At 38.3% G+C, this 288,358-nt stretch overlaps 10 protein-coding genes across 24 annotated transcripts; 5 read left to right on the top strand and 5 right to left on the bottom strand.

Annotated features, from left to right (window-relative positions):
- Window positions 1-2,761: 2,761 nt before the first annotated feature.
- slc6a1a (solute carrier family 6 member 1a) lies at window positions 2,762-14,270 on the top strand. 2 transcript variants are annotated; one of them, XM_044120270.1, is made up of 15 exons: window positions 2,762-3,138; window positions 3,983-4,443; window positions 4,813-4,944; window positions 5,026-5,126; window positions 5,231-5,340; window positions 5,464-5,596; window positions 6,200-6,334; window positions 6,433-6,536; window positions 7,142-7,266; window positions 7,398-7,510; window positions 9,195-9,326; window positions 9,417-9,519; window positions 9,749-9,849; window positions 10,014-10,181; window positions 11,933-14,270. In XM_044120270.1, the coding sequence occupies exons 2-15, from the start codon at window positions 4,212-4,214 to the stop codon at window positions 12,374-12,376; spliced, it is 2,133 nt and encodes a 710-aa protein (XP_043976205.1). In that variant the 5' UTR covers window positions 2,762-3,138; window positions 3,983-4,211; the 3' UTR covers window positions 12,377-14,270. The 2 variants fall into 2 exon arrangements, with proteins under 2 accessions (XP_043976205.1, XP_043976197.1); XM_044120262.1 differs by having other exon boundaries at window positions 2,777-3,138; window positions 4,037-4,443.
- Window positions 14,271-28,930: 14,660 nt separating this feature from the next.
- On the bottom strand, window positions 28,931-34,810 carry vgll4a (vestigial-like family member 4a). The gene is made up of 6 exons (XM_044120250.1): window positions 34,704-34,810; window positions 34,061-34,217; window positions 33,287-33,449; window positions 32,585-32,771; window positions 32,028-32,142; window positions 28,931-31,442 (listed from the first exon to the last, which is right to left on the bottom strand). Exons 2-6 carry the CDS (start codon window positions 34,140-34,142, stop codon window positions 31,243-31,245), a joined length of 747 nt encoding a protein of 248 aa, XP_043976185.1. The 5' UTR covers window positions 34,143-34,217; window positions 34,704-34,810; the 3' UTR covers window positions 28,931-31,242.
- Window positions 34,811-36,378: 1,568 nt separating this feature from the next.
- syn2a (synapsin IIa) lies at window positions 36,379-49,334 on the top strand. Its single transcript, XM_044120195.1, has 11 exons — window positions 36,379-36,987; window positions 43,708-43,765; window positions 43,870-43,961; window positions 44,112-44,268; window positions 44,410-44,499; window positions 44,602-44,664; window positions 45,429-45,571; window positions 45,656-45,730; window positions 45,912-46,014; window positions 46,418-46,564; window positions 46,709-49,334. Exons 1-11 carry the CDS (start codon window positions 36,647-36,649, stop codon window positions 46,841-46,843), a joined length of 1,404 nt encoding a protein of 467 aa, XP_043976130.1. The 5' UTR covers window positions 36,379-36,646; the 3' UTR covers window positions 46,844-49,334.
- A 4,206-nt stretch (window positions 49,335-53,540) lies between these two features.
- Window positions 53,541-67,337, bottom strand: raf1a (Raf-1 proto-oncogene, serine/threonine kinase a). Of its 2 annotated transcripts, XM_044120182.1 has the most exons (18): window positions 67,199-67,337; window positions 64,138-64,364; window positions 63,938-64,050; window positions 63,726-63,828; window positions 63,480-63,637; window positions 62,721-62,810; window positions 60,375-60,528; window positions 59,849-59,950; window positions 59,628-59,652; window positions 58,693-58,802; window positions 58,475-58,592; window positions 58,264-58,348; window positions 57,942-58,118; window positions 57,796-57,842; window positions 57,577-57,695; window positions 56,252-56,383; window positions 54,571-54,705; window positions 53,541-54,473 (listed from the first exon to the last, which is right to left on the bottom strand). In XM_044120182.1, the coding sequence occupies exons 2-18, from the start codon at window positions 64,336-64,338 to the stop codon at window positions 54,333-54,335; spliced, it is 2,010 nt and encodes a 669-aa protein (XP_043976117.1). In that variant the 5' UTR covers window positions 64,339-64,364; window positions 67,199-67,337; the 3' UTR covers window positions 53,541-54,332. The 2 variants fall into 2 exon arrangements, with proteins under 2 accessions (XP_043976117.1, XP_043976109.1); XM_044120174.1 differs by lacking the exon at window positions 59,849-59,950.
- cnbpa (CCHC-type zinc finger, nucleic acid binding protein a) lies at window positions 67,282-75,195 on the top strand. Of its 4 annotated transcripts, XM_044120219.1 has the most exons (6): window positions 72,243-72,323; window positions 72,748-72,802; window positions 73,285-73,405; window positions 73,715-73,780; window positions 73,875-74,073; window positions 74,167-75,195. In XM_044120219.1, the coding sequence occupies exons 3-6, from the start codon at window positions 73,288-73,290 to the stop codon at window positions 74,282-74,284; spliced, it is 501 nt and encodes a 166-aa protein (XP_043976154.1). In that variant the 5' UTR covers window positions 72,243-72,323; window positions 72,748-72,802; window positions 73,285-73,287; the 3' UTR covers window positions 74,285-75,195. The 4 variants fall into 4 exon arrangements, with proteins under 4 accessions (XP_043976163.1, XP_043976171.1, XP_043976145.1 ...); XM_044120228.1 differs by lacking the exons at window positions 72,243-72,323; window positions 72,748-72,802 and adding an exon at window positions 67,282-67,393; XM_044120236.1 differs by lacking the exons at window positions 72,243-72,323; window positions 72,748-72,802 and adding an exon at window positions 67,724-67,781.
- A 584-nt stretch (window positions 75,196-75,779) lies between these two features.
- Window positions 75,780-82,066, top strand: LOC122832919 (haloacid dehalogenase-like hydrolase domain-containing 5). The gene is made up of 8 exons (XM_044120154.1): window positions 75,780-76,110; window positions 77,637-77,840; window positions 77,924-78,036; window positions 78,137-78,230; window positions 78,357-78,390; window positions 78,467-78,641; window positions 78,758-78,946; window positions 80,908-82,066. The coding sequence occupies exons 1-8, from the start codon at window positions 75,991-75,993 to the stop codon at window positions 81,305-81,307; spliced, it is 1,329 nt and encodes a 442-aa protein (XP_043976089.1). The 5' UTR covers window positions 75,780-75,990; the 3' UTR covers window positions 81,308-82,066.
- Window positions 82,067-82,125: 59 nt separating this feature from the next.
- Window positions 82,126-87,582, bottom strand: gp9 (glycoprotein IX (platelet)). Its single transcript, XM_044120160.1, has 2 exons — window positions 87,477-87,582; window positions 82,126-84,960 (listed from the first exon to the last, which is right to left on the bottom strand). Exon 2 carries the CDS (start codon window positions 84,957-84,959, stop codon window positions 84,186-84,188), a length of 774 nt encoding a protein of 257 aa, XP_043976095.1. The 5' UTR covers window position 84,960; window positions 87,477-87,582; the 3' UTR covers window positions 82,126-84,185.
- Window positions 87,583-88,430: 848 nt separating this feature from the next.
- Window positions 88,431-205,326, bottom strand: LOC122832872 (IQ motif and SEC7 domain-containing protein 1-like). 10 transcript variants are annotated; one of them, XM_044120124.1, is made up of 17 exons: window positions 204,615-205,285; window positions 179,674-179,703; window positions 169,911-170,018; window positions 105,666-105,945; window positions 103,546-104,822; window positions 102,802-102,963; window positions 101,528-101,650; window positions 101,182-101,348; window positions 99,770-99,909; window positions 98,594-98,623; window positions 98,318-98,443; window positions 98,127-98,226; window positions 97,855-98,016; window positions 97,410-97,586; window positions 94,924-94,973; window positions 94,440-94,501; window positions 91,788-91,925 (listed from the first exon to the last, which is right to left on the bottom strand). In XM_044120124.1, exons 1-16 carry the CDS (start codon window positions 204,872-204,874, stop codon window positions 94,478-94,480), a joined length of 3,216 nt encoding a protein of 1,071 aa, XP_043976059.1. In that variant the 5' UTR covers window positions 204,875-205,285; the 3' UTR covers window positions 91,788-91,925; window positions 94,440-94,477. The 10 variants fall into 10 exon arrangements, with proteins under 10 accessions (XP_043976005.1, XP_043976067.1, XP_043976015.1 ...); XM_044120070.1 differs by lacking the exon at window positions 94,440-94,501 and having other exon boundaries at window positions 88,431-91,925; window positions 204,615-205,326; XM_044120132.1 differs by lacking the exons at window positions 94,440-94,501; window positions 94,924-94,973 and having other exon boundaries at window positions 88,431-91,925; window positions 204,615-205,284.
- Window positions 205,327-214,157: 8,831 nt separating this feature from the next.
- nup210 (nucleoporin 210) lies at window positions 214,158-246,453 on the bottom strand. Its single transcript, XM_044113599.1, is given in 40 exon segments — window positions 214,158-215,324; window positions 217,485-217,562; window positions 219,434-219,550; window positions 220,119-220,323; window positions 220,410-220,660; window positions 222,037-222,183; window positions 222,503-222,617; window positions 224,608-224,744; window positions 224,991-225,211; window positions 227,564-227,739; window positions 228,932-229,106; window positions 229,211-229,302; window positions 229,637-229,795; window positions 231,914-232,045; window positions 232,166-232,268; window positions 232,270-232,400; window positions 232,707-232,769; window positions 232,851-232,986; window positions 233,057-233,184; window positions 233,399-233,527; window positions 233,712-233,813; window positions 235,099-235,203; window positions 236,126-236,232; window positions 236,360-236,552; window positions 236,760-236,933; window positions 237,083-237,301; window positions 238,254-238,399; window positions 238,964-239,162; window positions 239,554-239,709; window positions 239,915-240,052; window positions 240,159-240,299; window positions 240,400-240,506; window positions 240,586-240,654; window positions 240,903-241,061; window positions 241,244-241,376; window positions 242,143-242,293; window positions 242,472-242,568; window positions 243,132-243,263; window positions 243,986-244,125; window positions 245,855-246,453. Coding segments are annotated over 40 exon segments (5,619 nt in total). The 5' UTR covers window positions 246,007-246,453; the 3' UTR covers window positions 214,158-215,220.
- A 6,990-nt stretch (window positions 246,454-253,443) lies between these two features.
- Window positions 253,444-282,448, top strand: LOC122829212 (fibulin-2-like). Its single transcript, XM_044113584.1, has 17 exons — window positions 253,444-253,516; window positions 256,039-257,362; window positions 264,452-264,566; window positions 264,840-264,969; window positions 268,769-268,949; window positions 270,736-270,948; window positions 271,659-271,769; window positions 272,990-273,091; window positions 274,437-274,568; window positions 276,885-277,022; window positions 277,764-277,904; window positions 278,166-278,294; window positions 279,032-279,157; window positions 279,467-279,583; window positions 279,665-279,793; window positions 280,157-280,280; window positions 281,260-282,448. Exons 2-17 carry the CDS (start codon window positions 256,126-256,128, stop codon window positions 281,615-281,617), a joined length of 3,483 nt encoding a protein of 1,160 aa, XP_043969519.1. The 5' UTR covers window positions 253,444-253,516; window positions 256,039-256,125; the 3' UTR covers window positions 281,618-282,448.
- Window positions 282,449-288,358: the final 5,910 nt, after the last annotated feature.

Genomic DNA, 288,358 nt, shown 5'->3' with positions numbered 1-288,358 from the left:
GTGATAGATTAACAAAGCGTAATACATAAGTGTGATGTGAAAAGTAAATCATCAAAGGGTTTTGGTGATTTTTTTTTTCCATAAATGAAAGCTGAGTGAGTTGCATTTGCATTCAGCCCCTTTCATCGATACTTTGTAGACGCTCCTTTTCAGCAACTACAGCTGCATGTCTCTTTGCATAACATCCAATCAAATTGGATAGATGGCATATGTTAACATCAATCTTCAGGGCTCACCACAGGTTCACAATTGCTTTTAGGCCTGAGCTTTAAGTGAGCCATTCTAAGACATAAACATGCTGCGATCCAAAGTCCTGAATTGCGGCTCTGGTTGTATGTTTTCGGTTGTTTTCCTGCTGGTAGATAAATTCCAGCCACAGCCGACAACAGGTTTTATTCCAGGATCGTCCATATTCATCTTTCCATCGGCTCTGACCACCTTCCCTGTCCCTGCTGACAAAATGTGTCCCCACATCATGCTGCTACCATCACCGTGTTCCACTATAGGGACGTTGTATTCAGGAGGTTTGTAGTGCTCGGAGCATTTTCTTCCACACATTAACTATTTTCTTTTTCCACAGTGGAACTTCTTGTGGTTTTCATTCAACAATATTTTCTTTCTTTCTTGATCACTTTTTGGTTACTCTTCCAAAAAGACCAAACTTGTGGAGTAATAGATTCTTCCACCTGGGTTGTAGATCTTTGATTCTCCCCCAGGGTTATCTTTGGCATCCTGGCTACTTCTTTGACTTATGCTCTTCTTGTTTGTCTTGGCAGCCATTGGCAGGTTTTCAACCTTTGTCATTCTCTTGTCCTCTTTGGATGATAGAAGGAGAAGTGCTTCATCAGATCATCTCCAAAGCTTGGAGAAATAATTCATAACTTAACCGTACTTTGAACTTGTTCACAACTTCAGTGAGGTACGTTTATTGGTCTTCATGACACTGTTAATGTTCTCCCACAAACTTCACAGGTTCCTACTACGAATTGGGTTTCATAGATTGTGTTTACCAATAAGGCAACTTCTCAAGGTAGTTTTTATTTACGGTGTCAAAATGGGAAGAATTTAATTGCATTTTTCTGAATTTATCTTCCAAAAGAAAAAAATCCAAAACCATGATTTATTGTACTTCCACTCTTGTAATTGAAATAAAATTACAAAAAAAAAAAAACATTCCTTTTTCAACAACTTTGGCTATTTTCTAAATATATATTTTTTACGATATGAGTTTATGTCTTGTACAAAAACATAAGAAAAATTGTTTCACCCTTTTACAAATCTCCCTCCTCCCCACTCCCGTCATCCTTACACGTCTTTTACAGCCACTGGGCCTGTAAAATGGGGAACCAGCGGTTCAATCTAAGCGGCACACTGAAAGCCATTAAAAACAGAGGACAAGTAATTCCAGCCTAATGGAGCACACACGGCAGTCACACGGAGCCACATGAAGGCTTCCTGCTGAAATGAAAAAGACTGAGGGGCCGCTGGTGGAAAAGTGCAGCGAGATAAATCAAAAAGCTCCGGGGTTCAGGGGTCAGCTGGCTGCGTGTGCATGTCACCAGCCCCATTGGACACGCCTGCGTGCTCCATCAGCAGGTGTATAAATATATGTCATGTTTCACACTTTCATGTCCGCAGGGACAACAAACCAGATGGGATTTTAAATGCTGCATTTCATGTGGCAACATTTAGTGGGTTAGTTCACCCCTCATTGGTTTACCATCTGGTGCCCTCTCAGCCCCACGATAGGAGAGGAGCGTTCACACCGCACTTGTAAACGCACCCGATGTCTCTCTGTGCCAGAGCGCATTTCCAGCAGTTTACATCACAGTGTGCGCCGCGCCGCCTCCTACACAACTCTTAAAAAGGTGTATTTCTGCGAGAACACGTGTTTCATGTGGGACACAAAGTAAGAGAGTGGAGGCAAATTGCAAAAGGTTCAAGTAAAAAAAAAAAAGAAAAGAAGAAAAAAGTTGCGTTAAATATTCAAGAAAATCAAACAAGTTGACTCGCTTATTAAGCAAATCACTTACCAGAGAGTTAGATCCTCTTGTTTTTTGTCTTGACTTCTTCTACTTTCCTTATTTTTTTTTACGACAACCAAAATTTAAAACGCAGAAAAAGGACAAAATTCGGCGCATTCCGCTCGGTGCTGTTTCCATCGTTTGCATTTTCTTTACTTTTTAAAAAATAATTGCCAGAGTTTATGTTCTTCCAGTTTATCCTACTCATATCATCCCAGCATTTGTGAAGGCGTCGGGCTTTACAGGCTGAGTTAGACAGCCAGTCACTGTTCCCTCCCTTTCTTTTATTGACGGGCTCCCTTTATCTCAATTTGCCAAGAATTGCCAGACAGCCGCTGACTGGCCTCAGCCTCCAAAATCGTCGTGTCCAAACTAGGCGTTTGGACACGACGGGGGCTGCGTTATATTTACCCCTCATATGTTTCCATTTTGCTCCTCGGCCATATTCTAATACTGGTGGGGAGCAGAGGAGGAGGGGAGGGTTTAGGAGGGGGTTCACATTTCGAAATGCTTGGTGTCAATACAAATAATAATTTTAAAAAAAGCAAATAAACAGAAAAATGTTTCATTTTAATATTTGGTAATAGTCTTAAAACTTCCCAGGGTTTTTGAAAAATGTACTTGCAAACAAATGAAAATAATCCAAACTTGAACGGAGTGAATGATCTCGGCTCAGCCTATAGATGAGAATGAGGATGAGGAGGTAAGGGGGGCGGAAGAGAGTTGGGGGGGGGGGGGGGCGACTTTGAGATGACATTGAGGCTGTGTAGATGGGAGTTGAGTCTCTGGTTGTTGATGTTAGACAGTCGCACAAGGCGAAGCGGCTGCTGCCCGTGTTAATTCAACCTCCTCCTCTCTCTTTCTGTCTTCTCCTCTTCCTCCTCCTTCTTCATCCTTCTGGTCTTCAGCACTGCTCCCCGCTGGACAGCTCCCGCTTGGACCCCACGAACGCCGCATGGTACCCTTTAATGTCTTTTAATGGAAGTAAAATCTATTTATGTTTCAAGACACACCGGGAGTTTACAACTTGACCCGCGGGAGGAATCTTCGGATCCCTCGTTTGGAGATTTGTGGCAGTCAGCGGAGGCTCGGCGGTGCGGATCCCAGATTCACTGTGAGTAAAAATGTGTTAAATATTTGCTGTCTATTTGTGGGAACCGGTTAATACGCGGCTCGGCTATTTGTCCCCTCCGACAGCAGTCGGATTGACTGGATTGTGAATGAGGCTGCTGCTCTGCTGCTGAAGGGGGGATCAAGTAAATATTTGCACACTTATCTCAAAAACAACAGTCGAACATGCGGAGCTGATTCCTGTCTGCTTGATGTTTGCAGATGCAAAGAGTCGCAATCTGGTGCGCAGAATTTCCAATTAACATGGCAGAATGTGTGCAGCCCGATGCGTAAAGCTTTTACGCATTTGGACATCCCTCTTTTTTTTTCCTATTTATTCTCCACAGTGCGTTTTGTTTTCCAGCGTGTTAGAGACGTCCTTCTGTCCACGCTTAGTTTCAGCTCTCCACACAAATAACTGACAGGACCTTCTGTAGGTGTTAATTGGTGGACCTCGTTGAGTTTAATTTTCATAGGCTGGACACTACATTGTTACGGTGCGTCCTGCGCTTAAACGTGCATGTTTTAGAACACTGTGCACTTCTTCTTAATTTGGCATATTTAAATTCAGAATTTGTTTAGACCACCACGTCTGTTGTTTTGTTTGTTTGGCTGCTAAATTCTGTGCAAGCTGATTTGTGTGGAGGGAAGACAGCATGCCTCTGCCATCAGTGATTTGACATGAATGGGGGGAAAAAATGTTCTGGTGCCAAAAGAAAAGAGAATGAATCAGTCTGCACTTTAAAATGCGTATTTGGAGTTGAAAAGTAAATGATTTGTTTAAACTGCTGCTGTTGATTTGGAGGAAATGAGTGTGGTACATTCTGTGTCCATCTTTGTTGAAACAGGTAAACATTTTTCCTGCGCCCTCAAACAACCAATCACTCTATCCACGATCTTAGGTTGACAACGACTGACCAGTCGTGTTCGCACAGGCTCCATCTCCAGACATTTGGTCCGAAGGTTTAGTTGTAGAAAAAAAGAGGGGGGAAAACAAAAACCGCGAAGCTGCTGTCTACGTGGACCGGTGCTGAAGCCTCCCGTCCGACTGCCAGGACCTTTGCCAAATCTAGAGACATGGCGACGAACGGCACCAAAGCGGATGGACAGGTCACGGAACTGAACGAGGTGGCCGCCAACAACGACAAGCCCAAGTCCCTGGACGTGAAGACCGAGAAGAAGCAGAAAGACCTCCCCGACAGAGAAACATGGGGAGGAAAATTTGATTTCCTCCTGTCTTGTGTGGGTTATGCAATTGGACTGGGGAACGTGTGGAGATTTCCCTATCTCTGCGGGAAAAACGGCGGAGGTAAATACTTCTTTCACTGTTCATGTATGCACACTGAGTGAGCCACACAGATCAACGATGCACATGATGGAGCTTATAATTTAGCGACTCCAGTACAGAAAAAAAAAGCCTTGTGTGTGTAACCCTGTGCTGACCAATAGAAACTGAATTTAGCTGCACTGAATTATAACTAGTATGCATCTGAATGTGTAAATCTGAGTCTCTCTACGTGATTGGGTAGATTTGATTAAATACTTCTGAATATAATGGCATTTGTCGCGAATTTGTGCTGCATAATTAAATTGAATTTAAGCTAATTCATGTATGCCAACTGATTTGTGTAGGTTTGCATTTTTAATTCCTTAACCTGATGCATTTCTGTCCATCCAGGAGCCTTCTTGATCCCATATTTTCTGACTCTCATATTTGCTGGGGTCCCTTTGTTCCTACTGGAATGCTCTCTTGGTCAGTACACCTCAATTGGAGGGCTTGGTGTGTGGAAACTGGCTCCTATGTTCAAAGGTACAATAAAAAAATAAATTCAAAATGCAAATGCAATCCTAATTATTTTAAAACGCATCTAAATCATTTTCTGAACGTCAGGTGTGGGCCTTGCTGCAGCTGTCCTCTCCTTCTGGCTTAACATCTACTACATTGTAATCATTGCTTGGGCCATTTACTACCTGTACAACTCATTTACCACTGTAAGTACTGTTTAGAAAAATAGTGTGTAGGAAAATCTCAAAACTGCTCAAAATGGGGAGCAAATTGTATTTGTTTTTTGGGGGGGTTTTTATGCATTTTCCAGGATCTTCCTTGGAGCTCATGTCACAATATATGGAACACAGAAAAGTGTTACACAAACTACTCCATTCCAGATACCACCAATCTCACCAGCGCTGTTGTTGAGTTTTGGGAGTAAGATATTGATTTTTTTTTTCTGCATGCCTCCCTGAGAGATATCAAAAGATGACCTCCTCTGCTGCTTCTTTGCTGCCCTATGTATATAATGGTATTATCACTGTTTGCCTCTATTTACAGGCGCAATGTGCATCAAATGACTGATGGCTTGGAAAAACCAGGCCAACTCCGAGTGCCATTGGCAGTAACACTGGCCATCGCCTGGGTCCTTGTGTACTTCTGTATTTGGAAAGGGGTTAGCTGGACAGGGAAGGTAAATGTTTTTTTTTTTTTTTTGGGGGGGGGGTGCTTTCCAATACCTATTTATGCTGGTTTCTAATAAGAACATGCAGCTTCCATGCAATATTAAAAAGTCTAATACCTGCTCATCAATCTTTCAGATTGCATTCTGCATGATCTGGAATTGATTTTTTAAATAAGAGACCTTAAAAATAAAACTCACACTCCCCTAATACCATTCTTCCGGCCTCTTGGTTGGCTCCTCTAATTCCAATTCTCCAGACATGTTTTCTGCTCCGAGTGTGGATTCCTGATAGGAGGAGCAACAATCAGCCATACCCCCTCGATCTGGATTTATCCCCCCTTCTCGCTCAAAGCCGTTTCTCCCCCATGTGACGCTACATTTTAAAAGTCAAGTTCATCACATGACCATGCCAAAGAAAATTTGTTTTGGTCACAGCCAGACCCTTTTCTCCCACCCCCCCAATCTAATAATTTGCTTTCTGAATATCTCAGAAAGATGGCTGAAGATTAACTATGATTTTGTTGTTGTTGCCTTTACAACCCTTATGAAAATATACGTTGCAGCTTGAACATTTTCATGGATTTCCACTGATCACCTCCTCACATCTTCCAGGTTGTTTACTTCTCGGCTACGTACCCCTACTTTATGCTGTTTATTCTCTTCATACGTGGGGTGACCCTACCTGGAGCCAGAGACGGAATCTTGTTCTATATCACTCCTGACTTTGAAAAGCTAAAGGAATCTGAGGTAACGACATGTTATGATGGGATTTGTTCCTACGTGCCGCATGCTCGAGTGAGCAGAGCCCGGCCTCACGCAGCTAAACTCTCCTGCTCCTCTGTCAGGTATGGCTGGATGCAGCTACGCAGATCTTTTTTTCCTATGGACTGGGGCTGGGGTCGCTTATAGCTCTGGGTAGCTACAACACGTTCAATAACAATGTTTACAGGTAAGTGCTGCCGATGATTCGTGAACTACATTTGATTTATAACATCACAAGGGAAAAAGCTGCTGATATGGAAAACAGATATTGCAGAAAGGTGTATAAAATTCACCCCCATTCAAGGAAGCTTAAAAAGACTTTAAAATAAAAGTCTAACTATTGTGGCTGTTTGGCATGAATAGAGAATCAGTCTGAGGTCAAGGCTCTTTCTTTCTGTTCTGTTCTGTTCTGTACAAACAAAAACTATTACTGTGATGCCTGAGTGTTTTCTCTAACAGCCCCTCATTCTGGGTCATATAATCAGTTATGTAAAATAGTTGCATTCAAATTAGCTTGTTTGTCGCTTTTATTCAATATAAGGTAATTTTCCATTTCATTCAAACTGAACATGTGTATTTCATCCACAAGGTTTGCACTTTCACGTTAAATCTTGCAGTGAAAGCACTCTCCCACGGCTTTTCTTTCTGGTTTACCTGCACTCCTTTTTTCTTTTTTTCTTTTTTTTTTTTTTAGAAAGGTCAGCATAGAATAGAGAGAAAAAGTCAATTTAAACCTTTCACAACATCCCCATTTTTAAATATATATATATATATATTATTTCCTCTCCCCAGAGACTCTATCATTGTGTGTTGCATCAACTCATGCACCAGCATGTTTGCTGGCTTCGTAATCTTTTCCATTGTTGGCTTCATGGCGCATGTGACTAAGAGAGACATTGCGGACGTAGCAGCCTCAGGTAACTGCACATGGCAGTGGCTTCAGTCACTGTTACTCTCTGCTATCCCCAATAATTGTAACATTAGCATGCTGTTTTGGCAGCTTCAAGAGTGATAAATTTTACAATAATGCTTCCTATTTACTATCCAGGTCCTGGCTTAGCTTTCCTTGCATATCCAGAGGCTGTAACCCAGTTGCCCGTATCACCTCTGTGGGCCATTTTGTTCTTCTCCATGCTGCTCATGCTGGGGATAGACAGTCAGGTAAGGGGCTTGGTGATGATCTGCTCATGGGCTGACCTAAATATTTAAAAGCAGTTACATATCATGCAGCTCACCTCTGCTCGCTGCATGATAAGCATGCAATTTGCTCCTCACAGATAGCTGTAGCTGAGCTTTGACATTAGTTGTCAAAAAAAAAAAAATTACTGCAACCTTATCACCTCCATTTGCATTGCAGGCTTCACTGTTTCTTTACTTTGTGTGTGAGAGATTTTAATATGGCCTCAAAGGGCCGTGACCAAACAGGCTTCAAAGTAAAACACAGAAATGACGTTTTTTTTTTTTTTTTTTACTAATAATTTGGTTCCGTCTTATTTGTGTAATCAGATGTTCTCATCAAAAACAAGCAGTAAAATAAATTAATAATATAGAAAAAGTTACCCTTTTTTAAATTTACAAATATTAAGTCGAAAATAATACTTGTGGCTTGATTAACTTCATGTTTTAGACAAAAACACCAGGAAGGATAAATGAAAAAATTATCTGTCCCCGTTTCCTTGACAAGAACCCGATTCTGCAAAGTCTGACTGCATTGTGTGCCGTTTCTTCTAATCTCCGCAGATTTCACCTCAAAACATAAAAGAACATAAAAAATAATTTCAATATCCTAAATATTAATGAGGCTGAATGAGGATAAAAATAATAATGATTGAAAGCATTTGTCATTTTGCTGTGTGCCTGATATCAGTGAAATATGGGCTGTGATGTGAAACTGGGGTGTGGACAGTGTCAAAATGTATAAAAAATAGAATTTTTTATACATTAATGGATTATTAATGTATAAAAATAGTTAATGGATTATTTGTATTCATGTCTATGTTAAATTCAGCAAAAGTAATGTCAAGGATACAAAGTCTGAAATAGTTTGGGCATGTAAAATATTTGACATGATAAAAAGAATGTGGAAAAACAAACAACAAATGGATTGTTAGGTTTTCATTTAAAAATACAAATTGTTCAAAATATTTTTTTAATGGTAATACTGTAATGGTTATGTTGAATTTTTTTTTTTTGATTAGGTTTGATTTAATGTTGTTTTTAATTTAGGAAAAATATGATACCAGGCAAAGAAAAAAAAAGATATTCTCCACACCTTTACTCCAGTCTTCATTAGCTACCCTGTGACATCATAGATTACATATTGTGTTTCTCGACGTGCAATAAAAATACAGCAGAAGTCTGTTTAAAATATGCAATAACTTTTAAAACTTTTTTCATTATTTTTCGTGCTCTTGTTCATCTGTATTTGTAAACATCTCTGAGGTGGACAGAAGTAATAGCGCCTCCTACAGTAAGAGACTAGGATAGTAGCAGAATTCTGCAACTGTCTAGTAATATAAAAAAAAAAATTTAAACTTTTTTCTTTTTGCCAGCGTTTTACAGTTTTTGTTTTCATTTGAAACATAAAATGAAATAATTAAAAACAAATCACCATTCTATACCAACTCATTGATCATACCAAAAATTTGAATCTGACATTCAGCATTTTTTCAGCTTACGTTTGTTTTCTACGACTGGCTTTTGATGAGAAGTGGTAATTACCAAAACATACACTGATCCAAAATATTTCCAAAACAACATAAAAAGAATCTCAAAGCATCCAGGTGTGAGCTGTACACGCATCCAGGCAGATGTTTCAAGCTGTTCCTGTGATTGTGTCCTTCAGTTCTGCACCGTCGAAGGCTTCATTACCGCCCTGGTGGACGAGTTTCCCAGAGCTCTTCGAGGCAGACGAGAGATCTTCATCGCCGTTGTCTGCCTCGTGTCCTATGTGATTGGACTTTCAAACATCACACAGGTACAGCAGGGCAGTTCTGAATCAATTAGCTTTTTTCTGTGTTTTGCCTTTTCTAATATTTCTTTTATTGTTGTTATTATTTGTAACCAGGGTGGAATCTATGTGTTCAAACTGTTCGACTACTACTCCGCCAGTGGGATGTGTCTGCTGTTCTTGGTCTTCTTTGAGTGCATCTCCATATCTTGGTGTTATGGTGTGTTTTATATTATCTTTCATTTCAATATAACCACAAAAATGACTTCAGAAAAATGAAATTTGGTCAAGTGCGAGTGTGTTGTCATGTTTTACCTGCTTCAAAGTCTGCTCAGCCGCAAGGTCGGGGGCACTCGTGTGTCATGCCTCATCATCATGCATGGCAGATCTCAGAAGATAGAAACCAATCAGATGTGACTATTTTGGTCATGCATTCATTTGTCCGGCAGGTGTGAACAAGTTTTACGACAACATCGAGGAGATGATTGGCTACAAACCCTGTATATGGTGGAAATTGTGCTGGGTCGTGTTCACCCCTCTTATTGTCGGTGTGAGTATTTTTGAGCTAATAGGATAGTACATCTAAAGTCACGACATGAAAGATGAAACAATAAATAACGTCAATATTACCTGCCTGCAGCCATACCAGGCTGAGGCAGTGCTGCCTGTAGTCAGAGGTGTCAGGATGCATAAAGCGTCTCTTGTCTCCCACAGGGAGTGTTCTTGTTCAGCGCCGTACAAATGGTTCCCCTCACGATGGGAGACTATGTGTTCCCAAGCTGGGGTCAGGGAGTGGGATGGCTCATGGCTCTGTCCTCCATGGTTCTCATACCAGGATACATGGTCTACATGTATCTCGGGCTCAAGGGCACTTACAAGGAGGTGAGATGAAAAGGTTCCTTTTCTTTCCCCACTTCATTCCCCACATCTACCAAAGTTGTTACCATTAGGGTTTGATATCTCAGTTTTGGTAGCTTGAAACACAAAAAACTGACCAATATATTAAACATGCGTGATAATTTTGTATTTAATCAAGATTTAACTTGTTGATTCAACTAAATGAGAGAATTAAAATTGAAATGATAAATTAGAATGATGCAGGGAAATAAATATTTGCAAATAAATTAAAATCAAGTGTTCTATTGTTTAAAGATAAAAATCTGTCTCATTAAAAAGCCTTGAAATGTAGAAACAGTACAGTGAGCCTCAGTGGAATATGAAAAATCTGTGTTGCAACAGATGTGCTTGTGAAGCATTCAGCGTAGAAGATAGCTGTATTTTTTTTAGATTGTGCACATTGAAAAGTACAGCTAATTTAACCTTCCATTGAGGGATTCTGAATATGGCTCTTCAGTAGAAAAGATCAATTTATGGCCATGTAGAGGATGAAGAAACTAATCTCACTGCTAATGTAGACATTATAACAGTAAAACTGACTGGTCTCTTTTTAAATATAATTAAAAAATAATCCAAAAATAATGGTAGAATTTCTTTTTTTATGCAAATATTGGACAAAAACTTTAAACTAGTTGGCACCATTTCTAACCAATGTGCCATACAAGTAGCAATAAATGGTTAACCATATGATCCATGTGAAATAAACTCTACTGGACTGATTAGGTCCCAAAATCATATTGAAAGTTTAATTCAGGATTCTTAGCATTATATCTCTGTTACTTTTTTCAAATAGAACATTACAAAGAACTTACCAGTTGCCACTGATTAAATATTTACGCTTTGATTGTTAGAATGGCAATGAAAGAACAGTCTTCCAGAGGTTTATTAAAAATATTTTACCTTCATCACAGCAGAATGGGTGCAAGCATATAAACACCTATGTATCTATATTTAATCTGTTTACTTCTTATAAGAGCTCATTTATGCTGCACATGTGCATCACTGATACAGAACCTATACAACTGCAATGATTTAATATTATGACTTTACCTATGCATACTATGCTGCTTGCATTGATAAAGTTTCACTCATCTCAGCATGCTGGCTGCTTGAAACTAAAGGAAAACGGGCAGCTTGAATAATTCAGACAATGACTATCTGACCATTTTGAGGCACTGATAGAATATTAATATGTCGTCATCAGAGGGTCAGTTGTTCATTATATATGAAAGAAGAATGAAACAGCATGATGAGATCATGAAAAAAGTAATGTAACCTGTTCTGCCACAACAGAACACTGTAACTTTAACAAATGTATTTTAAGAAAGGGAGCACATCAAATGGAACACACACTTAAAAACTGTGGCATGATTTGATGTTGACTGAAATACAGCACATTTTCTAACATTTAGATACATGTAATACAGATTTTTCAATTCAGCAGCATCCAAGGCGAGACAGGTGACAGTGTGGCAAGCAACAGCTTAACATCTATAGTTTATACAATAGATTAGGTTACTCTTATATCCAGGGATATTCGACTGAGCTAATTAAAGATGATTACATGAGTATAAAAGAATGTATTGAATGTACTATTTCTATCTCTTTAAAAGTTGTACAAAATGATCAAGGAATGCAAAGACCAACACCCAAAGAAAACCATCTGTACCTGAATTATTAGAACTAATTTTGTAAGCTAGCATAGCATTCTCATTCGCTCTGTTTTTCTCTCCTAGCGACTTCGAATAATGTTCCAGCCTCCCAAAGTTGTCAGGAAATGTCAGGAGAATGGACCTGAACAGCAAGTGGAAACCAACACTGCCAACCTCTCCAGCCCTGCCAATCCTACCAACCCTGCTAGCGCCACTAACCCAGCTCCCGTGAACCCAGCCAGCCCGACCAGCACGGCTCCTGTAAACTCAACCAGCCCTGTAACACCTGCCAACCCGGCTCCTCCGCCAGCAAACCCAGCCTCGGCTTCTAGCCCGGTAAATCCGACGACGAGTCCCGCTGCCACTATTACCACCACTGTCACTACAACCAGTCCGGTTAACCCGACTGTCAAAACTGTTAGCCCAACCAGCCCAGCTCCTAACCCAACTAGCCCAATAGAGCCTGTTAATCCCCCTAACCCAACAAGCCCGCCCTCTAACCTGACCAATGCTGAGGCCAATGTGTAGACAACAACAAAACCCTCATGGAGCATGTAGACAAAAGAGAACATTACAAAGGACTTCCAAGATTTTAATTGATTCACCTACCTCCAGGGGCAATTTGTGATCAAAACAGATTTTCCAACCAATGCTTAATTTTTCTGTATTTGTTCAATCAAGCCAATGATGTCTTATTGTTGGTTTGCGTTCTGAAAACAAAGTCAAAGACTGTTAGTGTTCACCGATACAACCGTAATTCCAAGAAAAAAAAATGTAAACATACTGTGTAATACTGTGAGAAGAGAAAAAAAAAACTATAGAGTTATAGATTAGAGATTTGTTGAATATCTTCATGAATCAAGTAAATACCGTGTGAATATAGTAGATTAAGTAGTTAAACAAACTTGACATCGCAGAAGAATGCAAGGGATGTCGTCAATTTCTTTGAGGATGTTTACCAAACCTCACACAGTTGTCTCTTTTTCCAAACATTGCTCTCTGTGAGGTAAAACTATGAGCCGCAAGGCGAACTGGGAGCTCAGAGTAAGCACAATGCCAATAAGATGTTCATGTTTAGGAGCAATCTGGAGAAGTCCAGAGTCTGTTGCAAAAGATTTTGTGTGTGAGAGAGACTGTTATTTTTTTCCTTATTTTTTCAGTGTAAAGAAAAAAAAGAAAGAGATAAAACTTTTATGTGATCAAAGCATTTTTAGAATTATTTTTAGGATGTTTTATACTATGTATGTTGAAGTGGAGGACCAAAATCAATAGGCAGACAAAAGCAAAAACTATGCCATTGAGTATTCGGTTGGCAAAGCACAGGGTACAAAAAAGTACAGTGAACAAAAAAAAAAAGAAGAAGAAGAAGCAGCACACAGTTAGAAAAGTGATTTGCAAACATTGACTATCCCTTAATGCTGACAGTCAACCCTGTTTACGTTTTGCATGCTTTCCTCAGGAACATCATTGAAAAGTTTCTCAAATGTCTCCTGAGAAAAAAAAAGAGCAGAGACGGCCTTAAGCCAACGCACCAATTTCAGCCAAGCTATAGTCTGTTTACATGACTGGGCAGGTCTACAAAATACTAACACTTTATATGCTAGCACAAAACAACCGGGACCAACTCTGTGTTTAAGTACAGTCATATTTTCTTTTTTTCTATGTGTCATGATCAATCATAGTCCGATCAATATGTATCCAGCAATACATATGTAGATGTTTTAGGTGCAGACCAGTCAGCAAAGTGGTCTGTTTCTCTTTTTGTTTACGTTGTCTTTGCTTTACTGGGGGAGAGAGAAAACATTTTTTAAAAATGAACAAAAAGCACAAAAGCTTTTTAGGTTTTCCCAGACTTTTGCCATGGCGTGTTAGGACAATGTGAGTTTGCTTCTATGGCAGCTACCTTGAAAGGCATGTGGTTGAACAGAACATGTTTACTTTGAAAAGCAAAACAACTGAGCGAAAATGTGAAATGGCTACAGTTCATGTCCTGTGAATTTTGTATAAAGTTACTCTACCACAGTTTTCTCTGGAAGTTTGTTGTAAAACTGTACCGTGTAAAACATGTAACTGTGAATGTCTGTACTACATTGGAAGTTATTGTCTAAATGTTGAAAAAAAAAACATGGAGTTGCTGTTTTCTGCAATAATATTTTGATCACAGAAGCTAAAGCACATGTCTGACAGAGATATAAGAAATGATTATGAAAAATGAAGATACTGATGATTATATTAAAAATAGAAATTATGTCTAGTAAAATAATATTGTTTTGTATATTTTTAACTGTCTCACTGCCTAATGTAAAACATAATATAAACATGATATGTATCTAACTGGTGTCAAATGATAAAGCACGATTGTTATGTTATACAAACAGAAAAAGACTGAAAAAATAAAGAGTTATAGATAAAATAAGCAGAACACATGGCTGGCATATGTCCCTAAAACAATGTGTCATTAATGTAGCAGTGTCTCTGGTAACAATGCTACCAGAAAATGAGGTCAACTATCTTATTAAAAGATGTACGCTGCTCTGAATCCTCCTGCAGTAATTGGCTGTTGTTTCCTCTCTTGTAAATAAGCCCTCTCCGTAGAGTATTTCCCGTCAATAGATGTAAAAACACTCTGAGACCTAATAAAACTTAAAAAGAGGGATTAAGTGAAAGAAAATGCAACGCTTGATTCATCACTTTCTTAGTTGTATCCAGGTGGGATGTGCAGAATTGAGAAATTAGTTTGGGTTTTAAGATGACATCCAGCTCAACTTTACCAGGAGGGGATAGAAGAAACTGATCATAACAGCAAAAGAGAAAGGAGTCTTGCTCCCAACTGTGTGTGTGTGCGTGTGTGTGTGTGTGCTCTTTTTTTTGGCTTTGTTTTTTCTTCTTTTTTTTTTTTTTTTTTTACTGTCATTAACACAAGCTGATAAAGAGAGGTATCAGCATCACCACAAATCAGCTCTCGCCTCGGGGGCCTGGCGTGCCCGCCCGCCCCGTCTCCTCTGCTTCTGATGGTTCTGAGCGTATTTGTGTTTCTGTTTGTGTGTGTTTTGCTTGCATCCCCACGCTCCCCGCCTCCCAACCACCTCCCCCAGTTGGTGCTTCCATTAGCTTCCAGTGTGATAAAAGAGACGGCACCAGCTGACACCGCCACAATGACTCGCCGTGGATGAAAGAATGAGACGTCCCCTCCGGTAGCTAGTGGCAAACTGGTGCGTTATTGGACGTGAGCTCGTTTCTGCGTGCGACGGAAGGAGAAATAGAGACAGGTCGGAGGGCTGCGTGTTTAAGTGGACCGGGATTTGAAAAATGCCCCCGATGGCAGCTCGTATAAATTACCCAATTGATGGATTACTTGGTGGCCTCCTTCATTCCTTGTTGTGTAATTTAGCATCATTACCTGTAAAAACAAGTCACCTGTTTGACAGCCCAGACTGAAGTCTTACATCCGCTGAAGGCATAGATCATCATTGACAGCCAGGGACGACAGGAGGCGGAAGATCTTCATTAGTTGGGAGCAATCTTGCAGAATTCAGATACTCCTGGGATGTGAGGCAGCAGCTTCGTTCAGCTCCACAGTGACACTGTGATTCACTTTATTTAACTATTATTTCATGTTTTCCCTTGTTTTTCCCTTGAAATGCCTAATTGCTTAGGCATTTCTAAGCAATTACAGGAGAAGTGTCAAGTTTTAGTGGATTTTAGCTATCAACCGGTGGCTGTGGTCACTAACGTTGTCAATACTAGGGTCCTTGAAAGGACAATGAAGTCAAATAGTAAAGTTGAACTTATAGCAAAAGTTAGCAATTCCTTCTTTTGTTTCCTTTTTTTCTTCTTCCTTCCTTGCCTCTCGCAAACAGTCCCACTTCAATCATTGCTCATCATCATCTTATTCTGTTCTCATAGAATAAGAACAGTTTGTATATCCTAAATTAATATTTAAGATATACTTATTTTATTTTAAGAAAGGATTATGTGAAAAGGAAGCACATATTTCTGAAATTTAAAATTCAAATACATTCCAATTAAACATTCTTTTGAACAAGAGACAAAGCAAAAATGTAAAACTACTATTGTAGAAAAAAATGTTTTAACTGAAGCTGTTTCACATTTCACAGCTCATCTGGGAGTCATGTTTTTGGACTGTGGACTGTTTAAAAACTCGATGCGGAATGACCCCAAGTTGGGATTCAAACCTAAGATCTTCTTGCAGCAAGGCAACAGTACTACCAAGAGCACCACTGCACCACAGTGCAGCTCTGTTTTAAAATTTTTCTCCAAAAAATTCTGAAGGATCAAAATGAAACGTTAACATTAAAAATACTTTGACACAATCAGGACACATAATAAATGTAGACATTTAAAACATTTTAAATATGTCACACTGAAATCATAAGGTTGTTTCAGCTTCTCTAAATGGTATGTCAAGGGATTTTATGGAGGCAATAAAATGTATGTTAATGGTCAGGTATGAAGTGTTTGTGTTCTCAATTGAATTAAAAAGTAACTTAGCAAAAAGATAGAGGGGAGAAAAAATAATATTTTAAAAATGTATACCAGATCTAAAGTATTTTAAAGCATGTTCTCCAAAATAATCCTACATTTTTAAAATGTATTAATTTGCTTTCTCCAAATTAGTCAAACATTCAATCAATGGCTCACTTTTGAACATTTTACAAATCTATCTGAGTCCATATCACATTTTTATATGTACCTATGAGGTGCAGCAGCAACTGTTCTGCACTGGTTTAAAACTTACTAAAGTTCGCCTGCCCAACCTGTCAATCCAGTCCTTAACGCGGTTCCCCCTGCATAACAATTAAACGGCTTCTGGTTCTTCAAAGGGCCGTCTTAAACGAGTGCAGGGAACTCCCTGGGAACCCGGAGGGATTCACTTCATTTCCTGTTTCATAACGCAGAAGATGTGACACCAATCGACTCTGTGACTAATTTGCTATATGAACAAACCTGAGCACAAACTGTCGCTGTACATTAGCTACACCCATCAGTGCTACCCAAGTTAATTGATACAGATGCCATAAATTAATGTGTTTCTATTTTTTGTCTTGTAAAGCACAGTGTCTCTGGGCGAGCCGGCTCCATTTTGTGGCCAGATCTGAGCGCTGGAACATTGTCTGGTGTTTAGCATTTCTTGGCACTCTTTGTCAAGAGACTATTTTTAAAGTTGAAAAGTGCTCACAGTGTGGCTGCAGGAAAGAGGGACACCGAGGTAGCAAAAACTGGTGATCCATGATGCTTTTATGAAAGGATGACAGAGCTCTGCGGCTTATAGACTCGCACACACACACACACACACACATGAAGCCATGATTTATCCTCATAGCCCATTTAGAGCAAGAGAAGCTAATTGTGCTGTGAAGATGAAAAGGCTGATAATTATTATTCTACTTTCTCTGTTTTAACCCTGATGCCCACAGAGTTTCTAAATCATAATGCCAAATCAGGATTTATGTTGTTCTGGGTCACTGAACCTTCATATTTCAGACATTTATTTTGAGTGATTATTTGCAAGATTTTTTTTTTTTTATGCTCAGATGCTTTTGGTTTGTCCCAGACTTTCTGTCTGAGGTACTCTCACCCGAGAATTCAGAGCAAATAAATTAATGAATAACTAATCTACGCAGATGCATGAATCTACATATCAATGTAATCAGAGGAAGTTGTATGCATGGCTATTTCCAGCACAGGGGCTGAGAGGATGTCAAGCATGCAAAGCCTCTCTGCATATATGCTAATCTGGCTCCCTTTTTGCACTCTGAATGTGAACCTTGCTGGAATAAACTTGTTTTCCAATTCACAAAGCGTCTTTTGGCAAATGCACAGTAGCTGCACTGCTGCTTGTATATTAAGCCCTGCATTTATGCTGTAAATGGAGACCCAAGATGAATGGGTACACACTGGGACCTATTGTGGATTCCCAAAGATTTTGCTGCTTCACATCGTGCTGTACTGACATGAGGATTTTTTTTTCATGACATAGTGATTTCAGTATGCATGCAAAAGAGAAGAGTCTGACAAATTATGTTTACAGTGTTCCTGCCTGAAGAACTAAATCTGCCTCTTTAACCAGCTCCACAGACCGAGAAAGAATTAATCCACATCTCATTTTCACAGCACATCAACCTGTAACAACATTGAGAAAAATAAAGTCCTCCTGATCTCAATTCCTATCCGACTCTGTCCTCGTCAAGAACTGAAAATCCAAACTGATGGCAGCATATCTTTTTTTTTCCCAGTTAATAAATATATGAAAATAACTGCAATCAAAATAAGTTTAGCTAATCAGGAACCTGTTCTCTGCTACCTTCAGTTGGCTCCAGCACTTCTTCTCTTTTGTCACAGCTTATAACATCTCCCCAATGTGCCAGCGGCTTATGGGGGAGTCACTGTAGATTACTGCCTGGGTCAGAAAAGGAATGCAAATCAGGCAGAGGAATAGGCAGAGTGAAACAGAGAAAAGATTTAGGCAGCAGAATATGTCTAAAGAGGAGGCAGCTTTTGTTCTAATATTCTCTAATATGTGTGTGTATTCTTGAATCTGTCTATCTTTCAATAGATAGATTAAACTATGATAGATTAAGCTATGGTGACATGCAAAGGTTTTCAAGTCTCTTACACTTTTCTCATTTTGTTACAATGCAACTGCAAATACTCATGTTACATATTGGGGTGATATCTGACATAACAGCATAGGCATGTGTACAAAGGGGAAATGAGAGGGAAAATAAAAGTCTGAAAAAATGCTGTGCGCATCTGTGTTTGGTGCCCTAACTCAAAACCTTGTCAAAGCACCTTCTGCAGCAAAAAGCTGCAAGTGTTTTAGGGCTTATGCAGCACCAACTTTTGCATAAGAATTTTTTTATTTTTCCACTAGTGCTTCTCTGTAAACTATCTTAGGCTGGAGGGAGAATGTCTGTGAATGTCAGACTGAGGTATCTCTTCAGATTCTCAGCTGGATTTCGGTCTGGACTTTGACTGGAACATTCTGACACATGAATATGCCATTATGTAAATCATTTTATGATGTCTCTGACTAAGGGGCATGGTCTTGCTTGGAGGTGAACCTCCACCCTGGTCTCAAGTGTTTTGCAGTTTCTAACAAGTTTCCTTCTAGGATTGTCCTGCATTTACTCAATTAAGATGGTGCAGTGTCCATTTCCTTGCAGAAGAAAGGCATCTCTGTCACCACAATGTTTCACCAAGGGAATGTTATGTTCAAGGTAATGTGCAGAATTAATTTTCCCCTAGACGTAGCATTTTGAATGTCAATATAATTCTTTTTTTTATTATTTATGCAATGCTACTTCAAAAATACTGTTTCAAAGCACTATACAAAAAATTTATTTTGGGAAAATATGTAACTGCGACATCAGTGATTATTTTTAAAAATGCATTGAACAATACTGATTACAAAAACCCTAATCTTCAGGATATTTTTCTTTATTCAGCATTACAAAATGTTTCCACCACTCCAAGAGCACTGGCATCTCAGTCACTAATAAATACACCTGGTGTGGGCAGTAATGGGAGTTATGACCCGGTATTTTATAGACATGCTGAGCTTGAATGCATGATACTTTGGATATAATTTCCTGCAAAGTATTGCACCCAAGTAGTCCTGTGTGGTCGCCATATTGATCACATCTGCAATTAAATCAGTTTCCGCTGTTCTAAAATGTTCTCCAACAAATCTCCGAGGCCTTTACAGAACAGTTATATTCACATTATTAGCTTACACCCCGCTGGACTTACTGGGTGACTTCAGAAGGACACTTATTGCACTGAACATTTTTGGGGTTATTAAAAAAGTAAATAGCTGTTAACACTCAGCTATTTACTTCCTTTTCAAATTTTCTTCCCAAAGTCTCCTTGCTCCCATTTATGCAATCAAACATAGAAAATAAATAATAAACTTCAGCAGTTTATCAGTTAAAAGGGATTAAAACAGAACAAAAACACATTACGTTTTGTTCTCAAATTCATTATTTTCATGCTAAACTACAGCAAGAACTAGATGCAAATTATTCTAATTGTGCATGTGCCGTGTAACCACTCAAGCTTGCATCCGTGTGAATGCGTGAACGTGTGCAGTTTGTCTTTATGTTAGTCTTTGTGCATGAAGTTACTGTATGTGGACGTGTACAAACACTCCTGTTAAGCGTGAAGACAGGACTAGGCAGCTGCTTCGGGCGCAGCTTTACTAAAGACCTGCATTCTAAATAAATTCTGTCAGATTACGCCAGCACACATTTAACATTTCACTCCTCGGGATGTTGCCTAAATCTGTTCAGTTCATGAGAATTCATGACTAAATGTGGAAGGTAATCAAATTTATGACACAAAACTGTTGTTTTTCTGAAAAATTTAATCCTGGCATTATTTGTATGAAATGGACAATTGCTTCTTGAATGCTTTGCACAAGAAATCTTTGTGTCTATGTTTGCATACTAATGCATGTTAATTTGATTATTTTTGGCACATTGTCATACCCCAACTTAAACAAGCGACCTCAGTGCGTGCCTTGAATTTATTCCCCATACTTTTGCCCTTGACTGCACATTGTAACTCTGCAGAATCCACACAGATATTAAGGCTGACCCACATGGATAAATGCTGCTTAAAAGAGGAAAAATAAAAGTGTGGCAAATGCATGAGATAGTTCTCATTGCTGTTCTCTGGGAGACACTCTGAAGGTCTGTGAGGATGTGCTTTACTCTTTCTGACACACAGAAAACACACAGGCAACTTTTATAGAAGCCCTGTCATACGCAAACAAGCTCATTCATTCCTCGTCTGTCTCGCTCTCTCCCGTAAACAACGTCCACACATGCATACGCGATGATTAAGAGATCTGGCGGCCTTCTGGGCATGCTTGGTCTGGAGGCAGTGGTGAATCACAGCTATGATGTGGTACGTGCTTTCTACTCCGATCTGTCAGAGGGGTTTGGGAACCGTGCTCAGTGATGGGTGAGTCGGCCCAGGCTGATCCACAGCAGCCCAGTCTGCCCACTCTGTCCTGCTTTCCTCAGGCATCTGGGTCCTGCAGCTGCTGCACCCTAAGCTGCACGGTGACAGGTAAGACATCCTCAGGAACACTTTGACCACCACAAGGCTGAGGCAAGCAAAAGGACCAGGGAAGCTGAAGGAAACACTAAACAGTGGAGCAAGCAGAAAGCAGCTTCCTAACTAAGGCACACAGGAACAGCAACTTCTATTTAGACTACAGAGACAGGTTAGTGTTGTGGACACTCATACTCAGAAGTAATATAATCATAGCGTATTTCTATGTTTCACATGTCCAGTGAGAGGGAAAAATGTTATAGCAATTTTGAAGTTTTACCATAATTATTTTATTCAAGGGATAACAAAGAAATTCAGGTAAAATTTTATTTTAAACAAAATATAAGATTTTTAAATACTTGCTAAAAGTGCCTCTATGCTGTGATAATGTAATTAGCAATATATATATGTATATAAACTTCTCCTTTTTCTTACTGTGGTCCTACTGCCATTTGCAGAAATACACTGCTCCTGCTCAGAAACAACTAATCAGAGCTGTCAATCACTCCCATATACACGCTACTCATACCCTTCCCTTTGCTCTCTGCTTTGCTACAGCTACTTTCCCATAGCAAGCCTGTCATGATTGCTCACGCCAGCTAGCACGGCCAGTGATAATGGTGGATAAACCATTTTCCTGCAATGGTTGCCGTTAGCACATAGAGCAGCGCATACACAGGCATGAATGACAGTGTATGCGCTGTGGTGGGACCCTCCTGTCTGTCTCGGACTGATTGTTTTTGACCAGGAGCAGAGTATTTTTGCAGCTGATGATGATAATTGGTTGTATCATCATTCCACCCAGAAAAATAACATTTCAAATAAGTAATTTTAAAGGTCCAAATCAATATGACATTTATGCCCATGTTGAATAGTTGTGAACATCTGATAAGTGACGTAGGCAACTGATATGACCAAGAGCAAAGAATAGTCACTCACCTCTAATACTGTTGGCAAAAATATACTTCTGATAGTAGAAACTACAGAGAAAAGATTAAATCTGATTAATATTTTTAAATATATTTAATTTAAAACTGAGCCATAAATCAAGCCAAAATTTTCAGAAGTCAATATAGTTATTGAGATTTAATACGCAGGCCTGGGTCTGGTTTTACGTCATGAGTGGGACCACAGCTCTGTGGTGGACCAAATTTTCTGTGGAATGTCAAACTCATCCTGTGGCCGACTCTAATGTAGCGTGTGACATGTCACACCCTATCACTCTGACCAACAGATGACCAGCTGCTTACGTATGCCGCGTGCACCACTGGATCCCGAACCAGACGCTGTCAGGTGCGATAACGGTTTGAGCACCAAACCGTTCCCCCCCCCCACAGTTCATCTAATGCTGCAGCGACACAGCTTATGGTCAGCCTTGCACTTCTACAAGCCCATGCTGTGTCCTAAAGATGCTTTTATTTCTGGTTTACCTGTTCATCCCCCCCCCCTGGCTGAGGGTCAAAGATAACTCTGCTCTGCTCCCTTCGACCAGCCAACCAGTCTCCAGCACCGGGGGCTTTAACAGAGATAAGGACTGCAGCTGTCTGAGGGGAATGAAAACCTCCTCACCATCAACTGGGGTTCATTTTGGAAATAGTTTGAGTCAGAGACAATAATATATGCATTTGTATTGTTGCAAATCTGAGTAAATAAGAAATGTGGCTTGTAAATGAGAAATTAACCATATATTTTGGTTTAATTTCACTCTGAAATCAAGAATTAGGCTAAAAGATCTCAAAGAGCAGCAGATTATGTCATGATTTATTAAAAAAATTCAGATTACAAACTGACTGTGTGATTGACACTGCAACTAACAGTAATCTTTGTACAGTTTCACTATCAACATTCAAGATTCATGTCAAAACACCTTTAGGTTTTGACATGAATCTATCCCACATATTCACTACATCCTCTTTACTTTCATCATGTTTTATGAGTATTGTTGTATTTAGTAGTTTAGGATATTTTTTTGTTTATTTTTTCAATGATCTCTCTTTTATGTACTGAGAGTCTTAAAATGTACTTATAAATAAAATGTTTATTATATGTGGTTGAGAAAGAGTTGAGAGAAAATCTCTGTGTGCTTAAATCTCTGGTCGGTGATCAATCTGTGATTTATTTACTATTCAATGCTCTGCCGACCCAAGACGACCCAATAAAATTGTCGAGCCATGTCAAATATTTTCTAGCAGAATTATATAGTGTCACTGCGTTAACCAACCTATGACTCTGTTTTGCTCAACCATGAGCACTTCAAATAGCACTTTTCTCCTCTTTCCTCTCTTGTATTTAGCATCAGTCTAATAATAAGTGTTTTACACCGATAACTTGCTGCCCATTTATTCATGGACAGGCATCCAAGAAGATCAGTCGATTTATCTTAAATAGGTCATTTTATGCATAGTACAAAACATGAAACAAAGGCTGCACTGTTTTACTGCTTCAGGACCTGAACAACTTGCCTTAATCAACGGAAGAATCCAATTAGCACTTTGTGACTTTAGGCTCAAGCACACTTGGATTATGCAGACATTTTATTTTCTAAAGCAAATCAGCCTATCTAGACCTGAATGAATAAACAGACAAATGAAGAAAATGAAGGTTTTGGAGTGGCATATTGAAAATCTGGGCTTGATTCTGATTAAGACGCAGTGAACAGTCTGTTTGCGCCAAAATCCCTGCACTGTGGCTGAATCCAAACAATTCTTCTCAGAACGAAAACCTGTCCACAGCAAAACCAATTGTGGCATAACCAGTTTTAGGATTGAGAGTAATTACTTTTTCAAACAAGGCCATGTTTGTCATGTTATATTGATCTGATATTCAAATTTGCCAAATCTCTCATTGGACAAAACCTTTTTTACAGAATGTAAATCTACCAGCATGTATTTAAAGCACATCATGTTTTTAGTTGCAGTTTAAGAGCTGCAGCCTCTGGTCTCACAAAGTGCTGTGTACAATTTGTTATGGAAGGTAAACGTTCCCTCAGCACAGCCTCGTTATCTCAATGCTCACAAGGATGTGGACAGGCCGAGCCTCGTTGACAGCATTTAATGCACTCTTGCTCTCTCTTCCTCTGCCTCTCTGTACCGCTTTTTCCTTCGCTTTATGAAAATCTTTGTTTCAGGATGAAAAAGAGCTTCTTTTCGTTGGCCTGTTCCCCTTTTTGTCTGCGTGTGATCACAGGTGGTTAAACGTTTCATAACAAGGAAAGAGACTTTGAGCGGAAATGCTTCTGGAGCGATGTTTTCAACAGAGTTGCATCAGGTTGAAGATGGAGGAAATGCAAAGTGGATTACATTTGAAAAGTTACACCAATTTCTTAAGGCAGTTTAAAAAAAATTAACAAATCTCTTTATGTTATGTTAATTCTGACAAAGTATTACATGTTCAGCCCAATCTGGAACTTTTTTTGCCTCCTTTCTTTTTCCTCCTTTCCTTGTCTCTGTTTGATTTTCCACAGGAATCCTGAAGCTGGTTATAATGCAGTGTACTGTACAGAAGTCTGAAAAAACAATGTAAGGGCTGAAGAGAGGAAAAATCAGCAAAGAGCAATTTCTCTGTGCTGGATTGTTCTCTTTGATCTGGAGTGCAGTGAAAGGAGGGCATTATGTAACGTCTTCAGCACACACATGGCCAACTGTGTGACTGCCAAACACACAACGGGGGGGAGAGGTAGTGGTGGTGGTTGCGGTGGGAGAGTTGAGGGGGGAAAGATGGCGCTGTGGCAGAAAAGGGGGAGGCAGACCGGCAAGAGAAAGCGATAGGGCCACGAATGGAGCAAATAGATGGCAGTCAGAGGTAAAATGCTGCCGCTCGTGTTGGTGTTGGGTCACTTTCCTTATTAAGGCTGCTCACTCAAGCAGCTGTAATATGGGCCTTAACAAGCCTCATAATGAGACATGAGAATGCCCCTTAGTAATGGTTCAAACATCCATCTGCTGTTCGCTGCCCAAAACACGCCGTCTCAACACACATCATCTTCGCCTGATGTTAAATGAGAAAATCTAAGTGATTACATGGAGTCTTGACCCTGTAGGGGGGAAAAAAAAGCAGCATTTGAGAATTTTTAGCTCGTCATTAGTACAGTGTCTCGAAAGGTATTCATATCCATTTAACTTTTTTCTGCATTTGACCAGTATTTAACTGAGCGCCAGCGGGTGCACCACATGGCTCAGAGGTAGAGCAGGCGCACCATAAACAGAGGGTACGGTCCTCAATGCAACTGTCCCCGATTCAATTCCCGGCCCCAGGCCATTTGCTGCACGTCTTCCTCTTTTCTTTTTGCCCCTTTTCCTGTCCATCTACAGTTCATTAAAGGCCCAATAGTGCCATGAAAACCTTTAAAAATATTTTTTGCTGGGATTTTATGTGATAGTTCTAATATTGAAGTGTACACAATGGAGCAGAAATAGAACGATGCATGTGCTGCATGTTTTTGTAGTTTGTATTTAGGTCCCCCTGAGTTAAAGGTTTGCGCAAGAAGCTTTTCCAGCAAATGGAGATCCAAATATTTTGGAGAATGTTTGTGAACATCCACTTTGAAGGGTTGCTAGAGATTCTCAACTTAATTTAAGTCTGGTTAAGTCTAGGTCTGGTTGTACATTTAATGTCCTGCTGGAAGGGGAACGTAAACCTACTGACAGTTGGGAGTTTTATTTTGACAAAGTTTGGGAAATCTTTACAAATGTTTGCTGCTTGTTTATTTATGCTTTTCTATGGACATTTTGTACTTCATTTGATTATTGATTTGTTCTCTTGCAGAAATTAGAAGCAGCATGCTTTTGCAGCAGATGGCTCTTTAAATCAATCATTACAAATCAATAATAGATAACACTGTACCGCCGATGCCAACCAAATCTCAGAAATCACTGGCTGTGTCAAGCACCATACGGTGATGCAGCAGGCCAAACGTTCCCAAGAAAGCGGGTCAAACATGGAGCTGAGGCAGCACATAGTGTACGAGAATGTAAAGTAGAAGGGTATTATTAGTATCCCCGGAAAATCAAGTGCAAGCCTTATAGGAGAAGGAGTCGTACCAACTGATAGGAGGGAGGACTAAGGAGAAGGCAAAGAGCGATTGGTAGGTTGTGTTCGCGGTTTTGTGCAGCCTAAAACTGATGCTGAGACGGCCTGACAGGGTCTGTTTTTGTTCATTGCGAGACTGTTATCCAGAGTGACCGTGTTGTCTTCCCTTCCCTCTGCAAAGGTTATGCCATTGCCAGCAGTCCACATGACACATTGAATGAGCCACTGCTCCGTGAGCCGGAGATGTTCATCAGGTCCGTCTTGAAGCACAGAGGGCCCTCCCTTTAGATCCTGACATCGCTAAGAAGTCCTTTATGAAGGGAAATCTGCGTGGCTTCTCAACATTTTCCTCTATTTATTTACGACATATAGTATGGCTACTGCTGCATTTTGCAAGTGACGTGATTGGTAATCGGGTGTGTTGGGCTGTCAGCTCAGGGTGCATGATCTTGCCAGCATGACTCAAGTCTGCCCGTGAGCTGCTTCCTGTGCCTGTGCATCTACTCCAGTTGCTCGTATGATCTATTTTAGATTCTTTTGCCCAAGGATGTGTGTGCATCCTCACAGCAGAGAGCCATGAAAAAAAAAGAGGAAAAAAAAGGAAGAGGAGGAGGAAGAGGGGGAGGTGGCGATGTTCACATAATCTACAGGCAATCATGCAAATTCCCCAGACATGGTGCACTCACAGATACTGTGGATAGGAGTGCAGCCCTGGACTCTGTTCAGGCACAACAAATTTGGAATTTTGCAAACGAATGAATGAGATCTCCATCAGGCGTTTTGTGCAGGACAGTATGTACAGAGGATGTGAGTCAACATGTGTGACACTGTAACAGACACTTTTGCTATTTAGCCTGCAGTGAAACCATGCATTTATCTAACTGGATTCATTTATACGTTATGCCGTGGCCAGAGTGCACCGTGTAAAGCTCCTCTCATTGGTTCAGTTCTTTTACAAAGGCGACAGAGCACACTATTTGACATATGTGTGTCCTGACTGTGTGTCTCAAAGCAGCAGAGTCTGTCCGGTTGGGGAAATAACACAAGGCAGCGGCCGAGAGACTGGGCCTCCATTTCAAGCACAGATGTCATGCTCCTTGTGGCCTTCACACATTGAAGAGGCCAAGCCGAATTTGGCATGACCCTGAAGTGTCATCTTGATTAAGACACTCGCCTCATGTCGGCTACCGATGTGGGCTGATATTTGCGTGCCTGCGTTGAGTGTGTCCATACAGGAATATGAAGGGGTTGTTTTATATTTTTGTTTTTACATCAACTAAAAAAAAAAAAATTTGGATTTCCTTTCCATAATCCCACAAGAACAGACATCCGTGAAAGGCAGCAACATTGCTGGTTATTGTATTTGCTGAATGGCGGCATCTAATCTTGTGGAGGCAGTGGACATTTTTAGGGGCTTTTCAGCAGATTTGAGAACAAGGGTCGAAAGCTAAAAAAAATAAATAAATAAAAAATCACTTTTAAATGCAAAGAATCTGCTGTTATTTGCTTGAAACATTTGTATTTCTTAATATTGCACAGATAATTAATATTTACAAAGCTATATTAAGCATGGTATAGTTCCCTAAATCTAAACATAATAATCTAAAATAGTGTTTTTAAAACACCATCACAGAATTATGCAAACTATCTTTACATTTTCTATGTTAAATTGATGTCACAATATCTTTTTTAACCTATTTGATATCTACTGTACGAGAAGGAAATATTTAGTACACAAAAAGACATATCAAAGATATGCAGCATTCATTCCAATTGTCTGGGGATGATGATCCTCTATGTTTGGTCTCTAGAGATTCAGGAGTTTTAAAGCGCTTCAAGAGAAGCATAATAGTGCCATCTGCTGGTCAGTGGAGAAAAAACCCCATAAATCCATAGTATCTCAATTATATACAGTTATAAAAAGGTGATATGTGGAAAAAAACGAAGAAAAAAAGCTGAATATTAATCACATTTTCATCATGTCACACGTGCAGATTTGTAACCGTCAGTTACCATGGCAACAAACAAACAGTCAGAGACTGCAGCTGACATCCAGGGGAAAATGGCAGCTGCTTGTCGAGAATAAGCCAGCCTGGCTGTAGAATGTATTGCACACACATGGTCATTAAGTAGAAAATAGAAAGACATTAAATAAACAGTTGTTACTAAGCCGACCTGTCAACAGGATTGTTAGGCTGTGGAAAAACACATCTATGAATTGCAGAAACTTTCAAATAACGGCCGTAGGGACATGAGTGCAGGGACAAGGTGAGAGCAGTTTGTGTTTGCCTTGCTCTTGAAACATCACTGCAAATGCTCCAAATCAACCATGCAACTTTTTTGTTTGAGTTTCAAGCCTTGCATCTGCTTGGCTTGAAACTCAACCAGCTGAGCAGAATCTAACAGATAAAATTTAGGCTCACCAGGCGGACAGCAAGGCATTTTTTGAAGCAACAAGATGTAAACCACTACAGCAAAGCTAATTTAAAAATGTCTCCTGAAATATTAGTGCATTGCTCCTTTCAGTTATTATACCCAAGATTTCTATGGAAGATGCTAAGGTTCAGACTTCCTTCTTACCCACAGTTGAGGATTCCTCCTGAGATTGGCATAAAAGCTTAGAAATAATAAAGCCCACTGTCAATTGTTAAAAATTTGTACCCACTTCTCTGAACCTCAAGAGTTCAGATACTCCTCAATGTTCCGCTCAAATCAGGGATATTTTACATAAACTGAGTGCATGTTATACGTAAAACTAGGTCCACTCAAGACCATCACTCTCTTTACACAAAATAAGTAGTTTGCTGCATTTTAAATCCAATGTGAAAAGAAGTATGCTTGGAAAGGACATTCAAATCACCATATCATGCAACTCCAGCCAAACGCTTTACTTAGTTCAACTGTATATACCACTAGGCACTGGTGTGACAGCTTTCTCTTAAATATATTGCAGGAAAAATATACAAAAATGTGCAAATGTAGCTGTTATAAGTTTATTTTGAAAATATTTAAGTACAAAAAGTGTTTTCTTCCAGAGAAATAAAGATGAAAAACCCTTTATATTTTTCTACCAGGATGACTCCTAAAACCAAAACTTTATACAGTCTTAAAGATGCAGGTACACAAAAAAAAAATTAAATATAGGCCTAAAACCGGCAAATACATTAGTGAAACTTTTACTTGTGTCAAACAAGCAGATCCCATAAATCACTCACTTCTACAAATACATGCAGAAAGCTTAAACTCCAACCTGTTACAGAAGTCTACACAAAGGAAGCCTCAATGTCAGAAAACTGTTTCTGCACTTATGAATGGAAAATTTAAGACAATCTGCATTGTGTCATTCTACACAGTAGAAGCGTCATCTACTTCAGCGTAAGTAGATGGCGCTGAAAGGAAACCAAACACTAATCATTCCGCACCGCGCAATGATGGTCCTGTATGTGTAAAATAAAGTAGAAAAGATTATATAGTTTTAAAAAAAAATATTAAAAAAATCAATATTAATAAAAACATGAGTATTAAACTGTTAATAATAGAAAAAAGAACCTTAAAATACCAAATAATGTTATCAAAAATGTCACATTATCACATGTGGTGTCATAAAAAAAAGTATCATAATCCCCCAAAATTTGTCACATTAGAACCACAAACATTGAAGTAATGGAAACATTTAGATCAAAGTACAATTGTTACAATGACCCAGTCCAGAACTTTTATAAAGTATCAGGAAGGCACAGGACATATTTGTAAAAATGTTGAACATTTTGCATCAGCTTTCCTCTACATCATAATTATGTGAAACATTGTGTTCACCTGTCATGTAAAATCCCATTTAAACATTTTTGTTTGTGGTTGTTCTTCAACACAACGTGAAAAGTTGAATTCCACTCCAAGACATCAAAATTTCTGATTTTAATAAAATCTTTATCGAAAATATGGCACTCCATTACGCCCTACTTCATGAAATAAGAAATTTGGCAACATTAGAACACTACTTAAATTTAGGGGAAAACCAAAAAAAACACAAACACACAATATTGTAACATTACCAGCTAAGCAACTGATGTGACTACTAAAGATCAGCAGCATTGGTGGAATGTTCAATGCAACTTAAAAACTAAGGCTACTTCTGTCTTGTATTAATAACAATCTGAAAATCAACTTATTTGTTAATGAAGTAGTTTAGGAATCCCCTCCAAAGCAAAAGTTTCACAACAAAAACCAACATGTGGAGAATAAATAAACTCACTGCTTATCAACTATAATACAGAGGAGGAGATTTCGCCGTATTCAGTCATGTGTTAAGCTACAACATCCAGCTCTGCAGAGTAACAATAATGCAGCTGGTAAAACTGCAGACAGCCTTGCCAGAGGCTGCGATTTGTTGATGGATGCCAAGCTTTGCACCTAAGTAGAGTCATGAAAACCAGATACAAAAAATATACAAAGAGTACAACTGTACCAGCAGTGACTATTTCTAAAATATCACAGATAAGAATAAAATCTGGCTAAATACATAGTATAAGGATAAAGTTTGTAATAGAAACCAGCTATTTGAATCATGCTTTCTAGTTAAAGCTCGACTATGATTGATGTTAGTGAAAATATGTAATCAGATTTAATGAATGCGTAAGCAAACTAAAGTTATTAAAACAGTGGATAAGTCCAGTTCACCATCATAAAAATGACAGTTTGATCTAGTGTTTTCCGAAAGCAATAAGGCCAAGGCAGCAATCTTCTCATTTAAATCTCAAAACGCATTGTTGCACATTACTTCCAACAGGTGACCTGTGTGACACCAGAGGTTAAGAACATAATAGTGCAAAAGAGACATAGTTGTCATGTTCAAGTAATATTGATTGAAAAGCAGTGTGATCTTAAGAGTGGTAATGAAAGAACAGATAATATGGCTTACAGGCTGGTGGAGAAAGGCTGGAAAGGTCTTTGGCTATCAAATCAGATGACTGGCAGGTGAGAATCCTGTTGTCATGCCGACAACTGACAACTTTGGGAATCTATATTCAGAAACTTACAGTGTGATTAATAATTTTCCCACAACTATCAAATGACTCAAAATTTAGTTCCTTCTTTGTGGGTGAAAATTACCAATTTTGAATGACAAAACTGAGCCGGGTGTTCTATGAGATTGACCTTGAGGTCCAAAGAGGAACCACCTATGTGAGCACCACACGTCTTACACTGTTCTTGGCTAAGAGAAGTTGATTCTTGGCAAGAAGTGAAAATAATAAAATGATCCCTTTCAATCCCTCCCCCCCACTGTCTTATGGGTCGTCCTCTGGAGTCTGGTGGCTGCTACCTCTGGCCTGTATCTGAAGCCAGGCGTCTCCCAGCGCCTTCGCAAAGTGATCATCAACAGAACCCGTGATAGAAACCGAATTGGACACAGCCTCAGCTTCTTTGTAGTTTTTCCCAAGACTGCGGCGGAAGTGTTCCTCAATGACAGGGTCGCATACGGTCTTAGCTAAAAATAATGTTTTGGAAAAAACAAGGACAAAGACAGAACGGGATTATTAACAAGAACTTCAATTAGAAAGTTTTTTAAAAAAAAAAGGTAATTGAGGAATTAGCCATTAGATGTAATTTTAAAATAGTTACTAGAAAATATTTTCAAGTCAACAAAAAAAGTAAACTTAATTAGTTGTAAATGTAAATTAATTTAAATAATGTGAAACAATATAATTTAAGTGGGAAACTAAACTTTGGCTAAGTTATAAAAGACCCTGTCATCATTTCTGCAAATTTTAAGAGATAATAAGAAGTTCCAGAGAAACATCAGTGGATTTACACAGCAAGTCTTCATGTTCACCCTATAACTAATTTCACATAAATATTCTACTGAAACTTGAAGGCAAAGCAGGATGAGGTTTTCTGCACTGAAAGATCTCAGAACTTTGCTGTCCAATGCCTATGAATTATTGTTTTTTACCACTTAAGGAGAAAAATGTGGACTTGCAACACTGGTGTCTCAAAAATAATGGTTTGCTTAAATGAGCCAATTTAATAAGATTATGAGAATAAAGTAAAAAAATTAAAAAAAAAACCTTACCATTGGTCTTTCTCTGATTGTCAGGCGGGGGAGGAGTGCAGCCATTCATGTGGCAGTGTGAGAGGTTACAATTCCGGTTACTTGCTGGAGCACACGTGATAACAGAGGGCCGATTCTGGGAAACAGGAAAATGAAAATATTCTGATAAGTTTCATACAACAAACGAAAGGAGACCTTGATGAGTATTAATATTTTTGAGCTACTGGGCCTAGTATCTATGATTGCTAAAAAACTTTGTCAATACTTTAAAAACCACCAAACTACTATACTCAAAAATTGAAGCTTCAAGTGTGAACATAAACATTTTGAATAAAGGTTCCAAACGTCTGTTATTTATATGAAGCGATAATTTTGCAGAAGAATGTCAATTTATTTTATGCAGAAGTTTTCTGCTCTGATCACCAAAAATGAACAATCTTTTAATGCCAGAATTTAATTCACAGCGTTGTTCCACAAACTGGTTAAAACTAAATTGAAATGTACTTTTCAATCAACAAGAGCACAACAGCAGTTCATACAATACCATTTACTGATCATTTCAGTCAATACGGACGCACCTGCTGCCGTTCTGCACTCCCACTCATGACAGGCCGTGACACTTCAGGGTCACTGTGGGCTTTGGTCAGAGCCAGCGGCTGGTCTATAGCGTAGGCAGAAATGGTTGCATACGGGTTAGGCCGCTCCACAGAACTGTGGCTCAGGCTCCAGTGCTCATTGCGGTTGTCTCCAGCAGACGGACGAGCGCTGAGAAAAACAAATGGAGATCAAAAAAATCAACCTCACTGATGCATATCTGCAGACACTTTACAGCTCACCAGTAAGCAGAGGTTACTCTTTAAAAAAAAAAAAAAAAAAAAAAAAAGTAGGCTTCCCCAACACTCATTTCAGAAGTTAATGTAACAAAAAGTACAGGTGTGAACTGAGTCAGCAACAAATATTTCTGAATCTCCTTGACAGTTATGAGCCAACATTAGAAGGTGTAATATGAGGATTAGAGAAGCAATGATATTACAAAGAGAAAAAGGGCCATATTGAAAGGTTTTTACCTCAATTTATTTCCACTTCCATTAACATAAATGTACGAATTTCAAACTAAGCTTCAAAACTGCTATGAGGTTTTGACATTTTAGAGGATGTGTTTATTGCATATTGTTTATGGTTCAATCTGATTTACAACTTCTATATGCAAATCAAAACACAGTAAGAAACTTCAGCAGACTTAATTTAATTATGTGACTTCTGCTCTTAAGTGCACTCACAGGTGAGTAGCAAACATTCTGCTCATTTTGGTCATGTGGTCGTCATCACAGTTGAGTCTGTTTTCCATTTGTTCGTCCCCATACTTCCGTTTGTTTGGGCAGTGTGGGGAAGGCCCAGTTATGGTTGGCACAGCAGTAGACAGGGAGGGGATCCTGGACTCATCTGTGGAAAAAAGTCAGCAGTTAATGAATTTAGCAGTTTAGAATATTTCATAGTTAAATTTGAATAACACGAATTTGGGCCATTTCATGCATTTACCAAAAGTGACCAACCAACTATGCAAGTGCTTTGTTTGTGATTCTTCATAAAAATCTGAAAAATTATGGATAGCCCTGACAACCCTCTTTATGAGACTGTCTTGGGAAAACAGAGAATTTTCAGTCAGAGGCTTCTTTAAATTCGCTGCAATACAGAACGCTACAAGATATTTTTTTCTGCCAACAGCCATCACTATCTACAATAACTCTGAAGAATTTGAAATAACGTGAGTTCCAACAACATTTAATTTCTCTTCGGGAACAATAAAATATTTTTTGATCTGAATCTAAATTCCATAATAACCATTCACGGCTATGAAACGTTTTACATTGCATTAAGGAACTTGGAACACCACCTGCAGCAATTAATTACCGCGCACCAATACGCGGTTGATTGTTAAATTAAAAGCAATTGATTGCTACTTGCCAATAGGGGAACGTAATAAGAGCAAAAGAGTCGGGTCACATAAACAGAAATAAGATGTCATATAAACAGAAATAAAAAGGCAACTTTACCGTCGTAGTGCAGTCTCCCAATGTTATTGTTCATCTTGTCCAGGAACTGAGAGTTCAACAGGTCCATTCTAGTACACAGCATTTACATGTACAGGCTAGTTGCTAACGTTGACATTAGCAGGCTATTCTATCCAAGGCAACAGCGCAATAGTATATCCTAAAAAGAAAAAGTTAAGAATGTTATAACACGCTTTAAATCAAAATACTTTAAATAAAAGACATTTCTTAAGAGTAATATTCATTGGCAAATTGTATGTCGTAATAGACTCAAACATCCACGACTAGCATGACAGCTAGCCAACCGCACACCACTAAGCTAGCAGCTAAAATGTTACTTAGCTCTAATTGGTTTATTTTGACACTTCATATCAATAGCTGTATCCCGAAACAAAGTCAAAATAATTGTTAAAGACAATGTCAGAAAACTACAAATGTTGTAAGCGTAATTACACGAGTCAACGAAGGAAATGGCTAACTTTAGCTCAAGTCACACACTAATGTTAGCACAGTCGCAAACTCAGTTGGCTCAAAAAGTTAACATTCAGCTAAAAACTATGAACGACGCGTTAGCGACAATCTACTTTGTTTAATTCAACAAACGTAATGTCAAAAAGAATAACGATAAGCTTCTAATGATACTCACTCAATCGATAATCTTGGTCTTACAACAACAAAACCATAGTTTGTACTGTGCTTCGCGTACTTTCCCATCACAGGAGGCGGAGCCCCAAAACAAAAGACCAGCCCAGGCGTAGAGACGAGACATGTTTATGAATTCACCTGAATCACAATCATGTGATTCGTCAAGCTAAAGTACATTTATAAGTTATGAAAAAAATTATTAGTGGAGAGCAAACAAAAAAAAGGTTGTTTATGACAGTAAATTCAACAAATAGGATAATAACTTAAACACTGTAGGCTAGGATTTTAAAACACAGAGGCTCAGTCACCACCTGAGCCTGCGTTGGATCACACTCTACTGTCCTATGGATATTTATGGAGTATAAACTAGATAATATTTCAATCTGACTTCAATTTGCACTACTGTAAAACAGCCAGTTGGTGTCCCTCTTACACACAGTAAACTCAAAGCAACACCTTTTGGTATTCCTGGGATCTACAGTACGGTACTTGCAAACTAAAGAGACCTTACTACTTATAATCAAACCCAAAATATCGCGGCATTTATATACATTTATATGTATTTATATACAAAAATATATACAAAAGTCTATATTTATACACTTTATATTCACAAAAGTGGTAGGAAAGGCTTAAATGGCAGAAGGAAATAGGAGTAGAGAAAGAAAATGCAAGTCAACAATTTAAAAATTTGCTTTTACACCCTCAGAAAGAGAAAAAAGAATAAAATCTTGAAACCACAGGAACTCACAGCATGTGTATGTAATAATAACAATTATAACATCACCGAAAAATACAAAGTACAAGTTAAAACAAGATGTATTCCAAGGCAACTGCAGCCCAAAGTAGAGTGTATCTAAAGAACACCTGAATATGAACATCTTTGTCTTTTGCATAATTAACATAAATAAAGGCTTTAAAATAAGAGTTTGTGTGTAATTCAAATATGTTGACAGAGTCTATGTGCCTTTTAAGACTGATGATCACTCTCTTAAAATGAAAAACACAATAAGAGGCAGGTGAAAATATTAATTTCAAACTATAAATATTTTACATTAATCTGGGTGACTAAAATGTAAGTAGTACGAAAAGAATAAACATATCTATTGCTTTTTACTGCTCTTGAGTGTCCTTGTCAGAGACTAACTGTGTTGGTCTTTGCTTATATTTGTTTTGATCTCTGGACACCACGAGCTATTGATTAAGTGAATTCCTTCCCAACCATTTTCCATACATTCATCTCTCTCATTATACTTCATTCTACATTTTTCTTGCGCATGCATTCCGGTTTTGTGAATACAAATATCTTTACAAAAACATAGTAGCTCTAGGGTTTGCTAAACCACACCAGAGATTGTTTACTGGATGCATTTGTGCCTCAAGGGGCTGCTGCTGACGTTTCCTCCCTTTCAGTGCTGCCCACAGGTCCAAACAGCCATTTTAGAATTTGTGGCTGACAGAAATGCTCTTCATAGACAGTGGGCAGAGAATCCTACCAAACATGGGTAGGAGGTGTAAAGCCATTGAGATGTATAACCCGGATACCCCCTTGCACCTCCACTGGAAACCCCTCAATTTTTCATGCTGTGGTTCAGAAAAAGATGATGTCTGTAAAGCAGAAAATGGGGGAGGGGTAGGAAAATCAGGCATGCCACTGAGAGAGAGAGAAACAGAGAGAGAGGAGAGAGGACGACAGGAGGAAGGCACAGTCGAGCATCATGTGCTATGCTCAAGGAAAGCACAGGGTGAGGGGATTGGCTGCTGGAAGCTGTAGCGTCACTGCCAGTGAGGGAGAGCTTGGAGGATGCTCTGCAAAGCTGGGAGGTACTACATTCGTTAGGAGTTTGTACGGAGACCCCAGCCTCCATCCGCTACACACTCACATCCAGGAGAACCCTGCAGGATAAATTTCCACACCCACCTCTTGTTTACTCCTCTCCAGCCATGAATTACCTGCGCCGGCGTCTCTCGGACAGCACCTTCATTTCCAACCTGCCCAACGGCTACATGACAGACCTTCAGAGGCCTGACCCTGCTCAACCTCCTCCACCTGCTTCCTCCACCCCTGCCAAGTCTCCAACAAGCGGGTCGACACCTCCAGCCGTTTCCCCTGCTCCTGAGAGGAAGCCTCAGACGTCTCAGTCGACCAGCTCTGGCTTCTTCAGCTCCATCACAAATGTTGTAAAGCAGACAGCTGCCTCAGCAGGGCTCGTGGAGCAGACCCAAGTCACGACACCCAAGAAGTTTAAGATTCTGCTTGTGATCGATGAACCCCAGCAGGAGTGGTAAGACAATTTGTTTCCATTTCTAAGTAGTTTATTGTGAGCTATTTTTGTGAGTTATTGTTGCTCCATCCTTAGTGTCAGTTTTCTTTTTTATCTCTCTCTTGGGTATCATGTAGTTTTGTAGAGATTAGAAACTACTATAACAGCATTTCTGTCAAATGCACAGTAAATATTGACGGTTATTGTCAACTGCTGGTGTTCAGTTACAGCCAATAATTATTGAGCCAGAATATTCTAGTTTTGAGGAATGGTCCTGTAATGACATAACACCAAGATGGAGGATTCCCGTTTTTCTCCTTCGTCTATTTGTTTTACTATTTTGTTGCATTTTTCTCTTCTCATACATCATTTTCTGGTGTTAAATGTGGCATTTTAATGATGTCATCACTTTGTAACATGGTATGCTACACATATGTTAAAGCTGCTGTGCCACAGGTTGTGCTGAACCTAAAATGAAGTACCATTTTTTTCCCCTCTTGTTCCCTTCAAAGCACTGCAGTGTTTTCCCTCAATCAGTGGGGTTTCCCCCCCCTGCTCAACAATTGCATGTCACAGGACATGCATTGCACATTTAAAGGAGAAGCTAAACGTAAGACATTGCAGCCCCTGATTGACAGCAGCAGTGTAAAATAGAATGAAGCAGAAAGAACGTTAGATGGTTGTTGTATCAGTTTCCTGTCCTGCTCCAAGAGCAGACCTTCATGCCATTAATATGAAGAAGCTGGGGGAACCTTAATTATTTCAGCCTAATGGTGTTCAGAGTCCAGGGGGATCTTGCTCAGAGATAGGATAAACAAACGTCATTGTCGGCTTGATGGACTCAAAATCGATAAAGTGAGTATATTTCTTCTAGTAGTATGTAGCAATATTACTATGCAATTTTAATACATGGTAATTGAATCCTAGGCACAGAGCAGATTTTTCTGCTCTTCAGTGTGTGCTGAAGTATTTGCCTCATTGCATGTAGTTTAATTTAGATTTTTAAAAAAACAGAAGACTTACTGAGACATAAAGTTTGACTCTAATCCTGAACCAATCACATTGCAGGAACTCAATGCATAAGATGTGGTGAAGATGATTTTGTAAAGTTAAAATGGATCATAAAAATGGGGAAAAAAGATTTAATGGACTTTGACCATTAAAAGATGCTTTCTGCAGAGGTTTTTGCATGCACCAATCCTCTACATTCACAATTATGGTCAGAAAAAGAGAAACTATATAGTGAGCAACAATTGAGTAGATGAATAATGTCTTCTGTCAGAGTTCAGATAAGAATGGGCAACATGATAGAAAGGCAACAGTAGCTGATTGAATGCCAAATTTTGATTCAAATTGACTGCAGCAGCTTGAAACCATACCGGGTGTAATTCACAAAGGCTTGCTGGAACAAGACCAGGACAGATTGGAAAAAAGTTTATTTGTTTCTACTAGTCTTGAATTCAGTCGCAACATTTAGATGTTAGTGCTGAGATTTGGCTTAAACAACATAAATAAATCCATCCTGCTCTATTTCCACAGTTTAAATCTGTGGTGGTGTAATTGTTTGGGATTATTTTCTTGGCATGCTTTGAGTCTCTTAGTCCCAAATTAGCATGTTTCAAATGCCGACACTGAGAATTGTTGTTCACCAGGTTCATGATCCCTTTGGACCACAGTGTACCCATTTTCTGATGACTTCTTCAGCAGGATATTGATATTCCTGCTGGTAGATGAGTACACTAGCAGTGAGGAAATTATGACATGAGGATGTAGGAACCATTCATCTGCAATGATTAGTTCAGACTCTTATCTGCAGGATGGATGCCAGCCATGTGTATTCACGTGTTCTTTATTGCTTTAAAAAAAAAAAAAAAGAAGTTACTTTCTGTGAAGAAGGAAGGCTCACATTGTGGTGTTCAAATGTACTCACATCAGTATGCAAACTGATGTAGATTATGTCAAGTGAGATTTCTGTGTGACCTCATTCTCACTGTTGGTTTTTATCCAGATCTGCTCTGGATCAGTTTCTGTGAGCAGTTTGTTGCTCTGACATTGTTTTTGTTCTTATTGTATCAGTCTCTGGTGCTCATAGCCTGTTATTTTCCTTAATGTGCATCAAATGCGCAGTCATGTAGAAGATGTGCTAAAATAATTAATTTACAGGGCTTCCTCTGTCTGAGAGATGCATCTATTTTTAATGACAGCTCAGTAGCACTACGCAGAGGTGTTTGACTTGGTTTGGCTTCTTTGGGTTGTTTTTTCAAGACCTTTCACCCAGTGGTTCTGATTCAACGTGGCAGAAAAAAATATGTTGTTCCTATCGTGTTTAGATAATGTAACAAAACAGTTTGAAATGGTATCCTTTGAGTACGGAAAGAAAACAACACCAAATACAGCTAAAAAGGATTAACGTTAGAAGATTACTGATGCTTAAAAAGATAACCAGTTTAGTATTTTAGTGCTCCTATTGGCAGGAGTGAAATTGTTCTAAAGTACTGAGCTGTTGGCAAGCCCAGGGAGGATGAAACAGCTCTTTATTTTCTTATGGTTTTGGCAGGAACTCATGTTCTCAGTGTTGTTGCACATCTTGAGTCTGAGATTTATGATCTTTAACTCACTATGCGACTAGCTGTACGTTAACATTTTTGTGCATCCTGCCAGAAATTAAATCAAAAAGGACCCTGCTTGCTTCCTATACTTTGAGAGAAAGGTATATTCAAGGTTCAGGAATTAAGGAAATTATAGTAAAGTACTGTAAGTTAATGGGAACTGTTGGTAAAATTTGGTCAAATTGACAGAAACAGTAAATTGTTCATAATGTAGTTGTAATAAATATTGAACACAGTGCTAATATTTGTTTAGGCAGGAGAATTTAAGAAAACATATGGAATTTCATTAAAGAAGTTACAGAGTTTGTATGGAAAAGGAAATAGGAACATTGAATAATGTACTAATGACGTAATAGTGTTTCTTGAATTTATTCCTTTTAGGATTTTTTTTCCCAATAAGGTATCTTGACTGGAATGTTTTCTTATGTTGTACTTTGCTGGTGAGACAACAACATGTGGTCTGTAGATGATAAATACAGCATTAATAAGTAGATCAAGAGAGCTAGATCAGTCCTTGGTTCATCCCCAGATATTTAGGGCCTCTATGAATAGGAAAAGGAGGTCAAAAGGGAAAACCACCCACCACTCAATGTTTTTAAAGAACTAAGAACTGAACATAAAAAATACATTTTCGACCACTGAATGTATATTATATATATACTTGTAGTAAGATGTGTCGTTTTTATCGACATCTTGTGTAATAATTTTGCAGCAAACACTGGGCAAATGATAAAAATGTAATGATTCAAAATAAATCAGAAAATAGAAACTACCTAAATAATCTTTAAGCTGTGAGTTTGTTATGCAATACGTTCGGTTTTACATAAGTAAGGTTCAGAAAAAAAAAAGATGAAATGGGTTTGCTGCCATGTAGAAGCATTCTGTCATACAGCCAATGTCTAATGCTTTAGATGAGGCTACCAGTCAGCCAGACAGGTTTAGCTAGTTCCAGGAATGCTGTGTTATAAATTACTCCTCTGACAAGAGCAGCAGATGAAACACTGTTACTTATGAGACTAATGGCCGTGAAGCCCTGTCTTGCTCACTGCAATTCAATATGTTGTCATTTAAAGTACAGATATTGACAGATTGTTGTGATTTATCAAATGTTCTGATCTATAAATTTCACCTTTCTAACTGAATAACAGCAGAAATGTGCCCTGTACTGGGAGCTTAATCTTATGCAAACATAAGGGGGAAACGAGAGTGGAACAGGCAAAATAATTAGACATTAAAATTCAGCAAGGTCTACTGCTTGCCTAGGTCTTGGGTGAAACATCTGAATGAAAGATTCTGCCACACTACCGTGTGAAATATTTAATCAAGAGAATTGTTTTTCCAGATTAATTTTGAGAAAAATTGAAGAAACTAATTTATTGATTGACTTTTTTATATCGTCTCATTTCTTAAGATAACCGAGCTTGCTAAATGTTTGAATATTCCATATAAAGCAGACACAAAACTGATTTTTCTCACTGTGTAGCATTAAGTTAGATTAGACTTTTTTAGTTGAATATGCAATAATGTATATATTGTATATCTGTTTTATGGCAAATCTCAAATTGAGAAGCTTGTGAAAAGATATCTAAAATGTTTGTTCCAGGCTGTCCTCTGTTTTAAGGTTATTCTGCCAAACACTAAATAAATGTATATAAACATCTGAATCTAAAAATTTAAAAATGCTCCAATTATTCTGGAATTAGAAAACAAATAAATTTGGTAAACCTAAGTAGCATAAAAAACAGGCTTATTCCAACTTAATGTCAGACAGGGAGAGAAAAAGGGCTATTTGTCTTTTTATACAGTCAGCGTTAATATTTAAATGCAACTGTGCATGAACATTTCAAATATGGAATAACATTAACAGCTTAAATCAAAGTCCTTCCAAAATCGGAGGACCTACCTCCTGTGGGGAACTGATAAACCTTTCTGCATATTAATCCATGCACTAAAGGATTGTTGAATGTGTTACCTTTGATTTGTATGCTATTAGTTGTCTTTTCCTCAGCGATACTGAAATGAAAAAAAAAAAAAATAATCACCATATGTTACACCATCTTACTCAGCCTCATGCTGGGAAAGATTACTATTTAGATAGCAGGGAGGAAATCATATGCTTGTTTTCTTTGTGCCCTTTTCTGGTTGCTGCTCATGGTTTTCTCACTGTATGTTGAATTGCAAGCGTTGATGCTTTTCAGCTTTTCATGTGCGGGAGTTGTAATTCATATTTTAATACCTATTTTCCTTCCCATGCTCTAAATGGGCTGTGACAGAATTATTCAGTTGTTTTTCCCTTGATAAACAAGCAGCAGCAACAGGAAATGTGACAGAAGAGCGACATAGACTAACGAGGAAAAGGATGGAAGCGATTTTAAAGTATATTAAAAAAAATTGTAAAGACTAAATTGCAAAATAATGTATGTTTATCAGATTTCTTCTGGGATGAGCTGTCACCACACACAGTACAAAATGTACCACTGCAGTGTATGCTGTTAGTTTAAGGGCTGAGCTGTAGAAAAGACATGCCAAAATAAAGGATTCTCCATGGCAACTCGAGAAAATTCATGGGAAAGACTGTTTTGTAGAAAACCCCTTATTTGGTTAATATTGGCCTTTACTTTTGTCAGAACGTATGTTGTTAGGTCTTCCCTCTGCATATTAATTTGTCACAACAGTTTGCTTGTAAATGAAATGCAGTGAAATTTATTGGAATTGAGATGCTTTCAAAGGTGACTTACATATGTTAAAATAAATCAAATTCTGTCATTACTGAACAGTCTCTTGTATTCACAAGCGCTGAATTATGAGTGAGGCAAAGTTCAATAATTTTCTGGCATCTTGAAATGTCACGTTTTTTTATTTGTATATACCTGATTTAACTTTTACATGTTTGGAATGTGAAAACCACAAACTTCAGTCTATTTTATTAGGATGTTATTTGACAGACTAGCACAAAGTGGCATGTGATTGTGAAGAGGTTTTCACATTTTTCACAAATGAAATCAGAAAATCGTAACATGAATTTACATAAAGCCCCTTTATACCTTGATTAAATCCAGTGCAGACAATTGCTTTGACAAGACACTTATTAAACTCAAAGAAGTAAGTGAGATCCAACTGAGGTTCAAGGAAACTCTGGAGGAAAAAAAGGAACCTCAAGGTTGGGAAGACGGATGGAGCTAAATACAGAGCAGTCCTGAAAGAACCATCTGTCATTGGCTGCAAAAGACTTGAGACTAGGATGGAGGACAACAACTGGAAACATACAACCTGAGTGACATGAGAATGAGATCGAAGGACATTCATAGGTCTGAATGGCACTGTAAAAGTCGAGACCAAAATCCAATTGAGAATCTGTGACAATGCTTGAAAAATAAATCAAAACAAATCTGGACCATGTTAAAGTGTTCTGTAGAGATGTATTCCAAAGGGGTTATAGCTGTATTTGCAGAGAAGGGTTGTTTTTGCATAGTGTTGCTTCTGGGAGGCTGCCGCAATATTCAGACTTTTTCATATTAAAATTTCTTAGAGCCATCAGTCATATTCTTTTCACAGTTATTCTCCCTTTTGTGTTGTTTTGTCACATAGGAGCTAAACTTCAGTGCCGGTGAGACATCACTTTTCTTAAATATACCTGAAAATATCATTTGGCTGTGAGCAAGGTTCTGTAGAACTTGACTGAATGGTGAGGACTCAGTTCAACAATTTGATTGATTCAAGAGTGTTGTAGATCTAAAAGTTGCAAGACACTGGTATTCAAGGACTGGAGTTTTAAAATAATGATAAATTATGTAGTTTATGAGCTGACACAATGTAAAAAAAAAAAGACTACGTATGAAAGTTCCTGTTTTCAAGTGCTTTTCAGTAAATTTGTGTTTATTGGTTGCCAGAATGAAGTGAGAAAGTGTGAGCTTTTCTGTGTTTCAGCAGTTTGAGAAAAGCACAGAAGGGGGCTTTTTTCTTCTTCTTTGGTTCACTCAGCAAATTGCCATTTATTCAGCAATGACTCACTTTTCTGCTTGTTGCAAAGTCAACATAATCGAGTGATATGTTCACACTGGATGTGGCATTTACTGGACACCTGTAGTTCTGTTGTTTAGTAAAAAAAAAAATGCTTTTTCCTCTCTACCAGGGCAAAATTATTGAAAGGAAAGAAGGTTCACGGGGATTATGATATCAAAGTGGAACAGGTATGTTTAATGAAGACACTTTGATCCATTTCATGTGCTTATGCACCAAAAAGAGGATTAAATTTATTCTCCCTGTGTTACGTTCTCCCCTTTTCTGCGTTTAGGCTGAATTCAGTGAGATGAACGTTGTTGCCCATGCCAGCGGTACCTGCAGCGTGAACATGCAAGTCCTCAGAAATGGCACCAAGGTTGTCAGGTCAGACAAATAAACTCCAAATGAATCTAGTGTGCAACTGAAACTCTTTGTTTTGACTGTTCTGTGTCCACCCACAGACTGACTCACCCACAATGCTATTATCCCTTGGCACAGCTTGGTTTACATTTCTATTGCTTTTCCATTCTCCAGGTCCTTCAAGCCAGACTTTGTTCTCATTCGCCAGCATGCCTTCAGTATGACCCAGAATGAAGATTTTCGCAATCTGATCATCGGTCTGCAGTATGGGGGTGTTCCAAGCATTAACTCCTTGGAATCCATCTATAACCTCTGCGACAAGCCGTGGGCAGTAAGTGCTGAAGCCACGTACTGGAGTTAAAAATCTATTCTGCATTCTGGTTTGCATGGTTGCATTTTTTTTTAATTTCAGATTTTATAAATTTCCTTTCCTAATTTTTTTCCCAAATTAATTACTTATGTGCACATCCAGTTTGCTCAGCTAATCAACACCTACAGGAAGTTGGGACCTGAGAAGTTCCCCCTCATTGAACAGACCTTTTATCCCAACTATAAAGAGATGGTGAGCATCCTATTAGATGCAAACTTGTTTTACTTGTGACAGTGATATAAAAATACAAAGCTTCAACAATTAATTAAACAAGTAAATGTCTTTCTTAATTAGGTGAGCATGCCCTCATTTCCTGTTGTTGTAAAGATTGGACACGCTCACTCTGGGATGGGAAAGGTATAGTGACATGTCACTTGTTTTTGCTTTAATTCTTGTACACATATGCTGCCTTGCAAAAGTATTCATAGCTGCTGAAGTTATTTGGAAAAGTCAATCCAACCACAATACTTATAATTGTAACAGTTGTGTTGACAAATGGATGCACTCAAAAGTTGCAGAATAGTAGCTCTAGAGGACTAGACTTGGATGATCTTGGATATAAAGGGCTCCTTTGCAGTTCTGTCAGTAAGTTTAGTCTCATCCTGCTGAAAGGTAAACTTCTACCCCAGTCTCAAGTCTTTTTTACATTCCCACAGGTTTTCATTTATGCTTCCCCCATCATTTAACTCCCTACATCTTGCACATATTAGTTTTTGACCAGCTTCCCCGACCCTGCAGATAACAGTATGATGCTACCACTAACATGTTTTGCATGTGGTGCTAAAGGTTCAGTTTTGATTTTATCTGTCCAGACTTGTCATGCTGTGCGCCCTACATGGCTTGACACAAACTACAAACTGGACTTCCAAAGACTTTCTATAAGAGCGGCTTTCTTCTGAGTTCATATTTGTTGAGTGACTAAGACCAGTCCAGTAAACAAGTTTTCCAAACAGAGCAGTGGATTTATGCAGATCAAGCCCGAGTATGACTACTTTTGCAAGGCACTGCACTTGCTTTTTTATTTAAGCGTTCGTTAATGTGAATAAAGGAAGATCATAGGACCACCTTATTGCATAAGACTATGAGAGACATCTTTTTTACTTGACATTTTGTGTGTACAGGTGAAAGTAGACAACCACAGTAAGTTCCAGGACATAGCCAGTGTCGTGGCTCTCACTCAGACCTACACCACCACAGAGCCTCTCATTGATTCCAAGTATGACATCAGAATCCAGAAGATTGGTGCTGACTACAAAGCTTACATGTAGGTATAACTAAGCTGTTGTTACTCCTCATCAAACCGAACAAAACTAATCTTTATTTTTTATTTGTGTTGTACATTCATCAGGAGAACGTCTATATCTGGAAACTGGAAGACAAACACAGGCTCTGCAATGCTTGAGCAGGTCGCCATGACTGACAGGTAATTCATTCCTATTAATGTATCAAATATTAAAGCTGAATTATGTCATAAAATGTGCTTAGTTTCTTAATTTAAAAAAACATATTATTTTGAATGTCTGACAATCTCTTCCGCTGATAATCGGAGCACATTGTGTAATTTTTCTCCCAGCGCTTCTGAATCATATTTTGATTATGTTTAGGTACAAGCTATGGGTGGACACCTGCTGCGAGATCTTTGGGGGTTTGGACATTTGTGCAGTTAAAGCTATCCATGGGAAAGATGGCAAAGATTATATCACAGAGGTAAAACTCTGAATATCAAATCGACACCTGAAACTTCCAAACGAATCATTCTTTCGGAAGATATTGAACTGTTTAGTAAAATAAATATAGTCCCATTAAAACCTGCAACTATTGTGTGCACAGATTTCAAAATTTATTTTAATTAAACTGGTTGATTTCATGACACAGACTCTTGGTTTTCAAATTTCCGGAAATGAATATACCTAATTGGTCCCTGTAAAAAAGGCTTTGTACCAATAATGAGCAACTCCTGAGCAGAACTACATGCAGCCCAGGATCTTCTTGCAAAAACATTTGAATAATAAATAAGTGCATTATTCAATTCTGCCATTTACTGCTTCAATAATTGTATCGCATTGTTCTGTGACATTCCTCTGCAATAACCATCTCCAATGTGGGGCAGGTGGTTGGTTCCTCCATGCCGCTGGTTGGAGAACACCAGGCTGAAGACCGGCAGCTCATTGCTGACTTGGTGCTGGCAAAAATGAACCAGTCAGCTGAGGGAGAAGCTAATGCTCCCCAGAGACCCACAACCATACAACCATCCCAGGTATGAAAATACACTGAACAGAGCATTTTTTGTTTGTTTTTTATTTCTGTTCTGTTCTTGAGCTAATCACATTTAAGTGATCTGTTGATACTAATGTATCTACTTCTTTTTTTTTTTTTTTTGCTTGTTTTAAACGTGATACAGGGAACTGGCCAGAAAGGAGAGATTACTGGCGAACTCACTAAGAACGGTGCTGGGCGTCCACCTCAAGGTTGCCTGCAGTACATTCTCGACTGTAATGGCGTTGCAGTGGGTCCAAAACCAGTCCAGGCCAACTGAGACCTGCAGAGGGAAATGTTCTCTCAGAGTCTGGATGGATGGCGATGTGCCCCCTAGCTGTGCAGACGTGTTGGTGAATGTTGGCAGCTAGAATCAGATCTGGTTGGTGTGAGCTCGCGGTACAACTGCAAACTGGCCTGGCCTGTGTTTTTTCTTAACTCTATGCAGTGTCAACATGTACTGTCAACCTGTCCACCTGTTGGTTTGTGTGCTTGTATAGGCCACTTGTGTTTCAGCAACCGTGTGTTTTCTTATTTTCTTTGAGCCTGTTGTTGATAATATAAAATGAAAATTGTGCCTACACTGAGTTCAGTGCTGCTCTGTGCTAACTTTCTAACCTGGCTATGAAGCTTTTATTTCCCCCTAACACTGTGTCTTCAGTTTATTTTACATAATTTGGTGTTTCCCTGTAGTTATTATTCAAACTGTGGGTAACCATGGAGTTTGAACTTGTATATCTTAATATGTATAAGATAAATGTGTGTGTATGGTTGTAGTAGTGAATATTTTTGTACTTATACTGATAGATATTTATTTTTATTTGTTTGCATGACTGACACAGACAGGTGCAAGTCTTAAACGTCTGATGATGTGGGATGTTTATCTAACATGGCTGTTAAATCGCTGTGTATAACTAAGCTGTGTTTTCTGTGATTCTACATTGTGAATGTGTATGTAACAACAGATGCATATTAAGAGATTCATGCAGTATTTTCATTTTATTCAAATCAATATTTCCTCATAGAGTGCTGTCCCTAGAAATGAGATTATTTAGCAGTAGAATATAAACTGAAGCCCATGTAATACAAACTAAAGATCTATTGAAGATTTTATAATGTAGAAGGATTCTAAACACAGAACTTCACTATAATTGTAGAATTTTGAACCAAAGAATATAGTATTTAGTGTTAGTCTTTGCTCTCCAGAAACTAACAGTGTAAATAAGAATAAGAGGACTGTTAATTCTGCTTGTGGGCGGTGCAGATTAATGCACTAACAGTGGTACAAGCTGATAGTTATCCTTTCTAAACCCCTTGTTTCAGATCTGATTAAGTATCAAAGCTCTGTTTCTGCTGTTTGGAGGCAAAAATTATTTCTGATAATCAAAATGTGTGTTATGTGTGAATATTCATCCGAAAAATGTTAATTATGAGGTCCCGCTTATACCATTTATAAACCACTTTATACCACTTTATAAAAGCTTTTGAGGAGGCCTTTTTATTGCAACAGTTATTGTTCTGAGGTCTAGTGTCGCCTTATCTGGCACTGCTGTGCTCAGATTACTGCCATTGCTGGGAGTTGATGGAAAGTGCAATATGAAATCTTATTTGTTTCGATTCAGTATGCTTACAGGTGCATCTCAGTATGTTAGAATATTATCAGAAATTGCATTTATTTTTTTTATTTGATTCAAAACATAAGCTCACATAGGCAATGCATACTCCATTCACTCAAATTTTCATGGCTTAAGATATTAAGGAATCTACTCCAAAAAATTGAATATAAGCTGATATGCTATGTTACTGCTATGTTACAGCCTACAGAATCATGGTAGAGAAGGCTGAATTGTCCAGTAAGCCACAAATGATCATTGCTAAATAAGCTGTCCAAAGACTGCTAAATATTGAAGGAAAGTTGAGTGGAAGGAAAACATTTGGTGCAAGCAACAGTGATAAATGGAGCCATAGAGTTTGTTGAGAAAGTCATTTAAGAGATTGGGGAAAACTCACAAGGTGAAGTCTGCAGCTGGAGTCAGTGAGTCAATCAAGAACAACCACCTATAAATAAATGAGAAGTAAAATTGTTCTGGGGATAAAAGGTATACAAAAATAATACTGCACTTTTGGAATGAATTACTGAATAAATCAGACTATTGATTATATTTAAATTTACTGAGACACAAATGTATACATGAAATCAGCTCTTCCATTTAAATATTTTTTCAAAAAGCGATAATCACCCACACCCTGAATAGTTCTTTTTACTGAGTGGCTTTTTGTTCTACTGTCTTTATGTGCTGTTGTCCAGTGGTTTACTTCAGAAGGCCATCTCATGTATCCAATATCCTAAATGGTGAAAAAAAACCAAACTGTAAAATAACAAGAATCTTTTCAGCAAGCTTTGCGTGCAGTTCTTTTTCTAAGCTGTGATAAGTGCCATTGTTTTATCTGTGAGTGTATCCCTGTAGAAAGCCATGCCTGAGGCTTTATGGACGTGTTGTTCCGTTTATTAGGAAATATGCCATGACATTGTCCAGCGGAGAGACACAAGTCGGTGATGGCTACGTTGTTCGGCCTCAGTTTGGAAACTAAATACGTCTGAGCTTTGTCATTTGGCCTTTGTGTTGAGGTGATACTTCTGGCTGCAGATTGAAACTGGAACTGAGGCAGCAACTTTGAGAAGCAGTGTTAAGCTGTAAAAACCCAGATCTGGAAAAAACAATAATGTGTGGACTCTTTATGTCACTGGCAATAAAACTTCCTTTGCAATAGCTGCTTTGTGTCTTGATGTGTGCTACCATTAATGTTTTTTGTAAAGGGAATATTTAGACCAACATATCTACTTTTGTTTGCACATTTAACCCTCCGTTTAGGAGAGCTAAAACAAACTCCCAGTCATCCTTGTGAAAAAAAATTTTCTTTTAATAATCCATCTCTTCTGCAAGGCCAGATTCTTCATTTTAACACTGTGCTCAGCAAAATTGAATCAAGGAAAAAAATGTCTAACATGAGAGAAAAATTAACTGGTTTCGAAACAAGTAGGACTTTAGGATCCTGGAATAACCTTCTCAAAGCCCCAACATTTAGTCCTGTGGAATCCTACTAATTAAAACAAAAACTATTCAAAATGATCAAATATACAACAAATGTTCAGCCAGAACTGAAAGCAGTATATATATATATAGTTATAGTTATTTACTAACTCCCTTTTATCCAAGTATTTGAGCCAGAAAGCATTATTTCAGTTGTCTTTTTTTCTCTTATGATACCTTGATTGTCTTTATGACTCAAGGCTAAATCTCTGCCTACTCTTACGAGACCTGTCCACAGAAGGTTGATGGCACTGCAGATGCCTGCCTGGGACAGCAGCGACATTAACACTGCAGACAATTCAATGGTACTACAGCTGCTCTCAAAAACCTGCCACGTTTATCTCATAAAAGGTCAGCAGTCTTTCAGCAAACATCAGCAAGCTACTCCCAACAGACACAATCTGTTCTGCAAGAGGCATTTGTCAAACATCCAGATGGTGCTGATGTTTTTCCCCCATCTTAACAAGCTGACTGACCCGGCCTATAAGAGGTGCAGAGCAGCTCTGAGCAAAGTCAGTGTTTTTGAAGTTCCAGCTGAAAGGCTTCCGTCTAGACTCCTCCCAGCTGTCTGCCAAGCTGCTGCTCTACATGAAACAAGTTGTGCCCTATGGGGGGGGAAAGGGACACAGTTCTGACCATCTGCTGAAGAGCACAGCACAAGACGAGCACTTGAATCCTTTATTGAAGTTAAGTAAAAAGAGTCTCTGATAAATATATTTACATATTATGGGAAGCCTTCAATCCTAGCAAAACTCGATCTGAGATTTTTCACGACACCTATTACCTACAGTTGTAACACACAGGTAAAATAACATTAACTGTAGCAGTGGAAAATTTTACAATTCAATTTAACAATTATCATTTGAGACTATTTTAGATCTGATTATTTATCTCTAATAAATGTGCAATCCAGTGCCACCTTCTGCATGAATAGTGTAGGTACAGCATGTTTGCAATTAATATCCAGGGATCTGAAACGATCAGAGATCCTGCACGGGAATAAAATGTTGTCCACCACAGATGAAACTTCAGGTAATAGACATAGATTCCCACAATTCACCATTAATTACATTCTTTTATTCTCTGATATTTCGGGCTGAAAATCCAAAGAAAAAATTCCTATATTTTCAGTTTAACATAGCATGTGTGATCATCTGATAGGTGCAACTCAACAAGTAAAAAGCTGAGAATTTAAGAAAAAACAACAAAACATAGGTATTAATCAATTTACTGAAAAGTTGACATGCATTAACACGACTTCTGCAGTGCCATGTCACTAGAGAACGAAACGGGGAAAAAAATCCAGGTGAATTTAGGAATTTTTGTTGCCATCTGGTGGAGTGGATTTACAAGTCAAGAGGTCTGCAGCATCTTGGTTACTATGGCAACTTTCTGAATCCCACCACAGATCAGCATCTCCTGAGCTCTCTGTAGAAATTATTCAACCTCTATTGTGGCAATCAACATTTTTTTTCATTTTGTACCGTACAGGTGTAGGTTTCTGATCCAGCGTCCTGGTCAGAGCTGAGTTCTTTTACTGCAGAATCATGACTAAATTATTTTACCATGAATATGACTGACAGCTTTAGTTATTAGCGACCAAATAAGAACTGGAGGACATTAGACATAAGTTATCATGGGATTCTGCACAGAGTTTGTCATGTCACATTTGTTTCAGGAGTCTTTTTCTTTCCCCCAGAGTCTGCTTTGCCCGAAGGGAACGCTGCTGTCCAGTCCGGTCCAGTGAGTCGTGTCCTTGCTGTCTAGACATGAAAACTCACTCACACACTCACCACAGTGAGAAGCAACATAATTAATGTTGATCATGTTTTAAAAAGAACATTTGCTCCAATATTGTTCTCAACCCAAAAATATGCCTTGAAAATATCTAATTGTGAAGTACGACATGTAATTAGAAAATGAGTAATTATCTCTTTTGAGTTTTAGTCCCTAAATAAAATCCAGAGTGACTCAGAAGTAATTTTCTTAGCAATTATCTTAGCAAAAAAAGAAAGCCTTTATTAATTAAAAGAAGGTTAAAATGTGTTCACATCAATTCACGCAATCCAACTATAGCAAAGAGTTTTTGGCAATATGTAAAAATCTACGATCACAGATTCTACATCTAATCTGGCTCAGCTTGAGGGGGAACAATTTGCCCCTGGATGTGCAAAGTTCATAAAAAAAACACTTCAAAGTATTTGCATATGTAGTGGGTGAAAGACTTCACTCTATCAACTTGGAGGCTTAATACAAATTCATGTCACATTTTCAGATTTTTTCTTTTGTATGAATAATTTTCCATCCACATCGCAATTAAGTAAAATTTTCTGTGCAAAATCTACAAACTCCTAAAAAAATTATTTCAAAGCTGGAGCTTATTTTATGAGATTTGTATTTTTACTTCAATAAAACAAAAATTATTTTAATACAAATTAAATGTTTCTGGACATCGTGATTGACTTCAAAAAGTGCAAAGCAAAACATATTTTAGTTGCTTTTATTTTATAGAAATTGAAAATGCCAATAAGTGCAGTATGTGTTTAAATAATTAGATCTTTCACATCTTTTTAGTGTTTTTTTTAGTATGGAATCATGGAGCAGCAATAACAATGGCAAAAATACTTTAAGGTTTTATAAACTTTTACCAGAGGTGACAGTAAATATATTGGCTACATGTAGATTCTTCAAAAATGGTGCCAGAACCAACACTAGATGGTGCCAATGCTTGACACAGAAGTAGGCCACTGAACTCAGCAGGATGCAGAAATAGGGCAGATAAATCCACATGATGCTGTCGTTAAGCCTTTATTTTGCTGAAACGCATCTTATTTGGACTTCTTCACCCGTGTGGTTGAAGGTTTTACACAAACAAGCCTCTGCAAAACGTGCTGCTTTTTAGAACCTGGCCTAAATTCAAAGGTTCATGAAACACAAAATAAAGCTACTCCCATAGTTAGCTCTTATGTTTACTGTAAACCTTAACGCTGAGTGGCAATAACTCACAGGAGCAGCCTGCTAAATGTTTACACTAAAGCAAAATACTAGTGTCCTGTCCCTTTCCATCCCTTGCCCCCTTGCCTGCTGGTTGATTGTTGTTGCAGCATGCGCACCAGTGACTGTGACATACACAGAGGCGTCAGCCAATGGCAGAATCCCCTGGTAGTGTATGTGGAGTGGGTCCCCAGTGAGGTTTCACCACGTTGCCACAGCGCTACAGCAAACATTACACCCTGCTGCAAAGTCTTGCACCTGTGTGGGACTTTAGTGTATCAGGAGGTCAAACAGGGTTACATAGGGTGACCATAATTTCATTTGGGAAATCCAGGACACCTTGGAGCGGGGGGGGAAGGGGGGTTCTGAAAGCGGGGAAACTCTTTTGTAAATCATCGGTAAACATACATTTGCACTTTGGCATGTTGTTGGCGTACTGACAGCCAACAACATGCTTGGCCGCACTGACGCGGCTCAGGGATTATGTCACACGCAGCGCCGTGCGCAATGCCCTAGTGCCTGTAAAGTTAATGGTCCAATGAAGGTAATTTAAAAAGCAGGACATTTCCTCACTTTCTAAAAAAAACCCGGGACGCCCGGGACAGGACGTGAAATACGGACATGTCCCGGGAAATACGGACGTTTGGTCACCCTAAGGTTACACCACCACTGCCTTCAAAAACTAAATAAAAAGGATCTCTGCTGCTGTTTTTTCTTGCAAATATATATATTAAACAGCCTTTCATTGCACAAATAAAAATCCTACTAAAAAACTAACTTTTTTTTTATTCTAACTTCCTGAGATGGACCTGTACAGGACATAAAGAGTAATAACAGATGCATTAAAAAAAAAAAAAATACAAACCAATAACTCAACATATTTCGGCAAAGGACTTTTTTAACTTAATTTTATTAAAATATTGAATAAACGACTTTCCCACCAAGTTTAAAATAAAACATTTAACCTCCTCAAGGTGACAGCAAAAATTAGTTCCAGAATCACTTTAAATATTTAAGACACATGCCGAATGTCCAGTTCATGATAACCAAACAATAGTGTAGAGTGTATATGCATCAACAGATTTGTTTAGTAAATGTGATAAAACCCCCCTTCTGCAGTGAGACATGACAACTTATCAAAAATAACCCAAAAATAAAGACTGATTTTTTAAGACAAAGCAGAATCAACTACTGTGCAACTAAATGAGCTGCTTCCAGTAGCTTTCTGATAAACAGAGGAGATAAAGTTCTTCAGAAACTTAGTCCAGAATTTGTTTCCTCATAAGGCAGCTAAGCTTAAATAGTCCTCTCTTCAGGCCGGATGAAAGCAGGACAGAAAACGGATCAGGAGACAAACGTTACCTAAGCTTCCTTCAGTGTCCATTCATTGTTGTCTCAGGTAGGCATGTGTGCTTCTGTATACAACTAAAATCAAATACGATATGAGCACGAAGCCTCAACATACTTCTTAACGCATGTGTGATGTACCTTGTGCAGATTTGATTGCAATCTTCCGTAGTTAATCTCAGATGCTCCTCCTCCTGCTATTCTCCTTTAATTACATAGTCATTGACTAACATTGGTTTATGTATGATTGCATGTGTAGAGATCTATACAAATGTCTTTAAGGAGGGAATTTGCGTTTACTGATGGAGCGGAATAATCTCGTTGCTAAGGAGGAGCCTATGTGTAAACAGGCAGCCTGGTGGTCAGCGTGCAGGCATTGATGTCCTCGGTCTGCGCAGCTCGGTGCAGGGACGGTTCTGAGGCACTGCGGTTTATCTTAGGGAGGGCATGCTGGAGGAGCTCAATGGAGGACAAGATCTGAGAACAAATTCAGATATAGGGAAGATGCAAAGAGATTAGTCTGAGGAATTTATGGCTCAACCCAACAGCTTCTAATAGCAAAAGAGCAGCTCACCTGTGGAAACAGCGGCCTTTCTTCCTTGGATTTCTTGATGCAGTCTGCCACAAGTCTCTTCATTGCTTTGGGGCAGTTCTTGTAGAGCTTACTGAGGTCTGGGCACAAGCGGCCTCTTCCCACCATGAATATAATCTAACGGGAAGAGAGTCAAAAAAAAAAAAAAAAAAGACTTGATGAAGTTGAGAGGAAAACTGATCACATTTGATTATTATAGATCCTTGGAAAGGTATTCATAGCCTGAAACTTTTTCAAATTGTGCCACTTTACATCCACAACACATTTTATGTAGCAGACCAACACAAAGTCATGGAGAAGTGTGAAGTGGGTGCAAATGATGCTTGCCTCTCAAAAAAAAAAAAAAATTTATTTAAAATACTGGAAACTCTGGTGTGCATTCATATTCAATCACTTGCACTCCACAGCACCTACATAAAGATTTGGCCATTTCTGAGTTAGATTTACAAAAAATATTTACTGTCACTAATTATTTCCTTCCGCTTCACAAACATGCAGCATTCAGTGTTGATGTATTACACAGAACTCCATTAAAGCATGATCAAATTTGAAAATGATAGGAACATTTTACAAATATTTTTAAATTAATGCTTTACTGACAGACATTTAACTTTGGTCCCAACATAAAAAAATTTTTTTTGTAACATTACAATGCCATCTTGATTTAGAAAAAAAAACCTAATAGTGGTACTTTGTAAATGCCATCTTAAACTTAAAACTCTTCATGTATTGAAAAAAAATGGAAGCAACATAAAAGGTTTTGCAAGGCTCTCTATTGAAGGCAAACAACTGTGAGAGAGGCCTACATTGAGCCTGAAGCAGCGGCCATTCTAACACATGCAATTTTTAAACATGGCAAGTTAGACTAAGGTCATAGACATCTAAAACACTAGAGCTATTGTAAAGGTATGAGGGCCTGATGGTGCAGAGATAAAAGATGACAGCAGCACTCAATGTGCCAGCCAGATCACCCAGTACAAAGTATTTTCACAGGATCAAGAAGAACAGGTTCCAGCAGTAGACTGTAGCACTACTTTAGGCACAATTTGAAAACAGTTTTAGTCTGATTTTATACAGATGCGGAATCAGATCTGATTTAGCCAACCCTTTGGCCCTAAAGAATAATAATAAAAAAAAAAGAAAAGAAAAAGAAAAACACAGGACTCGGTCTCTGAAATGCAAACCTGAGAACCCCTTTTCTCACACAGGGTTATGTTACGAGATCTAAAATTAGGCCAGTGGCTCCGTGTCGTCGGTCTGTCGGGCCATAGACCAGCTGCGCAACCCCCTTCCGACTGCAGCAGAGGGTTTTTATCATCAAGGACTTGTACCTTTGCAAATGTCTTATTGTGGAGTTAAAGGTCTGTCGTACAAAATACTAAAACTTCCAGCCTGAATGCTGGGTCAGGTAAAACATGGACCATCTGTTTGGCTAGCTGTGAGCCAACCATCTCTACGAGTTTTATCCCTCCCAACTTCCTGCAAAATCTCTGATATACACTTCACTCACTTGTCTGCTACAGGTAAGAGATCCATTGCTGATGACAACTTCAGAAAAACTTTAACAATTCAAACAGTCCTTTTAAATGTTTAGGACTGCTAAAAGTGGACCATATAAATACTAGCACCCAAAAGAGAGCCAGACAAATGTAAGCAACTTCACCTGATCTCGGTTTGCTATGTGGGAGTAGGGGAGCTCTCCGGTCATCAGCTCAAAGAGAACAATTCCATAGGAATAGACATCTGACTGGAAGCTGTACGGATTGTTATCCTCCATTCGGATCACCTCAGGAGCCTGCCAAGGACAGAAAGAAAATGTTTACAGAACATCAAAACAGCACTATCAAGATGTCCATCTTAAGAGCAGAGGCACTGTGACACTGTGTGATTTTGAAATCAGAAAACGGTCAGAGTTCTCAATGTACAATGTCTTTTAGAAATATTAGCATTTAGAACACTGGTGTCCAAGGTTCTTGCCACAAATTCAATTCAATTAAAATAAAAACTCCAAACTAATTTATTATGATTTTTCTTTTTCTGCTGAACAGTAAGCTAAATGAGGAACATTTTAAGGAAACATATTTTCTTTAAGTATCAATTCAAAACATCAAAAGGGTCTCAGAAATGTGCCTTATTAAAAGAAAGGCATACAATTTCCAAAGATTGTTTTCCAGTGGTCTTGAATTATTTTTAGACTATTCTTGGCAGCAAGAGGTGGTCATACATGAGTTTTTCCTCCCAAAATGCTTGCTGTATTTAGCCACAGTTAATGAGCAGATGTGCCAAGGTCTGCTGTTGAGTGAAAGTCTTACAAAAGACATATTTTGTTGTACTGAATATTTCCCTCTTAAGGAGATTCTAATTTGTCAGTGAAAATCTGTCCTCCTGCAACAAATATCTGTGCTGCCAGGTTAAATTTGTATGAAGTACTTGAATTTCAGTCAGGGGCTGCAGGCTGTCTTTCCACAGGCTGTGCTATGGGCTCAACCTGAATTAGCATGATTAGCATTAATAAGTGCAAATTTCAGTCTGTGTGTAGTCTCTTGTGGCTGCATTTTCTTTTCCTTACCTCTGATATTGAAAAGAAATCCCAATCCAGCATGCTTCATAGCAAACTGGAAGTTCAAAAAGATAAAAGCTGTACAACTTTCAGCCTTTCTGGTATCTACTTAAGTTGCCTCCAGGCCAATTGAACAAAACATCCCTGAGGAGGGTACAAATAGACGTTTTTGTGTTTGATGGCACTTTTTCCACACCCAGAAAGGTTTTCTTTTAATAGCTTCTTACATATTTTGAGCATCCTCCGACTTAATTCTTAATTATGTAATACTGAAAAAGCTAGTGACAAGACTTCAGTTCTTAGTAAATGCATCCACACCAAATCGCATGGTGTGTTGGAGAAGAGTTTGGGTTTTTTAGGTTCCAAACCAGACATTGAAATGTCAGTCTGGTTGGTTCTTCTGACCAAGAGCATCACAATGTACCAACCATCCAGAGAATGGATCCAGAGGGCTGCTCCACCTGTTGTGATCCGGTCCACCTGGACTTCACAGTCGCAAGACCAAAGTCCCCAATTTTTACTGTTAACCCTTCATGCAGGAAGATGTCTGCACAGATGTCAAAGATTTATAACTGAACATACTGAGAAAAACTGGTCTTTATGTTTTGCTCACTGTGATTCCACAACAAAGAAATAGAAAAGGATACTGTTGGACTTCATGTCACGATGAATTATGTTTTTTGCATGTAAATAGCTGAAAAAAGGAAAAAAAAAAAGAAAGGGAAAATAATTAATGCTACCTGAGAAATTTCACAATAGCATCGTCCACAAAGCTCCATTCTTCACAACTTACTCCATGCCCTGAGCGGTCTGCCTAGCGATATCTATAAGCTGGATCATGGTATAATTAGTCTCTAGGACATGAATGTGTTTGTACAGGCTGCTGCCCTCACACCACTGGGTCACGATGGCCAGGTTGTCCTTCGTCATGTAGCCCATAAACAAAAGGATGTTGACATGCCTCGTCTTCCTGCAGCCCAAGAAAAGGGGAAGAGGAAATCAAGATACCATCAGATAAAAGTTTGCAATGAAGATGGTTCACACAGTTTTAGCAGCTGTAAGAAAAAAAAAAAAGTCTTGTACAAGACAGAAAAGGTATTCTTGTGGGTTGTTACCTCAGGACGGCGACTTCATTTCTGAATGCCTGGAGCTGCTCCGGAGTTGGGTCAGTAACCTTTAAAATCTTCACCGCAACATCACCTACAAGAGAAATACTGTTAGATGAAAGAAAACATTCAACTTTTTTCTCAATTTGTGCGTCATTTACCTCATCTATAGTGAATGAGAATGTTATACCAGACTGTGCCCTGCATAACAGATACTTACCATGCCATTTTCCTTTGTATACTGTTCCAAAAGAGCCTGAACCAATGTGGGAATGTAGATAAACCTCGCTGGCCTCAATTTCCCAGTAATAACTCGAGTCTCGTTTATCCCGAGGCCTCTGGATGAACAGAAACCAAAGATGCAACTATTCAAACACAAGTTTGAATGGCGCATTATTAAAAAGAGCTGGTTAAACATAAACGCAACACAGAACGTACTATTTTATTTTTCTCCTGAGTGTTGAAGGTCGAGGCTCTCTCTCGCTGGGATGGTGCTGGAGCTTTGGACTGGGTCCAGCCTGTGGGGCTCTGACTGGGGGAACTTCCAGCTTTAGGGGGAAAAAAAACAAAACAATATTAAATGGTAGCACTCAACTTTCAGAGAAGCAACTTCTTTCATATATTTAAAGGTGTTCTGTACAAGTTCTAAACAAAAAATGTTTGGTGGTTTTTCCTCCCCAACAAGTTTTTTTTTACTGTCTTGATTCAATCACCGTTTAGCAGCCGTTATTCTCACACAGACATTAAATTATACACCTGGGCCCTAGTTATTAATGCAATGAGTTCTAATGCCAATCAATAGCACTAGATTTTATTAAGTGGTGTCAGAGTACTGGGGGCAAATGTATATATATTTTTTTTAAATGAAAACCCTGCATCACACATGTTCTACTTCACAAATATGCACTACTGTGCTCCAGTCTATCACATATAATTTGAAATATGTCATAATATGTGACAAATCGTGAACCAGTGCAAGGAATATAAATACCTTTGAAAATTACTTTACACTCATTGTTTTCAGAGGTCACTTAATATCTCAAAAAAGATGGATGGATGTAAATTCACTTCAGGTGATTTAATCTAACTTTTCCAACCAAAAATGTTCTAAACAGAAAAGCAACTATAAGTGAATGTTTTATTTGAGGAACCACAAATGAAAATACCCTTGAATTATAAATACCAAAACTAAGGGCAAAAGTGTCCTTTCTCAACCAGTTCCCTAAAATAGTATGCTTCTTTTTCCCTATATGATCAAACTAATTTATCATGTAAAATGATAAACATACGAGTCGACCATTTATGGGTAAAATGCAATTTTATAGGAAGCATATCATGCAAATATGCATATTGAAATCCTGAAAAGAACTCACCTGAGTCATGATCCCGCATCGCTTCCTAAAACACAGACACACACACATACAAACAAAAAAAATAAAATCACAGATTAGGTTTGATAAGCTTATTCAAACACTAAAATACATGCCATGCTGCCACTCATGGTTTGACAACTGCACTTCTGAGATGTAAGTGCAGATAATCCACTTGCAGAGCATGCAATTCAGGTTGCACACAAGCGACTCTGCTTTCTAACCTTTTCGGCACTCTCTGACTCGGAGAAGTGCACAATACCTACTTTCCTCTTCAGCCAGAATCTGCGGCACCAGGAACTGGGAGAGGTACTCAGACAGTCTAGCTACTCCAGAGTAGGCAACGCAACAGAGCAATGAAGGGACAGGAAGGAAAGGACAGAATTAAAGAAAAATGAGGATGAAATAGAGCTCAGGTTTTGAGCTTAAAACAAAGTGGCTAGAACAAATGTCAAACTCGCGAGCTGATTATGCAACAATGGTGGTGGTGATAAAGCAGAAACTGGAACTGAACATGGGGAAGTCAAAATGTGCAAGAGTATTAAAAAAAGCTGAAATAAGATGTCATCTGAGGCTGATAAATACACACAACCCTGTTCAGGTGGACAACTTAAAGCCACAGTAGGTAAGAGGTGAGACAAAGACAGATAGAATCCCCGAGGTGTAAACAGTTTGAGACCCGTGATGTTTTAGGTGTGGCACCCTCGCCCTGCGGGAGAACTCAGCAGGCCCCCATGGTGAGCAGTTTACCTCAAACATGCTGCTGTCTACAGGCAGGGTCGTGCTGACCATGTGGACGTTGGGCGTAGAAGTGGAGCGCTGCCTCTGGGAGAGGCCGCCGCCTGTGGGTGGGTACGACGTGGTGTAGTTGAAGGCATGAGGGGTGGAATTTCGGTGGGCCGAGCTGAAAAGAGGGGGCAAAAATGAAATTAAAACTATGCTGCAGAACCGCAGAGAAACAGCCTTTTAACCGTCAGTAAAATATCTATTTTGGCAACTTCTTTAAAAATTGGGCCAAAGTGGGTGTGGTGGCTGTGGGTGGTGCTGGTTTCATTTCTGTCATGTTTACACATTTTCTCCATTTGAGTATTTTGTCATTTTGCATTATTTGTTAGTTTTTTTGTGTTTTTTTTTAATTAGGCTGCAACTGCACTGTTAGAACACACACAGGAAAAATACCTAACTCAAAAGGTAAGCTTGCAAACAACAAGGTTAAGTAAAAGCTTTTTGGGGAAGTAACTTATTGGTTAATATTTATTACGGCCTTCCTCTTTAAGCCAGTGTTGGTTACTTCGAAGCTACACAGGCAATTTGCCAACATCGGCGCTGGTCAAGTTAAAGAGTACAAAGCCAGATATGTTAATGTTAAAATGACCTGAATGCTGCTCAGATCTGAAGTCTGGACGTACAGCCATCCACTTTCTAATTTTAGCAAGTTCAAATATTTGTAGGCATACAGTGGCTGCTGCAGTAGATCAAAGGTATAATTAGAGCAGAACAGCAGAAAGTAACCTGGCTGAAAGCTTTTAGTACACACTAACAAATGTGAACATATTATCTGAAGGCAAAATATTACACTGTGTGAGCTCAGAAGGCTTGTAAACCATTTTATCATTTATCAAAATAAAGTTCTCACTGCGTTTCATTAGGTCCTCCACAGATAAGCATCTCTAAAACACAGGAAGTCACTGAAGGCAGAACTCAGTTCACATTGCATCATGCAAAAGTATTCACGAGCCTTAAACATTTTCTTTTTTCAAATTTGGATGGCTACAACTGCAAACAGTCTTGTTTATTACTGGGATTTTATATAATAGAGCAACACAAAACAGCTCATCACTGGGAAGTAGTACAAGAATGATTTCTGGCCTGCATGCAAAACGCTGTGTGTGTGGCAGAAAATTAACAACACACTTGGAAAACACTTTCGAGGCAGTGAAACATGGGGGTGACAACATTACGCTGTGGGATTGCTTTTCATCAGAAAGGCCCGGGAAGCTAGTCAAGAGTTAATGGGAAGATGGAGGGAGCAAAGTACAGGCTAACACTGGAAGAAAACCTTTTGGAGGGGACAGAAGACTTGAGATTGAGAGAAGATTCAAGTTCTGGCAGGAAACGACGCTAAACACACTTCAATAGAACATGTTAATTATATAATGCTCTCAGATGCTTCTTATGCATTCTGGTGGGGTGTAAAGAATTTTGCAAAGAAGTTCCAAAGATGATTTCAGTCTCTGAAAGAGAAATACCCCAAAACAAAATTCTATAACCAGTATTTGTATTCTGGTTATACGAAGTACCCAGAATACAGATGCATATTTTGAAAGTGAGTGCCTTACACTTCACGATTATGCAATACTCTGCAGTTGTTGAATCAGAAAAAACATCCTGGTGCACCAAGTTTGTAATTGTAAGGGGACAAAATCTAGAAACGCTTTTGCAAAAATCTGACAACGCCTGTGCTGCACATAAACAAGAAAGATACGGCGAAGACTTCAGTTACTGAAAGGTGATAATACACCAGATAAAAACCACAACTTCCACACATAAAAACCCACATTAAAAGTACTTGTCATTAACCTGTTTGAAATGATTCATGTAATAAAAACAATACTCCAAAGAAAAACTTTTACATGGTTTGACTTAATCTTCCTTCCCTTGTAAAAAAAAAAATAAAATAGTAGCTACATTTAGAGGAAAGAAGTTGATATCTAATCATAACTGCAATTGGAGTTTAAGGGTGTGGAATATTTTAATCGTAAATGCCTGCTTTGATGCAAAATTCTGTAGGCTGCAATGTTTTAGTGGTCTCAAATAAGAATAGATTGTGAACTATATTTCTGGCAAATTAGAATGATTTTCATTGTCGTTGAAACTAACAATTAGTGGAGGACAGAAGTGGCGACATTGCAATGATGGAGCAGAAAAGAGCATAGAGGAAAACTTGGCTCAACTGCAATCCATATCCTTGCTGAAATAGTAAACTGTAGTATATATTTAGCATGTTGTCTTAGTACTATTCATCCCTTTTAGAGAAGAAACAAAATAGAAGAACCTATCAGTTTTTAGTTTTTGATGAAACAAAGTTTAATTCACCTTGGAAGCCGGGATAGGGATTCTCTCATACGTCGGGATGTGAGCTGTGGCAGGGACGGGAAGCCACTCTCACCTGGTGTTGGACACAACCTGATAAAAGAAATAAACGGGTAATAAAGTGTATTACGTGGCTATGGGTACATCACAGTGGATTACTATTTCATCAAAATTTACATTTCAGAAAACAGTCCAGTCTTTTTTTTCTCCTCAGCCCAAGTGAGACACCTCTGAGGATATTTCTTCGTAAGAAGAAGTTTGAAACATGGAATGCACACTTCAAGTATACAATATAATGTGAGTTTGACTCAGTTCTGAAAATGTTCTAGAAGAAATGATATTATTGTTTACTCAGATGCACCTGCAGTGGGTGTCAGGTAAAGGGGGATTCTCCTCTTTGTTCATTATTACTGCTGATTCTACATCCAGCACAGAAAAACATAAAGGTCTCCATTCAAAGTGCCTGTATGGAAAGCCATGCAAATGAGATTGCCCTAGTCAGAAGTCTGATACCAGAACAGCTTAACTTCCCTTTTTTCTTTTTGCAGGACTATGACACTTACCTCACAAATATGAATAACACATTTTTATTTGCATCCAATTATAATCATCTGATTGCAGATATAATAATGATAAAGAAAGGTTGGCTCTTATTCTATTCCATTATCAATTTTTAATCAAGTTTATCTGCTCAAAAACTCAAAACTATAGTGTCCAGTCTAGAAACAGTTGTAAACATTACATATACTTCTGTATACTTACAGAAGCTGTCTGATGTTGCTCCAGTCCACACACATAGTGGGCACTTTGGTGCTACAATGCTCATGGAATTTATAGCCGCATGTTTGGCAACGGAATCCATTAAGGAGAAACTTCTGGCAAATGTCGCAGAAGGCTAGCTTCAAATAGGTCTTCCGGACCTAAATTTAAAAACAACAAAAAGTGCAAATTTTCTTTCTGCAGTAACGTTTGAGAAATAAGTAAGCTGTAATTGTTTGGAGTACTTACAAAGTTATGCGTTGTCAAAGGAACATGATCTAAAACCTCGACCAGGAGCTCTTCTCCTATCAGTGAGGTTGAATCGGTATTCCAGTCCATCCGGGATTTTTTACTGATTTGGTCGCAAGTACCCAAACAAAAAAAAACAAACATATTTAATACTCACAACAGAAGGTTTAATAATCTTTACAAGCTCTGGTTGGAGGATTTTCTGAGTTTACCTTCTCTGTCCGGGATGCAGCTTGAAGACGGCGCAACACTGGGGCTGCAGACCTCGCACCTTCAGGGCTTTGATCAAACAGCTGTAAAGAGTCATGCCTGGTCGCACATTGACCTATAGTAACACACCAACAACTAATATTAATGATACTGATCAATCGAATCTGAAGCCTCATTGGGAACCTGGTATGTCAAGACTTGCCACAGTGCGCTGCTGGTTTGGGAGGAAGACACGGATTGTGCTGCTGGCCTTGGAGTCCGTCATCTTGCTGTCGTCTGAGGCGCGTCGCTGGCAGGTGAAGCCCTGGACCATGGTAGGGGACAGACAGGGGCCCTCAAACGGCGAGTCTTTCATTCCAAAGCCGTTGCTAAGGGTCTTCCATGCTCCGTGAAACTGCTCCATCACTAAAACTAATCACTCAAAATGGTCTTAAAAAAAAGATAGAAAAAGAAAACATTTACTCACGTTCTCTCTTTACTCAGACAATACTGTAATATATATTTACTATAAAAGATAAGAATAAAATGCATGCATGCATGGAAAGGGCACAAAAATACTCAAAATTTCTAACTGTTCAACCTTGCACTTTATTTCAACACCAAGGAAACCACAACACATGGGTTGAGCACTACCTGATTACAACAGCGACTGTTTTTGTCTGCAGGTGGAAAAAAATGTAGCAAAAGAGATGTGGGTTATGGCATTGTAGGGAGAGGTAATCTTTAAACATAATCTTGCTGAAAGGAACCCTTTAGGATTATGCTAATGATTAGCTTAATTTTAGGGTTTAAGTAATGGCAACTAATAACCATGCAAGAAAAAAAAGAGAATGTTTCTGTTCAAATTTCTCATTTTCGCTTTGCGCATTTAAAACTCAAAGCAAATATGATACTGAACCGTTTCCCTCTGTTTTCAGGAAACAATGTAATACGAAATTTCCACTGTGTTCAGAGCCAAACTATATAAACATGAACAGGACAAAAATAAGTTGCCTATGTGGTCCTTAAAAAAAAAAAAAAAAGAAAAGAAAAAAGTAAGGCCCTCATAACCAAACACACCCTCTTTTCAGCTTTGTTTGTACTACAAACTGCAGTGCTATATTGTAAATACACAAAGGTTTTCACTCATTCTTGGCATCCGCTATATGCATGAGCACCATCGGCTTGAATAGCTCCTAATTACCACTGCTGTATTTATACAAAGACCGGCTGACCCTGGAGAGATGTTTTTTTTTTAACTGCTGTCAGTGGTTAGCTGTTCCAGCAGGCCTGTTGATTCATCAGATGTACAGAAAAGCTTAAAAGTATAAAAGTGTTTTTTATTTTTGTTTTTTTGGGGTGGAATGTTGGGTTTTTACCCTTTTCCTTCATGCTTCTGGATTTGCATCAATAACTGCTGCATTGTATCAGAAAACAGCACAAATACAAAACAAAGCTACATATGAAAGAAAGTATAAATTGCACTGTAATACAATAAGAAGCTTTACATGGTTCTCTAGTTACAGAAGTAAGTGAGAAAACTGTGGAGGGTTGAAAGTGCCACAATGTGACATAGATTTAAAATAAAATTTCAAATGGAAAAAAATAGGACACTTTAAAAGTATTTAGACATACTAGTATTTCATAAGAAACATAATGAAGTAATTTAAAGTGGACAACAGTTAATACCAATTTTAACTAATACTATATCTACATTTAATTTTTCAGTATTTATTATCATATTATGTACTACTTTAAACTGTGGCTCATGGTACAAAACCCTAACATATGATTGGCTGATCTGCACAGCAAGTTAATTTTGATCCAATTACCCTTAACTTTCTCTGAGTTGGTTCACATCCACTGACTCACCCTTGATACCTTTGAAAGTTCCCAGAATTCAGTAAGCAGATTCATTATGATATTCCTTGTTATTTAATTTATTTAAATATTTACAAAAAGAAAAAGATTTTGCAACAAAAAAGAAAATCAACATTGTTACCATTGCCATCTTTTATTTCATTAGTAAATAATGTAATCTATCTTTAAATGTTATATTTAAGAAAATATGAAGATTAACATTTGATGTATGTGTTTATTTTCAATATTGTTTAAATACTGTCATAAAGGAAAAAAAAATTAAGAGTAATTCAAACATCATGTTAGGTATCATTCAGTGTGAAGGTACTATTTAAGCTCCAATCACAAGACTGGCAATTATATTCCTGGCTTCCCCCTTAAAAAGCTTTTTGTTTAACCTTGTGGGTTGCAAAATTTCCAGACAAAACCAGGAAACTATTTTTGCAATGCATTCATGGATTATTGTTTAGGTTTTGGGATGACAAATTGGAAAATTCAGCTTTAGTTTTTTAGCTGTTTCATGTGGCAATTTTCCAAAAAGTAAACTGATTTTATATGTCCAGAATGTCATTATCCAGAATAAGGTCTAAAAAATTTGCAGTATTATATTTCTCATTTTAAGGTTAAACTTTTGTTGTAAAGTTCATAACGCAAGCTGAATGGCATTTTTCACATCAGTGATAAGGCAGAACATTTCCTACTACTGCTTTAAAATTGTAAAAATATGTTCCAAGAAATATTAGAATTGGGCTGCATAAAGAGACGGTTACAAGTCAAGTGGCTGACACTCAAACAGCCCTGCAAGCACAACATAAATTTGATAAAAGATGAAGCTGATAACGTCTAAAAAAATTATTAAATTAAGGTATTTTTTTTGTCACGATATTTCACGGGTTTCGGTCCAATTTAAGTTAAATAAATGAGAACATAATTTTATCTTTTAAAATGTTATGGTTGAATCTTCTTGCCATGTTAGGTGAAACGTTTGTTGACACACAACTCTTAAATAGTCTGCAAAGATGCATGATATACACTGTGGCACTTTCAACCCTCCATAGACATAGTCAGCGTGTTAGCCCTATTTATGATTCGGGACCGTTTCTCATTCAAACGCAACAAAAGAACTAAAATGAACCACTACCATTAAAACGCATGCAGTCATTACTGAAACTATAAAACGGTAACCATAAATGTAGCTACGTGTTTTGTTGTTTTTTTTTTTCCACCAGGCCTGGTTGTTCCAGTTAAAACACTAAGATTCCCCGAAGGCCGTCATAAGCAGACCGTATCGTTACATTTAACGTCCCTTCTCTGTGCTGCAGTTCATTAGCTTTACACCGAAGCGTTTTAGCCAAGAAAGTTGCCTATAAACGCGTAATTCAAAGAGTAGTGAGTGCTAGGATCTTTAGGGTCTGTGTGCTCACCAAGAGAAGTTAAAAAAGTTGTGCTCCGCCATAACTTTAGGGGAAAGTGGCGTCGGTGACATCATCATAATTGCAACGCATTCAAAGAAAAAAAAGGAGAAAAAAGGAGTCAAAGCTGGTGAAGCTCCCAACGTTGAATCGAATAATCCTACAGCGGATGAGTATTGCGTTAATCAAGGAAAGGGGAGGTCACAGGTGGGTCTCTTTTTTCCACGAACTACCTAAAACAACAGGAAAAAGTTTAATCCTGCAAGTCGTGATATGCGAGAAGAAAAAAAATGGGGAAAAAAAACCTCCGGTCCCTCAAAGTCATACGACGAGGGACTTTCTTCGGCTCCAGCGAAGCACTTTCCAAAGTACAAGTCCGATGAAGTGCTTCGTAATGCGGCGCTGTTCCAATCAATATTTACGTTGTTTGGTGAGAAGGTGAAACGGGCTGAGTTGGTGGTGTGCGTCCGTCTGACGCCAGTGATTGAAACAGGACCTTGCAGTCATAACAAGACCTGCAAACATCGCTCACACTGCGCAAGTATTGCATACACTTAAACCCTCCCACCGAGGCCACACTGATGCTTTTACGTCGGTAAGATATGCAGCTAATTTTTTTAAACGCTCGCATGTTGATATAATCGCATTTAACTTATACGCACTTCAAAGTCCTGCTGAGTAGTCGACGTAGTCTTTAAAGCTGTGCACATAAAAGCTTTAATAGTCGCCTTTTGGTTAAGTTAAGACACTTGAAAAGTCAATGTAATTAGACAGTTTAGTCAGTTTAAAAGTACATTTGTATTGAAGAGTGAGGAAATTAGCAACTACCGATTTGTTTTAACGAGTAACTCATAATATTACCATGCCCGCCCTCTGCTGGCGAAATGTGGGTATTGTGACATCTTAGCTTTGGAAAATTGCTTGCTTTTATTGCTGCTCTTCATGTTACATCGGAAATATTTGGTAAAAAAAAAAAAAAAAGAGAAGATGGCGTGCCTGCAAGTTACACAAGCAACACATTCTCTTAAAGCCCAACAGACATAATCACATTTTACCTCTTATTTGCAGTGTAGGTGATGTTTTTCAAACATTAACACTATTTTTGCTATCCACAAAAATGGCTTATTCTCTCTGAAATTGACCTTGAAACAATATATAACTGTATACAGCTACCCAGCTCCACTCACCATGTGTTCACCATGTCTGTGGCATCCTGGTCTGGGTCCCCTGAGGTACCCAAATCACAGATGGCCCGGAGGTCCCTTCAGCAGGCTGGAGTTGACACCACCTCAGAGAGAAGCAGCTTTGTTAACATCCTGTATCTGCATCTACTGATGGGTTCAGCATATATTGTTTCCATAAGGCACCTCCAGACAGTTCCGAAGAGAGATTAAAACATAAACCTATGTTCTTGTTCAAAAGCAACAATAGGCATTAACTTTGACTTATTGAACTTTCCAAATACCTCTGGCATTTTTACAGGCAAATAATCAATCCAACAACTAACAGAAACACCAACTAATGTTTCTGTGCAGATGAGGGCAGGGCTTTGTCATTGTGAAGCTTTTTAAGGTATCCTTGTCCTCATACAATTGATCTACTGTTTTTAATTGGATTAGGATTTAAGCAGCTTTGAATTTATGCCAGACATATTGCTATTGTGGTTATTTTCATGACTGAGAATTTACAAGCTTTTAAAATTACCATAATAGAAACCAGAAAACCTAGCGCTAGAGCTTTAGATCCAAGGCCACCTTAAGACAGATGAGAGCATCTCTTCCACCTATTGATCTGTGCACTGAGCACTCCTAGCTGAGATGCTTACAGCTCTAATGAGTGTTTCTGTCAGTCCTCTTGTTTTCAACAAACTATGCATGCATCACATGAAGGCAAATAGGGGAAAAGAAGTTAATATGCCCTTTTAACACCTGCAGTTAAAATGCAGTGAAATCTTGTTTTAGGAAAATTCTCATTGAATTATGTTGCATGTAGAAATTTGGGCTTTTCTCCTAAATTTTAACATTGTTAAAATTATGTATGCTAATTTAAAAGTATGCATACATTCATTGATATGTGGTTTAATGTATTTACAAGAGTTAGAGAAATTACCCACATTTGTCACCATCATGAAATAATTCTGAAATAATTGGAAATAATTAAATTTATTTATGGTAAATTGAATGGTCTCCTGGGACACACAGTGTATTAAGCATAGTTCATTAATGCTTCATAGGGTTTAGGTCACAATCTTTCCAGAATTCTCCATACCCCACCAGACGGGATCTGGGGTCACAGTTCGGTTGAAACACTCACCTGTCTCCAAATTGCAACCATTCAGCTTTTCAGTTAAGGTTGAGTTAAAGAATTTGGAGTCGGTGCTCTCCAGCTGAACAGACACAGCACATGATAATGCTACCACTATGCTACACAGCTGGTAAATTGGCCTTAGACCCTAGCCTTGACTTTACTCCTACAAACATGCTTCTTATCACTGAGGTCAAATACCTCACTCTTTGTCTTATTTTTCCATAAAACCCTCCTCTAGAAACAGTCCATGTGGACAGTGGTATTTTTAGTCAAGCTGCAAGCTTTCAATTGTATGGATATAATGATTCTCTTTCCTCTATCTTTTATCTGCTCACATGCACACTGCTGCACGCTTGCATAGCTCACACAACCATAACATATAAAACTGGCAACAGTTGCACATAAACCAAACTGATTAAGCCAGGCCAACTCCCGTTAGAGATGGTGCAGAATGAGAAGATAGAAGCAGAACTCACGCTGCAATCTGTGCTTCACTTGATGGCACCCTAAAGGTCTGCTGAGTGGAGCCAGCTCTGGATGGTGAATGTCTCTCTGTATCTGTTCCATTTCTTTCAACATTTGATCATTTTTGGCATTTACGCCTGTTTTATACTGAACTAAATCTTCTTATTTCTCAAGGTAATGACACTGATGGGTTTTGGTTGGGTCCCAGAGCTGATAAAGGGATTGTACTACAACACAATCCATGGAGCTAAAACTTGCTTCACTGTGGACTGGTGTTCCTGCAGCTCATGGTGGTTATATTGGTTTCTGTTGTTTTTGAGCACTAAAAAGTTTCCTTTCATCTTAGGGTGATAGTTTGGGCCACATTGTTTAAACCTACCCATTACTGGTTGTCCCAACATGACAATAATCCCAGACACACACATAAAAACTAACTTCAGGATGGAAGAGATGGCTAACAGCTTCTAAAATTGCCTTGACATTAAGTCTGTTGAAAATTAGTGTATTATGCATAAAAGTCAGGTCTGTTTTGGGAAACCAACCAAATTAAAAAACTCTGTCACTTCTGATAACAAGAGTGACTGCGTATCCAGACAGAACTATGCTAAAAGCTTGTTACTTGCTACAAAAACTAAGTAACTGAAACATAATCATGTATAATTTTAGTGTTCCATAGTAGTTTGGATTTCTACATAGTGTTAAAGTTTATCAAGTGGCTCATATGTGTTGTCATATAAAATATTCAGATTCTAAAATACATTTGTAAATTTTGGTATTTATCTTGATACTCTCAACACATGGACTATTACAGCAAGAACTTTCTGTGCAGTTGAAAATAAAATGAAAGTTATGCCAGTTGCGTTAGATTTGTGTTACTGTGTTGATATCTGTATACCTTTTTAAAGTATCAGAGCTGATCAAGATCCTATCAATTTGTCCGATTCCAAAATCTGACAAATGAACTGTTATGAGGTGGACAGTATTGAATTATGAACAATGTTTGTGCCACTTATGTTGTTCCATTGATATCTGAGGTTGAAATTTAAATCTGAGAATGAAATCAAAAGCAAATCAAATGAGTTTCAGGTCCAAGCTTTACTTGACTAGGATTACAACTATTAGAAATTAAAACATTGCATTTATCGATTTTAAAAAAACTAACTCTGTAGAAACATCTAATTGACAAGTTTAATTTGCAAATGAGTTTTACAAGATCGAAATTGTAAAAAATGCAAATAAATAATTTTTATATTCTATTTATTGTGGATTTTGAGGTCTTGGTTGATGAGAAACCGCTCACCTTTATACTCAGAATTTTAACATCCAAAAATACTTATTTTCATTTTTGTAGCTTAAAATCTGGAAATATTGATTTGTAAGTAAAATGGAATGCTTAAACTATTTCTTTCAATCAGTCGTGCAAAGCTAACGGACATTGTTTTTCTCTTTCATGTTTTTATGACAACACAACAACCCCCCAAAAAAATATCTCAACGTAACACTGTTAGAAAATTTTAGCACAAGAAAAACCTGCTTGTAATTATTCAGGTAATCTGTATATTTACAAATTCGTGAGTAACTGCTTCATTTCTTCAGTTTGAAAGGAGAAAGCGAAGTTAAATCTACCGAAGGCAAAATGGGACCGTTCCGTGTTTCTGATTGGCTAATATCCAGAGGCGGTGTCCAGACTTCTTCGCATATTATTGGTTGCTCGGCGAATCCGCGGCCAATGACTGTGAGGGTTTTTACTGGATAATGCCAATGACAATTCAGGAACTCCTGCTAGCACCGCATGTAGCGCAAAGGAGGCGTAAACACTGACACAGCTAGGTAGCCATCAAGGTAAGCAATAAAACGGCTTTAATTCTAATAATCATGACACTATTTATGTACATTCGTTTTCCACTTATTGCATGTTGAAATCACCAGTGGCTTGAACTTTGTTGTTTGGTTTGATTTCTCCCGTTAATAGGTTCGGCTTTTAATTATGTTTGCTCCCACTGAAACTCTAGAAACGGGCTGTTAGCCCGGCCTGCTAACGTTAGCTCGTCACAACGACTTTGGTGTGTGCGCCCTGGCGGGAAATTTTGTTTTCAAGGCATATTTCCTCGAATGCCCACCAAAATGCGTGTATTGTGGATATTTCTTACAATTAATGACGGATCGTCTGGTTCTTGCTGCGCAATGTGGCTCGATCGTCGACCGAAGCGCGTTTCTTGGTCGTGAGGTGTTGAGCTAGTGTTTGCTAGCAGCTAGCGTAGCTGGCGCTACTGTCTCGCGAGTACGCAGGAGAAAAATCAACGTGACTAGGCCAACGTTAGCGGAGTTTCAACCTTTGGCATTTTGTTTTCTCTTTTGCAAGCCGGTAAACATTTTGCATTCTCACGCCTTGTCTAAATTCCTGGAGTGTGTAATCCGTTTATGCGTTCCAAGCTGTTTGTTTTCTGTTTTAGTCGGTTAGACTTGCGGCTTTGTTGCTGTTGAACACGCTTCATCACATAACACGATGCAACGCGCTTCTCACAGCGTGCTCTCGCAATTATTCCTCTGCTAGTCAGCAGATTTCCACCAACATGGATTATTTAGGTTAAGTTTATTGTGTCTGAATTTATCCTAAATAAACGTGTAAGTTCAACAGAGAGTTTTTTTTAAGTTGCCCGTTTTAAACGTTGTAGCCTCCTGGTTTTGTGACTTTATGCTAGGACCTATTTTTAGGAGCCTCATTACCTTACTTAGTATTCACGTTAGTGCTTCATTAACTTCCACTCTTCTTGACCTGATGTCTTCAGCAAACAGAAGGTCGACCTATGGCGATCACATCATGATCCCACTGAGGAAGTTTCTGTAAGTTAGCTCAGTAGTTAGTCTGATGGTTGATGTTAGACGCAGCAGCTGATGAATGTGTCTCCCCGATCATAGAGTAGAACCCCACATGGTAGTCATTTTGTTGGTTTGACTGAATCTTGAAGTACCATGTTAAAATAAGTTTCTCTGCTATTAAAATATGCATTTTAGAAACTAAAGCAATCAGAATTATTTGATTCTGTTTATTTATGTAGCTTCAATTTACTACAAATATTCTCCTTAGCCACTCTACAAGGCCTATTCTATTCATTTACAGAAGTCAATACAACTTAATAGACGGATTTATTTAAAATTCAATCCTAGCTATATCCTAACTTGGAAAAAAAAAAAGCATTGTCCAGGTGAGTTTAAGCACATTTTTACTGCGAATTTAAGTAGGCAGTAAAGTTGGTGCTGTTTTCCAGGAAATGACTGTATTGGAGAGAAGTGTTTACCTCTGTGTTGTTTTTCTTTCTGTTTAGGTTATGGAGATGAGCAGCAACAGTGAGTGCTTTGGATGTGGCCGCTCTGGTCATTGGGTCAAGCATTGTCCTAATGCCAGTGGTGCGCGTGGACGTGGTAGGGGCCGGGGACGAGGAAAGGGTACTGTATGCATTTCTTTTATTTTTTTCCATTTTGAGGATAAGATTATTGTTTCAAATATTGGGCCTTTGCATATTCTATTCTGGTTTCAGATATAATGCACTCTTATAGGTTTTTTTTAGGATTTCAGAACTTGTCCCATTTAGTTGTAGAATACAAATTGAAAACAATCATATGACCCTACTCATTATTTTAATCATATTTATACATTTAAATGGTGTTATAAACTGAGTATTGTTCTGGTGGCAGTTAACCAAAAATGTAAAAAACATACACACCCTTATTTGCATACTATTTTTGACATTACAGAGCTGTTCTGTTATCGCTGTGGAGACCAGGGACACATGGCCAGGGACTGTGACCAAACTGAGGATGGTGTGTAACATGGCTTTTTTTATTTTCTGTATTAGTTGTTTTTTCACAGGTGATAAAGTGATAACCCTTTTTTTACCACCTCCTCCGTGTCCAGCGTGCTACAACTGCCACAGGAGTGGTCACATCTCCCGGGACTGCAAGGAGCCCAGGAAGGAGAGGGAGCAGCTCTGCTACACCTGTGGCAAAGCCGGCCACATGGCTCGTGACTGCGACCACGCCAACGAGCAGAAGTGCTACTCCTGCGGCGGGTTTGGTCACATCCAGAAGCTTTGCGATAAGGTGAAATGTTACCGGTAAGTGGAGTTTTTAAGAAGTTGCTTAGCTTTTTTTTTTTTTTTTAAGTATTACTATATAACCTTCTTATTTTTTATTGTTTTTGTCTTTAGGTGTGGTGAGATTGGTCATGTCGCTGTGCACTGCAGTAAAGCCAGCGAGACCAACTGCTACAACTGTGGAAAGGCAGGCCACCTGGCAAAAGAGTGCACCATCGAAGCAACCGCATAATCAGCACCCTCTGTTGCCCCTCCTTTTTTTTCAGATTGATGGTTGGTTGTATTATTTTCTCTGAATCCTCTTCACTGGCCAAAGGTTGGCTGACAGAGGCTAGTCCCAGGCCTGTGAGCCTCTCGATATGTAATACAAAGAAAGGGGTGATAAAAAATATCTTTCTGCATTCAATACAAAAAAATGTTTTAGTTTGGTAGCGGTGTTATGTATAATGCTTTGTTAAAGAACCTCCCCCTTTCCAGGCCACTGGTGATCAGTGAGGAATAAACGGGACTAAACATATGGGAATCTATAGGACCTCTGAGCTTGTGGACGTGCATCTCAGTAAAATGAGATGGAAGACAGGAGTAAATGGAAACCAAACATCCATGTGTGGTTATTTTGGTTTGTTTTAGTGGAATATGAGTTGGCCAAGAGAGTTTGACATGGAAACAGTTCATAACATGATGCATTTCAGCCCTACAAGCAGCTACAAGTGGGCGGTAACAAACGCTATATTACTAAGATATGGAAAAAAATTTTTTGGAGGTATTAAAAGAAACACGCTCTTTTATAGAAATCTGTTTACAATTTAAATATCACTTTGGTAGTCCAAGGTAGATTTTCTGTTTTAAAAAAATGGCTTTGGAAATGTTCTGGTTTCCTTTTTTTTTCTTTTTTTTTTTTTTTACCTTGGCAAAAATTTAACATCAAGAACAGTCGTCGGAACAGCAGAATTAGGAGTTATTTGGGAATGACAAATGTTTTCACAGAAATCGAAATGTTATTTTTGTACAATATCACTTAGACTACTGTATAAATACCATTTGCTTGTACTCAGTTTTTAAGTCGGAAGGAAAGTGCAACTGAAGTCCTAGAAAATAGAAATGTAATTTTAAACTATCAATAAAGCTGGAGGAGCACGGGGAGGAGTGTTTTTGTCTGACTTTCATTGCTAAATGTTTCCAAGTTTTAACGTTTCATTATAAATATATTAATACAGCACCTGCTTAAATGTGAATGTAATTTTTAAGATAAATTGGTCCAATTTTAATTAAGTTATCCTGAATTATATAATGAAATTCAAACCTACAAACATGGACATTCTCAATAAAATGCAGCGGTATTCAGCTTGATATTTATTGGTAAAGTTAAAGAAGTAACATCATTAAACACTTGCTTTCCATATAAACGTTTTAAGAAAAATGCATTGTCGGAGGCACAATATGACCGTTTTATGTAGTTCTCCCGTAAATATTTGCAATACTGTATTCATAGAGTAACCATGTTTCCAGTTTAATATGTAGCGATATATTTTTGGGCAATTGAGTTTAATGTGGGGGATTCTTTTGTCGTGAATTTAGGACATGAGGACAACTCCCCCTTAATTACATGCAGAAAATACGATGATCTCAAACTGGTTTTGATGAATGAAATCCGCTGTTTGTCCGAAAAAGAGCTGGTAAGCTCCACCTCGGGTGTCTAAAATGGCAGCGGGGGTTGCGGTGCAGATGCAGCACATAGAGACCCTCCTCCTCCTCATTCTGCGTCACCGTCTCTGCTCCAGTCATATTTTAAAGAAAAAAAACAAGCCAAGCAGCCAGCCAGCGCGGCCGGTGTGAGCCGGCTCCAGCTTCATGTTTGGGGGACGTTTTCATTTATTTATATACACGCCGTTTTTTTTGTTGTTTGTTTTCGAACCCCCTCAGGGGTAAGCAAAGGAGATGAGGGGACTCCTGCCGTTATTCCGGGGCCTGCACACCGTGAGTAACCGTCAAGCCAGGCGCAAGGCTGGGATTGTCGGTTCTCGGTGCGGGCTTTGCGGAACTCAGTCTGTGAACAAGGTACGGCCCGAGCTGTTGCTCCTCCTCGGCTCAGAAGAACAATAACGCTGTTGAACTCAGGCAGGGCCTTCAAGTAGTTTCGGCGATTTGTTTCAATCTAACGAATAGGCATTGGTGTAAAATGTTTCACGGAACTTTGTGAACCCTGGATGCGCTGAAAATGACACGAGAGGAGGGGGGTCCTTACATCTTTGCCCAACTGTTTTAGACAGTTGCTAATATATTTTTTTTGTTTTTCATGAAATTCTGCCTCAAATGACAGGAAGGCACATTCTGATGTTCTATAAACATGATTGGAAAATCTTTGAATGACTTGTGATGCAGTAATAGTCAGACCCGGCCAAAGGTACAAGCAAACTAAGCTGCTGCTGTTTGACACCCAGACCAGCAGGGGGCTTCCAAGAGCTCTTCTGTGTGCTGTGTTCTCTCATCCGGAGAGAAAACAGAACTCAAAACTGCAGATTTGTAGTAGGATCAAACTCAAGCTTACCGGTACTCATTTCAAAGTTTCAGATGAACCTTTAATAGCTCATTTAAAATAATTTAAACTCCTTTATTACCTTCAGCACAAAATATACTTTTTAAACTTAGTCACATAAGTAAACATATTTTATTCCATAAGACATCTACAGAATATTTAGATTATAATTTTATGTATAACTGTACAAAAATACTAATTTAGTTTTTAAAAATTATTTGTTGCTTGGCACAATTATTTTGAGAGACAAAATTAGAGCCTGTCAGCTTTATTATCCCCCAGTGTACTGCTGGATTATCATAGTATTCTGTCACATGTAATTGGCCCTTAGTATTACTGCATGTCCTACTTAACTAAATCGCTTAACTGTTGTAAAGAACAGCAGTGGAAACCAATTATATAAACCATTTGTGGCCTAATAAGGCAATATACAGTATAATTGAGATAAATGAAAAGTAATGTCTAATTGTTGAATGATTACTGAATTTTTAATCATCATATTGAGAAATACCAACCTTTGAGAGGAAGTTGGAGGCAGAGTGCAGATTGAATTGGTAATAAAAAGAAGTTCGAGTTCAAAACCCAGAACTTGGATCTGAAGGATATTTGTCCCTAGGCTAAAGACAGTTAAGTGCCATACCTTGCAAGATTTATATTTCTCACTCAAATAGCAAACACTCTGTAAGATACTCACTCATCATTCTCTTAACTTTATGTGAGGAGTTTTGTCTGAAATTGAGCTTCTCTGCTACAGGACATTTTGTACTGACCGACCAGGTGCAAATTTAACATCTCTCGCTGGAACATTTCGTACCTGATTTATACACCTGATCGATTAGAGTAAATTTATGTTTTCTACATATATTTAAATTGTCTTTCATCATCACCAATAATGATGCCTAGCAGGTGGTTAGCCAGAGTTTCCAGTTTTTCCCAATCCATCAAATGGAGGAACAGCACCCCATTTTTTAGATTTTTTTTTTCTCACATTTTTTTGTATTTATTGCAGTTTATATCATGCAACAGTTTCTCTCTTTTTTCCCTTCAGCCACAGCCAAAATTTGGGCTGCTGTTCGACATTGATGGCGTGCTCGTCCGAGGACGGATGCTAATCCCTGCAGCCAAATTGGCTGTTGAGAAGTTGGTCGACTCTCAGGGAAGGTTTGTGGTGCCAGTTGTTTTTGTCACTAATGCAGGGAACTGCCTCCGACAAACAAAAGCAGACCAGCTCTCACACATCCTGGGAGTGCCTGTGAGTTACAAAACACACTCGGTCCTTTTGATTGGTCTGGTTTACCCTGATGTTTCTTCTAACATTACTTGCTCTACTGTCAGATTACACAGGACCAAGTCGTCATGTCCCATAGTCCCCTGAGGATGTTCAAGAAATTCCACGATAAATGTGTCCTGGTGTCAGGACAGGGCCCTGTCCTGGAAATTGCTAAAAAGTATAAATAAATTCTACCTTTTCTACGTTGCTTCTTAATTCTTATTTTCTGAGCAAGACCTAAAGGTTAAACTAATTCTCTGTTAAATTCCTGTATTTAGTGTTGGCTTTAAGAATGTTGTCAGTATTGATATGGTGAGGGAGTCATACCCTTTGCTGGACATGGTGGATCACAACAGACGTCCCAAACTGCCGGTGAGATATTGCAATATTTGCTGAAAATGAGATGTTTTGCATAGAAATCCCCATATCTTACTTGTATAATAAATATGTTTGATCATATAAAACAAAATGCATTGAGATTATTTTCTTTTGTTTCAGTCCACTCCTGTTGTCAGCCTTCCTACAGTTGAAGGTATGGGCAATTCCTTCTCAGTGTTATATTTTTGCCATCTCAGATGTTGTATTCATTGATTTGACCTTATATGCAGCTGTGATTTTGTTCGGGGAGCCAATCCGATGGGAGACAAACCTGCAGCTGATAATTGATATTTTATTGACCCACGGTAACCTCAACAGTCCTCACCAAACCCATGCGGTACCTCACCTCCCCCTGTTGGCCTGCAACATGGACTTGATGTGGATGGCAGAGGCAAACTCTCCAAGGTAATCTTCTTGTAAAGTCTGATGTTGACACAGAGGTGTTTTTTTTTAATGTTTACAACTAACAAATCACATATTGTTTCTTTTTTTTTAAATTTCTATTATTTTTATTTGTTCAGGTTTGGCCATGGAACATTTCTTGTGTGCCTGGAGAACATTTATAAAAAGATAACTGGCAAAGACCTGAAGTACGACGCACTCATGGGAAAGCCCAGCGAGCTGACCTACCATTTTGCGGAGTATCTCATCAGAAGCCAGGCCATGCAGAGGCAATGGAAACTTCCCATCACTTCCCTTTACGCTATAGGGTGAGGCCTTTTATTTCTGCAGGCAATCCTAATGACAGTTCCCACTTAAGTAATCAAAAAATAGAAAGAAATCCAAAGACTACTGACTGAAATGGTACGAAAATAATTTACTGACAGAATGAATGGAGACAAATAACCTTGTCTGTTTAAGTAAGTACAAGTAAGGTTTCAGTTTAATTTGTTAATTTGATAATATTGTAAGACCACTTTAACATAACCAATAACCCTTAATTTCCAACAAACATTTATTTCTGGAACTGGAAGACATCTTAAATGTACAAAACAAGTCAACAAACAATTGAAATAACAAATAAAATGAATACTGAAGAATCCGTAAACAAAACTGCACTTCACAAAAGGGGATAGTTGAGACCAAAGCATCAGACTCAAACCTTTTGTCATCCAGTAAGAAGGAAAGAGAGAGACAAGAAAAACAAACAATTCCTGCAAATTTAAATTATTGAGCTCGTTTAAATTTATCATGCGGTTAATTGATTTATTGCAACGGACTTAACAACATCATTTAATTTCATTGGGATTTTATTGGATAGACCTACAAAAAATAATGCATATAATAACTTTATTGTATTCCCATTTTACTCATGTATAATTCTAAATATGTTCAACTAGTTCAACCAATCGGCTCTAGAGGTTGCCTAATTGGCAAATAAAGTTCACCTTTGTGTAATTTAATCACATTAGAAATTCATGTGTTCTGTGAAGGCCTCAGAGGATTGTTAGAGAACATTAGTGAACACACAGCATTGTGAAGAGCAAAGAACACAGCAGATAGGAAAGGGAAATATTGTGGATAAGTTTAAAGAAGGATTAAGTTATGAAACAATGTCCCAACCTTTGAACATTTGGTCAAGTGCTGCTTAATCCATCATCCAAAAATAATAATGGGGTATGGGACACCTGCAAATATATCTAAACATGGGCACCCTAACTCTGACTATTAATTCTGCATTCTATAAAGAGTGGCTGAAAGAAAGTAATAAAAAGTCCAGTTTGCCACAAGTAAATGATACAGGAGACAAAGTGAATGAACGGAAGAAGGAGCTCTAGTCAAATCAGACCAAAACTGAACCTTTTGGTCTGAGAGTAGTGGAAACCTAACACTGCACATCACCCTGAACACAAACGTGGTTCCACCAACATGGAATATTGAAACATGTATTAGAATGAACTAATGTTTGAACTTCTGCTGCAGTAGAGCTGGTGGAGACTTACTTCTGCAGTGTAAGCAGGGTTTACAAAGTGTTGACTCACAGACGCTAAATACAAATAAATGCAACACCATCCTTATGGATGTATGATTCCGTGTCCTTCCTCTATCTCTTTCAAATGCTTACACACACACACTGCTGCATTCTTACATAACCATAAAATATACGGCTGGTGACAGTCACATACATATGAAGCTGATAAAGACAGGTCAGAACCTCTTACCCAGGGCATAGAATCACATGCCATTCTTTGTTTCATTCAGTGTCATCCTTAAGATGTGCTGAGTGGAACCCAGTTCTGGACGGTGACTGTATTAACTGTGTTTCTGTTCCAAAGTGAGTTTGATTTATACGCCTCATCAGTGGGCATCATCTCTTCTTATATATAAATAACAATGTTCTTATTTCTTAAGGTTGAATAACAAATACAACTCAGGGTCACCCCTTTTTATATCCTTTTCCTTTCACGTTACTGTGACGTCCTATTAGGTGTTGGTCTATCATATAAAATCCCAATAAAACACACAAAATTTTGGGGCTGTAACAAGACAAAAGGTAAAAAAAAAAAAAAAAAAAAAAAAACATTCAGAGGGTATCAATACATCTGCAAGGTAGCATGATTCTGTAACTGTTCCCTATTTTTCATTACTATCATAGTTAAACAGGTCAATAGAAGACAAACCTGTTGTGGCATTTTTATTTATTTTAATTTCCCTCCTTTTCCATTCCCAGTGATAACCTCATGACTGATATATACGGAGCCAACATGTACAACCGCTTCCTGGAGGAGCGAGCCGCTATTAAGAACCCCAAAGCTGTTGCCCAGGTGGTGGCTGCTACCGGGTCCAGCACCGCCATGCCCGGGGGGGAGGAGGAGTTTGACAGCATGTGGGAAAGTGAGCTTGCTCTGCCCTCTGCGACCTCCTGTAAGTCCATCCTAGTTTGCACGGGGGTCTACAATCCCATCGCAGAGGTGCCGTCCGACGCAAGTCGCAGCATCAAAGAGACCGTGTTCCACGGTCACCGGGACTTCAGGTTTGACCCCGCGCTGGTGGAGCCAAACTACATTGTGCAGGACGTGGCAGAAGCTGTGGACCTCATCTTTCAGCAGGAAAAGTTTGTGCCTCATTAGTGATTCGAGTCCCGAAAGGTTCTGTGCCATACAAGCACACGTGTGGTACAGCATTAAGCTGGGAACGCACCACTTAATGCAGGAAGCTGTTGGAAGGGCATCACTGTGGACTTTGAGTAATGAACTGACAGACAGGGCATTAACATAATATAGATCATCTTCTAACATTTAACATGAAGACCATGAAGTTTAAGAGAATATGAATCATTTAACTGTGACCACCATTTGGTTTTGGTATCTTTAACAGTGTGTTTTTCGTATGGAAACGTGTTATAGCTGCCTTATTTGACCATGGTTAGTTTTTAGATGATCAGCTGTTCTAGAGTACAATATTTTACCAGTGTTTTAGGAGAGTGGATTACAAGAAAATTTGACTTTCTTTACTCCCTTTTTAGACCTATGTTTTCTCAGTTTACCCTTAAAGATCTATGCATGAACACAAAAGAAATAGTCTTACTGTAATTCCAGCTGTTTAATGTGCAATATTGTTCCTTAAATTGTATTGTCGATCCACGTTTTGTCTTGCTATGAGAGCCATAACCAATATTTGCACAGATTCCTGACTTTTGTGAAAAGTTGCAGTTTTCCTGCCATAACGTGTGTTTAGTGTCCAACTTCTGTTTCATGCTCTCAGATTTTTATTCCAGAGACAAAAGCTAACAGCACATCAATCAAGTCACACGTAAAGCCTTTACCAACTCATATTTGCTGTAATTACCTTACCTTGGAAAAGAATATAAAGAATAATTGCAAAGTGAACTTAATGTACGTTTTTTTCTGACACATTATTAGCAAATTCTTAAAAAGAACAAATAAACATGTTCTTTTGATTATGTATTATATACTATTTCACCACTAAATAGTGGTGAAATAGTTAGCATGTCTTGCAGCAATAAGGACCCATGATAGAGTCCTAGGTGGGGGTATTCTGCAAGGAGTTTGCTTGTTTTCCCCATGCATGGGTTCTCTCCAGGTACATTACTGTTAGTTTCTGTAAATTGTCCTTAAGTCAGAGTTCAAACAACCATGCATGCACTCAGTGTCTGTGAGTGACCATGACCCTAGCCAGAGTGTGTACCATCTCTTGCCCATTGACAGACACCAGCTCGCCACTACCCTGCCCAACTCTACCACAGTAAGCAAGTATAGACAATGGATGGATGGATTTGACAATTTCTTTTGTCAAAAGTAATAATGAAGTGACATTTTTTCTAAATATCAGCTATGTACTATGGTACTAAAATTAGGTTAAATGTATTTGACTTGTGCATACAATAGAAGGGAAACAGTGGCTGTTCAATCGATATGCAACATTTAGGCAATTGTTTAGAGCAATTTTATAGCACAATCAAGTACGGTAACTATGCCAACTTGAGTTGTTATAAAAAAGCTGTATATATCAAACATAACTTAAAAATATTGACTTCACAATTTGATGTCTTGAAATTGGGCCTCTGTCTCTTTAAGAAGCGGCCATTCTTTTAAACATGTCAGAAAATATCTAAAACATGCATGAAAGAATTACAGTTCTTTGACATGTTAATGTCTGTACTTAAATTTTTTTTGTTTTTTTTTTGTCATTTTAAAATCTTTAGTTTCAGCTCATTCTGTGTTATGTAATAAATACTGACCACTAAGAGGAACAGATTTTGCAAGCTTTGACCTTCGAGGCAGTAGCGTGAGAAACCAACATAATTATTTGACTGACTTTGGTTTAAATCCAGCTTAAGCCCGTGTACACACAGAAATGAAACAACAGCTGCAAAACCCAAGAAACAATGGTTGGTGTTTCCTTTGAATTGTCTGTACTGTAGTGTACTGTAGTGTGTACTGTACTGTTGATTAGAACTCCCTCACTTGGTGCTCCATTGATTTACGTTAATGTTTACCAGTCAACGTAGCTTACAAGCTCAGCCAAATCAGTCCATCCAATGAAGAAAACAAGCTATGTCCAGGCACAGGCTAGTAAGCTATACTGACCTTCTCTTTTGCCTTACAAAACTAACATTTTTGATGTGGAAAGGGAAAAAAACAGATTTATTTTTATATAAATGAAGCTCTAAGTGTAACAAAGTATTTAACATTTTTACTCTTAAACTCCTAAAAAAAATCTATCTTCTTTAGGAGCTTCAGAAGTTACCCAAATAGTAAAGTGTCTCCATTTCTGTGCAATTCAGTATAATCATCAGAATAATTGCATCTACATAGTGAAGGTCTCAGAGGTTTGTTAGAGAACATACAAACAAACGGCATCATGACGCTAAATGTTCCCTGAGCATCATGGAGCTCAAGGAACATTACAGACATTATACCAAGCTTTGAATTGATTGGAACATTATTGAATCTATCTGGAAATAGGTGATATTTGAGACCTACCTGGATATGGTTTCCCACATAGATTGATAGACACAACAAAGAGAATGTTATTTAAAGAAGTAAAGAGGTTTTAGGTAATGCTGGAGGAGACTACGTGGACAAGGCAGTTAATAATCATGTTCTACACAAATGTAAGGGGAAAGGAAAACGTGATCATAATAAATTGTGAAAAATAGTAGTAAGTATCTCTACCTTAAGATGTTTATGGAAGGTAAATAGTTCAGTATTGATAGCAGAAGGCGAATTGCAATTGATTGTTAAGAAACTAAAGAAAAGTTCAAAAGCAAATTTTCACATTTATTTAAGCATAATTAGTTTGGATCATAAAATATAAAAACAAATTAAATAAAACTCATAGAGGTGAAGTTTCTGATAAATTGGTTGGTGCAGTTTAGAATGGAAATAAATCATCAAACCCATCCAGCGTCTTTGCAAACACTCGCAGCCTCACTTCCCACTTCTTACTTATTTGTAGTTCTGCTAAAGTATGAACAAAAGTCTGTTATGTGGCCTTTATCTTTATATTGTGCTTCTTCTGTAATGTTTCTAGCACTTGTGAGAGTAACTCCATGTTGAAACGTGGCCTCTCCAAGTCCTCTGACAAAATGACAGAATCAGAGTCGGCGATCAGCCCTGACAGTTCTGTGTGCAGCCTCCTCCTGTGTTTGGGTTTCAGTGAGCGCAGAGAGTCCGCCTCAAATCCTGAATGTCGCTTTTCCACGTATATGGTGAAAGTAGATTTTCTGGCAAGTATTAAGCTCCACAAAAGCAGAACAATAATGCAGCACAGCATCACCGACGCAATGGCGTTGTAAAAGACATAAACACAGCCTGAGGTGCTTATTTGATGTATGAGTGGAAAGGTGCAGTAGGAGAAGTAGGTATCACTTAGGTCAGTGATGGCTTTCTGAGCTACAGAGCCTGGACTGGAACATAAAGGCTCCTCTGAGACAACAGCCCTGTTCTTCAGCATCCAATACCTCAGGTACCGGATGTTACAGTCACAGCGGAACGGGTTCGGAGACAGCGACACCTTTCTAAGGTTAGCCAACTGGTCAAACTTTCCTGGTGGCACTGAAGTGAGCTGGTTGTCTTGCACAAACAGTTCTGTGGTCTCTGAAGGCAGATGCGGCAACTCCATGAGGTTTAAAGAGCTGCAGTTGACTCGCAACCCAGATGGCTGGAGCTCTGAAAACACACAGGACTGGACAGTTCTCTGGGCACTTGATGAGGTCAGGAGAAGATAAACAGCTAAGGTCACACAGTGGAGCAGCATCCTGTAGGAACAAGTAATGGTTTAATAATAATAATAATAATAATAATAATAATAATAATAATAATAATAATAATAATAATAATAATAATAATAATAATATAACGCAATATAAAATGTTTTGTACAGTTCAGCTCATAAGATGCATTTGTAGTCAGAGGTTTACATGCATATCTTGAGCAGGAATTACATTTTTAATTTGGGCAAAAAAAATCTTTAGAGACAAAACTATACCCACATATTATGTACATATACTGCAGTTAATATTTAGTGTAATGTCCCTTAAGATTTATAGCTAAGCACATTTTTTGTAGCTGTCAGCAAGATCTGCATGTAATTCTGGCTGGATATTTGACCATTCTTAGGGTCAGAAATAGTTGAACTTGTTTACACCAGCTGGTTTCCCGACACAAATATTTAAATAATTTTTTTACAGATATCAGGTCAGAGTGACACTTCATCTCCAACTTGGAACTCTCTTCTATCACTTTGGTTTAATTCATCACATTTATGCTGCACCAAATTGTAAGAGATATCAGGTAAGGGCACTTAGAGAGGCTCAATTTATATGTACAGCAATAAACTAGCTCTAAATTTAGCTGAACAAATTTAGTTCAGATAGCTGCAATTTATAACTATCTAGTCCAAACATACAGTCAAATTTGTGTCCAATTGCTTACAGTGCAGGTCAAGGCTAATAATAAATCCACTCAATCAAAGTTAGTAGATATATTTTGCCAGTTGGTAAACAGTTATCTAAAGAAACAGAACCTAAACTAAACACAAAAGCACTAGTCCGGGAGTACTTTCTATGTTAAAGAAAGGTTAATTGTAGCCATGGCTCTGTTAGTGGCTTCATGTACTCAATAAAAAGTAAAACATAAAAGTGCAAACCTGAAGAATCATCTATGGAATGGCAAAAGAAAAATCATTGGTCCAAACTGACAAAGTTGAAGAAGGGATCTTTGGGTCATTAAAAAAAAAAATACTTGTGAAGTATGTTTTTAGGTCCTTGTGTCATTGTGTCAAAGTTCACTCAAACTGACTCAAACTGTCACACTCCAATGAAGTAAAATTTATGACAATTTAAAAAAAATCAGTACAAATTCAGTACAAAAAAACTTTATTGATCCCAAAGGGAAATTAAATAAAAAGAAATTAAAATCAAAACCAAGGAAATCGAAAACAAGAACCACTTCAGCTTCAAGTCTATCATAAACCAAAAGATGCTTCAATACCAGAATTACATTCTGCAGTGAAGAATGTGCAGCATTTCTAGGATTAAGACAGCTGACCAGGGAGGAAGCACCTGTTCCAAAAATGATGTCTTCCAGCAAGATTGCAATCTATTGCCCACATTATAAAGCCAGATGTTTTCTAAATATGTAGATGGGTGATACAAACATTAAATTGTTTGGAGGAATCAAAATTACTTTTTATGGCCTAAGAAAATGCATCATGGTGAGTCGATTTGACTGTATGAGTTCACTGATTGAACAACCCAGGTTTTCTTAATTCTGAATGATTGATGATCTGCCCATACTGCATGTGAAATCACTCTCATCCACTAATCTTATCTACCTTCACAAAGCTCTGACAATTAGCCACTGTCCCTTTTTACTCTCCTGTGAGAGAGGACTGACTGACTGACGGACCCAGCCACCAGGTCATATGCAAACCTTTCATTTATGTTTTATATATGAAAGCACTACTGTGTTCAGCAAAAACAATTTTGTATTAGTTCATGAGTATCGTTAACCATTTTTTTTCAATTAAAGAAGATTGGAATATTGAAGACATATTTTGATCTTATAACACCTTGGTGTATCAGTTATAAAAACTAATTATCGATCAAAATCAAAATTGGCAGGTGAGGCTTTTTAAAGCAAAATAGTATCACCTATCTCAAGGTAGATAAGTGAATCTTCTCAAACGAACAGCTGAATTGTAAAAATTTCCTCACGACTAGGTGTTCCAAAATGGCAATCATCCCAAACCTGCTCAAAACTGGTTTTCAGGACAGATGAAATGTCCTCCCTCTGAAATGCAGAAATACAGAAACGTATGGGCTATGCTTTAAAGTGGGATCAACTTGTATGCTGGGACACCATCCACTTCTAATTGACTTTACTAATTGCAAAGGAATACAGGTTACATATTCAGCCAGAATTACGCATTTTGCCAGAATCTTTTCGATGACTACAATTTATGTTTCTCGGCAATTCTGCAACAAATGTCAGTGGAGTGTATGCATAACTTTGACCTTGTGTGTGGAAACAATAAATTCCCCTTTATTTAAAATCATATTTCCACCCCCCTCCCTCAAAAATGATCCAGATGCAAAATGGACATTTTAAAATTTCTATGAAATTTATGCAGATGACAAGTTTATTTCAATTTTTTGACTGACACTGTCAAGTCCAAAAAGAGCTAAGCCTATAACTTTTAATAAATATCACTAAACTCAAGTGAAAAAAAATGTAACAGTAGTTTTACTTCAGAAATAAAAAAAACCCAAACCTTTCTGTGTCAGGCCAATCTCAAGATTTCTTCTGCTGATGTCAGTCATCCTTATGTCTGCTATTGTCCAGTTTGAGCATTAGGAAGATCTTCTGAAACATTTCCCCCTCCTTACTCATGCGTAGTGAGCACAGAGATATAAAACCTCAAATTGAACGGCGTCAGGGTGAGGAATGCACCAATAGCACCGCACAGTTATAGTTCACATGACATGAAGGAAATCCATCTGCTTTGAAGTGATAAGAGTTATCTATGAATACGTTAGCTGAGGCTTTCCAAACAAGCCTGCAGTGAATGCACTGCAACCATTCACTGCGTGGCTCGAGGCTGGGGATAATGGAAAACTACAAATGGTGTAGGTTTTATGTGCTAAAACCTACACCATCTGAGCGTATCTTCTACATAACGGAAGATACGCTTCTGTTATGTAGTTTAGAAAAGTAAGATTATACACTTCCACCAAAGAAATTCGCAGTCATACTTCTGACCTATAGTTGGTGTAACAGTGCAGGGTCCCAATTTTTCCTGATTTAAATTTAACAGATGCCCTCTAGTGGAAATATAGAAAGTGGTGTTTTAATGCTCCCCTATTGAGGAAATTAAAGTTCCTGATTTTTTTTTCAGGTTTATACAGAAGTTTCTGTATGTGAATTTTAAACACAGCAGGGGGAGTGTGAACAAGATGCAACATTTGATGCAAGTCATACAACCTAAAAGACAATTCTACCAAATGCTACAAGAAATAATTTGGATGATTCTAACTGAAAACTGGAAAAGTGAAGTCAAGTATCATCTTCAGATGTAGAGAAAAGCAAAAGTTTTTACTTTTACCATTTGTGTAAATATCTGCTTCCCCAACTAATTTGTTTTTGTTTGACAGCAAACTACAACATAGAAGTCCATTAATTTCCACACTGAATGGCAAAATTTACCAACAGAGAAACACAACCAATGTACCATAAGTCATATATTTGTTTATTTTGCGTTCTCAACATTGTCACAGTTGAAGTTTTACAATAACTGGGGTCTTACTGACTCACTATTCACTGTACAAACAGAATGCACATTTAAATGAGGCCATTCCCGTCATTTCCTTTCTTCAAAACATGTCACTCGTCAGATCAAACAGCTCGCAGCCGGTTGTGTGTACATTTGTTGTGTGGGTGTGTGTGTGTGTATTTGCATGTATGAAAGGAAAACTGCATGTAATTGATGGCAGCACACTTCCTATAACAGTCTGGTTTTGATTTCCACAGCAAATCTCAGTTCACAACTGCTGGAGGAAGAGAGAGTCGATCGGTTCAATCAGCACTGCTCCAATCCTTTCAGGAGGCGGCATGTACATCCTGATCTCAACTGCAGATGTCAGAGTAGAGCACTGGAAATATAGACATTATATACATCTCCTTTTACCCCAGTTTTGGTCCCTTTACAGTCTTCACAAAGCTGAACTCTCTAATCAAGCAGTTCATCAGCTTGCACAACAGATTCTTTTATTTACACAATGAAAGCCCTCAGCGAGGAAGTGCAACGTTTTCATTTTTCTTCTTCTTCTTCTTCCATGTTTGGAATTTACAAAATGGCTTTGTAGATGAAATGCATGCTGAGCTTCAATGACTACCAGGCAAAAAAACATGGAACGACAAGGACAAGCCACCATCGTAAAGTTCCAACTGATTCAAAACGAAAAAAAAAAAGAAGTCCAACATGTTATAGGCTGATCTCTTCCCCATCAGCTCACAGTGAATAGGACGCATGATGCATCAGATCCATGCAGTGCATTGTTGGGGTACTTTTGAAAAAAACAAAAAAACAAACAAAAGAAACCTCAAACATTTAAAGCACAACACACCAAAATAAACAGTTGCATCAGTTTCACACCATTTCCAAAAATTTCAGAATTATAGCAAAGATATGAAATTATCCGAAAAAGACACATTCAGCGTATCATTAATGTCTCGCGTGTGATATGTCTGTTGTCTAAAAGAAAAACAAAAACAAGATAATGTGTGAGCCCGACTTCTGTGGATTTCTTCATGAATATTAAAATACATTTTATAACCTGAATATTGGGACAAACAGCTTACTGTCACTAATTTACACACTAGAATAGACTCTTATTTGTAGAATATAGAAAGATAATCTTTACATATACCCAGTTCCTCTGTTTAGCTTGCATTTGTGTAGGTTATAACTGCAATTCCTGAAAAAAATTGAACTGTCCTTTTATATGTGCTTGTCCAGCGAAATATTTCAGTTTCCGTTTTATTAAAATATATACACACATTCTTCTTTCCACTCTGAAGTGTCTCGGTACTTTTACATCTTTTTAAAAGAACAAATAAAAAGTGTTTTTTTTTTTCACCTGAATCTCATCCTGGACAACAAGACAACAGACTTTCACTCTCAAGTACAAGCCTGCATGATTGCACTTAAACTTACCATGGTAACACTGATTTGTTATACAATGTGCAGAGGATAGCCTCACATCAAAAACATTACATGCAAAACAAACAAAAACCTTACAAGACATTCCACTGAGCTCCAAGTCTGTGCCCCTCATAAGACCACGAGGATAGGCGGACAATTTACAGAGAGAAAACGACGCAAACATGGGGTCAAAGAGAAAATAAATAAATAATGACGCAAAATGACAAACGCTCAAACAGGAGGGGAGACCTTGCTTGCTCTTGATGTACAAAATCGGTACAAAGATATTGCACATTTAATAGAAAAAAAAAAAAAGAAATCCACCAAAATCGAGGTGGCGAATGAAAATAATAATCTGAAAAAGGCAAAAACGAAGATTTCAGGATATTTTCTCAGTTGATTTCGAAAGCAAAGAAAACAGCTGCTGCATATTGACTTTATTTCAGACCATTTGTAACAGAAACAGAAATTTTACCTTTTAAAAATATAGTTTTGCACTAAATTCTTCATTCTGAGCGCTCTTTTAGGGGAAACGTCTCCTTCTGGAGGAAAACTGTGTTTTTAGATGTCAAATGTGCAGCAGCTGCCATCTATGGGCTTTGTTTTGGGTGTTTGTTTTTGTTTTTTTTTCTATTCACCAGAAAGGCAAAAAACACCCCTTTAAAACAGATCATAGGCCTTGACTGGACCAGGCCCAGGCAGAATGGAAGTTTGCTCCTTTTTCAGATCTACAACCCGCCACTGGAGTCAGCTTAATACTGATAGACGCCATTTTTGCTGATAATAATTGTAAGTATAATCTTGCAAATTACTTTACACACAATATACTGTACATAAAGTCTCGACTAAATAGATTATGCGTTAATAATTGGCACATTTATTTAATGAGAGCTAAGACACAAAACGTATAGCTGTCGTGTACAGTAAATACAGCACTAGAACTACTATGAGTTATTTAGCTGTCCGTTGACAGTGTGAAATGCTTATATCTACATTTTTATTTTTGTATTATATACGAGCTCTAGAGGAGGCGACAACAAATAGCATTCACATGATGGCAAGATTTGCAAAAACCAAAGACTCAACAGTTGAAATTCTGAAATTGTGAAAAAACAGTCAAACATGTTCTCATCGTAGGGCAGCCTTCCTCCTGATTATGTAATGGTAGGAGCAGTAAATGCGGGGATAAAGCAGCAGGTTGGAGCTTGTGGAAATTAGAGAGCATCTTCCTGTGCAGACCACCCAAACCCTCCACACGCAGAAGCCCCAAATCAGGCAAACTAGTGAAGGCCCCTATTGGAAGATTTGAATCCGTTTTCTATCCTGCATATCAGTTGGACCTGGAAGTGAAAGCAGTGTCTGGGTGTGACTGCTTCCCAGCACAGCAGCTGAAACACAGTGGACAGGCCATAGAGTTATGCTGTCAGTCCCTTTGGTGTGAGCGATTGTCCTTCCTTCATAAAGTTTCCTCCTTTGTCTTCCCGTCTCGCGTGAGGAGCATCACACTACGGTGCTGATGCCACTGTGTTTAGGTTTGTGCCCGCCGTGTGCTGGGCCCGCCTGCTGGCCGTGGTGGTGAGAGTGCTGGGTGTGGTGAGAGGGCTGGCTGTAGTGGCCGTGCTGCGAGTGGTGGTGCGCGTGTGAGGAGTAGGCCGGATGCTGGTGGTACTGCGTGTGGGGAGGCGGGTGGTAGTGGTGGTGGTGGTGGTAAGGCGGGGGGTTCTGCGGGACCTGGCAGTACTGGGGGTGTGGGCCGTGTAGCTGGGCCTGCACCGTGTGTACCACCTGGGCCGTGTGGTGCAGGTTGGTTGGGTGCGGCTTGTGCGATATTAGGGTGGGGTGGCCAGGCGGCGGCAGAGGGGTCTGGCTCTGAGACGAGGGCTTCCCTCGCTTGCTGCCGAACAGCGACCCAAGGATGGACGTTGATGCTGAGTTGGGGATGGAGGGATTGCCGCGGGAGGAGCCCTCACGTGCTGTTGTAGGTCTCCGACGTGTGTGCGGACTGCTAATGATGGACCCCTGGAAAAGAAAAAAGTGAACAAATAAATAAGCTATAGCTATGAAGCATTACTAGAACTATAGTGCCCTGCAATACTATTCAGATCCCTTGAACAATTCTAACTTTTATCAGATTACAACCACAAACCAAAAGGTACAATTGGGAAGCTGAAGGGAAATGATGCAGTGGTGTGGTGTGGATTTATATTCGGTTACCCTGAGTGAAAACTTTGGACCTCCTTTCACTGCAACTACAACTATAAGTCATTTGAGGTGTGTCTCTGCCAGCTTTGCTCATCCAGAGATTAATTGCTTGGCTCTTTCTTCTTTGCAGAACACCTTAAGATCAGTTAGATTAGTTTGCCGTAATCTATGAATAGCTGTCTTCAAGTCTTTTTTTTTTTTTTTAACAATTCCTCAATTTGATTTAGCACTACACTAGAGGCCGTCAAAAACGGTGTCCTGCAACTTTTATTGCATCTCTGCTTCACCACACAAGTCAAATAATGATGTCATTAGCAAGACTCTGAAAACTTGACTGCATACCGAGCAGGTAATTCAGCCATTTGATCCAGGTGAGTTGGACAAGGAATATCTAAAAGTTGTAGTTTACTGGCCCTTAAGGACTGGATTTGAGGACCCCTGACTAGGCCATATAAATATATACTGTCCAATTATGTACAGTCAGTCCTGAAGGGCCAGAATCCTACATGTTTTAGTTCTGCCCCTGCTTCAACACTTCTGGATCAAATGATTGCTCGTTACCAGGCAACTAGGGCATGACATACTGAGGAGGTATGGCCACCAAGGGGAAAATTAAAACATGCAGGACGCTGGCATTTGAGGACAGATTTTGGACAACCCTGACCTACAACATTTCATTGTGTGCCATCTCAATGTTTTTTTTGAGAAAATCCTTTTACTCAGGACTTTCCTGCATTTAATTCTACCCATTTTCCCATCCCCACAGAACAGCTTCCCTGTCTCTGCCAAAGAAAAGCATCCCGTAATGATGCTGCTGTTATTATGTTGAACTGGTGGGATGGGCTGTGCAGTGTTGTTGGCCAAGAAGTTCAGTTTTGTTATCGTTTGAACAGAGTAACTTCTCCCACATATTTGCTGTATCCTATACATGGCCTTCAGTCGACGGTGATTCAGATACCTCCTGAATTTCTTTCAACCTGACTTTCTACAGGTCTCTCTTCCTTTAAAACCAAATTTTTTCAGTTCAATGCTAATAGTTGTCAACAAATTATTCCACCTAAGCTGATTATCTCTGCAGCTCCTCCAGTGTTACAATGGGCCTGTTGGTTGCTTCTCTCAAGTTTGAATGTTCTCCTTGCCCTCCTTATCTCGATAGCAGTTTGCAGTTGTGTCATAACCTTTCTATTTTTAAATGATAGAAGAGCGTACCATTAGACATTCAAAGCTTGAGATATTGTTTTGTAGCTTAACTCTGCTTTAAACTTCAACAACTTTGTCTCCATCTGATTTGTTTTATGGTCTTCATGACAATTTGTTTGCTAATGTTCTTTAACAAACCTCCTGAGAGGGTAGTCGCTTTTAATGCAGAGATTAAATTACACACAGTGAACTACTGGCAAACTACTTACTGGGTGAATTAATAAGGATTTAGGGGTACCAGGCAAAAAGGGGTTACTTATCACTCCATACATTTCATATTTTGATGTATAGAATGTTTTAAAAGATCATGTTTTCTTATATTGCATATTAAGCGCAACATTGTGTCCAATACTACAATAACGCATGTGGTTGTAACACGTGAAAATCTGAAAAAGTTCAAGGGGTATGAACACTTTTGCGAGACTCTGAATTACTGTTTTCTTTTCTCAGATAAAGAAGTAGCAAAATGTTATATAGCATGCAAATGAAAAACTAAAAATGTCATGATAGGCAGCAGCAGGAATATTTCAGCTTTCATGACACAAAGGGAACCTGTTTTCAGGGAAGCTCTGCTGTTAGACAGGTAATCATCTTGAAAAAGTAAATCTGTGATAAATACTTTGACAAGGATAAATATTCAAAAGAGAAGGAAGTTGGGAAAACTAGATTTCTGTTTTGTGCCAAACTCTCTAGAAAAAAACAAGTCACACATGCAACTTGGCATTATTAATGAAGGCACAGTTTCCACATGCAGAGGGTGTCACAGGCAAACTTTTCATTCACACATCAGCATTCAACTAGAAGTCAGATGGCAGAAGGAACTGAGCACTCGTGTGCAGACTTCACAACAGGGTTGGGCACTCTGCCTCCTGTTTTGGATCCAAAACTACTCCATGGGTGAAAAAAAAAATGCTTTTTCTAAAACTGAACAAACAGCATTTGCACCATATAATTTCCAAGATTCTACACTTTGACTCATGAATACATGGAATGAGTGCACAATGAATGGATGAAATCCACATCTTTCTAATGTGTGTGAAGCCCATGGCTTATTATGAAGGCTACACTCCTCGCTGCACCTTACAGCATCTAAGAAAAGTTGTGGATAAGAGGAAAAAATAAAAGACAGACCCAGACAGGGAGAGGGGCTGCAGGAAATGAAGAGTTTCCTAGTGTCTTTCAGAGCTACCACCCTGCCAAAGAGAAGAACCAAATGAAAACCGCTTGGATGTGACTGAATGAAAGACAGAGACAGGCGACAGGGAGAGGAGGGATCAGAGGAGGCATTAGTGGGAGTCATGCTTGTTTGAGGGTAGAGTGTATATTGGTCATATAACATGACCCAAACAGGAAATCTCTGGCTTCCAAAAAATCAACCAAAAAAAAAAAAAAAAGAAAAGAAAAATACAAGAGGGGAGGCAAGCAACCCATGCATGCACACTAACTGAGGCAAGCAGGTTATAAAGGCATCCCATCAAGAAAAATAAATGATCCAAACAAATGGACTGGAGTCTATGAAGCAAAGGAAGTATAAGACCAAAAAAATAAATAGTGTTTCACAGTGCACATCATCACAGAGAGAGAGGAGCTCGGATACCAGCTGCTTCCAACTTACTTCCATATTGCTGTCTAGTGATCCTGCACTGCTGCGACGCCCTCGCTTGCCTGCCCGAGACATGCAATACCAGAGATTAGAGATCGACAGCACGTCCTGGGTCGACTACAGACGTTCCGGCCGCCCAAAAGCAAAAGAGAGTGTGGGTGGGGTGGGGTGGGGTGGGGCGGCGCGGCGCAGTAGCTTGTGACGGTGAGTAAGATCCAAAATACAAGAGATAGAGGGGGATGGAGAGAGGGCCGTTCAGGTCTGAGAAGGAGGTGGTGGGCGGGTGGAGCGTTGTTTTTTATTTATTTATGTCCAGGTCAAATTAGAAATCATTGAAGAAAAATATGACGTACGTAATTTTAGCTAGATTTTGCATTACGTTTTAGTCTAAATTTAGTTCGTATCAGGAGAAGCTAATTCCCAGGGTTACTTCTAAATCCCGTCACAAGGTTCCTTAGCGGAGCAAAATGTCAACAGATTTTCTCTTCAGTAAATTGAGACAACTCATTCTTAAGGTTGTCAGGCAGGGCAAAAATAAAAATTAAAAATAAATAAATAAATAAAAGCCAGTCTCAGCGAGAGTCACAAAGCAGAAGACAGATCAGAAGCAAAACTGTGGCTGCTGCACATTTGATGTGTGGGCACATCCAGGTCTGAGGGTGGAGCTTTAGGGCCCACTCAGCCAGTGATATATGACCAATAATTACACATAAACAGGAAATTACCTGATGTGTATGGACAGTAAAATACATGTGGAATGGAGTATGGAAAAATAAAATAAAACAAACAAAAATGACCCCACTAACATGCCAAATCCTGCACAGAAAAATAAACAAAACACAGGAGACAGGAGGGCAAAAGGAACGACTATGAACTACCTGACCTGGAGTTTCCCCCCTGAGGGTCGATCGATACAACAAGAAACCTCATGCTCAGAACTATGAGGCAGACCCCCCTAACTGGATTTCATCGTGTTATCAAGTTAATCACCTGATAACTTTCACATAGCTGTTATTTGTAATGAATGACACATATTCCTGATTCTAAGGCACAGTTATACACACTGACGTACGTGGATATGGGGTGATTCTCAATGCAAAGACTATCTTCATCTTGTTGCTGCTCAGATTGTGGTGTGCTTACAGGTGAAAGGAGACGGCATGGGACTTCTGAGTAAAACGTGTGCGTTAAATGTCTTTGAATATAAAAAAAGCAAAACAAACAAAAAAAAAAAAACACTGAGGAATGCAAAAATGCTTGGGAACAAAAAAGTAAGCAATCATAAGAATGAGAAGATGTTTAGAAAGAAATTTAATCCAATAAAAACGAGTGAGAACTGCCCAACAGTTTATTTATTGATCAGGAATAAATGTTCAAAAGCTGCTAAAGCTGCTAAACCTTTTCTCAATCAAGTCACTCTTAAATACAGTGTGTTGAAAGAGCACCCTTTGACCTTTCTCACATTTTGTGAGGTTTCAACAACAAACATCAATGTGTTGTATTAGGATTTTATGGGATACACCAACACAAAGTAGTGCATAATTTATTTTTTTTTACATTTGTATTCAGGCTGAGTGAGTAAATACTTTGCAATTACAAGCTCAGGTCTTCTGGTGTGTGTCTATGAGTTTTACAGAATGTGATATTTCTGTCCATTCTTCTTTGCACAGCAGGCCAAACTCAGTGAGATTAGATGCGGCGCTTTAGTAAACACAGAGCTCCAGTTGAATTTAGATGCTTTTAGTGAATGTTGCTGATTCACTAAAAGCTTAGATAAATGGCTCAGACTTTCAACTGAACAGGGCACCGCGCGATGATAAAACATTGGGATCTTGTTTTACAACTTAGCCCAGCTTTAAATTTCTCCACAACCTTATCCCTGACCTGTTTGGTATGCCCCTTGGTCTTTGTGATGCTATTTGTTCTCTAATAAACATCTGAGACCTTCACAGAACAGCTGGATTTATGTGAGATTAAATTACACACAGCTGAACTCCATTTATTAATTAGGCGACTTCTGAGGATTAGTGATTGCACTGGATTTTATATAGGGGTTATTTGAGTAAAGGCTGCTGAACACAAATTCAGATTTCTTTTTTTAATTTATTATTGAAAAACCATGCAAGATTTTTCTTCTGCTTCAACTATGCACAACTTTGTGTTTGTCTATCAGATAGAATTCAAATAAAACGTATTGAAAGTTCTGGTTGTAACCTGACAAAATGGGTTAAGGTTCAAAGGAAATGAATACCTTTGCAAGACACTGTAAACACCTGAAAGAGAAACCCAACTTCTAGACCAAACCATCCAATCCCGAGTGAGTTAATGAATTCGGAACGAGGAGAACTTTAAAAATCAATGTATGGTACAGTGACAACATTTTGCTATTTTTATCCCCTTAAACTTCTCGGCAGAGAGGAGAATAAGAAAAGCAAACTGCTTTTTCTTTCAGTGTAAAAACCAGCTGGCCGAACACAAGCTCCGTGTTTTCGCTCTACCTGCTTCAGAGAGGTCCCGCAGGGAGCTGCTGAGGGCGCTCCTCTTCAGACCCTCGCCCATGGCGTAGCTGTCGTCCAGACTGGCGCGGTTCATACCCCCGTTGCCGGCTTCCTTCTTCAGGCCGGAGCTTTGAGACATGCTGGGCCTCACCACCCCCTTTTGCTTCTCCAGCTCGGCTGTGGAAACGAACCGTGGAGACGCCGGGGTTTAGTGACAAGGACTTGACAGACATAAAGACATTTCAACATCCTGCTCTTTATTTTAGCACCGCCTCTGCATGTCCAGAATAATCTGAGCCGTGCTGAGTACTTGTAATCTACTTCCTTATAAACTGAAGCAGCTGAATAATGAGGACCGTGCCCTGTTTCTGTTTAACTTGGCCAGAAAAAGAGAGACAGAAAGTGAGGGGGGATGGGAGGGACAAATAATAAAAAGTCAGCTCACACTCTATTCTGTATTTCTCCATTTCCTGGACCTCTGCAATTGACTCTCTTAGGTCGTCTGTGAACTTCTTACGGTCCTGGGGGTTGGGTGCGTTAAAGTTGATGAGAACTTTGATGTCTGCACCTGGTATTGCTGATGTAAGTCTGATTCCATTTGGGTAATCTGGAAAATGAGGGAGCAATTTACAACCGGTCAGTTTGAGTCTGGAAAGTTTGACTAGCATACTGGCTTTATCAACCTCTGGGATGTAAACTGTCAAACGAAACACTTACACTGGTTTTCAAACAGCATCACTTGCATCCCATACAGAGAGAAAGACTGACGGAAGCTGTATGTAACCGAATTCTTCTTCTTCTGGAAAATCTTTGTTACCTGAAATGAAAAAGGAGATTGTTTTTAGGGGCCTGGGGTGGAAGACGGGGAAGGAGCAAAGAGGGAGGTGGAAAGAGCAGACGGCTTTTACCACAAGGAGGTCATTGAACAGGAAGATCTCCCGCTGATGCAGGCCCAGCTTCTGAGGCTTGTTGGGGTCTGGCACTTCAAACAGACGGCAGTAACACACCAAACGTCGATGGGGCAGCGACAGCACCTACAAGGCAAAAAAAAAAAAAAGTCCCCACAAACGCTTTAGAGGTTATTATGGCCTCAGTCTACAGACTAATAGGGAACATAAGTGTGTTGCAGATGCAGCAACTTGGATGAGTCACAAATCATTTAATGAGATTAATAGGCTACTTACACATCCCAGTCCATGGTGGAGTGAACCAATCTGTAGAGAAGACAGAAAATGTTGTATTTTGCAGTTACTTATCAGTTAATGATAAAATATTTCTTAGTTAAGTCAGTGCCCATTATAAATAACGCTTGAAAATTGTGCATCCAATAAAACTAGGGGTGAACTGATACATACTACATTTTTAATAACAATTTCAGATTATTTGGCTTTCTGACAAGTGATATGGAAAATCATGGAGGACAGTTGTTTGGGAGGAATTTGGCCATAATGAAATGCAGTTTTGCAAAGAAAGCAATTAGAAAAACAAAGAATTAAACATATTTTAAAATCAATGTAGAGTGGTAAATGCTACAAAACTAAACATGTTTAAAACATCTGATATTCCATTCTGTTTTTAAAATTCTTTTATGCCATAAAAAGATTGCGGAATGAACAGAATCCGGTTTATGCTGGGAGTGTGACTTTGGATCTGAATATATTGGTGGTGAACTATGGTCACGGATAAATGCAGCTTTGACCAGACTGATCCGAAAATAGAACTAGTTTTTGTCCAGGCTGAACTTGTACAGCACTGCTGCTATGCAAACCAAACCTCACTAGCAAGGCCTCACAGGTCAGTCACAGTTTTACCCTTTTACACATGACAGAGACAACACTGCATGCTGAGCAGAGCAGAACAATGTAGATTAATGGAGCTGTGTTCACTGCTGGAAGGATAAAAGGCTGAAGCACATCCAAATCTGGAAACAGTTTAAATTAAATATAGAAATAACACTGGCCTCAGTGTTTCAACATTGCAGGTAGGTTTCACTGAAATCTCATAGTTTCTACAGTGCGTCAAAGTGGAGGCATGTAACCATTTGTTTTAATCAGCACTGCTGCACTGGGCAGCACGTCTCAAGGGCTTTGGCTGTGTTAAAATCACCAGCATGAAGGTCTATACTCAGACATGTCAGTAATTTCACAAGTGTAGCCAAAGGCATGGGTGCCACTTCTAAGCTTAAATTCCTCACATTTCCCAAACTTTAGAATTTAAGAACTAGAACTGCAGGGAAAATTCAGACTGTGAGAGTAACTAGGTAATAGATCAATCTCTTCAATTTCACCCAAAATTGAAGAGATTGATGATGATGTAAACATCTCTATGACTGTAATTGTAAAACAAATATCATTACTCACCGGTTTCTTTCCCACTATGAGTTTCTCCACCTTCTGCACCTGTGACACGTGGTCTTCATTAGTCTTAAGCTCTCGCTTGCGAATCCTCTCATAGATGCCGACCAAAGTCTCTCTGGGTATGTCCTCCCCATCATCCACACCTGGAGAAGACAAAAGACTTGATTTACTGCACCAAGCATATTAAAAAGAATTTATACTATGCATTTGTTATATTTTGGAGTCACAGTTTGGGAGACTGTTGTAACGTTCTTCCAGAAATAAAGCGTCCAGAAAAAAAACAAAAAAACACACCTCTATATCTAGCCGTTTTCTGGTAAACTATGCAGAATGATTTAAAATAAATGTATTTAAAATACACTTAAATACTGAAAATGAATCCAGCCTCTATTTTTGATTTAATGCTGCAGAATTAACTCTGTGGAAAATCCTACTTTAAGCAATAATCATTAATGGTACCACATCAGCAAAGAAAGATGTTTTTAATTTACACTTAACACTTGAGAGTTCATCCCAGATTTTGGGACTTCTTATTAGCAATTGATGACTTTGCGTTTTATTGGGGTACAAATATGCAGTGACAGCAAGACTGGTTGAGGAGATTCATTTACTGTGTCACTGTGCAAAGTCAAAATAATAAGAAGGAAGATAAAAATTGGCACATGGTTATGATCTACATCAAACAGTAACATCTTCGGATCATCAAGTGCCCAGTCTAATGCAAACCAGTTGCCGGATAGGTCAAACTGTAAAAACCCTTTATTTCCTACAGTTATAAACACAAAAATGTACTATAAGATTTTAACTGGAATGAAACCTTGTAAAAGGCCTGTTGCATATTTTACCAGGCATGCCAAGAAACAAAGATAGCCCAGAATCTATAAGCGTGATTTAACAGGCCAGTTATAACGGCCATTTCCTAAAACCAGAGGAAGCCACGCTAAAGACGAGAATCACAAAGCAATAGTAAGAACCACATGTACCAGCACACACATATAGGTTTAATGTTTGACTTTCTCTTAACTCTGACCCTTTTCAGTGTTTTCATCATAGACAGATATTACAAGAACTGCAGTTACTGCTGCAGGACAACAATGACTCAAGCATTGCACCAGTCGATATATTTCTACATCTGTAGAGCAACATGGTGCAGCAACCCTCCTTCTGAACTGATCTACAATTGGCTAATGTCTGCATTCAATGAGGGGAGGAGCAACTGGACTTTACCTTCCTGGAATGCTTTTTAAAAGCACAATATAATTTTTTTCTTTTTCCTCCAGTTGACTTGCTGTGACAGAGTATCTTAAGTTTCATTTAAGAACAGGACAGGAAAACCAAACCTTGTACCCTAATCACATGGAACATATTATTTTTTATACATCAATAAACTTTTTTTTTTTTTTTTACTTTGCTACCTCTTAAATTCTTGATGAAGTCTTCCAGTTTCATTTTCCTCTCTGGCTTGACGTTTGGGCTGTACATGTCAGTGTTGAGAAGAATGATGGCGAAGGCCAGGATGAAGATGGTGTCAGGGTTCCTAAACTGTCGCACCACCGTAGGGTTACAGATGCAGTACCGCTGGCTGAACATGTGAAAGCACATCAGTTTACAACAAAGAACACATACAGTTCAGATCCCTTTCATTGTGAGGAAATACTTTCAAGGAAAGCAGAAGTAATGATGAAAAAGGTCCTCTTTGCCTACAAAACAACTACTGATGATTTGTTTTATATTTTTGCGAGTGAAGTCTCGTAGTCTCACCTGAACGCTTCAATGAGCCGCTCCACCTTCTGAGCTTCCCCTTGGACACGGATGTGGTTTTGAAACTTTCTAAGGGCCTCATCCAGCTCCATGCTCTGGAAGTCCATTTCATCTACCACACAGCTGGTACACGAGGAGAGACGATGGATTTCCAAAAGTAAAGTTAATAAATACAGAATGTGACTGTTTTCACAAAATAGATTTTAAGAGAATTTAAGAGTATTTAATCAAATTTACACACTAAATAGTGCACCCCAAATTCATAAAACCTACAAATTCATATCAGCAATAGTAATAATTAAAGCTACAATGGGTCTTTATTTTAAAACACTGACACAAAATGACCCTTTTGAGACAGAACCCTACAGTCACATGGCTGTAAACAAAGGGGAGTTTTGCTACAGAGTTTATTTATAGTGAGTAGGATGATCTGGACAGTCCAGCAGGGATCACTCATTAAAAAACGTGTTTGTTTTTTATATGAAGCACTTGTCCAAGGAATAGGTTACAATTAAACTCATATTTTAAAGAAAGGACCAACATAAAGCAGAAGGATGAAGATCCCTCGTCATCAAAGTTCGTCCTTCAGCTACTTCAGACAGATTTAGCAGGAAGTTAACATCTAGGCTAACAACAGTAGCGCCATTAACGCAGTGTAGCATAACACTGAGATATATAACACAAATTTGTAATGCAGAGAAAAGTGAAACGTTCTCAACCACAGCTTGGCTCTCAAATATAAAATTTCTGGTGACACCAGAGACCACATTGGAGAAAAAGAACATGTTAGAGTCACATCTGGTCAAATCTGTAGTAGAAATCGCAAAGTCTGCCAGATGTTTTGCTAATTACAGTTTTTCTCGCAGTCAACCATTTGCCATGAAATGTTGGCAGACTGGGATTGCCACAGAATGCTTTTAAATCTCTGGGTGCGTTGCTGGTATGTTATGTCTCCAAGACACCGCTTTCAGATAACATTTCTTCCTTCTCACTGAATAAATAGCACAGGGTAAATTTAACACTGTGACCCATGGCTACTTTTGGCTCCATACTTGACATTCAGACATGAAAATGAATGCAAATATCACAGGCTGCAAACCTGAGAAGCAATTGGCTTCATTGTAAATAAATAAATGTTAACATTTTGGAAAGTTCACTTGTTAGCTTAAAAGAATGACCACTATAATTACATGCATTTGAATAAAAAGTTTCCTGTTATTTAAATTAGGGGTAGAATTAAATAGGAAGAGAAGGACAAAAAAAATCGGACTTACTCCAGGACATCTCTGTTGAACTGTTTTTGTCGATTACCCAAAAATTCTCCAATCATCTGCCTGCTGAGCCCCTTCCTTTGAAGTAGGAAGTGGGCAACACCGACCGGCGTGTCAGGAATGAACCCCCGCTCTGTCAAGTACTGGATGCCCTTCTCGGGTTTCCTGAAATTTCAACATGCAGCATTATGTTAGAATTTTAATCACAATTTTAATACTTAATGCCAGAACTGGATAGAATGATCTGTTATTGCTTGAGCTCTCTGAAAATTCCTATTGAAGACATCTTCAGGCAAGCTAGTTAATAATTTTCATTCAGGCATTAGATCATTGAGATCAGCAAAATGATACATTTAATTTTAATTGCTCCTTGAGTCCTCATTATCATTTGGATAATGGAGAAACGCTCACAAGGTTTTAAAACTAGAAAACGCAAATCAGCAATATGTCTGTAATTTAATAGTGAGCTAGGTTTAGCTTCTAACAATGAACTGTAACATTCATCTCACTCTGCAAAACAAAACTAAATCTTTGTTACACAACAAACACGAAGTGATAATTTCTTTTTTTTTTTTTTCCAAAAAGCAGTTTCAAGACTGACTTTGTACTTGATATAGACACAACTGGATGCAATTTATAGAGCAAGAGAGGGCACAGCTACTCCAATGGCCTTGCCATCACTCAGTCTATTTTCTTGGTACTAACAAGAAAAGTCAAGCAGCTGCTCCGTCACAGCTGAGTACGTACTTGTTGAACAGATTGAGGCCGATGCGGTAGTGTCTCTTGCGGATCACGTCATTGCTGAAGATTGGCGAGTCCCAGCTGTTTCGAGTCTCTTTGTGGTAGGTCTGCTTACTTAGCGTCTGCTCTCGGAGGCTGTCCCTCGACGAGGACTCGGAGCTGCAGTTTATAGTGTCGTTTGAGTTCGATGTGCTATTGATGCTGTCGTTGTCCCCATCTGAGAAGTCTGATTCAGACTTGCTTTGCCGGTTTGCTGAGCCATTGATTGCCAGGTGGCTTTCTAGCTGCCGGTGGCGATGGCGCAGAGGCGCGTCATCGTCGCGGGAGGGCGCTCGTGGCGGGGGTCCGTGGGATATGTGTTTGGGGCTCGCCTGGGAGGATGTCACGATGTGGCCGTGAGGTTCGTATGCAGGAGGTCGCTTGACAGAGCCACGGTCAGAGCGATCACTGAGCTCAGCTGAACTGTCACTTGGAGGTTCTATAGTCAGAAGAGGGAGGTGGTCCACTCTAAGACGCTGTTCTTGGCACTCTAGAGAAGGAGTGCTGCGGCAGCTAGTGTCTGTGTCACGACCCTCATCTTTAGAGTCAATAGGCCAGTACTCCTGGGAGGAGTTTACTGACTGCAGCCTTAAGTCTGATTCTGTACTGGACGGCTGGTCTCCTGACCTCAGAGCAGCAGGATGGGGCATGTCATCCTCATCGATGAACAAAGTAACGTCACTATATGATGCAACAGTTTCATCTCGCATACGTCCAGCTGGCCTGCGGTGGGACTTCATCTGATAGGGCACTTCTCCCTGCACTTTGGAGCAACCCATAGCCTCAGGGTCAGGCCCCTCGTCCCCCTGAAGACTACGACAGTTCAGCGCATCATCTATGGACTCTGCCAGAGACTTAACCTGCCTGGAGAAGGCGTCCTCCAGCTCTGTGATGGCATCGGTCAGGTCAGCCTGCGGCGGCGGGTGTGACGTCATGTTTGCCTGCTGGTGGACTTCCACGTCCCCACGTTCAGACTGCACCATGGACAGTGGGGTGCCATCCTCCGTCATGGACACCTGCCTCCCTTCAAAGTATGAGCTGTGCACTTTCTCAGGGCCCTCAAATGAAAGCTGCATCCTCATGTTAGAAAGAACGATGCGTCTGGACATACGGTTCTCTGACATAGAGCTCCTGAGACGTTCAAAGTTCTTGTTCATCTGATACTGCCTGAAGGCTGTCTGAATGGTGCGAGCTGCATGCCGAGTTATGAACCTTCCACCATATTTACGCTCCAGCATTTCCACCTGAGCAAAGGAAGGAGAAAATTAACTGTAAACCTGTACCACCACCAGAGCACTATGGTAGTTGAGCACACAGTTTTGAATTTATTGGGCTTTCCTCTGATCAAATTGTTTGAAAATTAAAATAAAGGACTGATGTCTACTAATACATTCACCTCAGATGTTAATTATTAATATTAATTAGAATTAAATGCCCCACAGAAAATTGGAAACCACACACACAGCCTCTGACAGAGTTCTGTTTTGATATTTAGCCACCGTTATCAGAAATGGTATAGAGGTCATTTAAACTGGTTGCTTTTTCTGGAGGGCATCTGGCTTTTAAGCTGTAAATTTTCAGTAAGGTAGAACTTGTGGCTTCGTAAAGCCAGACGTTTTATTTTTCCATTCCATTTTGATGTTTCTTCCTTCTATTGGAACATTCACTTGCAAACAAATGACAAGCTGACTATCCTAACACAAACTTTCACTCTGCCAATGAACTGGAAACTGTGAGAACACTAATGTAACCGTATGTAGTGAATAAAGAGTGGGTGACAACCAAGAAATACACCTGTGCTCCAAAATGATCTCATGGTGAAGAGTTCACACACAAGCAGCTTGTAGTAGCTGTCAAGCATGGTGGTGGCACCATTTTGTTGATGAGTTAGTTTGGCACCAGATGTGCTTGTGTAATTTAAATGGTGGATGGAATAAAGAAAAAGGAGACTGCGCCTCAATCCCCTGAACTCAAAACACTAATCAAAACTGGTTTTCTGATAAATCTCAAAATTCTAGATTTTTTTACAACTACAAAAAACTTCAACTTGGCAAGACGAAACCTGTCCAGATAACTTCTGGATATACCTGTTTATCCTGAAGGTCAGCAGAGAGCTCATAGCTCTCAGAGAGAGAACGAGACCGCTTGATGGCCTCCTCCTCGGCCTGCTTGCGGAGGATGGATTGCGAGTGCTGGAGTTTGGGTCGACGGGGCCTCTGTGGCCCGGGTTGGACCCCGTGGCTGTAAAGCGGGCCGTCGAATCGGTCGGGGCTGATGGCTGACCCGTGAGTTACGGGACCCTGGCCATAGTTGGCTCTGCCGTCCAAGGAAGGACCGCTCTCACTGGGCCGTCCATCTCCTTCCACACTGAAATCAGAGCAAAGGGATAGAGAGCGATTTTAAAAGGAGTGACAGAGATACTTTAAAGTTTGGGTTTGAATATGTTGAGATTATATTTTGACAGTAGAAAGCAGGTTGACTCTAGGGATTTATAAACTTTTTGAAATGAGGTACTGAAACCAGCAGATGTATTTTTATAAGATAGACAAGAGAATTTTTTTTTCTAACATCTTTTTTGTCTGAAGTCTAATGAAATGAGGTACTTTCATTAAGTTCAAAAAAGTTAGAACACATTACTTACAATAACCTTTGAAATGTTTAATTCAGAAAACACCAGTGCCATGTGAACAGTCTCAAACGGTCAGACATCTATCATTTTTCACAAACTCCTTTCTTTACTTACACATTCTTGCGCTCTGAAGCCTTACGAGGCGATGGGTTACTGCGAAAAGATCGTCTGTTTTCAAAAAAATGCCAACTCTTCCTCCATATCTTGTCCACCATTCTTTCAGTCAAGTTAAGTCCAGAGTACACAGGCTCCTCCAGGAAACCAAAGTTTATGCAAAGTTAAGGGCCAATCAGTGACCAGTGGGGAATTACATCATGTGTGCAGGCGTGACGACACACTGTTCCACTTCATGCTACAAAGTCCAGTTTAGAGCAGAAGCACAGAGCAAATACAGCTTTCAGGAAATCCTTAAGCGACTTGAGATGTCGCTGAATGAGTTGCCGATCTGCTCAATCAGTCACCAACATACCAACATTCCTTCTCTGCCACGGTATGGTGTGCCCACGGTTCACTCACAGGCGAATGTGTTTGAACTGACTTGACACACCCATACAGTGTACACAATCCACTTCCTTCATTAGAGGGGCCAGAAATCAGCATTCAGCAATGGCAGCAGCCTATCAAACAAGAAAAAGCTGCACTGAGTGAAAAAAAGGGGAACTGAATGACTTCAGACACCAGATGCATGCAGTTTTGCAGTTCAACTTAGTACAGATTAATTGATTTGAAATGCATGCAAGTCAAATGACAACTAAAAGCACTGTTGAATCTTTCTGAAATTTTAAACAAAAATAAATCTGATTCGATGCACCTTTAGCTGACCCAACTTTTTCTTGCTTTTTTGTGGAAGTGTATTTCTAACACAAACAATATGTGTTATATTGTTTTCTGTAGCTATGCTGCTTTTACTGCCAAATTGAAAAGCTTGGTTACATTTTTGTGAGAGTGTAGGACGGATTGATTAGTTTCAGAGATAAATGCAAATCATCTGGAGAATTTTTGTGAATGTGAAAGCACAAAACAAGCTGACAGGAAGCGGTTGCTAAGTTACCAGTACATATCATACTGTAAGTGTGCACATGGGATTGAATGGATTTTCCACTTTTACCTGTAAAAAACTAAAACCTAAATGAAAGTCATATTTTAATTTTGTTTTGGTATTTATATCCTTGTTTTCCCATCTGTCTTAGACAGAAATTCTTGTTGTGTGACATTAAACTTTGAATTTTGACCCACGGAATTTGAATGGGCATCTGATGACATCATCACATTGGATTAACAGTCAGTGCCAACTCTGGGCATGTTTACATTTTTAAGGGGAAATCATAAGATGAACAAAAGAACAATGTGGCTAGGAAAAATTCTGCAAATGCAAGTAATCCAATACATTTATTTGAACATAAACTAAAGTTTATGATTGTCTGTCTTAAAAAAAAAGCAAAAAAAAAGGCATTTATGTAATTTCTTATATAGCTTTTTATGCTTTTTAATTCAGAAACATCCACCAAGACTGCATACAATTTAATTTAAACCTATATGACTGGTTTGAATTTGATTGATTTGAGAAAAAATCAATCAAGTTATTGGTCCAATACCAATATGTTAAAAAATGACCAACATCGGCCAATAACTGATGTTGATGCTGATATATCATGCATCCCTATATGAAATGAATTGGTTCATCTTTTGAAGGTGTTGAAATGACGTGTTCTGAACTCGTGCTATGCAATTATCTAACTGAAAGTAACCGTGAACAGTTTCTTTTCAGGGCCGCATGTAGACAATGTTTAATAGAGATTAAGAATACAGTAGCAGGGAAAAAAAGAGCCACGCTTTTATAGTGCTGCCGCAACACCAGAGCGACCACAAGTCACTGAAAATCCAACCTCATTGCATAATCACCACAGGGACAAATCTCTCCAGCCATCTGTCATGGCACTCCAAAGCTGCTATTCTGTGAGTTAAAAGTGACACCTTGCCTTCTGTCGCAGAGCCAGAATACGGCTGAGAGGTATCTCTGATTTTCTACAGCAGTCAACAGAGGTTTAATTAGACATGTGGTTAAATGAAGGTTCGAAATGCTCTAATGCTTTTTTATTGTGCAACCAACAATGACCACCATTTGGTGGACAGTTTGCCTCCTAGATGCTTAATGTAAACTAGAAGTTGAGGACAGATTTCAAATAAATCTATGAGAACCAGAGATGGGGATTTGACTTTTAGACTTAAGATTTTAGACTCAAGTCACACTTCAGTCACAGAATCAGACTTTCAAACTTGACTTGCACTCTAAAGACTTACTGTTTAGGACACAAGTTTCATAAACAAGCTAATTTCATGTTATCCTTAGTCAAAGTAAGAGTGAACCATTTGAGCAAATGATCGTTTTCCCCACTTAATTACCAGTGAATGCTAACTGTGATGGTAATATTCTAAAAACAAATATGTTAAATTAGGCTTAAGGATGATAATTTGAATTCGTAACCTACAGCACATCTTTTTTTCAGGCACACAAGACAGAAGATATTTGACTGTGAAAATGAATTTCAGTAATTAGATATATTAATCTAACCTTGGACAAAAATGACTTATGAACTTCTGAAATCTCTTTTCTTTATGCCCCAGGTCATCACTGCAAACTTCAATTTACTTTATTACTATGTGTAAGATTGTTCAGCAAATGCTAACAAAACTCTCTAAGAATGGTAAACCGTACCTTTGTAAAATTATTAAACCTCATGCTTAGGCAGAATTTAAGTAACATGACAACGTTTTGAGTTTAAGCCCTTAAGTGTCACCTCAAAACACTTATACCTAAGTCAATAGGTCCATGACGACACTTGTGTCATCATGACAGTTAAGGGGTCAATCTAAATCACAAAAAAAACACAAACTGCATGGATGCGTCACTGGGTGTGTTGTCTCACTCTATCGACACTAACATTAATAGCACTTACTCAAAACTTTAACTACAAAGCTGGCTTTGCCTTTCCCCAATGAGGCTGGTGAGCCAGAACCTTTTTCCACTGAAGTGCCTTTCTTCTGCTTCTCATTTAACCATCCAAATATCCAGACCAGGATGGGATTGTGGGTATGTAGAGAAGTAAAAAAGTATGAGTAAGTGTGGCTGCGCTTTTTGCTCTGAGGTCACTGAATATTTGACTGAGTGAGGTCAGCTGCTCCTGATGGAGAAAACGGAGGGAGAAGGTGGAGAACAGAAAATAGAGGAGTTCATATTTTAAGCTGCAATAGACGTAGAAGAGAAAAAGGGAGAGGCTGAAAAAGGCAGAACATCTATGAGAGGCAAACAGTAAATGTTATGATTTATATTAATATGATGTCATATATATAAAGCACACTGAAGTAATAAAAAACGCTGTTTAGACATGAACGAGGAAGCAGTGATGTGATCTCCACATCACCTCCTGATCATGACTGTATTGCCCTTGAAATATGATAGCAAAGTTGTCGAACAGCAACTGTCCCTCCTTTAGGGTCTCTAAACAGCTGGAGCCCCTCTTGCTTATGATGTAGGGAAGCACAGCAACACGGCTGGCAGTGATTTTCAGATTAAACGATTTGGAGGAGTGGGATCAGGAGCCTGGGGGGTGAAGGAGGGACTGGACAATAACCCTTTTCCCCTCTAAACATCCTGAGTGAGCAGACTGAGGCCCTTGCCCAGGCCTCAACCCATGTCATCAGTAGGACCTGGGGGAAAACATTCCTACATCCCGGAAAAGAGGAGTCACATCAACAGGAGTTCTGGGAAAAGAAGAAAGCTAATGAGGTGCAGGCAGAGTGAGCTACAGCTTGGAACTAATTTAGTCCCCAAACTAAGTCACAAAAACAGCTACAAACTGTCAGCTCTCGGAAACATTTAGGAAATGTCTGCACAACAGTAGCAAGACTTCCTGTAATAAAGACAGATATTAATATGAGATCTGATTCCTTCCACCCCTAAAGTCAGAGATTATAAAATGGGTGTTAAATGTTTTAAATTTTGACCAAACAACTCAACGTGGATTTCTTTTTTTTTTTTTCTGAAAAATGGAGAAAAAAGTGGCTCAGAGAAACGCGATGTTTAGGGTTAGTGAGCATTTCTCCCTGGCTGAGATAATTCATCCACCTCACAGGTGTGTCATATCAACATGCTGATTATAGACAGCGTGGTTATTGCACAGGTGTGTGTGTGCGCAATAAAAGGCCTCTCTAAAATGTGCAGTCTAATCACACTGAGACTGTTAAGAGAACAGCTTTGTTCAAATTTACACATCAGCATAGTTATCTAGAAGGGCGGAGTATTCAAACTTTCAAAAGCACAATACTTTGAGGAACATTTGTCTAGAGTTTATTTTATTTTCTATTTAATTGTAAATAAAGTACGTGTTTGTAAAAAAACAAATAGCTGGCTGACGGTGGTTCGACAGCAGCTGCCTGTCCTATGCTGTGAGCGTTTCTTGACTGAGTAATGTTTTTTTTTTAATGGTTTTTGGATTCTGCTGCACACAGCACAGCTATGACGACACAGGTCTTTGGAAACCCACCAAATAAAGAAATCAGACTGGTCATCAATATTCTGTGCATTTTCACCAGCTCACATTCTTGCATTGCTTTGGTGAGTGGTGCTTTAGATTGTCTTTTCTTTTCCTTGTTGAACAGTAATAAAAAAAAAAGGGTTTGTCCTCTTCTGAATGAGAGGGGTGATGGCCAGTAGCTTACTATATTTCATCTGCTTGAGCACCGTTATCAGCTATGAAGAAACAAACCTCATCTCTGCACCACTAATGTACATCCATAAGTACAGCCACCTTTAACCTTGCATTTTAAAGATGCCAGTTTTTATGTGTGCATATAAACACAAGCAGTTAGGTGACCCTTCCAATAAAAATCAAGCAGCACCTCCACGTTACACTGCTTACCCCACATGCAGTGATGTGCTTGAAGCAGCACCAAAGCAGATGTTTTCACCCTTTTCAAAGTGACTCAGAAAGCTCATAAATACAGATGCACCCAGCAGATCTCACAGCACACAGATGGAGAAATGAGAAGACTTTTCAGGTAGAAGCTCAAGCGACGTCATGGTAGCATATGAATCAAGTCCAGTGTTTAAAAGGTGAAGCTGCTAATAAACACAGCGGCAACCCGACTGTCTCAGCTCCAATAACTGGACTAATGAATTATCCTGCAGCTGCTATAAAACACACACAGAGGAACAAGTTAAGAATTTTACAGCTTGACCTGGCTGTGTACTGGAGTCAGCACTGGCCAGCTGAGAGTATTCTGCAGACTGTAAATAGTCAACTGGAGTCTCATTACAACTCGTGATTGATAACTACTGTCAGCTCTGTACTTCATTTTGAGGGTTTTTACAGTATTTCTATGGATCAAAAATGGCTTTTTGGGAGCTATTTGTACAGGAAAGCAGTAATTGAATCTCTTAAGGGACAACTAACTGGCTCTGCCTTTAGGTAAAAAATGACCACAGATTGTAAAAAAAGCAAAAGCAAAGGAAGGTGTATTAGTCATCTAAATGTCACTCATTGTTTTGTGAATGAATGTTGTGAAGCCTCGAGTTCAGCTCAAGGCTATATGAAACTGGGTGTTCCAAAAATTAAAAGAGTAATGAAATAAATCCACGGGTTAATATATTCAGGCTGCACTAAAAACTTTGGCACAAATTCAAATCAAGCTAAACTTTTCTTTGATGAAAGATAAATTAACATATGTTACTTGTGTTCTTGTATGTATTTTCAATAAACATATTTTAATTCTAGAAAGATTATAGCATTATTAGAGAAGCTGAAATTTAAAAGTGGGTTACAAAAAGGAACACAGAAATATTGATGGTAAAAACACAAATATTGGTTGAGTAAAATACAGCAACATACCTTGTTTACTGTATTTTCTGAATATTTAGAATGGGACGCAATGATAAACAAAAATCATCTGTTTTACATTTGAGTGTCGTGAATCATATTTAGGAATGGTGCAAATTGGACAAAAATGAAACCAGTCCAAATGTTGAGACAGTTGAAAGTTTCAAAACATCCAGCGGCTATGTGGAGCCTGGAATTATTTGTCTACAGGTAATGTAACTTTAAAATTACACACTTTCTTTTCAATTATCTTGAATTGAAACTAAACAGCGACCCACAGACCATGCATCAAACAAAAAGTTGGCATCCAAACCTAAAAGGTTTGTCTCGTGCAACAAAAACATTTTTAATGGGACTTTGTTTCAAATAATTTGGTCTTAGCTTCATGTCAAAACAGAAATAGAAAAATTAAAAGCTAATAAACAAATATTGAACAGCAGCTAACTGTAATAATATATATATTATAATAATCCCTCATTCTTATTTTCCACTTTTTTGGAGCACATGAGCTAAGCCAAACATTTTTGATAATTTTTGTCCTTAGAGATGCAAATATTATCTTTTTGGCAGATCTCATTTGGGATATAAAACCCCCCCCAATTAGTATGTAATTCAGCATTACTGAAAGTACAAGCACATAATATTTTAATTTTACAAAAAAAAAAAGAAACAAAACAGGATTGGCTTCTTTCCTATTTTAGCACTTGATGAACAGTCATTATTTGTTGATCAAATGACAGCATTACATATTCATGTAGTTCAGGTGCAGTCCATAAAATTCATGCTGCCAGCTGAAGTAAGTTACCCGTTTGCTGTCCCCATCCATAGACTTCTGAAGTAATCAGAAATCAGTGCTAATCTCCTGTTAACCACCAGGCCTCATTCTGTGTGATCAAGGCATTTCTCCTCCTCCTTCCTCACAAGATCAAACAACAACAAAACGAGCTTCTCATTTTTAAATGAGAAGATTAAGGCTTATGCCTGAAACTATCCTCAGCACCTGTCCTTGAGCCTTTCTAGTTATGGAGCAGCTCAAAGTCAGTTGGTTGGGGGGCCACGACACACCACAGGAATGCAATGCAATCCAGCTCCCAGATGGATCCTGTACAGTAAGACTAAACACACACATACACTGAGTCAGAGCAGGGATCTGATCTGTTTTCCACTGCAAGGGAGTCAAACCTAGAAAGGGGGACCAGTCTCTGGATAGATCTTAAAGATTTGCATTAAGCTACTCATTCTCTGAAAACACACCACCAGCCTCTTTCATTTTCCTAAAAAGGAAAAATAAAACCTCCAGCGTTTCCTCACTCAAAGGCAAATAAATATACACAGATGAGCTTAAAAAAAAAAATACATGCACATTTTCCACTTTTCTATTTGTCTTACCAGCCTTTTAGCTCCAGTTCCAGCAGCGACTGAGTCTTCTCTGAATTACACTGCAAACACCACATGCTGGCTGGCAATCACAAGACGATGTACTCCGAACATCAGTGGGTTCCCTCATGAATCCCCATACTGCCTAAAACACTATTCCAACAGTAAATGCATCTCAGAACCATCTTTTGTGCCAGGCTGCAGCCGACTGCATCTCACCAACACTCCCATTTATTTTCCCGTCCTATAGATGGTAGACCCTTAAGTCAGACCTAAGTGGCAGTCTGCGATCACTGACAGACAAACCGAGCTCTCTCTTTTTGTCTTTCTTCCTCTACGTCCTCTGCGCGCCGGGCTGGTAGGAGGTTCCAGGGGGGTGGAGGCTTGGAAACATGGGGAGTGTGCAAGTGTCTGCCAGGTCCTGAGCAGGATAGGAAAAGGGGCGGGGTGCAGAGAAAGGGGGTGTGAAAGGACTGGGCTTTTGGATGTGGAGGATTTGGAAGAAATATGCTGTTGGTGTCAAACATCATGCAAGACATGAGATGCCAAAGATTGAGGCAGCGGGTGAAGCAGATAAAAGGTTTGTTCGGGCATGTTATGAACACGTGAAATGGAGAAATTACAGCACAGAGAGAACAGTATGTGATGAAGGAAGATGCAACGCAGAAAGGAGGGGGGGCATTGTTTATAAGCCTATATGTTTAAATCCTGAACATATGGATGGAAAAGGTGTAGGCAAGAGGATGCATCCTCCATAGAGGACGAAGAAAACAATGTATTACAGATTCACAAAAAAAGAAAGAGAGGAACATTCTGGGGAGATAAAAGCAAATAAGCGGATCTCTATTAATAGAGCCTTTCAGGTCTGAGACGTGGAGAAGAAAAATGGCCTGAAGAGATTTTATCTCTCTTAGGTGGGAAAAAAAAATCTCTTTCTCCTCTGTAACTTTACGTACAGTACCTCAAAAGTATTCATACCAATTAAAAAATTAAGAGTGCAATAGTTTTTGGGATGCTTAACAAAAAGAAAATCTATGTGTGCATTTAAATACAACCCCATGAGCCTATAGTACAAGCTACACACACACACACACACACTTCTTTCCTTCTTTTGTAAAAAAACAAAAAAAGATATAGATTTATATCTCAGCATAAACCAGACTGGCTCGGGACAATTAAAGACTTTTACTGAGCCATCCTAACGCTTGACTATGGTTTGATCTAAACCATTCCATTCTACTTCTGGATGTTTGTTTAGGGTTGATTGAGAAGACAAAAGCTTGATATCCTAATGTTGTTTGTTGACTGACGTTTTCTAACAAACCCACAAGGCCTTAACAGAAAAAGCTGCATTTAAACTGAGAGGAAATTTTACACAAATGGACCCTCAGTAAATGTCTTCTGATTAGTCGCACTGGTTTTTAATCACAGGTATCATACTAAAAGGAAGTGCAATTCAAATAAAGACTACACTTTTCAGATTTTTATTTGGACAAAGTCAAGGATCCTTTTCTTTCCACCCACAATTAGTTTTGCATTGGTCTTTTCCATAACGTCCCATTTACATTCATTGGAGTTTGGGGTTGTAGCGTGACATTTTGTACCTCTCCTAGCGGACTGCAGCAAATCTACAACACTGTCGTATGTACTCCCCATGCCTAACATGCATCAGACCGCTCTCTGACAGCCCCTTGTTGTTACACTTCACAGACCACAGACGAATCACTCCTCTGAGGCAAGGGGAGCGGGGGTAAACTTCCCCCCAGTCAAAAGTATTTTCTAAGGAATGACACGAGCACAGGAAACAGGGGAGAATGGCTCCCACATGCAGCCAGTTTACAGGGACACCAATCATCCAAACAGACACACACATACACCCAGAGGAAGATTCTTCTAATTACAGGCCCGAGCCCCAGAAATGATCACCTTCTGTCGCCTGTTTTCATCTCAGGCTGTAATGAAAGACGCAGAATTAAAGACATAGCCAAACAGGGTAAGTAAAAAATATTATAACAATCCACTATAAATGTCTGACTGAAGCAGGGGGGATTATCTGCTGACGTAGATCAGCAACTGACCAGCTGATCTATTTCAGTTTGAAACCTTGGCCCTGCACTCAGACGACTACAGCTGCTGACGCTTTGTGGAGGTGCAGACACTTGGCTCGGCTTACATGCAACTACTCATCATAAAAATCTAAATAAAAAAAAACAAAACATCGGTGACTCATTTAAACTTTTCTTTATTAAACTGGGACTCTGACTATTCCACACACAGAGGCACAAAGCACCTTGTTTGGAAATGTCTGCGTTACATCAGATATTGGCCCCGGCGTCTGGCTTTGTTTTGGCAAAGCACTACAGGGAGCAGCTAACCAGAGTATATTTGTCCTAATGAGAGAGAGAAATATGAAGCAATTTCTTGGTAAAATTATGAAGCATTTGGCGTTTTACCCGCTGATTGTTTTAGGACGAGGCTCAGGGGCAACATTGGTTTCGGAATCAAAAAGACTTCTTCCTAAACTCATTCCCACTTGATGAGTTTATGTAAACTAAGAAATGAAAGTCTTCACAGGATTATGTGGCTCTCTGAGCCTGCTGGCCTCCGTGTCTCACTTCCTCTTCTAAAGTTACGATGCCGTCTAGCCGTCCCGTCTGCTGAAGGCCCATTCCATCTCCAGAGTCCTGACTGCAAGCCGCTCTGCTCCAGCATGATGTCATTGAGAATTCCAAGCAGAGGCCCACTCACTGCTCATAAAATACCATTTCTTCAACTCAATACATATGGTCTTTCTGGATTTCAGCTTCTTTTTCAATCAGCAACTCCTTTTGGTTTCAAGCCCTGCCCTTCTTTTAATCTTCACAGTCATGGCAGAGCGAAGAGAGGCTGAGGCTGGATACATTAGAGTTGGATCATTGCCAAGGAGGCATCCGCGAGTCAGATACAAGCAGCTGAAAACTGCTTTATCTGGTGAATTCCCACAGATGTGTTGCTTGAATACTGTCAGGGAACCAAGAAAAAAAAACTTGGGACTTTGCTTTTGCAAGAAGAATGAAACAACACAGAGAAGGGGAAAATACAGCAAAGGAAACGGGAGGGGAAAGTGATAGCTTCCTGGAAAGTTGGTCACAAGCTTTTGGCGCGATGTGTCTCGTCTACATGACATCATATATCGTTTCTCCTCATCTTTTCTTTTTTCCCTTTGCTAGATGCAGAGAAGCGAGGCCTGCGCTGAGAAAGGGAAAAATAGAATGAAAACGCAATCCTTCTCAGGTCTGGAAACAATTAGAGCGGGCTGATGTCATAGTTTGATACAACAGCATACTAAATGAGATGTAGTGGCCCGGTAGAGCTTTGTGAACACAGAGGACTTTGTGTAAGACAGAAGGGAAAGAAAAAATAAAAAATAAGTCCTTTAGATTCTCAGGAACAAAGAATGTCTGTGCATAACAAAGATCTGGCAGGAGATTTATAAATAGAGCTGATTTAGGAGTAATTAAAGGATATGTTGCCTCTGCTCATCACATCCTGGCAGCAAAGCTGGACCAGATGTGTTGGCAGGGGGGTCCTATGGGAATCATCAAAGTGTATAAGAGGCAAGTGACATCTGAAAGGCTTTTCAAACTCGAACAGAAATCATTTATCCAGATGCAGTGAAGCTGGAAGTTATCCTATTTTTGCTTAGTATTAGCCGATTATTATTTCAAACTGCAGAAACAAATATCTCCCAATCCTGTTCTGACTGGATACATCTGTAAAATCTCTGGCTGAATCTGGTATACATGATGTTTGTCCTTTGTTGTCTCATGCTACATGTATAGGAATAGATCATTGAGGTGTTGACTAACTAAATTGGTGTTATCTTAGGAAGCTTGAGTGAAGACAGAACTATCAAACACTCAAAATATTTTTGTCAAGAAGTGAATTTTTTACCACAGTTAAAGGTGATAATTCAAACAACACACAATCTTGCTGAAGCTTAGCTGTTTTTCATGTATAGAATGGGCTTCTAGAATATAACAAGCTGACACTAGTTGGTTAATTAGTTGTGTAGTTTTTATTCTCTGTATCTGACTGTCCTCACTTAACAACAGGAAAGATATAATTTCATCTTTGTTTGCAAACAACAAGTGGGGAAGGGGCAGGCTTGTGTCATTCTATGCTCCATAAGATACTCTGTCACTTTCTCTGCCATTTCATTAAAAGGACCGGTTCTAAAGTAAAGAGTTCATGACCCGGTTAAATATATAATGTAATGCAAAAAAAGTCTAACACATTTGAAAAAAGATTACGGTAAAGTTTTTTCCTCCCAAATATAAAATTGGGATGCAGTTTATTTTAGGTTAACACTGTATGAAAGAATAATTGAGCATTCTGTGGTACAGCTGTTCCAAGCTTTACAAAAACCAGAGTGGCAATTAGTCGCAACTCTGGTTGGTGCATCTCTAGAAAATGTGTTTCTGTAAACGCCACCACGTCTTCAACCACATAAAAAAAGAGAAAAAAGAATGTCATGCTTCCTAATTCTTAGAATTGGTCTAAATATTCCTCTTTAATTGATGCATTTGCAATAAAAAAAAATCTGCATAAGTTACTGGATCATTGCTTTGCTAAAAAAAAAAATCCAAAAAACAAAACAGAATTCTGAGTGGATTTATTTTGCACTTTCTTGGTGTGGCTGCATGTTTCCTTTCACATTCCAAGGTTATATCCAAGCCAGGTGCAGACTCTAAATTGCACTAAAATATGAATGCGGGCCACTAGTGACCAGCTCCTGGGCATTTCTCTGTAATGTTTAAAATGACTTAGTGGGCAGTGAAATTGCAAGAATTAAATAACACCCTTTCAGTGGAAACAGCAGACCTGTACTTTACAACTCAACCACATGTTTGCCTTTTTCTTCTGTGATTGCAGCTGGATGGGCTCAGCTTGAGAGCTGCATTTCTCCCTTATTTCTCTTTATTTCTCTAATTCCATTGACATTCTACAGCTCATGTGCTACTTTCTGCTGGGATTATCAGAAGTGGGCCGTGTTTGTCCTGTTCAGCTGAAGCCAACCCGTTACCATTTATTGCTTTTCTCTGAAGCTCTTCACAGTTGCCCCACCCTGACATAAAAAAAAAAAAAAAAAAAAAAAAAAAACATACTACAGCACAGTTCTCCCTCTGCTAAAAATAGTTCCATGTGAGGTGACACGCTCTGCTAAACACAAAGCTGCAAAGAAGTAGACAAAGAATACACATTTACACAATGGAAAAGCCACTGAATGCTCTGCTGATTCCATCTTGTTTGCTCCTTTTTGACTGATGAGAGGTGCTTCTCCCCCCACCCCCCATGACCCACACTGTAAAATCTGAAGGTCAGATGGAAAACAAAGTGGGACTCAGACAGTTTGTTTGGTGGTTGGTGTTCAGTGCAGCCAAGATTATAAATGCGACAAAGCCCACAGTGGGTATAAATACTCATGGTGGCCATAATGACTACAGCCAGGCAGCCTAAATGACAAAACAGAGGCCTTGCAGGATGGGACACAGTCCAGAGTGTGCACTTTGTGTCACATCGCCTCCCTCTGGTTATAAAGTACACAACATGCTCCCTTAAAGATACACCATAAACCTGATACCAGGGGTACTGGGGGTCTCAGAGCAGCGATGTCATTCAGGATGACTGAGGGCAGATATTTTTTATTCTGAATGCAAGTCTGGGGGGGTAAGAAGGGGGATTATTCAAAGGCACTGGGACGCAGCAGGCCGGCTTTTTCTGGTTGGGGAAAGTTTGCGTGTGAGGTGACAGAGGGGTTGGGTCATGGGGGCTGTGCAGTGATCTATTTGTGGCAGCAGCAGACTCACACCTGTCTCAAGCAACAGCCCTGTGGTTTACAGAGCAGGGTAGGTCAGGAAAATGAATCATCACATTTAAGTCCTCTTCACTTCAAATCCTAAGCTCTGTGAGAATATTTCAACAATAAAAAAAATTAATAAACATGTAAAATGTAGTAAACAGGATTTTGTTATATGCTCATCTGTTGTCATCAGTTTCATAAAATTCCCTGAATGACTCGGTTTCCTGCCTAATAACACCATGGTTACTAATACAATCAATAAACAGACAACCAACCTTTTAAAAATCACATCTGACTGCTGTCCTGATTCCAAGACTAATTTCTAGACACCATTCATAACATTTTTCCCCTTCTAAAACCCAATCAAAATATATCCATCTTTAATTAAAAACGAAGAATTTCACAGAATAAAGAGTGCTTTTCAAATATGACTCTGGAGTCAGGAAGGGAAATGGATGAACACGTTTTAGAGTTCAAACAGATAAACTGGATGTTTCAATCCAATTTCCTTTTTATTTTCAGTTATATCTGAGCTTCCAGGACTTTCTTTAAAACCTCAGCATTTAATATAAGGGACTTAGAGCCAACTAATCTTTCTGCAATACACATCTTTGCACTCAAATTGCCAGGTATTTTAGAAAGTACTTGTATGCTTTTAAATGTAAAACAGAAAATAGATGCAATCATTACAATAGAATTAACACTCTATAAAAAGTAAGAGGCTAGTATGTAGGGTTAGTATGAGATCCATGTGGTGTGATGTTTGACTAAAATCAGTTTTCAGAGCATTAGAACAAAAATAAAGCAACGACTTAATTACTTTTAGAACATTTATATACTATTAGTGAAAAAATAGTACAACATGTTTATCACAGTTATCAAAATCATGTGCTTGGTTTTATTTTGGATTCATTTCATATTTTGTTTGTACTTTACAATAACCAATGTAGCATAATTACATTAGTTATTGTATTTTTGTTTCTTTATCACCTGACAGAAACGGAAATACAAAAAAATGATACAAATAATCTGCTTAATTTAGCTGGTTTTGAGTGCTTTTTGTGGTTCACACAATAATATTACGTTTTTTGATTATTATTTTTTGACTAAAACAACTTATGCAAGCTGATGGTAGTTGATTGGTTGGCTAACTAGACGTCACGTCTTTGCTGCTATTAAACCTGAATTTTTCTTTAATGAAGAACAATCCTGTTCACTAAACGCATCTAAATGGAAATCCTTTATTCTTTGGGTGTCTAAGTGTTTCAAAAGCAGCATGCTCTTTGATGCCCGTTATGTTCTTTGAGCTAAGCAAACTACACAAAGAGTAGAGACATGTGCTTTGATGCATGAATGTGGTTAATATTGCCCTCTGTTCGTTCTTCTACCTTCATCAAGGAAGCTGCAGCACATTTACAATTTTAAGGTCAACGATTTATGAAGTTGCTCAGCCGAAACAAGTTCACATAAATGACTGTATTCATTATAACCTTTTGAAAGAAAATTGAACTCAGTAGTCAGACCTAAAAAAACCCAGAAAAAAGCCTGATTCATTTCTATATATGATGCAATATACTTTAGAAAAATATGATGGCAAAACAGACAAAAAAGGATGAAAAGCGTTAGACGCCACCATTTCTCACTGCCACTCATTACCGTAAAATCACAGTTTGCTTTCCTGAACTCCACCCTTATAACGCTGCCTCATTGCATATGAAACTCACAGCAAAAACACAGCAGCTATTGAGCCCCACAGATGCCTAAAAGAGCTCCTTCAAGTTCACTGGCAGAAGTCATTGTTTGTCCTGGCGCTGCTTATAGAAGGCGGCTTTCTCATATGTGCGAATGTGCCTGATTCAGACAAACAGTCAGTGAACAGGAAGGACTGTTCTGTCATGACCACCAATGTGTCAACATGTCTCACAGCTCAATATTATTGTTTCCTTTGGGGACATCTGATTGAGAGCATCTGACATCTGACCGTGTTCCAAATTATTATGCAAATTGGATTTAAGTGTCATAAAGATTAATTCTTTTGTTGTGCTATTAAATTTAAAGATTGTGTGTCAGGGTTCTTTGAATCACTATACTTAATTTCAGAGAGCTGGGTTGATTAGTTTGTCTGGTGAGCTCAATTAAAGGAAATCTACTTAAGAAGGATGTTCCACATTATTAAGGAGGCCACAGGTTTCAAGCAATATGGGAAAGAGAAAGGATCTCTCTGCTGACAAAAATCATCAGATAGTGCAGTGCCATATGACAAGTTATGAAAACATTAGATATTTAACGAAAACTGAAACGTTATTGTACTGTGAAGAGATTTGTACAAATAAAGGCATAATGAGAAATGTTTCTGTTTGACAAATTTATCGGATTAAGAGAGCAGCTATTAAAATATTGAAATACAAAGCAGCAAACAGTTATTTGAAGCTGCTGGTGCCTCTGGAACCTCGAGGTGGAGGATCCTCCAGAATCTTGCGGTGCATGAACCTACTATTCGGCCGCCCATAACCAGAGCTCACAAGCAGAAACAGTCACAGTAGGCCCAGTCGTACATGAAGATTCATTTTCAAACAGACTTGTTCACTGATGACTGCTGTGTGGATTGGTGGTGGATGGCTCCCACATCCCAACACGGCTGTGACGTCAGCAAGGAGGTGGTGGAGTAATTTTTTGGGCCGAAATTATGGGGAGAGAATCATTTGTTGGCCCCTTCAAAGCCCCCAAAGGTGTGAAAATGATTTCAGCAAAGTATATGGACTTTCTGACTGATCACTTCCCTTCATGGTTCAAAAAGAAGAGCTGTACCTTCCGTTTGATTTTAGTACATGTGACCACTTAATGCTGCACATTCAAAGAATGACTGTTTGCAGTTCTTTATAATCCATAAAATGTTGAGAAAATCTGCTGTGCATAATAATTTGGAACAGTGCACTTTGAGTTTTTTATTTTTGAAAAGAAAAATGCTGTTCTCCTGGGGAGCTTTGTTAGGTAAAATTTGATTTATACAGTAATAGTTTATGACTTAAAAATCATACTGACCATCATTTGCATTGACCATTTAAGAAAATCTGAGAAAATATCACTTGCATAATAATTTGGAACATGGTGTATACAGCAGCAGCCAGAAATAGTTTTTCATGTTCTGCTTTGCTAGGATAAAGTGTGTTTTATTTAATACATCTAGTTGGACTGGAAGGGAAAAACTGAGTTGGGAAACAGTGACAGCAGCAAAAGGTGACAAAAACTAGAAGACCTAAAATCTGGGCCCGTTGTGAAAAATACATTTTTACAGTACTCTTACCCAACTAGCTATTCTTACATTAATACCACAATCTTCATTGGATTTTAATGTACAAACAAATCAGTGCAAAGCAAATTTATCAATCTCCTGCAATTACAGGTTCAAGACTTTGGGTAAATTTTGCAAATATAATGACTGAAACTTTGCCCATTTGTGCTCAAATTTGATCAGGGTGAATGGAGAAGATCTGTCAACAGCGGTTTTCAAGTCTCTCTTCAGTTTCTCAGTTATATTGCGGTATAGATTTTGACTGGGCCGCTCAGCATATAAATATGCTCTAATTCCCAAACTGTGTCATTGCTGCTCTGACTGTACATGTACGTTTTTGTCCTGTTGAATGCAATTTACCTGATGAGCATCAAAACAGCATCAGACAACATCAGAACGCAAAGGTTAATGGTTTATGATTGTACAGTCAAGCAGATTAAATGGATTTGGAATTACAAAGGCATAAATACAACATTCCTCTGCTATTTTTCTTTGGCTCTAGGAGAGAATGGTACTAAAAGTCTCTAACTCAGCAGAAATGGTGTCAGGGTCTCTAAATGTCAAAGGAAATCCTGGTTGCTCTGCTGTCTTTCCCCTTTTGTTCAAAACTTTGCACACCCAAGCAGAAAACAGGTCTCATTCCAAACTGAGCTTTTCAACAATGAATATGAAAAAACTAAAGATAAATTTTCCCCACAGTGAGAACTTGATCAGCTGGGTTTAAATATTAATTCAAGGCCACAGTTAGAAATGTCTAAAGAAAGAAAACTATTAAAGAAATTATTAATGAATCTTGTTTCACTTGTCCATGTATTTATGGAAAAAGAAAAAGTCATTCACGTTTTTTGGGTTTTAAACAATGAATGAAATGCCAAAAAGCCATATTTATGAAAAAAAAAAAGAGATTATCGGGTCAGAGATTAATTCGCACAGACAACCAGAAAGCAATCAATCTCAGAACAAAAGCACGGAGATAAAGCAGGCGTGCCTGACTCATTCTTTCTTCACACAAAATGCAAAAAGCAGCTGCAAAACACCTTCTGTGCAGGTCACAGGAGTGCTGAGAAATTGATTCATGTTGACATATTCCAGAGGAACAAGATATCCTGAGTCTGCAAGTTCCATTCATACCACCTCTTCACAAGACCTGCTGCCTGCATGTCAGCAGATCTTATATTTCAACCTGCGCTCCATTCAGACAGGCCAGAACTGGTGCAGGACACGACGTGGAGCTTCATGCACAACAACAAGCACACTCAAATTTATGATAACAACTCCTCAAGGAGGGGTTAATCAGTGCTGTGTCTATGGTTTCATTAGTCTCAACGCCTCCTGTGACCTCCTTAGTCGTTTACAAGGGAGGTGGGTTGCAGGAGTGCACAGATTAATTTACTGTCTCTGTGATGAACAAGACGATAGCTAATGATGTTTGGCTTCACAATCAAGGCTTAGTTGAACTTTTTTTTTTTTTTGCGTTTGAGTGGGGGTCAGTAATAACCAGGTCTTTTCTGAAGAATTTACAAAAGCACCAGAATGAATTAAACGATGAAATATTGAAAAAAGAAATACATTCCTCTGACTGCTAAGCAAAGAATTTCAAATGTGCCCCATATCCATTTGAATCCCCAGAGCTTGCCCTTATGCTCCAGAAGCCTTATTATATTATCGACTAAAATTACAGCTCAGATGTCTGCAGGATGCAGAATTATCGAGCCTAAGCCCCTCAGTTACTTATTAAAAGCTCTGTCTTGCTTCCCCAAGACCACATCATGACAGAGAATGGGTTTGGCTGGGTCTTCTTAATTCAAGCTCTAATAATGTGATTGTGATAATTACAAAATAAAATAAATCAGTATACACTGGTAGGTGTTTTTTTAAAAACATGCCTTCTACACAACCTTGCAAAAATATTAATTCACATTGAGATAAACCATAAAGTACAACACATTTTATTGACAATTTGTGCAACAGACCAATATATATATATATATATATACTGTATACTGGAAAGGTGGAAGGAAAATGATACACTGTTTTTTCAAATGGACAGAGACCTATAAGAGGTTTTCTTTCCGGACTGTCTAGCTCAATCTATCTTGTCAAGAAGTGGATCCAGCTTCCACATTTCTGTGGAAGGAAAGCATCCCCACAGCATGATGCTGCCACCACCCTCTTTTCAGGTTTGATTTCAGGTGCACATAGTATTCTGCAACCATGTCTGGCAAACTGGGCTCTCTTTTAATAATGGCTTTACTCCTGACACTCAGATTTGTTGAGTACTTGTTGTCCTGTGCACTAAGTATCCCACATGAGGTTTTTACATCCCTCAAGCTCCTCTAGGGTTATCATAGATTTCCTTGCAACTACTCTCACTATTTGCTTCTCTAACCAGCTTGTAAATTTAGATGGGTGACCATGTCCCTTTAGGACTGTAACTGTTTTTCCAATTTCTGTGGAAAAATAGGTTGACCAGCACTCCAAGAGATGTTGTTTTATGCGCAACTGTATGTGTGACCTGTCTGATGTGTTCCTTGGTTTTTGTGAAGCTGTTTGGTCATTAATGTTCTCTAACAAATCTCTGAGGATTTCACAGAACATCTGCAATTATACCGAGACACACGCACATAGACTCTGTTTACTAATTTGTTCACATCCCAAGCAAAGGAGGGATCAAACTAAATGGTGTTGAATACAAACACACACATTAGTTTTCAGAGTTTTTGTATATATATATATATATATATATATATATATATATATATATATATATATATATATATATATATATATATATATATATATATATAAAAATACATCTATCATCTTCTCTCCCTGTCATAATTATACATTTCGATAAAATACATAGGAATTTGTGATAGTAATTTTCCGTGTTAGAAATTTCAAGAGCTATATATGTTTGCACAGCTTTTCCTCACAAAACACTTTAAGAAAACAGAGGATGTTTTTCCACCTCCCATTTTCTGGCATCCCACAGCTTATTCCTGAGAATTTGAGTGTGCACAAGGAGACCTGCATGTTCCGACATGTTGGCTTTGGGCTCTTTTCATAAAGAACAGAACAAAAAAACCCAATTCTGTCATTTTAATCAAGCAAACTTTCCATCACCCTCAGTGAAAAGCAGGGGGCTGAATCTCACGCCCACACCATACCCGCTGTGATTATGACCGACCTAAAAATCAAGAAAAGGTCAAATGAAAATGCGTTCTGTCCTGGTGGAGTCTATTTTTTTTAAGTTAATTCAAAGCAAGACCTTGAAGTACAAGAAAGAAGAAAAAAAAGATTTTCTAAACTGCCCTGTCAAAACCACAGCAAAGGAAGTAAATATTTGAAAAATATGTATTCAATCTATAAGAAGCAGTGGTATTTCTTGCTGTTTATCTGATGAGACCCAACACCCTGGCCTGAGATTGGGTTACATCAAAGCCAGGGTAAGCAGAGACATCAACACGCAGCAGGTAATAAGAAGCAAAAATAATTAGGAATTCATGGCAGGCAACCTGAGATATTCACTTCAGCCGAATTAATTAGGCCACCATTAGAACCAATTACTCTTGGTAGCTGCATCCTCCTAAATGAAAAGTAAGAGTACAGTGCCTTGCAAAAGCCTTAATAACATCGTGAGCATTTTTCACTAATTAGGTAACTTTTAAAGGAAATTGGTTGCATTGGATATTTATTTAAGGCAATGCAAATACAGTGATGTGAATATCAATGCATATGTGGGCATACACTCCACATTAACCCCTTATATATCACCAGTCAGACATAATTTTATTGAGAATATTTGTGTTTTTCCTTCTGCTGGACATGTATGAAGTAGTTTGTGTTGCTCTCTCTGACAAAATAGGTTGAGGTTTGTGGTTTTAGTGTGACACAATGTGAAAAAGGGTCTGACGTTTGCTTTCATTTTGGCCCTTATGAACTAAAATGCACTAGATCTTTAAATCTATTCACTCACACAACCAAATCCTTGAATTCGGATGTTTTAATCACTTTCATGGGCATGTTTATAAAATCCAGCACCACGGCATGCAGACTGTTTCTACAAACATTTCTGAAGGAAAGGGCCGCTCAGTGCCATGATAGGATGAAGTCCAACAGGGAAATTTCGTCACTTCTAAATATTCAACAGTCAGCTGTTAGTGGTATCATATTAAAGAGCCACTGATTGGGAATTATAGCTCATCAAAGTGACGGGATGTAAAATCAAATATCTGGATCAACAGATGTCGAGGAGCATAGTGTGTAGAGGTCGGAATTATTTTTCAGAGTCAGAAGCTACAGACCTGAAAACTTTAGGCAACCTCCAAATTAGCTCAATAACAATAATAATAGGTACAGAAATCTAAATGAGATGGGTTCCCATGGACAAACAGCTGCATCCAATCTATTTGGTACAATCTAAAGCACTGGAAGTAGTTGGATAAAAACATACCACCTCTGGAATGTAGAGCAGTATAGACATGTTCTCTAAAGTGACAAATCATGCCTCCCAATTTGGTAATCACATGAATGAGCCTGGATTTGTATGTTTGAGATCAGAACTTTCTTGGCTTCATTGTGTCACTTGTAAAGTTTGTTACAGAGGGATGATGATGTTGGCCTTTTTTAAAGAGTTTGACAGGACAATTTCATGCTCCCTTATTTGTGGAGACAGCTTAATGTTTCAACAAGACAGTTCGCTAGATCTATAAAGACCTGGATGAACAAAAATGGAGTCCTGACTTCAAACCAATATAATGAATTTGAACAAAGACTCTGAAAAAGGCCCTCTCGTCCAACGTCACTGTCTGACCTCAGAAATGTACATCTTCAAGAATCATCAATAATGGGTATAGATGCACTTTTAAACCTTCTGGAAGTCCTTTTCTAGAAGAGCTGAGGTTGCTGTAACCGCAAAGGCTGGCTAGCATCATATTAAACCCTGCTCATTTAGAACGGGGTGTCGCACAAGTTTATGCGAGAGAAGACAGAAGGGTCAATACTTTCACATTAGAGTGTATAAATCTTTGGTGGCTATTATGAGGTGATTATTACAGGTACTGATTTTTCTTTCATAAGAACAGCCACACACAGAGAATCAATCTAATAAATGGCCAATATTTTGAAGCCAAAGACTTCTTGAAGTGGGGCAACACAGCTAATATGGGTTTTAATGTCTTAAAACACATGTTGTGTTTTAATGTCTTAAAACACATGTTGTGTTTTAAGACATTGCCATCCCTGATTGTAATATATATTCTTTATACAGTAATGCAACTACACTTCGTTTTTTTTATACCTGGTCCCTTCTACTCACATTACATTTCAAATTTTAACTTAAAAACCCTATTGGGAAAAATGCTATTAAAAGCAAATTTAATATTCAGACAGTGATACACTGTTTTGATGGAAGCATATTTTAGTTATTGTCAGTTTTCAAGATATACTATCATCCCTGCTGTCTAACAAATCCATTGCGTAAATAAGGTCAACTGCCTTACTTAAACTTTGTGTAAACCGTGCAGCATACCACCACAAGCTTGCGGTGACAGCTGAAAGGAGCAGCATCAGAGTGAGGGATTTACAAGCTCAGAGCAACCCTGAAAAAGGGATGAGATCCTTTTTACTCATAATCCACACATGTTTTCAAAACTAAGCGCTCCGAGTTCCACAGGAGGGCTTTTGTGAGTGTGATGGGTCAGAATAACACACACCTGACCTCCTGTACAAATGCACAAACATCTGTTCAGTATAAACTAAATGTATTCAGGAAACACGCTCTTCAGTGCATTGTGTTGAAGCAGCTTTGGGAGGTTATTTTTGCCATGTCCAAAGCAGAATAATAAGCTGAAAAGCCCGGTCACTGCGTTTGCCACTTCACAATGAAGCACCAGGCAAGTTTGTATAGTGAATTGCTCCAGAGATTCGAAGCAGGCACCATTTGTCCCTGTAGGGTATTTTCTTTTATCTGTTGTACTATGAAATGCAGAACAGCAACTACACATCTGCCATGTTGAAGATGGGTTAGAATGAAACCAACTGAGAGGAGGACAGAAAGAAAAGGGATGAGCCACAACATGCGCATGGGTGTGTTCAGCACAGTGCAGCTATGTATCCTCTAACCACTGCTCCACTGTTCAGCAAGACCAATGAGGTAGAAACAATTTCATAATTTGAGCAGCTAATAGATTCTAATGATGTCCTCACAAAGCCATTTATTTTACTAATCCGACTAATGGGAGGAAGTTGGGTTGGACAAAGCAAGCGTCTACAGAGTTAAAGGTCCAGCTATGGGCTGCACTGGAAAACATCAATAGGGTGCATCATGGTAACAAACGACCATCAGGGATGTGCTGCCAGAGGGACACAACTCATTAAGTTCCTGCTGTTTATAGGAAATCAGCAAACTAGGGAAAACCATAGAGAAATCAGATAACAGCCAGTATCAGGAGACTTTCTTTTGCTTGACTGGGTCAGGCAGAAATCTGATGGTGGTAAAAGATAAACAGTGGGTTGCCAGTTTGATTCTCACTCTGACTGCCTCTGTCGTTGTGTCCTTGGGCAAGACACTTTACCTGCTGGTGGTGCTCAGAATGCCCGGTCGTGCCAAGGCAGCTGTGGCTACTGTCCAGCAGCTTGCCACCATAAGGCTGTGAACAGGACGAATGACTGAAAGTAGTGTGAAGCACTTTAGGATCCTCTGGACTTAATGAAATTCTATACAAGTACAAGCCATTTGACATTTTTTTTTATTAGTGAAAAAGTAATAGTAATTATCATCAGTTAAGTTAACAACAACACTCTTCAGTGTAAATGTTATTACTGAGGAAAGAATAACAGGAAGGCTAATTTCTCATAGCAAGAGTAAGAGAAGTTAATACTTAAAGTGCATTAAATTTGAGGTCTTTGTTGCTTTTAATCTCATATGGCCTAATGATGTGCATCTTCTCATCTTTAGGACAATAACCCAGGTGGGGTTCAATTCTGATAGCTGGCTTCATTGTTGCTCTCATTTCAGGAATCAAGCAGCCAAAGAAGCAAACATTTTTAAGATATAATATTTCAAATATGTATTTAAGATGTTTTTGACCTTTTGCATAAAGCAAATAAAATAAATCCAGCTAAGCAGGGCATCAATAAACTGCCAACTGGGTTGACATATCTGAAATCTGCCTTAAATTCTAAAAAATGTGTCAGCCTCATGCAAACACAAACCAACAATTATTCATTCAATAACCATATTATTAGCTGAAAAGGGTAAATAATATAAAAGAATGAAAAGTCCAGTGTACCACAAAAGTCATTTAAAAACAAACAAACATTAAATTAATCCCTCCCACAACGTTGATATGCTTCATTAATGACATTTCCATTCATCGAACTTGTTGGTAATTACTGTTTCAACATGCAGCATGCCAGCCTGTCATATACCTGCAGAGATGAACAATGCAAACAGCTGCTGCTAACGCTGCAGAATATATAGGAAGGCTTTGCTTTACAGCTGGAGAGATCACACACTCAACGTAGAGCCCACCTACCTCCCCACATCTGCCTCTGGGTTGGTCTGTGCAACGTGAAACCAGATCCAGGCTCTGGTAATAAGCTACAGACAGGTAAGGTGACCGTGGTGACTGGAAAGCTAGCCTGCCTCTGTCAGGCATGCGAGAAAGGGAACCACTATCGGACCGGTTTACTTTCTGCAAATCAGCACATTCCCCTAAGCGTCAAAGAAAAAGAGGCGGCTATTTGTGCTCCCCGCTCCCTCCCCCTGCCTCATTCAGCTGTGTCGCCCACAGCCTCACTCTGCCGTTGAATATGTCCCATTATTTTCCATCTCTCCCATTTTTACAATTAGTTTTCTGCTCGCCTTCAAACCTCCCTCTGCCCCTCTGTGTGGTCAGCGGCTTTAGTGGCTGTGATGCCTGTGGCTCGGCTGGAACGGGTTTGGAGCCTGCGTGTTGCAGCTCTGCAAGGTCACTAATTGTTTCTCCCTCTTTCCTTTCCTCTTTAGGACACATGGTGTGGCCGAAGGGGAAAACTTAGCTCTCAAGCAGACAGCGAGAGTACACTCTGAACTGCACTTACATAGCAATATCTTTAAATTTAAGGGAAACAAGGCTTTAGTTTCACTTTGGGTAGAAGCTCAGAAACAAATATATACTGGTACATTTAAACCTATTTGGAAGTCGAATCCTCTAAAAATAAAAACTGAACCCTCCCCCCAAAAAAACTCCCTTGTGAATTAAAATCACAAACTACTAACTTATAAAAGATGTAGTTGCTGCCAGGCATGAACATTCTTGTATTAAAACAGTTATGCAATCATTGGCACAGAAACTCAATAGCAGCTATCCGGGACAAAAGCCAGCAGATGGGCCCATCCGGCTGCTGCAGCCACCGTAGGACACCTGACAAGGCAAGAGCCCCCATCTGCCTTAATTTGTTTTCCTTTCCTCCTCTTATGACCCAAACAGAAATTCTTCCTTTTTAAAAAAAAAAAAAAAATCCCCCCAATGTTTTATTTCTTGACTCTACGCATTCAAGCCACTGGCAGCAGAATGCCTGAATTGTTCAAAAAACTGGCCACTAGCAGTCTCATAACTTTGATGGCTTGTAACTGAAGATAGGCTTTCAAAAGGAGGCTTATTGACATAAGGCCTCAATAAGACACAAGAGATTTGTTTGGAGGCTTTGGAGCTGCTCCCTGCCCTGATGTGTCTCTGCCAACAGATGGCACTACTGCACAGCGCACACAAGAACTGGCAGGGCTTCAGGATAAAATGACCGATAGAATGGACTCATTCATCTTGATTGAGAGGAGGCAGGAAAACAAGATGATATAAAACAGAGCAGAACTGGGAGGAGAGAGAGAAAAAGAGAAAAAACAAGGTAAAACAACAATAAAATGGGTTGAGGACTGCAGAGGAGCTCATTTAAACTGCAGAAAGTTTTGCTTCAGTACAAACCAGTTCATAACTCCGTGATTTCAAGCCTTGTTGGGGTTACACTGAACAAAAGGGATTATTTAATTTCTGAAGAAAACTTAAAAATACATTAATACTAATTGCTCTGTAATCCAAAGTATAGTTGCAATTTTGCAGGATGCATGAGAAGTGGAGTGTCTCTGAGGAGGAATCAGGTGACTGTGGGAACCTGAATGATGCAGGTATCTACATCTCTGTGGATAAAGGCTCATTGACTGGGAGCAGGATTTATCACAACTGCACGTGCTCAAATCCAAGGCTAGTTGTCAAGGCAACAGCTACAGCAGACCCACCATTCACTGAACAGCAGATACAGATATGTTCACATGCATTCACACAAGAACATCTGCTTCCATCTACACACAGCCTCCAGCTGTAAATCCAGTAAGGATAAACATTTAAGTTTAATGACTGTTTACCAGTCAAAGTCTCAGCCCCCTGACAGCTCTGCTATTTCACTCTGAAGAACAGACAAGTGCTATTTTTCCAAGTAATGAGCCCACACAATGCAAGGCAGAGAAAAACAAAACTGCTCCTGACCGAGTATTATTCTAGAGAAAATAGTCATTTCAACCAACATAAAGAAGTAAATAAATGACACGCCAGGAACAGAATGCATCCTTTTCAAAATCTCACAAAGAAAAATTACAAGTGTGGCACACATATGGACTTAATCAGTCCTCTTTACTCTGATGTCCCTAAATGAAGTCATGTGCAAACAACTACTGACAGAAGTTAGCTAACTGGTAAAAAAAAATAAAAATCAAGTTTATGAATATTTTGAGAAGCATTACATTCACTCTTTTGTTGGAGAATGTTAATGAAAAAAAAAAACTTAATGTTGACCAATGAACACAAGAGACAAGAAAGAGACAATTTTGGAGACATTTGAAGCAGAAATATTATCCCAAATTGTTAATTCCATAATCTGAAAATCTAGATTACATCAGAACTGCAACCTTCCAAGAAATGTTCATCTGACTAAACTAAATGTAACAGCTGACCATAAAAAGAGAAAATTATATCCTTTCCCTACCAACCCACAGCTATCCACTTCTTTATGTTGGTATGGCATAAAAGTTTGTGGTTAAAACACGACAAAGTGTGACAGACCTCAAGGGCCATGAATATTTTATCAAGGCATAGTGTGATGCAGAGGACTGCGAACTATAATTTTGTAATACTTAAATCATTGGCAAACAATTTATTATCCATTTGTTCTCCAGGCCAGGATGAGACGTAGCTGAAAGGCCTGATGAAGGAGCACTCTGTTTAATAGAAAAAAAGTGCCATTAAACCAAGTGGCATAGCTCTTGTGTCACTATTACAGACACCTATCACCTGACCCTGCTTCTCTTTGCACTTTTCACACATAAATCAAAATGTGTGCCAGATAATGAGGGACTTATTTGTCACATAAAAAAAAGAGTTGGTGAACCTAAAAGTGATTGCAGAGCTATGCTGGCTCAGTTTGATCATGGCTGAGCATCGTCTCTGCATCATCAGTAATGCAGGTAAAAGACGGCATCACATATAATATCTTTCAAGGCCTTTCAGAATTATTAATACATAAACTGAATGGAAAACTTGCCTGTAGAGCTTCACATTCCGCTAGAAATTTTTTGTTTGAGTAACCAGATTCATGTAAATCATCAATCAAACAATTACTGAACATTAAAGGAAATTGGATAAATGGACCTGAATATGCATAACAACATATGGCATGAAGCCAAAAGGTGCAGAGTGTCTATAAAAGCTGCAGTGCAGCAGCATGAGCTCATCATTCTTCTTCTCCCCCCCCCCTCCTCTTTGACTCCCCACCTTCCCCCTATCTCAGCCCTCTGCTTGCTCGCCATTACATAAGTTAATGCAGCAACGAGCCTCATTATTCTCCAAGCAGGCACAGAGAGGAGATGCAAAAAGAACATGTCATCAAAAGTAAAATAACAGCAAAAAAAAAAAAAAAAAAAAGAATAAAGCTCTCAGAAAGAGATGGTGCCCGTGTTTCTGAGCCGTCACAGTCCACTGATCAAAAAGAGCAGAGGCGAAATATCTTTTTGCTCATCTTTAATCATACAGTGTGTCTACAAAAATAAAAACAGTACTGGGGAACAAAACAGAAAGATGCCAATATTTCAGAATGAATCATTTATATTCATGTGCATTTTTCTGATCAGACACCTCGATGATGAGGGGAATGGTGGGGGAATGAATACGACATAAAAATGTACTCTGTTGAGAGGGTGGCGTTCTTGTGCATTAAAGTAAACAAACAAGCCTCCTCGGATGATTAGCATTTCAAACGCTTCACAGCTCAAGCATGCACCAGAAGCAGTGTTCCCAAATACCTTCCCCCATAATGGTTCAGCCTTGCAGTCATGACAGGTGAAAAGAAAGTGATGGATGTAGTTTGTTCTCCTGCGATTCATTTATATGCACACATTATCGGTGCTAAAGGCTACAAACTATTTTAGAAAAATCATAACCCTTAAACAAAATTACAAAAAAGGGAAAGAGAATCACCTCTCACACTCTGCTTGTGTCCCTCTGGGAGAGACATGCATATAAAATATTCAGTGGTTGTAGACAGAGACTGCAGCTTAAGTGTAGATCTCTGTATAGATATATATATATCTATATGAAAGGCTCCATAGAGATGGATAACTATAGAAGTCTGCAGGTAACTGAAATTGGTTTGTTTTCTTAATTAGTCATGATCAACGCTGAAAAATCGGATCAATCAAAGCCGCACATGTAAGCACTCTCATATCACACTTAAAGTGTGGCAGTTTTGATGAGGGTATAACATTCAAACTTCAAGCAGGTTTTTAAAAGGAAGTCAATTAAAGCACACATCTTCAGAAGTCATTTAAAAGGAAAGTAAACTCGAGATGTTTGGTAATCTTTCAGATTAACAAATGGTAAGAGAGTGAGACTTTCAGCAGATAACAGGAAGGCTCAACAGAAAACAATAAGGGCGCCAGTGCTCCGTTTAAGTGGCTATGTCCTTTGTCTATTCTAGAAGTATAAATAATAGTTGCTCCAGGAGTGCCATTCATTTCCCATGGTGCTGACTGGTTCTACACCAAAGACTGTAGATATTAGTTTCTGTGCTAGTACCAAGATGGTTTCAACTGTTAATATTAATATACAATATGGCATTTTTGATGCTTGAACTATTGAAATAAACAACTGAAAGAATTTTTTAAAAAGGAGTCTCAATTATTAATACATTTTAGTTATTCATGGACAGTTAGAGTCCCAATCTCATGAATACCAGGGATCCACTCTATTGCATATGATAGTTGTATCACTTATTGCATATTATTTCTGTGCAGTGCAAGTGTTGTACATTGTCTATTTATAAGGAAATATTACACTTTGTCCTAAAATTAGCCGAAAGGTCAGTGCAACTTCAGTTCTCAGGTATATTTACTGATATACAGTTACTCAAATGGCAGCCTCTACTAATGGAGCATAACGCTGAAGCATGAGCACAAAAAACAATGTTTGTCAACAAGTGAATGGAAATGTGCTGAATAGACTATGAACGCCTTACCTGGGGTGACAAATAGATTCATGCCTAAATATTTTTTTAAGCAGGATCCAATCTGATGTTTAACAACAAATGGTAAAGCCTTTAACATGGTCAACATTTCAGTCATGTCTAACTGGAAGCTGACCAACACCAAGGTAATATTTCAGAGCTGAACATGGCGTCGATTTGAGACACGTCTCAGCTTTTCCACCTCCGAGGCTTTTTTTCCCTCCCTCCTCCCCTCCACTCACCACAGTGGAACTGCGAGTTGGCAGGTTAGTACATTTCCATTATAACAGTTCCTCTCAAACCTCTCCCCAAAAAATTTGTAAGTTGTCTTAAAGCCAGCACACTAAGGCAAAGAAACCAACACAAGGTCAGAGCCTGCTCTCATTTTATTTCTAATCAAGTCACACTCAGTTAAAATCACACCTAAGTTATTTTACCTTATTTGAAGCACTGTGAGGCTGCCAAGAGGTGCTTTAACATCCCGGTTCTTGTCAGAGTTTTCTTTTTGCTGCTCAGTTTCTTGGATATTCACAACGGGACGAGCAAGCACCGTTGAATAAGTAATGCTCTCGTCATTGCGCTCTTGAAACTCAACACTGGCTCGTGTTTGTCACTGAGACGACTGAAGCAGCCAGATCAAATGCACCCTGGCGTCTAAAGTGTCACAGCTAAAGGTTTCATGATGTATTCATGCATATTTGCGCATAGCGCTGTTATTGTAATATGTCAGCCATCCAACAGGATGATGTTTCCACTTACCATCAGTCGTCACTGGCTGCAGCGTTCAAACAGTGTTTATTTAACTTTACCACTGCTGTTTATGGAAATCACAACTAAGTTTTAGTGGTAGCTGATAAGTTAAGAGCACAAAAACTAAATTGAACACTAGAGATTTGCTAAAACTAACTCCTGGAGACACCTACAGGGTGTTCATCAAACATGGCGAGGTTGACAATGTCAAGGAAGCAAAACGCAAGATAAACATCTCATTTAACAACAATTCCTATTTCAAAGACTAATAGACAGACTTCTATCTTCTCACACTGTAATGAAAGCCATTTTTTACTCCCAGCTCTTGCCAAATCTCCCAAACAAAAGACAAATGAGAGGCAACTCCCTTATAACTTTAACATCCTGGTTGCTGTTTTCAAACAGAAAGAGGTGACCTGCTTCATCCAGGTCAGTGGTCAATCTCTGCCTCAAGTGGAGGAGTCCAATTATCTTGCACTCTGCCTCATTCATGATGGATAGTAGGATGGAGCAGTGCATGCATAGATGGATTGTTTCTTTTTCTGCAGGAATTCTGGTGCTGCTTCCACTGATTTATCTGCTGACATTTCATTTAATTGTCTACATTCCTATCCTCACCAATGAAAAAAAAAGAAAAAAGATTATGACTGAAAGATTGAAATTACAAACACACGTGGCTCATAGGACCCTTCTAGCAAGAGGTGGCTGGACTCAGCGTTTGCATCAAGAGAACTCAGCGGAGATGATATGAAGCATCTCATCAGAGAAAGACATACTTTTTGCAGGGACTTTAGGAGGAGTTACAGTAGTGTTCATTTAGCTGGCCAAATACAATAATCAAGAAATTAACACGAGACATTTAATGTAATATAATATCCATCTAAATATTGCATCCACAGTTCTTTAATGTTCATAATATTGAGCACATATAAAGCACATAGAGCAAAACCAAAAGTCTCACTTACCGACAGCAGCCTCATTTTAGTACCCAACCAAAACTGTACCTGAAATTCTTCTTGAATGCAGAATTAATATGCTCTATATGTCTTCTGGTTATACAGGATTTCAGCAAGAGAGAAAACCATACATGCAGGTACTCACCCCTCAATGTACTACATTTGTGTTGTGCCGGGTACCTGGAGAAAACCCAGGTGTGCACAGGAAGAGAAAACTCCACACAGGACCGGAGTTGACCACTGACCCTTCCTTGCTATAAAGCAATGGTGCTAAAAGCAATACCTCCATCCAACACCTGATTGGTTTTGTGAAGTCCCAAATGGTTTTTGACTGACTTGTAGGTTTTGCCTTTCACAGCTATTTACAAACCAGTAAGTATAATTAAAGTTGGTCTTTTTTAGTTTATGTTGTGCCTGACTGGGTGAGATGAATAAAAGCTCCAGGGAGATCTACGTGGGAAAATACCTACAGAGCAAATTCATAGATAAGTTAACACAATTTAAATGCAAAAACTCTCGAAATCAATCAAGCGTATGTGTGAGTGTATGCGTTACCCAGTTGTTTTAAACTCCAGTAAACAAAGATGTTTAGAGAAATTATCTTGGCCTGACTTTGATTATCTGAAGCAATTGTGATTAAATGTTTAATTAATTAGTACAAGCCTATTTGTAATTAGATTGGGGATTGAATCATTCGCCGTGATGCATTGGCTTACCGTTTTTCATTAAGTGCCAGTTGCCATGAACTGAGAAACTGTGGAGGCCTCAGACTGAAGCATGTTTTGGAATTTTGTCCAAGAGAATTGATTCTTTATATTTGCTTGATTAATTGCATTTTGCAGTGATCTCATAATGAGTAATTCATTACACTCATTATAATTAGAAACTACGCTGCGTGTATCCTTTTATTCATCGGTTATAAAAGATCATTTGATCCAAGCAAGAAAAGAAATGCTTAAATTACATCTATATTTAAGAAAGAAAAAAAAGTAAACTTGCTTGCACAAGTGAATATTTTTTGCAGATCTATAGCCAGGACTGATAGAAGCAAAAATGCAGATTCTAACAAAAAAAAAAAAAAAAAAAAAAAAGATAAATTGATAACAATAATAATCGTATCACTAGATTTAGAGAGAAAGGGATGTCACACAGAGCAAGGAAAAGCTTTTCTCCTTACTGGTTTCTGTGTTCCTTTCAAAAAAATTTATTTCAGGGAACATCTTGGATGAAGTCTCTACTCCAAGCCAAAGATAAAACTTTAATAAGGCTCAAGGAAGACAATAAAAGAAAAGCCAGATTATTTTTTATGCCTTTACAGTCAAAGACATGTCCTTGACAAAGTACCAGGAAAGAACTTGTACATGTCTTCACTGTTTCCTCCCTGCCTTTTTTAGCTGGCTGATAATATATTTCCAGTGGTTTCAGAGAGGAAACCACCGGACTTGTGAGCATATGGACAGGAATGTTACTTGATCAGAAATATCTGCACAAACTGTTGCGGTCAGACTGAAAAACAACCAGTGCTCCGACCGCAGGCCACTGCCATCAACACTCTTCCCCATATGCTCTCCTACCTTATAGTCCGACTGGCAATGCAGTACTTCCACATCTTGTTCCATGTGACGGTGGCATCAGAAAAACACATACATGGCACCCAAAGGCAGTTCCATTTTAAAAAAAAAAGTCTCAAAGTGCAGTAACTGCTCCCAAAAAGCAGCAGCAGAAGGAAAAAAAAAGTCTGTGCAAACTGCTTCTTCAACCACAAATTACACCCCACATGTTTCACTTTCCATAGACGAAGCCACAGTGAGATTCATTCTTTCACTGCTAAAAGTTGCTCTGTCTTTTCCTTTCCGAAGCCCTGCCTGACCCACTTTATGTTGGGCTCAGAGTTGCAGCTCTTGCAATCTGTCTGATGACCAAGTAAGGTAAAGGACCAGCATGTAAAGAAGAAGAAAAAAAACATCTCTCTTCTTAACAAAAGCTCTCCACCCACACTGACCAACACACCAGTCCTGTTCTCCCCTCTGCAGACACTCCTTGTTCCGTTCTGTTCAGCCCAATGCAATCCTTTCACTCAGCTGCTTCTTGCAGGATGCTTGCTTCCCAACAGTGACGGGCAGGCCCTGCACTCAATTTTCTTTCTTTTTTTTTGTGGGGGGGTAAAAACTTTAAAAGCAAAAGACAAAGCACAATAAACTTTGATTCTTCTTGTGTATGATAATACCCGGGCCTGGGTCCAACAATCACTTCATTCCCAGCAGGAAGGCCATGCGGGGTGGGAGGGTGAACCCGAGTTCAGCAGCTAAGAGAAGCTGTTTTCAGTTAGTTCTCCGACCTGGCTCAAACAGCACAGTCTCAGGACACAGACAACGCTATGCTACAGTCATAGCATCGTAATGAGTTACACCCACTGACCAAAATATTCCAGTTACTTCGGAATTAGACACATAATGAGCTGCTAAGATTGGGTGGAAAAATCAAATAATTCCAGAGAACACTGAGTCATAGACAGCTGCAAGCAAAGTTAAGCTTATTTATAACTATGTTGGAAAACAGCAGAAGTACACCAAAACGTATCCATAAAATGTCGATGCATATATGCAAGGGAAATGGCACAATAAGAGAATGTAGGCAGAAGTAGTACAGTTTAAAATAGAATTGATCAAAGTACAGAACATGTTTTCTAAGCATAAACGTCTTAACATTTTATAATACACTGTAGAAGTTGTTTTGTTTTTTTTACCCTCTTCTTTCAACACTGCACTCTGCAACATAATGTGATGCACTATACCTGCGAAAGAAACATTATGTTTATTTCACATGGTTCATTTCCAGCATTCTGTCAATTATGGATGCGACATTGCAAGGCATTTAACCCCAAGTTGCCCAATCTGCATTGGTGTATAAATGTCACCCAACTGAAGTGCTTTGAGTGGTCAGTATTCATAGAAAAGGGCTATATAAATTCAGTGCATTTTAGCATAAATAAATAACAAAAACAACTGCAACGGAGCTAAGGCATAAAAATAAGTTCTGCTTTTCTAAGTAAAAGGTCATTCAAAGCACTGGTCCCCAACCACCGGTCCATAAACCAGTACCAGTCTGTGGACCAATTGGTACAGGGCCGTGCAAGAAATAATTAAATATGTCCGTTCTATGTATTGAGTCTGGAGGAGCTTTTATTTTGAAAATACTAAACTGGAAGCTGTCGGTTACGTCTTTTGTCAGGGCATGTGGATATCTTTTTAGACTATTTAGCAACATTTACACCCCTATAAAACTATAGTTTGATTTACCTTTATGCTCTAAGGTCTACTTTGCACCCTAAGTCTCCTCGATTCTGAAAAGTCTATAGAATGAGCAGCTTTTTAGTAAAAAGTTTATTTAGCCAATAAAGAGTCATTCTTTACCTTGTGCAATTATAAACTGTGTATGTTAATACAGTTAAGAAGAAATTGCACCAGCAGAGCTGGCAGCACAGTTACACATTTTCTATATATATATATATGTATATGTGCCCATAATACAAGCATAAATGCTAAATTAAGACTATTCAGTTTAGAAAAATAGTACTGGATATTTGATCTTAGGTCTTGGAACAGAAGCAAAAAAAAAAAAAAATCCTTATTGAAATAGTCTTAATTAAAACTAAGCACCAAGCACTAAGCAAACTAAGCACATTTTAAAAATTTAATGAAAATGAAGGGAACCGGAAAAGAAGCCACACTTGAACTTACCTTTTGGAAGTCAAGCTGAAATGTTTTGAACAAGTTGCAATAATTTTTCCACAGTTTTGAAGTTTGGGAAAGTTTAAAAAAAAAAAAAAAAACTTAAAAATATCAACTAGCTTTTTCAAAAAAAAAAAAAAAAAAAAAAGTTTGTTATACCAGCTTTATTATCTTTTATGTTATGCCATTCATGATCTCAAATCATTCAGACAATCCAGTGAGTTATTCAGACGGACTGCAAAGTTGTTTTGATAAGGAGAAAAATCAGAGAATTATCAGCTTAATTGTGAAATGAAAAATTATGTTTCTTTAAATTCAAACAAAGCGAAAAACAAGTGTGGACCGAGAATGGGACCTTGCGAAACCGACCACCTGATGGAACGAGAAGTCGATACAAGGGTCTTATTTTAATAAGAAAGGCCTCCTAAGTAGAAAGCACATTGTAAACCATTTGTAGCTGAAGTTCACAGAAGAACAAAGTAAAAAGCAGTGTGGAACACAAAATCCAAACAATAAAAAAATAGGAGAAAATACACATTTTGAAGTTCTTGTAAAGTCAGATTAGTACAGCAAAGCGATTATTTCAAATTCAGAGAAGCACAACACAACCTACAGACAGGAGTTTCCCTGAAGGCTGGAGGCTAAAATGCTAAATTATTAATAAATCCTGGACACACTGCATTCTGATTGAAATTTTATGGAGCGAGTTCATGAGACATCAAAACTGTGTGTGGGTGTGTGTGTGTGTGTGTGTGAACAACGTGAGAAGAGATTAGCATACAGACATAAAGTAGCATTTGATTTCAAACATATTTCACACTGCGGCTCGCCTCCATTCCTGACATCAAACATCTGCATGACGGGGGGAGCGCTCGCAGGAAACATCCGCAAAGATACACCGTTAGAAATCTTAAATGTAGCAGAGAGAATTTTTTGAGATATATGTCTTCTACAAATACTAAAAGCTGAAGGCTTTGTGCAAAACAAATCAAACTGCCATATGTACAGAATATGGAGAAGCATATTCTATTAACACACACATGGCAATAAGCTCAGTAGGTGGGAAAAAATAAATGATGAGCTTGAAAGATGAGCTTAAAAGATAAAAGAAAAAAACAGAATTCTGAGCATGCGCATCTGTTTCTGTTACTATTTACAAATTCAAACATTGGCAAAAGATCTTAAAATTTTTTTGGTATGATCCCATGATTTGCATGTCAGATTAAAAAAATAATAATTTGATGTAAACTGCAAAGATAGGGTCAAAAATGAAGAACCGAGTGTCCACCAGACGAGAGGTCAACATAAGGAGATGGACAGAAATGCTATCTGCTCAATGCAGTGTTAGGTTGTGTTGAACAAAAAGTTATTAAGCCAAGAGTTTGTGGAAAAAAGCCCAAAGCAGATTCACTCAGACACTGATAAAAGCCTGATGAAGTAATCGCACTCTTGTTTTAAGTGATGTAGTGTAGGAGGCAATTTAGCACACACAGAAACAGTGACAGGCTTACAAAAAATTTAACTGCATTCAAGGCAAAGATGATGGTCAGCTGCAACTATTTATAAACATACCTCTTGTAAAAGTTGTTGTGTGGGTGCAGACACAGCACGTGCCAATAATCCAGGCAAAAAGCTTTGAATTTCCACATCTTCAGTTCAGAGAATCAACAGGGCAGAAAAGTATCCAACCATATTACAAGGCATCCCTGCAGCAAAATCACAGCTGGCTGTTCATAATTTTTTTATTAGGCAGAAAACCCCGAGCATGGACGTCAGCTCCGTCCTCCTCTCCAAACTCCAGCTTCACCACTGCCGCTGGATGACAGAGGGAGAGATTTTAACCCGCCCTGAACAACCACATCAATCCTGGACGTGGTCGCAGCCTTAAGAGCCAAATAAAAATAAAAATAAAAAAGATCAGAAGTCCTCGTGGACTGATTTGCACTCAGTATTGATGTCTGGGATCCACCTCCCAAAATAAGCAGTACATTGGCTGCTGTGGCTCTATTTTAAATCTTATCCAGGTCAGTCAGTGTGTCCTCTGTGGATGGCTCTCCACACGTCTTGGGATCCTCTGAGACGTAACGCTACGGTCAAAGCTTGGTGCCCCTCCAGCCGGCATTGGCACTGGAATGTGTGAAAGTCTCCTAAACTCCCTCATCTCAGTTTGAAACAACTGAATGGGGTTCCCAAACCCCTGTTCCGATCCATCTCCTCCTGCTGCAAGAACAAACTTTCCGACAGGGCTTTTTTTCTCTGAGCTTCTAGACATTTTCACCTTGAAACCATGAACCTTTCCTCTCCTTCTCCTTCCCCTGCTTTTCCATGTCTTGCTCTCTCTGCCTCCCTCTCCCTGTTACAGCTACAGCCATCCACACAGGACCTCCGAGAAATGTGCCGACTCCCGTTGCTGGGCAACACTACCGTACTACTGAAGCTTCAAATGGAAGCCGAGCAGCCTGCGATTGGCTGGCCTTTAAATAGGGAGGGGCTGCTGCAACGTTGTAGGACCACATGAGTTCATACAGGATCTTTGGTTAAATAAAAGAGATTTTAATTCTTTACTCTTTTGTCATTTCATGCAAGAAATACAGCTAAATGCGAGGCTAATGTTTATTCTTGCACAATAATATTATTTTTATCCACAATTAAATTTCAAATTTTAATTACAAGGCACTAAGAAGCCACCATTTTAAACCTAGACAACCTTCTTCATCAGTCACAGGTTCAGAAGTGCTGCAGCGTTTAGAAACTGCTTCACTGCCCTCTTTTCCAGTTAAAGAGGGTTTTTGCATTTGAACACGAGCAAAGTCCTGTTCTTTCTCTGCCTGGGATGCAGTGCCACGGTGCAGTGCCACTCTGACCCAGAAGCCGTGGGAAACAGGCATGGATGGGGATTGCGGGGAGGGGGTAGTGTTCATCAAGCCACTCACAGTGTCCGCAAACACATCGAGGATTTCATGGATTTACACACATGAGGACGCACTAATACTCAAATCGGAGAAAGACAAACATGCATCATTGCGTGTGTGTTAAGAGTAATCGCTAGTTCGAGCTGTTGGCTCAGATGAGTCGATCCACACAACTCCTGGTAAAAGGCGAACTTCAGCAGGGAGATGCTAATAATCTAAGTGCTATCCATCGGACTTCTGCCTCAGTTTAGTCGCTCTCCATACAGTCAAGACAGTAGGAATGCAATGAACTCCTATTGTGATGCTAAAAAAATAAGATTTGTCTTGTCAAAAAGAAGTCTGTCTCAGGAAGAGTCATCTAGATGCTGTCAGCAAATGATTTTTGCTGGCTAAATTAAGTGAGCTATTATTATGACCCCTGGATATAAAGAAGAGTGCTTTAAGCTCAACAACACAAATCTATAATTACAATATTAAACAAGGAGTTCTTGAGTTGCTCTGCTGGTTTGGTAGAGTTGGCGAATGAGGGACTTGTCAAGCTGACAAGCTACCCAGCTTATCTCCGTCTTATGACAATTTGATAAAAAACGGAAATTGCTACCTTATAGTTTTACAGAATGTAATGATATAACATTGTTAAAATAAATCTCTATGCTACCTGTATTTGCTGGAAACAAATGGAGGGTATTAGTAGAATATTGTTGGATTATATCTTTAAAAGAGCTGTCGTGCTGGAGATACAGAAGTCATAAAACACAATTAAATCACTTATAAGAAAAAGCCACTTTAAATTGTATGCACAAAAGATCACAATGTCTGTCATCTGTTGTGATGATTCATTCAAGTAGAAACCTTTTAGTTCCTTTCTTTTTAATTAACAAAATGTTAACTCTAGAGGTGAGTGCATGTTTAAGCCCCGCTGAGTCTGTCACTCAAAAGTCAGAGCAGGAACATTTTCATTCATATTGCATGAAAAGAAAAGTTAATTTTCCTTTTGAGTGAAAGAGATTAGAAAACGTGTGTAGAGCATAACCGGTTTTTGTTTTGGTGGCTCAAAATGGCAGGCATGTGACTAAGCTGAAAGCTGCCGGTTAATTGGACATTTTCTCCACGTCCAGCACCACACAGGTCCACCTACACAAGTTTTGCCAGCTACAGTACCACAGGACACAAGTCAGTTTACTACCAATGCTTCAACATTAGAGAAAGAAAATATGACAGAAACTTTATTAAAAAGTTTTAAGGCAGACGGGGATCTTCCAGTTGTCAGCTTGAGGTCCCAATTAAGACTTTTTAAAATGATTGGTACTTGATAAACCTTCACTAATCGTACCACTTATAGGTCTACTGTCTGAGATTTTTGTAATAAAGATTAAAAGTATTGCACAACGAGGACAAAATTTCAAAAATTAAGTACAGTGTACTTAGAAAAAAAAACAACAGTGTGGAATGTGCAACTAACTTGGTTCATTTAAAAATATGCAAAATGTGCATGTCTACTTGCACATTAAATTGACTGTCAGAATAGCCTGTAGTGAGAGTTAATCATCTAATGCCGAGGTGCCCAAAGTCGGTCATGAGGGGCCGGCATCCTGCATGTTTTAGTTCTCTCCCTGGTGGTAGTAACAACCTTTTCAGCTTGTCAATGTTCTTCTTAGGCCTTCTAATGAGCCAACATTGGATCCAGGTGCGCTAAACCAGGGAGAGATCTAAAACATGCAGGATGCCGGCCCTCGAGGACCGACTTTGTCATACTTTAGATCAGGGGTGCCCAAAGAGCTTCAGATTATTTTTCTAAATCAATATTATATAGAAATATGTAGAAAATATCAATGCCTTTTTAAGCTTTTTCCCTAAAATCCCTCTGCATTGCACTGCAGGCGAATCAATACAAATCCTCCCCATTTCAGACATCAAAACGCTATCATAGCTGTTCAACCATCAATCTGAATAAATGACCTCTTTGAAAAAACACCTGAATTGCTCAAAATGTCTCCTCTGCCTTGTTGCCACTTTACACTGCTGTATAGGGAGCCAGGCGGATATGAAGGTTGAGGAGAAAAGCGAGCACATTTCCCTCTGCTGGTGACAAAGACACTGATTATCTGCCCTGTGGATTTCACGATGGCTCACTTTGGGCAAGGCTTGTGCAGTCGATAAACACATCAATTGAAAATGGGCCCCACGGCATAGGAGGAGGAGGAAGACAAGTGAAAAGAAAAAGCAGAACAGAAAGCATCCCTCTCATTTCCTACAACCCTAACAGGAATTTAAACCGGGCGGAAACGCATGTAAGATAATCCGTTTTTTTCTGACTGGATAAATACTGATTGCCAAATTCTTTCAAATTGTGGTAAAAGCACATGAAAAATTCTTCCTTGAGTTATACCAATGTTTAATAAAGAGTTAGAGCTTGCATTAATGCCTATGTGAACAGAGTCTGAAAAAATGTGTTAGAAAAGTTCACCCCCTGGTGGTGAGACTACAGCAGTTTCCATGTTTTGAGAACTGAGGAGCCAATGAGCTGATGTTGTGATGGGGGGACTGAGGAGTCTGGAGGATTTGGGGATTAGTCCCGACTGCGTTTGAACACATGTACCGTATTCTTTTCCCATTCAATCCACACCACAGGAGCATTCAGTGAACACCAAATAGGTAGAATCACATTGTGTCATTCCTCAAAAATTATAAGAATGAGAATTTAATAATGGAAATTTACAAATGTCAACCTCACCAAGCACCCAGCAGGGTGATACTGTTGATGGCACAAGAGAAGCTGCAGAATATGCATGTGCACGTATGCATGTCCTTTGTATGTTTGTTTCCCTGTGACTACAGATGTACCAGTCAGAGTGTTTTCAATTTAAAATTTCTTTGTGCACAGGTTACTCAATCTTAATATTGACTGATTTACTAATAACAATGCCACATGAAAGAGAAGAATGTGCTGCATATTTTTGAGTAGCAGTAGTAGTTTTTGATCCAGATGAAAAAGCGCATCATTCTGTTTATTACAAACACAACAGGTGATATCATTTTTAATGAACAGCTTTTCACTTTCTACAGGCTGGTATTCAAACCTGGAACTCTCTTGCTGCAAGGCAACAATGCTAACAACTAACAACAATCATGCAGCTCTTACTTACTTACTCAGGCCAATCTTGCATAAAAATTACAGCACATTAATATGCATTAATAAAAGCTCACACATATCCTACAGTACAACGGTGTAGCCATGTAGAGCAGAGGGAGTGAAGGAGATGACAGAACAGAAGATTCGTAGGGAGAAAGCATAGAAGAACTAGCAAAGAAGAAAACTTAAACTAACACTGATGCAGGATATGAGTTCCTCTGTCATATGTGGGTCCACTTTTACAGTAATAGGCTAGGAACAACCCTCATATCATGATGGCTGCTCACTTTACTGAGGGCCACCTTCTAACACATTACACAGAATCTGCAAACTCTGTGTCATGATTGTTGGGCTTACAGGTTTTCTATTACTCTGCTACATCAGCTACTCTGCTACTTTCTTGCCATGCAAAGATATACTGTAGCTTGGAACATAAACAGGAACTGATTTGGTTGATGACATTGGACTGCAATTACTTTGAACACAGTTGTCTGAATGAACTGAGTCAGCATTAGCACATCAATATGATTTACCAATCAAAGCCTAACAGGATTATCATGCCTCACTGTGCTGCATGGGAATGAAACATTTGCAGAATTCCAAAGTCATAAAAGCGAACACATGCATGCAAAATATAATTTTGACTGAAAATACTCATTACACACAACTGGACCTTGTTTAATTACAACCCAGGGAGGAGAAAACAGGAAATGCTTGTTCATGTCTTAATCTGCTTTCCTTTATATAACATTGCTGTTTGCAAATATATCCTTATATGCGTCCACAGGAACAAAATGTTCTGGAAATGCATCCTTTTTCCACTGCACCCCTCACTCCTTCGTGCTGTCGCTTCTGACGTTGCCGTTGGCAAAGGCAGGGGCTTATTATGGGCCGTTTCAAACCACGGATGCATCAGTAAGCGCCTTTCCCTGGAGGAAAGTTTAACTCAGCGAGATGCTCCCCTGAGAGCGCTGCAGCCATAGCTGGTTTTGACCATCTTTCCACATGGCTGACGCAGCTCCAGCTGCAGACTCGGCTCCTGGAAGTTGAAAGACAGATGGCAGATGTCCTGCAGTTGAAGTTCTCATTAGGAAATGACAGCCTTTCAAGCTACATTGGGGCTGATTGAGGTTTATGCAAAACACATAGTGACTAATGTGTTGGATGAGAGAGGAAATAAAATTCCTCTCTCATCTAATCTATTCCGTTCATCGGATAATTGATGGAGCCGGAGAAGAAATGCCACAAGAAGTTCCTACTAGTCAGAAACAGAAGAGACTGAGCTGTGCTTTATAGGGTCCTAAGCATAATGACTCAGTGCCAGCGAAAGTGATTATGTCCACCTTGCCACATGACAATATTTGTTTATTGCAATAGAAAGCCAAAGCTGATATCAAACTGAGTTTTGTTCTGATTTAACAACTGCCTCACATCTTGCGTTGTAGCATTAGGCTCTGTATGCTTTGATATGTGAGCTGACAGCATCCTCCATGCCAGATCATGTGCTTGCACTGCACAACCTTGGATGGTGTTGTCTTATGCAATTGGACCATGCATCCTACAGTTGCAGTCTGCGGTGGAGGCATATTCAGAGCAGTGCTGCCAGTTGCGTACTCCCTCAGTATGCAGAGCAAGCACACTGTGTTGTCAGAAGGCTCAAGCTTATAGCAAAGGAATGTGCCGTCAGTGCCTTACATCTCTGGTGACGCACTCTATTTTTCATCATCGCTGGCGTCACTTGAACAGGAGCACTGCATTCAGTATGACTCTGCTAGGGATGGGGGATAAGGGCATTCCTCCTGGAAACGTTTCATAACACAGCTGCCCTCTGAGGATACATGACATTATATCAGTTGAAGGGTAAAGCCTAGCAGTGTTTATCTGGAGATTAAATAGTACGGCGTCTCCAAGGAATGGATTACAAAATGCTGTTATGGATAGAAAAACAACCAATGCACTGTGATCAGATCTAAAGGCTACTTAAAAAAAAGAAATCATGGTTCTTTTTTGAGCCCAAGTTATACAAAAACTACTAGTAAGTCTAATAAATTTACTAAATATAATTAAACTGCAACATACAAATACAACACAAGTTGAAGCCAAATAATATTTTCTACATCTGCAAAGTGTATAACAACTAAAGAGGCACCAAGAAAATCAACTGTTTACTAGTTGGACACTCAAATATCCAACTTCTTTTGAATCAGTGAATGCAACAGATAAGCACTCGTTGGCCATGCTGCCAGTGACACTTTTTGTTGTGGATGCTATTTCTGAGGAAAGACTCAATGTTGGCCATTCTAAGGATCAGTAGAGTGTTTAGAATGATGACGATTTATGATGATAGTAACACGGACTTTTTGCTATATAAAAGCGAAATATTTAAGATTCTATTTTCTAGAACATTTGCCAATATACGTACCTGTTTTATTCTGGCCATCAAGAGTGAGACGCACACACACACACAGTGACGTCACCTCTACCCATAGTCTAAATCATGAAGGAGAGCTAGAATAGTTCTTTGGATCTTGTTCTTTATAGATATTTATATAAGTGTAAAAGCCAGAGTTGCTTTTTTTTCTTCACCTTATCTGCATGTTGTTTGTACAGAACTGAAAATGGCTAGCATCTAGCTGTTCTGATCTGCCTTTTTGTCTGTCAAATTAGTGACGTCTTATCTTTAAAAGCTTGAGAAACATCTCTGCTTCTGGCCCTCCAAAGAGGTACAATCAGCTTTAGGAATCCAGAGGGCTGCTGAGCTGCCAGCTATGATGAAATGTGATTTTCAACAGAACGTCCACGAGTCCAACCCCAGTTATTGGCAAGACACTGACGGTCTTAGGACAATCCCTCACAAATCTTATTTGTCCTCCACCAATCAATGTTAAACCAAGAAGTGCATTTGCATCATCTTTGTGAGGTTTGTCCCCTGAACCGGTCACATCACTTTGTACGGCTAAGGCTTTTCTTAGATTGAACCAGAGACAGAGAAAGAAATCAGTCATTGCAGAAACAGATGTCCACCAGCATCTGTTTTGTGCAACTCCATAAGCAAATCAGATTTAGGAATGTAGTAAATTCTTCCTCACATTGTTAAACTAGGAAAATTTGATAATATGAGCTAAATATTAAAGCACATATGCCTGGTACACACAAGAAAAGATGCAAGGCAGTGATTTAGGACACTAAAAGAGCAGCAGCAGCAGTTTGCCTACAGAAGGCTAAATGGAGACCAGTGAAGGTCTCACATTCATTAAGGTGACTGATCCCCACCTATCATGCCATGACAGGGTCATTTAACATTACCCATCAACTTGTACATGCACGTGCACATTATATGCGCATACTTACAGGGATCTGTAAGACAGAGCTGACTTGGTATAACAAGATATTTAATTGTATCTCTGCAGAGAAATATAGTCGAAAAGCCTTATTCAGCTGATTGTACTGTGCACAAAGCAACAGAAGCCTTTTTGAAGAATTGTTACACAACTGCCCAACGGTAATAAAACAAATGTGACATTTTGTCAACCTTTTGTCCTCGCTAGATGGTTTACTTTGGAAGAATTGCAAGCCTTGCAACACACCGACTATGTGTAGGATCCCTCCTAAAATAAAATGAAAGACCCAGCCGCATTTTGCACGCACACGCACAAGCTGACTTACGAGCTGTGCCACACACGCGCACACACACCCGCACACACACTGAGATTGTACCAATCACGCACAGGACCACAATCACTCCCACAAAAATACAGCAGAGACTGAAAGGGACTCATGTGCCCAGTACGAGCTGTCACAGCATCATGCAGAAATGAGTCATGTTTCCCCGAGGCTCTAAAAGCATCTCTCACATGACTCCGCTGTGATCACAGCTACAACGGCAGCTCCGCAAACACAAAACAACCCCGAGGTGTTATCATGTTACATGAACACACATGGCATTCATGCATCTTGGTGCTATTGGAGACTGTCATCCAAACAAACGCACACTGCACCGTACCACCCCTCCCCAGAACACAGACGTTGTTTACAAAGAGCATGGGAAAGGAACAGAAGAGACACAGCAAGGTCTGAGAGCCGTAGATGACTCGGCATGGACTGTGGAGTGGGCAGACACAGTGTTTTCCTCTGCCACCCACTTGACTGCTCTGCCTGTGAATGGGAGCCGTACCAGCGCCGCCCAGGCAGGCGAGTCTGCCCGGCTGCCCGTCTACCTGTCCGAACGTCTTCACAACAATCAGGCTTTACTCACATGTCATAGAGCCTGTAGCCCATGGCTGAGCCCGGTCTGCTCGGGTGGGACCCAGGGTCCCGTGTCCTCCTGGGGTCCGTGCTGCTCACCACAGCGCGCCACACGCTTGGCTTGTCCATCCTGTCTTCTGGCGAACGGGACGTGATGGTGGGACGGTGTGTGCACACAGGCTCACTCACGCAGACTCACTCTCCTTCCCAGTCACAAACATGGGCTGCCACAGAGCAGTGCGTGCGTGATGTAATGAGGAGCATCCAAGAGGCTGATGGACGGTGGGGAGGTACAGAGGGGTGTGGAGGACCAGCAAGAAAGGAGGAGGAGTGGGGAGGCGATGTGGAGCCCGGGAGCTAAATGAGCCGTGTGGTGTGCAGCCTCTGTTCTAAGGCATGAAGGATGATTGGTAATTCTTCACAGGTAGGAGTGTCGGCAGCCACTGCCACACATAAATAAATGAAAAGAGGGCACAACCTGCAGGAAGGCTGCTGGGAGGTTCACTGGGATTACTGTGCATCTCAAAGATACTGGGAAGTATCTGCGGATACGTCTCTGCACCCTCTCATCTACTCTCAGTAGTACAGTCCTCAGATGGGGCCATTTGATTGGCTGCAAGGTCTCCATAGAAACAAGAGGATGTGTCAGGCGTAGGGCTCATTATCATGCCTCCTATTTTCCCTCCTTCCCATTTTTTGTTTTCTCTCTCTCTCTTCTCCAATTTCTTTTCTCCTCACACACTGTGCACCACCACAGCATCCCTCTCTCCACTGGAATCAATAATTTTTCTCTGCAGAGTCCTTAAAAACACATTCTCATTATGGTCCAAAAAGCTAGTGATGCCTACTGGATATGCTTTCTTTTATACATTATATTTAGGGGGAAACGTAAATCAAATAAAGTATGCACCGAAAAATCTGCTAGGAACCGGGGTGATCAGCTCTGACCAGGAGAAATGACCAAAAAATCTGTTTCCAGTCAGTGAACACGCGATACAAATGCACCACCATATCATAACACCAAAAATACTTCTTGAAGGGGAGGATGTCGGTAAGGTAAATCTAATTTTAGAAATAAGAAAACACAAAGTGAGCTATTTTCAGTATATTGAGATGTTAAAAATAAAGTCAGGAGAAGCACAAAACCTGTTGTAAGCTAAATTCAACACAAATACTAATACATTTTAGTTTGGTTGGTTATTTCTTTATGATAATAATCATTCCTGGCAATTCAGATCAAATGAAAAGTATGTTATTAATCCCAGATGTTGTTATAACTATGATTCTTCAAAGAGTTGTTGTAGACGTTGGCTGTGGGCAGAAAGGATATGCTGTAGCAGTCCGTATTACAGCAAATCTGAAGAAGCCTCTGACTTAAGATATTTTGTTGATATCAGCAGTCTGAAGAAGAGGATGATCAGTGAGCTACATAATGTTAATCATTTATGAAGAATCCTTTCGATTTTTGATTGGTAACAGAACATGAAAAGCACTTGAGCTCAGTATTCAGAGAATGATTTATTACCTCTCAATATGAAAAGCTAACTGATTTGAAAAACAGTGGCTCAATGTGGAGGACTAAACAACTGAATCTCTAGGATGAGCAATAGTTTTTCATGGTGATGTTATTCACGGCTCATCTCACCTATTGGTAATTATTATTGTTTTGTTGTTTTTTGTTGTTGTTTTTTTTTTTAACTTCAGCTTTAAACATCACACAACATTCTAGTTAGTCTCCAAAAGTGGTTCTTTCCTCTGGCTTAGGTCAGAGCTGAGAGTTAAGAATCTATTTCGAAGCAGAGTTTAGTGGAAACCAAAAGAACCGGTGCCAAGTCAGCACTAGCTTCCATTAAGCCCTGCTGCTGATTTGATGGAAATAAAATCTCCTGAGAGAAATCATTATCGGATAAAACCTCTATCAGCAGACCAGAACCTTTCAACCTTGGTAGTTGGAGATCAATCACAAAAATCTCAGATCGGCACCAGAAACTGAGTAAAAACTTACCTATTGAAATATTTTACAAATCAGTTGCTGATAACATCTCTGAGCTTTATAATGCCAGACACACTCAGAAATGTATGGCTTGCACAGAGGTTGCATCATGAAACCAGAGAGGATGTCTGGTAAGCTCTGCTAAGGTCCAAACAATAGACATTTTATTTCAGTTCTTTGATTATGAACTGAAAAATTACATTTTGGCTGAAATAGGAGTCAGAACTGATGCTATAAACTACATACAGCAGCCACATTGTGCTGCGCTTCTGCTAAATAATGCAGATGATAATGTTGTTCAAGCTCTCACCAGGTAACAGCAACTAAAGCGGGACGGTTGTCAGGGATGGGAGAGGGTGAAAAGAAAAACAGACACCTACGTACACACACACGTACACCCCCCCACACACACATGCAAGTTTATATTTCTACTCATATTAGGGCTTTGTTTGGACTCTTATTAATTTCAGTATGGAAGTCTGTAACTCTAACCATTCAGAGTATATTTCTAAATATATAAGTTTCTGCAGCATTAGGACCAGGACTTAGTTCCTGTAAGGCCTATTTGTCTTCAGAACGTTAATCAAAAAACAAGAAAAGTTCATAAAAAGGAAACAAAGAAACAAACACCTACACACAATCATGGAATAGAAATCCCAGGCTGATGGCCTCCAGCCTCCAGAGCGATACGCTTGATGCAGTGCTGTTGATATCTTGATCTTTAAGGTCAAAGAGAATAATAACATCAGACCTCTGTCTTTTTTGTTAATGAACCTGTCTGGCGTAGTAATGGTGTATGCACATCATCTAATCGTGATTACATCCACTGCGTAATTGCTTCAGTCTGTAATCATCAAGCATGAGAGCTCTTTCCGCCGTCAAACATACTGATCATGAAGTGCTGCGTGAGACTGTGCATGCGATAGGACACCCTGTGTGATGTGTGAACAAGCACAGCGCTACACTACATCTGAAACAAGCTCTACCTTTTATTTCACTCGATATTCTGAATGCTGGGGCCTCCGACTTACAGAGCTTTGCATTTTGAACCGCTTAACTCTTGTAATGTAGCTCTTCTCATGTCACTTCTAGACAGTTAATTTGTGGGAATTTCCTCTAAATGTCAAGTACAATTCCAGCAAAGCTTGACATGTACCTTCACTTCCAGGCCAATTTGCGTGCCCTCACTGCTGCACAATGTGTGAAATACATGCTGGTGTGTGTGAACAATGGCTTCTTACAGGAGTGGAGAGGAAAGCTCAACTCTACAACTCAAAGTCATTAAGATCCAGCAAAGACCGGATATAGGACCTGTGAGATACACCATCCTTGTGTATGCTAATAGCTAATTGAAATACAAGGATACAGCTCTAAGGGAATCATCTAGTTGGTATCAAAATACTATTTTATGTCTGTCAACGTGTGTTCAATGAGGTTTGGCTTAATTCAACAAAAGAAAAAGGAACAGTGTGACGCAGTCAGACTGGAAATAAAACAGCACAGAAAAACCCAATTTAAAACTTATTTCAATAATTGTTATACAAATCTATTTTTTGAGACACAGTGATACATTTCAAACTTTTTTGAGTTAATTTTGATAATTATAGCTTTTAGCTAACAGTAAATTACAAAAAATGTACATTGTTATGTTATGGCCATGCGGTGGCCTATACAATCATGAGAACTATCAAGATCTGCAGGCTTGGTAATTGTCCAGCCGATTGGAGGGTAAGCTACAGAAGGGCACACTGTAAAAAGCTTACCATTCAACCTGGTGCTGTGTCTACATATATTAATGAATAGTTGCTTGGAAGGAAGTAGTACTGTTGAAAAATTTGTACCCGCTACAAATATAACTGCTGCTAAGAGGGAATTGTGCAGTTAAGTCCATCAGAAAGTTTGCTGTACAATCCTTTTCACCACACTGACATATCCAGGCGCTGCAAATGTCACATTGCTTCTGCTATATCTATAATGAACCAGAGACAATGTCAGAAATGTCTTACCTAGACAGAGGAGGAAGAAAAAGACTGGACTGTTGCTCAAAGATCAAAATTTCCAGGCAAATTTTGCATTTCTTTTAGAAATGACGACCCAAAAATCTGGTGGTAGAGTTCAGAGATAAGGAGTCCAAGCTGATTGGGGTCCAATGTGAGTTTATTTTGCACTCAGTGATGATTTGAAGAGCCATGTTATCTCCTGATGTTGGTCCAATGTGCTTTATCAAGTCCAAAGCCAGTGCAGCCGTCTTCCAGGAAATTTTAGAGCACCTCATGCTTCCCTCTGTTGATGAGCTTTATGGAAATGCTGATTTCATTTTCCAGCGGGATTTGGCACCTTTCCACACTGTAGTACGAAGCGACCCCTAGGCAGCTCCAAACTACTCCACAGTCGATATATAATCTCCCTTTGCACTGGATCCCTCACAGGCCTGAATGTAAACCTAAACTGCAAATGTACAAAAAGTTAAAAGGACCCTTTAGAAAACTGACAGAGGGTCCAACTTCTTTGAAGCTGCTTTGTGGGCTTTTAGATGTACAAATATTGCACATGTTGGTGTTCTTCTCCCAACCTCCCCGCTGTCCTCTCTTACCATATGGCCCCTTTTTGATCCAGCTGGCCTTGGTGAACAGTCTGATGTGAGCTGCTTAACTGTAGCTGCAGGATTCTGTTCAGAACTGCACAGACGGCGTGCACTCCAATTCACAAACCCATGGCATGCACAGCTTACTCATTCTTATTAGGGTAAAAACACAAAAACCTCCTTAATAATTTGAATTATTAGTATATTCCCAATTTCTATAGTTTATTTGTGCAGTTTGGAGTATTTATTTCTTATTTCTGAGGTTTTCCTAAAAAATTCAAATATCTTTTGAAACCATAAGCAATTTTAAACTGAAGGAATAACAGAAAATGCTTTAATTCCTGAGCTTCAAAAGAAACTTTAAAAAAGTGCGGTCAGATTGTTTTATAGCATATCAGCCAAGGAAAACTTGGCTGATATGCTTGGTCCTGCAAAGCTGACCTGTTAGCTCCTGAATGAGAACATTAGAACCTGACTGATAAAGAAAAATCCGTGCTTCAAAGAATTAAAGCTGCTAGAGAAATCAGAGGAAAGGAAGCAAAGTACTAACCGTGGCCTTAGGATCATGATTTTTCCCCTCTACTTGATCAGAAAACAAGGTGAATTATAAATTGACAAAGTCATTATCCTTTGAAGTATGTCTTGTAAATCCAAAATGTTTAACTAATAAATAATTGTATCATATCCGTGATCTTCATTTTTGTAGCAAAGTAAAAGAAACCAAATGCAAAAGAGATGATTATTTGTTTCTTTTCCAAGAAGCCACATGACAGGTTTTGTGAAGTAAAGTCGAAGTCGGTGGATTTTGATTTTCTCCAGCCGTTGTGTCCTTCTTGATCTCCTTCTTTTAGAGCAGTAGCTCATCAGTGAGCAGCGCCTGGTAGGAACTGAACCCAATCATGAGACGACACTCATCACAACAGTACAGCTCTCTCTGTCTCTCCACTGATTTCATGAGATCATCTGAAAGCTCTTGATGAAAACAATAAAAACTATACAACCCCACAATTTTTACTTTTATCCTTGCTCCCTTCCCTTATTGAAAAACTTCTTCACACAAATGGATTCTCCATTCCCTTTTCACAATAATACAATCATTTCAGTATAGCTGAACATTATGTATTTTTTTTATTACAATACCAAACCCTTTTTGAAGTATTAGTCAAATTTTTAGCTTCCATTTATTTAAGAACATTGTAAAAACTGAGTAAATTATTCAGATTTCCTGACATTTATGACCAGTCAATGTTTTACACTCATAAGAAACACTGATGAGTTGTAAAACTGAGGATGCTCAGATCAGATTAATAAAAAAAGCAGAGAAAAAGGAGGGAGACACCAGACGGCCTTATTAGATCTTTAACAACGGTGACTCATGTCCTCGCACTTGAGCTGAGACAATTAACCTTTGAGTCAAGCCCGTAAGGATTAAAAACTGCCAACTCTGACAATGGCGTATAAACCATCTAAGCATAATTTCATGCAAAGAAGTTTAAATTGCTTTTTTCCTGCCATTTAAACAACTGCAGGGCCTTTAAAAGTATGCACAGCTCATCTTATTACAACCACAAACCTCAAGGTCTATTGTCAGGATGTGATGTGATGATCAACATGAGGTAGTACATTTTTCTGAAGTAGAAGGAAAATTACAATTTTTAGGGGGGGTTATAATAAAAAAGTAAAAAAGGTCATTATAGAAAAACACCTGACAGGTCAAGGATAAGATTGGGATGGCAGTTCACTTTCAAGCAGCATATCAACCCAAACATACAGTCAAAGCAGCAAAATTGGAAATCTGTGGTTGATTTATAATATTGGAAATATCCCTTGGAAACAGACATTCTTTATCAAACCTGTCTAAGAGTAAACTAATTTACAAAGAACAGGCAACAATATCAGTCTCTAAACCAAAAATCTGGAATTACAGTGAAAGTAGATTTTTTACAAAGTCTTGACTAAGAGCTAGATATAAAAACTCCACACACTTTTTGCATTTTATTTGATGAAAAAGTTAAAAAGCATGCATCTTTTCCTTCCTCCTCCAAATTATGCCTCATTTTAATCTAAAACTATGATTAAATAAAGTCAAGTTTGTGATTTTTAAATTGAACTGGATATTAGAGCTTTTGAATGACACTATTGTCACATTTATTCTATAGCATTTTTATCTAAAAAAACAAACAAAAAAGAAACAAACAAAAAAACTCCACTTTGTAATACATGTAGTCAGTAATCAGGCAATACCAACAGCATTTTCATTTCCCTAAATAATAAGCGAACCATCCAAGGTTTCTTACCGTTTTCTCGCCTAGTTTAGTGATGTTGGGAGTTGATATGACTGGTTTAAACACAGATAACACAAGTACTGAAGGTCAGAAACATAATGTTTTGTGTTTGCTCTCCAAGAGACTGATTCACCACTTTGTAACAACAGACCTTCAACCCGTCTTTGCTTTTATTTTGTATATGAGCCCAAGGAAGCTCTGATTTGCACACACACTTATGTGGGAGCCACAGTCAGAGAAGAAAAAGAAAAGAAAAATCTTCTAACAATGAAAACCAAACAGAGAGATTTTTTTTGTTGTTTTCTAAGACATGCAGCTCTGCAGAGATGTGGCCTCCTCTCATGAGGCTTCCTCCTAAATCAAACATCTTCAAAACAGAGAGGTGGCGAGAGCTAATCATTTCCTGGGTGATTGATGCTACAAACCACAAGATGGCAGTGCATGATCTACTCTGCCTGAGGAAGCCTCTCTCTCTCTTCATAAACCACTGCTGCTGTTAAAAAAAAAAAAAAAAAAAACCTAATTGAAGTTAGGTTAGGCACAACTGTGTTTATGCATCTCAAGATTAGACAACAGTTACATATATGTGGTCTCAAACATTTTAACTGCAGTTACACACAAAAAAATTAAAATATAACAACCTATCGCCACTTTCGTTATTTCAGCTTTGCAGGGTTTAGTTATCAGCAACTTCCTCTGATTAAAACACACCCATAAAGTTTTTCTGTTCCATATAAATATTTTTCCAACCTCCCCAGTAACGGCGTTAAAACGCCTCCCCCCGCGTTTAGATAAGAGACCTCTCCGCCCTGCTCTGGGCATGAGAGACGAGAGGTTTAGTTCCCCTGCTGTTTTCCATGTTACGGCTCTGCACGGCCTCTCTGCGCCTCACTGGCAGAGGGCTCTGCTGCTGTGCAAAGGCTCCTTCTGTTCCCTGCTTGGCCTCAAGCCTTAGTAGATCAGAAGTAGAAGACAGACGAGCTTTTCATTGGCATGCCAAACAAAGCGCTGTCTCTCTCTGTCTGAATGTGACACAGAGACAAGAGCGTGACCCCCCACCCCCACCCCCCAGCCAGCAGCTGAGTCTCTTTGCTGCCATCACAAAGATTTAGACTTCAGTAGAAAAACTGATATCAGTAGATGAACTGATATCTGTAAAAAGCCACTCACCACCTCACACGCACAACTGCATTAGTTTTAGACAATGTGCCTCGGATACTTTTATCCCAGCAAAAACACTAGTAAACCGATGTAAAAAGATACTATTTTTAAATGCATAACATATTAGAAAAAAAAAAATCAGATGGCATCAAAGAGCATCCTTTTTGTTGATGATATGCTGACTGGTAGTTTTTTGTTTTCTATTTAGTTTTATTGTAATGAACAGAAAATTTAATTTTGATTTCCAAATACTTGGCCTGTTGATCACTGAAAAAAGCCCAATTTAGGAGGACAGCTTTTCATAATTGGTAAGTAATTATCGAATACCTCTTATGCATTTTAGTCAAATAAATAACACTGAAATTAATTGTTTCAGTTTAAATAACCAGGTAACATAAATTCACTACCACATCTATTAGATAAAAACTTATTTTCTCTTCTCCTTCAGCCTCTCCTGTAGTATTTTCAAATTTTACTTTGAGATTTGTCCACATTTTTATATGCAGAATTTTACAAAATTGTCATGTCTGCAGAGAGGAAGCAGTCTTTTTTTTAAATTAGGTCCAAGTCGCATCAGACTTTCACAAGCAATTAAAATTGCTTTCACAAGCAATTTGAACTTGAATTAAAAGTTTTACTTCTTTTAATTCAAGTTAAAAGAAGTTTTTCAGTTAAAACTTAAAAGAAGTTTTACTTCCTTTAATTCAAGTTAAAATCAATTCTCAAGTCTTTAATTATATACATATTTCTCCTTTCATGCCATTTACATTTACTATTTACTTGATTTAGTGGAGATGCTTGTAGGTTCCACCAGTAGTCTGGGATACAAGTACATGTTGCTGGTATTCTGTATTCTGGGGAGTTGTAGCCGAAAAGTTTGATAAACACAAATCTAGAGCATAATTATCTGAATCAATTGCTTTTTTTTTTTTTTGTTCACCTTCATCTAAAGATACAACACAAATTTGAACACACACCAATATATATCCAGGTCAACCCTCTTGTCAATAAGTTGTTGCACATGTTCAGAATCCTTGAAAAATCAGCTGAGATCGGAGTGCTCTCCAATCTTTAGGAAACTAGAGAAAAGTGTGACACCTTGCTTTATTAGCTGATCTGTGTAATGCTCTCTTTACATCTGCTCGATCTGAGCAGCTTTGGAACAGGAAATTTCTATTATCAGACAAGCAGACAGATCTGATACGCTTTGAGGCTCTTTTGCCTAATATCACTGGTGCGTGGAGCTGATGAAAGGATAAGCTGAGAGGGAGTTGCGGTATCGCTAATCTATCACTTGATCTAATTATCCAACCAAAGTGGCACAGGGTAATATGGTGGCAGTAAAACTGGGAGAGAGGGAAAAAAAAAAGCATGACATGTCATTGCTATAGTGTGAAACATCTGTTTCATGTTGTTTCACTCTGAGGCTTTCTGAATCACACTAATATCACATGAACATAACACACTGGGTATGTTCATGTAAGTACATACCCAGTTACAGTAAGGACCCAGTTACGCAGTGAAATTGTGGACTTGCAACCCTTTCTTAACCTCGAATGAAACACAAACTCCCACCTTTGTGATTGATTTTGATTTTATAATCAAATTACTAGATTATGCATGCAGTTTTTAGATTGAAAAGTTTTCTTTTCCACCCCATCAGCTAAAAGAGAAATTGAAATTAATATTTTACAAGAGCAGTTGTCTTGATAATGACATTGCAATTCAGACAGACGACTTGCTGCCTGATATCTGATTCAGGGGGGTTGAAGGCAACGCAGATAGCAGTGCTCGCTGTGTGCTCGCTGAAACCATAATAGTGTGTAAAAGGACAAATTGGTTATTATGACTGAAGGTAATCATGTACTTTCATGCTGACAGCTTTCGCCTTTAAACCAGATGGAACAGAACAAACTGAAATACAATTTATAAATAGAAACATGTTAGGAAACATCATTTTAAGGGTTTTTAAGAATATAGAGAAGTGTAAATCAAGACAATTTCAACAGTTCCCATGAAACATCCATACTGTGTATTGATTAGATTCCTGAATATTAAATGTTTTAGTTATTTATTACTGTTTTTACCACATTTTTATCCGCGTGTTCTGCTATTGTTCGGTGCACCAAGTTTTGCTGTCCCCGTTCAGCGACAATAAAGACATTTATTCACTTTCATACAAATGGAATGTGGAGATAAAAAGTGAACTCAACCAGGAAAAATACGAACAGAAAAGCTGGTTTGCGCAAATGTGAAACCTTTAACACTGTTTTGATTCATTCTTAAGGATTAATTTTCCTGTCATCAATCTCACTGAACATTTAAGTTCAAAATTAAATTCAGCAGTCATAGTCGAATTTTACAGACGTGCTTTTTTACATCCTTTTCCTAAAGCTACAGTTTGCAGGCATGCTAAAAAGTACCAGCAATTATATCATTGTGCAAAGGTATCAGTCAGCAGATCTGGCACAGAAACAGTACAGCATTTTTTTTATTTTTTTTTATTGAAGTCAAAGTTGGAAATGAATTAATTCTGATGCACATAAAAGGGTAATCAATATAGCTGATTCCTGCCTATGTTTCACTGCATCAAAATCCCTGAAAATATTATGGCATGGCATAGCTGCATAGAGGCAAAATAGTGTGCATACACACCACACACTCTGTGCCTGGTCCCAGCAGAAGATGATGCCGATAGGATCATCAGTAGGACTGAGTGAAGTGAAAGGCACACTGCAAAAACGTTCTCCCATCTGACTTTCGGTTGAAGAAACTCATTCTAAGCCGAAAGAAAAAACCATGCGCTCCTTGATCAGAAGCATGCATTTCCTCAGATCCAGCCTCAGAGTACCGAACTGAGCCAGTAATTAACTGTTGGGGAATATGGTGACGAAACAGAAGCTGGGAACCTCAAAGACAGCGTTCCCAGGAGCTCAGACTCATTACTGAAGTGGGCCTTTAGTTCTATAGGCCTATTAAATAATCGTCAAGTTGTGATTTCCCATCTGGTGGCATCAAAATTTTACAATACAAAACAGCAGTAAATAAAAAGCCCAATAAAGATGGATTTTCTACAGCTGGTGGAATGTCATGTTCAGCAGAAGCCATTTTCTTTATTCCGTTTTCTTTTTGGCCCAGCAGTATTTCATCCCCACAATAACTGCTCATTTATTTACCAAACACTGTCTGCTGCCACATACAATAAATGTTTATTGTGCTGTTAAGCCTGTCTCAAAATGACTTCGGTTATAGTCATCCCTCACAAAGGGGAATTGCTGCGGTGAGATAGTTACAATTAATGCCACAATGCGGGGTTCATGAACCTACACATGGGAAGACGTTTCCACTTCCACAGCGAGTCGTTTTCCACCGTGTTCAGCTCTGCGACACGCTCTTATGAGCTGCCTTTCTGCCTCAAGCAGTCAGCAAATAACAGGGCAGCTTCTTCAGCAGCAGAGGCAGCGTCTCGGCGATTCTAAATCGATAGGCTCTGATCCTGCAGTGCTATTATTTAAAAGGCCTGGAGATAATCACAGGTTCTGTTCTGAAATGGACATTCACTGTAATGAAGAACATAATGTGTATGAGTTATTTATGCGGCTCATTCTAATGATCACCAACCAATTGGGAGGTGAAACCTAAATATGTGCCGAAAGTCTAGTGAGCCTAAAATGTTTTGGGAGAGTTCAAGAGATGACACTTTAAATGACCTTGAGGGTTCATAGATTTAGTCAAAACAAACTGTTATGCATGCCAGCTGTAGTCTGAGTTTACGACCACGTTAGTCATTCCTGCACCGTTTATCATTTGGGAAAGGTTTCCAATAGATGAGCAAAACTGAAAATCTTATTTTGTTCATTTAGAAAACCAGGCTATGAATGGAATGACTTGGTGTTCAAGTAAAGCGTCAAACTTTTTGGTCCTCCTGCTTCTTTTATTGTAATGTTACACATTGCTTCATGGAAAGAAAGTCTTAAATCTCCAAGTTGATTTTGACTGATATCAGACATATGAACATAAATATAACTTACTGTAGTTTAACCCTTTTAAAGGCCTTGGGCCGCAACACAGAGAGGAGTATAAATACGTGCTGCCAAGCCTACAATCTATATCTATATCCATAAATCCAATCAGATTTTTTAGGACTGATGACACAGAATGAGAGACGAGGAGAGTTGGAGAAAGTGACAGAACTGAGACCTGCCAGGGGTTTTTTTCGACTGAGAGGAAGAAGGAGAAAAATCTAAAGTAAAGGAGGAGAAAAGGAAATCAAAAGAGAAGCGTGATGTCAGGAAAAGGGAGAAGCACAGCAAGCATCTTGGGTATTTAAAAGCCTTCATTCAGCCTTGAGCTGGACTTGATGGGTGCAGAGAGGCAGGGAGGTCTTAACTCTACACAGGATTGAACTAGAAGGCAGCTGCGGGCGATGAATACAGCAGCTACTTCACAGGCAGCACACCAATCAGTTCAAACTTTTTTTTTTCTCTTGGATTTAATGATGCCTTGGACAGGAAGGTTGTTTCCTACTTAATTGATGAGTTCATCTGTACTTCTGTAAGATTAGGAGTTATATTCCATAAAAACCTTGTTCTCTTCATGTAAACCCTACACTACAAAGCTATCCTGTCTAACATTGCTTTTTGACACCTACTCTTCCTGACCACTCCACCTTTACAGTCTCAGTCTGACATAAAGTCTGACGTTTATCTCTCAATGCCACAGAGCATTCAGCAGACACTGGAGAACACGGTGATCATGGAGCCAAGAGGAAAACAACAACAACAACAAAAAAAAACAGCCAAACATTTTTTAGAACAAAAGCTGCAGGAGTGAAAAATGTTGCAGATCATCATCAGACAGAAGGACATAGTAAAACAATATTAATAGGTGAAAGAAAATACAAGCTTTGGACTGGAGTCAGGTCAGTTTAGGACAACACTCTCTCTTGGGCTCTCATTATAATATTTTAGTGTTGATTTTCTGACTTTTGTTGAGACTAAGTGTTGCACAGACTGGCATTCTCAGGAAGCCATTTTAACTGTATTAGCTTATTGGCCGGTGAGACATTTTTTAAGCTAACGGGAGCTAAAATATAATAATTAAAACTCACATTCAGGTAATGTCCACTTTTATTCAGTTTATTCCATATTTACTCTTTTAATGTTCAGTTATTTTTTTTCGTTTATTTCTCCCTCTTCCACTGCGGCCTGAAGGCTCAGGATTACTGTCGGCTCCTGACTGGATGCGCTATGAGAAACGCACACAAAAACTACAGAGAAAAGACATTAAACACATTGAGGAAAAATGTGTTTAAAATGTTCCTCAATGTTTTATACACATTTGTACAATGTGTATAAATTTGTCGGGGACGCTATGACAGAGATCAGGTAATTTAGTGCATTTGGTCAAGTTCAGAAATGGTAATTTAGCAGAAGCATTACAGTGCATGTTTCATTTACCTGTGCTGATCATTACATCAGCTCAAACATGTTGCTGTCCAGGGTGCTAGACCCCAAGGAAAACATGTAAATGATAAAGATAGATTGTGCTTCACCAAATAGTCATAAATCCCTTTCTCTCTGTGCTCCAACTCTGTGAAAAGTTATAGAAGAAACTTAAATACTAAGCATATTAAAATTAAATATTCAACACTGAACAAATGTATTTAAAAGATGTTTTTGTCTATATTTATTAGTTTGAGATCATGCTAGTGCAATTCTGATACCAATGAGTCAATAGATATGGCCAGTGTTACATTTCACTGTAGATTACTAAGAGTTAGCTGATCACTGCAAATAGTTTCCTCACTGATTGCAAAGAATTTCAAGAAGTCTTACAATTTTTTTGTTGTTGTTAAAATAGATAAATAAAAATCCCCAAGTATTCCCAAATTCCTGCATAGAGACAAGCCTATAATGAATACATAGTACAGCATAATACATGTAATAGTTGAAAGGAGATTGTTTTTCTTTCAACTGAATAAAGAAAAAAAAATCTCCCAGCAGTCTCTTAACGCTGCTTGTATATCGCCATCACTTGACAATAGTCACCAAAGCTGGAGGAAATTTGACTTATTTATCAAGATTATGTCTCCTGAGACAATTGTCAACGTGTTCCTATCACAAGCTGGAGCTCACTTCTGTTCTTCCTGGAACATCTGAATCTGTTTTTCATTATTATTATTTGAAGATCTGTCATGCTGTCTCTGGATGATCACTGGAGTTTATCTTTCTGAAAGTTTTACTTACTTTCTTGTTGAAGTTACTAACAGTTTAGGAGGATTTCTTTTCTCTACAGCAAACCCCAACAAGAAAGGTTTCAATAATAGTGATCAGTTGATCATTTGCTCTTTAAAGTGAAACAATAAATCATTGCTCCAATCTTAAATATTGGTTGTAACCTTTGCTGGTTGGCTGTTGCAGTGAGGTGCTGACTTGTGGAACTGTTAGCAAATTTGCACACAGAATCATCATAACAGACACTGATTCAGATACATTTCGGCACAGGAGGTAAGTCATCACGTCTAAGCCTTTAGAGCGCTTTTTAAGTCCCTTACACATGCAGATCAAATGTGTCTTATGCATGTAATTGTTGAAAGCAAGAGAAGAGCTTGAGCAACAGAAAAAGAAAACCAGCAGGGTGAGACACAAGGAGTGCAAACACGTACGGAGATGGAAGGAGAAGAATACAACAGCAGTCCTGATTCAAGAATATCCCAGGAGTATTTTTTTACTATTACAGTAAGGCAGTCGTTCTGCTTGCTTTGAATCTGACTGCTCGTCTCCAGAGATTGCTCCAACTCCAGCTCTGAGTACGTCTCTGTGAGTAGCATGGCTCGAACGTCAAGATTTATATATTAATTTCCAATATCTTCCCAAGCTCTGAACTCGGAGGCTAAAGTAAATCAGGGAGCTATTAAAACATAAGAGTTCAGAAAACATAAGCATACAACGCCTTGCAAAACTATTTATACCCCCGTTGACTTCTGCACATTTTCTCATGCTTCAATATCAGCTAGCTTAAATGGTGTATAATTGTGAAGTGGGAGTAAAATCAATCAAACCATCAAGTTTATCTGTACAGCACATTTCAGCAACAAGGCAGTTCAAAGGGCTTTATATCATGAAAACATCAAAATATTGTAAAGATTGTGAAATCAGTCATACACATCACAAATGACAGTTTTCAACTTTTTTTTTACAACTATAAATCTGAAATGTTGGCACTATCACTTTTTCCCCAAACCAATACCATGTTTTACTGCAATCGGGGAATGTCTACAACATTTGGCAAAAATTTATGCCCATTTATCTTTGCAAATAAGTTCAGCACTTTGAAATGACTTGATGCTGAAATGTGCTATACAAATAAAATTTGATTGATTGATTGATTGATTTATATCTGTGTTTTGACTGGATCATTTCTGCTTTGATCTAAACCATTCCATTGTAGCTCTGACTGTGTATTCAAGCTGGAAGGTGAACTTCTGCCCCAGTCTCAAGTCTTTTGCTGATTTTAACACAATTCTTCCCAGGATTACCCTGTGTTTAGCTCTATCTGTCTTCCAAACCATTTCGATCAAGGATATGCTGTGTTCAGAATGATGTGCGGTTTTAGTTTTCACACTTTTATTATAAATAATAAAAAAAAAAACATGAATGATTTACTTTCCCCTTCACAATTAGCCATTAGCGTGTGATGTTCTGTCACACACAAGCCCCATAATATCCTAAAATTTTGCAGCATCAATGTAAAAAATCTGAAAGAAGTTAAGTTTTGAACGTTACTGTAAATGACTGGGCAACAACAACACAGGTCAGACTCCCCCTTTTACAAACAACACAAAGTTGTAATGAATAATTCAGTCCTCCAAATTCTTTGGATAATTAAAGTTTTTTCCTCAACATGTTCTATTATGCAACACACATACATCTAAACCAAGCGAGGCAATGAGCATGCTGCCGGGCATGGCACCGCATATCAGAAGTGGCAAAGTAATTAATATTTCACCCACTTGTCTCACATTAACACCACACAAACAGTCAGAAAACACACTCGCAAGAATCAGTCACTCATCAGGAGTCACACACAGCCGCAGAGCTTCAGTGGGAAATGATTACACAATATCTTTCCTCATTTCGCTTCAAACACAATGTGAAATATGTTGTTTTCTAGTTACTACATGGTCAACATTACATTCCACATCAATGCAACATCCTGAGTTCAAATCTGGTGCATGACCTTTGTCGCGTTGTGGTGAGAGAGCTTCCACTACCGAAGGAAATCATCCCTCAAAAATAATTCATAACAAAACAGTGGTGATGGAGGCCTCAGCGTTTGCTTTCAATCCGTTTCGTGCAGCTATTAATTTTTTTAACTTTCCTTCAGCCATGGACAGTATGTTTGTGTTTTCCAAAGCATGCATTCATCAAGCTGCCCACTCATATTCATTGTTACACTTCAAACTGGCCTGAAATGTTTGACACAATAAACAGCTGAACAAAGAGCTTCACAGTGTTACGGATGCTTGACACAGAAAATACAGAAAGAATGGAAAGACTGGCACAAATGACATTTTCTGGCCAGAGAAACCTGAAACGAAACGTTGGTGTTGGTTGATGTACAAATCCCTGAAAGAAATCCACCTGGAAAACAGGATGGAACTGTTTGTTTGTGAATTAGATGAATGATCAGCCTGTACTGAATTTGTTTCTGAGAAAACTTCACAGCTGATCCTGATACACGGCTTGTTGTACATTTGTTTCAATGTGTAGAACTACAGAAATACTCCCTCATCTTATCAGCAGTGTTATCTTTACTCAGCTGCTGATATTAGAGCCAATGCATATGCAATCACTAAGTTACCACAACACAGAGAGACTGTGTTGACTGGTGCACCTTTCTGCCTTTCTGCATCTTGTCACCTTCTCTGTATGCTGCCCACAAACAGCTGCTGAGTAGGAGAGAGCTCCTAGAGAGCATCTGAAACATTAAATTATAAGATGTTCAAGGCAAATCGCTAAGCTATGGAAGAATGAGAGCAACTTTTTCTGCAAGTTAAGTCTCCACATTATTAACTGAAACCGCACTAAAATATTTTATAAAAAGAATGATCAAGTCATATTAAAAAAAAAAAAAAAAAGATTTAATATGCTAACATTAACCATGCACTTCCCAAACTTCAATGTCAGCTGGAGCAAAATGTGACTTTCTACTGTATACATTGACTCAGGAACACTTTTACAAATAAATGATATAACCACATTTTAGACACCTTAATAGCCATAAATAGCAACATGTTGCAGCAAAATACAATGATCAACATACAACATAGAAATGCCTGAAGCAGCAGCACATCACGTGTTACACCAGTACAATAATTGGCCAATATATTTTTTAATTGCAATACACACGCTAGGTTACAAGAAAAGCATTTCAGTTAACATGTCCAACAATTTAAAGTTTTTCATTGGACAGAAATAAACTATGTTGGTTATGTCTGACTGTCAGACATGTTTTCACAAACATTTCTGATAATTTATGCAGCTGGCTCCACTACAAGCTGACTCCGCCATGAACTGAATAACCAACTTAAAACAGAAAAATGTAAATATAACTGATGACATGAAAAGAAACGAGCTAATGTGCAAGGACAGAAAACTGCAGCAACAAAGAATTCAAACCAGACCAAAGCCAGAAAAAAAAAAAGTTTATACCAGCAGAAATATGACCATAATGGAGTCCTTTTGCAAAGCTCCCTCTCATCAGAATTGAACCCAAGAATTCAGATTCATTTTTGTGAACCGCTGTACCCTTAATGCCTTCCTTTTTTTAGGACCAGACTATGCTGACTGACAGAATACCTCAAACTCCCAGTCGACTGTATGGAAAGCAAAGGATTATGATGTTCTCCAGCCACGAAATCATAGCTTTTAGCATGGTATGATGAAGTTCCATTACTCTTTTGATAAGAAAAACTAGCTTCTTTTCCATGTACCACAACTCTTAGATTCAAATAATACTGCCGTTTTTGAGAATCAATCCAGCAAGGACAAAGAAACAGATTTTCATGGAGGAACACAGCCTTCAGCCATTATCAGTTAGCAATCAGCTGATTGTAATTGTGCCAGGATAATCCTGCTGTACAGTAAACAAAGCTTCTCAGCTGCTTACAGTCATCATAATCCATTTACCCTAATAGCCTTTAGCTGTTTTTAAAAATGACTCACTAGGCAACAATCAAGCCAAGACGAGAGGAGTGGATAAATAAGTGAATTAATCAGTGACGTTTTTGCAATTTAACAGTCTAAAAACAACTTCCAGATGTTTCTCATCAGACACTGAACAGATTTTTTTAGTTTTTTTTTTTATAGAGCTTCTTTTTTTAAACCGTGAAGAATGATTTATTTTTGTGCTGCACATGAGCCAAAAGTGGGCTATGGATTAAGCGCACATTTCTTTTTAATGATGAAGCACAAAGCACTAGGAGGCAGCTCTGAAACTCTCACAAGTCTTTTGAAGCTCCCACTAGTTAGTCCCAGAGATTTGACAGACTGCTCCCTTTTTCTCCTTGCTTGCCGAGAAGGTTTCTGAAGGTCTGAGCTCAGTGCAGGCTAATGGCTCAGCAACACTGAAGGCTCATTTAAGATGAGATCATATTTCATTAAGGCTGAACCTGATTATCTCCTCCTATAGTGCACTCGGTCACAAAAAGATGCGCGTATACATCAGGAGAACAAAACAGAGGCTCCCAGACCTGCATTCATGAAACGCTGATGACTGGAGAACAGCTGAAAAGCCTCCAACATTAGGACACGGCAAAGTTTGCAGCTGTCAAGCTGTCACTCCCGATACATCTGACGAAGAAAGGCTAACTACAGCAGGGCATTGATTTTAGCTGGGACAACTTCTAGACAATGACAGAAGGAAGACAGAAAGCCGCTGGTGTTTGGATGTGATATATACACGCTGCTCTTATTAAGAGACACACTCCACATTAAGAACTGTAACGCCAAATAATATCTTACTGTACCCAAAGGACGCAGACTTCCACTTGCGGCAGGGGATGACCCTCTTGCAACCTTCAGATCCTAGCCTCCCGGGATTTCCTGTGGCTTCAACCGGCAGTGATGCATGCCTCCTAAAAAAAGAATAAATAAAAAGACAAACAGTGTCACAGCACAACACAAACCTGCAAACGTGTGACGACAAATGTGAGGAGAAAAATTATCAGTGTGAAACTGCCACTTGGCAATGAAGCATTAATTATTTGAAGGACTAATTCTCTTTGTGGTTTTCACTTTTCCCAATATTTTGTTTTGGAATAATGAATTTTCATAGGAGTAATCAAACATTTGAGATATAAACTGCAAACTGGAAATGACACATTTCAGTTTTATAGATACAATATGTCAACAAAAGGAAAAAAAAAAAAGTAATTTGCTAAAAAATATCTTTTTTGTTTTGGCACAAATAATACTATTAAAGCATATTACCTGAATTCATTTTTAACATATTAAAAGGTAAACTGGAAATGACACATTTCAGTTTTATAGATACAATATGTCAACAAAAGGAAAAAAAAAAAGTAATTTGCTAAAAAATATCTTTTTTGTTTTGGCACAAATAATACTATTAAAGCATATTACCTGAATTCAATTTTAACATATTAAAAGGTAAGCTACAGGAACAGAGAAATTGCCTCAGGTCGCACTATGATCAACTACAATTGACAAACTGTACCTGCTACTTCCTGTGGCTCGTCTATAAGAGCAATGAGCTCTTATTCAGTTTTCTTTTATTTTATTTATGTTCTACTGATCATATTTCTGTTATTTTTGTAAAAAGTCACTACAACTATTGAGCTGGTTGTTTTTGACGTTTACACAGCATTTCTTAGAAAGCTGTGAGCAATTAAAAATGGGATGAAGGATTTTTTTTCTTTTTTTTTTGTTATTGACAACAGCTGCTGGGATTGGTTTAACACCATCTCCACCCAATTAAGTAAAATACACCTGCACTGCACTGCCAAAGTTTTTCTCTTTAAATTACAGTAAAATTTAGCTGTAGAGACATTGAGGAACCTAACTGTATTAATTTAAGCTGGTAGATCACTCACATGGCTTAGTGTTGAAAATATTATTGTTCTTGAACTGAACTTTTCTCCACATTTCTCAACTCCCCCTTTATGTAAAACACAATCTCTCAGAAAAACACAGTCCGCTCAGACTGAGAGAAACTGAATTGTGAGCAATAATATCATCTAGTCCCAAAAACATTAGAATAGAAGCAAGGCATTCACTTTTTCTGACACACAGACATATATATATATATATATATATATATATATATATATATATATATATATTAAAGATATTAAAACTATGTACATACATTAATGTTAATGTATATACATTTTAGAATGTAAACACTGAACATTATCAAATAGATAATGTACATTTGTTGATCAACTATGAATCATATGCATCATTATGTGAAATATTTCTCTTCATCTGTATTTTAAGTGTTACATTTTCTAAACAAGTCTTCATCAGAAGAAGGCAGTGCATAACATTACCAGAGGCTAATAGAAATTATAACTTTGTCCAATATGGAGGATCACAAAAAGGAAAAGCCAATAGGACTTAAGTTAAATTGTAGAGCATGTGACCTCACTTTTAAGCTTTGTTTGAATTCTACACAAGAGTGTTGTATATAGAGATCTCCTAAGAGGCATGTCTCTTTCATCTATTGTTTACTAATGCTTTAACAAAACAAAGCCTTTTGGTTGTTTCAAATGGATGAAGCACAGTTCTTAAGCTCCAAGCCCAACACTAAGAACAAAGTTGTAACCCAGTTATTTTGGTATCAGATCGAGAAATCCAACTTTATTCAACATTATTTCAAAACCACAACAATTTTCCATCTTATTCCTCCCTTAAATGAAATTGCAGAGAAAATACCAGGGCGGTAGACAATTTCTCTTGTTGTATGGGGCATAGGTCAACAAGTGGTGCCCCTCCACCACTTGTTGCTGTGCATCGTCGGTCTGCTGGGTGTAAGACTGTTCTACCTTCATATACTTGGATTTTACCTCAAGGTTATCATGTCATGAGAATCCCATACCAGCCTTTGCTACTTAGAACATAAAGTCTTTGTGTCAGATATATTCTGTGCTTTTCTTTTTTTCCGAGCATTAAATAAATGTTATTGTTTAAAACAAGTTGCAGACACAAATCCAGCTCTGAAGTCCAGAGAGATAGCAGAGGCTGATTGTGTCATGCCTACTGCCATTTGCTGCTATTTCTGCATAATGAAATATTAATTTGAAATATGCAAATTCAGGATTCAGAGCTATGGACCCTAACTAATAAGGAATTCACTCAGTTTCTCACCTTTAGCTACTCCAGCGGTGACACCAAGTCAAATGCTGTGAACGTTTTTGCAAACCTAAAAGTGGCAAAGCTGCTTTAGAAAGATTCTCTTGCAGACAAAGCCTATGTCTGCTGTACTATTCTCACATACACAGGTTATTATAAATGGAGTTCATGTATAATGGAGTGGATTTAAATAGCACTCCTCTCGCCTTGTTGGTCTAACAAGTCCTAACGGCTTCCACCCACTTTGGCTTTTGTCCATCATAAAAATCATCAAACACTAGTTGGCATTTGGAGGAGTAGCGACTACAGTTGCTTCCTTTACATTCTACATACGAGTTGGGGGGATGGATATTAATACGTCAAAAACTCCTCTTTTATGTTTTAAGAAACTTACATTTAAATCTCTGCATTTTTTTCTGGTAACAATGTGCCACGAAGTTTAATTAAAATTTTTACTTTAGTGTTCAATGTCTGCTTTAGAATATCCTCACCACCAACGACAAAACCCCCCCAAAAACTTTAACTTTTCTGAAAAATTCACAAACTGCACAATTCTTGTTAAGTAGTATAAGATAAGCAGTATTTCAAAAGACCAGAAGAAATCTTAAGTTTTTTGAACAATAATATTTGTTGTTAATTTGTTGCTAAGAGATGAGCGCGTTTTTCTGGTAACCAAGTGCCACGAAGTAAACATCTGATTTTTACTTTTGCTAAATTTACCATCTGTAAATTTCCTGTGTCTAAGCAGTTAAGCAGTGTTTCAAAAGAGATTATGTTTTATAAATAATAATATTACTTGTTATTAAATTGGCGTTAAGAGATGAGCGTTTATTTTTGGTAACGAACTGCCACAAAGAATTAATAGAATTTTTACTTTTGTGTTGAATATCTGTTTTATAATATATTTATCATCAATAACAAAAAAAATATATATATATATGAAAAAAAACTTTAACCTTTACATCAGTCAAGTACTTAATGAACTCCAACATTTATAACCTTGGCTAAATTTTCATTCACTGGACTTGCATATAAAATTAATCTCTTGGTCTTTCATCATTCACTTAAAAATGTTCAGAGCATTGTGATGCCTCGTTTATCTAACTGTAGAAAGTCTCCTTTGAGGGAGCAAGGTCGGTGACATGTTCCAATAAGAGAGATCATATAACCCCTGTTCTAAATTCTTTATAGTGGCTTCCTGTTGAGCTCAGAATTCATTTTGAAATATTAGTCTTCACACGAAGCAGCAAATAGTCAGGAAACAAGGATATCTGTTAACTACACATATACAGTTTCTTGTTCTCTAATAAGGAAAATCAAAATCTCTAAAATCCAAACCTAATTTCCATTTCAGAGTAATAAAATCATTTTAAGCTGGATTAAAATGAACTGTACTGAATTAGGGCAATCTATTTAGTCACACATTTGGAAAACAATGCCCAAAATTTAGGTTGCTTGTCAAAAGGGACTTCTACCCTTGTCAAGGACAGAGACAAAGGACATAGTTGGAGCCCTAGACACCAAAGTTGAGTATTTGTTGGCAGCAGAGGACGGGTTTCAGTGATCCCTGACGACTACTCCTGCTTTGGGTGTGAGACAACTCTACAGCAGGTGTTGAAACACAGCACTGTCACTTCCTGTCCCTGAAGATAAATATCAGCTCAGCTATTCTGTCACTACATCAAAGGACTTTTTAAGGTTAGATATCTTTGGGAACTAAGCGCTGTTTGGTCCACACCATGTGCTGTTTTAGAAACGCTTCCTCAGCTGCAGAAAACCGCTGCTCCAAGGGTTTTCCTGCAATAACTTACCTTGAAAAGAAACTGCAAGTGTGCATCCTCTGTGCTTCCCTTTTATAAATGCGTTACATTAATTCCTTTGGCATAACATTCCACTTCATTAATTATCTCACATTCCATTGACAACAATGCCATGAATAGAGCAAATGATGCAATTGATCGGACACGCTGTGCTTTGCTGCTGTGGTTTTGAAATGCACTAAAAGAGAGAGGTTGAGACTTCCAACACATCAGCCCGGCAGAGCTTTATTCTCTTCACTGTCATCTATATAATAATGGGTGAGCTGTATAATCCTTGCCTCTCTGTTTTCTCCAAGTCTCAGCGGAGGAGTAAAGGAAAATAAAAGCCAGAGTCCAAGGTTTTTCTACAATGCATGCAGTCAATCACTATGCTAGAGTCTCTCAGAAGATCCCCCGGTCTTATTTGGAGTCAATTCTAATAAATATGAAATTTCAATTAGCGATCATTTCTTTCATACTCTGTCAAATACAACTCCCATCCATCCCAAAGCTCAGCAGCTACACTTTTATGAATGAGTGAAAAGGGCACGAGGAGGAGCGGCAGTGTGGGAACATTCACTGAGGAACAATCCAATGAAAGCAGGTCACTGTGAAGCTGTTGATCCCCAGCCTGAATATCTCAGCCAACTTTTAATCATGTCTGAATAAAGCCATCCATTCTGATTTCACAACAGCAGACCAATTAAACACAACCATGTCGGTAATCCTCTCTCATTAAGCACGGAGTGTGGTGGAAAGTATAGCTAGCACTGCCGACGTCTCCCCCCACACAAACCTCTTCCAAACCAGTGCAAAGCAATCCTGCAGGATTGTGCCTTATTTATTTATAGCGCCAGTGCCAAGTTCAGAGGCTTCTGCATTATTAATGATAATGAAACCTACCAAGCCAAGTTGCACAGAATTTTTTTTAAAAAACTGCCAGTCTCACTGGTGTCATGCTGTAGCATATTAACAAGGTGTGAGATGTAAGCAACTGTAAAGGTTCTGTGTGTTGTCAGCAGATTGTTGTTGTGACAGTTCAGTTTATCCTGCTGTCGGTTCGGGTGACAAACAAGGAACAGCAAAAAGATGGAGAAAATCACAACGACAGGTAACTGTGATGCTACCCAAACAGATGCTACAGCAGACTTGCACGCTATTCTTATCAAAAGAGATTTTAGGACATTTTACATACTAATTATAAAAGCATATACTGTACTGTAAAATTATGATTTTGTAATCAAAACAAAGCTCTTTCAAAGTAGTTTTTATGTTTCACTGGAACATTTCCAGTGAGACATCCTGGTAGCACTATTGCCTTTGAGCAAGAAAGTGTAGGTTTAAATCTGGGCTGATGGAGTCGGCATGTTTTCCCTGTGCATGTGTGGGTTCTCTACGGGTACTCAGACAATCCAAAAACATATGTTTGCTGGGTTAGAGGAGAAATCAACATGTCTGACAATTTTTGTCTGACTGTATTAACTCATGTTTGCTACCAAAGCAGTTTTGCAAACACTGTATATATCTATGTATATATGTATACCCATAATGTGAATATTTGAGTGACTTTGTGACTGTGAAGCAACAAGGATTGCCTTCAGTTTTGTTGTATAAAATTGTTTGGTTTTTTCGGGACTTTGAGTGGGTTAAGTGTTTGTTTGTTGTTGTCTTTTTGTTGTTGTTGATTGTTCTTCTCGGACAAACAAAGAAATTGTCCTTCTCCAAAGACAAACTTTGTCACAGGCAAAAGCTTCATTTATAACCAGCAAAACACAGAAAAGGTTTGGTTACAGAAAGACACCAAAAAGTTTAAGCTACATGGTCAAACTTTATGACAAGCCAATAGCATAAACTTTATATGCGGAATGTAAACATCTAGTTTAAATCCCCCATTAGCAAGCTGTACCTCAACCTGACACTTTTGGAAGCATTAAACAACCCTGTACAACTATTTTGAGGTTGGGACTTCAGAAGAACCATTTCATAAGCTTCACTTTTCTCCGTACAAAATCTGTTTAGATGTGTGATTGGGATAATTGTGCAGTTAAGGTAATTTATTCCTCTCATGAAAAGGAATAGAAAACCAAAACAAGTGACTGACAAACTGTTGACAAAAGCCATGATTTTTCAGTTTCAGAAAAGAGATAATACTTTGTCAATTTTTGCCTCAGCTTACATTTTTGGATCCAAATTTTACAAACTAAATATGACTTTTTTAAATAATTTGTAGCTCCTATATATTAATGTATATGTACATAACATAATCAAACACTTGCAACAACAATAGGCATCCACTCAGCTGTAACACACCAGTGAACACTTGCTGATGCCTCAACACGTCACAGCTGTGAATAGCAGAACTGTTAAGAAAATGTAAACATGTTGATGTAAGTAAAAAAAAATAATTAAAAAAAATTAAAAAAATTGTTTCATCTTTCTGCTTTTCCAAAGTAAACACCAGAGTACACTGGTGGAACACAACTCATTCCTGGATTTTTGTAAGAGGTTGTTCATAAAAACATGTGCCTGCTTTTCACAGGATGATGATAATGAATGAGGCTTTGATGTGAAGCCACTTTGCTGTTCTATTTCGCATCCATAAAAAAGCTCTCAGTGGCCGTACTCGACCAGGTCTACTTTTGAAACTAAAGAACCATGATGTTTAATGAAGCCCTGGCTGCACAGGCACACCTATTTTCTTGTCCGTTCTATTTATCAAACTGTCTTCAGAAACATCACCTCTTGTTTCGCATTAAGCCGCATCTACACCTGATGGGTCTGCCGTAAAAGCAAAAAGGTTACACTTATCCATCATTCTTTTTACAGAATGAGAATGTCGTCTGGGTTGTGAGCTTAGTATCAATTAAGGAAATGTAACAAAAGCACAATAGCTAAGAATGCAGAGGCCGTTTGGTTTCCAACCACATCAAATCGAAGTTCTGTTTCCCCTAACGGTCTGTCTGTGTTTTGGTTTCAATTCCCACAACAACTCGCAAAAAAACACATAGATGTATCTGTTTGAAAATAGTTAAAGCAATACTCTCTACATTTTTAGCACTCTGTAAAACATACTTTCCTGTCTGTGATCACTTTTTTCCAATAAATATTTTATATCAGGCTTCTATTATTAATGCTGGGAACTACAGAGTATAGTAGATTCCAACACTAGTCATAAAACAAATTGATTCACAGGTGTTCGAGCTTAACGGGCCAACTACACATAAGTAAAATAACATTATATTATTTAGTATTTCAGAAATATGGTCTTGCTCAAATGCTGCTGAACTTTGTGTGAAATTATGTTACTAAAACTCCTCAATTGTTAGATTGTAATTAAGGCTACATTTATGTTTAAAAATTGTACATACTGGTTTAGCTAAATGCTTTTCCAAGAATTCATATTTGGTTTTACATCCCTCATGAAGTTGCAGTGAAATCACCCACTTGCTGCACAGTCCTGGCATATCTCGAGCTGGATATTTGACTAATCAGCTCATGAGAATTGATAGAGATCTCTCCAGTTGGTGGGTCTGTATGGGTACAGCTTTAGAAACCAGTTTAGACATATGTAATAAACTGGTTTATACTAGTTTAGACCATTCCTATAGCTTGTTAGTCTTTTATTTTGTTCAATCTATTACTAGTTTTTACAATTGCCTGGGATCTTCTAGAGACATCCAAATAACTGTGTGCATGTAAGGCAGCCCACCTTCTTTAATATTCCACCTGATGAAATATCACCACCAAAATAGACTAAACATGATGTCATTACTGCCATGCTTTTAATAAATTGTGAGTGTCCTTTCCTTGAATAGTCTACTCATACCTCCTCCAAACATTCTTCTTGCTTTGGGGCCGAACAGCTCAATCTTCGTCTCCTTTGACCATAAAGCCTCCCAGTTTTATGGTCTAAAAATTTCAGCAAAGCTTGAAGGTGTTGATTTTGGAAAAGGGGCTTATTTGGTGGTCAGCAGACTCTCTGTCCATATTGATTTTAACCTTGCCTCATGGTGGACAGTGACACTTCTGTTTCAGCAGCTTCCAGTTTATGAGGCACTTGAGTCTGGGTTCCTGGATTATTCGTAAACATCCTCACCAATTTTCTTTCAGCTGAGGTGACGGCTTGACTTGGAGGAGTTATGCAGAACCAATTTGGTGTTTCTGCATAACAATGCTCGCAAACACATCAAAGTTGGTCTTGGACGTAAATAAAAGAGGCTAAAATTAAGGGTCTGGGATAAACCTCAACACTATTAAAAATTAATGGGCTACACTTAAAAGCTGTGTCAGCCAGAAATATGCAAAAAGATTGTTTAAGGTTTGAAAAAGCTTTTGGTTGAACTTGCTATGTGATATGCATTCATTCATTCATGCCAACATTTAAAAATTTTGAAGTGAATTGCATAAAATATGTATCAAATTCAACATGGAGCACCTGGGTGGAATCAGGACATTGCAGAGATGGTAACTCTCAAGGACCTTACATGGGCCCCACTCCAGCCAAAGGAAAAGAAGAAATTTAATGCATTGTGAAAAGGCCAAAATGAATATGAAAATAGTGTCGATGATGAGTGGGCTTTAACTTTTGATCAGAACTGTACGTAAAGCTAAAGAAGTAACTTTCAAGAATAACTTCTTCCAGGTTTTTGCATGCAGCAATGTCATTGTGCATCAGCTTCAATAAATACTGTTAGATATCACTTAAAAAACACTTTGTGTATGCAACTACCTAGATAGAATTAACATTAACATGTATCTGATATTCTGCAGCATAAATCAGTGATATTAACAATAGCTGTGAATCTACTACAAATAGTGCAGACTGAGAACCGTATTTTCAGCTGACTTTCTTTATCCGCACTTCGTTTATTTCTTTAAATTGGGGTAACAGGTAATGTTGCCAGTCTGCTGCATGACAGAACATAAACAACATAAACACACGAGTTTTATAGCAGGAATTATTGTGGAAGAATACCGCAGGGAGAGCCTAGACTGCAGAACAGACCTGAAACGTTTTGGGGAGTTTTTCACCTAAAACAGCAGACAGTTTGTGTGACACTCTCTCTAACGTACTTAGACTGCCTTTGGCTATGAACACATAGCAGTATGAGGTTGTCTGAGGTGGAGGATGCTTGATGAAAAACAGCTGATAAGGAATGTATTTACCACTGAGCAAAACCCATCTACTCGCTGCACATGGCTTTAACTCCTCAGTAATGTTCCCAGTAAAGATCGGTTTATTTTGGTTTTAAAACTGTGGCAGAAGAACCACTCTAACTGCCAACAAGTAAAAACAAAGACAAGGGGCCTTGATGGAAAAAGAAAATAATCCCATCATTTTCTCTTCACTCTGTAAAATCTACCAGTCGGCAACACAAACAAAAGTGACGAGTTCTGTCTCTGTCGCACAAGTCTGTTCTTGTCCTTCAGAGAAAAGAAAACTTATCACCCTTACTAGTGTTCTGATTGCTGTTATTTACTTTTACAGAACCACAGCTTGAGATTCTTGAAACCCAATCCCAATATTGTGTCAAGGACATCCAAAGAAAAATACTGTTGTAATGGAAAAAAAATCTGCAGACGTCTACTACTGATCACAAGAAGCAGCTTGACCTACCTGACCATTCTGGTGGGGTCAAACTCCAATCTGTAAGGTAGAAAAGGAAATTGTTAATTTTGTTTAAGCAAATTGAAACTAGAAAAATATAAAGATATTGCTACACAAAATAAATTAAATAATTTGATTCAGTGACGTCAGAGGTGAGATCGAGTTAAGCAGTGTGGAATTGTAACTGATCTCCTGAGAGATTTTAGCAATTTACAATCCCACAATGAAATATGGAAGTGAGATTTACAAGTTAAACATGTAATGGCATTTTTAGGTATGTCTTGTTAATGCAAAAGAGTGAATTAGCCAATCACATGGGAGCAACTAAATGTATTTAGGACTCTAGATATGATTAAAAAAAAGACCTCTATAGGTCATACTGAGCATCAGAATCAAATTGAAACTGGATTTTAGTCACTTTTGGGCTGTTGTTGCCATTGGCAGAGTCTGATCTGGGTATTTCAGAACCTGCTGATCTAAAAGGAATTTCACATACAAGTCTACACAGAATAAGCTGAAAATCATACAATTCATACATATATCTTGCCTTGTATTAAGGGCTCAGCCTGGTGCTGATGGTGTAACAGCAAGAGAGACGCTTTCTTGGCTTTCTTTCTTTATAATGAGAACCACAACAGAGTATTGTTGATGACCATGTCTATTCTTTCATGACCACACTATACCCATCTCCTGATGGCTTCTTCCTGCAGTAACGCACCATGACTACAAACGTAAATCCTTCCAAACTGGTTTGTAAAATATAAAAATGAGTTTGCTGTACTCCTAAGACCAGACCTCAGCCAACAGAGCACCTTCAAAATAAATATTAACATCAAAGATGTGGAACCAACAACATATAAAACAACAACATATAAGTGTTTAATTGCATTAAACAGTGAATAAAGACAGCAGATAACTGAAAATTAAATACTTTCTTGTGAATAAATAAGATATGTCTTTTGTGTGTAAGGTCCCACCACCTGTAGAAAATTTTATTAAAAAGCAAAAAAGTTTCCAAGGCACTAGGTTGACCTGCAGGGATTATGAGGTTCAGTTTATAAAGTCTTTGTTCTCACAGAATGTTCTAACACTTAAAGAATATCAGTGCAGGAACACACTGCCTGTTACCGGCTTGAAGTATGATTCATTAGTTATCAGCAACGTGATCACTGAAACTTAGGTATCTTTAAAGAATTTTGAGATTTTATTTTTGACAGACAGATTTGTAAAAAATATATATATATATATAAGCCTCTTAAAAGAGGGTTTCTGCCTTTATAGTTTGTATTTGTTTTTTCTGTATTTTTTATGTATGAAATTGTATGATTGCATCTGGTGCATCTGGTTCTATGGAACTATGGACAGAAAGGTAGCATTTTCTGGTATATTTACAACAACAATGTACATTCATGAATATGCACCATCCCATTTAAATAAAAACACAATTTGTTTTTCCTTTATTGCTTAGCTTTGGTTGGGAAGGTTATATTTTGAGGTTTTAGTAAAGAGATGAGCTGAATGTGCTTAAAAGTTGAACTCCTCTTTTTAATTCTTTTTACCTTCTGCACCTATAACTATCATCAGATTTTTACACACTATTAGTCCTCAATTTTTGCTCAGAAGTTTCAAAGGCACTGTCCACTGCAGTCGAGATGACTGCACTAGAAAGGGAAAGTACTCCTCACCATACAGAAATAAAATGTGCGGCCTGTTCTTCAAACCGTAGCACTGAGGAGCAATAAAGCAACTGCATGGCTGCGTCAGGCCAAATTTATGAGCCGCCTGGTTGGCTCCTCTCACTTTGGAGGAAAACAGTGAAGTAAAGTCCACACAGACTTGACTTTATGTGAACTTTTTAAATACTGCAGGCTGTGTGCAGAAATGTTGCACTGTTCAGGAAATAACATCCCTCTGCAACTTCATTTCTATTTTCGAAACATTTGTTATTTAAGTGTCTGTAAAGCAACCCTAATCATCTTCTAATAATTCCCTCAAAGCACAACAAAAACTTGGTATTAGCTGTGTTTCTTTGTGCAAATTATAATGTTGATATTGTAGAAAGTAGTTCAGGTGAAGGCTGCGGATGTGTTAGTAAAACACAGTGGTTGGATGAGATTCACTGATTCACTCGCTGCGGTTCGCGTACAACAGCAATTACTCAAGCTATTGATTGCCGTGTAAAAAAACGCACTACAGGAAAAAAAATGGAAAAACTCAAACTAATCACTAATCAGCTGTTGAATGATACACCCATCTTTTAAACTGCCCTCCACCCACTCATTTATATGCAAACCATAAATGGAAAGAGTTATTACATTCTGACCCACCCCCCCCCAAAAAAAAACACTTCAGGCTACTATCACCACTATTAATATTATCACAAATACCGAAGCTGTGTGTTACAATTTGTTTTAGTATGCTGACGCTGCAATCAGGGTCCCACTTCCACAGAAGACAGATGGAGTGTCTGCTGCAGCGTACACAGCATGACGCATCATCAGTCACTGTTATTCATGTGGAACGTCACTTTGTGCCCATCTGAGCTGCTGCTTGATAAGTTCAAACCTTCTTGGCCACTTCAAGGCCAGCCCAAAGCAAACACCGACATATAAGCAAGGAAAAAAAAAAAATCAGTTTTGGATGTTAAAACAAATCTTTTCCTTTTTACTGTAAACTTAGAGCAAAACAAAAGCATCTTTTATTTCGGGGTGCACCGATTGCAGTTCTCTGGTGGCTCTCTGATCGATGATTTTTAAAAATCCCGACCTGTCAATTCTCATTTTGTCCGATACCATTTTCTTTTTGTCTGAAATGTCATTACATATAGCAAGAAAGTCGCTGAATTGGCAACAGTACTATTGTTGACTGGAAAAGTGCAGGGATGATCTAGTGGGCTGGCCCATCACTCAAACCTCTCTCACAGGAGAGCAGAAGAGGACAATGGATGATTTTTACACCTTTGCTAAGGCAGATAAGATTGAGGTAATTATCGGTGGATAATCAACTTCACATGTAAGTAGCCAATCACTAATCTCCCAAACTTAAGTAAATCTGCGCTGATAAATCAACCAGGTGCACCCCTACTTTTATTATATGCTTTATGTATGACAGTAAAAAGTCTCACAGATATTAAAATATCTTTTTCAACAGAGACCTGGTCAGAATATCTTAATAAAATACAGTGGATCTCCAAAGGAGGCATAAATAGTAAAGATCCACATTTTTGTGGTTTAAAACTGTTTTCACCATGGCACACATCTTGTATAATTCAACAAATTCAATAAATCCATCGATGGGAGAAAAATACTAAAATAATCATTTTAAAAGTAAAGTTAATCCAACACACACTTGAACTAATATTTGGTTAAATCACCTTTTATTTAACTTCAGCGTTCAGCTTGATTTGGTAATGTTAAACCACTCTGAAAATCAATCATATTGTGAGGACATCTGTTATTCACTCGTCAGGTGAACCGAGAGATTCTTTGGTTCTGGACTCCAGCTGGACCATTTTAAGACTTGAAATATCGTCTTTTTTTCTTTCTTTTTTTTTTTGTTGGTTTTGATGTAAGATTGAAGTGGCAATTGAAATAGCATACAAACTTATTTGAATACAAGAACAGAAAAATAGGACCCGACCTCATCAAAACTACTAATTAATTATTTATCCTACAGTTAAACTGAAGTATTAGCATTCAGTTAGATTCAGTTTACTCTCCCAATGTTTGCTCTTTGGCCTCTAAAGTAAACGTGTGCCTTGACACAGTGAATTCTCTATTATGTTCACAAGCTCACTGTTTTTATTCAAAAATAAAGTTTTTATTATTTCTTTTTTGTCCCTTATCCATCAAGTTTTTAATTTACACCTAAATTAAAGCTCAAATTTAAATTAAACAGTTTTTTTCTCCTGCATTGCGCAGAAATACAGTCTGCTGAAGCTCACTGAGGTCCATTCCCAAAGCCTTTTAAATAATGCATGAAAGGCCAAATCCCAATGGAAGCATTATTCCACAGCAAGCCCTCTGTGAGGTGTGTGATTGCTTCCTCTCATGCTGGACCAGGAGCAGCCAAAGCTGCAGTGGTAAAACTAATACTTTATCCCACCCACTTCCTTAAACTAAATCTTAAAGTTCTGCCTTTTCCTGCAGGGTCAGTGACATCACCGCGCCCCACAGGGGCGGGTATATTCTTTCCCCGTTTCCTCTACCTCAGATACATAATCTGTTGCTATGAGGACAGCCTGTTTCCTGTTGTGAGGGTGGAAAAGAACAGAGGGCACACCGAGCAAGGAAAATGCTGACTCAGAAATTATCAATCTGCCTTTCTGCGGGAGTAAGTGCAACCGGACACGACTGCAGGAATGCAGCAGCCTCGCTCATTTAATCATAGCTTGCTGCTTGGCTTCAAATGAACTGGAACATCATTTACTGCAGGCCATGCAGCAGCACTGAATTGCATCCCAGGGCAACGCTCCATCTGAGACTAGGCCTTTTAAATGTGCATTAAACTTGTGTTTCAATATACTTTTTTTTAATAAATATATATACAGTATATAGTTATGCATCTTAAACATGTTCTGTTAAAAGCTGTTTTGCTTTGGCCACCGTGTTTGAGATAAAGTTTCTTGTACACTTTGTATGGATAAAAGCTTGAGGGTACATCAAATCGCTGCTGTGATAGAGCAAAAGTAATATATATATATATATATATATATACACACACATATATACACATATATAAGCTAAATCAAATGATTATGAATTGAATTTGCAAATGCCATCATAAGATATGTTTATTCTACTTATAAAGCATTTTTGATTATACAAAAGTTTTGTAATAACTGTTTGGTGTATTATCATTGGCAGTATGGTCCCTTATATTTAATAAGCACAAAAAAATTGTAGAAAATACAAAAATATATACAAATATATTAAAGAAATGTTAGTCATGTTTTTTATTGTTTACTTTAAGTTATATAGTTGATTTTCTTTTGAAAAAAAAAAGAGCTAAAATAAAGAGTTAAAAAAACATGACTTTCCTGACTATCTTTGCTCTTTCAAGAAAACTTATGGAAGTTGACATCATCTACAAAAAGTATATCAAACGCTATTATTTGCAGCAGGCTTGCCGGCTATTATTACTGCATGACATTTAGGCGAAATGTTTGCAAAGTGATTTTGCACTGGCTCTTTACAGGAGAATCCCATTTACAAGTGAAATACTTTTACACTCTTTTGGTGTATTTCTTCTGCAGAACCCTTTTTCCAGGAACCATGGGATTTCCTGGTTCCATTACTTTAACCCCTGACATTTCCACTGCAGGAGCCAAGAGAAATCTGATTACCAGTGTGAAAATTTGGAGGATCGTTCCTGTTCTAGAGGAGTTCCCCTTTCCACTCTTGCATCATGTATGCAGAGTATGAAGGAAACCGGCCCTCTAAAACTGGAGTTTGGCACACCTGTTCTGGACTGTCTGCATTTTTCTATAACCAATAAAACTTAATGAAAATATTTGTCCTTATCACATATTGTCAGGGCACTAATTAAAACAAAACATTTAAATATCAGAAGTTATCAGAAGAAGCTATAAATAGCAATGAGTGAACTAGGAATCTAAATAAAGTCTTGTTTCTTTTGGCTGAAGCTGCTCAGGTTAATTATATGACCTCAAACTGCTGTGTCAGCATTCTCTTCAATCCCTTGACAAATTGATTACAACGGCCAAAATCAATACAGAAATGTTTAAGGTGGGACAATGTCTTAAGATTATCAAATGTTACTGCAAAAAAAATACACTTTTCTTACATTCAAGTGCTTTACATGTTTTATTCACATGATTGAAATTAGAACTTTACTAACGCCAAGTTTGTTAAATGCCACAATAAAGATAGAACGGATATCTCAAGAGATTTATTTTATTAATGAACTGCATAACATAGGTCAAAAGTTTTGTTTTTATTTTCCACAAGCTTCTTAACAGTTCACTGGAAATCTGGTCGATTCCTTTTGACAGAACTGATGTAACTGATTGAAGTTCTTATAGGCCGCCTCACTTACACACACCTTTTCAAATTCCCTGTCGCACTGAGATCAAGGCTTTGTAAAAGCCACCTGAAAACATTCACTTTGTAGTCCTGAAGCCACTTTGGATGTATGATGAGGGTTATTGTCCATTTGGACCAATCTCTGGCCAAGCTTTTACTTCCTGGCTGATATTTTTTGATGTTTCGTCAATATTTCTACATAATATTCTTTCCACACTATTCCACTATTTCATAAAATGTAACAGCCAAACAGCCCTAGAACATGATGCTGCCATCCTGCTCTCATCATGTCTACGTTGTTTAAATACATCTGGAAATTTTTCCAAAGGCTAAACCAGACTTGCACATTTCTCTTCCTGATGTCTTGACTGATTTCTTTTGACGTTCCAGTCATGTCAAACAACAAAGCAGTGTGATTCAGGTGTGGCCCTAAAAAGCATCAACAAGTATTTCTCCAATCGGTTAGTTAACCATTCAGAAGTTTCCAAAGCCATCTGGGCTTTCCTTCATTTTTAAATGAAGGAAATATCATTTAATATCATTTAAAAAAATATCATTTTTAAATGAAGGGATATCATCCTTTATGCAAACTTCACATTTTGAAGACATGCTCTCTCATTATTGTGGCATAAAGCAAATAGAAATAACTTTGATAATCCTACCTGACCTAAAATAAGACAAATTAAAATTTAACTTCAGAATGTGAAGAAAAAAAAAACACATCTGTCTCTTTGTCTTTGGTTAGATGTCAATAAATTTAGAACCAGGTAAAAGACCAATTTGAACCATAAGTGCAATTTAGTTTGCCAACTAATCATAATACTATTTTGCTGAATTTTTTTTCCCAAATTCACAAATACAAAAAATCTGAGTAATTCTACACCACACATTCAGATTCAGATTTATTCCTTTCCCAAAAAAGGCAAAGTATCAAAAAATTAAAACAATAAAACATACAAAAAAGGACATCAAATACAAATCAATGCATTGCAGCACTGATTTGATTTATCTAGTTGTACCCATCTTTATAAATAGATAGGTAAATCCTCTAAAAGAAAACTCTTGGGGCGTGCTCCGGTGGCGTAGAGGTTAGCGCGCCCCACGTTTGGAGGCCTTCAGTCCTCGACGCGGCTGTCGCGGGTTCGATTCCCGGACCCGACGACATTTGCCGCATGTCTTCCCCCCTCTCCTTCCCCCTTTCCTGTTAGCCTACTATGAAAAGAGGGACACTAGAGCCCACAAAAAAAGGACCCCCTGGTGGGGGGAAAAAAAAACAACAAAAAACTCTGTCACTAAGTGGCAAAACACACAAAATTTTTACTCCCTTCATTATAGAAATTGTAGACAAAGGGTAATCAGATGAATGTGGACTGCCAAACATAAGTGCGATGTTTTAAGCTCATTTAATTGTCTCCTCGTACTCATAATAAAAACTCAATTTGCTTTATCCAGCTGTTTTGAGAAAAGTAAACAAAGCTAAACATTTAAACAGATGTGGTCCTGTCAGGGTTGCCACATCAGTTTCAATAGAATTTAGTACAAGTATTTTACAAAAAGTTTCCTAATTACATAGTTGGTGAATTCTACACAGTAACAGGTATTCAGGAAGTTCAAGTTATTCAGGTTGAAAGCATCTAAAATGACCTGACTATGCAATCGGAAAAGTTTGAATAGTCAACTTGAACAACCATTTGTATGGTTATTTTCAAAGCAATGTAATTCTGTGGCTCTGCTCTGATCAATTTATGATTTGGAAGTCAAAAACATGACAAGAAATAAGACTCATCACCCACTAAAGTTGAGGAGCAAGAATATTTGCGTGATTTCCAATATATGCACACCTGCTAATCAAGAGAAAATATTAAACTGGCTCAGAACACAGATTATTACCACTGTCTGATTGTGAAACATTGACAGGCCACGTTTAAAAACACACACACACACACACACACACACACACTCCAACAGCTCCATATGTTTGTCACAATGTCTGGGTTACATAAAGATGCCGGCAGCTTCAACTGTGATTGAACATGTGATGATGTGACATCAGAGTTAATGAGATTTTCTGTAAAAACCACAAAAATGGCAAAAGATGATTTCTTGGGTAATTCCAAATAACAAACATTGTCTTTTCTGTGAACAAACAACAAAAAAAGAAAAAATAAACACATCAGTAAAACTTCATGACAAACTATTTTGTACATAAGCATTCTGTCTAGTAATTGTAGATTTGAAATTTGCCACAAATCCCTGATCAGAGCATCACTTTTAGTAAATAAAGATGTCAAGTAAATGTGTCTTTAGCCTTTAACATTCAATAAATAAGCAAGAGAGAGACATAGAAAGAGATTAAGCCATACAGAGGGGGAGAAAAAAAATATTGCAGTGAAAAGAATTCATTTAGCCTTGAAAAGACGGGACTGGATTGGTGTCCAGGCAACCGAGAATGATCATGAAATAAACTGAACATATTCATATTTAAAGAGGAGATAGGACAAAGATTGTGTCAAATGTTTTATGCAACGTAATTTATAAATGAAAAGAGAAAGCAATATAAACAGAAATAGCATATTTTTCTACAGGCAAAAACAATCCTTTTCTATTTCTACTTTTAACTTAAAAATATATATAGATCTGTTGGCATATGTATCTCCAAACTCATCCAAAACTGTGTTTAATAAATCACACGGTTATCATTGAAGTTACCCAAAGGTTGTTTTTTTTTCTTCAGCAGCAACCATGAAATATTATGTGCTGTCCCTTATAAACTCCTCGCTGACACAATAAAAAAACATAATGAATCACAATATTTGTACATTTGCCTCCATTCACAACAATGTCACAAGATGATCAATGAACCTGCAAACAAATTCAGCAGCTCATTAATGTTGGTAGGTTGCTGCAAAGCTTCATCCTGTCTTACATTTCAGCCCATTTATTGTCAATATTTCAAAAGATCCATTTTTCACTGCGGTCATGATATAGTGTACAGCATCTTACTCCTAGAGAGGAGTTTGTGCTTTCTTTTCCCCTAGACGCGTGGTTGTGGGGGAGTGGATGTGTCAGTGAATTACTTATATTACAGGTATTTACTGCATATTCTGAGCTCTGACATACATCTAGCATTCATGTTTTCTGCAGAAATCAGCAGCACAAACATGCGGAAGAGCGTTCCTCTGTGGAGGTTTGCTTCTCATATTATGTGCTGCATCTGGATGGAGCTACTGGTGCGTGAACCTCAATAGCTGTCTGGCCCAGAAAAATGACGGTGGCAATCTGTCGCAAACACATACACACAGACACATGCACAGACACAACTACAAAACTCTGGAAACTGTTCCAAACAGTTTGCCCACTTTCTTCACCTGTGTTGATTTCTCATTATTTACTCCGACACTGCACTACCAGCCAATACATTATTTAGATAAATGTCAAGCAGTGTGAGAGGCACTAGCAGAGGGACTGAGCCCTAAAGAATTGATGTACTGACCTGGTGACATGTCATTTAAACTGAAGTCAAGACACATTAATCTCATTTCTGCCAAAAAAAATTTATATATTGTATTGATTTTACTGCCACAATTCGAAGTAAATTCATTGTATTATCAATTACCTTGATGAAAATATGTCCCCTTGTGATTGAACACATCATTTTTATGTTTGTGAGTCTTCTTTGATCCTTTTTTAAATGAATTTAGAATGCAAGATGATTCCCACTTTTGATCCAACCACAAAATAAAGCATAAAAAATGCTAAATATTGTGGATTTCCTAGAAAATGCCCTCTACTTTGTCAGTTTTGACTTACAAATCAAGCTGCAAGTCCAATTTCTCATTCCTGCTCCTAGTCACCCTTAAAGTTGCATTTAAAGGTGCATTTTCTTTCAATAACAACCACACACTTAAAACCCCCCCTCTCCCCCCTACAAGAGGAAACTGCTGGAGGTTTCTTTCTGTCAAAGCGGTTAAGGATAAGGGATTGATGTCTAGTTGTAATCGTTTGTAAATTAGATAAACTTGGTCATTGCAAATTCAAAGCACCAAATACTAGGTTTTCTTTGTTGGTTTTTTGTTTTTTTTTAAATTACTCAAGTGACATGACTTCAAGTGAAGACTCTGAAGTCATGTCAGTCTTCCAAAGAAAAAAACAAATAAATTTGCTAGAAATAAATATGGCACTCATGTCCACATTTATGTAAATGTGTGGTTAAACATGTTTTTGACATATTTGCCACTGATATGTTCATCCTAATACAAAAAACTGTTACAACTTGAATCCACTCTGTGAGGCAGCACTACAAGGGGAACCATGTGGAAAGTTTTTCAGAATAGAACATGTTAACTGAAACCAAAACCATGAAACTAATTACAAGAAATAGCAGTCCTGTTCTTATTATGGAATTTTGTTTTTTTTGAGGCACGTACTACTTTATAGTATGGTAACATATGAGCACAACATTCTCAAATCCCCTCAAGGAAGGCCTCACTCTCATACATTGGCCAGACGACTTCAGAAGTATTGCTACTGTTTTTGCTTATTATTGTATAATACATTTATTTACCCTCCATTTACTTCAAACAAACTACTTCTGCTTCACAGAAGAAAGCACTGGAACAGGTTAATATGCTCTGACTTTTACATTTCGGTTCCCTTAAAGCGTTTGTTCGCGATGAAAAACTGGCTGACCTTTATCCTACCTTAATTTGAGAAACTGCTAAACAGCGGACCTGACACATGGGGCCAGATATACCAGGAGATCTCACTTTTATTCTGGATGCATTCCTGAAAATATTGCTTGGATTTAAACAAGCCCTGAGCATTTTTTACAAAGTCCGGGGTTAATGAAAAAAGAGAAAATAAGTACACACACCAGCAGGCCGAGTGAAAACAAGTTACAGCCCCGAAGGAATGACAGAAAACCAATGCAAACCAGCAAGTCACTCTGATATTCGTCAGCTGCGTCTCACTCAACACAAGACAGAAACCAAAATTACAGTAGCTGCACTGTGTGTCTAAATTAACTTGTTTACATGTACTAACTACTTCTCACTAAAATTTCAACCCAAAGATTGTATGGTGAAAGAAGAGGAAGTCTGTGTTGACATATTTCCCTGATGACTAAGAAGATGTGTGAGCAGCAGATCCTCATCTGTGTTTAGCTGTTGACTCAGCCTCCACCTTGTCAGCTACACACACACCCGCACGCACACGCTCCTGCTTGGCAGAAAACTAGTGGCAGCCTTTCAAATGGCTCTCCACAGGTACTATGCAACAAATTGCCTTCGATTCGGCTGCTGCATCAGCTGGTTTTGACAGCAGAGAGCAGGATAATTGGTTCAACTGTGAAGAAATAAAGAATAAACAAGTCAACCTCACTTTGGCCTCCTGGCCCCTTCAAGTGTGATGTTTTAGTGTTGATTACAGTGTGGAATAATGAAACAGTGTGGAACGAGTATGGTGGGGCTTTATTAGGCTGAAGAAACTGAAGTCATAACTGACAATATTTTAGAAAAACCCCAAACATTAATTTTAGAACAGTTCTTCAGTAAAGAATTTGTTTTAAAGATAGTCCCCAGTTGCATAACTGTTCAAAATCCTAAAAATAATTTAAAATGAATATAACCAATATATTTTTGCAATCCATAAGTATCTGTTTAGTTGTTGGAAATTTTGGACATTTTTTTTTTTTCTTTTGCGAAAGTGTCCTGCTCACTGAGATGTGGCAAAATAAATATGAGTAGTGTGTCTGAATAAAAATGGGGCTCCATGTCATGTCATATTTGCCCGTGGGATTTTGGGGTCATAAAGTCTCTATAGCAACCCCTAAGTGTTCTCCGTAAGGCAGTAAGTCGTTGAAGCAATGTGAGCAAATAGCTCTTTTCTCCTAAAACCAAGTTCTTTTATCAAACCTGCAAGAAATGGCGACTTGTAAAAATCTACTGCAAAAGTTAAAACCTTTTCAAAATGTCAAAAGCTAAGCCTAGTTTTAAAGGCAGAGTGTTAGACACCCACCACTACCAATGGCAGGAAACACTGGGCTATGGGTTGAATAGTCCAATCCATAGGCAGGTAAACACTCATAAACATCTGCTCTACCGCAAAATTGCACTGATGTAGTTCAGCTGGCTACAGTTGAAGCCATGCAGCACCTGGATCAATCAAACAGAATATGATTGAGGCAGAAAAGATTCTGTCATTTCGACATCTCTGTTTTTATCAAATAGCAAAGCAAATAGAATCACAATAATCAATGTTAATGCAAAATTAATAACAACTGGACACAACAGTATGGGGGAGCAGCATCCATGCTCAAAGCTAAGCAAAACGCCAACCACTCTGGCACTTTCTCTTACTCTTTACTAAAAGGACTTTAAACAGTGTGAACGATATGATTAGTGGTTCAGAACTTTTTAAAACCTTGAAATACCTAAATGGCAGTGACCAGCTACTGTCTACTAATGACCGTTTCATAAGGAGCCTGTGAAGGTGACAGGAAGTGGCCTGCAGTGAGGTCTGCAGCTGGACTCTCAAAGATTTATCACCTCTGTCGTTCCCTCAGCCTAACTGCTCCTCTCACTTTAAAGTCCCACTGCTGCTGGCTGGTGAGTTGGTCCAAGTCATATTTTTATTTTTACTACTGAGATTCAGGGCTGAGAACAAAGATGGGGTGTTCTTTCTGCAAGCAGAGACTGGCCAGCAGGCAAATAAGAGGGAATTTTGCAAAAAAAAAAACAACAAAAAAAAAAAACACTTAAGAACAGCAAAGCTTTTCCCACTAACGGCCATATAAAACTGTAATATCCCACTCCCTACCTTGTAACCTAAGGAATGCTCTTTAAGATTTAATTATGCTTTCCCTTGAGGCAAATGACATGCAGCATCAAAGTACACAAAGCATTTTTTAACTCTACATTAAAGACTTGATTCTGGTAACAATGGGTCAGCGGTTGGTGGCTTAATTTCTTCCATCAGGATTGCTCCCACACCAAAATGCTCAGAGAGACATGGTCTCTTAGAGAAGAAGGGAGCCTGCAGCTGATTTTGAGAGCAAGCGCCATGTCTTTGACCATTGCCGAAGATTTATAGGTTAGACCGAATGCAAATCATTCTTGCGTAGACATTAATCTATGAAGGGTATTTCATTAGAAGGCATTTGCTGAAGTGTGCTCATAAATATTGTTTGGCACACTGATTGTTCAGCAGATCACTGGGTAAACGAGTGGACAGCACTGGCCACAAGAAAAGGCTTTCCCCATTATGCTATTATTTCCTTCTGAGGGGGCCTCAAGACACATGCTAACACTGTTACAGTGGCTCGGGGTGAACTGTTTATGAACTTGCCAATCTCAAGTACACAGGCTCTATCCAGGAGCTTAGTGAGGGCAGCTGAAGTTTCCTCGGGCAGCAAATTACAGTAAAGAAGCCAAGACACAGTGATTATAACTAATAAAGAAGGCAATTATAAAGCCACCAGAGGTTTTAAGAAGAAATATGCAAAGGCCAAAATCAACAACCTGAAACAGACCTTATGCAGAACTTTAATATATGGTGCCTATTTCATTAAACCACACTATTTGTATTTAAAGCTGTCCTGTGGTTATCTGCATTACCACCATGTCCCAGTATTGCATATCTGCCTTGAATTTCTACAGGAAAACCCACTGTTTAGTTCAGTAAAACGCTCTTTCAACACATCTGAGATTATAGCATAAATTGTTTATTATCAACAAAGTGAGGCCGTCCCAGGTTTTCTGGATGTGTAAAGAAAGTTCTGCCACATGGGCAAACCTTACATTTCAAACGGCACAGAGACATTCTGCACGAGTTATTAAAATGTTGCAACAATGATCCAACAACATTATTTAACCACAGGATGCAGATGCTTCATCTGCTCTCATCACGATTCACTCACCACAGCAGGCCAAAGGCTTGCAGTGGCTCCTACTCAATGTCGTCCAACCTATTTTCTGGTAAATTGTGTTAATTGTTGCTGATTTTTCACAACACAGAGTTTTCATCCCTGGATGGTGAGGTAATTATAAAGTATGCAATACTGCCCTGATGAAGAAAGGCATTATAAATTTAGCACGCTTTATCCAGAGACGTGCTTGAAATACATGAGCAACAAGCAACACAAGTTAACCCCTAAACAGAACTGGAGTCACAAATCCTACAGTATTTCTTCACATTTAGAATCATTAAAACATCCTTAGATGGCATGGACAGCAAAATAAACAACATAAAATAAACAACTAAAGATACTCCAAGTTGACCTCTGGTTTTTCTAAAAAGTAAAATCCTGTAAAGTCAATTATTTAAACGGACAACATTTGAAACCTTTGTGTTGACTCAGAGACCAGTAGGATATCCAATCTTTCTTTATCCATTTCTACACATAATTAATGGCTGCATTGATCTGGTGCAGCAGGAGCATTAAGTCAATCACAAACTAGACACTTCTCTATTGATGTTCTCATGCTTCATTCAGACATGCCTGTACAATTGATAGATGCTGCCACCACGCATGATATGTGTTAATTAGAGACTGGGAACTACATTAAGTTCGGTGACCTGACCTATGATGAACCTTATGAAATTTTTAATTGCTAAAACAATTTAAGGCATGCTGGCTGCAATATCTGCAAAGCAAGATGGCAGCATAAGAAAACAGTTGAAAACATAATTTTATTGCACATTAAGGGTAAAGCTGCTCAACTGTCGCTATATCTAGGGAAATGTAATTTCATTTCACTTGAGGAAGCCTTTGGTAGGTCTTGAAATTATTTCAACTTTTCAATAGAAAAGCATACATGTTCTACAAAAATCCTATCATCCAAACAGATGCTGAGCAGCACCACAAGGTTAAAAGAGCTCTGGATGGGACCAGCTGAAGTAAATAACATTTGATTAGACCAAAGGTAGATCTCCAGCTGTAAATTCTACATTTTCAATATTCACAAACGAATTGGAAGATGTTGCGCAACCATGAAGGGAGGAAAATTTAGACAACACAGTTATTTATTTATGAACACAAACAATTTGGACATGTTAAATTCCCCATTAGAGTAATATACTTAGGGCTTAGATATATCAGGACACAAGTAAGTTTTACTCCACATCGAACTAGAGATGGAAGACTAGACAACAATGAACAATGTGTAATTTCAGCAAGAAATTGAATAAAAATGAATAAACCTAAAATCTGTTCTTTTTCCTTATTGCCTGTGATATTTTTTGGAAACCTATTCTAAGCAGGCTTCAACTTTCCCCAAAGCCTGAGTGAACAGAATAGCAGGGAAAAGCCTTAACATTATCCAGCCTAACATTTTTATCCACAGTCTTATTTCCAAACTATTTACAAAAGTAGACATGAGGTGAATCAAGAAACACCCAGGTTTAAAAGAGCTGATTTCAAATTCCCACAAGATTTCTGTCATGCTGTGCCTGCAGTTTGAAACTATTTTAATGGGGTACAATAGAAAAAAGGAGAGTGAACAGGGCTTTGTCCTGCTACATGGATCATAGAGCAGAGCTTCACTGTCCTTGGCACATCGGTTGCTGTGTGCTGACAGTCAGCTGACTGAAAAGAAGAAACAACAAACAACAACAAAAGGTGCTACACTCTTTTTGGCGTCCAAGAAAAACATATTTTACTATTTCCAATAGTAAAAAAGTACACACAATCATGATGTGAGCACTCAAGTAGTAACACGGATTACAATTATTAAAGTAAAGTTGCGTTAACACTACAGTGAGCAAACTATGAGCTGTAGGGTGGCCTAATTAGACATCTAATCCTCAGCTTCTAATGCTTGTGGTACTCCAACAAGAACAAAATGACAAAAAGCTGTTTTATTCTGCAGAATAAGCTCTGGAAATACCGCTATTAAACTTAACAGTGGTTAATAAACTCATATTTTTAAATATAAATAAATCTAATTGAAAGTAATATTAAAATATGCAATGTATTATTTTTGCAACACTAAAACTAACTGTTGCTTTTTCATGTATGACAAAAGTAACAGATCCTTTTATATATATTGTGGTTATTTCTACTCAATATTATTGTAAAAGTTTTATGATTATAATACAAAACAAAAATAAATATTGATTAACTTTACTGAATTTACATGTAAACTGTTGGCAACTTGTGCATCATGCATGACAATGCCAATAATATTATGTACATGTTAATAGAATAGATTTAAAGGGGAAAAACAGTTTGAACAAAAAAATAAATAAATAAATATAAATTAGTTTTAAAACTGGGACTGGTCCAACATCCCACTTCCAAAGATATAACTACATTGATTGTTTTTTTGTTTTTTTTTAAAGAAATGCTTCAAGCTAAATTGCTTGAACAGCTGTCCAAGTTTTTGCTGAAATCAAATGAGTACAGTAAAGAAATATTTGATCAAAAATTGCTATTTGCATAATTATGCAGCTGCTTGAATTCACCAAGAACATAAAAACTACAGGGCTAAGGCATCAAAGCAATTTCAGTTTAATCACAGCTCTAAAACATACTAGTGAACATAAACACCATGAAACTTTATTTTACTGTATGTACAGCCTGGCCTCACAAACCTGCAGAAATGAGAACGTGGAGGGAGACGTCTTTTCACACATCGAGGTCGAGATGAATTGACACTTCAATAGCTTTGATGCACATTCGTCAGCACAGAAACGCTCATTAGTGCGTTAACAGGCCGGGTGCTGGAGTTTGTAAAGATTTCTCACGTCATTCATTAATAATTGATCTTTAAGTCTAATTTTGCTTCTTTACTCACTCAGATTTATAAGAAATTTAAATGACTACTTAGATGAAAACAACTTGAGAGATGACACCCTTTTGATGCCTGATTTTCCTTTATTCTGTCAGGAAACAACGAGTATGCCTCTCTCTGTGCAACACAAGATAAGCTGCCAAACCACGCATTAAAGAGCTTCTAGTTTGAAGATCTGCATTCAAATACAGCTTTTCTGGAAACGACGCATCAGCTGATTTCCATCCCCCGCTGAAGACGTTATCTCTCCAGCGATCAGGTCAGCATCGCAAATATTGTTTACACTCGGTTGGCTATCTGGGCCTGGGACAAAGTTTGAATGCTAAATATGAACAGGCAGATGCACCAAGCAGTTAGGAGATAAGAAATGAAAGTGATTTCAGGGAGTATACCCCCACATACCCCAGAGACGGGTTAATATCATGAGTGATGCACTCTGATTAGACCAGCAGCAACCTTTCACTGTCAGCAGTGACTTTATACTGGATTTATATAGGAAAAGGAGACATACATTTTTTAGATTAGTTTAGAAATAACCATCATTGGTGTATATATAAGAAAAGAAAACTAGAAAGTCAGAAATGTGAATAGAGAATGGTGGCATGTTCTTTCTAACTTATCTCAAAATGTTGCAAATTGTTTTTGTATACCAGGTGCCAATCCCCAAAGACAGATCATACAGTTTAGAATCAGGATCAGTGCAGCCTTTGTGTAGACACATAGAACTGGACTGACCATGTTATACAGGAGCTTGTTCTGCACAATCCGCAGATAAATCTGTTGACTTGGCAACACTAGCTCCGCGATCTGTGGCGCATCACATTTATGGCTCTCTGTCTTTTGTTTCTATAAAAGGGTCAAGGGAAGAAATACAGACAACACGAAGAGAAAATAGCTTCCTATTTTAGGCCAACCCAAGATAGCAGCAAACGCATTAATGGAGCTCTCTGCTGAAGAAATACTCACACGTGTTTGGTTGTGCACAGTCTGTTTTCTTTCTCCCTTCCTTTATATTTCTCCAAACATGAAAAGAGACTTTGAAACACCAAGCAAAGGTCACCTATTTCCAAATAAACTATGAACAAACAGGATGTGCTGTATTTGCTGTTGGTAAAAAGAAGGAGAAAATTATATAAAAACTGCACGTTGACATACAGTGCAAAGAAAAACTATTTGCTCCCTTACAGATTTCTATTTTTGCTTTTGTAATTTTGTCACACTAACATGTTTGAGATCAAACTAATGTTATTATTAGACACACTACAATATTCAGTTTTGAAACGATAATTTCATTTACTAAAGGGGAAAAAAATCTACCCCAAAAGTACCTATATGTAATGTGGAAAAAAATGGAGTAACTGGCTTCCCAAAATTACTCCAAGAGCAAATCAACATCACAGCCATGAAGTTACAAAAGAAGCCAGAGTAACACCTAAAGTACTGCAGATTTAATTTGCCTTAGTTGGGATCAGTGAGCAGGATTCAACAATAAAAAAGAAACTAGAAATGCGAGAGCACCATGGCTGAAACCACTATTGACCAAAAATAATGAATGACCCATGTCAAATCTACCAAATAAAACTGATGATCACCAAGACCTTTGGAAAAATATCCACAAGATAAAAGTGGGCCTTTGTTAAAAATGTGAAAAGACTGAAGTGTGATCATCTGGAGTTGCTTTGCTGCTTTAGGACCTGGACAGGTCAACATATTGCCATAGATTCCTCTCTCTACCTTAAAACGTTAAAGAAGAATCCCCACCCATTGTTTCATCACCTTAAGCTGAACTCCTCTTGGGTTACACATCCAACAAGACAGTGACCCAAAGCAAATGAGTAAATGTACCTCTGAATGGCAAAAAACCTTATACTAAACAACAGTTTAGGAGTAACCTAAACAAAGCCTAGATTTAAACTGGATTGATATGGATTAGCATAGCTGTATGCATACCATTTATGTTGGATCTTTTACAAACCCAACAGATTAACAGTGACATACAAACTGCTATCAAAGGGTGGCAGAACCACTTGTCATTGCTTTCACATAGGGCCAGGGTAGCTTGGTTAGCTATTTTCATTCAATAAATAGTTACAATCTCATTTAAAATAACTTTCTGTATTCACTCAGATTATCTATGTCTTTGATGGTCTGAAAAATGCAAGAGTGACAAAAAAAGAAGAAAACTTTTAAACTGCACTCCACCAAGGTTTTGAGACTCTGTATTTCTTTGAAAACATAATTACCGTTCTAGTTTTTCAATGTGCGCAGGGAAAATATTTCACCAAACTGAACACTGTCCAATTTACAGCTAGAAACTGACTTAGTGTATACAAGCTTGGATGTTTGGAGGTGAAATAACACAGTCCCTAACTCAGCTACCCTATGTGCATGTCTTGTTTAGGGCCATTAGCTTTTACACTTCGTTTCAAGTTCACCTCAAAATGCTGATTCAGCAGGTTCCGGCATTAAAGAAGTAGACTGTAGTGTGTACTGATATCTACAAACACATCTGCCATCTACAAAATACCCACTGTGATTTCTGGCAGTGCCATACTAGCTGTAAAAAGTAAACAGCAGAAGAGGAACTGCTTGTTCTAATAAATCCAAAAGTCTTATTTTTACACAATACGGTATAATTATACCACAATCACAATAGTGGTGTTTGTTAGAACCACACCAATTTAGACAACAATAACCACAAAGGGTATTTAGCACAACCTTTGGTTTATTTATGTCAAGTTAGTTGCATGTAATCTACTAAAAACACAAAAGCAACTTCTAATGCAGCATTTTTTATTTATCTCCCTCACCATTTGGTAACCAACCAGTCATTAGGGGTTGAGAGTCTCATGCTCTGCACACTTGCAAAGACAAGAGTCTGTCTGACTTGCTGTAAGATTTGGTAGATGTTCCAAGTGCTATCAGTGATATCCAGCTTTCAGTGGTTAATCAAGCAATGTGGAACCAGTGGAGGTGAGGAACTAGACTCAGCTGGGTCGATATAAAGCGTTACACAGAAAATCTGTCCAACATCTTTCATGGTTTACTTCAGTTTCCTTTTTTAAGCCCAACTGATGCTGAACAGGTCTGAGCCAATCACAGTGGGTTTCTCCTGTAAATCTGCCAAGCCGCGACTGTCGGTCATCGCTACATCGCACACTCAACATAAGTCAAGTGGAAAAGGGGGCAGCTGACAAATGATCTGCATGATATTACCGAACCTGAATTTATTCAACATTATGATCAGATCATTGCCACAAACGTTGCATAGCAACAATGAAGATTTAATGTCTGATTTTAACACCACTGCTGTGGCCGATTTCCTGAAATTACACATAATATATATATTCCCCTATTCTTTCGACACCATGTAAAAGCAACCACACCGCCTTCATTGCTTCTCCGCTTCAGTTCAACAATCCTGTACGAAATATAGTACAGGACAGGTATTTGATCTAACAAATACCAAATGACTAACAGCATCCTCCTGAAACAGGAGCAGGAACGAAATAGAAATAAACATTGGTTGTTCATATCAGCTCAGCTTTACTTATCGGACAGATACCAATATCTTAAAAAAAAGGCATCTGTTGATACTTATGTTGATATCAATATATTGTGCATCAAAGAGTGTTCTAAAAGCACATGAATACAAAGTTCTTAAAATTAATTTAAGATTTCTCTACATGCATTTACATCCTCTCTTCCTCTGAGGTACTGGAGATCCACACCATTCTGGTGCTTAAACAACAAGGTGAATGTTGGACTAACAGTTCCACCACCTCACTGTTTGTACAGATTAAACCCAGAAAAGGAAAGAGCAAATTGACTGAGATTTAGGTTGAGTACTTGAGAAATTCTGCAAATTTGTTCAAATATTCAAATATATTCAAATATTCAAAAGTCCTTAAGAGGTCAATGTACAATAATATCTTTTCCTTTTTATTTGACACAAGACGGAAAAAAATTATAGGGAAAAAAAGCATGTTTTTCTTCAAGAGAAGACTTTTAGTTCATTCATTTTTGGAGCAAATGAGTATTTATTTGCTCCAGAGCAAATAAATACTCATTTGCTCTGGAGTATTTATTTAACTGGAGGAAAACCTACTTGCTTCTCTCATCCAGTTCCTGTAAGTCACAGCAATGGCAGCTGTCATGCAGTGAACAAGGAAATGGAAAGTCTTTACACCACACAGAGCTTTGTCTACATTCTTGGCATAATGTTGAAAAGACACTTCAGTGTGTCATGTCACATGAAGCCGGATATGCTTTGTCTTCACCAACCTGCGTAGCATTCATTTTAGAGGAAATAAAGGCAATGCCATGGCCTGAAGTGTGTCCCTTCAAACATCTGCTGTTTGAAGATAGTGTTGATTTTCAGACACGTGATCCTTCATTTGCTCTGGAGTGTTTATTTGGTTGATAATGTGGCCAAAATATGTGTGAACATTCACACACTCAAATCAATTTTGGCTCAAAACAAAAGAGACAGCATTCACCGCATCAGAAAGAATAAAATTCTTAACACCAAAATAACTTACACTAATGATAAATGTCAAATATGTTGTTGTTTTTTTAAACTCGGTCAGCATTTGCACTGCCTTCAAACTAAAGCTCCTGGCAGTAAAAGAGATGTACTGAGATGTATAAAGCTAAGATTTTGGGATGTTTTCAATGTTTTTTTGATAAAACACAGAACTTGAATAGTTGTACGCCTTTTGGGACTTCTGATGCTGCTCCATACTCACTTTGAAAGTATGCAGAGAAAGTCAGATACAGAGAACACTTTCAGCATGGACCTTCCTGGAAAACCCTGAAGGTAAACAAAGAACTAAGGAAAAGATATTTTGCTCCCATTGCTATTTGCTGGTGACTAAACAGTTTCATTTGAAAGAAGAGACTATAGTAAGTTCTAAGTATAAACCGTATTTTTTTTTGTGTGTATATATATATATATATATATATATATATATATATATATATATATATATATATACTAACACAAAACGTAGGGTATCTGTACAATAGTAGAAAAAGTAAGCATGGTAATAACTTTTTGTCACTAATAAAAAAACCTAGAAAGTGTGGAGTTTCAAGCTGGATTATGTTATAAATATTAATCCCCCACTTTAAACTTCTATTGGAGTACTATTCAATTCATGATTCAAAAAGAGAAACAGTCTGGCACATGTATAGAGCTACCAACACCAAAACAGATAGGCAGAGCAAAAACAGAATTTGACCGAAAAAACCCTAATGGGCCATGGGAACTTTGGAGGAGCTACAGAGATCCACCACTCAGGTGGGAGATTTCTATTGACATGGAAAGTATCAATCATGCACTTCCCAAAAACAAAATAAAAGTAAGTCAAGAAAAAACTTACAATTTCAAGAAAACTACATGAGGTCCAGTTTACAGTTTTCACAAACCATTAATGGGACGCAGTAAACTTACGGAAAAATGTGCCCTGGTCAGGTCCAACTGAAATTAAGCTTTTTGGCCTGCATGTACAGTGATATATGTGGCAGAAAGCATAAGCTGAACACACCTTGAAAACTGTTGGGAGTTTTTTCTTCAGTACAGCTGATTAGAGTTGATTGGAAGATGGATAAACCTAACTGAATACCAATCCAGGAGAAAACCTTTTACAGAATTCAAAAAGACTTTAGACAGAGATTCAAGATTCACCTCCCAGCAGAAAAACAATCCTAAACGTTGGATCAGAACAACAACAAAGAGGTTTAGGTCAAAGGTTACTTATGTTTTTGAAGTTCAGATCTAAATCCATCTGAAAACCTGTGTCAATAAATTATACTTTTACACATCTCTCCACATCTCTTTTACTACCAAGGCATTTTGGGAATCCAGCTAACCGAAATGCCTGAGATGCTTACATATGCCCTCCAATGTTCAGATGTACAAACCTGCTGGAGTCGTACTCCCAAAGATCGCAACTGTCTTTGCAGTTTAAGAAGTTTCTATAGCGTATGGAAATATTGGACTAAAAACCAATACATGGTGCACCTTTCAAATTGCTTTGTAAAATAATATGAAAAGCAACTTCCTTCTTCTTCTTTTTCTTCTTCACAGTTATCTACTACTTTGTGGTGGTCTGCCACATTGAACTCCAATAATATGTAAAATACCATAAGTTTATGGTAGAAAAAATCTTATTATACACAGAGTGATCAAACTTAAACTGGATAATTATCTTTAAAAAATAAGCTCCATTTCAATGCTCACAATATATGTGTACATTTCACATATACTGTGAGGAAATGTGAAATGTTTAAGAGCTGCACATACTTTTGCAAGGCACAGTGAGTACATATTAGAAATTGTAAAGTTGCATATCTCTGGTGTAAGCTTTGCTGAAGGCCTCTCCTTTTAAATGTCTTTCCATAACTAACATTTTAAATAATCCATTCCCCATAAGCCAAACAGCAGCTACATATCCATCAGGAGTTGCTGAGGTAAACAGATTTCTAAATAAAATTCAACACTCAACAGCTACTGAGGCCTTAGAGCATCAACAATGACAAAAGGCTGATTTTATGGAGAAGCCTCACAGAATGCTCGTTCATGACGCTAGAGCAAGATTTACAGATGGAAGTATGCTAAAGGTCAGCGGCCTAATCTCATGAGTCGGGTTTTATCAACCAGCAAAGACACACAGCCCCCGAGTCAAAAGTATTGATTTGCTGCCACTGATCCCCATGACATGAACATGTCCCTGGAGACAAAGGTCAGGAACGATCACGTGATCCTACAGGCTGTCAGAAGCTCAGTCAAATGTCTGCATGCCGAGGCATTTTGGGAATCCAGCTAAACGACAGTGAACTTTAACCGGGGAGGGTAATCCTGACGGTGCCCAACTATAAAGGTCTTTTATAGAAACTACAGCCAGATGCTCTATGAGGTTACTCTATCTGCTCTCCTCTTCCTGAAGCTCAACCCACTGCCTTGCCCGAAGCATAGCTGCATAATCAATTAGTGTCCCTTTTTTTTTTGTTACATAATTTCACAGATGTGTTTATCCAGAACATTTAAAGACAATATCCAGTGCACTTTGAAAAACAAAAACAAATGTGCATTGAAAATAAAAAAAACAGGTAGGTAGTGAAATAGAGACTGCCACTGATGTTTTTGCATGGTATTCAAAAAGAAAACAAACAGCGTAATTGGCTTTGTGTGCATTTGACTTCATGACATCACAAGAGGCACAGGAAATACATTGATCTGCTGATATTGGTGAACATATGGCAACTTTTTTTTTATTAGTTTTGACATCAACTTTGAAGCAATGGGGTTGCCAGGGGTTCAACTTGATGTATTTGGGCCAGAGTTTGACTCTGATAACCCCAAGGATGATAAAGTTAGCTTATCGTTAGTGCCATGCTAATAAAGTATTTTAGGAATGTATTTGAGCATATCTAATTCAAAATCTAAAATATAGTGATCAAACCTAAACTGGATAATTATCTATTTAAAAAAAAAAAAAAAAGAAACAGTTTAGATACATTTTTTTAATTGTGTGTGTGTATGTGTGTGCGTGTGGATGATTTATCACTAAACAGCGAAACAAATGTGTTTTGGTCGCAGCAAAGTGAGTTTTACTGAAAAGTATGGCAACTTTAGCAGCAGAAATTATTGAATATGATTGCGACGAAGGGGAAATATTTGAATAGATTATCAGAGAGGGGGAAAAAAGAAGAAAAAAAACATTACCGACCACATTCGCATAACTGACATCCCTTAATGTGCTTATCTGCTGTGATATGTAAAATGCGGCTCTGTGTTTTAAAACGTGTGGTTGCTACTATATGCTCATCCTACCACACAGAGGGATGGCTTGTGGTTGCTATGGCCAGCATTTTCTCACACGCATTTTCATGGCTCTTTACAGCCCAACTACAGCAATTTTCTGCTTTTCTGTGTAATTGAGCGACCCATTTTTAAGCAGCAGACACCACCAAACCCAGAATGAACTGCTGATCAGAGCGTGGCAGCCTGTCATTGGGGACATTTTCCAACTTTAATGAGTATGCTGATAAGCGGGGGCTATTTAACTTTGATGTGTATATAAAAAAGGGATGATTATTTGTCATCTCTTACTTGTCGTGAGTGACATTTTCCTTGATGGCTCCCAGTGTGACCAGGCTGCTGGTGCCCTGCAGCAGCCTGCAGGTTGCCAGGTGCCGCTGGTACTGCTCCTTCAGGCAGGCGTTTTCCGCGCACAAGTCGGACACTTGCTGCTCCAGCTCCTCTATCCTCCCTCTCTGCCTTTCCAGTAGCCCCTGTTGGGTCTCGATGATCTTGTTAAGCTCTTTCAGATATTCCGCAGCCCTGGTAGGGTTCTCGGTCGGACAATCCATGTCGCTCCCCTGACTCCTTTCTATGTCTTTTCGCCGAGCTTTCCCCCCCCGAAGAAGCCGTGAGGTTGGGGCGAGAGGAAGGGGAGAAAGAGACAGCTGTTTGGTCCTGGCTGGGTTTAGGCGGAACAATTCGGTAGGTCGAGCCTTTTACGCCTCGTCATTGTTGTTGTTTTTTTTTTCTCTCTCTCTCTAAGTCCATTAGTTTAAAAGAAGAAAACCAGAAATGCTCCCAGCAGACGCGTGTCCAAGTCACCACGAAGCTCCACGCGTGTAAAAGCCGGGAATGTCAGCGGATGCTAACATTTGAGAGAAGCAGACTTCATATTGAGGAACACAGCTGACTGTCCGCTCACATATGTCTGACTGTTCCCCCTGTTGGCAGCGCGCTGTGACATTTCTCCGCTCGCTCCATGCTGCTCCCGTGACTTTTCGTAAACAGACGCTGGCCGTGCAGTGTGGGCGGGGCTATCAAGTTTTATGAATCTGCAGGTCTCCGTGAGCGGTCAAGGTGTTGCTGCGACGTTGCAGATTTGAATTCAAGTGTAACTGCACCGAGTTTTGTTTCATCCTCCAAAACGCGCCGGATAGGGAAACGGTTCAACGTAACTTTGCTGCATTGATCAGCTCTTTCTGGGTTTAATGTTGCAGCGCAGCCGGGTAAACGCAAAGTGCCTCTCTGCTCTCCCTCAGAGCTGTTTAGGATCACAAAGCAGAGCTCTGTGTCCCTTCTAATAAAAATAACTGCAACATAGAGAGTGTATGGACTACATATAATTTTATAAGCTGCCCAAGTACAATTTAGGACAGCTCAGGTGATGATGTCATTAGTTTTTAGTTCTCTAATGTTCATTCAAAACATTTTCCACGAAGGCACACGCTGCTTCCTTGTGCGACAACATGGACAAATAGAAAACCTGTCAAAATATCCGTAAGATAATTTTAATAGGTATGTACATACCTTGTTTAAGTAGTGTTAAACAGCTACTTGTTTAAGGAGTTGCCCTTGCTTCTAATACTTAGGGGCAGTGAAAGGCCCTAAGTATTAGAAACAAGAACAATGAACAAGTGTAAGGATTTGAGGGAGTTTGGCTAAAGCTGGCTAAATGACAGGATCAGAGCATCTTCAAACCTGCAGGTCCTGCGGGGTGTTACCAGCCTGCAGTGTTCAGCATCTATTAAAAGTATTCCAAGAAAGGAACAGGAACAGGTAGAGGGTTAGGGAAAGGCTTCTGGATGCACACAGGGAGTGAAGGCTACCTTCTGTTGCACAAATTAGTGAATAAGTTAGTGCTGGATGTCATAGAAAGAACAAGAAAAACAGAGTATCTCCTTTTATTGCATTTGACCATATATCTGTGGACCATTCAGGTTGCCCATATTAACCCCTGCAGACTCAACATCAAAATCAGGACCACACAACTTTAGAAAAACTAGGCTTATATTCACAAATTACTTTTTTCCCCCCATTTTATTGTTTTTGATGACCAGATGGGAATCATGTTGAACCAGGTGCACTTTGGGAAGACTGTAAGCTGGCAAAGGTAGAGTGATGATTTTGACAGTGTTCTTCTGGAAAAACTTTGGTTCTCCTGTTACATGAACACGTGTTTGAGCTTCCAGTGGCCTGAGTTTTTATTTGTGTTTTTGCAAATAAAATAAGTGACTCATAAATCTGAAACTGTGTTTTGAACTGTCTCTATTCAGAACTTATTAAAGAAGTTCAATTTTGTTCAGGTTAAGCATTTTTATTTTTTTGAACTGTACAGTAAATAATAATAAAAAAAACACACAGTGAAATGTTCCTTGTTTAGTGCTGAACTTTAGAGTCATTAACCCACTCAACCACTGTTGCACAGCTTCATTTTTCCACTATGCAAAATAACAGAAGGCCCCAGATTCCCAATCTGTGGATGCAAAATAACCAACAGGAAACTCAGCTTGGGCCACAACTGACCAAACCTCTTTTTTCTTTGCACATTTGCATAAATGAGTGTAGAGCTGCAGATTCTGCACAAGCTGAGCTCAGTATGAGCTCCCGATCGGCAGCTCCGTCAAGCAAAAATCGATGTCGAAGTTTTCACTGGGTAGCCATCGCTTCTCCTTCTAGCTCTGGATGATCTCAGAGACTTCAGTGCAAACTAACTAGAGTTTGGGGGGGACGATGACAACAACCAGCCAGCCCATTACACACACCACCCCTGCAGAACGTGGTGTGACAGACATCTGTATAAGAGCTGAGAGGCAAATCAATAAAGAGTCCGAGCAATGGTGGCTTACATTAGTGGCCCTGCTTAATGCAACACACAGGGGGAATATGGGAGCTTTAAAAAGCTGTCGTCAATGTCTTTATCTCTGGATCTTTGTGTTAAATTATCTTTAAGTAAAAAGACTGAGAGAATAACTGTAAGGTGTGTTGTTCCATTACTGCTGGCCAGACTCTGTTCTCCTCCTCTTCTAATCCCTTCTCTTACAAGTAAACTTGTCATAATCCTACTTTTTATTTAACTTTGTTGGCATCCAAAGTGAATTAACATAGAAAAATTTGAATATATACTTTTGTCATCTATAATTGATGCACTATTTGCTTATTTAGGAAACAAAGATAAAGCCAAAATGGAAAACTGTTAGTAAATAAAAAAACAGCACAACTAAGAGTCTATAATCCTCTTGTGTGACGTATGTTTTTGAACTTTAGCAGACTGTATTATTTCAGTACTGCATCTCGACATCTTCCTCTGCGTCTTGTCTTTTCTTGCTCCCCCTCTTCTTCACTTTTTATCTCCCAAGCTCTGCTTAAAAAACAAAGACACAATCACGAAGGAGCTGAAGTTTAAATAGATTTCTTCTTTTTTTTTTGCGTCTCATAATTAGACTAAAAAACTGATGTCATAAGTAGGTTTATTTCATGTGGAATCAAATTCAGCCAAACAGGAAGCTCAAGCACAAATGTGATTTATTTAGATGCTTTCTGTTTTTGCTTCTTCTTTGCTCACTGTACGTTCATAACTAGGTTACATCATTTTATCATTACTGTAATCTGAGCTTTTGTCATGTATTTGGGTTTCTTTTATTTGCTCTAACATGAGAAAGCCACAGTCTGACTGGAAAAGATGTCTCACAGACAAAGCTGTCAAAATCAAAATCAAACTATCAGTCATAGTTACCAATGTTTGCATTAAAAAAAAAGCATGTTACTAAAGGCGTGTCTTAGAAAGTGTCTTTATAAATATTCTCCCCTGCTGAGTCAGAGACTCACTGACTCAGTTTGTCATCAGGAAGTTGAGATTATAGTTGATGACGCTGGATTCTGCTGCCATCAGTAACAGAGACACAGTTTCTACTTCCTCTGGCCTCACCAAATTGACCCAGAAAAGAAGATGATACATCTGTCACCAGCACCACTGCATATCTGCGAAAGCCAAAAATTATTTCCCTGGTGGCTTTGTATTTGTTTCATCATGTATTACATGTATAGAGTTGAGGTTATACAGGGCAGGAATATCACATAGTTTGAGGGAGTTTAATGATGAATCTGAACATTTTTCAGGGTGAAATGAAAAAATAACAAATTCATAGAATTAAAGAAATAAATTTGGTTCATAAGTTTTGAAATTATTGTTGATCAAATAAAATATGTAAACATATAGCATTAGTGATTGGCTAGACTTTCCTTAGCAAGTTGGATGCGCAGTACAAGCTTTTTCAAAGTATCAACAAGCTTTTGATTTTGATGTGGCCTTTCGTCCCAGGAAAACACAAAGAGTTTCTTTTAATCGGTTCTTTGTTTGGCATAATTTATGATTCTTTTGTGCCTATTTTCTCAAATTTTGCAAAAACGTTCCCTTCTCAGGTCAGATTTTATTCAACAGGAGGTTGAATAAAATCTCCTGTTACTGAGAGTTTCCAGAACTAAACTGTAAGAGGCAGTGTAAGCTTTTCATGGTGCATGTAGAATAAAGTAAATATACCTTCAGCTTGAAATAATAATAATAATAATAATAATAATAATAATAATAATAATAATAATAATAATAATAATAATAATAATAATAATAATAATAATAATAATAATAATAATAATAATAATAAAATATATAATAAAACGACACTTTCTAATTATTTTTTAAATGTTTAATACATGAATCAGATAATGTTCAGGGCTGCAGCCTCGGATGCTCAGGGTTAATGCTGCTTACGCTGCAACATGTGACCAAACTTCCAGTCACCGGGGCTTATTTTATCAAAGCAACATACATCTGCTCTGAAGAGTAGTAATGAAAAACTTTGCTGCTCTAGTTCTCTCTCTGCTCTCATTTTCTTTTGATTCATTTTTCAAGGCCCTTTTGAAATGCTGCAGTTCCTGGCTCGGGCAGAAGTGAAAGTGGGAACGATGAGTGCTTTGTCCATGAAACTGGATACTTTGTCTTCATGCCGTTTCACCTGAAGGCTGTGTTTATATGATCTGCGAAATCTGAGCTTTATTGTGGAGGGGGAGTGGCAGCAACAAAATGGGAACATGGGATGCAGATGAAGTAGGAAAAGCTATTAGCAGCGAATGTGAAGTGGTCCTAGGGGGGTGGGTAAAAATACAGTAATGTTGTAAACAAAAAATGGAATCTAATTTTTAGGCTATCAGAAGCAAAGTGTTGATAATTTCACAATTACATTTTGCACAACAAAAACTGAAATGTTTTACAATACACAAGAGAAAGAAAAGGGTAACAACCACTAAAAACTAAAAGCTTACATTTTTAAAAACAAGGATAGCTTTAGTTGGTGAAAACAGGAAATCAACAAACATTTAAATGCACAAAATTGCATCATAAGGGAGTTATGGTGCAATTTTACCAAAAATATCCAAACTATGTTGTTTAAAAAAGCATAAACACAGAAAAGAGAATCAAGTATAGCCAAAAAAGCCATCCTGTGAAATAATAATCCTGTGATTCTGACAATCTATTTCTGATCTAAGATTCCACCATCAGATCACATCTTTTACCATCAACTCTAAACTCAACCACAGTCAAGCAGCCATTTTAAAGTTTTGCCACAAATTCTCAATTTGATTTTGGTCTGAAATTTTCCTCTAACGAGTCCCTAAAATAGAAAAGCACCCCAAAGCATGATACCTCCAATACCGCGTTTCAAAGTGAAGACGTTGTACTCAGAGTAAATAGTACATGCTTTGTGTCACTTGTCCACAACACATAACTTCAAAGTTAAGTTTTGATCTCATCTTACAGAAGAATCTTTTCTGATGAATCCTCTCCCTGTCTGGCCTGTTAGAAGGGCAGCCATGTGTTGGTAGTTTTTCATAATGACACGTTTGTGTTGGTTAGTCACGTGGAATCCAGAGGAAATAAATCACAGCTTGTAGCTGAAACAGGACAAAATGTAAAAAAGACATCCAGAGCACTGAATATATAACACCATCAAACCACATGGCTCAGCAGGTTCTACAGACGTTTAATTAATGGCAACGTTTAAAAGTAGCAGAATTTGACTCCTATGAGAAGAATGCTAGCACCCACAAAAAAAATGTCACTTTAAAACACTCTGTCGATCATCATTAATATAGGCTTGTTCTCTCACACTTTTGGCTCACAGCGAAAATGCCGAAGTGAGAGCAGGTTTCAGCAAAATGTCCTTCTGAAAGGGCAGAGTGGAAAACCTTCCGGTAAGTTTTCCAGATGTAAACGTGAGCCTGTGATGCACTGAATCTGCATCACCAAGAATCTAATAAGCCGTGTAGTCTGTGTCCTTAATTTTCATGAAATCCACGATCAAAACGGTTAATAGCAAAACAAAACATGTCATTGAGTTTCCCCAGTTGTGCCACAGCATCAGTCCTAAACAGCAGTAATTTACACAAAGCTTGATTAGGTTTAAATTGATTTGTGTGAAATGTATGAGGAAAAAAAGTCCTGCAGCAATTTTCTCCTCACCCTGGCAGCTCTTACTATGATGAAACACACTGCCTTCTTTTTTTAATCCCAAACATTGGGAATATTTGGGAATGGATTAAAAGTGTTGGGGGAAAACAGTATTTGCCCTATGACAGATTTCTTCTGTTTCGGTGTTTTTGTCACCAATATAGATGAGACCATTTGTGAAACTTTCTATCAGACTAAAACAAATTAATTCAATACAAAATACAGTTTCTAACTTATTTCCTTACAACACAAAAAAACCCCATTCATGTAACCTGGATTTATGTCAAAAAGTCATCATTAAACAAATATAACATTTCAATAAAACAACAGAATTTAACAATGAAATACGGTGATGACATTTGTCATGGATTGAGGCAGCTTCACTCAGAGTGATTGGCAAAGGTTGATGTACATCACTTGGAAAAAATCCCAAAGAAGCAAAGCACACTCCAAGTTCCACTTCTGGAAAATAGAAAAAAAGAGTTTTGTAGTCATCCAGTCAAAGTATGTATTCAAATCTGATACAATGCTGAGGTATGATTCTTACTAGGCATTTTATGCCCCAAAACTCCAATATGGCTGAATTAAAACAATTCTACCAAGTAGAGTGGATCAAAGTTCCTCAGCCTCAGGGCTGGACAATCAGTAAATTGTTTTAGGGGATAATAACTGTTTCACACAGGGTCAAGTTTGTTATAAGTATTTCATTTTTAACTGTATTTAAGTGTGATTTTAAAAAAAAAGCAACGAAAAGAAATTGGTGAGTGTCACAAAAAGTGTTTTGCTTTATTTATATCTAAGCTTCTTTCAAAAGTCCAGCAGAAGCAGCCCAGCCCGGCTGGTCAGCTTCACTCAGTTAGGCCCTCATTGATCACCTCCACTGACAGCACAGTAAGCCATGTGGAACAGTTTCCCTTCACTACAGGATCAGTGCGGCAGGCTGACATCAGGGGCTGGAGCGGTCTGCATGCTTTAATGGGAAGAATAAATTGAGTGTCATTTAAGCCTCCGTAACTGCTTTAATCATTTAGAAAGTGCAGTCACTTTGAAAACCTACATGCCACTACCTATTGATGGGGAAAACGGTCATTTTCACTTTTGCTTTTCATCCCATTTTAACTGAAGGCGGCAGTTAATTAAAACTGGTTTGCAACAAATGTCTCCGATAACCATCTGCTGAATTAGTCAGGCAGCCAGTGAGCTGGTTTGTTTGCTTCTTTGCACAATTCACTTGCTTACACTTGTTTTCTTTCTTCTTGATCAGCCAGTTTGTGCAGAAGACCAACACTCAGGAATCCACAGAGGCCCTCTAGAGCTTCATGAACAGCTTTCAGGCATGCATGTGGGAGAAAATGCAAACACCATAGCCCAGATTGTTTGGATGAGTTTATGTCGGTTGGGTTGTCTGTGGTTCACCCGATATTAAAAGACACAGTTAAAGCTTAACAGATTTTAATCAAAGAACATTTTCAGTATGAAGTGAGGAGCAGTGAAACAGCTTTTGTATTATTTAGTGGGTTTTTTTTATGTGTTAAAAGAATTTCATTGATATGCAAGAAAGAAATTGCATACAACTCATCAGAGTCAGTATTTACAGTGCTGACCCACATGCTTCATATCAGCTTCTGGGACAAATCCTAATGGATATTGATTCATTCTCATCCTATTAATGCCTTCAGTGGACCACAGTTTTCTTCTCTTCTATTTATGCTCCTAAATTTTCTTAAATAGGTTAAAGATCTGTGGAGTTTTCTGACCATGAGTTTAAAATTCGATATTGGGATCTGTGACTCACATTTCCAATCACGTTAGCCTTGTGACACATTGATGGGAAATACACTGATCATCCTCAGTTTGTTTACTGTACGTAAGAAGTTGCTGACATTTTCAGTCCACTCTTTTTATGAAGGCATCTGGAGGCAGAACTGAATAGATGCCCACTCTGCTTGGTGAAAAGTAACTGTACTGAGCGCAAATGATTTGGTTCATCATGTTTCCCGTTTGACTTTTTTCTAGTTGTCTCATGAAATCAGAAGGAGCAATCAAACAGTCCTTTCTTGCACATACTGCAGAAATTTAGTTTGTCCTTTATGTTTTCTTTAGGCAAAGGTTACAATTTCAAATATGTGTAAAACATTATTTGACTTCTGGAAATAAGTTTGAAGATTTACCGGTAATTGATGGAGTAAACTTCTAACTTTACTACAATAGGTTAGGTGGATTTTTTTTTTTTTTTTTTGTCAAAGCAAAAGTACTGAGTTAAATAGGTTTTCCAGAGTTTTGCCAATACAATTATTCCTTTAATCATTGTGCATCTGATCACTTTGCCCAATAATCTGAAAACAGTGTAAATAATCACAAACCTAAAGCTGTATAACTAGAGTGTACACAGTTAGGTAAATCACAACATACAGAAAAGGTTCAAATATTTCTTTTGAAACATCTTTCTTACAATATTTCAGTTTCATTCGTAAACTGGGACTTTCAGCCAGAGACTATTTCATCAAATCAATCCTCCTATAGGATTTGTCTACATTTGAGAGCATCAACCATTCAGCTCCCCAAACAACTAAAAAGTGAAAATATGCATGAAAAAACCATCCAAAATAAGCCACTTTGACAGCTGCACAGCTTAAGTTATCCCCATTCGATGTTATGCTGCTTTCCATATCATATCGCAGTGTACAGTGTGCTCACCTACATGAGATTGTGGAGCGGTTTTTGACACAGGCTGCTGCTGCGGGCATACAAATGAGCCTGGTGACTAACACCACAGCAGTTCAGGGGAAAGTCACTGAAAAATGGGAGACAGACTGGACCAGTGGCCAAAGGGTATTACAGAACCTGGGTGATAAAAAGCATTCCTGCTCTTGATGTTTGTGTTTGTATAAATATATAGAGATTTATATTTAGATACTAGTTCAATTTATCCAAACAGCGGCAATTCACCGCAAACATCTCAAGGCACTTTAAGAAAACAAACAGATCCAGTTTATAAACAGAAATAAACAGTAACCATAATCCAGATTAAAGATGAATTGGAATTATTACTGTGTAACCATTGACATAAGTATAAATGTAGGTTTACGTTAAGCACTGCTAAACAGAATATCCTTTTTTTTTTTGGCATCATGTATTAGAATCGTTTAAGAAACCAAATTTCTCAGATAACTCTATGACAGCTGGATTAAATTACAAATATTTTTACCACAGTTCTGTTAAGTCTCGGTTTCTTCAACTTAACAAAACTGTGGTAAAAATATTTGTAATTTAATCCAGAGAGCTGGCTGGAAAAATTCTGTGAAGAAAAGTTAAACTGTAGACAAATTTGATGAGACAAACTCCTGACATAAAAAGTAAAATCTTTAATTAGCAAAAACAAGCACATTCTCACACAAGCAAACAAGCTCATTTCAATCATGTGCCAAAAAGCTGTTCAGAGTTAAATGTAAGGCATAACATCAATCAGACACAAGAAAACATAAATATAGTCTTTTGCCAATAATAATCAAATGCCACAATATATCACATAAAAACCAAGTCACACTTTAATGAATCAGCATTTCTACAGTGCCGTAAGCCATTCTTGAAATGCTGGGGAAAAAAAACAAACAAAAAAAACTTATTTTTTTTTCCAACATGAGGCCATATCACATTTGAGTGCTTTCATAAAGACACATCTACTGCAGATAAAATGAATGATGCTTCACATTTGCAACTGTTTCACATTTAAAAAAAGAAAAAAAAAAGAAACTGCATTTATTTTGGCTCAAACCTTAGAACAGTAAATTAATAATTAAAAAATGCCCAAGATAGAAATTAGACCAACTTAGTTGGTGTTCAACACATTTGGAGGGTTCGGCACCTTTCAGGATGGATTCAGTGAACGACGGTTATCAAAGCTACAACCAACAGAGGTCGTGTTGTTCTAGAAAAATATTAAGTTAGCTTGCTACTCGAAAATGGATAGGGTTGTTTTCCTGAGTTATTGACCTTCACGTGTCAAATATAAGCGGCACACAAGTTAACACCAAACAAAATAGACATCTTTTCAGGCTCAAACAAATAATTTGGTGTTCAAGCATTTTGCAAATACATCAGTCATTAATGAAGAGGCGAAACACAACAGAACAGCACGGTGTGTATCATTTCTACACCACCCGCTCTTCGTATTCAAACACCACATCACACTTAACAGAAAACATACCAAGAAAAAGACAGAGCCTTGCAATCATTCTGCATTAATTTTAAATGATATCTTCTTTTTTTTTTTAAGTTTCTGTACCAACATTTGAAGGCAGATATTCTGCAGCATCCCACAGCTTTCCTGCTGAGGGTTAGAGGCACATTCTTCATATATTAATGACCCGACGTGTCGTGTCGAAGAACAGAGGACGCAAGCACGGCGCCCAATCAGGACTTGTAATCTGGAGAATAGAGCTGCGATCTGTACGTGCTGTTTGGACTAACTCTCGGCGTCATGCGGTTGAAAGAATTTGCTACGGGCGAGTCGAGACCTGAAAGAGTCAGACAAACAAACTTGATGAAGTATACAAAACACAGAGGAGCAGCTTCTGTTGGACAAAAATGATCAGCTACAGATGGGTGACAGAGTCAGAGATTAGAGGGCAAAGTCGGACAACTAAAATACAGATGGACGGCATATAAAACCCATCAAAACATATTTATTATATAGGATGATTTTTTTTTTTTCCCTGGAGTATTTTAATGGTTTTAGAAAAAAACTTATTACAAAAGACCAATTCAAATGTCATGGCTAATTGGAGACTGCTGACTTGATTGTTGATCTGCACATGAAGGTGAAGCCACTTTAGAATACTGTATCAAAGGATATTAATGAAAGTTTAGTGGAAGGAAAAAGTTTGGTACAACATGGTGCACAAGTATTAAGGATAACCACATCCATGAAAGGTTCCAGTAGACCAGAATCAGTACTTCAAGAGACATCACACACTGACCTGCAACTGCAACCACAACTACAGACTCAGAAGCCGTTCATCTGGGTGAAAGGAACAAAAGAATGGGACTGTTGCTCAGTGGCCCAAAGTCCTGCTTTCAGGCGAAGGAAAACATTGCTTTTCTTTCAGAGGTCAAAGTTACACAGTCTGAAGGTACACGTAGAGGAACACAATCCAATTTGACTGAGGTCCAGTGTGAAGTTTCCACACTCAGTGATAATTTGAGGAGTAAATACAAACACGTCAATTCAGGCAAAGTAGAAAAAAAAGAGAAGTCCCAAACAAGTGTCAAGTGCACACATGATGACGTATGTGGACTTCAGTGGGCCAGTGACGTTTTCTTAAAATTTTTTTGATTTGATCTAATTTTCTATTTTTTGATAAACTTATTTTTGCTGTTTTCATTTGCTGTAAGCCACAATCATTAATATTAAATGAGATAAACAATTCAAGTATATCAAACTGTATGCAACAAATTTTTATGACGAGTTTCTCCTTTTGAATCAAATAACTGAGAAAAAAAAAGTCAGTCATGTTACAATTTACTGAGATGATCCGGTTTGACCAAGACTAAGAAATGCTTTTTTTCTAGCAATTGAATTTCTTCTTGATCCATTTACACAAGGTTGTACTGCAAGCTGCAGCCAATGGAAAACACCTGGACTCCATTTATTTTATAAAAACATCAACAAATATAGGTTGAGAAGGAACGATTCTGCCAAAAAGATAAACAGAAAACCTGTTCTTCCAGAACCATAGCTGATGTCTTGCTATGGTACAGCCAACCATAGCAAGACATCAGCCAGCAAATCAAAGTCTGTCTGAAAAATAAAAACTCCAGTTGCTAAAACAAACATATGTAGAGCTAGAACATACTATAGATAATCCTGTTGAACGGTTGTGAAGTAACTATCTTATACTTACAAGTTTCACAACTGATTTAAATAAATAATACACTGCACCTTTATCCTGTTCCACAGGATGAAACGTAGTTACATGTTTTATGTTACCTGTCAGTTTCAATTAAAGCGCCACCAGCTCGGCTGAAACTCCTTTTGTTTGCCTTGCTGGTGCAAAGAAAAGTCAGTTCAGAAAGTCAGTGATCAGAATTAGCCAATATCGTTTCGATCGGCTCTGCCTGGTGACAAGCAGTTGTATAAAAGAGGAAAAAGAATTAGATTTGTTTTGTTTCTGTTCGTTAAATTAACCAAATGGAAAACTTCCCACTTTACTTTCAACCTGTAAACACATCGTGGCAGTTTTCTTTGTTAAAAGTTAAATGAATGTGAGAGAGAAGTACTTTGAAACACAAATGAAGCCATAATCCTGATATTTCCTCTGTTAGTTTGCTGATCTAAACTAATGTAATCAGGCATCGGATTGGGCAGAGCGGTGACACCACTAGAACACCTGCTGCTCGACAAATTATTTCTTTAATAGTTGCTGCCTGTTCTGTAGTGTAGCTGAACTTCACTGCTTTACTTTTCAGAGTAAAAGAATATTTCTTCTTCACACGTCTACCAATGTCCTTGAAAATCTCTAATATTGCCAACGACGATGTGAAAAGCTTTAGAGTGAGTTCACATTTCTCGCCAATGAATGGAGACAAATGAACTGCTGTTTCATGGTCGATTCGCCTAAATCAACTTGTTTTTAGGTAATTTTGTGGAGGTTTGCTTCATATTGTGTGTGTCATACCAGTGAGGGGTGGCGGTGTTCTCTGGATGAAAGCCGGGTGATACGACTGCTCCTTTGGAGACAACAAAGAGTGCAGGACTGCCGGGGGGGAAAAAAAGACATTAAAATTATTTCAGTTTTTCTAACATGGCGAGTTTACATGAAAAGTGATGCTGCAGCTTTTCTAGAGTTCTATGCATTCAGGGCAAAATACGCATTCAAGATATACAACATACCAGTCTGAGAATGAAAAAGAAATCATTGAATGTAAGCAACTAAAAGGGATCAATTTTGCGCAGTTTTCATTCCGACGTTTTTGTATTCAAGTAAAAAAAACCAAAAAAAAACCCCGAAACAAAACAGCCCAAAAAAAAACAAACAAAAAACACAACATTAAAGGGAAATAGATGAGAAATTTCCAGTGATGAACTAAAGTATAGAAAATGGACTGTATTGCAGAAAGTCTTTCGTTTGTTATATTTTTAGTTGGATTTAATCCAAACCACACACAATCGCTTCATGATGAAAATAATACATAATAAAACAGCTAAAAAATACATTAAGTAAAAAAAGTAAATAAAACCTATCTAAATTAAACAATAAACGTAGCAAAAAAGAAAAAAAAATTGTTATATGGTGGTACCTTATTAAAAAACATTTTTCATGCTAAATGGAAAACAAAGAACTACAAAGTAAAATAGGTTTTAATGAAAGGTTTATACTTCAAATCGATACAGCACTTTTCAAACAAATGAACATTTATACACTATTGGATTATTTCTACTTTTAAAAGAAAAATATGGATTTATTTTTATCTTCCACTTTTAATACGTGGTCAGAATGAGATTTAAGTGGTTCTTTTAACAGAACTGTTAAAGCAAACATATCCTCATATTTTAATCTGCAGATACCAACAGGAAACTAGTATCAATGTGTGCAACATTGAAATAACTAAAACTGCTTGGACGTAATATTTACTGCAGGGACGTTCCTTTAAAGCTCTACTTGCCACAAACATCTGAATAGTTGACCAGACTATGATCAACTTTCTTAGCCACAACTGACCCAGATTGTAATGACTGCTGTGCTAAAGCTCAATGAGAATATTGGGGTCATTGCGATGAAGGAAAAGAGGGATTAAGGCAAGTTATTTCCATTTTATAGAATTAGAAAAGTCACAAATGACAATACAATGTTCTGCTTTCCAAACAATGTGCAGCTCTACAGGAAGCCATACACAAATATTACATGTTACATAAAAAATCTGAACTATAGATCTTTGGAGAACTTGAGTAAGTTTCTAACACAATAATAGACTAAAAAGAGAAGGTGACTGAGCAGAACCTTGTTTGTATCGCTGATGTACTTCTGTTAATGCATGTGCTGCTGCCAATAAAACTGGCACATTTTGATTTCATCTTTGCCAACAGAGTATGGAAAAACACAACCTGATGGGGGAGCATCTTGTACTCACATTGAGACCTATACATCAACATTTACAGGCATTTCATCATTTAGAGGCAAAACAAACTGAAACATTGTGCCAAGCAGCCACACTGCCTTTCAAGATGAAGAGGAGGGATGTCCGAGTGAATCAACAGTCTGATATAGATCCAATCCTTCAGCCAACCAGCTAATGAATATCTGATTGATGGAGATATCCCACAGAAGGCAGGCAGCGTTGAAGGATTGTGAACACCTTTAACTTGATTTTCACTCAAATCAACCCTTTGAAGCAGCCATTTTCTGACTTGCCTTTTCCAAATTAAATTTAGATTATTTCCCTCTAATATTTGATGTAGCTGAAGCTAGCAGTCTAGATTAGACATTGACCATATCATCAAGTCTTATTCTGTAGAATTCTTTTACTATAGACTAAAATACCACAAACATTTAACTATTTGACTCCTTCAAAAGTTCCTCCAAATATAAAATCAATATTATGGAAACAAAAAAGTGAGGTGACCCACCAATGATGATGATAGCTGTGCCCGCCAGCAGAGCGAACAAGGTGCAGAACATCATCTGGTAGCAGTTTATGAAGCTGTGGAAGGAGTTGTTATCCTCTATGAAAGTAGGAGGAGCCGCTGCAGAAAGGAAGCAGACAAGAGAGTCAAAGCTTTGATGAAGAGTTGGGAACATCACACAAACATTAACTTATTCTAGGAAATCACACCGAAGTTTGTTAAAATGCTGTAGATGTGTTAAATTTCTACTCCTGCATTTATTGTCACTGACACATTGCATCAATATGTCCTTGTTTACCACAGGTCTAGTCAAAACAACTTCTTAGAATAACTTATGCTTAACTTACTTAATGAGTTAAGTAAAAATCTATCTATATCTATCCATCTATCTTTTTTTTAATGGTTGTGGAATAGTTAAAAAAAACACATCAAAAATCCCCCAAATAGCAGTAAGTGAGTGAGGCTGCACCTTTTTCCAAAACCTCAACTTGGAAAAAGGGACAGTCACAGTAACCCACACAGTAACAACCTACAGCACATTAAGTCAAAATGTAATAGCCCATCAAATTTTGTATACAGCTCAGTCAGATTTTATGTCTGCTATATTTCCTGAGAGCTGACAAAAAAAAAGTACATCCCTTGGCTTGTTGCTCAGCAGATTAACATTTGCACAGAAACAGTGACTGACCTTGCTTGGCAGCGTTGGGATCATTAACATGAATAAAACTGACAGGGATGACCAAACTCTGGCCAGAAGAAGCACTGCTTATGTCGACAGAAGCTGAAACTGCTGAATGGGGGTCCACAGCGTTAACGATGTACTTCGTATAACTGGGGAATCCTTGCTGAACCTCCTTCTCGTAGATGGAAAGACTGGGAGAAGTGGACGTCACCTAAGAAATGTGAAAATGTGTTTTCGCTCATCTACCTGTTGACATGGAGTAATATTGTGGTGCATATTTCCCAAACCACTCCTGACCTCGATGGTGGACAGAACAGCGGGGGGGCCGTAAACTGTGAACTCAGCAGACGGGTGCATGTTGGAGAGCAGCAGCTCGGTCTGGTCCGAGTAAAGCCCCGGCTCGATGGTCAGCTGGTTGCTGACCTGCTCTCCGGTGAAAACGCTGCCAACTAGGCCAGCCTTCACCAGCAGATTGGTCATGGAAACACTAAGCACACGGGTCTGTTGATTAGTCGTGGGCTGCAGGGTCATTGTGCAAGTATAGAGACCTGGAGCAAACACAGGAACAAGGGCTCAACTAGTATTCATACCACAAACATTTTTTTTTCATATTTTATCACTTTAAACCTTTTATTTTATTGCTATTTTATGATAGACAGATACAAAGTAGCATATGATTCTATAGTAGAGGGAATTGAACAGTTTTCTCTATTTTTTTGTAGCAAGTTAACACATTTATATATTTACCTTTCATTCGATGCCCCTAAATAAAACCCATTGCAACTTGAGCCCTAAGAAGTCACCTAATTAAAAAAAAACAAAGCCCATCTAAGTATAATTCTATCCCAGCATAAATTTGGTATTCTGTGAAGGCATCAGAGTTTATTAGAGGACATGAGTGAACAAGCAGTTTCTCTCAATCCAGTTGGACAGAGCTGGAGCTGATTGCAAAGAATAATGGACTCCATGCAATAAAATGTGTAAAGAAACGATACTGACTCGGGGAGAAGCACAGTTTGCTTTATGTTTGTCTAGTCGGCCATCATTCTTATTCCCCTTCACAATGTTACCAAGCTTGCACATTTCAATGTTATAAAAGTCAAAGAAACGGCATAAAAGTTTAAGCCTGTGATATGAAAAGATTCACTGACAAACTAAACACTGTATTTTGTTCCAGAGTTCCTGGAGTTCTAACCTTTAACCTCAGGTTCACAATCAAATGGTACATTTAGAAAGTCAGTAGAAAGCCATCGTGTTGTACAGTGGTACACACCCAATGGATCCAACAGTGACAAACAAGCAACAAGGGTGAGTCCCAAACCCCTAACACAATTACATCAGTGCTTTCAAGCAACATGGTCTTTCCTCAGTTCGATACATCACTTGGACACATTTTATGGCCTCTGTTAAATTCATTCCTTGGGCAATGCAGGTATTGATTAGGCCCTTGTAAACAGTATTTTCCCATTCTCATAAAGTGCACAGACATTATCACTGTTAAAGTTAGATTTAAATGTACTATTTCTATGTTTTAGAACAGAACACCAAAAAACCCCACAAGAAATTAATGTGAACGAAGCAGAACGGACAATAATGAAAGGTTAAAGTGACATTATGGTCTTGCGAATAGATTTTCTGATCTGCTGCAAAACTGAGCGATGAGGTTAGGTCCAAAAGTTTCCAAAAACGACAAAAATGCTGTAAAAGCCAAATGATGGGCTTTAAGTGAACAAAGAAAAACAAAAGCATCACCAAAATTAGAATCAGATATTTGAACTTTCTGTAATTTAATCCAACACAGGCTATTAACCTCAAATGCATCAGAAAATTGTATATTTGTGCAATAACTCAAAAGAGAAAAATGTGCTTAGAAGCTTCTTTAGTCATGAACCTACTTTGTGACCTGAATTCAGATGAGTCTTACCAATACTGGAGTCAAAGCCCGTGTGTGTTTTGAACACGTCGTTGGGAGAGAAGTCGATAGTGTCGCTGGTGAAGCTGAGAAGGCAGCTGACAGATTTCTCTGGCTCAAGCTTTGCAATAGCTGCTATCTGGATAGGCGAACAGGTTCCTGGGGGGAAAACCGGATTAAAGCTGAAACATACTTTTTATCTAAGTAAGTAAAAATAAAAAAAATGATTAAACTGTTTTTTGTTTATTACTTTAGAGAAGGTGACTGTTTCTAGATTCTAGTTTGGCTAAAACATTTCAGCTTATTTGCTCTTCACACTGTTTAATTTTTATGTAGCCAAAGCTAAAACATAAATGAACACTTAGATTTACTATAAAACAAAGTAGCTAAATCCAGAAGCATATTAGTAGCACATTCATCTTGCTCGCCATTTTCTTTTACTCATTCTAAAACAGGTATCTGTTTTAAATATCTTTACCGATGAGGTTGGTTCCTCTCTCTCTGGTAGTAAGAAGAACTTTTGTCTCCTTTCCAGACCTGACAGGTGAAGGTTGAGCCATAGCAGCTGTTGTAGTAGGCGCTTCCACAATTACCTACAGAGCAGCAAACACAGAAAATAAAGTTAAACTGGAAGATTTTTAATGTGTGTGTTTGGAAGGGAGAAGCTCATTTCCCTGCTTTCCCATTTCATACTTTTGTAGCTTTGACTTAAACTTTTAGGTCAGGAGAGAAAAAGGGCCATGCACCATGAAAAATTTTGTACTGGGCGGCTAATATCGTCTTTGAGGAGCCTATAATTTGTTTTTATTTATTTGCCGTGCTGGGATATATTTGGTTATGTGACTCCTAAAGATGTATTTCTTTACTTATTATTTACTTATTTATGAGTCAGTGGACATAGTGTTCAAAATAAAGTCTTCAAAATATATATTTAAAATTAAGAATATATGTGAGACTAACATTTTGCATCTGCAGTACAGAAATAACTGCAATAATGACAGAAAAATATAGAAAAAACTAGCAAAAAAGACACCAACATGACCGTGCATTGGCCTTTTACTTATTTACTATAACATTGTCAATACTTATCCTCACCCAATGTTTCAACCTGCTTTGTGTTTGACCAAGCAAATCATGTTAAAAGACACCCACAAAGCCAAATTCATCTTTAAGTAAACATTAGTTTTTCCTTTGTGAACACTCTGTTCAGTCTTAATCTCCACGGATCAAAAGTGGGTTCAACCATGACAGCCAAGATGTTGTTTCTTCTAAAGACTAGAAAAAATAATGTACAACTTAAGCATTTTCCCCCAAAATTTCCCCCTGGAGTTGAACCTATAATATTGTGTTCTGGGTTCTGTTGCAGTTTGAGACATAAAATTGAATTTCTGTTTGGATCTCCTCCCAGAACAGTTCCAGTCACAAAAACCTGGTGTGAGGTGTCCAATTTGTTTATAACTCCTCAAGCACATTTTTTCTGTTTTCATTATTATTAAAAATTAAAAATGAGGAGGGTTTTGTTTTATTTTTCTATGTCAATTATTTTCCATTAATAATTCATTTTAATACTTTACTATTAAGAGAAATGCACTGATGCACAATGATTAAGTTCAAGGGTATGAAATAGTTAATTGAGGGGTACAAACATATAAGTAGGTTGAAAAATAACAGCAAAAAATGCGGGTACACACTGACAAAGGCATATTGAATTCCTCTTCTCTTTTACTGGATGTAAAACCTAGGTGTGGGTGATGAGAAAATAAAATTCTATCATAATGATAAATTCTACCATTATTGTGGTAATAAAAACGATGATAAAAAAGTTTCTTTAACTTTTTTTTGGTAACTGTACAGCTGTGACTGCAGTCTCAACTTCACAAATGCTGCTCCTTAAAAGAAGTTCTTTTCAAAGAGATGTCTTCAGGACACCAGTGACATAAAGTGTGATTCTTATCACTAAGCTACTAATACAACTGCACTTGATCATATTTTTTAATATATTGATGTTTAGTTATGTTCTCAAACAAAAACCCAGGAAATACCGACAGCATTTTGAACTCTCACATATTTCAATTTGTCAATATGATAACTCTAAATTCTTGACATATCTTACAATAAGCAATACCAGCTCAACCACCTCTTGCATTTCTAACATTGACAGAAATGCCATCTGTAACTGTTCAGTTGAGTCTCATGAGCTTTTTAAGAAAATCTCAACACAACACATCACCATGTCTCATTCTGCTGATGTATTTGTTTTTATTTATTTGCATTTGTTTTAAATCACTGGTTGAGTTGAATTCACAGAAAAATGTAATAAAAAGGTTGAAAACTAAGACACAGCAAATTATTCTTGTCTTCACAATTACTCTTGTCCAGTATAAGTTAAGAACATTCTTTTACGCACTGAACTTTGCTTTAATAGATGAAAAATAAAACTTTATAGATCTTAAAACCGATGCATTATTGTTAAAACTACATTATTGTGTGATGAAAAACGATTCATGAATCTCCAAAGAAAACTTGCAGTTGTGCAATTTGCTCAAATCAGCCTTAATGAGAGATAACAAACACATAATTTACCTCTCTGTAGGTTTTCAGAACACCAGATATCTCGTAGAACACAGTCACTACGCCAGAGTCTCTGGCTACAGCTGCCCCGCTTTTAGGGTCCACCTGGAGAACACCGTCTGCAGAGGAACTCCATGTGCCAGGAGCTCCTGGAAAGATGGCAACAAAATACTCTGCTGCAAATATCTGGTAGTAAATGACAATTGTATACAGCAAGAAATACTGATAAAGTATTATGTTGATGTAGCTGAAAAAAAAAAAAAAACAGGTGAAGAAAAATGAGGTGGGAAAAACTGCAAACATAACAGAAAAACAAAAGAGTGTCATATGAGTTGCTAAATGTTATGTTGGTACATTTTATACAAATGTCTTGGAGCAGTTTATGGTACACTTACCATCTGGGTTTGTTAGCTTGGCTTGGAAGCAGACCACATCACCCACAACCAGCTTATTGGCATAATCCATATAGATAGCATGATCAACAGGAAGTGGAACGTAGTCCGCCACGCCCATGTTTTCATTATCCCACAGTGCCAGAAGTGTGAGACCTACATTGACTGTTCTCACTGTCACTGAGTGGTTAGTGGGGCCGACTCCCAGCTGGACCAGATCATCCCTGAGAGAAAGTACAGAGTCACAATAGGTGATGGGCACACAGCAAGAAGAACATAAGTTTGTTATAAAAAGCATGCAACTCCATATATTTCCAGCTACTTGTTAATATTCTGATCTGGCTATTTTTAATATGTAAGCATGCTCAGAAAAATACAACTTAAAAAATGGTTTAAGGACTAAGTCAATGGATGTGCATATACTGTAAAAGAAAACCTCAAACTTGACCAATACAGCTGATTGGTATTCTAAATTTATAGGCATGTTTTATGGCTTATTTTCTTTTTTTAACTTTAGGATACTGATCCATTTTCTCTCCACTTTAAAATACATCTTATATTTTGTCATAAAGTCTCATTTCTCAAAAAGGCAAAACTGTTTAAACTTCATATACTGAAACCTATTAGTTCTTCCGAGACTCTGCAGGATTTAATCACTGGCCAGTGTTCACAGATCCCTTCACCATTAGGACTTTAAAACACAGTTTCCAACTCTTGCTCTAAAATTATCTTATGGACTGGAAAACAGTGTAGCAGTGTAACAACGTATCAATTTATTGAGCAGGATGGTGAGGGAGTCGCCTCCCCCGAAAGAGCAGCAACTCTACTCCGTGTTCAGTGCCTCTATTAATTTAGGTTCCTTCCTCAGGAGAAAATCTGAGGTGAGGTTACTGGAAAATTAATGTCAACTCCTCATGGAAGCAGCTGAAACACTCTGAGGTGACCTTAGCAACTAATATCAGACTGAACATATAAGAGACTAAAGTGTAAGAGTATCACTAACTATTCAGAAGAAAACTAATTGAAGTGTAAATGACCAGCTGCTCTGTTAAGCTGCTTTTTTCTTCAGTGAGCCATCTAATTTAGATCTGAAACAGTTTGAAAGATTATTTTCCCTCACATGGATAATCAATTAGTAGATATGTAGTGCATATTTAACTTGATTGGAGACACACCAGTCAGAACTTTAAAAAAAAAAAGAAAGAAGAAATAGAAATATTTTTCTGATAAGTGACTGCATCATTATACTCTCTTCTAATTCGTAGCTACAATACCCTTTGGTGTGGATGTTGTGACAGAGTGAAGAAGACTTCAATTAGGCATTTTCAGTAACTAGTGTTTAAAATCCAGTCAGCAGAAGCACACAAAGTGTTGAAAGCAAGTTAACAGGAAACATTTTCCACAACTTATGGAGACTTGTCCGCAGTTCAGTGTGCAAAACAGCAGAGGAAAGATTAACAGAGTTACTCTATTTTTTTCTATTTATTGTTTTGAGCTTTTAAATCTTTTCCTTTGAGACAAATGCTGAATTAAGACACGTTGTTTTAAAGATATCAACATTTTACTGAGAGCCATCCTGTCTCCACAAACAAAAAAGTTGGACTGAAGACAAATTGTCTCCTCATTCAACAGATCTGAAAAGTAATTGCTCGTCACAGCTGATATACTGCATTCCTAAAGTATTCATAACCTTTTCTCACATTACAAGCCAAAACTTTCATGTATTTTCATAGCAATCATGTTCTAGTCTTACACAAAGTAATGCATAATTGTAAACTGAAAGAAAGCTGATTGGCCATAAAAAACATTTTTAGACTAACTTTTTAGACATGTCTCCATCAGTTTTGCACATGTAGACACCAAAATATTTTCCCATCCATCTTCCAGTCAACTGAAATTTCTCTACCTGCTGAAGAAAAGCATCCTCACTGCATGATGCTTCCACCACCACATTTCAACATGAAGATTATGCATTGAGGGTAACATGCAATCTTAGTTTTCTACAACAAATAGCACTTGACATGTAGGCAGAAACATGGAGACCAGACCAACTCAATGAACTTAAGTACTCCAGCAGGTAAGCACTGCCAACTCCTCAATGAAACATTGTAGTTGGCATAGAGTCAGTGTAAAAAGCTGCACGTCTTTAGGTCACACAGCATTTAACAATATTTTGTCCCATCCAACTTTGTAAGTGGGGAGGAATACAGGAAGGGAATCCTGTAGTATGCGTTCCCTTACACACTAAAGGTTATACTGCTCCCTCCTGTGTTCTGTACTGGTCATAGACTACTTTCATGATGCACATGAAAGTAGTGCATGTGCTTTACGGTATTAAAAGCAGGATAATGTTCATCTCAGAAAGCAGAATGAAAAAGAAAAAAAAGACAACATTGAAAAGCAAATTTCTAAAAAATAACTAGATTTATGTGTCCAGCAGAAGAAGGAAAGTTAACTTTGTCAACCTTTAAACTGTCATTTGGATCATTTTTCTCTGGCTTCAAGATGAATGGGATGATTTTTCAAACTCTGACAAAAAGTTTTAATTTGGGATGTCAAGATAAACGATGACTGACCTGTTTGTAGAAAATGTAAGCTGGGAGTTTGAGCTGTGCATGGCCTCTCCAGTGCTAGCATGAAAGTGGACAGTGAAGGTGAGCAGGATTCCCAGAGGAAAGGCACTCGGGCCCTCTCTAGTGAGAGTGTTCAGCACCGGACTGGCACTGAAGCGGACGTAGGACACAGGAACCACCTGAGGAATCAAATGAAAGAGGTTGATATTGCAATTAGTTGGAGCTGTCAGCTGTCGCTTCAACAGCTTGGGAACAAAAGTGAAAGCCACACAGATAAGAGGCTCAAATCTCTCAGCAGAGTGAATGTTTCATTTTTAAAAATTCTTGTTCAGCAGTTTTTAGCAGTATTCAACAAAAATGATCTGAAATCTTTCTGCACAGATTTAGTGTTAAAACAGTTTAAAGTTTCTGCAAGTTAAAAAAAAGAAAATATTTTTGACCTACTTATTTAAAGAACATAACACAATAGAGCTACCCTTACATTTCAACTGCTACAAGGTCCCTTGATTTAGCCAAAACAGCCTTTATCCCAAGCACTTACCATCCTGAATCTCTGACACAGATGAATGCCTTCACCATGAAAGGCTACTCTCAAAAGAAATATCTGAATGCCTGTAAATATCTGTCTCAGAACCTCTTGAATTAATAATTATATTTTGCTAATTTAGAAGTTGAAATATTTTAATCAATGATTAAATACCTTCATACAGGGAACAACATGTTTAACTCTGAAGGTGAGCTTTGAGATTGCAACATCATCTTTTAATGGACAGATGACTCCACGTTGGGAACCTTGAGTATAAAGTAACAACTGCTGGCATGAGATCATATTTAATCTAAAATGATAAAATTTTTGCACTCCTGGCTGCTTATTTACAGAATGTGGAGTGGGAAAAAAATAAACAAAATAAGATTTTGATTATTGGCTAACGAGCACCGAGTGGACGCAAAATTCAACCAAGTGTGATTCTTACTGGTTGATCTGTCCCTCCTAACAACTCCTTCCCAGGAAGCTGTTGGTTCTTGGAGGAGCTCTTTTTGGACACACATGCAAGTGGGAAAGTTTTGCCCAAACTCAAAGCCAAACGGGATCAAGATTCCAGATTCTATCATTTTTATTTGGGCTGTTTCCTTTGCTACATTCATCAACTTTTTGTGTTCATCCTGCAGGTTTGCTTTGTTTGTTTTTTTTGCAAGTCTGGGGGAAGACCAGCATCAGTGATGACAAAACTGAAACAAAAAGTGCTTCAACTTTAAAACCTTGTTGAACTTTTGGCAGGCAGTTAGATGGATTTCAACATTACTCTCCAAAGGTTAGAGGTTACAAAAACAAAAATCCTAAAATCGTTTCCTTCAACTAACTGAGCTGACCTTCACAGTGAGGATGAGAGTTTGATTGACACCGAAAATCTCCTGTGAGGTGACCAGTAGAGAACACATCCCAGTGAGAGAACCAGATGAGAGGAGGCCCTTATTGTCAACTTGAGCAACAACAAGCTGGTCAGGGCAATCCAGCATCCGGTAGGAGAGCACACCCACACCATCCCTGTTAAACACAGGAAAACAAAAACAACCACATCATGTTTCTATGACGTTGTGTGTTATAAATAATGCATTAAACACACTGTGGAACAAGAACAGATAAAGCACCTGTTAGTTTGGAGCTTGAGGGCAGAGTTTGGAGCCATCAGGATCTCCTCAGCTTCTACTTGAGGATGAATCACGTGTAGCTTGTCATAGACCTTGATTAAAGAAGAGCGTTAAAACTCTAATTATTAGAGGACCTTTGATGTTTCTGCACTAGTGACATGTCATGGTTTATTATAGCCGGAAGTCAGATGCATTCAGCTTCAACTAATCTGCAGTGTTATCTCTTCAGAGATCCTTCAAACCTCTGCATTTTCAATATTCTGCTGTCACAAAGAAAGCTTTCAACATTATAAAGCAGCAGGGAGCATAGTGGCGACGAGCAGAGAGGTGCATAAAACAGGTTTAAATTATTTATAATACTGGTGCTGAGATGAAAGATGAACAGTTCTTACACAAGATTACCCCCCGTATGTGTCGCCACCGTACCTGGATCTGGATCTCATCTCTGAGCTCCAGAACATTTCCCTCTAGCTGCTGAGCATTTGAGTCAGAAACTCTGAGAACCACCTTCAGCCCAGTCCGGCCTCTTGTTCTCCCTGTCACTGTCATGCCAAAATTATGCTCCGACTGAAGTTCAACATTAGCCTGAAGAAGACAGAGATCATCAGAAGAATGGCAAAAATAGCAGCAAATCTAATAAAAATGACAACAGCGATGAGAAAAGAGGAGCAAGTTGGAGGCTATTAATGAGGAAACGATTGAGCTGAGTGGGACGGGGTTCTAGAAACTCCACCATAACAGAGAGACAACATTATCTTAATTTAATCAGAAAAAAGGATCAAAGAGAAGACAGAGCTTAAAATAGATATGGTTCAACAACAGAAACACCATGTGACAAGAACAGAACAGAGTTAACTGGTGCATTTCCTCAGCTTATAATAGGATAAAAGCTACATAATATATTTAGTACTCCGAATTTAATATTTAAATAAAATTAAACAGTTAAAGATTTAGTCATGTTGGCTAAAAGACAACAATGGGCTGATAAACACTAAACTGGGGTCAGAAGTGAATATAAATGTTGCTAATATGGGTTTTTACTAATGGATTTGAATCTCTCTCAGGGTGCAACAATTAAACATACAAACATACTCTGACCATGAGAATTTTCTCCAATTTAGTTCAAATTTAGACATATAGGCTCAACCATATACACAAGTCCCCATTAGTATTTGGAAAATGTTCCTTAGCAAGTTGCAGGGAACCTGCAAACTTCTTGCACCCAAAAAGCTGCTGTGTACCAAACCCAACTAAAAGGGCTGTACTGGATGTTTTTGGTATATATTCATGTAGAATTAAGAGTCCGATTCTCAGTCCAACTCATTCTAGCATCTTCTAGTTTGGCAAGTTTTCTTGTTTTTTTTAGAATTACTTATGTTGTATGTTGTTTAATCATTCAACATACTAGAACTGTTTCAAGAACTATTTTCTTGAACTGGCAAGAAAACAGTTCAAACTAAATAATTAATTTATGTCAGTGAGTGCATATTTCATATTCAGCCCTAGTTGAAGGCTGTTGTTGTGAACAGTAGATAAAATAACTCAATAAATTAAGCAATACAGTAAGATAGTTTATCTGAAGATTCATTTTACGTTCAAAAAGTGGATAAAGTGAAATCCATCAATAAACTTTTTTTTACAATTAAACTATTACATGTACTGTATACAAATACAGTGACTCACGTGTAAAGGCCCGTTTCACTGCTCTTCAGACTGCTGCATCCTGACAGGCTCTGCAGTGTTCTCTTCTTATTACAAGATAATTTATTAATGTTAATTTGCCAAGCTTTTTTATGCATAACAGTCTCGTGAAATGATTAGCACAATATAACATATTAGTACAGTATGTGAACGGAGTGAGTTTTAGCGAATCAGAATCAGAGCAGTCTGCATGCCAAAAAAAAAAAAAAAAAAGTCATTATAAACAATCAAAACTGTTGGATCATGATAAGATGAACAACTGAAGTGGCGATTTATCATTTTAACTGTTTTATAGTAGAAATCTGAAGATTCATTTTACATGTTGGAAAAAGTGGATAAAGTCCAACCTTATTCAATCCCAGCCTTCATCCATAACATAAACTTAACAGCAGGTTTCTCCAGTGTACTATGAGCCTGGCAGGCCACCAGGTTTTACTTGCGCCCCCAACAGGCCAGGCATTATTTTCTTATTAGGTTTTTTATTTTTGTTTTTTTTTTTTTAGCAAAGATGGGTTAAAGAGTCTCTTTGGTGAAATGATTGGAAGTACAAACGGAACATATTGCGGTCAGTATGTGAACACATAGGAAGACTAGCCTGCATAATCACCGACTCTTCACCAGTCTGCATGCCAACAACTTCAGCAAATGAAAAGTCACAAATAAACAATCAAAAACTGTTGGACACTTTCATTAGGATGAAACAACTGAAGTGCAAATAATTTATCATTTTAACTGTTTTATATTTGCCTTTTTTAAAGACTTTATAGTTGATGTTTAGGTATTGTTGTTAATAATGTCTTCCAATAATGCCTAATTACCTAGTCATATTTTTAAGTTTCCTGCCAACTTTAAACATTTTAAACTCAAAAACACAGTAGGGTGCAGAATGACTAGCACCTCTACTACAAACCTGTGCATGTTTTCTGGGGGAAACCATGAACAATTACTTTCTTTAAACAAGATCTGAACCAGCATTTTTTAGATAAAAAACAAAATAAATACCTCAGTGTGCCTGGAGTGGACATCCAGAATGTCTCTCTTAGTGGTAGACCAAGAAAAAATGAGACTAGGCACAACACTGCCAAAGGAGAAAGGCGTCTGGCTATTGGTCAGCCCCATTACGTATACTGGCATCTACACATACACACACAAATAACAAATATACATGATATTTAAATTTTACAACAAAGAACCTCAAAAAGTTGTAAAGAGAACTTAAAGAAAGAACCAAATATAAAACAAAAATAATCATACCTGTGCTCCAGTCTTTATTCTTGTAACTGGTGCTCTGATTCGAATGGCCGACAGAATAACAACTTCTACCTCTACTTGATCCTACAAGTCAAAGAAAAATTTGATTTAAAGTTAAAGGTAAGAAATCCACACACAGCTGAATCCTGAGATCTGTCCTATTAACAGAAGCTATTTCCTCATCAGATATGGAAAACAGGATGTTGGATTGGGGTTGAGGACCACCCTCAGATGTGATCTATCAATGGCAACAAGAGTGAAAAGAGAATGAATAGCTCATTTGGAGTCATCAGGACCAGGCCTGTTGAAACATAAATGTTTAAAATTCCAGCTTTAGAAATGCAAAACATCCTGCAATGCAGAAGTAAGATTTTCAGCACCTAGGAGTGCACATAGTAAACAGCATTTTTTTTAATCGGCGATGAAGTGGAAAAAATGCAATTAGTGACGTCAAGGTAAAGATGAGTAATTCTGAAAGATAAATGACGAGACAAACTCGCTTTGCAAGATGATCGCTGCCATTTTTTCTTTTTACCACACCTACCTGCATCATTGCCCCAATTAACAGAGTCATTTTCCTGGGAATAAGCTTGAAAGGCGGAAACACCTATAAGAAGCAGTGAAATGTTACTTCTTTTAACAACATCCACCGGAACAAAAATATGAACCTACTTTCTGAAAATGATACCTCAATTTGCTGTGGTGCTGAGGCTATTTTTCTCCCGTTTTTATCCACAACAACAGCTGACAAGGTGGTCTGACCAATGGAGAGTCCTTTCACCCGAAACACTGCCGTGTCACTTTCTGTCAGCTCTGCTAAAGGACTGCAGGGAGAGTTATAGAAATGTAGCCATTGCTAATTGTTTCATATAAATAACGTTTCTAATTACTTACGTCAGAGACACTATTACAGAGGCTGCCTTGAGTTTCAATTTCATGGACTGGAAATAGCTGGCTGAGAAGGGCTTCCTGTTATCATCCAACACTCTGACATAAGCTTTAACAAATTTGCCAATCTGCACCTGTTATCAAGATGAATTACAGTCATGAGGAGGGACAAAATACTGGTGCATAGGATCTGTATATAGTTTAAGACAAGGTGACATGGAGACCATTAAATCATATTTAATCTACACACATCAGTGGTTTGCTTCATGGTACTTATGGTAATAATAATAAAGATAATGTGGTGCAGCAGGGCTTTGATGCTAAAATGGAAAAAAGAGTTCAACTGACCTTGTCAACTACTCTGACATTAACCTCCAGGATGTCAGAAACATGAACTACTGATTTGGCAGGTGCTGGAAAAGCCAGACAAAGATCGTGAACCATCACCGAAACTGTCCCTGTATGGACTGGAGAAACCTGGACAGAGACAAGAAAATAGTTTATGCAGAAGAACATCAAACATAAAAATGAACTAAAGCATTACAGGCAAAGGTGCAGTTACATTTCACATTATATGCAGGAAAGTAATGCTTTTCGCCACCAGTCTTGTATTGTCTGGCTTCAGATAACTTGCCATGAACGCAGTACAGATGTTTCTTACCCAAGCTTCGCCTTGTGCCTCTTGGAGCACGACATCCACAATCCCCTTCATGCTGGTGTTCATAAAAAAGTGCCCTGAACCTTCTTGCATAGTCAGATCCAACTGCAGGACAAAACACAGCAAAACATTAAGAACATACTGTAGTTCTTATGTCAGATTAACCTGTAATTGACATATAAGAGGATCCCTGCAGAAACTCACATTTTACAAATCCTTTCACTGACCATGAGTTATCTCACACATCTATATAAGAATACTCTCAAATATGGCAGTTTTTAAATTTCTGATGAGCAAAGATGACAAGTTTCTACCGTGTCATTTGTAATAATTACTTATGTTTAATTTCATTCTAAATAAGCCAGAATGAAAAATACTGGATTTCTGTTTATTTTATTTGGAAAAAACAAAATATTTCTGACAATAAAATTATCTAATTTACCGTATATATTTTTTCTTCAGGGATAATCCGTTTTCTTATCCCCGAATCCAAACCAAGTAGTGGTAGTAAATGGGAAACAAAAGACTAAAGTTCCCAACAATAATAATAATAATAGTCATCATCAACTTTACAAAATCCAATCCAAATTTTCTATGTCTTAACATTTTGGACTTAATTTTTACTTAAAAACTACATTTACTTTGTTGCAATTAGAATATAATGACATAAGCTTGTGATACAAAACTTTAATTGCAATGACATTTTGGGCTCTGCTGGAGGATCATTCCCGTTAAAAAGCAAAATGTTCCCCTCTACTATCGCCACATGCTTGCTAATATCCAGTTAGCAGGTTTGCTGCAGACATAATACGTAATCTGTCCTGTATTATACATAGAATCTTGCTGTACTGAGTGTAATTGAATCTAATTCATCTATAATTAAATTGAACAGATATGAATTTGATTCTGTGTATTTCTGTAAAGTTGGAATTAAAATTAACCAGTTTTTCTAATAATGTGCCTCAAGATGATATTTATTAACTACTGCTAAGTAAAATAAATAACTCTGTATTCAATTGAGCATGCCACGCTGTTAACCTTAATGTATTTGATATTAGCAGCACCTTGTGAGTTTAGTGGATGCAAAGAAAACAATGTTTGAATCACTAAAACATAATTATACCTACAGTGACTAAGATTTTACTGATGAATCCAGATTGATTTCCTAAATAGCTATAGGCTAATGACTTCATACTGAACACAGCAGTCACTGTTGACATGAGCACAACCTAAAGTTTTAAATCAATGTAATGAGTGGCCCAGATACATCCCTAACTTACAAGTGAACATTTCATACAATCCAGTCCGACTGTCTGTGCTCAGTGCAGAAAAAGCACAGACAACAGAAGAATGCAATGCAAATAAACAGCAGTGATCATTTTGCTCTTACCCGCACATCTGGGTGGTTATAAATAGTCACTCTCTCAGGAAAAACCTTCACATCTTCAACCAACAGAAGCTCCAGTGTGGCAGAGACAGATGTCAAAGGTTCATACTGTCCAGGAAAGCAAAGCGTATTCAACCTGTTAGAATCTGACTTTCATTCACTAAAGCAAGTTGCTTGCATATTGTTAATGTATTTACAGAGTGATGGAAAGAATAAACATACTAATTTAGTAGTAGCCTTTAGAATATTGCTGCTTTGTGTTTCTGAATGACTAACCGACCCTTCAGCAGTCTGAAGGTCAAGTCCTGTCACGTCTTTGAAGTAAGAGTGCTTCTCCCAATTAACTCCCATTCAGAATAATGCATGTGTATTAGGATCAAGTGGGATGAATTCACAGTTTTCCACAGAGACAGGATGTCGCATGTTACATTTGCAGTGGCATCACTCTTGTCACTAAAAATTCTTAAATGTGACGGCTTCATTTAGCCGTCACATTTAAGAATCAACTAACTATTTGGGAATGAAATATCAATGCTGAGTGTCCTCATCCAGCCAGGTAATTGCTACAGTTAATCAAAGTAGGTCATACCATCTGTTTCAATTCTAGTTTCAAGCATCCAGACTACGTCTGGACATAATGGTATGGGTTTATGTGATTTTATTTGGGTCATTCCTATTAACACATTACTTACAATTCTGCTAATTTTGTAGCAGTGGTGCATAAGTGCAATATTTATGGTGTGCAAGTGCTGTGGCACTGTGGCAAAAAAATCTGTGCCAGTCTGATTTATCTGGTGATTTAATTGGGAATTGCCTGGCCATTGTCTTCCTACACAATTCCACTCAATTCTCAAACAGAAGTTGATTATGGTCCTGAATGTTTCAAAGAGTGAAGCAACAACTGTAAGTGAGATTAAGTTGTTTCTTTCAAAATTACACTTATAGCAACATGTTACTCAAGTTCTTTGCAACTGTTGTTGCAATCTTATAAAGAGGTTTTGTATACAACTTGGAAGTAGGTTTTTCTTACAGGACTTGGAACTTTGGCAACTTTTAGATGTGGAACCTGGTATCCAACAGCTGTCACAGTAATGGCAGCAATTCCTGTCTGTTGATGGACAAGAACTGTCTGACGTCCTAACCAGAAAAAATGAACAAGATTAAAATCTATCACTCAAATTACCTTTAAAAATGGACTAGAAGTATAGAAGGCATTTTTAAATTGGGACAATCATACACTACTTAATAAAAAAGAAAAAGTTACCATGTAGTTTCATCTGTTTTTTGCTGTCTTCAAACAGTTGAAGGTCCATGGGCATAGTGGGCTCAATACTAGCCAGGGACTCCTTTGATGACTCCCACAAAATGTCTAAAGAGCTAAAGTTGTCGAATTTCCTTCCTTGCTGATCAAAAGCTGCCAAGTCCAACACCGGGTTCCGATAATTTGAAACAGGCACCTGACAAATGAGCGCAAAAATACCCCACCCAAAACGTTAGAACAAATTTTACAGATTTAGTTTTGAAAATACAACATAAGTCATTAGCATTTTAACTGTTTGTTATAATTAGCTATTGTTCTATCTAAACAACCTGTAAAAATAAATAAAAAAACAACCTAGTTATTAAAAATTAGCATGCTAAACCATTTTTTAAACCTCACGCACCACTTGTTTATTCTGCTGCATCAGAGGGCAGGCTAAGTCCAGCTGTGGACTGGTATAAACTGGAACCAGTGTGAGCCGTGATGGAAGCGCACAAACAAACTTGACCACTGCCGGCTCCACAGCTGGAAATGGATTGGTCACAGTGGCCTTGTTCCCCACCGTAATCTCTAACACCTAAAGAATGAGAGGGGTGACAGTTGAGATGACAAAGATAATACAGTGAAAGAACAAAAAATGTGTCTGATTTTGTTTAAAGAAATTTAGGCTATTTTAGCGCCAGAGCGTAGAGAATCTGGGACTACAATGATTTCCATCACCCTTACCTGTTCTCCCAGCACCCTGCAGGTTGCTCTAAGCCAGTGACGATTACAGTTCTGACAGGAAGGAGTAATCAGATCGAGGCTCACGCTGCTCTCATCCTCGGCTCGTGAAGAACAGAAAAACTTTGAGGGCTCTAAAACCCAAGGACGTGGTCCTCCCTCAAACAACATGTCTTTGGAAGATCCAAGTGTGACTACAGCCACCGACACAGGGTCAACCGCCTGAAAGATGACAAGATTTTATTAGTAAGTTCTGAAATGAAAAGAAAATAAATGCCTTAAAATGAAGTTAGATTACTGGGGTGAGCGAATGAACAAACTTTCAAGATAACAGTGAAAATCCAAGAAAAAGATCTTTAACTTTACAAAAACACAACCTAAAGAAAGTGTGTAATGTATATTGCAGATTATTTTACTGTGAAAAGGAACTTTGATGGAAAACTGAAAACTTGAAAAATATCATCACAAGGAGAAAATGGGTCAATCTTTAGCTACCAGGGCAAAAATAAACGAAGCAAAATGGTAAAAAAATATCTGAAATATTTGAAGAATAACACACTATTAACAAAACACAAAACTGTAGAGCCCAAAAGAGATTCAAACATGTTAATGGTTAAAACTTTAGCGATGCACACCTGCAAACCAAAGATAATTCTACAGACATTGTGAAGCAACTTATTCCCAATTCCTCAAATAATACTAAGTTCTTTAAAATGTTAATTTATACAGCAACAATTTATTATTTTGCTTTTAATGGAGTCTACATTTTACTAAACAATAAGTTTGCAAATTCGGAAAGAATAAAATCTGAACGGATTCAGAAACTTATTTTATTTCTTCTTAGAGATGAAATAATATTTTATTTGTTTATGAAGACAATATGTGGAACTAAAATAAGTCAAGAGAAAATAGCTCAGTCCATCTCTGTGATTTGCTTTTATTTTAAATAAATAGTACACAAACATACACTTTTGTTTTTTCTACTGAGAAATTCTAAATAAATCAAGACAAGAAAAGCAAAATAAAACTGTAAGATAATTTTCCAGCCTGAGGAAATCTCAAGCTGGCATATTACAGATTTGAATTAATCTGTAAGAGGTACAGATTGATTAAAATGCCATGCTCAAAGTTCATAATTAGCAAATTCCTGAAAGGATCAGATTGAAAGACTCACTCTGAGAGGGAGGTAGGCAGCAACAGTGATCTTGGCACTGAGATGCACATTGCCATGAGTGTAGCTGACAGTAAGCATCGTGTAGCCAGGAGTCAGGGCCTTGGCTTGCACTCCACTGCAGTGCTTCTGGCCAGGAGCCAGCTTCCCTGAAGAAGAACCAAATGCAGAGGGACAAACCAAAGGATGAGATAATTTAAAATGGCAACTTTAAATAGGAAAATGACAATTGCTCTTCTGTAGTTGTCTCTCATCTCAAACACAACAGAAATATCTGCAGCTCACTTTGCTGCTGGCAGCTTCAAGGAATGTTGTTTTGCGACTTTAAAAAACTAGATGGATGCCACTTAAAAGATGACACACATAGGGTGGATTATTTATAGAATTAAAATAGGAGAGAGAACGCTGTAGTGTATTGTCATTTTGTAGAGAATCCAAGAGTTTGTATTGCAAACATTTTATTATGAACATTTAATGACTTAATTCAGTTCAGGCAGAAATAAAACAAGGCAGCATACATTACAATTAGCTGGTTAAAGGAGCCAGTCGTGTAAGAAAAAATAGTTTCTCTTCCTCCACACCAACTCTATTTGTTCTAAACTAAAGGCTCTTTACAATGTGCTTCTCTTAGTCTTCATTTTTTGCACTTCACATGAAGATCTGGCACAAACTCCTCCGTTATTGTCTGACCTAGTCAAATCACCGAGACTCACCGTCTAACACTTCAAACACTCCTTGGTTCTCCTCCTCGACCAGCAGATCAAAGTGGGAGCAGTCGCTCAACATGACTCGCTCCATCTCCAACTCCTCCAGCAAACCAAAGATCCGAAGGGGCAGTTCCAGATCTTGGCCCAGGCGGGCTTCTACTGGACATGGAGCAAAGTCCATGGCAACAGGCTCAACAACATATACCTGAGCAGGACGAATGATTGAGGAAGATTAATAACAGTAAATGTTTAATTGTAACGTTCACATTTTATTAACTCGTGAACTTTTCCATTTTGTTTGTCAAGTTACGATGGCAACATCTGAGTATTTTAGCATAATTTTGAGAGATGAAGCAAAGTAAAGTGCAATAATGAAGTGGAGATGCTTTTTGGCTGGATCGTTTTCAAAAATGTTTTACAAGTTTGATATGAATTTGTAGTCAGCCCTCCAGAGTTGACACATTCACCAGCTTTGCTTCTGCAAGCTTTGCGATGAAGTTACTACATGACCAACAGATAAAGAAGTTCTAAAAATCCAAATATTAGCCAACCTTTGTGCCACAATAATTTTGAAATGAGTGTCATTATCAACCAACCTTCATCTGTCCGAAGTGATGTGGGTTACGTAGATCATGAGCATAAATTGCAGTGACACCAATGTCACGGACTGTGGTCATCACTCCTTTCACAGTCACTGTGGCCACATCTGTATTTGATGAAGTCCAGGTGAAATTTCCACTTCCACCAGTTGCCTGGAGTGAGCAACAGAGAATACCTTATCAGATGCAAACACATCACATTTCCTAATTTGATCTCACTCTCAGTCATGATGCTAGTATGCCAGGAACAAAATAACTTAGATTTTCCTTTTGAGTTTGAATAACTGGGTTTAATATTGTACCCATTATTAGATTCAAAGCCTGGCAAAGATCAGCATGGCTGAAAGAAAATAATTACCTTTATTGTGTACTGATATGCTCCAACTTTTGGTTGCCATGGAAACGTGAGAATACTGGGAGTGAGGACTATAGGGTTATAAATTTCCACATCCTGTTCATTGTGCACCGGGTTGACGAGTGCATGGACCTTTCCATTCTGAAGCAGAACAGTGGACACAGGAAATGATCAGATTCAACAACATGAAGAGGAAGAACGGTGGGGAAGGTTAAAAACAAGAATGCGACGGTCCAAAAGAACTCACTTCATCTTCAACAGCTGTTAGGGTAGCATCAATAAGAGTGAGACCATCTTTGAGAGGTCTGACATGATGATATGATCCATTCACAGAAGAATCCAGGACCTCAAAATACTCTTTAGGAAAAACAGTGCTTATACGGACATTCTGCAACATCAAAATAAATTGTTCAACTTATAACACTGCTGTATTTGTTTGATTGTTTTTGTTTTTTTTTTCAAACATGGAATCTCACCGATCTACTTACGTCAGAGAGGTAAATTTTGTTCCCAGACTTATCAAACACTTCGATAAGAATGTCGTACACTCTGCCTGTTTCAAGAACCCAGCTTTCTCCTGGATGAATTTTAAAACCTACATACAGGGATTAAAAAAGGTCAGCGAAAACTTTAAACAAGGAAATTAAAATATGTGTTAAAGCAGAAAGACAGACCGAGGTAGGCTGGCTCAACAACGTAGAGCGTGCTGTTGGGGAGGCGAGACACTCCTTGCATTCGAAGGCCTTTATGGAAGCCGTTAAAGAAAACTTCCTCAGGTAGACATGAATGAGAGCTTCAGCTATGAAATGTATAATTATAACTGAATGATAGAAAATTAGAGATGCATCGATCACACTTTTTCTGGTCAATATCAATCACATTTGCTTTAAGGCCCAATCTATTGCAATTGATTGGTGCCTCTTGATAAAAAAATGGCTCATTAAACCACTGCTACAACTTCAGCTGCTGGTGTATTTCATCAGAAGGATACTCTTGTGATCCAACACCACATTGATGTGTCCCATTTGAACTCCTGTAACTTTAGAGGTGCTCTGATCAAGAGAGGCCACACTGACTCCTGCGTCTCCATTGGGATCTACCACACTGTTTCTAAGGTGTAGTTCATACTGATCACAAGGCATTGTGACCTCTGGAGAAACACAAAAACACACCAAGATAGTGGATTTCACGCAGCATGACATCAGTCTTCACTTCAAATTCTTTCAGCTTCAATTTCATTTGAAAAACAAATAAATTTTTTGGTGGATCTAACACCAGGAACTGTACAGCAACATGAGTTTATAGATAAAACTATCAGCTAAATATTCACACCTGTGATAGTGCCTTGTCTTATCTTGAGGACTCTGTATCTGATGGAAGCTCCTGCCATTAAGTAGACATCGTGTGCAGGGCTCAGCAGGATGTTCTCTAAAATCAGCAGTCTCACTTCAGCAGCACCCACATCCTGTGGCATAGATACCATGGTGATAGAACAACAAAGCTTTAGCTTCCCGCTTCAATAAACCAAATGAAACGGGTACAAGTTTCAAAAGAGTCCAAAAGAAGAAATGCAAAAGAATTGTTTGTCATAAAATGTAGAAATAACACAATATGACATTTAAAAGCCTTGTCAGCTTGACTAAAACAACAGCTACAAAGGATCTGAAAAGACTGAAGAGCTCCTTTGGTCTTCACAATAGCATTGCACAAGACTCTGCAATTGCATTGCATTTTGCTATTTTTAAGAGTACAATTTGAGTCCATCACAGAGGGACAAAGTAACAGAACTAAGAAACAAAATAAACTATGCACTCTTTAATGAAGCTGAGTTAATGATGATCTTTTGCAATAAAGGATCAGGTTTCTCCTGGCTGACAGCAATCTCCAGATTTCTTCGAGGTCTGTTGCAGCAATTTCTATCTACTCAATTTTATTTTATTTTTTTTACAGATAACACAAAAAAGTTCTCCAGCTTCTGTTACATTTACAAGGCCTATATTTTAAGCATGTTTCAAAGCATATGTCAGTTTACATATATATTAACTAAACTAAAAAAAGCATTGTAGAACTAGCTGGTAGTTGAGTCATTTAAAGACCAGAGGCCAGGTTCTTTTTTGCCAAAGAAAACCTGGCAAATTACAATCTTTGATTGGTGCATGTCTAGTGAGAAACCCCATATGTTATTAGCAAGAGAAACAATTTCTTTGCAAAGTTATGAATAAAGCTATTACCTTATACAGAGACTCTTGTATTTTGGCCTTTAACTTAGCATGTCCTGTTTTCAGTCCTGACACCAGAATGATGTCACCTTGTTTGCCCACTCGCTCCATTTCAGATATGTATCCAGGAGGAGTGTATGTGGACTCTGAGAATTTAAGCACCCTGAAGGTAACAAAGACAAAAAGCAATAAGCAACAAAGCCTCAACAGAGTAATTAAAATGCAAAAGATAATAACACAAACAGCATAACCATTCTAAAAATTTCTTTTGGGGACATTTGGTGGTCTGTATAGCAGATTTTTAGAGGGGATGAGAAAAGAATTAACAAAAGAGAGATTACCGTAATGAATTGTAGGAGTCTGTGAATCCATTTACATCTACATCTTTCACTAAGGTCCAGTCAAACACCAAACCGGCAAGGGTAGAGAAGGTATTTCCTACAAAAAGGAAAGAAAAAAAACTTAATACTGTAACCTCATGAAAAAATAAAACCACACTGCCGGGTCAGAGGTGCCTTCACTTTAGTTGTTAGTAAATTAAAAATCGTTTTGTCCGATACAAAACTGGGAGGGGTTTAATTAAACAGCGCGTTGCAATCATTTGCAATCTACTCTGTTTGAAGAGTCTGAAATGGACTCTTATGCCAAAGCAAACAGAGCACCACACCCTGCAGCCATCATCAGAAAGTATCAGGCTGCAGCCACAGCTCATTAAACGAAGTGTGGCTGTCCTAAATGGAACAAGTCACACAGAACAAACAGCTACTTCACTGTGTCAGCCTTTATGAGAAGAAAGAGCTGCCTGCAGCCAGCCCCCTCTGAAGAGATCTCAAAGCAACAAATGAACAGCGTGATGACAGATCCTTATTATTGGAGAGCTGAGTTATTACAACATCAATTTTTTTGGGTCACACCTGCTCAAGGCAGGGTATTTACTTATTTAGAACCCTGTTAGCCTTCAATTAAGACAGCTGATCTACTGCAATAAGTCAGTGTAGCACCTTCTGAGTCCAGTGCATGAATTCTGAGCGCCAGTGGAGAGTCTTCAAGATGCAGCTCTCTGGTGGTGGAGACGATCTGGATCTCACTGATGATGTCAACGATGGCGTCGCAGCGGAGCACCTGTCCAGAGACTGCCAATGGATGAGTAAGAAAAAGGGTTATAATAAATGAAGCATAGTTAATAATAAATATATATGCAAATGATTAGCAGGAAGGTATCACTATGGGGCTTCCTTTAGTTGTTGGCATGACTCTGGGTGCTTATCACTGTATTCAAATGATGTGGCTATTTGGAACTGCTATAGGCGTTTCATGGGAGAGATAAAATATGTAAATATGATACAGATGGGTAATTTTATCCCACATTCAGACTTAGTTACTTTGATTTGTTTTATAGACTTGCTCACGGGATGTGTGGCAGCAGATGGTATTAGAGCAGCACAAGAGGAAAAATAAAAAACAGGGGGAAAAAAATTCTAATTTCTATTTAATTGACTGAATTCAACCTCTTTAATGCAAAAGACCGGGTACCAATGTTTTCAATGTTCAATAAACATTTAAATTACAACTACATGTGACTTTCTGATAAACTACAATGAGAGAAACATTTACTAGAACTACAAAACAGCTGCAGAGTTACTGGGAAAAAAAGTTTATTGGGTTGAGGATATTTTCTCAATATGCAGCTATGGATATTAGAGGAAAAGGCTAAAACACTCTACGTGTCCCAAAATTGTCAACACAATTTTCAATATTTATTTTAACAACTTGGCAGTGTTAATGCCACCCAAAAGGGATCTGAACGTTGCTTTCTTTCATAGATTGTGATTTAAAATGGCATTGTTGTGCTTACCAACATCTTCAGCAAAAATGATGCTGGTCAGTCTGGTGGGCTGGGTGGACAGAGCCTGCAGGACAGCCTTCCGGGAGCAGCCTCTGTCAGCATCCTCTTCCACAGGCTGGATGCTTGCAACCTCAGGTCTAGTGGAAGACCTGGGCAATAAACGGCATAAAAATACAGACTATGCAGGTAACTGGATGTCACACAATTTCAATTTATAGCAACCATACAATGATCCGTATCTCTGGTGTCCATTTAGAATGAGTAGTTAGCTGTTTTGCTAAAATGTCAAAAAGAAATAAATAAATCCAAACTGGATTGACTGTTTTCCAGGAAGTGTGCGTGAATCTAAAGTAGTCATTTGACATGAGGATTGTGATACAGTAAGTTGTGCACCCCCTCAACATACTATCCATCAAAGTAATATTGTCTATTTCTTTCAGAACATTCTTGACATTAGTGATGGTGGAATTTGTAATGCAACATAAAAAGAAAATATTTGCATGAAAAGTATTTTGCAATTAGACATGCCCATAAAAATCAAACAACCAAAACTGACAAGCTCAGACCAGGTCAGACACTGAAAAGATCTGAATTGATTTTTGTTAAAATTTTAATCCATCAAAACTAAACACCACCATTCAGTCTACAAACTAATAAACTAGCAGCATGCACTTCATCGAATTTAGGAAAAATCCAACAAAGGTTAGGGACATGCTTTGATGCATAAATGAGGATAATATTGTAATTCCTTTGAATCGTTCAAAACTACTGGTTTTCTTAAACACACAGTAGCACATTTTCTCCATAAGTTAATCTTACTTGATTAACAAGAAATAAAAAATTAGGCTATCTGCACATTTTAGGGACATGCACATTAAAGGACCTCATGGTAAAAATCTAAGGCCTGCATGAATTAGATGACATGAGAAGTTAGTAATTTAATAATTATGTTTGATACTGCATTGCAAGATCCTTTGATTTTAATTCCCCTTTCCTACATGGATTTGATGTAAACACCTCACAGTGTTAACATATTTTAAATGACTTACTATTACTACAAATTTATCTTATCTGTGAGCCTTAACAACAAATCTCCAATCAAAGTTGAAGGGTATCACAGTTAAAGACAAGGTGATTGGTTTACAATCACTATAGTAGAGTAGTCGTTTAACTACTCTAGAGTTAAACAAATACCAACAGAAATGTCTGACATAAAGAACTGTAGTATAAGAAAGATAAAATTATTACATACAAAATGAAATACCTGCTTAAGATTTTAACATGTTGAATGAATTCAAAGTTTCTGTTCATTTCTACATATAATTGTTCAATTATATACACATTTAGAAATATGTATATAATTTCATTTACTAAAAGTACACATTACAATTGTATTTTGAACTGTCACATTTATTTGACAAAATATTTATGTGCTGAATTATGGCACTTCTGGTCCTTAATACAATGGATGAATGATAAAATTTATATTTTTTTCACCTACACCTAGGATGAAAAAATCTACACAGTTTTTTTAACTTTTTATGACTTTCTCCTAAAAATTCTGTCCATTTTTAGTTTAAATGCTATCAACAATTACCATAATAAAATTTTATTTAGACAAGAGAGACTGGCTACTTAAAGAATACACAAGTCACATTTGACCCCCAGTGAAAACTGACAGAAGAGAACTTCATTCTGGAAGAAAAAAAATGATACAATATTACCATATTAAAATAATCTTTTGATATTCGGTATGGCTGGACTCTTACAGCAAACCATTTACTGTATATGGGAGTCCATGTGACTTCTCTTGCTAGGTAAAAAGACACCTCCATGCCCCACAAAGTGGGCCCCCGTCAAGCCCTCAGTTTCACTCACCATCTGTAGCAGCCTTCAGTCGTTTCCAGTGTGAAGTTAATTTTTGTACTTCTCGCAAGTGGTAGCAAAACTTTGGGGATATTTAATTTCGACGAACCGTAGACCCGCGTGACGGTTATAAAAAATAACACTAAAAATTTTACCAGACTCATTTCCGACTCCGCAGATTTATTATGAGCCAAGGGAAGGGTCGAATGAATGGGATATAGAGTCTATTTACGAGCCTAACTTTTTTTGTCTCATCTAGTTTAATATTTTAAAAGTTAGGGTTGATATCGGAGCAGTATAACAGACGTTTCTGTGAGTTAGCATAGCCAGCAGTTTAGCTAATGCTCAACTCAAATGCACGCCGTCTTCCTGTCCTGTTTCACTTTGACACTTTAGTTACCACACATGATGATAATACAGATAACAGTAGCAAACGCCTCTGGCGCTGTTGTTTGGCTCCGACGTTGTCTTTGTACTCGAAAATAGGTCAGAAAATAAGCGACAATAATTTGAAAATCGCTACAGCAGAACAACACAGCCGGATAACAAACAATAGCGTAAAATCTGCGTGTTTTGTACAATACCCGCCATTAGCAATAATTGGACTTCCAGTGAGCATGCCGGGAGAGAGGTGACGTCACTACAAGAGAGGGTGGGTACAATATTTCTTAAAGGTACAGTCAGAAAAAGATTAGTTTTAGAAACAGAAAAAGCATGTTTGTGTATTTTATGTGTAGTATAAATATATACTACACATAAAATACACAAACATGCAACAAAACAATACATTAGTTTTGTTGCTGTCGTGGGTAACCAAAAGCTAAGCTGACTTGAAAATGAGCATTTCATGGTTAACTTCATAGTAAGGGGCTGCAGTGGCTCCAGTGGTATAACAGGTGGTCATGGCCCTGGGAGCTTCTGATTCAAATACTTTTCTTTCGCAGGAATAAATGGGGTTTGCGTCAGGAGGGCATCTGGCATTAAACATCTACCAAGTGTGTGTGCACGCGGCTGTGGGGATGGGGAGACAGCTGCTATGGCAACTCTGTGGAGGGAGGAGACCAATAACAACAACATAGTAATAAATTGCTTTGGCTGAGAATTGACAATTACCATCTGATGGTTTTAATGTTCTTCAAGCCATATTTTTTGTTGCAATACCAAGCATCCGCAGAAAAGGGGCTTCTAGTGCGTGCAATATTTATCAACAATTATGGTGTGCGTAATGTTTACCAAGCTCAGACATAATAAGCAGCAGAGCTAATTATTTTATCTTTAAATCCTTCAGCAGCCATAAAGTTGAGCATCTATAAATCGCAGATAATTTGAATTGTTTGAGCTGCATAAGAGATATTCAGGCAAAAATGTTTGGCAACCATGTGTAAATCCAATATGACACCAATAATTGTTTGAGCTGCATAAGAGATATTCAGGCAAAAATGTTTGGCAACCATGTGTAAATCCAATATGACACCAATAAAAGGAGCCCTATTTGTTGGATCCATACTTTTCATGACCCCGGATATTTGAACTTTCTATTCTTGTTATTCTGCTTCATGCAGCAAGACAAACTATTTTACACAAAAATCAATCTTAAGCTTATTAAGCTTATTTGTTCAAATTGAAACTGCAAAGGCACTATCCATCCCCCCAATAACCTGCAAGGATAAGCAGATGTAGACAGTGAATGGACAGATGGATCAAGCAAAATTAAACTAAAACAATTCAGATCAAATTGAACTGATTAAAACAGGACTGAATTGTTTTAAAATTAATTATATGAAATGTAACTAAATTTGATTCTGCTTTTAAATAGTAAATGCAACTCCAAGTGAATCATTATTTACAATCATTAATTACAAAAAAGTCTAAACCATCCATTCATCCATCCATTGTCTGTACACCCTTTGTCCCTAATGGGGTCGGGAGGGTTGCTGGTGCCTATCTCCAGCTGCGTTCCGGGCGAGAGGCGGGGTACATCCTGGACTGGTCGCCAGTCTGTCGCAGAAAGTCTAAACCGATTATCATAGTGTTGAAATCTTGTTTACTTATGTAAATAAGAAAACACGTACTGTTGTCTTAATTGTGTTGCTATTTAATATATATTTTATTTTTGTCTTGCCATCAGTTCACCAAAGATACTAAAAAAGTAAGGTGAATTGCTACATTTATAGTGTTCATATATCTAAATGTGCATTAAGTAAACAATATAATAATAAATATGGCGCTGAACCCACATTTGCTCAATAAACATGAAAATATCCAGTACTTTTATTAATATATTTTTTTCAGGTGCTATCCCTATTCTACTTCATCTTGTTTTAATTAACGGGGCTGTATTATGTATTGTCATAGTGGCAGTTTATAGCACAATCAAGTAACTATGTTACCTTCAGTTATAAAAATGCTGTATCAAACATAGCTAAAATAAATTTGACCTGTTGTTTTAGTACAGTAGAAGATGTTAAATATTCAATCATTCAACCCTTACCTCAGGTCACATTTCAGCAGCCTCACTGTGAGATGTAGAAAACACCATGGGCAGGTTGCCAGTTCATTACATAACCTGCAAGAATAAATGTACCTCTAAATCAGGCTTACGGGCTGAGCAGAGTAGACATCAAGTTCATCTGGGAGTCACTTGTTCCTGTATTTATCTTCTTGATTCACTCTCACCTGACAGTTCTGACCATCAGCTCTGGCCATCAGTAAGCACATGCAACATGTAGCTTTTCACCCATAGGTGTCACTCACAGCCACCTATATCACATAAAATCTGCAGCAGGAGGAAGGTCACTTTCATGGCACCAATTCCATTCCAATAAAATAGGATTTGATAAAAGAACATTGGCTTCCAACAAGAAAGACTGCATAAAACAAGTTTAATGTAGAACAATCCAAAATCATATTTTCCCTCAGTCTGCTCTGAGAGCCTCCTCTGGCATTACAATTGGTTCTAACAAAAAAAAAAAACATGATTTTTTGACACAGTTCTAATGAAATTGGCTGCATTATTTCTTATCTATCCTCATATCTGCTTTGAAGTTTCACAGCAGTACTCCTCCTGGATTCAGCCTCCTTTACACACAAAGAAAGGCACAATTTGATTAGCAACTTGTTCTGAAGAGCTTTTCCATAATGCTGTTCAGATCAGAGCATGTTATCAATAAAATCCCATCACCGATTGGTATTCCGTTCCAATTGGCTGTCTTAAATCTTAAATACCAGTCATGCAGACTCACCTACAGCAATCTAAGTGTGATGTAGATTGCTGTCATAAAAATCTTTTCAAGCAGTTTTGGGAATTGGATGTGTCACAAAAATGATTCTAGGTACTGAAACCAGAGAAGAAAATTCTGCTTTCATTTATTTTCACTGCCCAGGTGAAAATAAATGCAGGGCTGTGCAAGCTTCAGCCCTGCATTAATTTCCACCTTTGCACCCTTTCCACAAGCAGCTAACATGCAACTGAAGCAAGAAGTGGATGATGTAATGTCTATTAACATGAAAAACAATGATGTTTGACTCTAAAACTGGGACATTAAGGCTCAGTTGTAGAAAATGCAAGACAAAACAGGTTCCAGGGAAAATTGGTATGAAGATCTTGAGATTTTGGATAGATTTCTATGGGATTCCTGTCAGGAGGGGCCAATTTAACCGTCCTGTTGTCCTCAGGTCAAAATGACCCGGCCGCCACTGTGTTAAAACTCCCCAAAGATCCACTAAATGTTATTTTAGGACAACAGGAGGCTTAAAATATTTTCTTACAATTATCAGTGCTTTCAGATTTAGGGAAGGAAGGTGACTCATTGTTGAATATTTCTAAAGTATTATTTGTCAGTGGCTGACCTTTTAGTTTCACTTTGTTCTTTAGTGTTATAGTTTCAACCAACCTGAAGCTGGTAGATATTTTTTTTTTTAAATTTCTCTAATGTTCCAGGCAACCATATGTGGCACAAATATTTCCCCGCATCCTGAGTCACTGCATCTGCTTTGGTATCCTGTCTTGTGTCTCCTCATCTGGCATGCATCAGCAGTCACATTCTTCCTGCAGGACAGTTTTTCTGGCCACCATATTCTCGCCGTTCTATACAAGTGCAGAAGGCCACTGCTCTTACTTCACCATTTACACAATGGCAATGTGTTCAGCTGTGGCTCTGCTTCCAACAGTAATGTAATAATCTTAAGAAGGGTCACTAATTCAAATAGTTTGGAAAGTACCCAGCTTAAACATTCTCTGGGTGTGAGGCACAGAAAAGAATTGCTGTAAGTAGGCATAATAAGAGGTGCTACTATCCTGTGAAATCAGCATTTGCCTGTGGGAGCTATTACGTGTGTTCTAAGAAATATGAAAGAGGGCATGAAAGTGAGACTAGCTCAAATTATTACGTTTGTGCAACTCTTTGATAAGATATCCAAAGGGCCCCAACTTCCCCATTTCCTCTACTGGGTGAGGTTTTTATGAAAAAGAATTTCCTTATGAAAGTTTTCCCCAAAAAGTAAAACCTTTTTTTTTTCCCCTCATGGATGAACATGGTGCACAAAAAGCAGAGTGAAAAAGGTCAAGTTGTGCAAGGCTTGATTATCACACTGCGGTGACAAAGTGTGTCCTCCTTGTAGATTTCTTTATTTTTTGGACAGTGTGTCAGATCATTAAACTAATTTAGCTAAGGAATGAGTACATGCATTCTGCAGTTTGCTTTGTTTTGCCAAACCTGACTTCAGTTTCACTTTCCACAAGTGTTATCAAATCAGAAGACTCTACACTACATTCACTCATTAACACACACTGATGGTGTCAGCTACATTGTAACCACACAAAGTTTGTGAGAAGCCCCATTTGCAGTTTGCAGACCAAAATTTAACATTTCTAGCCTACATATAGACCCCCATGTATGGAGGACAATTAATATTGAATATCAACCTGAAGACGCCATCCTCATTAAGAGACACCCTGGTGGTAGCATCATGCTGTGAACTTAGATGGAGTTGATAGAAAGGGAGAGCTAAATACAAGGTAATCCAAAATAAAAACTTATTGGACACTACAAATTATTTGGAACTTCTGGAGATCCTCCTTCTGGCAACTGGCTGTAGTTCTACAGTTTAGGTCAAAGGTTATTACTGTATTACAATAACTCAACCAATGTTCGCACACCTTAACATACTTTGTTGAATATTTATCTCAGTAATGGAGCAGAATTATGTAAATAGTAGTCAAGGCAGTGTCGGGTGGCCCCTACCAGCACACTTTTACATTCACCAAACCCCTGAATAGTTTTTACTAGGTGTAGGTGGGGAGTCGCTTTCACTGCGTTACATTTGGGTCTTAATTTCCCTTGGTGCAGCCTCCCGTGGTGCTTTGGTATTCTGTCTCTCTTGGTTGCCTTTCAAAACGTCCTCCCTCTCTTTACCTCCCTTGTGTTATATGGACCCACAGCAGAGCAATGAAGGGAAAATACTTCTCCATTTAGAAGGTTTACAACATTTGTTGGCAATCAGCCACATGTGAGGTTTGTTCCTTGAAAACAATGAAAAAAAGTCATCTGGCTGATGGTGTTGTAAGTACTTTTTGCAGGGATCCTGGTACAAATCTTAAACTTTATTTTTATGATTAGATTAATGGCGTTTCCTGGAGCTGTGCAGTCCTGGATGAGTCACTCTTGTCTTACAGTGGAGCACATCACACGTTACTTCGGTGAAAAACACAATCCAATCCACCTGTTTAAACAAAGAAAGAGGAGCAGTACTTCGTATTACACAATGGACAGATAACATAAATGGCTGCTGTATTAGAAAACCCATGTAAACAATGATATCACATTCATAGGAATCACTTTTATTGAAACCTTGTTGGACATTACAATATAATATCACCTAAGGAACTGCCGAAATAGACAGACTTAATTATGTTTCAAGAAAAAATAATAAACATAGAGTATTACATTTTGTATTTAAAGAAACACACACATTAAGTGTAATTAGAAGATAGGGGAGAAGTTAGCGGGTTTTAGCTGTTATAATTGGTGCAAGGCACTATTCAAATGTGCATGAATGAGAAATTACAACAGTTTCAGGTGCAATTAGCTCTGCCACATCAGTGTGTGTCCATGTGGATTATCTCACACACTAAGAGTCCTTACAGCACTGGGTGCTTTAGTCCCAGAAGTGTCATTAGGGTCAACTAGTGTGGGGTGGAGAGGAAGACTCACCATTTGGTCCCTGCCTCCAACCACAAGGACAGACTCACGTGTTCTGAATTGTGATTTATTTCCATGTAGATACTGATGACAGATTGGAATTTAGATTAGAAACATGCTGTTGTTGAAAAGGCACACGGGGTAATTAATTTCTGAAGCGATCATTGCCAAGACATTCCAGGGTGTTTCAACAGATTAATAATGGCAGGTGGTCAAGCAAAATGTATATTATGCAATCAATGACACTCAGCAATGTGAACACTTTCTAAATTCACTCCAGGAATAAATTATCCATCTATCTGTCTATTTATGAATGAAAGAATATTTGTGTAAACTGGGTTCATACCGGCCTTAGTGAATAGACAGCATCATGAAGTGCAAGGAACATAGCAGACAGATGAGGGATATAATTGTGGAGCTGTTGCTCTGGACACACAGCATTTAGGCGCACATGAAGAAAACCAATAATAGGGGCATTGACTCATCTCAGTCATTGATCATCCAAGGGAGACCCCTAAGATAAAGGGGTCACTGGCCCCATATGTTACTCTTTGAGGCTTCCTGATTATTCTGTTCAGCCAGGGAAGAAGAGCTTTGTCATCATATGTTCTCACAAGTGGCTCAATGACCCTTTAAGATCAAGTCAGAAGAAAGATCACAGACAGCAGGCTTCATTTATCAGTGTAGCTTCATGGCATCTGGAGTCGAAACCAGAGTCTTAAACTGATTAGGCAGCTTTTACGGGCAATGAAAACCTGCCCTAAAAGCTCTATCATAGTCATTTCATTAATTGTTGTGATCTTTTTTTACACCTATATCAAAAATACTGATAGCCTACTAGTTGCAATGCTTACAACTGGCACTGCTGTCTGGATTCTGAACTGACTGTGAACTCTGAGAGGTTACAATCAGTCTGCACTGGACAAGATCTCCCCATAGCTCCACTAAACTGAGCATCGTTTCTCAATCTCCACAATAAATTCAGCATCCATAAACAGAATAAATGCATTATTATTTTTTACAGATCTTTTATTTATTTATTTTTTATTTTTTTGGTTTTCTTTAAAAAGTTACATGTTTCATATTTTTTCCACATAAAATCCCAGAGAAATACTGCCTTGATTCGTTATAGGCTATTGAACATGAAATGAAACGACAATAAATTGATGTGATCGTTAGATTCGCGCTATCCTCTCACAGATAAGGTAACAATAAACCTGTGAATCAAACAGAGAAGACGTTCCCAATTTTTTACTGACACACCGTCATGGAGTCATTAGTTGCGTCTTGGAAAAACTTTTGAGCCTACAAAGAGAGGCAGAAAAGAAGTTAGGAATGTTTCTCTAAATTGTCTTCGCCCCGCCCTCCACAAGAGGAGAGGCGCTCCTAGCCTCCGGAGTCAGATTTGGGACATAAACTTTACGCACAGGTTTAACTCAGAAGCACCACTGCACCGAAGGATCAGAGAGGCGAGGTAAGCAGCGAATATAACAACTATGAATGTTAATGAGCATCATACAGTCAGTATTTTGATGTCCATACAAAGAAGGGGTTAGAGTCGCTTGTTTTTAAGGGGTGCGCTAATTCATGGATAAAAGGAGTGCCGGAGCAGTCTGAGTGAATTGATGTCATCTGGTCTTCATATATTGAAACCACCTCTAAGCTTGGAAACTGAAATTAACTGCAGTGTGTTTCACGTACAAAGGAGAGAAAAAGTTCCCTTTTCATAAACTGTCACATATTTGAGCATGGACCTTTTTGCATGTACCGTACTGTATGGATTGCGCTGAAACAGTGTTTGGTGTTTGCATAATATGGATATACATATCGCAGAATAAAGGTGATTTTTGCAGCCTGTTTGAATTTCTTGAACTTCAGCAATCCGAAATGTTTATTTTTCTTTGGTTCTATCACAAAAAGACACTTTTATATTCTGTATGGTTCAAATGCTGAAACTCTGTTAGATTTCCTCATGTGTCCTTTTGCTCTAGCATGTTTTCTGTCAGTCATTTAGAAGACTGCAGGCACACGGTTAGCGGTTGGACTTTGTTTTTAAAGCTGAGGTCAGTACTGTTGGAGTAGAGGCTTAGGGCAAGAGGATCTGGTAAAATGATTTTGTACCTTCTGCACAAAGACGTCATTGATTCCTTAAATGAATGCTGCAGTGCATTTTATCTTCTGTGGGAAATATCTAAAAATAGACGTGTCTATGCACTTTGATTGACTTTTGAATATACTTATGGTATATTTAAATTTGAAGTAATGTGAAAAATTACATTTTGATAAAATTCTAACTGATGTGCAAGAACTGTGCTTCACATAACACAGCAAATTAGCGGAAGTTAACTGCTCATTTTACTTTTATTTTTCTTCTTATGTGTAAAACTGATCAGCTACATTTATAGCTACTGTACATTTACAGAAATTAATTCAATGTAGAGATTTGGTCAGATGTGCTTCTCCAGTTGCATTTTACTGAACTGCTGGTAAAGTTGTGCAAAAAGCCAAAAAGTGGAAGATGATTTCTATTACAGTAACATAATCTCCCTCTGAAATTAAAATGACCAAAATACTTTCTTTTTGATCATATTTCTGTATTTCATATTAAGAACAAAGTCGCTGGTGCAATGTTAGTAACTCCTATATTAATTCCTGCAAAATAAATGTAACTAGAGCATTTCTCACGTAAAAAAATTATAGAGCTTGCCTTTGGAAGGCAGCAGCAGAGAATAGCTTCTTGGGGTCAAGTATCTATGGCAACAATTAAATGAGCTCTAAATGCCAACTCTTAGATTTTGAGGAATGTCAGGAAAACTCTTTTATGTCCTATGATTGCAAAAGAAAACTTGTGTAGTTTGCTAGACACTGCTGGGATGTTAACTCAAATTTTGAGCAACAACTCCTTCAGCTGGGTCTGGAGTGAATGTGTGGAGAAGTACATAATCATCTCTGCAAAGTAAGATGTAGGAGCTGTGGTGCTGTGGGCCTGTGTTTATTCTTCTGTAGGCTTTAGTAGACTTTTGAAATGCAATTGCAAGAAAAAAATCTATTTACTTCTGCAGAAAAACTGAAAAGGAGACATCAATGGGTCTTTCATAAATATAATAATCCAAAACATATGGACGAATGTACATAGAATCAGTTCTCTGCACTCAAAATAAAATTTTTCTATACCCATGTCAGTCTTCTGGCTTAAATTCTTACCACCTGTTTGATGAGTTGTAGAGAAAAAAGCTTTTGAAAGGATCCATTACTCTGGAAGAGAAATTGCAATTTCATCTTTTTGTAAGATTTAACCTTACAAAAATGTTATAGGAGAAGAAGACGGGTAAACACAGATGTGCCGAGATTTAGTTTTAAACAAATGTTTTCTTATTGTTAGATTTTCCTGCATACAACTGCTGAAATCGATGGCTAGATTTTCTGGATTTCAGATTAAAATATAGATTTATTTGAACACTTCCATTAATTGTGAAGAAAATCTGTTAACATAATTTTTTACACATTGTTTCCAAAGGTGTCAACAATTGTCAGTACAGATGTTTACTGTTAACTGAAACAATATTCTCAATATATTTTGTCAGAAGCTATTACATTTCAGTTTTTAACACAAATGTATGAAGCCAGGTTATTTATTCCCATTACAAAATATTAAATACTGCATTTTTATGAAGGGCACAGTGGAGAAGTTTTGTCATTTACATCATGTTGGGTAATTACTGTACTTTTCCCTTGGGTAAACTATGCCACCAGCCAAATTTCCATGAGCAATTAAATATAAAACATAGCCTTCCTCCCTGGGGTGTCAAATAAGTAGGGATGGAAAGTGTGCATTTGGCTGCTGATCAAATCAAAGCAGGCAGATTTTTAAGTTGAATTAATACCAGCACTGCCAATATTTTCTGTAAAATAATGGGGCACAAATTTTTATCCAGACATTTTAGAAATGATATTTGTACAGATATAAAGTAATTTATCACTGTTTGTTTTTGACAGGCTTCAAGACACAACGATCTTTTCCATCCAAGGAAAAGTCAGCCTTGAAAAGACATTTGGAGACATTTTTGGTCATTTTTAATCAAAATGCAAACAGGATTTTATATATTTTTGTTGATAATGTCTGTGGATGTCACTCTAAGCCAGAAAGACTGCACAGGCGTGACCTGTCCTGTCCTGCAGAACTGCATCGAATCAGTTTTAGAGGACGGTGCTTGTTGTCCCAAATGTACACAAAGAGGTTGCACCTGCGAGGGGTACCAGTACTACGACTGCAAGCAACAAGGCTTCAACGACGGGAAGGTACCAGAAGGGGAATCCTATTTTGTGGATTTCGAAAGCACTGAATGCTCATGTCCCCAGGGAGGAGGGAACATAAGCTGCCTTTACATTCTGTGCCCTGAAATTCCCCCCAACTGCATTGATGTTTTACAACCTGCAGATGGGTGTCCACAATGTGGGCGTGTTGGCTGTGCACATGGCAGCAAGAAGTATGAGGCAGGACACTCCTTTCAGTTAGACCAGTGCCAGGTTTGCCACTGTCCGAATGAAGGGGGCAGGATAATGTGCTCCCCAATCCCAGGCTGTGATCTCCGTGGTGTTAGTAAGCCCACATGGGTAACAACTACTGAAAATAACAGCCACCTGAGAGACATTAGCGGAGGTCATGACTCTCTCCCACTTTATAAGAAGGACCCACCCAGTTTTGGCTCAGAAGACTATGACAACATACTGGCAGAACCGACGTCTTCCACTGTTCAAAATCTGGCCAAGTCACAGGGTCCTGCTACAGTTCCTCCAGCTTACCCAGAGTCACGCTCTGCAACCTTGACATCTCATGATGTCAGAGGAAATGACCTGGCTGAAAAACCTCAAAGCCCAGTGAGGAGCAGTGAGAAAAACCTGATGCGAGTCTTGGATTCAATCACGACAGGAGCTCAAAGCAATTCATTACCATCTACAACAAGCACAGCCACTCACTTAGTTTCCACAGACAACCAGAGGTCAAAGCAGAAAACTGAAGAAAGACCTACGAGACATAACACACACAGAAATCAAGGAGTTAGACACTCTGGTGAACAGAAACCCAGTCGTCGAGGCCACACTAGACATTATGCTGAAACCTATTCTGTCAGCCACACTGAAGAGGCAAAAGCATCTATGGAGCAAAAGTCCCAGCTTGGCAAACAAGAACACGGTTCCTATCCCACAGTCAAGTTTAGTCCCACCAGCAGAGCTCCAGTTAGGATGAGAGAAGAGCCTCAAAGACAATCTCAGACCCTTGACAACTACCACTCACAGGATGTGGGGGAAGACACAGAAGGTAACTCTGACCCGTCCTGAATTTAAAGAAAACCTTTCATTTACATGATTCTATTAATAAAATATTGCAGACTGAGATTGCAGTGCATTGATGAACAGACATGAAGCACTGCTGTACTTGATTTAAATAGATTTTTATAGCAATGCTGAGTTGGTATTGTTCTATGGTCCTCTCAAAGGATAATATTTCGAACATCTTGAAACTGAAAAACTTGTCTCCAAAGGCTTGTAAATAGCAAGTAATATTAAGCTTTTTATTTTATGCTATCATGTTTATTTAAATTTTTTTAAGTAACTGATGGGAGCGTTATTTCTTGTACATCTCTTCACTGCTGGTATTATGCTTAATTTGTTCTTGAGATTATTATGATTATTATGAAAACTGATGATGAAATAACTGCATGGGTGTGCAAAAGTGATACCTCATAACATAGAAAAGTCTGTTGTGTGCATTGTGTGTATATTTAACACATCAAAATTCAACTTCACACATTTTTTTTAGAAACATCATGCTCCTCAGCAGTATGAAGGAGAATATGCTCATAATCATATTCTCATATAGTTCAGGTCTATGTCAGTTTACTGGTCTGAATGTTTAGGTGTTTCATTAAAGGAAAAAGTTAGGAAAAACACAAATATTGGTTTTAGTGCTTCAGCTCATCAATTGAAAAGGCTATGAGAAAATTTCCCAAACCTTAAAACATGAATGAAAATATTACTATGGAAAAGAATTAAAGGAGTTTGCTAATCATCCAAGCTGTGTGATGAACTTGGCCATGGAAATGGTGAACCTTGTCCAAAATGCAGTTGGCATGTGCAGCAGAGCATCAGCTGATAGATACAGTCATAGAGGTCTAGTGAGTTGGGCTGGATCCGCTTCCACAGAATCCGAGTAGCTTGTAGTCACACAATCAGCCAAATGTGTGCCAACTGTCTGACAGCTGAAGGTTGGCCAAAAGATTAATTCAAGAGGAATACATTCCTTGAAAAATGAAAGAAAAAGCTCAACAGACTGTCTAAGAAAAGATCGAGGTGTTGCACCAGCCCAATTAAAGTAAAAATCTCAGCCAATACTAGAACGAATTTACACAAACCTTAATCAACTGATGTCGCACTCTGAAGAAGGGTGGTGAAAAATGTCTCGTTAAAAAGAAGAAGTGTTAGACTAGTCCAGTTTTACAAAAACAGGTAATTTAAAGGGACTGGTGCTAAAAATGTGGCTCTAAAGATGTTTAATCATAGAATGCATAGAGTAAAGAAGGAAAAGGCCTCATTCTTTTAAATTTTGTTCAAGTTAAAAATCTGTAAAAGGAGTGCCTGAGTGATTCTGATACTGTAAAAAATAACTTTGATTTTAGAAGTCATCTGATTTGTGGCGTCCTGCTATAAATGCAAAATAAATAGTACACATTTTTCAAAATATGTGACAAATAGGAATCTATAAAATGTGGCGTACATTTTACATTAAAGTACAAAAGGAACTTCTTTCAGTTTTTTAAAAAAAACAACTTTTTCATAAACGCTAGATTTGTGGAGTGATAGATTTATTTATTTATTTTTTTCAGATTTGAAATGTTCTGGTCAGCAGTTAACATCTTGGCTTCACTGCACTACAGTGAAGTCAGATTTTCAGTACTGTGACATGTTAAAACACAAACGGGAAAATCCCCACTGATAAAGGCTTTGTGTAAAGCATGTTATCATTGCTATTAACACAGGATGCCAAAGTTATTTAGACAGGAAAAGAGAAAGTACAAATAACAAGCACATGGCATGTTATTCCAAACAGGAGTGGGTTTCTTTTCCCTTGGGGCACAGTGCAAGTTAGAATCATAATTTTGTTTAGCCTATAACTACAACTCATGCACTGGTTCACAGTCTGTGAACAAAAAGGGTGATGAGATTGTTTAGGAGTTCTAATACTAAACTGATCTGGTTTAGGATTTCTTTGTGGTGGGGATTTTACCTGAGAGCGGCATAATTCCCATGTGATGAATGAGACCACTGTTATCGGTTGATTGCCAGGCTCTACTCCCTGTTCCCTATCAAGTCTGTGATTGCCCATCTCCCATGAGACTGCTGCTTTTCTAATCTTCTTAGTAATAATAACCTCATCTGAAGCACACATCCACCCATTTCCAGACATTAGGGAGCACAACCTATTATGCTGATCTCAACTTAGAATTGTTTCAGAGTTGGAAAAATGGATGAAATGCTTCAGTAATATATTAAAGATTGTCTAGGTTGAGTTGAAACAAACTGTGGAGGCACTTGTTTTGATCAGCAAAACTGTCACGACATGCTGCATGCTGGAGTGGGTTGAGTCGATGTATAATTTTCTTTATGATGAAAGAGTGGGGTGAATTCCAGAACCGGCTGTGGAAGAGGTCGTTTTGACTGCTTTCAGATTTGGTTTGAAGATGATAGCTGGTTTATCTGGGGTGCCTTCCAGGTCATTTGAAGTCATTTTAGAAGTGTCTCTCGTCCTCAACGTGGTTCTTTTCCCAATGCATATGTTCCTGGTGTTTAAAAATTAAAGCACACATTGCTTCATGTAAAGAAAATTGACCATAAAAGACACCCGAGAGCCCAGTCTGCTTCTTGAATGTATCTGCATTTACACATTTAGAAAATAGGTATGGGTGATATAGACTTAAACATTTTATTACAATGTTTTGTGGTACTATTATGATAATGATAAAGGGGATGATAAGAAATACTTTTTTACTTCTTTTTTTACTTTTACTGTATGGCTCTCACTGCCCCACAAACACTGATAATGCTCTTGAAAAACATAAATATTTGTAATATGCGTCTTTAGGACACCAGATGTATGCATAAATCCAACTTTTTATCATGACAGAAAATGTATCACTATAACTAATAAATAGTACAATAAATGCCCACTTCTAATGAAAAATACTTTCATTTTGCTAGATGTTTGAAGACTTACAATCTGAGCATTCAGTTTTCTTGACCACATTTACAGCAACCAAACTCTTTCATATAAAGTTGTTTCATTCACCCTAATCTGATGCAATAATTTCATATGTGAAAAATAGCTTTTGAAGTTGAAAGCTTCTCGTTTAGGACAGAAGTGTTTACTTATATATTGGTCTACTCTAAAATCAAGAGTTGGATGAATTTCCTTTGGCAATAATTGAGCAGGTTTCCTGTATTCTGGCTTACAAACAGCTGTTGAAATATAAATGGCGTAATAAAACAGCGAGAACCAGTTTTCAATTTACGAGAGTGGAAAATGCTTTTGCTGGAGGCATGCAGAGGAAGCAGATGTTATAAAGCTAAATATTGATCTTGGTTTGGGTGTGTCCTGGAAATGTGCAGCATCCTTTGGAAACTAGAGCAAGTGGTTCAGAAAAAAATTCACATAATATGAATGATAAGCCTTGACAAGTGCGTATTTTGATGCTGTGGGTTTGAAGGAAAAATGGATTTTAGAGCCATAACTTGTTGTTTCCATGACAAAATGATATTTTTGAGTCACTCAGTTAGTCTGTTTGTAACAACACTGACTTAAAGCTGGGCACTCCGTAAACAGAAAAATATGTTTTTAATGGGTGAAAGTGTTGTGTGACCACTTTTTGGCAACACAGAAAAAAAATAAAATAATCACCCTTGTTCCTAAGATCATCTTTAGAAAAAGTATCCACTGAGCAACAGTCCAGTTCTTCTTCTCTTTATTTCAGGTAAAATGCTTGTAGCCCATTCAGGATTCATCAGTGAAGTGGGTTTTCCTACCACATGAATATGCTTGGATACAAACATCCAGCTTATTTCACACAGACCTTTTCCCTTCCTGATGACTGTCCTCTGGACATCTGGACATACATAAGCTCAGGCAACCGTAGCAGGTGTTTTGGGTTAATTAGCTGATTAGGGTGTGACACAATGAGTTTCCAATATTTCACTTTTTCAGTGGTTTAAATCTGAGACACTGAAATTTTTATTTTTATTTTTTTTGCTATCTGTGATCTATAAATCATCAAAACAAGAAATAAAAGTTTGAAAAATTTCACTTTGTGTTATGATTCTATATATAAAGGATTCCCTTTGTGAAACAAGTGACAAAATACTTAACTTTTTAAGGATATACGTTTTTTAGATATACCTTTGGTGTATGCTAAATATACACGCTTTGAGTTGTTTCTTTTTGATTGTTCAACATTTTTGATGCAAATGATCACTCTAATTTGGGACTGTCATAAAAAAGCAAAGCATCTGGTGTTCGTGTCAGCCTAATGAAGAGATAATGACAGGCTACAGAATAGATAAAAGACATGTTAAGAGTGTACTGTAACTCAGATCTCTTTTGTTGAAGCACAATAAATCAGTGTTTAATTGTTGGACAGCTGGATTCAGGTTTAATTATAAGTGCTGTCAAGGAGAAAGAGCAGCTGAAAGATTTGTCATAGTGCGGTTAAAAAGTTTTTCTTTCACAGTAATCCTCAGAAAACATCTGACGTATTTTGGAACCTCGTGCTCCATTCAGTGTGAACACCTGGAGAAAATGTGTGTTGTGTTCGCTGATTCCTTCAGGAGAAAATGAAAAGGAAGCAGAAAAATGATGGCAAATGATTATGTTTGCTGTCTTTTAATAAATATACTTCCACATGGGTTCAAAGGGACTTGTTTAACTGCACAGCTTCCTCAAACGCTGTAGTTGTGTATCAAAGAGCCGTGGTGGCCCACAAGGTTTACATTTTCTCTTTTCTAAGTCTTTAAATGAAGCACATTGCACCAGTCACTTTCACTGGTCTGTGCAATTGTTTTGGTCTGATTTTGTTGCTTTTCAAGTTTTTCTTTGAAAAACTTCCTTTCAGTCAAAGGAAGGAGAGGAGTAAAAAACACTAATCTGATGCTTGAGTCAGTCCAATAGTAACTTTAGCATCCTAAGCTATTGAGACCCATTGTCTTAAAAATGCCTTGCAGCAGTTGCATAAACAAATCTTTAATTTGAATACATAAAATCAATGAAGTTCTAACTTTTAAAAGTATACACTACATATGTAGCTGTGTTAGTAGTCCTGGCTCTTCTCTTATACTCACCTTAGTTTACCCTAAAAGTTTTTCTGTGCCATTTACAGCCTTTAAAATGAATGTCTTGGAGATGTAACAGAATGCATAAAATAAATCCAGCAACCAATAACTTAAAACGTCTGAACAAAACCTAGCTCAGCGAAAAAGTGATTTAACTTTCAGTTCAGGATTTCACACATAACTTAAACAAAGCAATACACTTTAGGGTCTCCTAGGCCAAATAAACAACAACAAGAAAAACTAATTCTGACTGAAAATAATACTTCTTATTTATAAAAACACCAAAAGTACAATGCCTAATTTCCCTGGCTTACTGTGAAATAGGAAAAAACTAGCTGAAAGAAAAAGACAGAGAACATGTACCAAACTCACCATCTAAACACAAGATATTCTGAAATTAAACAGGTCAGCAAACAAGAAGATCTAGGCATCAAATTGCTCTCACATGGTTAAGTTTAACTTGGGAAGGGGTGTGGCACTGGATGACTGAAACCTTTTTGTAGTCAACTTCTTCGATTTCTTCTTCTTTTATTTTACTGTTGGTTGTCAAACAGTTTATTATCACCACTTTCTGAATTGGAGTGTGAACCAGCGCCAGTCCACTGAGAAGGAGTTAATGATTTCAGCTGTGCATCAAGACCTGCAAACAAACAGAACAGAAGAAAAAAGCTCTCTAGAGACAGTTTCTAGAAATCAGTGGATGTAGCAGTGTTCTAGGCCATATTTTGGATCATAATCCTTTTAAAAGACATAATAACTTCCCATTATCAAGATTTTTTAAATTCTTTTTTACATTCCGAAAGGGAAAAAGCCCACAGCATTATGGATCCTCTCTCACATTTCCAATTGTTTTAAGCTTTGTAATTATTCGTATGTTAGTACAATCCGGTTCAAGAAAGTAGTTATATTTTTTAGGTATTACCTGACTTAAAAAGGTTGTCACACATCTGCCGTGTTCTCTCTTTCATTTTGGAAAGTGCTTAAGAGAAATGGTGCCTTGTGATACATTCTATTTGTGCTTCAGGGAAACAAGAATTGATAGATTACTTAAGCGGTAAAGAATGGAAGTTTAATTTATTTAAGGCTTTTTACAGATCTTTCACAGTCAGTATATATTACCCTGTGACCTGTGCCCTTGTTTGAAACTTGTTTTGCAACAGACCATCAGAACAGCCTATGAGTCCAATTAAAGCCTTAAGAGAGTCAGAGAGTTGCCTTTTTTCCTTTTTCTTTTAGTTTTGCTGCATAATTCCCAATAGCACAGTTGGTTGGGCTATTCATTCCCAATAGCACAGTTGGTTGGGCTATTCATTCTGAAGCTCTATTTAGCTTCAGAGAAATTACCTTCAACACCAGCAGACTGCCTTGAATCTAAAGGTTTGTGTTCTCTCCTTTCAGTGGGATTTGAAGAGAAACATTTCACCTGAAATGAAAGGCTGTTTGATAAATAATTTATTGCCACCATATGAACAAATCCAACAAACATACCTTTTTTAGTGGATATGAGTGACATTGGTTGTGTGTCACGTAGCAACACAGAGACTAAATCCTTAAATCCCCAGGTATCAAATGAAAACATATTTGTGCATTTTACCCAAGAAGTTGGATGATAAAGGTTTTGATCTGTGCATTGCTTTGAAATAATGTGCAGAAGAAAGAAAAAAATACATGCTACACTTGGAGTTCTCTTTGTTCAGTTCCCCAAATAAGAACATCTCCATGAAACAACATTGCAGAACACATTAGATATGGTTGCATTGATAATATCACTAATCAAATTTTGCAGCTTCTCACGCACTAAGACTTGGTAAAGATGGTAAACTTTAGCTCTAACTTCACAGTGCAAACAATTTTTTCTCTCCTAATTGGATATACTAGAATAGAATAAATCTTTTTGTCCACCAGAGTGGAAAATTGCCTTTTGCTCAGCAACACACGGGACAAACTGACAAGAATTTTAAAAGGAACCATGCACACTGATCACTGGGTGCACTGAAAGACTTAAATGAAGCTGTTTGTGTTTCATTTACAGTGTCTGTCAAAGAACTGGTGAAGACCTGCTGTGAGGCCGGGGAGAAATGGGCTTCGGCTAATGGCCACTGCAGCAACATGAAGCCACCCACGGATGATCGGCACACCATTGGCTGGTGAGCTCATTATGTAACGTAGAAGCACTGAACCTGGAAACAAGGTGATATAATGGGAAAAAAATATGTGTATACCAGTCATTTTGAATTTAGTTTTGCTTTTATTATTTAGCTGTCTTTCAAGTTTCTCATAATTAAACTTCTGGAAACTCGAAGCCACAATTCATTCAGCTCTGTGGCAAAACTCGGGAGGACAGTTTCTGCTCCTGGATGGCCATGGTTGCAATCTAGAAACGGCCGCAGTCGTTTCTCATGCGCACCTCTCTCTGTCAGGACCGCCCAACAACAGTGCTGTCTCGGCTCTCTGAAAGAACGCCAGTGCTTGGCGGGAATTGAGGCAGCCAGAGCAGGAAGCTTCTGTAGAGAGGACGCCAGAAGTAAATGTGGGACGGATTCCTACAAGGCAAGTATCCAGGAACAGGTAACCAGGGCAAAAGTCTCAACAAATCCCATAATAACTGACTTCCCTAAAGTAATAAAACATGTAATTATAACCTCTGTGTCTTTAGTAACAACATTCCCGAACCCACTCCTCAAACATTTCTTGATGTACCTCATGACCTCATATTATTCAATTTGCTGATGCCATATTTATAAAGCTTTTGGTCAAAAACTACAAATTACCCTGAAGTGGTTTCTGGTAACACAGAACTATAAATTAGGGTTTCAAATCAGAATATGTTCTCTGCATCATAAAATACAGTCCTTAAAGGGACATACTTTTATTAAGCGATATGAACAAGCACTAACACAGCATTTATAAGTCCTTTACAAGTGGAAGTAAATGTATCAAAACTTAAACTCAGTTTTTTTACTACTTTGTAAAAAGAAAATGAAATAAATGTCAAGTCAGTCAGAACATGAATGGAACATGGCTTTAAATAAATAAAGTTCCTAGAAATGAGAGATCAGGCAACACTACAACTTTGAAAGTACTCCAACCAATAATACCAAACTCTTTCAGTAAAGAGTCAAAAAACCTTGAAAAGATGCCTACTTTTTTGGATTTGTTTTACAGCAAAGCTTTTGACAAGATCTCTGAAGAGCAGATCCAAAGTCAAAAGATTCAGCTTTTCCTGTTCCAGATCTGTGTCTGTTTTTTTTTGTTGTTTTTTTTAAAAAAAAACTATTTGAAGCTTAGAGAATGATCACTCACCACTTGTCTTTTGGACAGGGAATGTCAGGTAAAGCCTGAATGAAATGTTCACATTTGGAAAGATGTACTATTTTTTTTTTCTATAATTTGCTGTAAAAGCAAAATGGAACAAATGTGATGCCTTTACCACAAATACAATGGACAATTGCTTCCCCAAACTCCAGCTCCATGTCAGCTAAATATTTACAGTGGAGATGAATGGCTCTGCTTCTTCGCTCTAGTACTGTGACAATAGAGAAGTTGTTCAGGAAACCAAATGTTTTCTTGAGGTCATCATGTGGAGTACCTGTGATCAGTTTCTATCAACAACCACCACCACAAAAAAAAAAAAAAAAAAAAAAAAAAAACTCTGGTGAAGAATTTTTATTGAGCTGATAATTCAAAATCTCAGGTGGTGCTTTTTCCAAAAGTGCTTTTGTATTTTTTTGGTGTTTGAATGACTTGTGAAACTGTTGGAGACAACCACTTGGCTTGAGACTCAGACTCATTAAGCTGATCTCTCAGTCCCACAAGGATCTCTCCAAATCCACAGCTTTACTCAGGTCCAGTTCGACAGCCTGCAAGGCAATGCTGCCTATTTCAAAGTGCTGGAGAATGCAACACCACATTGTGCACAAGAAGGCTGTTACAAGCCTGCCCATTATTTTTTTTTTGTTATGTGATCTTGCTTCATTTCTAGTTGCTGCATTTTGATTAGTGTCATTTACAGCATCCTTTAACAATTTTTGAATGTTTGCATAGCTAAGTGTGACATCTGCATGTGTAGGCCATCCAGTGTTGCAAAGCGGCTTCTGTGTTTCACTGTGCTTGTTTTCAATCGGCTGCAGTTCATCTGTCACCACCTTTTACCTTGGTGTCGAATTGGAGCAGAAGTTAAATAGGTTACACACAAACTGGAAAAAAAAAGCATCAGCTGTCTCAAAACATCAGTTAACACTGACTCCAACCAAACTCACAGTGTGTGCAGCAAACATGTTTAGGAGGTTGATTTTGTTTATGCATTCTTCATACTCCACAGATGTTGGCAACATTATCATACCATTGCCCCCCACGCAGTTTGCAATGTCACTCAAAATCTCTTCCAAAACCTTGAGTGTAGATGTAAAGTTTACTCTGGATAACTTTCAATTAGTAGGAACTTCACTGAGTGATCCTGAGAGAGTCTTTCAGGTGACATATAGGATAAACAGAAACTGGTCAACATGTGCCACGTCTGGCAATGACTGAGAAGTGTTTTACATTTTTACTTCACTTGAATACAAGTTTTCTAAATAAACTCCTCACACATATTTTGGAAGATGGATATGAATGTGTTCCTGCACCTGCATTTTCACAAAGAATCAAACTACTGACTAACTCCCAAATACCCACATGATTCCAGTTATCATTCCTGTCAAAAACATCATCATGGGTGTCTGTAAAAGCCAGTCTTTTCTTTGCCAGAAATGTTACATTTGATTGTGTGTATGTTTCACAAATAATGAAATTGTGGAAAAGGGGCAGTTTACTGCTTTTTTGACATGTAGAAAAACTTAAATCCACATTTTCCCACATTGGAACCACAAACCTCCAGCACTTCTTTGGATTATTTTGTAATAAACAAATCATGCAAACTGCATGTAGAAACAATGCAAGACTGTTAGCTGTACAGCAACGGCAACGCACCGTGCAGCCTGCTCTGATCTAGCAGCCTGATCTATAATACTTGTAATATATTCAGCTGATTACCCTGCATTCATTTCTCCCAAATTCCCTAACATAGTAGTTTCAAACCTTTGTTTTTGATTTCAAATCCTGAAAAAGTCCAGAAAGCTGCCAAGTGAGCCACATTTTAAAGTATTTCTATGGTAGGCAAAGTTTATTCTGAGACAATCATTGTGTAAAATTAAACAGAGTGATTTGTGTTTAATTTTACACAGACTGACAGATTTTCTTTTTCTTTTTTGGTTGAATTGAATGGAGAACGGCAGCTACATATTGGGGGAAGATACGTAATCAAGAAAATATGGAGAAATTATCTCCAGGTAACCATAAATGTCACATTATGCATATTGCCTTGTTAGCTGGGGGGCATCTTTAAAACGAACTGTGTAATTAACAACCATTAAAATGAACACATCAGGAAACACTTTGCCACAGTAGGAGGAAAGGAAGATTCCTAATGAAGCCAAATGATGGAGAGGTGTGGTTAACATAGAGAAGCTGGGTCAAATGAATGCCGCATCAGCTATAAAGTAAATTTAGAGACAGAGACAGATTGAAATCAGTTATTTTCAACACAAAGCTTTGGGAACCAATATGTTTTCATGCTTCTAAAAACAGGCTCTGTCAGTAGCTCACCATCTCCAGGAAATTTAACTCTCAGTAATCAAATATTGCTATTTAGTTCAGTTTTGTTGTCATTGATATCCCAATGGGAAATAGGTTTTAGGGTATTAAAGATTTTATGATTCAGAAAGAAAAATGGAGAACCAAAATGCAGAATGCTGGAGTCAGATTTACATTATCTGTAGGCAGGTGGGCAGTTTCACAGAATTTATAACAAGGAGTGAAATAAAATATTAATAGAGCAATATTTATACATGTCAATTGTGAGGTGAAAAGGCAAAACCCTAGAAAACACTTAGACAGTTCAAAACATATTTAGGAGGAAGCAGGAAATTCATGATGAAAAGCTACAGTCACAATAAACAATGATTTGGCAAACGAGGACAGAAAGCTGGTCCCTTTGTGGCCGACCACTTGCTGCCCAGAATTTAATGATTGCCATGATAAACATCTCATTAAAAATGTGGCACTTGGATGCAGCGTTTTATAAACATGACTGCCTGACAACCAGTTCAGAAGTTTGAGCACCCAGACATAGAAGTCCATAAAAGAAATCCAGCCTGTCTATTGTGTCATTAAAAGAACGTTTTTCTAATTTAGCCTACAATATCTTAATACATTAGCTGAAATATTTCTATGATTTATTTGTGTAAATATCTTTTTAAAAAAACAAACTCTAAACACTGCATGACTAAAGCCTGGTTTGTGTGAACTTCAGGAGTGCTGCAGTTGCTGCTTTCTTGGGCTGCAGCTCTACAGAGCTGGTCATCGCTGTGAAGCTCACCAGTACCTGGGTCTCCACTGCCAGCATGTCTCTCTAAACTGTTGCAAGCAGGCTGAGGGGACACAAACTGTCAGAGACAGGCCTGCTCTGGACCCAACTCTGCTCCCAGTAAAAGGTAATGCAAGCTAACAAACTTAATGATGCAAAGTCTTAAATGCAGCCTAAAGTATGGTGTCCTGCTTATTGGGAAGAATAATGAATTAACTTTAAAATAGTTGTTAAAATGAATCACTGTAGCACAGTCCTTTCACCCTGCTGCACCTAAGAGCCTCGCTCACCCTGTGTGCTGTAATTCTTAGAGGTCTACTGTCTCCCAGGCTGCTGGGCCTTGTATTCTGTGTTTTTCCTGTAACCTACTGCATTTTGTTGCAGCTGTAGAATGAGTTGGCTTAAGCAAGCTGAAAATTTTGGCTCATCTCATATTCAAAGTGAAGCATTTTCTGCCTTGTGGTCAAGGGTGATAAGAAATATTTCACTGAGAGGATAGTTTGGATTTATTATTCATGCCGAAAGTTTTGCTCAACCAGCAGCAAGTTGATTTATGAAGGAATCAGAGACAGAGCAACAAGTTTTGGAACTGGAAACTGCTCTCATTATGGCTGTGAAGCTTACATTGGATGTGAATTGTTTTGAATTTATTTGCTCTATTCTGTAAAAGGTAAAGTATGAAATAAAAATATTAAATATAATACAAAAACCATCTCTCTGTTTGTAATATAATATTTACTGGTTCATTATAATTATGTATTTGGACAATTAGATAGAAGGAAAACATGCATTTGAAAAGGACATTCTTGACATTCTGGTGATGTGTGTGGCTTGCAGAGACCCAACTACAGAGATAAACTAGTGATTTTTTTTTTAATGAAAGTAAGAATTTTGAACAGAACAGAAACAGTAACTTTGAAGAATAATAAATGCAGGGAACTGAATATAATATGGTAAGTTACACCAAACACCTGCAGGTTTAAGACAGCCTGTCAAGGTCTGCCACCATCAAACTCCTGAACCAAAGATCATCTGAAGCTTCCTGCCTTGGACAGGGAAAAGAAAGGGATGGACTCAGACTGGGTTTTGTATTTTATTGTGAAATAATGATAAAGTCAGGAGGAAGACTTTATCTTACAGAATCTAAGCTGCTTGAGGTCCAGTGTGAAGAGTCTATAGTTGGTGATAATCTATGGAGCCATGTGATCATGCTGCTGTTGGTTCACTTTGTTTAATCAAACTCAAAGTCAGAAGAGCTGTTTAGAAGAAAATCTTCAAATACCTTTTCTGGTGAGCTTTATGGAGATGCTGTTCCCAGCAGGACTTTGCACCTGCCCACACTGCCAAAAGCACCAATATCTGCTTTAATGACCATGATATCATTTTGCTTCGATGGCCAGCAAACTTATCTGACCTGAGCCCCACAGAGAATCTATGCAGTAGGGAGATAAAGAGCAAATAAAGCAGACAAGAGGCAACACAGACAAAAATGCAGAAGAGCTGAAGGCTACTATTCGAGCAACCTGGGATTCCTTAACACCTGATCATCACTGTTTTAATGAAGGGATTTATGCAAAGCAAACTCCAAGTATGAAGTGCTACTACTGAACAGTGCATAAAAAGCTTTTCAGGAGGCCATCATTTTTGGATTAAAACAAATCCTTTTTAAATTTTTTATTTTCTCAGGAGCTGAATCTTAGGTTTTCATTAGCTCTAAGCCATGATCATCAAAATGAACCAAAAGAAACACTTAAAATCCATGACTCTGTACAATGAATCTGTATGTCACATAGATATTACTTTCTGAATTGAAATACTGAATTAAAATGTCCTTTCAACGATACTCTAAATTACTGAGGCGCACCTGTATGTTCTGAAAGGCCACTCAAACATTAATTATCCTTGTGCTTCAGTCTCAGACAGCCTATATCCTAAAGAGGCCTTCTCCATTGGCGAGGAGCGGGATGGTGAGAATGCCGTTGAGGGACCCATCGAGGACATGGATGAGTGCCTGATATATGAGGGCAACATCTGCCACCAGCGATGCATCAACACGCCCGGCTCTTTCCGGTGCGAGTGCTACCCCGGCTACGTCCTGCAGGGGGACGCTTTCACTTGTGCGCAAGGTAAAACAAGGACCACAAGTCGTGGTCTGTCTCTGACATTTTCCAGTGGCGCAAACACAAAAACCGGGAGCAGCCTTTTGTGTCATTTACTCTTTAAAGTGAGATTTATGGCCCGGCCCGTATGCATGTCAGAAAGACCCCATCTGTCATCGTGTTTTATTTTTCTGACCTATTTGGTTTCCTTCTTTTCCGCAGGGCCTAATAACAATTATTCTATTTTTATACTTCCATCCTGTTCCTGGAACTTACTCACATCTTTTTCTGCTGTCAAAAGGCATTTCAACACTGTTTCATTTTTTTTTTCTTCTTCTCATTTTTGTTCTCACTTCTTGCTGAAGCCAAAAAAACTGACGCGTCTGCTCGGATGAACAGTTAAGAGGTATTTTCAGCTACTTTGCAACAGAGCAGACTTTAATCAGCAACACAAGCCTGTCTCAACAGGATACTAATGCCAGAGCTCTCAGCAAATTACAGTGAGGTATGGCGCTTACTAATAAACCCAAATGTTTGTCTGAAGGCAGTGTTTATTCCTGTTTCACCTCCACTGGAGTGACAACTTCCATCCGTAGCCACTTGTCTCACATTATTGGATTTAAATGCAATTATTTGACAAGTCTGTAACTAAGACCGCAGTATGGGACAGAGGGTTGGGATTAGTGATTGCAATTACATTTATTTCTCTTTTTCTTTCTTTACTCATGTTTGTGCAGAGAGGACTGATGAGGAGAACAGACTGAAGGAGTTTAATCAGGCAGCAGTGGAAACCACCTCCCCACTTCCACCTCCCACCCAGCCTTCTGTCCCACTCAACCCCTGTGAAGGTTAGACATTTGGCTTAATTACAGAAGGAGCAGCTCACAATGAGCAATTTTGTCATTTTGAAACTAAATAAATACGTTCAGCTGGGGAGCCTGCACAGGTTTCCATAAAATGATTCTTTCCACAAAGCGTAAAAAGCAAATTATATACAGTGTCTTGCAAAAGTGCATACAACGTTATTGCATTTTGTCTTATTGCAGCCACATACTTGAATTTTTATTCAGTACTTTGCATTTTAACTTTTATAAACAATCTTTTTTAAACCTATTTGCTAAAACTGGCATTATGTTGTGAAAGCATAACATGAGAAATATAATCTTTGAAACATTTGAGCCCTTCTACCTCTTTGCTGAAGAAGCACATCCACAGAATAAGATGCTGCCACCTTCATGGTTCACAATGGGGATGTTCAGAGAAGGAAGCTGTGTTAGTTCTTTTGCCACACATTTGTTCTTTACATGAAGGTAAAAGTTCTGCTCCTAAACGTGGCAGATTGCAAATTAAACTTTTATTACTTTGTTACACCATGACGGTATAGTGTCTGTTAAACGATTCTGAATTTTGGATCGCCATAGTGCTTCCAAAGTTATCTCTCAACTACTAGTCTCATCTTAAACTATTTTAATTGACAGATTATGGGTTGAACAATATTTTGTTTGAGATGTTTTATAACCTTAGACTGGGCTTTGTTATAAAACAGAACTGTATTCCTGACATGCCAGCCATTTTCCTTGATTCTGTGCATTCACCAATGGTGCTTTGAAAACCTACAGTCATACCTACGGACTCCATTTAGTAGTACAGGTACTTTTGAAGGCAGTTAGTTGTTACTTTAGTGAGGGGTCCTACCAGACTTTCACATTGTGCACACTTGGTTTTCGTCATCCACACAAAATCCCAATGAGATATGCTGATGTGTGTGGTTGTACTGTGACAAAATGGTAAAAAGCTCAAGGATAAAACTATTTTTTTTAAGATACTTGCTCTTATTTAGGCTCTATGATGACATCATGGTCATGGGTTAGTTCCAGTGTGGACCAAGTGTTGTAATATCAAAACATATTATTAGTTAGCTTGTTTAGCTAGTATACCTTGATGTTGCTTTTGCAGCGTAAGAGTGAACTGGTGAAGCTTTCTAAGCTCCTAAAAAGGCTTTTGTGTGTTTTATTGCCTCAAAATTGTTGTGTAAGCTAATGACACAAGATATTTCAATATTTTTCAGGAAACAGCATCTGTGAGCAACAGTGCACCCCAGTGGGAGGAAGGCCACAATGCTCTTGTTTCTCAGGCTTCTCCCTCAGAGCAGATGGACGTTCATGTGACGGTAATGAGCCGAAATGTCGTAGTAATGCAGAAAGTATTTCCATTTGAAAATCTGTGGTGACAGATGTGGACAGTAGATTGAAAATTATCCCATACCCTGGTCTTCAGAGGAATTTTGTTTCCAGTTGGTGAAGCGGTCCTGCAGAGACTGTCTGACCCTGATTTGTCTCTTTCACTCATCAGTGCCTTACGATTTGCAGAGGAGATACAGCTCTAATCCCCTGTGGGAGAAGTTTTCATCTTGTTTCTGAACTGTCTATAATTGATGAATTATTCCAACTTTCCAGGCCTCATCAAAGTCTATCTCAACAGCAGCATTCTATATATAGCCATTATATTCCACCAAAAATGATGGCGGACAGCGACTGATCATCTCCTGATCAATGAACTGGTGTAACTGAATCTGGGTTGCTGGCTGCTTCACTCAGACACACCTCAAACATGCCCACTATCTGGCCACTTTATAAATAATTGTCTATGCTCACAGTCATTGTCCCTTTGGACGGACTCCTTGTTGTCCAAGTTCTTTGGTTGATGTCTTGAGGATGTTCTTTTAACACAGTGGAACCTCTTAGGCAGCAGTGGGCTTGAGGTGTTACTGTAAAATACATTAACATTAGGTTAATTAACTCAAATTTGTAATTCCTCTGGTCAGAGGAAACCAAAACCTTTGGAAAACATGCAAACATTTGTTGGAGAGCTAATGCTGTGTATCGACCTGAGCAAAACATCTATCAAGTAATTGTGGAAGAAAACCTGTCCTTGACAGGAGTGGAAGTTCACCCTGCAGCCAGACAACAACCCTATACAAACAGCCAGAGCTTTTTTTAGAGACTGCTTTAGATCAGACCATATTAATTTGTCAGAATAACTATAAAATCATCCATCCAATCATCCATCCACTGTGATGCACTATCTTAGCAACCATTATTCTCCTCTCCGAATAATGGTGGAAAGAAACCAAACATCTGCTGAACAATTAAGCGTCTGTCCAAGCTGTCTCTTAGGTCAAACTTATAAGATTTAAGCCATAACCATGGTTCTGTCTGCTGCTTCACATCAGCTGGCTGTTGAAAGTGGCACAGAGAGTGGCTCCGAGTGGTGACAAATTTTTTATTGTATAAATGTTATTCTCCGTTTCTTTGTCTTCTATCTCTCTGCCGAAGGAGGCTCTGACTTGTCTCTTTAATCTGTTTCTAACTGCCGACTGTCACATTCAGAACGCGCAGTTGTTGACATTTATTGTACATCTTCTTGTCTGCTTTCTCTAAATCTTTTTACTTGTCCTTGCGTTCTATGCGCCTGTCATTGTTTGTATCCTGAAGGGTCTTGATTCTTTTCTGCAGACGTGGATGAGTGTTTGTCTGCACATGGCTGCCAGCTTAACGAGCGCTGCGTGAACACAAGGGGGAGTTATGTCTGTCAGAGACTGATCACCTGCCTGCCTGGATACCAAATCAGCAACGACATTTGTGAAGGTACTCTTCACTTTATCAGCACTGAGCTGTATCAGTGGGCTCACTTCCACCCACTGTGACCATTTTACCAAGGGAGGGACTTTGTTTAGCTGGATGTTCACAATGTCAGGAAAGTGCATTGTTCAAGAATAATCTGCTGTACCTCCCCTGGGAGTTAGGCATTGCACATTAAAAAACTTCCCAACGCCCTCAAATATACAAATTATTTAACTTAAAATGTCAGCCCACACAAGAAAGCATAACGATGACCTTTTTTTTTTTTTACCGCCTCAATTGTTATTGTTTGCTATTAACTCTTGAAAGGCTTGCCTGTGTGGTTGTTGTGGGCAGCACCCAACCTTGAGATTGTAATAGTAATCCTCCCAATATGTCTCATTATTTCCATGCTCCATAAATTGGGACATTTCAGAAGTATCATTTCCAAAGCTGCAGTGGTGTTCATAAGAAAAGGGTCTTCATGATGAAGGAGTTTCAGATGGACTATGAGGGCTATTTTCCGCCGTACATGGAGTTTGATAGTTCAGGCTCATGGATGCAGCTAATCCTCACTCCTAATGGAGGTTGATTCTTATAACAAGTCCTCTGTGGTTATTTGTTATCTTTGAATAACTGGCAAAAACAGGCATTGCAAAAATAAATATTCTCTACTCAAACTACTCAAGGGATTTTGTTATGGGTGCTACTGAAGTATAAGGTCTTAAAGTTCCTTTCATGAACCAGCACAAAGTCAAGCCCAGTCTCTGCTTTAAATGGAAGATTTCAAGTTTTTTTTATTTCTTGTTTATGAGTAATAAATAAGACAGAGAGGGAAAAATACAGGAGGACTGGCAACACCTCAGCACAAATGCTACAGCTTTAATGGTCCATCCATGTTCTGGTGTTTCGCCTGTGATTTTGAAATATATTGTAGATTATGCCAAAAATAGACGCATCTGCTCTGGATGGTTTTTGGCCATTTCATTTTAAAGATTTCAAATCACATTCAGTGTAGCAGCAAGTCCCTCGAGGAATCATAAAGCCTTTACAGGAGAAGGTTAGGTTTGTTTATTTTCCCTTAAATGTTGCCACATTCTTCAGAAAAAATGTATTTTTGGGTTGAGCCACAGACTTGAGTATGTAGGCTGAGCCCATAAAAAATGTATCAGCACCTCCACTTAGTGGACTTCAAATCCAAGTACTTTATGGATCAGCTTTGCAGAACAAGATGTTAAGTATTAGCAGGATGGATGTGACACCTTTTTAAATTTAAAGGGAAACAAACACGCTTTCCTGCAGTATGAGATTTATTGTCAATAATTATTGTTACAAAGAAACAATTGACTGAACGCAAATTTCCTTATGTGTTGTCTAATAAGGAAATTTGTGTATTGCATGATGTTTAAACTGCTTTTCCTGTTATATACTGGATTGTTTAGTGTCACATAACAAGGTAATACTGTACAGCTCTTTTGCTACTTTGGAGGGTTTTTTCTACATCAAATTTAAAATCTTCTGTGTATTTAAGAAGATGATCTCAAAGCATTGTTAGCAATGCATCAGAAAGATGCATTTGTCTTAAACATTGGGGTCATATTTTATTATTGTATGCCCTGCTCTTTGAACATTTGTGTTATGAGTAAAAGGATTAGAACAGAGGTAAATTTATTCAAATATGACAAACCTGTGCTTCATTATTTTACTCAGTTTGCCTGTTTTCTGTGAGGGAGGTTGCTCTTTTTTTATTCATTCTTAGAATCATGTTTATGTCAACTGAAAAGTGCACAGTCCCACTCTCCTGCTCCTAAAACTCACCTTATCTGTGAAGGTCTGTCTGTTGCAGGCTTGTAGCTAATGGGCAGGAGCCCATTAGCTGCTACTGTGCCAAAATCCTGCAAACCCGCAAGAAACCAAAGCAAAATCATAATAACTTTTTTGTCCTCAAAGATGTCAAAGTTTCATTTTATACATTGACAGCAGACGGGCAAGATTGATTTAGAAAACATAAATCTTTTAGGATACCGGTGGTGGATTATTCTGGAGGAGAGTTTTTGCATTTATCAATGTCACACAGTAAGATTTGAATGATGCGTAGGTCCACTGTTGTTTTTACTTATAAGCAGTATTCATCAAATAATAATAACAATAATAGAAAAATGTGGTTTATTTTAATGGGATTCCGACTGACTTGCAAAGAAGATGCTTGCAAGATGGTAAACATGCAGTTTATTACTGAACTACAGTGCCATCCAGTGGAAATGTGCTGCATTACATCCACACAACTTATTTACAGTAAGTGATTTTCTCTGTCCTCATTTGTTTGTCGCTGTTTGTTCCCAGACATTGATGAGTGCATGATGGGAAATCACAACTGTGGAGACAGGTTTGTGTGCTTGAACACAGCCGGTTCATTCAGGTGCAACCCCAAACCTGTCTGTCCTGCAGGATTTAAACAGGACGCACAGGGCAACTGCATAGGTAAGACAGATTTTGTTTTACACTTAATTAAATGGTCACTGCTGCTTATATGAAAAAGTTAATAAAATGAGAGAAAGATTATATTTTTTAGAAATAGATAGATATACAAAAGCTTTCAATTGTTCAAGTTTGAACAATTGCTGACAGACCAAAGAGAAGTAAAAAAAAATAGAAATGTTTGCATTGTGTTGAAATTTGATGACATGCCACATTATGATATCCCTTATCTTGTTTGCAAACCGATGAGTGAATCAGCCAAGGAATTTTCCCACACATGACTCACTGTCTACGAAGATGCACGGTTGTACGCCATGCAGATGAATCAATTTGGCTGCAGTGGCAGAGGGGTTAAATGCCACACAGACAGGAGATCAGAGACGTAGCTGTGAGGGGTTGCAGAGGGGGTGGATAAAAGCCAATCCTCTGTCCTCCTCCAGTACAAACTGATGCTGTGGAATTAGCCCCCAGGGGCAGGAACTTGGGCATGTCAAGGCAGCAGACGCCTCTATAAAAGGACTGCAGCAGAAATGCTCTAAGAAATGACAAACTGGAGAAAGTGCAACAACAAAGCTGTCCAAGAGAATGTGACTGTGTGATGTGTTTGCTTTGATATCACAGCACGGTGTGGCTAAAGAAATGCCCCCTGGTCTCTCGTGCCTTGTCTGTGAGGCTACAGGGTTCTCCTCCCATTTTTTGCTTTCTTCCCTTTTATCTCTTTCCCTGTCTGTATCTCCATACCAGATATCGATGAGTGTACTACTTTGACCCAGCCATGCACTTCAGGATTTACCTGCATCAACACAGCGGGGTCATACATTTGCAACAGGAAGATAATATGTAGCCGTGGTTATCATGCAAGCCCTGATGGATCCAGATGTGTTGGTAAGATTTGCAATCATTGCACAAGATGCATGAATCATCAGATTTGATATACAGACTCAAAGTCAAATTGAGCAGAACAGATTTGTCTCACAGGAGTACATGCAGAGTGCTTCACTGAAGTAGTCACACATTGGAAATAGACTCAGGAGATCATCATTTCTATGATATTTAAACTGGAAATTTTAAAATGTTGTCATATTCGGCACTTGGGTATTGGGAGTTTGATATCTTTATGAGTTGTTTTTTTTTAATCTCTCCTAGATGTGAATGAATGTGAGAGTGGCCTGCATCGATGTGCAGAAGGACAGTTGTGTCACAATATGGCTGGCTCATATCGTTGTGAGTGCCGGATGGGGTACCAGTATGATTCATTCAGGAGGATGTGCGTAGGTATGCTGAACTTTATGTGCTTCATCAAAAGGAACAAAAATTCAGGGTTAGATTCAATGATAGATTTAGATGATGGCCTTGCAGATTATGTGAGCTAGTCCAACCTAAGTATGATCAATAATTTGTTTAACGTTTTTGCTAATATTGAAATGAAAGTAAAATTCTTAATTTTTCATGGTCTTATTATGACACATGAATGTTTCAGATTTCTAATGAGTTTTAAAGGCCAAAGTTTTGCACTTTAGGTCTAGACCAGCATCAGCAGGCACCGTCAATGCTTCTTTGGAATTTTTTCTAGTTTTCTACTTATTCTGATTTTTTTGTCTTCAGTTCTTAGTAATTTTTTCACTCTCACCCTTTAGATCTAGAGGACCATTTTAATTCTCTGCCTCCTCTGGGCCTGCTGTTTATTATTGTGGCTCTGAAGCAGCCCGGTCTTCTGCCTCTTGAATAAGCGAGTGGATTACAGATCACTGCTGCTGCTTCACTCTCAGCACGAGTTTCACTGTGTTGTGATTCTCATAATAATACACTCAAGTGTTTAGACTATCAGCAGACAGATGAGTAGCACACGTACACACTTTTGTGCAGGACGCTAAGAATGAACGTTCTGTCTTTAACACATGCACCTGCACATATGGGTGCCAATATGCATGAAGCGCCCTTTTCCAAGGTATGGTGATGATGATGATGATGATGATGATGATGATGATGATGATGGTCCTTCCTCCCCTCAGATATAAACGAGTGTTGGCGCTACCCTGGCCGTCTGTGTGCCCAGACCTGTGAGAACACCCCGGGCTCTTATGAATGCTCGTGCACCTCTGGTTTCCGCTTATCTGCTGATGGCAAGAGCTGTGAAGGTGTGTTTTTGTTAAAGTCAGTCGTCCTGGGCGTTTGTGCATGTTGCTGCATGTTTGGGGTTTTTTTTCAGTAGATTTGTGTGTGAAAATATGCATGTCTGGACAATGAGCTTGTGTACATTCACAAACAGTACGGCTTAAAGGGTAAAGCTGGTTCTGGAAGTTTGATTGGTTGGATTAGTGTCACTGTATGCCATGCCTAGAAGTGAAAACACAGCCAAAAGTATAATTGTCTCAATGATTAAAACACTGAAGATTCTTTGATCAAGTGAATTGTGACACTAATGAGTTCTAACCTCCAATCTGCAGATGTGAACGAGTGTTTGACTAGCCAGTGCAGTCAGGAGTGTGCCAACATCTACGGTTCCTACCAATGCTACTGCAGAAAGGGTTACTACCTCAGGGAGGATAGACACACCTGTGAAGGTGGGCACTTCAAACCTCAAATTCATGCCAGACTTATGAGAGATTCAGATCTTAATTTAATTAATCTTCTTTGTCATTCAGACATTGATGAATGTTCCCAGAGCATTGGCCACCTTTGTACCTACAGGTGCGTGAATACTCCAGGCAATTACCAGTGCGTTTGTCCTGAATATGGCTACACCATGTCCCCAAATGGACGCTCTTGCAGAGGTAAGTGACTTAATCCCTCCTCCCAACACCAAACTGGAATATATTTCCTGTGTTGGAGCTAATTCTGCACCGGTCTGCCTCACTGAGTTCTTGTCTGAAATTAATTTAGAAAATGCACATCACCCATTTACCTTTAACAGAATATGGTGTGAAGGTTCTGCTCAGATAAAAATAATTGGTAATCTTACAATGGTACAATAATTACACACTCTATAAAATTTCATTGACCTAAAAATCTTGTCTTGCTAATTTGATTTTTTTCCAGCTGGGTAACCTATTTAGTTTTTTTGCTTTAATTTATCCTCCAGTAGTGAACACTTGGCAAATCAACCAATCATTTTGTTCTTTCACTCCTTGGTTTAGATATTGATGAATGCGCCACAGGGACTCATAACTGCTCTCTGGGTGAGAAGTGCTACAACATCCAAGGAGGGTACCGCTGCCTTTCGCTTAACTGTCCACCAAACTACCGCAAAGTGACTGACACGTAAGTTGTAGCAACAATTTAAAGTACCGGCCCACAATTCTGATTGAGAAAATATTTAGCATAGCTACAATAATTAGCATAGCTAAGACAATTCTTGGCTAAAAATTAAACATTTCCTCCAAAAAACTGAAGCTTTGAAAATTAATAGAAATTGAAAGAGGTGTGGATGAATTTGCAGAAAAAATATTTTACTGTACATTTTGGTTTGTTGCGCAAGAGGCCATGGTGGGCATGTGCCAAGTGACTCTTTATATTTGTTTTCAATTTTTTGTGGGTATCACAAAAAATGATAGAGTTTTTACTCTATTACAGAAAGGATCCTTTAAATTTGTGCTTTTGTTTTAAAAAAAACTAATTGTGCAATGGACAATCAGTTTTCCTTAATGTCTGTGTCAGTTTGGGCAGCACCTTAACCACATTCCAGTTGCAAGACATTGAAACCAATGTGATTTGCAAATTGCTGTTCTCAATGACCTGGCTGACAATTATCATCGATATTAGAATATGGCAATGTATTTTTCTGCACTGAAACGAAGAAAGGTGTTTAATAAAAGAGGTTGGACAGCACTGAAGGCAGCAGTCTACCTTGACTTGCCAAATGTGAGGGACAATGTTCAGAATGTTGAAAGTTTATACCTTTCTAGTATTCAACTGTAGTGAAACTGTTTGACCCAGTAAGTGTTAAATATATAAGGTGATATAACATGATATAATATAACTGTTAACTTGTTTTAAATATTAGTAATATCATCTTTTATAGTTATTAGCTTTCTTTAAACATTAACTTCTCCTTCTGATCCTCAAAAATGCGATATCTCAGAATGCTGCTGTAGGTAACATACTGACTACTAGTAGCTACTCTACACTTTCCCACAGTTAAAACAAAACTTAAACAAAATACATTTCCCAAAATTTTGGATTGTACAACTGAGCAACAGCGCCTTCCATGTAAATTTATTCTTTCCTTTGATGCCTGTAGACGCTGTGAGCGGATCAGCTGTCCCAACTACCTACAGTGTCAGAACTCTCCTCAGAGAATCACCTACTATTACCTCAGCTTCCAGTCCAACATCGTCATCCCCGCTCAGATCTTCCGCATCGGACCGGCTCCTGCCTACTCTGGAGACAACGTTATTGTGACTATCACAGAGGGGAATGAGGACAACTACTTCAGCACCAGGAAACTGAATGCCTACACTGGTGCTGTGTTCCTACAGCGACAGGTGCAGAGCCCAAGAGATTTTTTGATCACAGTAGAAATGAAACTTTGGAGGCAGGGGAAATTTGCCACCTTCCAAGCCAGGCTTTACGTCTTCATCACACCAAATTTACTCTAATGACGGCTTGTGATTAGGCCATTATGGAATACAGTTAATACAGTATTGTCCTGTATGTCCTTTCCAATCAATATTTAACAATGCCGTTCTCTGTTGTGATGAGTTTGAACTGTATGAGCAAGTTGTTGCTAGAAATGTAGAATTTTAAAAATATTACATCTTGTCATTTTTGTCACTATGACAAAAATAAATTATGCAGTTTTGATTTTTTTTGTTATATGTTGTCATATTACATTTCATATTTTCAAAACGTGTTTTCTGCAAAACTCAACGCCTCTAAGATTAAAACCTAATAATGCAATTTTTAAGTCTAGGTTATTTCAGCTCAATCTAACATTTTGTCTTACTTTGTAGTATGCACTGCTGCCGGTGTGTTGTGTTTAAGAACTTAATTTAATGTTACCATATTTGTATTAATTTTTAAAAATCCTTTTTATTAAATATATTGCAAGTAGATGTATCATATTTCTATGTTGAATTCTGAGGTTAGGAAATTATTTCAGTAAAGTATTGAAAAGGAAGTCTTGAAAGTTGGGATGTACTGTCAGACAGTTTTCATTTAATGATATATATATATATGTAAAATATTTTATTAAAAAAAAATAAAGCTGTATTCTTTTTACAGACCTTCCACAGAAATTGTCCAATATGCTGCATTATATATACCAAAAACATATATGTTACTGTATTGCTGTATTAACATATTACACACCTTTCTGGAAACTCATAGATAATAAATGATGGATTATAAAAAAGGTTTTTATAAGTCCAATTATTTTTTTTAGGCTTCTGAATGAGGGCTTAAGAATTTAACACAAGATAAAAAGTGTTGCACTTCCACCTGCAGGAGTAAGAAGGTATTGCATTTTACTCTGTATAATTTAGACTTAAATAAAAAGTACAAACAGACACAAATAATGATCTCCATACTAATCATACTTTTTAGTGCTACTGTTATTACCAGAAAGGTTATTTATATTAATCTGTGTCACATATCAGTTTTCTGTTCACCTTAATGAATTATAGTTTCTTTCACAATCCTTCCTCTTCACATGACTCATGATAATAGCTTCCCTTTAGTGACTGAGATGTTACTCCTGGTATGCATGGTTCATGACAGGGCCCAGCACACTGACTGATGTCTCTTTCCTCTAATTTGTTTTATCTGCTCTTCAAGAAAAGGTAGTGCTACCTTTTAGGAGACGGAGAACTAAGGAGCCCTGAAAGAGGAGCTAAACACATATCTGTCAAAGATTTAAGGGCCACTGACAGGAAATTTCATCTCACACAAAAGGGAAATGAATGCGCAGTAGCAAATTGGAAAATATCCACAAAGTCGCTATAATTAGCATTCACAATGCTGCAAAATGGCATCCAACATGGCTGGTGCCTCCTTTGCAATATATCAATTGAAAGCAGCTAATATTAGTACAACTATAAATAATGCATTATTTCAGCATCAGATAAATTTCTTTCTCCAGAATCATGGAGCAGAGAGAGAAGAACTGATTTAAGGAAAATTAATGCAGAATGCTCTCACTTTCATCAGGGTGAAATCACACTCCAGCACCTTTCTTCATGATGTTCTAGCTGGACTGCTTTGAAGGAAAGTTATAAGTGGTGGAAGCAGAAATGTGATTAGTTTGCAATTTTAGACATTGTACTCATTAAATCAAGCACAGTGTTTTTTGATGCAGTTCTAACATTAACCTTCCTTCCTCGACTCCCTGTGTTAGCAGTGAGCTTCAGATTTGTCTCCAACGGACATTTAATCAGTGTTTTGTTTGTGTTGGTCAGTTACCTCTTCTGCTAAAGATCCATTCTGGGTACACTACTAATGAAAATACTACTAGTTTTCTAGAAAGACTTTTTCAATATTAACTTAACCAGCAGACTGACAGCAAATTTGCCTCAGGGATTTCCTTTTAAACCAGTACTGGGATGCAGAAAACCAAAGATTTAACTATAAACAAAAAATGTCAGCCAGGTCAGCCAACGTGATGTCATTGACCTCTTCGGTTAAAAACAGCATCTCCGAGGTGATTCCAAGTGTTTGGTGGGTTGAGTTCAGGACAGCAGCTCCTTGGATCATTGGATCCTCTCTTCGTTCATGGTAGAAGGCTCTATTAAACATCACTTTGTGGAAGAATGGACATCTTGGAGGATATACATTTCATTTTTAACTGTTACAGCAAAAAAAAAAAAAAAAAAACCCTCAAATATACCTATATTTTGAGCCATGTTTATATAGAAATCTAACTTAAAACCTAGAGACAGTGAGTCAACATTGAGAAGAGTTTTTGGGGTTCTGGTTCTGGTCTGTTTTTACTTTTAATCTATTTAATTCCGTATTTGTCTTCTCGAGTGTTGAATTGCATTTACATCTCCATATCTTACTGTGAAGTTAGGTTAGGTCAGTGGTTCCCAAAGTTGGGGGTGCACCCCTTAGGGGGAGCACAGTGCCACTGCAGGGGGTTTGCAGGAAGCAGTATAGATGACTGAAACAAAAGAAAAAAACAAAAGTGTTTCACTTTAAAGATGGTTTATAGTGTGTTTTGTTGCAACCTGAAGTGTGAAATAAACTTCATTGGAGTTTGCAAACAAACTATGTGTATAGTTTATGTCTGGTTGAACGATATGTGTGCCCAGTTGATTTTCTTTCTTTTTTGGGGGAGGGATTTTATTGTAATCCATAGGGGGGCCCAGAAAATCTTTGGGAAGCACTGTGTTAGGTCATTGGCCTCATGTCATTGCTGTTAAATAATTTTCCAGTTTTGTTTTTTTCTCTCAACTGTCTTTCTTGTTTTCTTTACTTCCTTCTTCGTTTTTCTTCTATCTCTCTAGTTAAACTTGTTCCTGAGTTTCTATTTTCTTGGTTGTGTACTTTTAATCATGCAGATGTTTGTCAATGCTTCATTTCTAGATGATTTTTGTGATTTTCCAGTTTGTATTCATGTTTTACCATCTACCTTGATCATGGTTTTTTAGATTTCTGCTTCTCACAGCTGAACCTCATCAGGTAATCACTCGCCTGGTTCCTATTCTGTAATCACCCCACCCTGTATAAAGCTGCCTGGACCTCTAAGCTTTTTGTTAGATTCTGTTTCATTAATTGTACATCCAGGTGCCACATTGCTGGAGTTCATAATAAACTTCCTTATTCATGAGTTGATATGTTTGTTCAATAGAAAAGTGCAGGATTACTGCTTTATCAGATAAAAAAAAAAATACAAATTCAGAAAATTATTTAAACAGTAACTTAAGATTAAAAAAGACCCAACACAAACACTTTTTTAAAAAGTCAGGCTTTGTAATTTTTTAAGACTATGGTTTCCAAAATTGTGGCTCTTTTTAAGATGGTAAAAGACAATGTAAACTTATTTATATTACTTGTTTAAACAATCCAGATCAGATGTTTAACATCATCAGCATTGTAGAATAGATCTTCACACTTTTGCAAAATGACCATATAGGACCGTTTTTAACTTCTACTTATGTAATAGTTCTGGGGGAACAAAATGCATTCTTACAATATTGGTGAAGTGTCATACAAAATGGGAAAACGTTTTCCTCTTGCTAGGATGATAATCACGATTTTGTGCAAAATGTCCGCCCTCATTATAAGGGGAAACCAAGAGCTCTCTAGTGATGTGGTTTAGCTGTACAGTTTGGGCGGAGGTCGTTTTAAAGGGAGGGGTGAGGATGATGAGCTGGGGGGGAGATGAGGAAGGGGAAGGTGGTGTCACAGACAAGCTTGTCTTTGATAGCTCAGGTGGTCATCACCTGAGGGGAAAAAAGCATTAATGGGCATTCTCTACAGCAGACAAGCACAGGCTAGCGCTCCTCTTCTCTGGCTGCCATAAAGGGGGGAAGTATGCATCATTAGATAAAGGTGTGGCTAACGACCTGCAGTCAAACCCACCTCATACAGTGCATGTAGCGCTCCCACAACATCTCACTGGATCCACCTGCAGTGGATCCACAACCACTGCTGAGTTATTGATGCTTTTGTGGTGAGTGACTTTCTTAGAAAAAATAAAAATGCTAATAAAGTAATTTTAAAAAATACATAAATAGGTATACAAAATGAGAAAGCTGTGTGGATAGAAAAAATGTTTATTTAAAAAAAAAAGTTAAACCTTTTACAGCCAGGTGTTATTGTGCTTGTCTCTGTGATAATTTGGAAGTTATAAGAGCAGAAAAAAAGACAGAGGAGCTGCAGAAGGAGCAACAAACATAGAGGAATTTGCCTAAGAGGAAAATGAGGGAAGGTATGTAAGGTTGCCTGTCACTCTGAGGCGCCCGATAGCTTAACCTATCATCTTATCAGAATGTCATCTCTTCACAGTTATTGAGATATTCCATAACTGATCTCATATTCTACGTCTGACATCTGTCTGTGATGGATCCACAGAAGAGTTTAAAAAGCTTCCACAGACATAGATATACATTAATAAATGCTGATATAGCTTAACACATGACCAAAGAGAAACTCATTTCTTCTGGAGCGGATGTCTCTAATGAAAAAAAACTCTCCTCCAGTTCTTACTGGGTGGGACGATTTACTGGAGTCCTACTCACGTGTCGGTAACCCTGGCAGCAGAACTCCTGACCAACAGCGGAAGAGTCAGAGATGATGATGCTTGGCGCTGGTAGCTGCCTGACAGCATGTTATGCAAAACATCTTTGGTATGTGTGACTTCTAAGACTGGTAACTGTGTTTTCTGCTCCCTAAAATTAGGATTACACCTGCAGGTCTACATGGTATGTAATTACTAATTTGTAATGAATGGGTCAATACATGCTGATTATATGTCACCAATCACTTTGATGGTTTTGGTTAAATTTGTTCAGATTTTCAAAGTATAGTTTGAAGCAGAGAAGCTTTACGTTATATCTGAGACATTAGGTGCTTGACCCCGCCCAGAAATGGTTTAATTATCAAAAGACTACAGCATACCTTATTTGATCTAAAACTGAAAGGTTCTGAGTCAAAGTCATAAAGCTGTTATATTCACATCCTGTTTTATCCAGAGTGAAATAAAGAAAAAAACATTGCACAGATTTTTGTAATCTGACATTTTAATGATTTGAAACATCCATCCATCCATCCATCCATCCATCCATCCATCTTCTTCCACTTATCTGGGGTCGGGTTGCGGGGGTAGCAGCTTCAGAAGGGAGGCCCAGACTTCCCTCTCCCCAGCCACTTCTTCCAGCTCCTCCGGAGGAATCTCAAGGCGTTCCCAGACATAGTCTCTCCAGCGTGTCTTGGGTCTTCCTCGGGGCCTCCTCCTGGTGGGACGTGCCCAGAACACCTCACCAGGGAGGCGTCCAGGAGGCATCCTGGACGCCTCCCTGGCTCGGGCATCTGACCAGATGCCCGAGCCACCTCAACTGGCCCCTCTTGACGGGAAGGAGCAGCGGCTCTACTCTGAGTCCCTCCCGGATGACTGAGCTTCTCACCCTATCTCTAAGGGAGAGCCCAGACACCCTACGGAGAAAACCCATTTCAGCCGCTTGTATCCCCTATCTCGTTCTTTTGGCCATGACCCAAAGCTCATGACCATAGATGAGGGTGGGAACGTAGATCGACTGGGAAATTGAGAGCTTCGCTTTTTGGCTCAGCTCTCTCTTCACCATGACGGACCGGTACAGCGCCAGCTTGACTGCAGACGCTGCGCCAATCCGCATGTAGATCTCCCATTCCCTTCCTCCCTCATTCGTGAACAAGATCCCGAGATACTTGAACTCCTCCACTTGGGGCAGGACATCCCCCAACCCCGACCTGGAGAAGGCACTCTACCTTTTTCCGGCTCAGGACCATGGCCTCGGATTTGGAGGCACTGATTGCCATCCCAGCCGCTTCACACTTGGCTGCGAACTGCTCCAGCAAGAGCTGCAGATCACGACCTGATGAAGCCAAAAGTACCACATCATCTGTAAAAAGCAGAGATGCAATCCTAAGGCCACCAAAACGGATCCGCTCAACACCTTGGCTGCGCCTAGAAATTCTGTCCATAAAAGTAATGAACAGAAAAGGTGACAAAGGGCAGCCCTGGCGGAGTCCAACTCTCACCGGAAATGAGCCCAACTTACTGCAGGCAAGGTGGACCAGACTGACACCGGTCATACAGGGACCTGACACCCGTATCAAGGAGCCCGGTACCCCATACTCCCGGAAAACTCCCCACAGAGCTTCCCGAGGGACACGGTCAAACGCTTTCTCCAAGTCCACAAAACACATGGTTGGGCGAACTCCCATGCACCCTCCAGGACCCTGCTGAGGGTGTAGAGCTGGTCCAGTGTTCCACGACCAGGACGAAAACCTCATAAAAACATTTGGAAAAGCCTTTAAAAACAGAGATCTAAGATTTTTGAAGTGGACAACAACTGTTGAAGATATTGAACCCTTTTTTGTTTCCCTTGTTTGTATTTGTATATGAATACAAAATTGCAATGTAACTAATGTATTATTGTCTATTTAATTTCAACCTTCTGTTTCTTGAATAAGTGAGTTACTGCCATCTGTTCTAATTCTTATTCCATTTGTAAAGTATAGCAGCTTAGAGCAAAAAAAAACAACAAAAAAAACACTTTGCCTTTTAAATTTTAATATGATCAATAAAACGCACTGCAACAGACTGGCGACCTGTCCAGGGTGACCCCGCCTCTCGCCAGGAGCGGTGCTGGAGATAGGCACCAGCAACCCTCCCGACCCCATTAGGGACAAGGGTGAAC

The sequence above is a fragment of the Gambusia affinis genome, linkage group LG01 (genome assembly GCF_019740435.1).
Source record: "Gambusia affinis linkage group LG01, SWU_Gaff_1.0, whole genome shotgun sequence".
In the NCBI taxonomy this organism is placed as follows: domain Eukaryota; kingdom Metazoa; phylum Chordata; class Actinopteri; order Cyprinodontiformes; family Poeciliidae; genus Gambusia; species Gambusia affinis.
Note: the sequence above shows the minus strand (reverse complement) of the source record. Positions and strands in the feature narration are given on the sequence as shown.

Bases quoted from the DNA above. Each gene is read 5' to 3' on its own strand.
- slc6a1a (XM_044120270.1), top strand. From the start codon at position 4,212: ATGGCGACGAACGGCACCAAAGCGGATGGACAGGTCACGGAACTGAAC. The intron at 9,520-9,748 runs GTGTGTTTTATA...TTTGTCCGGCAG, and splicing joins CTCCATATCTTGGTGTTATG to GTGTGAACAAGTTTTACGAC. The intron at 10,182-11,932 runs GTGAGATGAAAA...TTTCTCTCCTAG, and splicing joins TCAAGGGCACTTACAAGGAG to CGACTTCGAATAATGTTCCA.
- vgll4a (XM_044120250.1), bottom strand. From the start codon at position 34,142: ATGCTGTGTACTAGAATGGACCTGTTGAACTCTCAGTTCCTGGACAAG. The intron at 33,450-34,060 runs GTAAAGTTGCCT...TTTTTTCCACAG, and splicing joins TGGGAGACTGCACTACGACG to ATGAGTCCAGGATCCCCTCC. The intron at 31,443-32,027 runs GTAAGGTTTTTT...CATTATTTTTAG, and splicing joins CAATCAGAGAAAGACCAATG to CTAAGACCGTATGCGACCCT.
- syn2a (XM_044120195.1), top strand. From the start codon at position 36,647: ATGAATTACCTGCGCCGGCGTCTCTCGGACAGCACCTTCATTTCCAAC. The intron at 44,500-44,601 runs GTGAGCATCCTA...TTTCTTAATTAG, and splicing joins ATCCCAACTATAAAGAGATG to GTGAGCATGCCCTCATTTCC. The intron at 44,665-45,428 runs GTATAGTGACAT...TTGTGTGTACAG, and splicing joins CTCACTCTGGGATGGGAAAG to GTGAAAGTAGACAACCACAG.
- raf1a (XM_044120182.1), bottom strand. From the start codon at position 64,338: ATGGAGCAGTTTCACGGAGCATGGAAGACCCTTAGCAACGGCTTTGGA. The intron at 60,529-62,720 runs GTGAATTAAACT...CCCTCTTTTCAG, and splicing joins TCCCTATCCCGGCTTCCAAG to CTCGGCCCACCGAAATTCCA. The intron at 59,951-60,374 runs GTAAACTGCTCA...ACTCTGGAGTAG, and splicing joins TAGACAGCAGCATGTTTGAG to CTAGACTGTCTGAGTACCTC.
- cnbpa (XM_044120228.1), top strand. From the start codon at position 73,288: ATGGAGATGAGCAGCAACAGTGAGTGCTTTGGATGTGGCCGCTCTGGT. The intron at 73,781-73,874 runs GTGTGTAACATG...CTCCGTGTCCAG, and splicing joins CTGTGACCAAACTGAGGATG to CGTGCTACAACTGCCACAGG. The intron at 74,074-74,166 runs GTAAGTGGAGTT...TTTTGTCTTTAG, and splicing joins GATAAGGTGAAATGTTACCG to GTGTGGTGAGATTGGTCATG.
- LOC122832919 (XM_044120154.1), top strand. From the start codon at position 75,991: ATGAGGGGACTCCTGCCGTTATTCCGGGGCCTGCACACCGTGAGTAAC. The intron at 78,037-78,136 runs GTATAAATAAAT...TCCTGTATTTAG, and splicing joins GTCCTGGAAATTGCTAAAAA to TGTTGGCTTTAAGAATGTTG. The intron at 78,642-78,757 runs GTAATCTTCTTG...TTATTTGTTCAG, and splicing joins GCAGAGGCAAACTCTCCAAG to GTTTGGCCATGGAACATTTC.
- gp9 (XM_044120160.1), bottom strand. From the start codon at position 84,959: ATGCTGCTCCACTGTGTGACCTTAGCTGTTTATCTTCTCCTGACCTCA.
- LOC122832872 (XM_044120070.1), bottom strand. From the start codon at position 204,874: ATGGATTGTCCGACCGAGAACCCTACCAGGGCTGCGGAATATCTGAAA. The intron at 104,823-105,665 runs GTATATCCAGAA...TCCTTTGCTCAG, and splicing joins CTGACCTTCAGGATAAACAG to GTGGAAATGCTGGAGCGTAA. The intron at 98,227-98,317 runs GTAAAAGCCGTC...TTTTCATTTCAG, and splicing joins TGTTCAATGACCTCCTTGTG to GTAACAAAGATTTTCCAGAA.
- LOC122829212 (XM_044113584.1), top strand. From the start codon at position 256,126: ATGCAAACAGGATTTTATATATTTTTGTTGATAATGTCTGTGGATGTC. The intron at 264,970-268,768 runs GCAAGTATCCAG...TGTGAACTTCAG, and splicing joins GTGGGACGGATTCCTACAAG to GAGTGCTGCAGTTGCTGCTT. The intron at 277,905-278,165 runs GTAAGATTTGCA...AATCTCTCCTAG, and splicing joins TGATGGATCCAGATGTGTTG to ATGTGAATGAATGTGAGAGT.